Below are 288358 nucleotides of genomic sequence, written 5' to 3' on the forward strand. Positions count from 1 at the left end.
ACAGTAAATCATCAAAGAGAACTGTCCAGAGATAATAGAAACAGAAGGGAAAATAGGCATTGAAAGAATTCATTGAACACCTTCTGAAAAAGAACCTAAAAAAAGAACTCCATAGAACATTTTGGCTGAGCTTCAGAACTAGCAAACAAAGGAAAATAATATTGCAAGCACCTAGAAAAACACAATTCAAATATCAAGGTGCACAACAAGGGTCACTCAAGATCTGGCTGCCTCCACATTAAAAGATCGAAGGGCATGGAACCTGATATTCCAAAAGGCAAAAAATCAAGAATTGCAACCAAGAATAAACTACGCAGCTAAGTTTAGCATTTTCTTCCATGGAAGAAGATGGTCATTCAATGAAACAGAGGAATTCCATTTGTTTCTAAGGAAAAAAAAAAACAGACTTAAACAAACAATTTGAACTACATCCACAAGACTGAAGAGAAACAGAATAAAGTAAAAAGAACTCTTGAGAACTGTAACTCTGTTGTGGATATACAGAAAGTCCGCCTGGATAATTTGATTTTACTGATATAAAAAAGGGGAGTAGTAAAGTGAAGGGGGTAGTATCAGAAAAAGGGGAAGGAGTGATAAAAAGAGGGAAACTACATCCCAGGAAGAGGCATAGAAAATATACCATATCGGAGGGAATTTAGAGAGGGGGAGAAACATTGTGTGAATCTTACTCTCATCAGAATAGGCTCAAAGAGTAAATAATTTACATATTTGTTTTTCAGAGAATTCTCTCTTACCTCATTAAAAGGGGGGAGAGGAAAAGGGAAAAGGAAAAGGGGAATAAGGGAAGGGACTTGGAAGGAGGGGGGAGAGATACGAAAAAAGGGAGGGCTGCCTGTCAAAAGTGGGGTCCATTAGTTAAATATTGGGGAAGGGGTTCAGTGGGGTCAAGGTAAAAAAGCATAATCTGGGGATAATATGATGGCAGGAAATTCAGAATTAGTAATTTTAACTGTAAATGGGAATGGGATGAAACCTCCCATCAAATGGAGATGGATAGCAGACTGGATCAAAAGTCATAAACCTACAATATATTGTTTACAGGAAACACACTTAAAGCAGGGAGATACATACAGAGTAAAGGTAAAAAGTCGGAGCAGAATCTATTATGCTTCAGGTAAAGCCAAAAAAGTAGGGGTAGTCATCCTTATCTCAGATCAAGCAAAAGCAGAAATTGATCTAATTAAAAGAGATAAGGAAGGAAAATATATCCTGCTAAAAGGTAGCATAAACAATGAAGTCATATCAATACTAAACATATATGCACCAAGTGGTATAGCAACTAACTTTCTAAAGGAAAAGTTAAGAGAGTTGCAAGAAGAAATAGACAGTAACCTTACACTCTCAGATTTAGAAAAATCAAAAAAAAAAAAAAAAGAAAGAAATTAAAGAGGTAAATAGAACATAAGAATAACTAGGTATGATGGACCTTTGGAGAAAACTGAATGGTGATAGAAAGGAATATACTTTCTTCTCAGTAGTTTATGGAACCTATACAAAAATAGACCATATATTAGGACAGAAAGATCTCAAAATTAAATGCAGGAAGGCAGAAATAATAAATGCCTTCTTCTCAGATCACAATTCAATAAAGGCTACATTCAGTAAGAAGTTAGGGGTAAATAGACCAAAAAGTAATTGGAAACTGAATAATCTCATCTTAAAAAATGACTGTGTGAAATAGCAAATTATAGAAATAATTAATAATTTCACCGAAGATAAAGACAATGATAAGACATCATACCAAAATCTGTGGGATGCAGCTAAAGTGGTAATAAGGGGAAATTTTATATCTTTAGAGGCTTATTTGACCAAAATAGAGAAAGAGAAATTAATGAATTGGGCCTGCAACTTAAAAAGCTAGAAAAAGACCAAATTAAAAACCCCCAACCAAAAATCAAACTTAAAACACTGCAATTAAAAGGAGAAATCAATAATATTGAAATTAAAAAAATGTTGAATTAATAAATAAAACCAAGAGTTGGTTTTATGAAAAAGCCAATAAAATAGATAAACCTTTGGTAAATCTGATCAGAAAAAGGAAAGAGGAAAATCAATGTACTGATAACTAAACCATGTCTGTGTCATAAAAGGAGTTTGGCAGGATTCCTTCATCCCCTATTTTTTCAAATAATTTACATAACAATGGGGCTAATTGTCTTGTTTTGTTTTGTTTTTTTCTTTTTTCTTTCAATATTATTGATTTCTTCTTTTAATTTTAGAATTTTCAGTTTAGTTTTTGGTTGGCGGTTTTTAATTTGGTTTTTTTTAGCTTTTTACATTGCAGGCCCAATTCATTAATCTTCTCTTTCTCTATTTTATTCAAGTAAGCCTCTAAATATATGTATTTTCCCCTTATTACTGCTTTATCTGCATCCCACAAATTTTGGGATGATGTCTCATCATTGTCATTATCTTGGGTGAAATTATTAATTGTTTCTATAATTTGCTGTTTCACCCATAGAACTTCCCCTCCCCCATTCCCGGAAATGCTTCATAGGTGGTTAGTATGTCTGGGCTGCACGGGGTGCCCAGTGAGGACCCCTGCTGTGTGGCCTAGTGACTGTCCTGAGGTTTAAGGCTGAACAGTGAAAGCAACACAATCCCCAACCAAAACCTCCTGTGGGGCCCTGGATATTAGCAGCTGACTCAAAAAGCACCTGTCTTTCAACTGTTAGTGTTTGCCCAGAAACCATGGTTCCTGCTACAGAGGTTCCATTGCTCTTGGAGTTCTGCTGGAATTCCATTGCCTCAGGCTGAGCCCTCCACTATGTGGATTAGAGGCTGACCCAAGCTGTGTCCCCTGCTGTTCAGGCTCTCCACTACCACAAGGAGAAGCCCCCGGCAGTAGAAGGCGGCTGCACCTCTGTGCAGAGATTGGTGTTAGTTCACTGCTGGATTGGTGTGGTTCTAGGATCTGGTTTCATATTTTAATGTGGCTTGATTTCTCTTCTGATCTACTGTTTTATAAGCAGAGTAGAGCTATTGGCCTGTGCCAGATTCCTCTATCTCAGTGGCTTCTCTGATCCCAGAGTTCTTCCCAGCCTGTTTGGCACAGTGTGCTAGCACCTAACCTTGCCTGTGCTGATCTTTTTTTTTTTCCCCTTGGAACCGAACTTTTCTATTGAAATTCCAGATTCTCTTCAGCTGGTACATTGTGCTTTGAATCCTTTTTATTTTCATTCCAGTGTTATTTTTGAGGTTGATTTAACTAGTTGGTATTGAGGGAAGAAGGGAGCTTAGAAATGCACGTGTATCTTCTCTGCCATCTTGGCTCCACCCATTTTTTTCCCTTCTTGATCCAATTTTTCTTGAGCAGCAAGTATAAGTATGTATATATTGGATTTATTATATATTTTAACATAGTCAAGGTGTATTGGACTTCATACCATCTGTGGTTGGGTGGGGGAAAGGAGGGGAAAATTTGGAACAGAAGGTTTTGCAAGGGTGAATGTCAAAAAATTATCCATGCATATATTTTGTAAATAAAAAGCCTTGAAAAAATACTTTGTAGGCACTTCTTCTAAGGGAGCCCTACTTCTGTGTATGCTACTCAAGAACTAATTCATAGTCTTTCAAAAGCAACAACAACAATGCCAACCCCCCCAAAAAAAAACAACCTTTGTGTACAGATCTCCCTTATGATATATTTAAAGTCTCCCCTATTAATGAAAAAAAAAATCAAATGATGTTGGCCTGGCTATGCCAGATCTACAATTATATTATAAAGCACCAGTTAACAAAACCATTTGATATTGGCTAAGAAATAGACTAATTCATCAGTGGAATAGATTAAGTTCAAAGCATAAAACAGTCAATAACTTTAATAATCTAGTGTTTGACAAATCCAAAGACCCTAGCTTTTGGGATAAAAAGTCACTGTTTGACAAAACTTCCTGGGAAAATTGGAAATTAGCATGGTAGAAACTAGGCATTGACCCACACTTAAAACCATGCACCAAGATCAGGTCAAAATTGGTTCATGATGTAGGCATAAAGAATAAAGTTATAAATAAATTAGAAGAACATAGGATAGTTTACATCTCAGATCTGTGGAACAGGAAGGAATTTATGACAAAAGAAGAACTAGAGATCATTATTGATAACAAAATGGAAAATTTTGATTATATCAAATTGAAAAGTTTTTGTACAAACAAAACTAATGCAGACAAGATTAGAAGGGAAGAAATAAACTGGGAAAACATATTTACTGTCAAAGGTTCTGATAAAGGCCTCATTTCCAAAATACATAGAGAATTACCTCTAATTTATAAAAAAAATCAAGCCATTCTCCAGTTGATAAATGGTTACAGGATATAAACAGATAATTCTCAGGTGAAGAAATTGAAACTATTTATAGCCATATGAAAAGGTGCTCCAAATCATAACTGATCAGAGTAATGCAAATTAAGACAACTCTGAGATATCACTGCACACCTGTCACATTTGCTAGAATGACAGGGAAAGATAATGAAGAATGTTGGAGGGGATGTGGGAAAACAAGGACACTGATTCATTGTTGCTGGAATTGTGAATTCATCCACAGCCATTCTGGAAAATGATTTGGAACTATGCTCAAAAAGTTATCAAACTGTGCTTACCATTTGACCCAGCAGTATTACTACTGGGCTTATATCCCAAAGAGATCTTAAAGAAGGGAAAGGGGCCTATATGTGCAAGAATGTTTGTGTCAGCCCTCTTTGTAGTGGCCAGAAAGTGGAAACTGAGTAGAATTGGAGAATTGCGGAATAAATTGTGGCATATGAATATTATGCAATACTATTGTTCTGTAAGAAATGACCAGCAGGATGATTTCAGAAAGGCCTGGAGAGACTTACATGAAGTGATGCTGAGTGAAATGAGCAGGACCAGGAGATTATATACTTCAACAACAATACTATATGATGATCAATTGCTCCATTAGAGCAATAATGAATTGAACTATCTACACCCTGTGAAAGAACTCTGGTAGATAACTATGTACCACTACATAGAATTCCCAATCCCTCTATTTTTATCCACCTGAATTTTTTATTTCCTTAGCTAATTGTACCCTTTTTCAAAGTCTGATCCTTTTTGTACAGCAAGAAAACTGTATGGACATGTATACATATATTGTATTTACCTTATACTTTAACATATTTAACATATGTCAACCTGCTGTCTGGATGAAGGAGTTGGGGGAAGAAGGGGAAAAGTTGGAACAAAAGTTTTTGCAATTGTCAATGCTGAAAAATTGCCCATGCATATATCTTGTAAATAAAAAAGCTATAAAAAAGAAACCTGTCACAGATTTAAAAAAAATAAAAAATATAGTCTCCCCTTATGGCATTCTTTAAATAATAATAATTCATTTAAAGAAAAGGGAAATCATTATTATAGATGTCCTTTTTTCCCCACCAGCCTGTATTAGGCAAGAAATACCAGGATTTGAGTAGAAATTTGTCAGTTTTATCAATCTATTTTCCAGTGGAAAGAGAGCTGAATGAGCAAAAATCTCAAATAAACCATTCACTATCAATGAAAACTTGCAATACTTATCTAATTTGTCTGAACTTTCCTTTTCTTTTCAGTAAAAGGAAAGTATTGAGCAACAGTAGAGAACCTAAGATCCCTTTCATTTCTAGATCTAAGATTGTATTCAAATTGAAGCTCTCATTTGCCTTCTGTGATTAGACCATATGTTATGGAAAGGCTAAATATATTTATTTAGCTGTCATTGAAAATCCCAGATTTCATATTTCATTGAATTCTGAATTTAAAAAAATATATAAAGCACTTTATAATTACCTAAAATACAATCTTCATCATTTTAATGTAAGAAAATGAAGGGTTTTGTTTATTACTAAATTTAGTGTCTTAAAAATTATGCTAATTAGATTATTGATTGAAAAACCATCTTTCACCAAATACAATTGAAAAGTTTACTTTTATTTTATTTTATTTTTTATTATAGCTTTTTATTTACAAGATATATGCATGGGCAGTTTTTCAGCATTGACAATTGCAAAAACTTTTGTTCCAATTTTTTTTCCCCCTTTCCCCCACCACCTCCTCCAGATGGCAGTTAGACCAATACATGTTAAATAAATTAAAATATATGTTAAATAAAATATAGGTATACATGTCCATACAGTTATTTTGCTTCACAAGAATTGGATTTTGAAGTAATGTACAATTAACCTGAGAAGCAAATCAAAAATTCAAGAAGACAAAAATAGAGGGATTGGGAATATAATGTAGTGGTTGACACTCATTTCCCAGTGTTCTTTCACTTGGTGTAGCTGGTTCTATTCATTACTGCTCTATTGGAACTGATTTGGTTGATCTCATTGTTGTAGAGAGAAAAGTCCATCAGAATTGGTCATATTATAGTATTTTTGTTGAATTATATAATTATCTCCTGGTGTTGCTCATTTCACTCAGCTTCAGTTCATGTTAGTATCTCCAGACCTTTCTGAAATCATCCTGCTGGTCATTTCTTATAGAACAATAATATTCCATAACATTTATATACCACAATTTATTCTGCCATTCTACAATTGATGGGAATCCACTCAGTTTCCAGTTTCTGGCCACTACAAAGAAGGCTGTCACAAATATTCTTGCAAATGCAGGTCCCTTTCCCTTGAAAAGCTTAATTTTAAATAGGTGAAGACAAATCATTCTATGTGCTCAGATTTGGATTGAAAAATTAAATACTATCATGTTTTCTATTATGTCACCTAGAAAAAGCAAAAAAGTATGATACTTATATATCTTTTTGTCCCTAAAGAATTTTGAGACAGAATACTTATCTGTTATATTAAATACTTCCTTTTGAATTATTAATCATGGAGGCCTTTTCTTCTTTCAAAATAATTTGTTTTCTCAATGATAATCACCTTGACCAAAAATAATTAAGTGGAGAATAAATTTTTATATGGCAAATTCTGCATGTGTTTTTGTGTTTGTGTGTGTGGGTATGGGTGTGTCTGTGTTGTGTGCACAACCATAGCTGGCAAGTACTGAAAAGTCAATCATGCAGATGGGAAAGAGAATAAAAATAAGCAGAAATTGAAATTGGCATACTGCAACAAAAGCAGCAAAAAAGTGGTAGGATAGTGAATGGAAAAGTAACTGTTGTAGAATAAATATTAATATATAACATACATAAACACTTATGTGAATAGATACATAGCCTGACAGACTTATAGCATGTCTCCTGAACTTGTGTTCTAATTTCTGTAATGCAACTTCTGTTTTCTTGTCATGGTTCATTAGGATTTTCCTGGAAGAACTGCTTCACATATTAACAGTCTTGTCATTTACAGTTGTCACTCACAGGTGTCAAATGGTACCCTAAATATGCCAGGAAAGTCTACTAATTTGATAACATGCACCAACATATCCTGTAGGAAATTTACCATATGTTTGGAACAGGTTGTAAAGCCTAAGTAGAAGCTATCATGCAAATCAAAGAGAAAGGTTTATATTAAATACAAACAATGCAATTAAAAAGAGAACTTCTGATTTAATGTCACTTTCTGAAAACCATAACCATTTATCAAATAGCTCTCTACTTCAGCACTATTCAAAAGCTTCAATAGAAATTGTTTATTTTTTAACTCTTAATTCACTGGGAGATAGTGAGGTTAGGAGTAAACAATGAATTGGGAATTAGAAGATCTGATTTGAGTTCCTATTCTATTATTTACTATCTTGACCTTCCTTGACCTTTATTTTCTCTTTTGTGAAATAAAGGGATTAGCTAGAAGACCTACAATATCCTTTCCAGATTGCAATTCTATGATCTTATCTTATGCATATACTTTGCCTCTGCAATTTCACTTAGGAAAAAAAAAAGGAACATATAAACCTATCTGAAATTATTAATTATGTGGAGAAAAATTCAGAATGTACCCTCTATCCTTAAAAAAAAAAATAAGTGGAGGTGCTTTATAGAAACATTCTATTTGACAATATGAAAAATGACTTAGAATTTTGCATATACACATTTAATCCCTGCCAAAGCCCCTTTGTAATGATTCAAGGAGTTTGATGGATGAAAGGATGTAAAAAAAGTATTATTGTTGGAGAGATGGCAGCATCTAATAAGAAATTGTTTGTTTTTTTAAATCTTGCTTTTAATTGATTTTGTTTTCTTGTTTTAGGATGATGTGACTTGGACATGTTTGTAGGAAGTGAGAAAATTACTAGTAGAAATGGAGGGACTAAAGATATGTAAAAAGAATAATGAGTTCAATGTTGAAGTCTCAGAGGATAGTCTTAATTTCTAACAAGTAATACAAGTACACATTTATAGTAAAAGCTCTCATAGTCTTAGCAATCACCACATTGTTATAATATACACAAATTAGTGGTGTAGAATGCTTAAAATACATACTTAATAGTCCATTAAAAATAAATTTCATAAAACTAATTAGCATCAATAATTTCATTTTTGTTTTGAGTTACTATTATTGCTTCTTGTGAAATTTTAAGAAGAAAGGAAGGGACACAACAATCATTTCCTAATCATTTACTATGGTGCTAAGCACTGTTACCAGCTTTACAAATAATTATCTCACTTGATACTCACAACAACCCTAGGAAGTAGGCAGTATTACTCCCCTCCCACCCCATTTTATAGATTAACAAGCAAAGATGAAATAAAATTGAATGAGCTGCATAGGGTCACATGTTTGTTGCTGAGTTTAAATTCAGGTCTTTTAAAATTTATTCTCTATTTTATTTTTCTCCATTCATGTAAAATAATTTTATCATTCTTTTGGGGTTACAAATTCTCTCCTTTTCCCTCTCCCTACCTCCTTCATTGAAAAGACAAGCAATTCTAAACAGTTTATACATATGCTATCATGTAAAATATGTCTATATTAATCATATTGTAAAAGGAAACATAGAACCTAACACAAATAAAACACCTCTTAGAAGTATGCTTCAGTCTGTATCAGATACCATCATTTTGTTGCCTGAAAATGTATAACAATTTTCTTTTCAAGTCCTTAAGAAATATCGTAGTGGGCAGAGCCAAGATGGTGGAGAAGATACACGTGAATCTGTAAGCTCCCTTCTTCCCTCATTACCAATTAGTTAAATCAGCCTCAAAAATAACGCTGGACTGATAGAAACCACAAGGATTGGAAGCACAACTTATCAGCTGAAGAGATTCTGGAGTTTCAACAGAAAAGATCGGTTCCCAGGGGAGGAAGAAAAAGTGCAGCACAGATAGTTAGGTGATTGGACAAAGCGCCTATTGAGCTGGGGAGAACTCTGGGATCAGAGAAGCCACTGAGATAGAAGAATCTGGCACAGGCTGTTAGGTACTCTCTGCTTACAAAACAGCAGTTCAGAAGAGAAATCAAGCCACTTTAAAATATAAAGCCAGATACTGGAATCATTCCAAGCCAGAAGTGACTTAAAAGATCTCAGCAAGGCTGTGCAGCCGCTTTCTGCTGCCCAGGGCTTCACCTTGGGGTAGTTAAGAGCTTGAACAGCAGGGACACAGCCCAAGGCAACATCTAACTCACACAGTGCTGAGCTTGGCTGGAGGCTGTGGACCTCAGCCATGGAAGTCCCAGAGAAGCGGAACCTTTGAAATAGGGACTGTAGTTTCTGGGCAGACACTTCCAGTTTGAGTGCAGCAAAAAGACTTCAGAAAATCATCCCCAGGATAATACACTATAATCAAGTAGGATTTATGCCAGGAATGCAGGGCTGATTTAATATTAGGAAAACTATTAGTATAATTGCCCATCTTAATAATCAAATTAATAAAAATCATATGATCATCTCAATAGATGTAGAAAAAGCATTTGACAAAATCCAATATCCATTCCTACTAAAAACTCTTGAGAGTATATGAATAAATGGACTATTCCTTAGAATAATCAGGAGCATATATTTATGACCGTCAGTAAGCATAATATGCAATAGAAATAAACTGCAACCTTTCCCAGTAAGATCAGGAGTGAAACTAGGTTGCCCACTATCACCATTACTATTCAATATATTATTAGAAACGCTAGCCTCGGCAATAAGAGCCAAGAAAGAGATTCAAGGAATTAGAGTAGGAAATGAGGAAATCAAACTATCACTCTTTGCAGATGACATGAAGATATACTTAGAGAACCCCAAAGACTATACTAAAGAGCTATTATAAATAATTCAGAATTTTAGCAAAGTGGCAGGATACAAAATAAATCCACAAAAATCCTCGGCATTTTCATATATCACCAACAAAATGCAACAGCAAGAGATACAAAGAGAAATTCCATTCCAAACAAATGTTGAGAGTATAATGTATTTGGGAATCCATCTACCAAAGAAAAGTCAGGAATTATATGAGAAAAATTACAAAACACTTGCCACAAAAATAAAGTCAGATTTAAATAATTAGAAAGACATTGAGTGCTCTTGGATAGGCCGAGCGAATATAATAAAGATGACAATACTCCCCAAACTAATCTATTTATTAAGTGATATACCAATCAGACTCCCAAGAAATTATATCAATGACCTAGAAAAAATAACAACAAAATTCATATGGAGGAATAAAAGGTCGAGAATTGCAAGGGATCTAATGAAAAAAAAAGTCAGAGGAAGGTGGTCTAAGTTTACCTGATCTAAAGCTATATTATATAGCAGCATTCACCAAAACCATTTGGTATTGGCTAAGAAATAGACTGGTAGATCAGTGGAACAGATTAGATACAAAGGACAAAAAAGGGTACATCTATAGCAATGTAATCTTTGACAAACCCAAAGATACCAACATTAGGGATAAAAATTCATTATTTGGAAAAAACTGTTGGGAAAACTGGAAATTAATATGGCAGAAATTAGATATGGATCCACACTTAACACCATATACCAAGATAACATCAAAATGGGTCCATGATTTAGGCATAAAGAGGGAGATAATAAATTGATTAGAGTTACAGAGGATAGTTTACCTCTCAGACTTGTGGAGAAGGAAGGAATTTATGACCAGAGGAGAACTAGAGATCATTATTGATCACAAAATAGAAGATTTTGATTACATCAAACTAAAAAGTTTCTGTACAAATAATACTAATGCAAACAAGATTAGAAGGGAAGTAACAAATTGGGAAAATATTTTTAAAAGCAAAGGTTCTGACAAAGGTCTCATTTCCAAAATATATAGAGAACTCACCCTAATTTATAAGAAACCGAACCATTCTCCAATTGATAAATGGTCAAAGGATATGAACAGACAATTCTCAGATGAAGAAATTGAAACTATATCCACTCACATGAAAGAGTGTTCCAAATCACTACTGATTAGAGAAATGCAAATTAAGACAACTCTGAGATACCACTACACACCTGTCAGATTGGCTAAGATGACAGGAACAAATAATGATGAATGTTGGAGGGGATGTGGGGAAACTGGGACACTAATACATTGCTGGTGGAGTTGTGAAACAATCCAGCCATTCTGGAGAACAACCTGGAATTATGCCCAAAAAGCTATCAAACTGTGCATACCCTTTGACCCAGCAGTGCTACTACTGGGCTTATATCCCAAAGAAATACTAAAGAGCGGAAAGAGACATATATATGCCAAAATGTTTGTGGCAGCTCTTTTTGTTGTAGCTAGAAACTGGAAGATGAATGGATGTCTATCAGTTGGAGAATGGTTGGGTAAATTATGGTATATGAAGGTTATGGGATATTATTGCTCTGTAAGAAATGACCAGCAGGAGGAATACAGAGAGGCCTGGAGAGACTTACATCAACTGATGCTGAGTGAAATGATCAGAACCAGAAGATCACTATACACTTCAACAACAATACTGTATGAGGATGTATTCTGATGGAAGTGGAAATCTTCAACATAAAGAAGAGCCAAATCACTTCCAGTTGATCAATGATGGACAGAGGTAGCTACACCCAGAGAAGAAACACAGGGAAGTGAATGTAAATTGTTAGCACTAATATCTGTCTGCCCAGGTTACATGTACCTTCAGAATCTAATGCTTATTGTGCAACAAGAAAATGGTATTTACACACATGTATTGTATCTAGGTTATATTGTAACACATGTAAAATTTATGGGATTGCCTGTCATTGGGGGGAAGGAGTGGAGGGAGGGAGGATAATTTGGAAAAATGAATACAAGGGATAATATTATAAATATATATATATATATATATATATATATATATATATATATATATATATATATATAATAAAAATATTTAAAAAAAAAGAAATACAAAGAGTAATTCCATTCCAAACAAATGTCGAGATTATAAAATATTTGGGAATCCAGCTACCAAAGAATAGTCAGGAAATATATGAGCAAAATTACAAAATTCTTGCCACAAAAATAAAGTCAGATTTAAATAATTGGAAAGACATTCAGTGCTCTTGGATAGGCTGAGCGAATATAATAAAGATGACAATACTCCCCAAACTAATCTATTTATTTAGTGGTATACCAATCAGACTCCCAAGGAACTATTTTAATGACCTAGAAAAAATAACAACAAAATTCATATGGAAGAATAAAAGGTCGAAAATTGCAAGGGAACTAATGAAAAAAAATCAGATGAAGGTGGTCTAGGTCTAACTGATCTAAAGGTATATTATAAAGCAGCAGTCACCAAAACCATTTGGTATTGGCTAAGAAATAGATTGGTAGATCAGTGGAACATATTAGATACAAAGGACAAAAAACGGTACATCTATAGCAATCTAGTCTTTGACAAAACCAAAGATACCAAATTAGGGATAAAAATTCATTATTTGGAAAAAAAAAAACTGTTGGGAAAACTGGAAATTAGTATGGCAGAAATTAGATATGGATCCATACTTAACACCATATACCAAGATAAGATCAAAATGCGTCCATGATTTAGGCATAAAGAATGAGATCATAAATAGATTAGAGAAACAGAGAATAGTCTACCTCTCAGACCTGTGGAGGAGGAAGGAATTTATGACCAGAGGAGAACTAGAGATCATTATTGATCACAAAATAGAAGATTTTGATTACATCAAACTAAAAAGTTTCTGTACAAACAATACTAATGCAAACAAGATTAGAAGGGAAGTAACAAATTGGGAAAATGCTTTTACAGTTAAAGGTTCTGATAAAGGTCTCATTTCCAAAATATATAGAGAACTGACCCTAATTTATAAGAAATCAAACCATTCTTCAATTGATAAATGGTCAAATGATATGAACAATCAATTCTCAGATGATGACATTGAAATTATATCCACTCATATGAAAGTATGTTCCAAATCACTACTGATCCGAGAAATGCAAACTTAAGACAATTGTGAGATTCCACTATACACCTGTCAGATTGGCTAAGATGACAGGAACAAATAATGATGAATGTTGGAGGGCATGTGGGAAAAGTGGGACACTAATGCATTGTTGGTGGTGTTGTGAAATAATCCAACCATTCTGGAGAGCAATTTGGAACTATGCCCAAAAAGTTATCAAACTGTGCATACCGTTTGATTCAGCATTGCTGCTATTGGGCTTATATCCCAAAGAAATACTGAGGAGGATAAAGGGATTTGTATTTGCCAAAATGTTTGTGGCAGTTCTTTTCGTAGTGGCTAGAAACTGGAAAATGAATGGATGTCCATCAATTGGAGAATGGTTGGGTAAATTATGGTATATGAAGGTTATGGAATATTATTTTTCTGTAAGAAATGACCACCAGGATGACTACAGAGAGGCTTGGAGAGACTTACATCAAGTGATGCTGAGTGAAATGATTAGAACCAGAAGACTGCTGTACACTTCAATGTTGTATGAAGATGTATTCTGATGGAAGTGGATACCATCAACATAAAGAAGATCCAACTCACTTCCAGTTGATCAATGATGGACAGAAATAACTACACCCAGAGAAGGAACACTGGGAAGTGAATGTAAATTGTAAGCACTACTGTCTATCTACCCAGGTTACTTATACCTTCAGAAGGTAATACTTAATGTGCAACAAGAAAATGGGATTTACACACATATATTCTATCAAGGTTATATTTTAACACATGTAAAATGTATGGGATTGCCTGTCATCTATGGGAGGGAGTAGAGGGAGGGACGGGATAATTTGGAAAAATGAATACAAGGGATAATGTTATAAAACTCTTGCATATATACTGTCAAAAATTTATAAATAAAATAAAAAAGAAATATATTAGATAATTGAAATGCTAAGAATAGCCAAATCGTAAAGAGATGATCATCTTTTGACATTGCTGATAATTTGTATACCGTATATTTCATTTTGCATCAGCTTTTGTAAGTCTACCTCGGTTTTCTGAGAGCATCCTGCTTATTATTTCTTATACATACATTAATAATATTTTATCACAATCACAGCACAACTTATTGTCATTCACTATCACTAGAAAAGAGCTGTTATAAATATTTCTGTTCCTATAAATCCTGTTTCCAATTTTTTCATCTCTTTTTTGAATGCAGACCTTGTAATATCATTAATAAGTTAAAGGATATGCGTGATTTCATAGCCTTTTGAGTATAGTTCCTAATGGCTTTACAGAATGATTGAATCATTTCACATTTGGTGAATCATTTCTTTGAGCCATTTCTGATTAAAGTTTACTTACTCATGTCTTCCCACCTTTCCCATCTTCCCTTTCATTGGAAAAGCTGCTTCTTTCATCTTTTATATGAGATAACTTACCTCCTTCTATTTCTCTCTTTATTTTCCTCCCATGTCATTTTTTTCTCACCCTTTAATTTTAATTTTTAGATGTCATTACTTTATATTCAACTCACACCTATGCTCTCTACCTATATTCTTAAATTCCATGATAATGAATAAAGTTTCATTACTTTATATTCAACTCACACCTATGCTCTCTACTTATATTCTTAAATTCCATGATAATGAATAAAGTTTCATGAGGTATATTAGCAGCTTAACCTTAAGTCCCTTTTTTTCCCTTTGTTGCTTGTTTGTGCTTTTTTTGAGCCTTTTATTTGAAAGCCATTTTTTTTTCAGCTTTGATCTTTTCATCAAGAATGCTTGAAAATCCTCTATTTCATTGAATTTCTATCCCCCCCCAAATGTTTATTCTCAGTTTTACTGCATGGTTGATTCATTGTACTCTTCATATGTTTAATGTAGAAGCCACTAAATATTGTGTTATTCTGATTTTGTTTTGTGATTTGTTTTAAGAGGGAATCAATGCAATGTTTAGATTTTTAATTTATTGACTGGCTCTATATCAGGTCAGTTTTTAAAAATAATTTCTTGAAGATCATTTCTAGGCTTTTTTCTTTTTGTTTGTTTTGTTTTCTCATGAATTTTGGGTAGTCAAATAATTTAAAAATTATCTCACCTGGATCTATTTTTCAGGTCACTTGTTTTTACAAAGAAATTATTCCACATTCCCTTTTATGCATTTATTTTTCATTCTTTTTGTTTTATTTTATTATTCTTGATTCATCCTAGAGTTATATGCTTACAATTCTAATTTTTAAGAACTATATTGGGAGCTAAATGGAGCCAAGATGACAGAAAATAGGTATTTTGTTTGAGATCTTTCTGGCTTCCCTCAGAATCAACACCTCTGATTAGCCTTTGGAGTGACAGAACCCACAATCATTTGGAGGGGAATAAATGTCCAATGGAAGATACTTTGGAAGGACTTCAGGAAATTTCTATCTTAGTCTGGGGAGGGAGGAGTAACAAAGTGGGGGAAAATACTGGGCATGTTCAGCACAGGAAGGCCCAGGCCCCAGAGACTCCATATGCCAGGATTCTAGTGAAAAACTAGAAGCAAAATACAGGAGCATTGGCTATTCCATTCTGCTTTAGAAGCCAATGGGTCAGCAGACAAATTCTGAGATCTCCAATACAACTACAGAAGGTAAATAGTAAGTCCTTGGGAAAATCTCTCACAGACCTCAACCTTTAAAAGTGAGTCATAAAGCAAAAAGAGTTCTGCCTACAGATATCTATCATGGAGACAGGAAAAAACAGAATAATCCTGAGGACTCTAAATGCAAAACATATCCATATGAAGCCTCAAATGATGACATGAATTGGTTTCTACCTCAAAAGACTCAGTTTAAAGAATTCAAAAAAAAAAGATTTTAAAAGAAAAATTGGAAAAGAAAATAAGAGTTTTGCAGGAGAGTTTGGATAAGGAAACATAGAAATTATCTGAAGAAAACATAATTGATTAAAATTTAAAAAACAACAATATATTGCTGGGAGGGTTATGGCAAGATTTTTTTGTTCATTTTGTTTGACTGATTCTTGATGTCTTGTTGAAAATAAATAGAAGAATATGTTAAATATCCATCAAAAAATAAAAATGACTTGGAAAATAGGAAATTGGACTATCTGAAAACCATGATGATAAAAGAGCCTAGACAATGTCTTTCAAAAAATCATAAAGGGAAACTGCCCTGATATCCTACAACTTGAGTCTAAAATCGCCATTCAAAGAATGAGAAAGAAAGAGACCCTAAAATGAAAACTCCCAGGAATATCATAGATAAGTGTCAGAATTATCAAATTAGGATAAAATACTGCATGGAGCCAGAAAGAAATAATTCAAATATTGAGGAGCCACAATCAGGAATACACAGTATTTACCACCTTTCACTTTAAAGGATTGAAGGGCCTGGAATATGATATTTTGGCAGGCAAAAGAGCTCAGACTGAAAGAAAGAATTAATTACTTAACAAAAGTGAGCATTAACTCTCAGGGGAAAAGATGGACATTCAATGAAAGAAGGGGTTTTCAATTAGTTTTGGTGAAAAAACAAGAGTAGAATAGAAAATTTGATCTTCAAGTCCAAAACTTAAGAAAAGCATAAGATGTTAAAAAGAGAAGGAAAAATATTTTAATGTATAGATCCCTATATGTTTATAAAATGTTTATATCTTGAGAACTATACATTTTTAGGGTATACTTAGAAGGTATAGGTATAATTTGTTTTCTTTGTGATGATATAAAAAGGAAACTGTTATGGAATATGGATTTTACTGGGAGAAGAACAGGAAGTAAAATGGGATAAACTACATTTCATGAAGAAGCAAAAAGACCTATTACAGCTGAGGGAAAGAAGGAAGGGGGATAAGCATTGTTTGAACATTATTCTAATCAGATTTGGCTCCTCCAAAAGAGAATATCCACCATATTGAGTTTAGTTCTTAATAGGGAAGTAGGAGGGGGAAGGGGATAGGGAAAAAGGAGGCCAATAGAAGGGAGAAAAGAAGAAGGGGAAAAGGATACGAAGAAGGGAGAGGTTGTAAAAAGGGTGGGCAGGTTAAGGGAGGTAGTGGTCAGAAGCAAAACACTGGTGAGGAAGGAAAGAGGGAAAGGAAAGAGAAAAATATAACTTGTGAAAAATAAGATTGTGGGAAGTACAGAGTCAATTATTTTAACTGTGAATGTAAATTAGATGAACTCTCCCATAAAATGGAATCAGATAGCAGACTAGAATAAAAGCCCAAATGCTACAAATTGTTCTTTACATTAAGCACATTTAAAGCAGAGTTATATAAGCAGAGTAAAGTATAAGTCTGGGACAGGATTTATTATGTTTCAGCTGAAATAAAAGGGGAAAAAAAGCAGGAGTAGCAATATTGATCTCAGATTAAGCAAAAGCAAAAGTATATTTAGTTAAAAGAAAGAAGATAAGAAACTACATCTTGATAAAGGGTACCATAGATCATGAAGTGATATCACTAAAAACATATATGCACCAACTGGTATACCATCCAAATTTCTAGAAGACAAGAGAAGAGAGTTGCAGGGAGAAATAGACAACCAAACTGCACCTTACTCTATCAGATATTAATAAATCAAATCACAAAATAAATAAAAAAGAAATTAAGAAAGAGCATGGAATTTTAGAAAAGGTGTGGCAGACCTTTGAAGAAAATTGAAATGAACACAGAAAGGAATGTAATTTTTTCTCAGTAGTAAATGGAACCTACACAAAAATTGACCAATTATTAGGACATTAACAACTTCAAATTCAATTGCAAAAAGGCAGAATTAGTAAATGCATCATTTACAGATCATGATGCAATAAAAATTACATGAAATAAGTGGCCAGTGAAAAATAGAACAAAATTAATAAGGAATTAAATAATCTACTCCTAAAGAATAAGTGAGGAAACCACAAATGATAGAAACAATTGATATTTTCAGCAGAGAGATACAATAGTAAGAAAATATATCAAAATATAAGGAATTGCAGCCACAGTTCTTTGTGAAAATTGCATGTCTCTAGATGCTTATTTGAATAAAACAGAAAAAGAAAAGTTTAAGGAATTAAGCATGAAACTAAAAAAGCTAAAAAGAAAAACAAATTTTAAAACTCCAATCAAGTAAAATTTAGAAATTCTAAAATAAAAGGAGAGATTAATAAAATTAAAGGTTAGAAAAAAAGTATAATATAATATCAGTGGTATAAGAGGACAAATTAGATCACATGAAGAAGCCCAAAAGATCAATTTCAATCAAAGTAAAGAAGAGAGAGAGATAAGCATTATGTGAACCTTGATCTTATCAGTTTTGGTTCAGAGGGAATAACTTAATCATTCAATTCTGTATAGAAATTTATCTAACATCAAAAAGGAGTAGGAGAAGAAAGAAGAAATAAAAGGGAAGGACTGGATAGCAGGCAGGAGTGATGGAACACAAGCTAGTTTGTGGGGTGGGTTTACAAACAAAACACTAGTAAAAGGAGGGGGGAGGACAGAAGATATGGTAATGGGTGGGGTGGGTAATAAAAAACACTACTATGGGCAGAGTGGAAAGAGAGAAGAAAGGTATATACAGGAGACAACATAAGATAGAGGGAAATACAGAGATGAGAATCATATCTGTGAATGTGAATGGACTGAACTCTCACATAAAAGAAAAGTGAATAGTTGAGTGGATTACAACACCAAAATCCTGCAATATATTCTTACAAGAAACACTTTGGATACAGAGAGACACATGCAGAGTAAAGATAAAAGGCTAGAACAATATTCACTATGCTTCAGCTGAAGTAAAAAAAAATAAAAATAAAATAAAAATAAAATAAACAGGAGTAGCAATTCTGATTTTAGAGAAAGCAAAATAAAAACAGATCTTATTAAAAAATAAAAAAGAATAAATATACAACTTGATAAAGGGTACAATTTGGCAATTTATTAATTGCGCCACCTGGCTTTTCTCTCCCTTTCTTTCTCTTCATCTTCAGTTAGATGTGTTTAAATAAGGAAGGTGTGGAGAAAGAGGTGATAATATACCAAAGTTATTTTAAAAATCATTAAATCAAAGAGAGCAGGATCAATTATAAAGAATTGTATTGGTTTTATGCTATTTATAACAAATATAAACCAATTTAAAACATTTATTATGCATGTACTGCTTTCAAGACTTGCCTGAAGTGTCATCATTCTGACCTCATTTCCTTGAAAAGATAAACAAAACAGCATTACACCATCTCTTACTAAGATAATAGTCTTGAGACTAGCATATTATTTACCTGAAAAATACATGATTATTTCATCCTCCCAAATCCCCCCAATACCTCTTTTCCTCTTCTTCATTGTCATTAGCATTGCAAAAAAATAGGATGCTCCAATAGCAGAAGCCTATGCTAGGAAGACTAAGAAGTATAATATGCATCCTGTGGCTTTAGGCATAACACAATCTAGTTGAAGAGAACATTCATGCATAGATACAAATTTATGGGTACACAAATACACATGAACATAAATACTTGTACATACACACATATACAACCAACAACTAATAACATCAATCAAGGTATTTGAAGTAATTGGGAAATGGTGCAAACCCAGAATACTTCCAGAGTTCAGATTCGGGATTAATCTTTGTCAGTTATTATGTCTTGGAAGCATTCATAGAGAAGGTAATAACACTTCATTTCTCCTCTGAAGTATGAGAACGTTTTTTGTTTTTTGTTTGTGTGTTTGTTTGTTTTGGTTTTGATTTTTTTTTTTTTCTGGTAGAAGAAACAGAGAAAGTATTTTGCCCTAAGGGCTGTAACAGCAAATAGTTATACTGGCATTCAAACCCTGGTATTGTTTCAAATATATAAATAGAAATAGAAATAGAAATAATAGGTAGGAAGGTAAATAGGTCGGTAAGTAGAGAGATAAATCTATACCAGTTATTAAAACAACATGAGAATTTCCAAAGGAAATCTGCTACTCTGATGAAGATCAGCAATTCATCTGTAATTTCTAGTCTTAGAGAATGTGTTAAATCATTGAGAGATTAAAAAATAATTAAAACAACACAGCTTATAGTTAGCAAAGGCAGAGCTTGAACAAAATTTTCCTGTTTTCAGGAACAACTCTACCCATTACATTGATGTATTTTCAGTTTGTTTAATAACATACTTATTTGTTTTAAATAAATAATTTTTAAACAAATCAATTGAATAAATTCTAAAACATGTTTATTATTTTTTTTAATTTTATTTTTTAAGTTGCTTTTTTTTCTTTTTTTAAATTTTATACTTATAAATTTTGACAGTATATATGGATGAGTAATTTTTTTTTATAACATTATCCCTTGTATTCATTTTTCCAAATTATCCCCTGCCTACCTCTACTCCCTCCCCTAGATGACAGGCAATCCCATACATTTTACATGTATTAAAATATAACCTAGATACAATATATGTGTGTAAATATCATTTTCTTGTTTCACATTAAGTATTAGATTCAGAAGATGTAAGTAACCTGGGTAGATAGACAGTAGTGCTAAGAATTTACATCCAGTTCCCAGTGTTCCTTCTCTGGGTGTAGTTGTTTTTGTCCATCATTGATCAACTGGAAGTGAGTTGGATCTTCTTTATATTGAAGATATCCATATCCATCAGAATACATCTTCATACAGCATTGTTGTTGAAGTGTATAGCAATCTTCTGGTTCTGTTCATTTTACTCAGCATCAGTTCATGTAAGTCTCTCCAAACTTCTCTGTATTTATCCTGCCGGTCATTTCTTACACAGCAATAATATTCCATAACCTTCATATACTATAATTTACCCAACCATTCTCCAAAATTGATGGACATCCATTCATCTTCCAGTTTCTAGCCACTCCGAAAAAAAGCTTACACAAACATTTTGGCACATAAAGGTACCTTCCCCCTCGTTGGTATTTCTTTGGGATATAAGCCCAATAGCAGCAATGCTGGATCACAGGTTATGCACAGTTTAATAACTTTTTGGGCATAGTTCCAAATTGGTCTCCAGAATGGCCAGATTCTTTCACAGATCCACCAACAATGTATTAGTGTCCCAGTTTTCCCACATCCCTCCAACATTCATCATTATTTGTTCCTGTCATCTTACAAAATTTGACAGCTGTATAATAGTATCTCAGAATTGTCTTAATTTGCATTTCTCTGACCAGTAGTGATTTGGAACACTCTTTCATACAAGTGAATGTAATTTCAATTTCATCATCTGAGAATTGTCTGTTCATATCCTTTGACCATTTATCAATTGGAGAATGGTTTGATTTCTTATAAATTAGGGTCAGTTCTCTATATATTTTGGAAATGAGACCTTTGTCAGAACCTTTAACTTTAAAAATAGTTTCCCAATTTGTTATTTCCCTTCTAATCTTGTTTGAATTAGTATTGTTTGTACAGAAATTTTTTAATTTGATGTAATCAAAATCTTTTATTTTGTGATCAATAATGATCTCTAGTTCTCCCCTGGTCACAAATTCCTTCCTCCTCCACAGGTCTGAGAGGTGGACTATTCTCTGTTCCTCTAATCTACTTATGATCTCATTCTTTATGCCTAAATCATGGACTCATTTTGATCTTATCTTGGTATATGGTGGTAAGTTTGGATCCATATCTAATTTCTGGCATACTAATTTCCAGTTTTCTCAACAGTTTTTTTTTTCAAATAACGAAATATTGAAATAATGAAAATTGTAATCTTTATTATATTCACTCAGCCTATCCAAGAGCACTGAATGTCTTTCCAATTATTTAAATCTGACTTTATGATGACAATACTCCCCAAACTAATCTATTTATTTAATGCTATACCAATCAGACTCCCAAGATACTATTTTAATGACCTAGAAAAAATAACAACAAAATTCATATGGAAGAATAAAAGGTCGAGAATTGCAAGGGAACTAATGAAAACAAAGTCAGAGGAAGGTGGTCTAAGTGTACCTGATCTAAAGCTATATTATATAGCAGCAGTCACCAAAACCATTTGGTATTGGCTAAGAAATAGACCAGTAGATCAGTGAAACAGATTAGATAAAAAGGACAAAAAAGGGTATATCTATAGCAATCTAATCTTTGACAAACACAAAGATACCAACATTAGGGATAAAAATTCATTATTTGGAAAAAACTATTGGGAAAACTGGAAATTAGTATGGCAGAAATTAGATACGGATCCACATTTAACACCATATACCAAGATAAGATCAAAATGGGTACATGATTTAGGCATAAAGAATGAGATAATAAATAGATTAGAGAAACAGAAAATAGTCTACCTCTCAGACCTGTGGAGGAGGAAGGAATTTATGACCAGGGGAGAACTAGAGATCATTATTGATCACAAAATAGAAGATTTTGATTACATCAAACTAAAAAGTTTCTGTATAAACAATACTAATGCAAACAAGATTAGAAGGGAAGTAGCAAATTGGGAAAATATTTTTAAAGTTAAAGGTTCTGACAAAGGTCTCATTTCCAAAATATATAGAGAACTGACCCTAATTTATCAGAAATCAAACCATTCTCCAATTGATAAATGGTCAAAGGATATGAACAGACAATTCTCAGATGAAGAAATTTAAACTATATCCACTCATATGAAAGAGTGTTCCAAATCACTACTGATCAGAGAAATGCAAATTAAGAGAACTCTGAGATACCACTACACACCTGTCAGATGGACTAAGATGACAGGAACAAATAATGATGAATGTTGGAAGGGATGTGGGAAAACTGGGACACTAATACATTGCTGGTGGAGTTGCAAAAGAATCCAGCCATTCTGGAGAGCAATTTGGAAATATGCCCAAAAAGTTATCAAATTGTGCATACCCTTTGACCCAGCATTGCTACTATCGGGCTTATATCCCAAAGAAATACTAAAGAGCTGAAAGGGACCTGTATGTGCCAAAATGGTTGTGGCAGCTCTTTTTGTTGTAGCTAGAAACTGGAAGATGAATGGATGTCCATCAATTGGAGAATGGTTGGGTAAATTATGGTATATGAAGGTTATGGGATATTATTGCTCTGTAAGAAATACCCAGCAGGAGGAATACAGAGAGGCTTGGAGAGACTTACATCAAGTGATGCTGAGTGAAATGAATAGAACCAGAAGATCGCTGTACACTTCAGTGCTGTATGAAGAGGTATTCTGATGGACGTGGATATCTTCAATATCAAGAAGATCCAACTCACTTCCAGTTGATCAATGATAGACAGAAATAACTACACCCAGAGAAGGTACACTGGGAAGTGAATGTAAATTGTTAGCACTACTGTCTATCTACCCAGGTTACTTATACCTTTGGAATGTAATCCTTAATGTGCAACAAGAAAATGGTGTTTACACACATATATTGTATCTAGGTTATATTGTAACACATGTAAAATGTATGGGATTGCCTGTCATTGGGGGGAAGGTGTGGAGGGAGGGGGGGATAATTTGGAAAAATGAATATAAGGGATAATATTATTAAAAAATTACTCATGCATATATACTGTGGAAAAAAATTCTAAAAAAAAAAAAAGAATGAGATCATAAATAGATTAAAGGAGATTTGAGGCGGAGCCAAGATGGTGGAGAAGATACACACAATTTTGTGAGCTCCCTTTTCCCCTCATTACCAATTAGTGACATCAGCCTCAAAAATAACACTGGACTGATAGAAACCACAAGGACTGGAAGCACAACTTACCAGCTGAAGAGAAACTGGAGTTTCCACAGAAAAGGTCAGTTTCAGGGGAAAAAAAAAGAGGCCAGCACAGACTTTTGGGTGGTAGCACATTGCGCCGATTGTGCTGGGGAGGGCTCTGGGATCAGAGAAGCCACTGAGATAGAAGAATCTGGCAGAGGCTGTTAGCTCTTCTCTGCTTATACAACAGCAGTTCAGAAGAGGAATCAAGCCACTTTAAAATATAAAGGCAGATACTAAAACCACCCCAATTGGGAAGTGACCTAACAGATCTTGGCACTGTGGGTATGGCTGACTTAGGCTGTCCGAGCTTTCACCTGGGGGTAGCTGAGAGATTGAAAAACGGGCAGACATGGCCCAAGGCAACACATAGTGCCTTGCTTGGCTGGAGGCTGTGGAACTCAGCCCCGGAAGTCGCAGAGAAGCGGAACCTTTGAAATAGGGACTGCAGTTTCAGGGCAGACACTTCCAGTTTGAGCACAGGGGCTTTTCAAGTCAGCTGCTGACATCCACGCCCCATGGGACATGTTGGCTAGGCTATGATAGAGAATAACAACATTTTTACATTGGAGTTGGAAAAAATAAGGAATTCACAGGAGATTCAGGGAAACAAAATTTGTGAATTAGAAAAGGTTAAAAAATCACAGGAAAGTAGGATTTCTGAATTGGAAAAAGAAAATAATTCTCTAAAAAAATTTAGGGAAATGGAAAAAAATTCAATAGAGCAAAATAATTCATTTAAAAATGAAACTGGGCATATACAAAAAGAACTAAAAGTTGTGAATGAAGAAAATAACTCCTTAAAAGTCAGGATGGAACAAATAGAAATGATTGATTCACAGAGAACCCAAGAATCAGTCAAACAAAACAAAAAAAAAATGAGAAGTTGGAGAACAACGTCAAATACTTACTGAGAAAATCTATAGACCTGGAAAATAGATCTAGGAGAGATAATGTGAGGATCATTGGACTTCCCGAAAACTATGACCAAAAAAAGAGCCTAGATTCTATTTTACAGGAAATCATCAAAGAGAACTGTCCAGAGATAATAGAAACAGAAGTGAAAATAGATGTTCGAAAGAATTCATCGAACTCCTTCTGAAATAGACCCTAAAACAAGAACACCATGGAATATTGTGGCTAAGCTGCAGAATTACCACACAAAGGAGAAAATCTTGCAAGCAGCTAGAAAAAAAAATTTAAATACCAAGGTGCCACAAGAAGGGTCACACAAGATCTGGCTGACTCCACATTAAAAGATCGAAGGGCCTGAAACCTGATATTCCAAAAGGCAAAAGATCAAGGATTGCAACCAAGAATAAACTACACAGCTAAGTTTAGCATTTTTTTTCCATGGAAGAAGATGGTCATTCAATGAAATAGAGAAATTCCATATGTTTTTAAGAAGAAAACCAGACATAAACAAAAATTTTGATCTACATCCACAAAACTGAAGAGAAACAGAACCCTTGAGAACTGTATCTCTGTTGTGGATATATAGAAAGTACGCATGGATAAATTTGATTTTACTAATATAAAAAGGGGGGTGTAGTAAATGGAAGGGGGTAGTATCAGAAAAAGGGGTAGCAGTGATAAAAAGAGGGAAACTATATCCCAGGAAGAGGCATAGAAAATATACCATATCGGAGGGAATTTAGAAAGGGGGAGAAATATTGGGTGAATCTTAATCTCATCAGAAGAGGCTGAAAGAGTAAATAATTGATATATTTGTTTTTCAGAGAATTCTCTTTCACCTCATTAATAGGGGGGAGAGGAAAAGAGAAAAGGAAAAGGACAATAAGGGAAGGGATTTGGAGGGAGGGGGGAGGGATACTAAAAAAAGGGAGGGCTGGATGCCTGTCAAAAGTGGGGTCTATAAATTAAATATCGTGTAAGGGGTTTAGGAGGGTAAAGGAAAAAAACATAATCTGGGGATAATATGATGGCAGGAAATACAGAATTAGTAATTTTAACTGTAAATGTGAATGGGATGAACACACCCATCAAACAGAGACAGATTCCAGACTGGATCAAAAATCAGAACCTTACAACATGTTGTTTACAAGAAACACACTCAAGGCAGGGAGATACATACAGAGTAAAGGTAAAAGGTTGGAGCAGAATCTATTATGCTTCAGGTAAAGCCAAAAAAGCAGGGATAGCTATCCTTATCTCAGATCAAGCAAAAGCAGAAGTTGATCTAATTAAAAGAGATAAGGAAGGAAACTATATCCTGCTGAATGGTACCATAAATAATGAAGCCATATCAATACTAAACATATATGCACCAAGTGGTAGAGCATCTAACTTTCTAAAGGAAAAGTTAAGAGAATTGCAAGAAGTAATAGACAGTAAAACTATAATAGTGGGAGATCTCAACCTTGCACTCTCAGATTTAGACAAATCAAACCACTAAACAAATAAGAAAGAAATGTAAAAAGTCAATAGAACATTAGAAAGACTAGGTATGATAGACCTTTGGAGAAAACTAAATGGCAAGAGAAAGGAATATACTTTCTTCTCAGCACTTAATGGATCCTATACAAAAATTGGCCATATATTAGGACATAAAGATCTCAAAATTAAATGTAGGAAGGCATAAATAATAAATGCCTTCTTCTCAGATCACAATGCAATAAAAGCTACATTCAGTAAGAAGTTAGGGGTAAATAGACCAAAAAGTAATTGGAAACTGAATAATCTCATCTTAAAGAATGACTGAGTAAAACAACAAATTATAGAAACAATTAATAATTTCACCCAAGATAATGACAATAATTAGATATCATACGAAAATCTGTGGGATGAAGCTAAATTGGTAATAAGGGGAAATTTTATATCTTTAGAGGCTTATTTGACCAAAATAGAGAAAGAGAAGATTAACAAATTAGGCCTGCAACTTAAAAAGCTAGAAAAAGACCAAATTAAAAACCCCCAACCAAAAATTAAACTTGAAATACTAAAATTAAAAGGAGAAATGCTAGCCTCGACAATAAGAGCCAAGAAAGAGATTCAAGGAGATCAAATTATCACTCTTTGAAGATGACATGACGGTATACTTAGAGATCCCCAAAGACTCTGCTAAAAAGCTATTAGAAATAATTCAAAATTTCAGCAAAGTGGCAGGATACAAAATAAATCCACATAAATCCTCAGCATTCTTATATATCACTAGCAAAATGCAACAGCAAGAGATACAAAGAGAAATTCCATTCCAAACAAATGTTGAGAGTATAAAGTATTTGGGAATCCATCTACCAAAGAAAAGTCAGGAATTATATGAGAAAAATTACAAAACACTTGCCACAAAAATAAAGTCAGATTTAAATAATTGGAAAGACATTCAGTGCTCTTGGATAGGCCGAGTGAATATAATAAAAATGACAATACTCCCCAAACTAATCTATTTATTTAGTGGTATATCAATCAGACTCCCAAGGAACTATTTTAATGACCTAGAAAAAAATAACAACAAAATTCATATGGAAGAATAAAAGGTCGAGAATTGCAAGGGAACTAATGAAAAAAGTCAGATGAAGGTGGTCTAAGTGTACCTGATCTAAAGCTATATTATATAGCAGCAGTCACCAAAACCATTTGGTATTGGCTAAGAAATAGACTGGTAGATCAGTGGAACAGATTAGATAAAAAGGACAAAAAAGGGGTATATCTATAGCAATCTAATCTTTGACAAACACAAAGATACCAACATTAGGGATAAAAATTCATTATTTGGAAAAAACTGTTGGGAAAACTGCAAATTAGTATGGCAGAAATTAGATATGAATCCACACTTAACACCATATACCAAGATAAGATCAAAATGGGTCCATGATTTAGGCATAAAGAATGAGATAATAAATAGATTAGAGAAACAGAAAATAATCTACCTCTCAGACCTGTGGAGGAGGAAGGAATTTATGACCAGAGGAGAACTAGAGATCATTATTGAACACAAAATAGAAGATTTTGATTACATCAAACTAAAAAGTTTCTGTATAAAGAATACTAATGCAAAGAAGATTAGAATGGAAGTAACAAATTGGGAAAATATTTTAAAGGTCTCATTTCCAAAATATATAGAGAACTCACCCTAATTTATAAGAAATCAAACCATTCTTCAATTGATAAATGGTCAAAGGATATGAACAGACAATTCTCAGATGATGAAATCAAAACTATATCCACTCATATGAAAGAGTGTTCCAAATCACTACTGATCAGTGAAATGCAAATTAAGACAACTCTGAGATACCACTACACACCTGTCAGATTGGCTAAGATGACAGGAACAAATAATGATGAATGTTGGAGGGGATGTGGGAAAACTGGGACACTGATACATTTTTGGTGGAGTAGTGAAAGAATCCAGCCATTCTGCAGAGCAATTAGGAACTATGCCCAAAAAGTTATCAAACCTTTTTACCCAGGATTGCTGTTATTGGGCTTATATCCCAAAGAAATACTAAAGAGCAGAAAGGGACCTGTATGTGCCAAAATGTTTGTGGCAGCCCTTTTTGTAGTAGCTAGAACTGGAAGATGAATGGATGTCCATCAATTGGAGAATGGTTGGATAAATTATGGTATATGAAGGTTATGGAATATTATTGCTCTGTAAGAAATGACCAGCAGGAGGAATACAGAGAGGCTTGGAGAGACTTACATCAACTGATGCTGAGTGACATGAATAGAACCAGAAGATCTTTGTAAACTTCAATTTGTATGAAGATGTATTCTGATGGAAGTGGATATCTTCAACATAAAGAAGATCCAACTCACTTCCAGTTGATCAATGATGGACAGAAATATCTACACCCATAGAAGGAATACTGGGAAGTGAATGTAAATTGTTAGTACTACTGTCTATCTACCCAGGTTACTTACACTTTTGGAATGTAATCCTTAATGTGCAACAAGAAAATGGTGTTTACACACATATATTGTATCTGGGTTATATTGTAACATATGTAAAATGTATGGGATTGCCTGTCATTGACTGGAGGGAGTGGAGGGAACGGGGAATAATTTGCAAAAATTAATACAATGGATAATATTATTTAAAAAATCACTCATGCATATATACTATTGAAAAAAAATTCTAAATAAAATAAAAAATAAATAAATAATTGAAAAAAAAATAGATAGATAGATAGATAGATTAAAGGAACAGAGAATGTATGACCAGAGGAGAACTGGAGATCATTATTGATCACAAAATAGAATATTTTTATTACATCAAACTAAAAAATTTCTGTACAAATAATAGTAATTCAAAAAAATTGGACTTCAACATAAAGAAGATCCAACTCACTTCCAGTTGGAAATAACTACATCCAGAGAAGGAACACTGGGAGTGGAGGGAGGGGGTGGATAATTTGGAAAAATTAATTAAAAAAAAAAACATTCTGGAGAGCAGTTTGAAACTATGCCCAAAATGTTATCAAACTGTATATACCCTTTGATCCAGCATTGCTGCTATTCGGCTTATATCCCAAAGAAATACTAAAGAGGGGAAAGGGACCTGTATGTGCCAAAATGTTTGTGGCAGCTCTTTTCGTAGTGTCTAGAAACTGGAAGATGAATGGATGTCCATCAATTGAAGAATGGTTGGGTAATTATGGTATATGAATATTATGGAATATTATTGCTCTGTAAGAAATGACCAGCATGGGATTGCCTGTCATCACAGGGATGGAGAAAAGGGAGGCAGGGGATAATTTGGAAAAATGAATACAAGGGATAATGTTATTAAAAAAATTACTCATGCATATATACTGCCAAAAATTATAAATAAAATAAAAAAATAAAATAAATCTGACTTTATTTTTGTGGCAAGTGTTTTGTAATTTTGCTCATATAATTCCTGACTTTTCTTTAGTAGATGGATTCTCAAATATTTTATATTCTCAACACTTTTTTGGAATGGAATTTCTCTTTGTATCTTTTGCTGTTGCATTTTGTTGGTGATGTATAAAAATGCTTATGATTTATGTGGATTTATTTTGTATCCTGCAACTTTGCTAAAGTTGTGAATTATTTCTAATAACTTTTTATTAGAATCTCTTGGGTTTTCTAAGTATACTATCATATAATCTGTAAAGAGTGACAGTTTGATTTGCTCATTACCTAATCTTATTCCTTGAATCTCTTTCTTAACTCTTATTGCCGAGGCTAACATTTCTAATGCAATATTGAATAGTACTGTTGATAGTGGTCAACCTTGTTTTCACTCCTGATCTTACTGGGAATGGTTCCAGTTTATCTCCATTGCATATTATGCTTACTGACAGTTGTAAATATATGCTCCTTTATATTCTAAGGAATAGTCCATTTATTCCTATATTCTCAAACATTTTTAGTAGGAATGGATGTTGGATTTTATCAAATGCTTTTTCTGCATCTATTGAGATGATCATATGGTTTTTATTAATTTGATTATTAATATTGTCAATTATACTAATAGTTTTCCTAATATTAAACCAGCCCTGCATTCCTGGTATAAATCTTACATGATCATATTGTATAATCCTGGGGACGATTTTCTGAAGTTTTTTTTTTTTTTTCAATCTACCTAGTTTAGGTATCAGTACCATGTCTGTTTCATAAAAAGGAGTTTGGTAGGATTCCTTCATCCCCTATTTTTTCAAATAGTTTATATAACATTGGGGCTAATTGTTCTTTAAATGTTTGGTAGAATTCACATGTAAATCCATCTGGTCCTGGGGATTTTTTCTTGGGAGTTGATTAATAGCTTGTTCTAATTTTTTTTTTTTCTGAAATGGGACTATTTAAGCAATTTGTCTCCTTCTCTGTTAATCTAGGAAGCCTATATTTTTGGACAAAGTAACTCATTATTTCTCTAATTTCTTGTTCATTAGTGGAAAGATCCCCCTTTTCATTTGTAAGACTAACAATTTGATTTTCCTCTTTCCTTTTTCTGATCAGATTTACCAAAGGTTTATCTATTTTGTTGGCTTTTTCATAAAACTAACTCTTGGTTTTATTTATTAATTCAATAGTTTTTTTTTTTTTTTTACTTTCAATATTATTGATTTTTCTTTTTAATTTTAGTATTTCAAGTTCGATTTTTGGTTGGGGGTTTTTAATTTCGTCTTTTTCTAGCTTTTTAAGTTGCAGGCCCAATTCATTAATCTTGTCTTTCTCCATTTTGTTCAAATAAGCTTTTAAACATATAAAATTTCCCTTTATTACTGCTTTAACTGTATCCCACAGATTTTGGTATGATATCTCATCATTGTCATTATCTTGGGTGAAATTATTGATTGTTTCTATAATTTGCTGTTTTACCCAGTAATTCTTTAAGATGATATTATTCAGTTTCTAATTACTTTTTGGTCTATTTACCCGTAACTTCTTATTTAATGTAGTTTTTATTGCATTGTGATCTGAGAAGAAGGCATTTATTATTTCTGCCTTCCTGCATTTAATTTTGAGATCTTTATGTCCCAATTTTTGTATAGGATCCATGAACTGCTTAGAAGAAAGTATATTCCTTTCTATCACCATTCAGTTTTCTCCAAAGGTCTATCATACCTAATTTTTCTAATGTTCTATTTACTTTTTTAATTTCTTTTTTATTTATTTTGTTGTTTGATTTTTATAAATCTGTCTATTTCTTCTTGCAACTCTCTTAACTTCCTTTAGAAAGTTAGATGCTATCCCACTTGGTGCATATATGTTTAGTATTGATATGGCTTCATTGTTTATTCTACCTTTTAGCAGGATATAGTTTCCTTCCTTATCTCTTTTAATTAGATCAATTTCTCCTTTTCCTTGATCTGAGATAAGGATAGCTACCCCTGCTTTTTTGGCTTTACCTGAAGCATACTAGATTCTGCTCCAACCTTTTACCTTTACTCTGTATGTATCAACCTGCTTTAAGTGTGTTTCCTGTAAACAACATATTGTAGGGTTTTAACTTTTGATCCAGTCTGCTATCCATCTCTGTTTGATGAGAGAGTTCATCCCTTTCACATTTACAGTTAAAATCACTAATTCTGTATTTCCTGCCATCATATTATCTCCAGATTATGCTTTTTTTCCCTTGAGTCTACTGAACCCCATTATGAATCATTTTTAAAGGAAAGGCAAATTAACATGATAATTCAGGTTTTTGGGGGGGAGTGTTATTTGTTATGTGATGGAGACAATTAAAGTAGCTATACGATATTGTTCTGTTTTTATAACATTCAAAATAACCAGACCAGATATATACTTATCTAGCTATTTGAGTCATATAATCAGAGATCTTTTAAAAGGTGATACATTTATATATTTGAGGATACCATTAAAATGAGAAGAAAATGGTAGAAAAAAGAAACTTTCATCAAAACATTTTTATAAAAACAGTTGGTTTTGTTTATTTTTTTTTCAAATTTTTCTTATTCCTCTTCTCCCCTGCCCCACATGCCTAGATACAGTTTACTTGCAATTTAGGCTACAATTCTCCCTTTAATATTACTTATATTTCATTAAAATACATCAATGAAGACGTACACTCAAATAAGCTACTTGTAGCCATTCTACAGTACAGTGGCCATTTACCTTTAATAAATATAAGCCATTCTTTTCCATGAATTTTTTTGATCCATATCACTGAAATTATACACAATTCTTATTTCCTCTGGTTTTTCTCCTCAGATTTAAGAAAGACTAGTCAAGAGTGAATGGACAAGGTAAGGTGATTTAAAACATTTACTTTTAAATATAAAAATAGCATAGAAAATTAATCTATGAACACGAATATAATGTGAATGTAATCACATTACAATGAAGGAATTAAGAGTGTTAAAGAAATTAAATGACTTCTTTTTGTAGTGACAAGAAACTGGAAACTGAGTAGCTGCCCATCAGTTGAAGAATGGCTGAATAAGTTATGATATATGGATTTTATAGAATATTATTGTTCTATAAGAACTTTACTGATGTAAAGTGAAGTGACCAGAACCAGGAGATCATTGTACACAGCAACAGCAAGATTATAAGATGATCAATTCTGATGGACGTGGCACTTCTCAACAATGAAACAATTCAGACCAGCTCCAATGACCTTGTGATGAAGAGAGAGCCATCAACACCTAGAGAGAGGACTGTGGGAACTAAGTGTGGATCACAACATAACTTTTTTATTCTTCTTCTTGTTTGCTTGCATTTTATTTTATTTCTCATTTTTCCCTTTTTGATTTGATTTTTCATGTGCAGCAAGATAATTGCATGAATATGTATGTATATATTGAACTTAACATATATTTTTACCATTTTAACATATATTGAATTACTTGTTATCTTGGAATGGGAGTGAGGAGGAGGGAATTAGATCACAGGATTTTAGGATTAATGTTGAAAAATTACCCATGCATTTCTTTTTTTGAAAATTAAAAAGCTTTAATTAAAGAAAAGTAATTAAATGGCTTGTCACAAATTAAATAATTAGTGCATAACAACATGTGTTTAAAACACATGTTCACTAAATACCAATGATAATATGACAGCATGGTCAAACTCTTTCCCACATATTACAGTCTTATATTTGTAAATATTAGGGGAAACTATAGGAAAGTGGAGAATAAATCCTAAGGGAAAATTGGACTTATAAAACAAGCTTAGAGAGTGATAACAAATATTTATGGATTATCATGGCAAATTCTCTATATTTTCTTGATTCTCATTTTATAGTGAAATAGAAGTCCATCAATATCTGATATAATTTGTGTTCTTGCATAAGGTGTTGTAGGGTCCTTTAACTTATTTCCAAAAAGACCTTGATACAAGTTAGATTTGAAAGTTCCCAAAGGGAATTCAAATTTCCTGTAAGAAAGTCTTGAAAGGAGAAAAATAAAGCCAGGTTTTTGTTTGTTTATTTGTTTTTTTGGTAGGAGGGACTTATATAATAGAAAATAAGCTTATTTAGATCAGGGTCTGTTGTATTTCAATTTTTTATAGCCTAAGAACCTTAGAACAAGGCTTTCCATGAAGTAGAAACATAACTTGATTTGAGCTGAATTGAATTTTTAACTGAAATCTTAGAAATGGTTGGTTGTTGAGCAATGCAATCTCAATTTTCTTGTCCATGTAACTGTCACCCTTGAAAAAAATCTATTCAGATTCATGTTAGTTATCAACTTAAACTACTCTCAAATATTTCTTGCTTTAGTCTCTGTTACTTTATATTTTTTGTAGTGTATTTTGTATTTTCAGCATATATAGATTATATAGCTTTTTTCATTATTGCTTATTTAATAGTGGATACTATAAAACAAATTGGATGAGAATAAGAGAGACAAAAGAGAGGGATTTTTTCTAGAGTTGACATTTTTACAGGAATCTAAGAATTAGTATCTAGGGAAACACACATACACAACAGTAATTTTGTTAAATGTTGCACTTTGGAATGATGATAATTAGTTTACATGTGTTGCTCATTATGTTTACTGCTACAATGCCTATCACCCTGCTGATTCCTGATGCAAAATAAGCAATAGAACCTTTAAATTCCTTCAGTGTAAAATTTTAGAAATTAACATTTTGCCCGAAGATAACATAATTAGTGTTTGCTGTTTTGTATCAGAGTGAGTTTTTACCAATTCAAAAGATTGCATGTGATTGCTGACTATTGTAGAGAGCTGAAAGCAAACTGTAGAAACCCTTCTGAAACAGAAGAATGTTTACTCTAAATCTCTCAGGTGGCTGCTGACTATCCCTCCCATAAGTGTAATGATGCTCTTTGTGGTAGAAGATAATTTAGATTAAACAAAAATTACAGTGCTTTGTTTACGTTCTATCAACAGTGTATACAAGGTCACTGATATGATAAATTTCTTATGGGAGATTTTTTTGGAACTACTGAATAAGTTTTTGGGAAAGGGTGTGTCAGTTTTGTTCATTTCAACTTGATTGATTTTTTTTTTCTTTTGCTAAGAAGCATTTTAACTTTTAAAAAACAGCCCTCGTTATTTGTGGTTCAATGAACTCTTCAAATATATGAGCAAGACTTAGAAACAAAAATTTTTAAAAATCATTCTATGATAACATACTATTTAACTGAAGATGATGAAGATGATGTGATTCATTTTCTCTAATAGGTTTTAAAAATTCCTTTTTGTCACATACTGATTACTGTTCTTGGTACATTTGCAAAACTTTAGAAATAGAAAGCGTTCTAGAAATTATTAAGTCCTAATAGCCCACTTTCTATGTGAGGAAACTGATACAGAAGTGGAGATTTAGCCAAAGTCAGACAGTTATTTAGTGACAGAGTATAAAAGTAAGTATTTGACTCTAAATCAATCTATCATTCTTTTCACTGCATTAGGCTGCTTGTATTTTTAGCTTGACGATTTTTTTCATTTACTATTGAATAAACATTTATCATGCATGAAAAAAATCCAATTCCTTAAATCAAGAAGCTATTGCCCATTGCATGTCCTTGGGAAAAAAATTGTTTCACCTATTTTTGCTTCAGAGTTTCATACTTTGAAATCCTATGGCTCATTCATCATAGTTTCATGTGAACAATATGATAATATATACTATAAGAATTCTTAGAAGGGAACCAATACCTAGTTAGAATGAATAACCCTTCACATTTAAACATATTTCTCAGGGAAAATCCTCTTAACATTAGTCATTTCTATCTGACAGAGTGAACTATGAAATTATAGTATAGAGCCAAAAGTTTGCATATAATAGAACTCAATTCAACAAAAATTTATTTTATGTTTACTATGTTCAAATGCATAATGCAAGGTAAAATATTAAAATATATATATTTCCTTCATGAAGCTTATACTTGTTGAAGAGAGCATAACAGAATTTGCAGATTTCATAGATGTGCCTACAAGAGCAGACAGAGCAAATGTGGTGTATTAACGCAGTGGCACATGAATTCTCCCAAATTCTTCTCCAAATAACTTTTATTTCATTTATTCCTCCCTCCACCCATGGATCCCTCTTTTATCTTCTTCCCACATCTTTTGCTTCCTAGTCCACCCACTCCTCCCCCCTTATTTCTCTATAAATTTAGAGGGTACTATACCCTTCAAGGTATATATGTAGTATTGCCTATTTAACCCATTCCTGATATGAATAGGTTTTCAGAACTATGGGCACTTTTCTCCCCTCTGATGTCTCTGTGTTGATTCTTCTTCTGCACCTCATTTGTAGAATTAGTATTCTTGCCTTAACTCTGCTGCAATGTTTCTTTTGAGTTGTCCTATTGTTGTTGTTTATTTTTTTAATTGTTTCCTTATAATTTTTTTTTAATTTTTTATTTTATTTTATAATTATAACATTTTTTGACAGTACATATGCATGGGTAATTTTTTTTACAACATTATCCCTTGCACTTACTTCTATTCAGATTTTTTTCCCTTCCGCCCCCAACCACCTCCCCCAGATGGCAAGCAGTCTTATATATGTTAAATATATTACAGTATAATTTAGATACAATATATGTGTGTAGAACCAAATTTTTTGTTGCACAGGAAGAATTGGATTCAGAAGGTAAAAATAATAGTTTACATTCATTTCCCAGTGTTCCTTTTCTGGATGTAGCTGGTTCTGTCCATCATTAATCAATTGGAATTGGATTAGTTCTTCTCTATGTTGAAGAAATCCACTTCCATCAGCATACATCCTCGTACAGTATCATTGTTGAAGTGTATAATGATCTTCTGGTTCTGCTCATTTCACTCAGCATCAGTTGATGTAAGTCTCTCCAAGCCTCTCTGTATTTCTCCTGTTGGTCATTTCTTATAGAACAATAATATTCCATAACATTCATGTACCATAGTTTACCCAACCATTCTCCAATTGATGGACATCCATTCATCTTCCAGCTTCTAGCCACTATGAAAAGGGCTGCCACAAACATTTTGGCACATACAGGACCCTTTCCCTTCTCTAGTAGTTCCTTGGGGTATAAGCCCAGTAGTAGTATGGCTGGGTCAAAGGGTATGCACATTTTGATAACTTTTGGGGCATAATTCCAGATTGCTCTCCAGAATGGTTGGATTTTTTCACAACTCCACCAACAATGCATCAGTGTCCCAGTTTTCCCACAGCCCCTCCAACATTCATCGTTATTTGTTCCTGTCATCTTAGCCAATCTGACAGGTGTGTAATGATACCTCAGAGTTGTCTTAATTTGCATTTCTCTGATCAATAGTGATTTGGAACACTCTTTCATATGAGTGGAAATAGTTTTGATTTCATCATCTGAGAATTGTCTGTTCATATCCTTTGACCATTTATCAATTGGAGAATGGCTTGATTTCTTATAAATTAAAGTCAATTCTCTGTATATTTTGGAGATGAGGCCTTTATCAGAACCTTTAACTGTAAAAAATTTTTCCCAATTTGTTACTTCCCTTATAATCTTGTTTGCATTAGTTTTGTTTGTGCAGAAACTTTTTAATTTGGTGTAATCAAAATGTTCTATTTTGGGATCAATAATGGTCTCTAGTTCTCCCTTGGACACAAACTCCTTCCTCCTCCACAAGTCTGAGAGGTAAACCATCCCATGTTCCTCCAATTTATTTATGATTTCATTCTTTATGCCTAAATCTTGGACCCATTTTGATCTAATCTTAGTATGTGGTGTTAAATGTGGGTCCATGCCTAGTTTCTGCCATACTAATTTCCAGTTTTCCCAGCAGTTTTTGTCAAATAATGAATTCTTATCCCAAAATTTGGGATCTTTGGGTTTGTCAAAGATTAGATTGCTATTTTTATTCACTATCTTGTCCTGTGAACCTAACCTATGCCACTGATCAACTAGTCTATTTCTTAGCCAATACCAAATGGTTTTGATGACTGTTGCTTTATAATATAGCTTTAAATCAGGTACACTTAGACCACCTTACTCTGACTTTTTTTTCATTAGTTCCCTTGCAATTCTCGACCTTTTATTCTTCCATATGAATTTTGTTGTTATTTTTTCTAGGTCATTAAAATAGTTTCTTGGGAGTCTGATTGGTATAGCACTAAATAAATAGATTAGTTTGGGGAGTATTGTCATCTTTATTATATTCGCTCGGCCTATCCAAGAACATTGAATGTCTTTCCAATTATTTAAATCTGACTTTATTTTTGTGGCAAGTGTTTTGTAATTTTGCTCATATAATTCCTGACTCTCCTTTGGTAGATATATTCCCAAATATTTGATACTATCGACTGTTATTTTGAATGGAATTTCTCTTTGTATCTCTTGCTGTTGGATTGTGTTGGTAATGTATAAAAATCCTGAGGATTTATGTGGATTTATTTTGTATCCTGCGACTTTGCTAAAATTCTGAATTATTTCTAATAGCTTTTTAGCAGAGTCTTTGGGGTTCTCTAAGTATACCATCATGTCATCTGCGAAAAGTGACAATTTGATTTCTTCATTTCCTACTCTAATTCCTTGGATCTCTTTCTCGGCTCTTATTGCCAAGGCTAGAGTTTCTTGTACTATATTGAATAGTAATGGTGATAGTGGGCAACCTTGTTTCACTCCTGATCTTACAGGGAAAGGTTCTAGTTAATCACCATTACATATGATGTTTACTGAAGGTTTTAAATATATGCTCCTTATTATTTTAAGGAATAGTCCATTTATCCCTATACTCTCAAGCGTTTTTAGTAGGAATGGATGTTGGATTTTATCAAATGCCTTTTCTGCATCTATTGAGATGATCATATGGTTTTTATTAATTTGATTATTAATATGGTCAATTATACTAATAGTTTTCCTAATATTAAACCAGCCCTGCATTCCTGGTATAAATCCCACTTGGTCATAGTGTATTATCCTGGGGATGATTTTCTGAAGTCTATTTGCTAATATCTTATTTAAGATTTTAGCATCAATATTCATTAAGGAAATTGGTCTATAGTTTTCTTTCTCAGTTTTCGATCTACCTGGTTTAGGTATCAGTACCATGTCTGTGTCATAGAAGGAATTTGGTAGGACTCCTTCAATCCCTATTTTTTCAAATAGTTTACATAGCATTGGAGTTAGTTGTTCTTTAAATGTTTGGTAGAATTCACCTGTAAATCCATCTGGTCCTGGGGACTTTTTCTTAGGAAGTTGGTTAATAGCTTGTTCTATTTCTTTTTCTGAGATGGGACTATTTAGACTACTTACTTCTTCCTCTGTTAATTTAGGCAAGCTGTATTTTTGAAGGTATTCTTCCATTTCATTTAAGTTATCGAATTTATCGGCATAAAGTTGAGCAAAGTAGCTTCTAACTATTGTTCTAATTTCCTCTTCATTAGTGGTGAGTTCACCCTTTTCATTTTCAAGACTATCAAGTTGCTTTTTCTCTTTCCTTTTTTTAATCAGGTTTACTAAGGATTTGTCTATTTTGTTGGTTTTTTCATAAAACCAACTCTTAGTTTTATTAATTAATTCAATAGTTTTTTTACTTTCAATTTTATTAATCTCACCTTTTATTTTTTGAATTTCAAGTTTTGTGTTTGTCTGGGGGTTTTTAATTTGTTCCTTTTCTAGCAATTTTAGTTGTAAACCCAATTTGTTGGCCCTCTCTTTCTCTATTTTATGCAGGTAGGCCTGTAGAGATATAAAACTTCCCCTAATTACTGCTTTGGCTGTATCCCACACATTTTGGTATGATGTCTCATTATTGTCATTTTCTTGGGTGAAGTTATTAATTATGTCTATGATTTGCTGTTTTACCCAATCATTCTTTAGTATAAGATTATTTAGTTTCCAATTATTTTTTGGTCTATTTTCCCCTGGCCTTTTATTAAATGTTATTTTGATTGCATTATGGTCTGAAAAGGATGCATTTACTATTTCTGCCTTACTGCATTTGATTTTGAGGTTTTTATGCCCTAGTATATGATCAATTTTTGTATAGGTTCCATGAACTGCTGAGAAGAAAGTATATTCCTTTCTGTCTCCATTTAGCTTTCGCCAAAGATCTATCATATCAAACTTTTCTAGTATTCTATTTATCTCTTTGACTTCTTTCTTATTTATTTTGTGGTTTGATTTATCTAATTCTGATAGTGCAAGGTTGAGATCTCCCGCTATTATAGTTTTGCTATCTATTTCCTCTTGCAGCTCTCTTAATTTCTCTTTTAAGAATTTAGATGCTGCACCACTTGGTGCATACATGTTTAATATTGATACTGCTTCACTATTGATACTTCCCTTTAGCAGGATATAATGCCCTTCCTTATCTCTTTTAATTAGATCAATTTTTGTTTTTGCTTGATCTGAGATGAGGATGGCTACTCCTGCTTTTTTGGTTTTGCCTGAAGCATAATAGATTCTGCTCAACCCTTTTACTTTTAGTTTGAATGTCTCATCCTGTTTCAGGTGTGTTTCCTGTAAACAACATATAGTAGGATTCTGACTTTTAATCCAGTCTGCTAACTGCTTCCTCTTTATGAGGCAGTTTGCCCCATTCACATTTATGGTTAGAAGGACTAATTCTATATTGCTTGCCATCCTATTAACCCCTGCTTATGCTTTTCCCCTTTCCTTCCCTTTTACCCTCCTATCCAGTATTAAACTGGTAAACACCCCTTGCTTTTCACAGCCCTCCCTTTTTAGGATCCCTCCCCCAGCTTAAAGATCCTCCCCTTATTTTACCCCTTTTCCTCGAAATTACTATATTCCCTTCCCCTTAGCTTACTCTTTCCCTTTCACTTTTCAATGAAGTGGAAGAAGTTTCACCATAAATCGAATATGTCTATTGATACACGCTATGTTCATCTCCCTCCTTTCTTTCTCTCAGATATAATAGATTACCTTTGCCTCTTCATGAGATGTAGTACCACCACTTTATACTTTTTTATGATATAATCTCCTTTCCACCTCTAGTTTCTAAGACAAATTGTACATATGTTCTTTACATATTTTTTTGACAGAAGTATAGTTCTCAAGATTTCTTTTTACCTTTTTTAGAAGTCTCTTGAGTTCTGTATTTGAAGATCAAACCTCTTATGTAGGTCTGGTTTTTTCATCTCAAATAGATGGAATTCATTTATTTCGTTAAATGTCCATCTTCTTCCCTGGAAAACGATGCTCATTCTTGCTGGGTAAGTTATTCTTGGCTGCATACCAAGTTCCTTAGCCTTTCGGAATATCATGTTCCAGGCCCTGTGTTCTTTTAATGTGGACGCTGCTAGATCCTGTGTTATCCTTATTGTGGATCCTCCATATCTGAATTGTTTTTTTCTAGCAGCTTCCAATATCTTTTCCTTTGTCTGATGGTTCTTGAACTTGGCCACTATATTTCTTGGCGTTTTGATTTTAGGGTCCCTTTCAGTAGGTGATCGATGAATTTTTTCAATGTCTATTTTACCCTCTGTTTCCAAAACATCTGGGCAGTTCTCTTTGATAATTTCCTCGAAAATGGTGTCCAAGCTCTTTTTTTCCTCCCATTTTTCAGGGAGTCCGATTATTCTCAAATTGTCTCTCCTGGATCTGTTTTCCAGGTCTGTTGTCTTTCTGGTAAGGTACTTGACAGTCTTTTCAATTGTTTCATTTCTCTGGCTTTGCTTGACTCCCTCTTGGTTTCTCCTTGAGTCATTCATTTCTACTTGTTCCAGTCTAATTTTCAATGATGTATTTTCTTCACTCACTTTTTTTATATCTCTTTGTAATTGTCCAATTGAGTTTTTATCTTCTATGGAATTTTTTTCCATTTTATCCATTTTATTTTTTTGAGAGCTGATTTCTTTTTCCAGCTCTCTAATCCTGTTTTCCTTGGAGTTGTTTACCTTTTCCAGCTCACTAATCCTGTTTTCCTTGGAGTTGTTTACCTTTTCCAGCTCACTAATCTTGTTTCTCAATGATTTGATTTCTTTATCCATTCTGTCTTTGAATGCATGGGATGACTTCTCCAGGCTCTCTTGCCAAGCTTCCCTTTCCTTTTCCCATTTCTCTTCCAGCTCTCTTGTGAGAGCCTTTTTGATTTCCTCTATGAGGTTCTTTTGTATTGAGGAGCAGCTTATATCCCTCCCAGGGGATACATCTGTGGACAGTCTGTTCCTAGTCTCCTCAGCATTTGAAGTCTGCTCCCTCCCCACACAGAAGCTGTCAATGTAGAGCCCTTTTGAATTTTTTGTTCATTTTGTCAGAGTAGGAATCAAAGGAAACAAACTGACAAGAGAAACAATTGGTCTGTTTTGCGGGGGATAGGGCTGGATGGTATTAATGGGCTTCCTCTACAGACTGGGGGTAGGGCAGCAGAGAGCCACTAACAGAACAGCAATGACTGTACTGAGTCTGCACTCTGAGGCTCTGAGAACGCACCGAGTCAGTCCAGGTGGGGGTTGGGGGTGGCCGGGCTCTGAGAGACGCTGGCTTTCTGGGGTTTTAATCTTCACCTCCGGTGTTTACACCCTCTCTGCTGCTCCTGGCTTGCTGCCAAGACAGAGCATCCACACTGGGGCAAAAGCCCTTTCACAGAAACGGCAGAGATCACACCCCTCCTCCTCTGGTCTGAGCTGTGTGAGCTGCCTGTCTTGCTCTGGCTGTCTGCCCTCAGTCTGCGCCCAGTCTGATTGACCCTCCCCCGAACAAACACAGACCTTTTCTGGCGACTTTCAAGGATGTCTTCTCTTGGTGATAATTTGTGGATTTCTTTCTGGGTCAAGCATTAAGTCAGAGGCTTGTCATGAAGTAAGTTCTGAGAGAAAACGAGGAGCTCAAGCAGCTGTCTGCCTCCATCTTGGCCGGAAGTCTGTCCTATTGTTGTTAACAATATTATATAGTATAGTATAGTATTCATTTCCCATTTATTAAATTTTTTTTTTCCATTTTGCAGTCCTTGTAATTAATCTTTGATATTTGCTCTTACATGTTGAATTTTCTATTAAGTTCAGGTTTAGTTGACAAAAAGTCCTGAAAACCTGCAAGTTCATTGAATATCCATTTTTACTCATTCAACATTATAGATAATTTACTAGATATGATATTTTTGGCCCTATACCTAGTTCTTTTGATTTTTGGTAGTTATGATTCCAGGACCTGCAGTCTTTTATTGTGGCTGCTGATAAGAATTGTACAATTTTAATTGTAGCTCTAAGTATATGAATTCCTTTTTTCTTGTGTTTTGTAAAAAATTCTCTCTAATTTAGGGGTTTGAATAATATACCTATGTGTTTTCTGGCGGATACATTCCCTTTTTGTTCTATCACTCCAGAACAATTATCTTGTATTACTTCTTGCATTATGGTTTCAAGGTTCTTTTTTTGATCACAATTTCAGGAAGTTTTATTCTTATATTATTTTTATTTTTCTCATTATTTTACAAAATGTTTCACATTCTGCTGTACTTTTTCATTCTTTATAATCTGTTTTGTTATTTCATGGTCTCTCATAGCTTTACTACAAATAACTTTAAAGTAACATCCGGAATTGAATTCTGGAGCAACAAAAGCAACAAAAGGTAAGAGTAAAAACAATTTTCCAACCCAGGATAATTCAAGAACTTGCAGGAAAAGTCTGTATTAGTAGGATAATGGCTGGATCTTTGTAAGGGGCCAACACACAACCTGGAGGCAATTCATCAGCACCACCAGCAGCAGCTTTGTGATCTCTTACCTTAAAGATGGTAATGGGGTCAGACAAATGGTAATAAGGAGATTAAAAGTGATCTATTTTTGGCTCTAGATGCAGGATTCTGTAGCACTTTCCATATGCAACTCTGGGTCATATTCCCAGTGGTAGGAGGAGCATTAGTTGACTACTTGTTGTAGTAGAAGGGATAAGGGGAACTTATCAATGTTTCAAGGAAGACAAAAGTAGTTGTGGTAACTCACTGATGAGATCAGAGAAAGAAGAGTAATAAGCACACATCTACTTAGGTCATACCACCTGGGGAAAAAACAAAAGCTTACAGATCTCCATTGCTGGCTTTAGAATAATAGTAAAAAAGATCTGAAGTTTGAAATAGTGTCCTCTATAGTCTAGGCACAAAACCCAAATTTAACATATAGTTTTAAGGTAAGAAGAAGAGCAAACAACAACAAAGAGAACCTGACCAAAGAAAGCTACTATGGTGAATGGGAACATCAAGACAGAAACACAGAAGAAGAAAATGAAGTCAAAATACTAAGACACAAAGCTTCAAAGAAAAATGTAAATTAGTCACAGTCTAGTAATAATTCCTGGAAAATCTCAAAAAAGATTTTTAAAAATCACATGGGAAAAGTGGAGAAAAATAAAAAAAAAAATTGAGAGAGAAGAAAACATATGAACTGATATTTAGCAATTTGGTAAACTGAGCACAAAAATTCTAAAGAGAAAAACACCATAAGAAGAATTGAATTGGAGGAGACAGAGCCAAGATGGCAGAGAAGGCACATGCTCTTTAAGCTCCTCTCATGCCCTCACTACCAATCTTTGAATTTAGCCTCAAAAATAGTACTTGACTGGTGAAATTCACAAAGATTAAAGTTGCAATGACTTACCAGCTGAAGGTAATCTGGAAGACTTCCAGAGCAGGCTTGTGCTGAGGGGTGGGAGCAGACTAGCAGCAGGCAGGGAGATAAGGACTGGCGTCCTGAGCATTCCAGAGACTGGGGTAGCATCTGTGCCTAGAAGAGCAGTGGAAAAGACCCTGCCATAGGTTGACTGTTTTGCCTTGATTGTAAAGCAGGGGACCAGCACAGAGATTAAAGTCAGATGTATAGGGTACTCTAAAAAAGCCAGAACTGTACCCCCTCAAACCGGAAATGACTCATCATAGAGCAGTTCAACTGGGCAGCTGCACACTGAAGCACAGCCAGGACAGCTGCAAATCTACACAGAAGGGAGTTGCAGCCCAGGGCAGCCTCTAATCTGCACGGGGTTGGGGGGGAGGGGGGGTGTGGGGGGGAGCTCAGCTTGGGGCAAAAGAACTTCCGCAGTGGAACTGTGCTTCTCTGGCAGAGACACTTCTGGTCTGAGCAAGGATATTCAGCTGGTCAGCTGCTAATATCCACAGCCCCACAGCTAGCTTTAGATTCAGGTAACAACATTTTCACTGCTCAGAATCTTGCCTCAGGGCAGTCATTAATCCACACAGCTGGGTTTTTAGCAGGGCATTCCCCTCAGCTGGGCAGTGCAGACCTGAATGACTTCTATTGGGGAAATATTTCCTAGAACACTCCTGTACCTGGCCACTCTTTGTAGCCAGTTGAGAGGCCATCCATATACCTATCTCTTTTCTGCACAGGAAGCTGGTAACCTCCTGGCCCTTAAGGCAGACCCAACAGACTTTAAAAAATAAATTAAAAAAAAAATTAAAAGGATGATTGATAGCTTCTATACAGAAAAAGAGCAGTTTTCCAACCCCAACGAGACTAATAGCAGACAGTCTCCAGACAATTGTTGGTCTCCAACACAAAAGGCCCTCCTAGAAGAGACTATTAATAATCTTGTAAAAGGCTAGAACTGAGCAATGCACTTGGATAATGAAGCACATGAGACTAATTGCCAATTGGACGGTTCCTTATTAACTTGTTTGAAGGTTGACCCTCCCCAGCTGTTCTGTGCTGACTTGATTGGTGGGACAAAGAGGGGGAAGTGACTTGTGTGGGAGGAGTAAGAGAAACTTGGGTGGTGGAACTCACGCTCACTCGCACTCGTGACCTGGCATTGGAGGCGATGGTAAAGATCTAGAATAAAGACATTTAGTGATCCTGACTCCTGCTGATTTCTGGGAAGAAAGAGTTCCAGGATTTGGTGTCCAACTTGTGGCTGGCACCCTACTTCCACAGAAGTCCTCCTGTGACCAGGACATTAGGTGAGTATTCTAATAGAAATAAGGAACTTACCTTGTTAAGGACTAAATCAGCAATCTCTAGTAACTGAGATGGGGCAGATGTTAGGTAAATCTTGGGCCTCAGCTGACCCTGCTCCAACCCCAGCCCCTGCCTCATCTAGCAATGCTATAGAGGATATAATTAAGATAATTGATGAGAAAAGTAGAAAAGTTTACTTGTTACCATCCCACAAATGAATAATCTCTTACACTCATTGAGTTGCACGTCCCTTTGGTTCTTAAATGAAGAAAAACTATGTATAGATAAATGGAAGCTAGTGGGACTTGAAATGAAAGAATTTTACTCAAAAAATGGGCTTTGTCCAATTTTCCCAGAGGTATTTTATCTATACAATGTGATTCTATTAGACTTAAGCTATTGAGCAGAGTTTAGGAGAAGGAAGAGTTCTAAAAAGGCACAGAGAAGGAAGCTTGAGGAACAAAAGATAGGAGATAAGCAAACTCAGGACATTGCCAGAGGGCAAGGGGATTTGAATGAGGAATCTGAGTGTGTTGACTCTGATTGTCCAGAAGAAATTTCAACCCCACCTAGATAGCAGATTATTGATCAGCCCACATCAACTCCACCTTCAGAGATGGAGGGAGGAGGAGTAGTGGGAGGGGCGGGGACATCATCAGCACCCCCCCCCAACAATTGCCTACTCCTGTAACTAGATTAGAAAGAGGCCTTATTGAAGCAATTGAAAATGGAAAAGAAGTAGATAATGATTTCAAACTTCAAATTTTTCCCGTAATTCAACAGTATAATTATGCAGGTCAAGAGAGTAGAAGATATGCTCCTTTTAATATGGATGTCCTTAAAAACCTGAAAAAATCTTGCACTGTCTTTGGGGCTACATCAAATTATATTAAGATGTTAATACACAATTTGGCTTATGAAACCTTAACCCCCAGTGACTGGAAAGTCATTGCAAAGGTGTGCTTAGAACCTGGACAAAATTTGTTGTGATTTTCTGAATTTAGTGAGCTCTGTAGGATTCAAGCCCAACAAAATAGTCAAAGTGAAGTTAATACTTCGATCACCTATGACCTACTAACAGGTGTAGGTTCTTATGCAGATGCTTCAGTACAGATTAATTACTCCATAACAGCATTTGAGCAAATTGCTGCTGCTGCTACCAAAGCATGGGCTTCTCTCCCCAGTAAAAACTACAAGGGTGAGACCTACACAAAAATTGTACAGGGACCAAATGAACCTTTTGCTGATTTTGTGGCACGTTTGCAGACAGCTGTCACACAGACTAATGGTGAAAATGAAGTAACAAACACTTTGGTAAGGCAACTTGCTAGAGACAATGCCAATGAAGTTTGTAGAAGGATTTTACTAGGACTATGTAGGGATGCTCCTTTAGAGGAGATCATAAGACACTGTGCCACAATGGGCACAAATACCTTTTATAGCCAGGCTATGATGCAGACTTCCCAAGATCCCAACATGGGGAGACAGGATCCCTTTTGGCAAGGGGTTTCCAGAGAGACTCGTCAATGCTTTCAGTGTGGTAAAGTAGGCCATTTGAAAGCTCAATGTTGGCATATCGACAGAGTGAGAAGACAGGCTGGGAGAACAAGACCCAAAACCCCATGTCCAAAATGCAACAGAGGACTCCATTGGGCCTCAGAGTGTAGACTGATTCAGGGAAACAGAATGAGGGGCCCAGCTCCAGGGCCCCAGGCAAAAAACACTTGGGGCATGATGGCAGCCGATGCCCCACCCAGAGAGTGCCACCAAGTCCAATACCCAGACATGACTAATCAGCCAGGAAGCCATCTGATGGGAGAAAGGGACTACAATTAGGGAGGATAGAGTTGTATGCAGCTAGGACAATTGAGATACCCCCTGGAGAGGTGAAATCTGTTCCTCTCCAACCTATGGATCCCTTGCCTCCAGGCACAGTAGGCTTGACCATTTCACCTCCTGAGAGTACTTACAAGACAGTGTTCATTCATACACTGATGTGGGAAACTGGGGAATGTGTAGATAATATCCCAGTCACTAACACAGGGAGACAATGTGTGACTTATCAACCAGGGGAAGTAGTAGCATAGGGTTTATTGATACAGACTCCTAATAAGCAACCTGGTGACAGTCACCCATGTTCTGACTCCAAGCAGAAAAACCCAGGAATATACTGGACAGCAGCTGTGACAGCTGTCCGACCTATGCTCACCATCTATATAAATGGCATAGCATTAGAAGGACTGGTGGACACAGGTGCAGATCGCACAGTCATTAGAGGTGCCAACTGGCCCAGTCACTGGCCAAAGAAAAAGGCAGACACCTACATGTCTGGGGTAGGAGGATCAATAGCAGCTGAAGTTAGTGCTACCCCTTTAAGATGGGTATTTGAAGGTGAAACAGGAGTTTTTACTCCTTTTATAATTGAAAAAATCCCCATCAATCTGTGGGGAAGAGACATTTTACAACAATTAGGGTTAAAAATGAGTACTTCGGTTTTTTAGGCAGGGCTGCTGTTGAAGGCCTGCCAACACTTTCACCTGTTCCTATCCAGTGGAAAACTGATACACCAGTGTGGATAGAACAGTGGCCCTTAGGTAGCGATAAAATTCAGGCCTTACTAGATATAGTACAGGAACAACTTGACCAAGGATATTTACAACCTTCTCTAAGTCCTTGGAATTCCCCAGTATTTGTTGTAAAAAAGAAATCTGGAAAATGGAGGATGTTGACTAACTTAAGAAAGGTAAATGAACAGATGGAAACTATGGGAACTCTTCAACCTGGACTTCCATCTCCTACTCAGTTGCCTAGAGAATGGCCTCTGTGGGTTATAGACATTAAGGATTGTTTCTATTATATCCCTCTAGATAAGGAAGATATGAAAAGATTTACCTTTTCAGTGCCCAGCGTTAACTTAGCTGAGCCTTATAAAAGATATGAATGGACAGTTTTGCCACAAGGAATGAAAAACAGCCCTACTATGTGTCAAATGTATGTTGCTGCTGCTCTTAGTCCAGTAAGAAAAGCATTTCCAAAAGTAATGTTATTACATTACATGGATGATATATTGGGATGTGCACCTGAGGAACAAATGTTAGAAGCATGTCTACAAAAAACCATAGAAACACTAAGGAATATAAATTGCACATAGCTTCAGAAAAGATTCAAAGATATGCTCTTTTTCAATATTTAGGATATGAAGTATATCCTAAGGTGCTTACAGTACAAAAACTCTCCTTAAGAACAGAGAAGCTAAACACCTTAAATGACTTCCAGAAATTGATAGGAGATATCCAATGGATGCGTCCCGTGCTAGGCTTGACTACCTATCAATTTCAACCATTATATGACATTTTAAGTGGAGACAGTGCTTTAAATTCACCATGCCAGCTTACAAAAGAATCTCAAGAGGCTTTGAGACAAGTTGAACTGGCTTTATCCAATGTAGTTGAAAGAGTCACTCAAAAGCCCTTGGAAATATCAGTTTTTGCTACACAAGAGGCACCCACAGCAGTCCTTCATCAAGGAGACAGTGTGATAAGAGTGGGTGAACCTCCCAGCACAACCAGAACAAAGCCTTATTCCTTACCCTGTGCTTGTGGCTAGAATTTTATTACAGGCCATTAAACGAGCAGTACAATTATCTGGGACAAGACCTGACAAGATATACACCTTTTATACTAATGCACAAGTTAATGTGTGCTGCGAAACCATCCCAGAGTGGCAAATTTTATTAACCATGGCTCCAAATTTTGCACACTGGTCTCCATTAAAGATAACCAGACTGTTACATAATTGGCAATGGATTCTTGAAGAAAAGGTTTCTAAAGTTCCTCTTAAAGGACCAACTATCTTTACAGATGCATCCAAACATAATATTTGCACTGTGTATTCTCGTGACTTAACTATAAAGAGAGTAATCAGAACTCCTTCTCAGTCCACTCAGCAGAATAAATTGTATGCAATCATTCTAGCTCTTGCTTATTATCCGGGAGACATAAATATAATATCTGATTCGGCCTATTCAGTAAGTGTGGTACAAAGAATTGCCACAGCCCAAATAAAATTTGTAGCCTCCAACATATATCAGCTCTTTAAAGAGCTTCAAGAGCAAGTGAGAAAGCATCCAGGTATGATTTATATTTTGCATGTCCACTCCCATAGTGGACTTCCAGGTCCTATTTTTGATGGTAATTCAAAGGCAGATAGCCTTCTAACCATGCTGGCCAGTACTCCTTTATTTCAAGAAGCACAAGAATCTCATTCTAAACATCATCAGGCTGCCCGAGCTTTACATTTGCAGTTTGGAATAACAAGAGAGGAAGCTAGGAGCATAGTAAAAGCCTGTACAGCTTGCCTTCCTTTCCATGCTCCTACATTCCCTTCAGGGAAGAACCCTTGTGGTTTGAGACCTAATGAAATTTGGCAAATGGATGTGATCCATTATAAATGCTTTGGTCGTCTATCTTTTATCCATGTCGTGGTAGACACCTTTTCAGGATTCACATTTGCAATGCCAGCAGCAAAAGAGACAGCCCAAGTGGTCACTGAATTCCTTATACAAGCATTTGCAATTATGGGTGTGCTACAAGCAATAAAAACAGACAATGGACCTGCATATAGTTCCAAACATTTTACACACTTTTGTGAACAGTATAAGATTTTACATACCACGGGCATACTCTTTAATCCTCAAGGGCAGGCAATAGTAGAGAGAAGAAACAGAGATATTAAGACACTCCTCCAAAAACAAAACAAAGGGGGAGCCATGGGTAACCCTAGAGAACTTCTAAATTTAGTTCTGTATACCATTAATTTTTTAATTTTTGACAAAGATGCACTGGCTCCAGCAGACAGGTTTTATAACCCACCGGAAGGGCATGTCCAGTGCGAGCAGCTCCACTGTCTTTAGATAATCACCAAGTGATGTGGAGAGACCAATAAAGTGGTGAATGGAAGGGACCAGATAGGTTAACTGCTTGGGGGAGAGGGTTTGCTTGTATCTCTACAGATGGAGAAGGAATCAGATGGGTGCCAACGATCCGTATCTGTCTTGTCCATCGGAGAGGGATGGAGCAGACCCTTGAAACGAAGGAGAAGGCCCAAGAAACATCGGGTGGTTCCATTGCTGACTGCCCACCACTAAAAGAACCTGGCAGTTTGACCCATGGACATCAAAAACTGTTGGACTTGAAAATCCTCAGGAATCAATGGATTCTCTGAGACATCATAAGACTTTTGTAGGACTGAAATCCTCAGGAATCATTGGATTCTCTGAGGCATCATAAGACTATTGTAGGACTTGAAAATCCTCAGGAATCATTGGATTCTCTGAGGCATCATAAGACTGTTGCTGGACTTCAAAACCTGTTGGGATCATTGGATTCCCTAACAGTGAAGCAATGGACAATAGATTGGTTTTGGACTATCTCTTGGTTGCTGAAGAAGGGGTATGTGTGTCTGGTGTTTACTTACCCTCCTTCTAGGACTTCTGGAAATCTCTTACAATACCATGTTGATTTATATTGTTTGTTATATCACTACTTGCATGTACAATTCCTGTTTGTTACACCACATTGAGTCTGCACTGACTGTGGGGAGAGTCACCACTAATAGCCTCTGCGTTATTGCTATGTGCTTGTGTAATAACTCGCATGTTGATGGGTTTGTGCATACTTGTCTCTAATAAGGCCCTTCAATCCAGAAACAGGCTAGCAAATCCCCACTTCTCTTCGGTGATTTTCATCTCCCTTCCTGACATGTCAGGGAGGGCATGATTATCTCTTTTTAGTGCTTTCATCTCCCCTCCTGAGAAGTCAGAGGGGGCATGATCAACTCCTTTTTGGGGTTCTCATCTCCCTGAAAAGTCAGGGATGGCGCGACCACCTGTGGTCTAAAACAAAAGAAAGCGGGAGATGTAAAGGGCTAGAACTGAGCAATGCACTTAGATAATGAAGCACATGAGACTAATTGCCAATTGGATGGTTCCCTATTAACTTGTTTGAAGGTTGACCCTCCCCAGCTGTTCTGTACTGACTTGATTGGTGGGACAAAGAGGGGGAAGTGACTTGTGTGGGAGGAGTAAGAGAAACTTGGGTGGTGGAACTTACACTCACTCGCACTCGTGACCTGGCGTTGGAGGCGATGGTAAAGATCTAGAATAAAGACATTTAGTGATCCTGACTCCTGCTGATTTCTGGGAAGACAGTGCCAGCATTAAGGACGATTGATAGCTTCTATACAGAAAAAGAGCAGTTTTCCAACCCCAAAGAGACTAATAGCAGACACTCTCCAGACAATTGTTGGTCTCCAACACAAAAGGCCCTCCTAGAAGAGACTATTAAAAATCTTAAAAGAAAGCTAGAAGAAAAATGGGGAAAGGAAAAAGAAGCTATGCAAGAGAGTAACAACTTCCTAAAAGGTGAACTAGAAAAGGTAAAAAACTCACAGGAAGTGCAGGGAAAGAGAACTTGTGAATTGGAAAAGGTAACTGACTCCCAGGAAAGTATGATTAGTGAATTAGAGAAAGAAAATAACTCACTAAAAAAAAAATGGAAAAAAAAGTCCATAAAGCAAAACAACTCATTTAAAAACTCAATTGGAGATATACAAAAATAAGTTTAAAAAGCTAATGAAGAAAATAACTCATTAAAAATAAGAACTGAACAAATAGAAACGAATGATTCCTTGAGACATCAAGAATCATTCAAAAAACATTAAAAAATGAAAAAAAATATAAAAAAGAAATATTACATATCTACTTGGAAAAACAACACATCTGGAAAATAGATCTAGGAGAGATGCTCTGAGGATTATTGGATTTCTAGAAAATTATGCTGAATAAAAGAGCCTAGATGCTATTTTACAGGAAACGATCAAAGAGAACTGCCTAGATGTAACAGAATCAGAAGATAAAATTGGTATTGAAAGAATTCATCGAACACCTTCTAAAAAATACCCTTAAAAAAAAAAAATCTATGGAATATTGTGACCAAATTTCAAAACTATCAGACTAAGGAAAATATTACAAGCAGCCAGGAAAAAAACAATTCAACTATTGAGGTGCCACAATAAGGGTCACTCAAGATCTTGCTGCATCCACATTAAAGGATCAAAGGGCCTGGAATCTGATATTCTGAAAGGCAAAAAAAGCTTGGAATTCAACCAAGAATAAACTACCAAGCTAAGTTGAACATTTTCTTTCATGGAAGAAGATGGACATTTAACAAAACAGATGAATTTCATTTGTTTCTAAGGAAAAAAACAAGATCTAAATAAAAAGTTTGATCTCCAACTAAGAGAAATAGAAAAAGATAAAAGGAATTCTTGAGAATTGTATTTCTGTGGTTAATATACATAAAGTCCACTTGTATAATGTGATTTTACTGGTATGACATAAAAAAGGGAAATATAAATGAAAGGGGATAGTGTCAGAAAAAGGGAAAAGTGTAGATAAAAAGAGAGAAACTACAACCTACAAAGTGGCAAAGAAAACCTTTTATACCTGAGGGAAGTTAGAGAGGGGGAAGAACATTGTGTTTATCTTACTCTCATCAGAGTTGGCTCAAACAGAAAATAATTGACATATTTGTTTTCCAATGAATTCTCTCTCACCTCATTAAAAAGAGGGAGATAAAAAAGGAAAAAGAAAAGAGTAATAAGGGAAGGGTAGAAAAAAAGGGGAAGGGATTTAAAGGGAGGAGGGAGGAATATTAAAGAGGGAGGGCTGAGGGACACAAGTTGGGCCAATAAGTTTAATACTGGGGAAGGGGTTTGGGGGGCAAGGAAAAAAACATAATCCTGGCATATGATGGCAGGAAATACAGAATTAGTTTATTTTTTTTAATTAATTTTATAACTATAACATTTTTGACTGTACATATGCATAGGTAATTTTTTTTACAACATTATCCCTTGTACTCCCTTCTGTTCTGAATTTTCCCCTCCTTCCCTCCACAGACTCCCCTAAATGGCAGGCATTCCCATACATATTAAATATGTTATAGTATATCCTAGGTACAATATATATGTGCAGAACCGAATTTTGTTGTTGTTGTTGTTGTTGTTACAAAGGAAGAATTTGATTCAGAAGGTAAAAATAACCTGGGAAGAAAAAAAAATGCAAACAGTTTACACTCATTTCCCAGTGTTCCTTCTCTGGGTGTAACTGATTCTGTCCATCAGTGATCAATTGGAATTGGATTAGATCTTCTCTATGTTGAAGATATCTACTTCCATCAGAATACATCCTCATATAGTATTGTTGTTGAAATGTATAATGATCTCCTAGTTCTGCTCATTTCACTCAGCATCAATTTATGTAAGTTTCTCCAATCCTCTCTGTATTCATCCTGCTGGTCATTTCACAGAAAAATTATAGAATTAGTAATTTTAACTGTAAATATGAATGGGATGAACTCTCCCAGTAAGAGGAGGTAGATAAGATAGCAGATTGGATCAAAAGTCAGAACCTTACAATATGTTGTTTACAGGAAACACATTTAAAGCAAGGAGGTACATACAGAGTAAAGGTAAAAGGATAGAGCAGAATCAGTTATGCTTCAAGTGAAGTAAAAAAAGTAGGGGTAGCCATCCTTATCTCAGATGAAGCAAAAGCAAAAATTGATAAAATTAAAAGATATAAGGAAGGAAATTATATCCTGCTAAAGGGTAGCATATATAATGAAGCCATATTAATACTAAACATATATGCACCAGTAGTATAGCATCTAACTTACTAAAGGAGTAGTTAAGAGAGCTGCGAGAAGAAATACAAAGCAGAACTATAATAGTGGGAGATCTCAAACTTTCATTCTCAGAATTAGATAAACAAATAAGAACAAATAAGAAAGAAATTAAAGAGCTAAATAGAATATTATAAAAATTTGGTATGATAGATTTTTGGGGAAAAATGAATGGTGATAGAAGGGAGTACACATTCTTCTCAGCAGTTCATGGAACCCTTATAAAAATTAACTATATATTAGGATGTAAAGATCTCAAAATTAAATGTAGGAAGGCAGAAATAGTAAATGCTTTCTTTTCAGATCTCGATGCAAAAAAAAAAAAAAAAACTACATTCAACAAAAAGTTTGGGGTAAATAGACCAAAAAGTAATTGGAAACTAAATTATCTTTTCTTAAAGAATAATTGGGTGAAACAGCAAATTATAGAAACACAATAATTTCACTCAATATGACAATGATGAGGCATCATACTAAAATTGGTGAGACGCAGCTAAAGTGGTAATAAGGGGAAATTTTATATCTTTAAAGGCTTATTTGAATATAACAAAGAAAGAGATCAATGAATTGGGCGTACAACTTAAAAAGCTACAAAAAGATCAACTTAAAAACCACAAATCAAATACCAAACTTGAAATTCTAAAATTAAAAAGAGAAATTAATATTATTGAAAGTAAAAAAAAAAATAAATTAATAAATAAAACTAAGAGTTGGTTCTATGAAAAAAACAATAAAATAGATAAAACTTTGGTAAATCTGATCAGAAAAAGGAAAGAGGAAAATCAAATTGTTAGTCTTAAAATTGAAAAGGGGAACTTTCCACCAATGAAGAGAAAATTAGAGCAATAATGAGTTACTTTACACAACTTTATGCCAATAAATTTGATATTCAAAGTGAAATCAATGGTTGCCTCCAAAAATATAGGCTTCCCAGATTAACAGAGGAGGAAGTAAATTGCTTAAATACTCCCATTTCAGAAAAAAGAAATAGAATAAGCTATTAGTCAACTCTGGAAGAAAAAATCCCCAGGGTCACATAGATTTACATGTGAATCCCACCAGACATTTAAAGAACAATTAGCCCCAATGTTATATAAACTATTTGAAAAAATGGGGGATGAAGGAGTCCTACCAAACTCCTTTTGTGACACAGAAATGGTACTGATACCTAAACCAAGTCGATCGAAAACTGAGAAAGAAAATTATAGACCAATTTCCTTAATGAATATTGATGCTAAAATTTTAAATAAGATATTAGCAAAAAGAATTCAGAAAATCATCCCCAGGATAATACGCCATGATCAAGTAGGGTTTATACCAGGAATGTAGGGCTGGTTTAATATTAGCAAAACTATTAGTATAATTGACCATATTAATAATCAGATTAACAAGAACCATATGATCATCTAAATAGGTGCAGAAAAAGCATTTGATAAAATACAACATCCATTCCTACTAAAAAAAACTTGAGAGTAAAGGAATAAATGGACTATTCTTTAAAATAGTCAGAAGCATATATTTAAAACCGTCATTAAGTATTATATGTAATGGGAATAAACTGGAACGTTTTCCAGTAAGATCAGGAGTGAAACAAGGTTGCACACTATCACTATTACTATTCAATATTGTAGCAATAGATATGCTAGCCTTGGCAATAAGAGTCAATAAAGAGATTAAAGGATTTACAGTAAGTAATGAGGAAAGCAAAATCTCACTTTTTTGCAGATGATATAATGGTATACTTAGAGAACTCCAGAGATTTTAATAAAAAGCTATTAGAAATAATCCACCACTTTAGCAAAGTTGCTGGATACAAAATAAATCCACATAAATCCTCAACTTTTTTATACATCACCAACAAAATAAAACAGCAAGGCATACAAAGAAAAATTGCATTTGAAATAACTGTCAATAGTATAAAATATTTGGGAATAAAAATTATAAAACACCACAAAAATAAAGTCAGATTTAAATAACGGAAAGACATTAAGTGCTCTTGGATAGGCCAAGAGAATATAATAAAATAACAATACTCCCTAAACCAATTTATTTATTAAGTGCTATACCAACCAGACTCCAAAGAGAATATTTTAAAGACCTAGACAAATAACAACAAAATTCATATGGAAGAACAAAAAGTTGAGAATTTCAAGGGACTTAATGAAAAAAAAATCAAATGAAGGTGGCCTCGATGTACCTGATCTAAAATTAGATTATAAAGCAGCAGTCACCAAAACCATTTGCTATTGGCTAAAAAATAGACTAGTTGATCAGTGGAATATGTTAGATTCACAGGACAAAATAGTGTACAACTATAGTAATCTTGTGTTTTGACAAACCCAAAGATCCTAACTTTTGGGATAAGAATTCATTATTTGACAAAAACTGCTGGGAAAACTGGAAATTAGTAAGGCAGAAATTAGTCATGGACTCACACTTAACAACCCATAGCAAGATAAGATAAAAATTGGTCCATGCTTTTGGCATAAAGAATGACATCATAAATAAATTGGAAGAACATAGGATATTTTACCTCTCAGACATGTGGGGGAGGAAGGAATCTGTGAACAAAGGAGAACTAGAAATCATTATTAATCACAAAACAGAACATTTTGATTACATCAAATTAAAAAGCTTTTGTACAAACAAAACTAATGCAAACAGGATTAGAAGGGAAGTAGCAAAGTGGGAAAATATTTTTACTGTTAAAGGTTCTGATAAAGGCCTCATTTCCAAAATAAAATATATAGAGAACTGACTCTAATTTATAAGAAATCAAGCCATTCTCCAATTGATAAATAATATGAACAGAGAATTTTCAGATGCTGAAATTGAAACTATTTCCACTTATATGTAAAAGTGTTCCAAATCACTATTGTTCAGAGAAATGCAAATTAAGACAACTCTGAGATACCACTACACACCTGTCAGATTGGTTGAGATGATATGAAAAAATAATGATGAATTTTGAAGGGGCTGTGGAGAAATTGGGACACTGATACATTGTTGGTGGAGTTGTGAAAGCATCCACTCAGTCTGGAGAGCAATCTGGAATTATCCCCCAAAATTATCAAAATTTGCATGCCCTTTGATACAGCAGTACTACTACTGGGCTTATAGCCCAAAGAAATACTAAAGTAAGGAAAGGGACTTGTATGTGCCAAAATGTTTGTGGCAGCCCTTTTTGTAGTGGCTAGAAACTGGAAAATGAATGGATGAATATCAATTGGAGAATGGTTGGTTAAATTATGGTATATGAATATTATGGAATATTATTGTTCTGTAAGAAATGACCAGCAGGATGAATACAGAGAGGCTTGGAGAGACTTACATGAACTGATGCTGAGTGAAATGAACAGAACCAGAAGATTGCTATACATTTCAGCAACAATGCTGTATGAAGACATATTCTGATGGAAGTGGATATCTTCAACAAAGAAATGATCTAATTCAGTTCCAATTGATGGACAGAATCAGCTATACCCGGAGAAGGAACACTGGGAAATCAGGGTAAAGTGTTTGCATTTTTGTTTTTCTTCCCATGTTATTTTTATCTTGTGAGTCCAATTCTTCCCGTGCAACAAGAAATTCTGTTTTGCACACATATATTGTATCTAGGATATACTATAACACATTTAACATGTATGGGACTGCCTGCCATCTAGGGGAGGGGGTGAAGGGAAGGAGAGAAAATTCAGAATAGAAGTGAGTGTAAGGGATAATGCTGTAAAAAAATTACCCATGCATATGTACTGTTAAAAAAAGTTATAATTATAAAATTAATTTAAAAGAAGGAGAAGGAGAAGAAGGAGAAGAAGGAGAAGGAGAAGGAGAACAAGGAGAAGAAGGAGAAGAAGAAGAAGAAAAAGAAGAAGAAGAAATAGAAGAATTGAATTGGCCAAATGATAATAGAGGCACAAAAATCCATTGAAAAGAAGAAATTTAGGGACTTCTGACCAAGATGGTGGAGAGAAGACATCTGCTTAAGCTCCAAGTTTTCTTACAGAATTTATTTTATGACAAGCCTAGGAATTAGTGCTTGACCAGGAAAAAAAACCCTATAAATAATTTCCAACAGAAGACATCCTTGAAATTTGCCAGAAACTGTCTGTTTTTGCTTGGGGGTGGGAATGAATGATTGGGTGCAGGCTGAGGGCAAGCAGTGTGAGTGAGATATGCAGCTCACAGTGTGCAGACTGGAAGGGGGAGGGATGTGATCTCTGCTGTTTCTATCTAATGACCTTTACAACAGTGCAGATATTCTGTGTTGGCAGCAAGCCAAAATCAGCAGAGAAGCTGTAAACACAGAAGGTAAAGACTATAACCCAGAAAAGCTAGTGTCTCTCCCAACCTGGCCATCCCCACCTGGAGTGACTCATCATGTTCTTAAAGCCTCAGAGTATCAGAACTCAGATGCAGCACAGCCATTGCTGTCTGGCTAGTGCCTCGCTGCTGCCCCCCGCAGTCTGTAGAGTAAGCCTGATAATACCATCCAGCCCCCTCCCCCCCTCCAAAAAAAAAAAAAAAAACCAAACAAAAAAACCAGATCATTTGTTTTCTTTGTTTTGTTTGAATCTACTCTGACAAAATGAGCAAAAATATTAAAAGGACTCTAACCATTGATGGATTTTATATGGATAGAGAGCAGACTTTAAACTCTGAGGAGACTAAAAATAGATTGTCTCCAAATGAATCCCCAAAGGGGGATACGAACTGCTCCTCAATACACAAAAGTATCATAGAGGAAATCAAAAAGGCTCTCACAAGAAAATTAGAAGAAAAATGGGAAAAGGATAGGGAAGATTGGCAAGAGGGTCTATAGAAGTCATCCCATTCATTTAAAGATAGAGTGGATAAAGAAATCAAATCCTTGAAAAATAGTGAGTTGGAAAAGGAAAACAACTTTAAGGAAAACATAATTAATGAATTAGAATAAGTAAATAACTCTCTAAAAATAAAACTGGCAAAATGGGAAAAAATTCCATATAACAAAATTGATCTAATTAAAAAAGATAAGGAAGGACATTATTACCTGCTAAAGGGTAGCATAGATAATGAAGCAGTATCAATATTAAACATATATGCACCAAGTGGTAAAGCATCTAAATTCTTAAAAGATAAATTAAGAGAGCTGCAAAAAGAAATAGACAACAAAACTATAATAGGAGGAGATCTCAACCTTGCACTCTCAGAATTAGATAAATCAAACCACAAAATAAATAAGAAAGAATTCAATGAGCTAAATAGAATACTAGAAAAGTTTGATATGATAGATCTTTGGTGAAAGCTAAATGGAGAGAGAAAGGAGTATACTTTCTTCTCAGCAGTTCATGGAACCTATACAAAACTTGATCATATACTAGGACATAAAAACCTCAAAATCAAATGCACTAAGGCATAAATAGTTAATGCATCCTTTTCAGACTACAATGCAATTAAAATTACATTTAATAAAAAGCCAGGGGAAAATAGACCAAAAAGTAATTGGAAACTAAATAATCTTATACTAAGCATGATTAAGTAAAACAGAAAATCTTTAACTTTAATTAATAACTTCACCCAAGAAAATGACAATAATGCAACATCATACCAAAATGTGTGGGATGCAGCCAAAGCAGTAATAAGAGGAAGTTTTATGTCTCAAGAGGCCTACTTGAATAAAATAGAGAAAGAGAAGGTCAATGAATTGGCCTTACAAATAAAATTCCTAGAAAAGTCACAAATTAAAAAACCCAGACAAACATGAAACTTGAAATTCTAAAAATAAAAGGTGAGATTAATAAAATTTTAAGTAAAAAACAAACAAACAAAAAAAACCTATTGAATTAGTTAACAAAACTAAGAGTTGGTTCTATGAAAAAACCAACAAAATAGACAAACCCTTAGTAAATCTGATTAAAAAAAGGAAAGAGAAAAAACAAATTGTTAGTCTTGAAAATGAAAAGGGAGAACTCACCACTAATTAAGAGGAAATTAGAACAATAGTTAGGAGCTACTTTGTTCAACTTTATGCCAAAAAATTCGATAACATAAATGAAAAGGAAGAATAACTTCAAAAATATAGCTTGCCCAGATTAACAGAGGAAGAAGTAAATAGTGTAAATAGTGCCATCTCAGAAAAAGAAAAAGAACAAGCTATTAACCAACTCTCTAAGAAAAAATCCCCAGGACCAGATGGATTTACATGTGAATTCTACCAAACATTTAAAGAACAACTAACTCCAATGCTATATAAACTATTTGAAAAAATTCCTTTTATGACACAGACATTGTACTGATACCTAACCCAGGTAGATTGACAACTGAGAAAGAAAAGTATAGACCAATCTCCTTAATGAATATTGATGCTAAAATCTTAAATAAGATATTAGCAAAAAGACTTCAGAAAATCATCCCCAGAATAGTATACTATGATCAAATAGGATTTATACCAGGAATTCAGGGCTGGTTTAATATTAGGAAAACTATTAGTATAATTGACCATATTAACAATCAAATTAATAAAAACCATATGATCATCTCAATAGATGCAGAAAAAGCATTTGATGAAATCCAACATCCATTCAGACTAAAAACACTTGAGAGGATAGGAATAAATGGACAATTCCTTAAAATAATAAGGAGCATATATTTAAAACCGTCAGTAAACATCATATATAATGGCGATAAACTGGAACCCTTCCCCATAAGATCAGGAGTGAAACAATGTTGCCCACTATCCCCATGACCATTCAATATACTACTAGAAATGTTAGCCTTGGCAATAAGAGCAGAGAAAGAGATTTAAGGAATTAGAATAGGAAATAAGGAAATCAAAGTATCACTCTTTGCAGATGACATGATGGCATACTTAAAGAACCCGAAAGACTCTACTAAAAAGCTATTAGAAATAATTCAGAACTTTAGCAAAGTTGCAGGATAAAATATAATTTTAAATAAATCCTTAGCATTTTTATACATTACTAACACAATCCAAGAGCAAGAGATACAAAGAGAAATTCCATTCAAAATAACTGTTGATAATATAAAATATTTGGGAATATATCTACCAAAGTCAGGAATTATATGAGCAAAATTACAAAACACTTGCCACAAAAATAAAGTCAGCTTTAAATAATTGGAAAGATATGGAGTGCCCTTGGATAGGCCAAGCGAATATAATTAAGATGATAATACTCCCTAAACTAGTCTATTTATTTGTGCTATAACAATCAGACTCTCAAGAAACTATTTTAATGACCTAGGAAAATCACAATAGAATTTATGTGGAATAACAAAAGGTTGAGAATTTTAAGGGAATTAATGAAAAAAAAAATTAAATGAAGGTGGTCTAGCTGTACCTGATCTAGAACTATATTATAAAGCAATAGTGGCCAAAACCATTTGGTATTGGCTAAGAAATAAGATTAGTTGATCAGGGGAATAGATTAGGTTCACTGGGCAAGACAGTGAATAAAAAACTTCCGGCCAAGATGGCGGCGTGGAGGCAGACAGCTGCTTGAGCTCCTCGTTTTCTCTCAGAACTTACTTCATGACAAGCCTCTGACTTAATGCTTGACCCAGAAAGAAATCCACAAATTATCACCAAGAGAAGACATCCTTGAAAGTCGCCAGAAAAGGTCTGTGTTTGTTCGGGGGAGGGTCAATCAGACTGGGCTCAGACTGAGGGCAGACAGCCAGAGCAAGACAGGCAGCTCACACAGCTCAGACCGGAGGGGGAGGGGTGTGATCTCTGCCGTTTCTGTGAAAGGGCTTTTGCCCCAGTGTGGATGCTCTGTCTTGGCAGCAAGCCAGGAGCAGCAGAGAGGGTGTAAACACCGAAGATTAAAACCCCAGAAAGCCAGCGTCTCTCAGAGCCCGGCCACCCCCAACCCCCACCTGGACTGACTCGGTGCGTTCTCAGAGCCTCAGAGCGCAGACTCAGTACAGTCATTGCTGTTCTGTTAGTGGCTCTCTGCTGCCCTACCCCCAGTCTGTAGAGGAAGCCCATTAATACCATCCAGCCCTATCCCCCGCAAAACAGACCAATTGTTTCTCTTGTCAGTTTGTTTTCTTTGATTCCTACTCTGACAAAATGAACAAAAAATTCAAAAGGGCTCTAACCATTGACAGCTTCTGTGTGGAGAGGGAGCAGACTTCAAATGCTGAGGAAACTAGGAACAGACTGTCCCCAGATGTATCCCCTGGGAGGGATATAAGCTGCTCCTCAATACAAAAGAACCTCATAGAGGAAATCAAAAAGGCTCTCACAAGAGAGCTGGAAGAGAAATGGGAAAAGGAAAGGGAAGCTTGGCAAGAGAGCCTGGAGAAGTCATCCCATGCATTCAAAGACAGAGTGGATAAGGAAATCAAATCATTGAGAAACAAGATTAGTGAGCTGGAAAAGGTAAACAACTCCAAGGAAAACAGGATTAGTGAGCTGGAAAAGGTAAACAACTCCAAGGAAAACAGGATTAGAGAGCTGGAAAAAGAAATCAGCTCTCAAAAAAATAAAATGGATAAAATGGAAAAAAATTCCATAGAAGATAAAAACTCAATTGGACAATTACAAAGAGATATAAAAAAAGTGAGTGAAGAAAATACATCATTGAAAATTAGACTGGAACAAGTAGAAATGAATGACTCAAGGAGAAACCAAGAGGGAGTCAAGCAAAACCAGAGAAATGAAACAATTGAAAAGACTGTCAAGTACCTTACCAGAAAGACAACAGACCTGGAAAACAGATCCAGGAGAGACAATTTGAGAATAATCGGACTCCCTGAAAAATGGGAGGAAAAAAAGAGCTTGGACACCATTTTCGAGGAAATTATCAAAGAGAACTGCCCAGACGTTTTGGAAACAGAGGGTAAAATAGACATTGAAAAAATTCATCGATCACCTACTGAAAGGGACCCTAAAATCAAAACGCCAAGAAATATAGTGGCCAAGTTCAAGAACCATCAGACAAAGGAAAAGATATTGGAAGCTGCTAGAAAAAAACAATTCAGATATAGAGGATCCACAATAAGGATAACACAGGATCTAGCAGCGTCCACATTAAAAGAACGCAGGGCCTGGAACATGATATTCCGAAAGGCTAAGGAACTTGGTATGCAGCCAAGAATAACTTACCCAGCAAGAATGAGCATCGTTTTCCAGGGAAGAAGATGGACATTTAACGAAATAAATGAATTCCATCTATTTGACATGAAAAAACCAGACCTACATAAGAGGTTTGATCTTCAAATACAGAACTCAAGAGACTTCTAAAAAAGGTAAAAAGAAATCTTGAGAACTATACTTCTGTCAAAAAAATATGTAAAGAACATATGTACAATTTGTCTTAGAAACTAGAGGTGGAAAGGAGATTATATCATAAAAAAGTATAAAGTGGTGGTACTACATCTCATGAAGAGGCAAAGGTAACCTATTATATCTGAGAGAAAGAAAGGAGGGAGATGAACATAGCATGTATCAATAGACATATTCGATTTATGGTGAAACTTCTTCCACTTCATTGAAAAGTGAAAGGGAAGGAGTAAGCTAAGGGGAAGGGAATACAGTAATTTCTAGGAAAAGGGTAAAATAAGGGGAGGATCTTTAAGGTGGGGGAGGGATCCTAAAAAGGGAGGGCTGTGAAAAGCAAGTGGTGTTTACCAGTTTAATACTGGATAGGAGGGTAAAAGGGAAGGAAAGGGGAAAAGCATAAGCAGGGGTTAATAGGATGGCAAGCAATATAGAATTAGTCCTTCTAACCATAAATGTGAATGGGGCAAACTGCCTCATAAAGAGGAAGCAGTTAGCAGACTGGATTAAAAGTCAGAATCCTACTATAAATTGTTTACAGGAAACACACCTGAAACAGGATGAGACATTCAAACTAAAAGTAAAAGGGTTGAGCAGAATCTATTATGCTTCAGGCAAAACCAAAAAAGCAGGAGTAGCCATCCTCATCTCAGATCAAGCAAAAACAAAAATTGATCTAATTAAAAGAGATAAGGAAGGGCATTATATCCTGCTAAAGGGAAGCATCAATAGTGAAGCAGTATCAATATTAAACATGTATGCACCAAGTGGTGCAGCATCTAAATTCTTAAAAGAGAAATTAAGAGAGCTGCAAGAGGAAATAGATAGCAAAACTATAATAGCGGGAGATCTCAACCTTGCACTATCAGAATTAGATAAATCAAACCACAAAATAAATAAGAAAGAAGTCAAAGAGATAAATAGAATACTAGAAAAGTTTGATATGATAGATCTTTGGTGAAAGCTAAATGGAGACAGAAAGGAATATACTTTCTTCTCAGCAGTTCATGGAACCTATACAAAAATTGATCATATACTAGGGCATAAAAACCTCAAAATCAAATGCAGTAAGGCAGAAATAGTAAATGCATCCTTTTCAGACCATAATGCAATCAAAATAACATTTAATAAAAGGCCAGGGGAAAATAGACCAAAAAATAATTGGAAACTAAATAATCTTATACTAAAGAATGATTGGGTAAAACAGCAAATCATAGACATAATTAATAACTTCACCCAAGAAAATGACAATAATGAGACATCATACCAAAATGTGTGGGATACAGCCAAAGCAGTAATTAGGGGAAGTTTTATATCTCTACAGGCCTACCTGCATAAAATAGAGAAAGAGAGGGCCAACAAATTGGGTTTACAACTAAAATTGCTAGAAAAGGAACAAATTAAAAACCCCCAGACAAACACAAAACTTGAAATTCAAAAAATAAAAGGTGAGATTAATAAAATTGAAAGTAAAAAAACTATTGAATTAATTAATAAAACTAAGAGTTGGTTTTATGAAAAAACCAACAAAATAGACAAACCCTTAGTAAACCTGATTAAAAAAAGGAAAGAGAAAAAGCAACTTGATAGTCTTGAAAATGAAAAGGGTGAACTCACCACTAATGAAGAGGAAATTAGAACAATAGTTAGAAGCTACTTTGCTCAACTTTATGCCGATAAATTCGATAACTTAAATGAAATGGAAGAATACCTTCAAAAATACAGCTTGCCTAAATTAACAGAGGAAGAAGTAAGTAGTCTAAATAGGCCCATCTCAGAAAAAGAAATAGAACAAGCTATTAACCAACTTCCTAAGAAAAAGTCCCCAGGACTAGATGGATTTACAGGTGAATTCTACCAAACATTTAAAGAACAACTAACTCCAATGCTATGTAAACTATTTGAAAAAATAGGGATTGAAGGAGTCCTACCAAATTCCTTCTATGACACAGACATGGTACTGATACCTAAACCAGGTAGATCGAAAACTGAGAAAGAAAACTATAGACCAATTTCCTTAATGAATATTGATGCTAAAATCTTAAATAAGATATTAGCAAATAGACTTCAGAAAATCATCCCCAGGATAATACACTATGACCAAGTGGGATTTATACCAGGAATGCAGGGCTGGTTTAATATTAGGAAAACTATTAGTATAATTGACCATATTAATAATCAAATTAATAAAAAACATATGATCATCTCAATAGATGCAGAAAAGGCATTTGATAAAATCCAACATCCATTCCTACTAAAAACGCTTGAGAGTATAGGGATAAATGGACTATTCCTTAAAATAATAAGGAGCATATATTTAAAACCTTCAGTAAACATCATATGTAATGGTGATAAACTAGAACCTTTCCCTGTAAGATCAGGAGTGAAACAAGGTTGCCCACTATCACCATTACTATTCAATATAGTACAAGAAACTCTAGCCTTGGCAATAAGAGCCGAGAAAGAGATCCAAGGAATTAGAGTAGGAAATGAAGAAATCAAATTGTCACTTTTCGCAGATGACATGATGGTATACTTAGAGAACCCCAAAGACTCTGCTAAAAAGCTATTAGAAATAATTCAGAATTTTAGCAAAGTCGCAGGATACAAAATAAATCCACATAAATCCTCAGGATTTTTATACATTACCAACACAATCCAACAGCAAGAGATACAAAGAGAAATTCCATTCAAAATAACAGTCGATAGTATCAAATATTTGGGAATATATCTACCAAAGGAGAATCAGGAATTATATGAGCAAAATTATAAAACACTTGCCACAAAAATAAAGTCAGATTTAAATAATTGGAAAGACATTCAGTGTTCTTGGATAGGCCGAGCGAATATAATAAAGATGACAATACTTCCCAAACTAATCTATTTATTTAGTGCTATACCAATCAGACTCCCAAGAAACTATTTTAATGACCTAGAAAAAATAACAACAAAATTCATATGGAAGAATAAAAGGTCGAGAATTGCAAGGGAACTAATGAAAAAAAAGTCAGATGAAGGTGGTCTAAGTGTACCTGATTTAAAGCTATATTATAAAGCAACAGTCACCAAAACCATTTGGTATTGGCTAAGAAATAGACTAGTTGATCAGTGGCATAGGTTAGGTTCACAGGGCAAGATAGTGAATAAAAATAGCAATCTAATCTTTGACAAACCCAAAGATCCCAAATTTTGGGATAAGAATTCATTATTTGACAAAACCTGCTGGGAAAACTGGAAATTAATATGGCAGAAATTAGGCATGGACCCACATTTAACACCACATACTAAGATTAGATCAAAATGGGTCCAAGATTTAGGCATAAAGAACGAAATCATAAATAAATTGGAGGAACATGGGATGGTTTACCTCTCAGACTTGTGGAGGAGGAAGTAGTTTGTGTCCAAGGGAGAACTAGAGACCATTATTGATCCCAAAATAGAACATTTTGATTACACCAAATTAAAAAGTTTCTGCACAAACAAAACTAATGCAAACAAGATTAGAAGGGAAGTAACCAATTGGGAAAAAATTTTTACAGTTAAAGGTTCTGATAAAGGCCTCATCTCCAAAATATACAGAGAATTGACTTTAATTTATAAGAAATCAAGCCATTCTCCAATTGATAAATGGTCAAAGGATATGAACAGACAATTTTCAGATGATGAAATTAAAACTATTTCCACTCATATGAAAGAGTGTTCCAAATCACTATTGATCAGAGAAATGCAAATTAAGACAACTCTGAGGTATCATTACACACCTGTCAGATTGGCTAAGATGACAGGAACAAATAACGATGAATGTTGGAGGGGCTGTGGGAAAACTGGGACACTGATGCATTGTTGGTGGAGTTGTGAAAGAATCCAACCATTCTGGAGAGCAATCTGGAATTATGCCCAAAAAGTTATCAAAATGTGCATACCCTTTGACCCAGCCATACTACTACTGGGCTTATACCCCAAGGAACTACTAGAGAAGGGAAAGGGATCTGTATGTGCCAAAATGTTTGTGGCAGCCCTTTTCATAGTGGCTAGAAGCTGGAAGATGAATGGATGTCCATCAATTGGAGAATGGTTGGGTAAACTATGGTATATGAATGTTATGGAATATTATTGTTCTATAAGAAATGACCAACAGGAGAAATACAGAGAGGCTTGGAGAGACTTACATCAACTGATGCTGAGTGAAATGAGCAGAACCAGAAGATGATTATACACTTCAACAATGATACTGTATGAGGATGTATGCTGATGGAAGTGGATTTCTTCAACATAGAGAAGAGCTAATCCAATTCCAATTGATTAATGATGGACAGAACCAGCTACATCCAGAAAAGGAACACTGGGAAATGAATGTAAACTGTTATTTTTACCTTCTGAATCCAATTCTTCCTGTGCAACAAAAAGTTCGGTTCTACACACATATATTGGATCTAAATTATACTGTAATATATTTAACATATATAAGACTGCTTGCCATCTGGGGGAGGGGTTTGGGGGAGGAAGGGAAAAAATCTGAATAGAAGTAAGTGTAAGGGATAATGTTGTAAAAAATTACCCATGCATATGTACTGTCAAAAAATGTTATAATTATAAAATAAAATAAAAAATTAAAAAAAAAAAAAAAAAGAAGGGCCAGTCTATGTCCTATGTCTCTGTGCTTTGTTAAAACATAAATAAAATCAGTATTTTTTCAGATTATTCCAAAAAAAAAAAAAAAAGACAGTGAATAAAAATAGCAATCTAGTGTTTGACAAACCCAAAGGTCACAACTTTTGAGATAAGAATTCATTATTTGACAAAAATCTGCAGAGAAACCTGGAAATTAGTATGACAGAAACTAGGCATGGATTCACATTGAACAACACATACTAAGATAAGATCAAAATGGGTCCAAGATTTGGGCATAAAGAATGAGATTATAAATAAATTAGAGTAACATAAGATAGTTTACCTCTCAGTCTTGTGGAAGAGGAAGTAATTTGTGTCCAAAGGAGAACTAGATATCATTATTGATAACAAAATAGAAAATTTTGATTACATCAAATTGAAAAGTTTTTGCACAAACAAAACAAATCCAAACAAGATTAGAAAGGAAGTAACAAACTGGGAAAACATTTTTACAGTTAAAGCTTCTGGTAATCGTCTCAGCTCCAAAATATACAGAGAATTGACTTTAATTTATAAGATATCAAGCCATTCTCCTATTCATAAATGGTCAAAAGATATGAATAGACAATTTTCAGATGATGAAATTAAAATTACTTCCATTCATATGTAAGAGTGGTCCAAATCACTATTGATCAGAGAAATGGAAATTAAGATAACTCTGCAATACCACTACACACCTGTCAGATTGGCTAAGATGACAGAAAAAAATAATGATGAATGTTGGAGGAGCTGTGTTGTAAAATAATTCAAAAATTCTCGAGAGCAATCCGGAATTATGCCCAAAAACTTATCAAAATATGCAAAGCCTTAGACCCAGCAGTGTTACTACTGGGCTTATATCCCAAGAAAATACTAAAGAAGGGAAAGGGACCTGTATTTGCCAAAATGTTTGTGGCAGCCCTTTTTGTAGTGGCTAGAAACTGGAAAATGAATGGATGTCTGTCAATTGGAGAATAGTTGGTTAAATTATGATATATGAATGTTATGAAATATTATTGTTCTGTAAGAAATGACCAACTGAATGAATACAGCGAGGCTTGGAGAGACTTACATCAACTGATACTGAGTGAAAAGAGCAGAACTAGTAGATCATTATACACTTCTGCAATGATACTGTATGAGGATGTATTCTGATGGAAGTAGATATCTTCAACATAGAGAAGAGCTAATCCAGTTCCAATTGATCAATGATGGACAGAATCAGCCATACCCAGAAAAGCAACATTGGGAAATGAGTGTAAACTGTGACCATTTTTTTGTTTTTTGTTTTTCTTCCCAGATTATTTTTACCTTCCGAATAAAATTCTTCCTTTGCAACAATAACAAAATTCGCTTCTGCACATATATATTGTACCTAGATTATACTATAAGATATTTAACATGTATAGGAATGACTGCCATCTAGGAGAGGGGGTGAAGGGAAGGAGGGGAAAAATTCAGAACAGAAAGGATTACAACGGATAAAGTTGTAAAAAAAAAATACCTATGTATATGTACTGTCAAAATGTTATAATTATAAAATTAATAAAAAAAAAGAGAGAGTGAAGAGAATACATCATTGAAAATCAGAATCAAACAAATAGAATTGAATGATTCCAGGAGACCTCAAGAATCAGTTCAGCAAAACCAAAAAAGTAAAACAATGGAAAAAATAATGTCAAGTACCTTTTTGAGAAGACAACAGACCTGGAAAATAGATCCAAGAGAGACAATCTGAAAATAATTGGACTCCCTGAAAAATATGATGAAAAAAAGAGCCTCGACATTATTTTCCAGGAAATCATCAACGAGAAATGCCCAGAAGTTTTAGAAACTGAGGGTAAAATAAACTTTGAAAGAACTCATTGATCACCTATTAAAAAGGACCCTAAAATCAAAACACCAAGAAATATAGTGGCCAAGTTCAAGAACCATCAGAAAAAGGAAAAAATACTTGACACTGCTAGAAAAAAATCAATTTAAATATGGAGGAGACACAGAAAGTATTACCAGGATCTAGAAGCATCCATATTAAATGATCAAAGGGACTGAAATATGATATTCTGAAAGACTAAAGAACTTGGTATGCACCCAAGAATAAATTACCCAACAAAAATGAGCATCTTTTTCCAGGGAAAAAGATGGACATACAATAAAGTTAATTAATTCCATATATTCTTAATGAAAAAAAAATTGGATCTAAACAAAATGTTTGATCTCCAAATACAAAATTCAAAAGATTTCTAAAAAGGTAAAAATAAATCTTGAGAACTACATTTCTACTATAAAGATATATAAGGATCACATATATAATTTGTTTTAGAAACTAGAGGTGGAAAGAAACTTATATCAGAAAAAAGGGTACGGTGGTGGTACTACATCTCATGAATAGGCAAAGGTAACCTGTTATATCTGAGAGAAAGAATGGAGGGGGATAAACATAGTGTGTATCATATTCTTTTTTTTTATTTTTTTATTAATTTTATAATTATAAAAAAAAATTTTGGCAGTACTTATGCATGAGTAATTTTTTTATAACATTATCCCTTGTATTCATTTTTCCAAATTTACCCCTCCGTCTCTATACTCCCTCCCCTAGATGACAGGCAATCCCATACATATTACATGTGTTACATAAAATATATGTGTGTAAATCCAATTTTCTTGTTGCACGTTAAGAATTGGATTCCGAAGGTATAAGTAACCTGGGTAGAAAGACAGTAGTGCTAACAGGCTACATTCAATTCCCAGTGTTCCTTCTCTGGGTTTAGTTGTTTCTATTCATCATTGATCAACTGGAAGTGAGTTGGATCTTCTTTATGTTGAAGATATCCACTTCCATCAGAATATATCTTCATACAGTATTGTTGTTGAAGTGTATAGCGATATTCTGGTTCTGCTCATTTCACTCAGGAACAGTTCATGTAAATCTTGTCAAACCTCTCTGTATTCATCCTGCTGGTCATTTCTTACAGAGCAATAATATTCCATAGCATTCATATACCATACTTTACCCAACCATTCTCCAATTGATGGACATCGATTCATCTTCCAGTTTCTAGGCACTACAAAAAGAGCGGTCACAAGCATTTTGGCACATACAGGTCCCTTTACCCTCTTTAGTATTTCTTTGGGCTATAAGCCTAGTAGTAGCACTGCTGGGTCAAAGGGTATGCACATTTTGATAACTTTTTGGGCGTAATTCCAGATTGCTCTCCAGAATGGTTGGATTCTTTCACAGCTCCATCAACAATGTATCAGTGACCCAGTTTTCCCACCGCCCCTTCAACATTCATCATTATTTTTCCTGTCATCTTAGCCAATCTGACAGGTGTGTAGTGGTATCTCAGAGTTGTCTTAATTTGCATTTCTCTGATCAGTAGTGATTTGGAACACTCTTTCATATGAGTAGATATAGTTTCAATTTCTTCATCTGAGAATTGTGTGTTCATATCCTTTGACTATTTATCAATTGGAGAATGGTTTGATTTCTTATAAATTAGGGTCAGTTCTCTATAGATTTTGGAAATGAGACCTTTATCAGAACCTGTAAAAATATTTCCCAATTTGTTATTCCCCTTCTAATTTTGTTTGAATTAGTTTTTTTGGTACAGAAACTTTTTAGTTTGATGTAATCAAAATCTTCTATTTTGTGATCAATCATGATCTCTAGTTCTCCTCTGGTCATAAATTCCTTCCTCATCCACAGGTCAGATAGATAGACTATCATCTATTCCTCTAATCTATTTATGATCTTATTCTTTATGGCTAAATCATAGACCCATTTTCATCTTATCTTGATATGTGGTGTTAAGTGTGGATCCATATGTAATTTCTGCCATAATAATTTCCTGTTTTCCTGACAGTTTTTTTTCAAATAATGAATTTTAATCCTAAATGTTGGTATCTTTGGGTTTGTCAAACACTAGATTGCTATAGTTGTACCCTTTTTTGTCCTTTATACCTAATCTGTTCCAGTGATCAACTAGTCTATTTCTTAGCCAATACCAAATGGTTTTGGTGACTGCTGCTGTATAATATAGCTTTAGATCAGATATACCTAGACCACTTTCATCTGACTTTTTTTTTCATTGGTTCCCTTGTAATTCTCTTCCAGATGAATTTTGTTATTATTTTTTCTAGGTCATTAAAATAGTTTTTAGGGAGTCTGACTTGCATAGCACTAAATAAATAGATTAGTTTGGGGAGTATTGTCATCTTTATTATATTTGCTCGGCCTATCCACAAGCACTTAATGTCTTTCCAATTATTTAAATCTAACTTTATTTTTCTGGCAAGTGTTTTGTAATTTTACTCATATAATTCCTGACTTTTCTTTGGTAGATGGATTCCCAAATATTTTGTACTCTCGACATTTGTTTGGAATGGAATTTCTCTTTGTATCTCTTGTTGTTGCATTTTGCTTTTGATGTATAAAAATGCTAAGGATTTAGGTAGATTTATTTTGTACCCAGAAACTTTGCTAAAGTTGTGAATTATTTCTAATAACTTTTTTATTAGAATCTGTGGGGTTCTCTAAGTATACCATCATATCATCTGCAAAGAGTGACAGTTTGATTTCCTCATTATGTACTCTTACTCCTTTAAACTCTTTCTCGACTCTTTTTGCTGAGACTAGCATTTCTAATACAATATTAAATAGTAATATTGATAGTGGGTAAACTTGTTTCACTCCTGATCTTACTGGTAAAGGTTACAGTTTATCTCCATTACATATTATGCTTACTGACAGTCTTAAATATATGTTCCTAGCTATTTTAAGGAATAGTCCATTTATTTCTACACTCTCAAGCTTTTTTAGTAGGAATGAATGTTGAATGTTATCAAATGCTTTTACTGGATCTATTGAGATGATCATATGATTTTAATTAATTTGATTATTAATATAGTCAATTATACTAATAGTTTTCCTAATATTAAACTAGCCCTGCATTTCTGGAATAAATCCTATTTGATCGTAGTGTATTATCCTGGGGATGATTTTCTGAAGTTTTTTTGCTAATATCTTATTTAAGATTTTAGCATCAATATTCATTAAGGAGATTGGTCTATAGTTTTCTTTCCCAGTTTTCAATCTACCTGGTTTGAGTATCAGTGCCATGTCTGTGTCATAAAAGGAGTTTGGTAGGTCTCCTTCATCCCCTAGTTTTTGAAATAGTTTATATAACATTGGGGTTAATTGTTCTTTAAATGTTTGGTAGAATTCACATCTAAATACATCTGGTCCTGGGGATTTCTTAGGGAGTTTGTTAATAGCTTGTTCTGTTTCTTTTTCTGAGATGGGAGTATTTAAGCAGTTTACCTCTTCCTCTGTTAATTTAGGAAGCCTATTTATTGGAGGTAGTCATCCATTTCATTTAAGTTATCAACTTTTTTGGCCTAAAGTTGGCCAAAGTAACTCCTTATTATTTATGTAATTTCCTCTTCATTGGTAGAAAGATCCCCCTTTTCATTTTGATTTTCCTCTTTCCTTTTTCTTATCAGATTTACCAAAGGTTTATCTATTTTATTGGCTTTTTCATAAAACCAATTCTTGGTTTTATTTATTAATTCAATAGTTTTTTTTTTTTTGTTCTTGTTTTTTGTTTGTTTGTTTGTTTTTACTTTCAGTATTGTTGATTTCTCCTTCTAATTTTAGTATTTCAAGTTTAGTTTTTGGTTGGCGGTTTTAAATTTGGTCTTTTTTCTAGCTTTTTAAGTTGCAGGCCCAATTCATGAATCTTCTCTTTTTCCATTTTATTCAAATAAGCCTCTAAATCATAAAATTTCCCCTTATTACCACTTTAGCTACATCCAACAGATTTTCGTATGATTTCTCATCATTTTCATTACCTTGGGTGAAATTATTGATTGTTTCTGTAATTTGCTATTTCACTCAGTCATTCTTTAAGATGAGATTATTCAGTTTCCAATTACTTTTTGGTCTATTTACCCCTAACTTCTTGTTGAATGTTGTTTTTATTGCATTGTGATCTGAGAAGAAGGCATTTACTATTTCTGCCTTGATGCATTTAATTTTGAGATCTTTGTGTCCTAATATATGGTCAATTTTTGAATAGGTTCCATGAACTGCTGAAAAGAAAGTGTAGTCCTTTTTTTCACCATTCAATTTTCTCCAAAGATTCATCATACCTAGTTTTTCTAATGTTCTATTTACTTCTTAAATTTCTTTTTTATTTCTTTTGTGGTTTGATTTATCTAATTCTGAGAGTGCAAGTTTGAGATCTCCCACTATTATAGTTTTGCTGTCTATTTCTTCTTGCAACTCTCTTAAATTTTCCTTTAGGAAGTTAGATGCTATACCTCTTGGTGCATATATGTTTGGTATTGATATAGCTTCATTGTCTATGCTACCTTTTAGCAGGATATAATTTCCTTCCTTATCTCTTTTAGTTAGATCAATTTCTGCTTTTGCTTGATATGAAATAAGGATGGCAACCCTTGCTTTTTTGGCTTTACCGGTAGCATAATAGATTCTGCTACAACCTTTTACATTTACTCTGTATGTACCTCCCTGCTTTAAGTATGTTTCCTGTAAACAACTTATTGTAGGGTTCTGACTTTTTATCCAGTCTGCTATCCACCTCTGTTTAATGGGAGAGTTCGTCCCATTCACATTTATAGTTAAAATTATTAATTCAGTATTTCCTGCCATCATATTATCCCCTGATTATGCTTTTTCCCCCCTTGACCGCCCTGAACCCTTTCCCCAGTATTTAATTTATAGACCCCACTTGTGATGTTCAGCCTTCTTCTTTTAGTGTCCATTCTCCCTCCTTTTAAATCCCTTCCCCTTTCTTGTACCCTTCCTTTATTTCTCTTTTTCTTTTCCCTTTTCCTCTCCCCCCTTTTAATGAGATGAGAGAAGATTCTCTGAAAAAACAAATATGTTCATTATTTACTCATTGAGCCTACTCTGATGAGAGTAAGATTCACACAATGTTTCTCTCTCTCTCTAAATTCCCTCAAATGTGGTATATTTTCTATGCCTCTTCCTGGGATGTAGTTTCCTTCTTTTTATCACTCCTTCCCCTTTTTCTGATACTATCCCATTCCCTTTACTACTTCCCTTTTTTATATTATATCAGTAAAATTAAATTATCCATGTGGAATTTCTGTATATCCACAACAGAAATACATTCCTCAAGAGTTCTTTTTACCTTTTTCTGCTTCTCTTCAGTCTTGTAGATGTAGAACAATTTTTTTTAAGTCTGTTTTTTTACTTAGAAACAAATGGACTTCCTCTGTTTCATTAAATGACCACGTTCTTCCATGGAAGAAAATGCTAACTTTAGCTGGGTAGTTTATTCTTGATTGCAATCCTTGTTCTTTTTCCTTTTGGAATATCAGGTTCCAGGCCCTATGATCCTTTTATGTGGAGGCAGCCAAATCTTGAGTTACCCTTATTGTGGCACCTTGATACTTCAGTTATTTTTTCTTAGCTGCTTGCAATATTTTTACCTTAGTTTGGTAGTTCTGCAACTTAGCCACTATGTTATTTTCTTAATTCTCATTTTTTAGTTCTTTTTGTATATGCCCAATTGAGTTTTTAAATGAATTACTTTGCTCTGTTGAATTTTTTCCATTTCACTAATTTTTTTGCAAGTTATTTTCTTTTTCCAATTCAGAAATTCTACTTTCCTGCAATATTTTAACCTTTTCTAATTCACACATTTTGTTTCCCTGCCCCTCCCGTGAATTCTTTATTTTTTCCAACTCAAATTTCAAGATGTTGTTATTCTCTATCATAGCTTCTCTTTCCTTTCCCCTTTTTTCTTCAAAATCTCTTAACTTTTTAATAGTCTCTTCTAAGAGAGAGTTATGTGATGGGGGGCAAGTATCATTCCCCTTTAGGGTTTTTTATGGAGACTCTCTGCTCTTAACCTCTTCAGTGTTGGATACCCGCTCTTTCCCTGTATAGAAGGTGTCAATGATTCTCTTCAGCTTCTTACTCATTGTTAAAAATTTGTGTGGGGTCTGCTATTGGGGTAAGAAATTTATTTATCAGCTTCCTGCCAGATGGGGATGGGTTGGTTCCTGTGTCTGGACTAAGAGAGAGCTCTGGGGGAGAGTTCCCCTCCCCTCCCGTAATGACTCAGAGTTGGTTAGCATGGCTGCGTTAGGAGAAGTGCCCAGTGAAAGACCCCAGCTCTGTGGCCTAGCGACTGCCCTAAGACTAAAGGCTGAACAATGAAAGCATCACAAACCTCAGCCAAAGCCTCCTGTGGGGCCGTGGATATTAGCAGCTGAGGCGAAAAGCCCCTGCACTCAAACTGGAAGTGTCTGCCAGGAGAGCACAGTTACTGCTTTGAAGGTTCTGCTATTATGGGAGTTCAGCTGCTGCTGGAGTTTCGCTGTAAGGAGAATTCCACTGCCTCATGCTCAGCCACACACTATGTGGATTAGAGGCTGCCTCAGCTGTATCTCCTGCTGTTCAGGTTCTTAACTGCCCCATGGAAAAGCCCTGGACAGCAGTAGGCGGCTGCACAGCAGTGCTGAGATCTGTTAGGTTGCTTCTGGTTTGGAGTGATTATATTATCTGGCTGTTCCTTTAATGTGGCTTTGATTTCTCTTCTGATCTGCTATTTTAAAAAGCAGAGTAGAGCTATCAGCCCATGCCAGATTCTTCTATCTCAGTGGCTTCTCTGATCCCAGAGTTCTCCCCAGGCCCTTTGGCACAGTGAGCTAGCCCCAATCCAACACTGTCTGTGCTGAACTTTTTCTTTTTTCCTCCCCTCTGAACTGACCTTTTCTGTCGAAATTCCAGAATCTTTATAGCTGGTAAGTTGTGCTTCTAATCCTTGTGATTTTTATTAACCCAGTGTTATTTTTGAGGCTGATTTAACTAGTTGGTGTTGAGGGAGGAAGGGAGCTTACAAATTCGTGGGCATCTTCTCCGCCATCTTGGCTCCGTCCCCTGTGTATCATATTCTCTCTCTTTTTTTTTTTTTTTTTTTTGTGAAGGTAAATGTTAGAATCTTTTTAAAAATTTTATTATTTTATTATTTTTTAATTTTATAATTATAAATTTTTTGACAGTATATATGCATGAGTAATTTTTTTAATACCCTTGTATTCATTTTTCCCAATTTTAACCTCTCCCTCTACTCCCTCCCCTAGATGACAGGCAATCCCATACATTTTACATGTGTTCCAGTATAACCTAGATATGGTGTATCATATTCTCATTAGAATTGGCTTAAAGAGAAAAATATAAAAAATATTTGATATATGGTGAAACTCCTTTCACTTCTGAGAAAATTGGAAGGGGAAAAGTGAAAAGGGATGGAGTAAGCTAAGTGGAAGGGGATACAGAAATTCTGAGGAAAAGTGATAAAATAGGGGGAGGAACTCTAAAGTGGGGGAGGGATATGAAAAAGAGAGGGTTGTGAGAAGCAAGTTTAATACTAGGGAAAAGGATAAGGATGAAGGAAAGGAGAAAAGCATAGGCAGCAGTTAACGTGATGGAAAGTAATACAAAATTAGTAATTTTAACCATAAATGCAAATGGGGTAAACTCCCCCATAAAGAGGAAATGGTTAGCATATTGGATGAAGAGCCAGAATCCTAAATATGTTGTTTATAGGAAACACACCTGAAACAGGGTGATGCATACATAATAAAGGTTAAAAGGTTAGAACAGAATCTGCTATGCTTCCGTTGAAGCCAAAAAAGCAGGGGTAGCCCTGCTCATCACAGATCAAGCAAAAACAAAAATTGGAAGGGCACTATATCTTGCTAAAGGGTAGCATAGATAATGAAGCAGTATCAATATTAAACATATATGCACAAAGTTTTGCAGCATCTAAATTCTTAAAAAATAAATTAAGAGAGCTCCAAGAAGAAATAGACAGCAAACTATAATAATGGGAGATCTCAACCTTGCACTCTCAGAATTAGATAAATCAAACCCCAAAATAAATAAGAAAGAAGTCAAAGAGGTAAATAGAATACTAGAAAAGTTAGATATGATAGATCTTTGGTAAAAGCTAAATGGAGACAGAAAGGAGTACACTTTCTTCTCAGCAGTTCATGGAACCTATACAAAAATGTCTATATACTAGGACATAAAAACCTCAAAATCAAATGCAGTAAGGCATTTAAACAAAAGAAAGTGGGAAATGTAAAGGGCTAGAACTGAGCAGATGCACTTAACTGAGATAACCTATTACTTAAGGCTAATCACCAATTCCACAATTCTCTATTAACATGCTTGGAGGATGACCCTTCTCAACTCTGTGCTGGCTCAGTGTGTGGGTGTGGACAAAGAAGGGGAGGAGAGAGATCAGAGGTTGGAGTAGGAGAGGCAGGATCATTCTTTGGTGATGGAGACAGAAAAAGGACATGATAAGATTCCTTTATCTAATCCCTTGATGGTGACCCCAAAAGACTGAAAATAAATATTTTTGTTTATCCTAACTTTGGCTGATTCTAAGATATCAAGGGTATTATCGCAGTCACTTCAGTCAATCATACTAATAGTTTCCTAATATTTTTTTTTTCTTTTTTTTTTTTTTTTAATTTTTAATTTTATTTTATAATTATAACATTTTTATAACATTATTATATAATTATAACATTTAATTATAACATTATAACATATGCATGGGTAATTTTTTTACAACATTATCCCTTGCACTTACTTCTATTCATATTTTTTCCCTTCCTCCCCCAACCCCCTCCCCCAGATGGCAAGCAGTCTTATATATGTTAAATATATTACAGTATAACTTAGATACAATATATGTGTGTAGAACCGAATTTTTTGTTGCACAGGAAGAATTGGATTCAGAAGGTAAAAATAACAGTTTACATTCATTTCCCAGTGTTCCTTTTCTGGATGTAGCTGGTTCTGTCCATCATTAATCAATTGGAATTGGATTAGTTCTTCTCTATGTTGAAGAAATCCACTTCCATCAGCATACATCCTCGTACAGTATCATTGTTGAAGTGTATAATGATCTTCTGGTTCTGCTCGTTTCACTCAGCATCAGTTGATGTAAGTCTCTCCAAGCCTCTCTGTATTTCTCCTGTTGGTCATTTCTTATAGAACAATAATATTCCATAACATTCATATACCATAGTTTACCCAACCATTCTCCAATTGATGGACATCCATTCATCTTCCAGCTTCTAGCCACTATGAAAAGGGCTGCCACAAACATTTTGGCACATACAGGACCCTTTCCCTTCTTTAGTATTTCCTTGGGATATAAGCCCAGTAGTAGTATGGCTGGGTCAAAGGGTATGCACATTTTGATAACTTTTTGGGCATAATTCCAGATTGCTCTCCAGAATGGTTGGATTCTTTCACAACTCCACCAACAATGCATCAGTGTCCCAGTTTTCCCACAGCCCCTCCAACATTCATCGTTATTTGTTCCTGTCATCTTAGCCAATCTGACAGGTGTGTAATGATACCTCAGAGTTGTCTTAATTTGCATTTCTCTGATCAATAGTGATTTGGAACACTCTTTCATATGAGTGGAAATAGTTTTAATTTCATCATCTGAAAATTGTCTGTTCATATCCTTTGACCATTTATCAATTGGAGAATGGCTTGATTTCTTATAAATTAAAGTCAATTCTCTGTATATTTTGGAGATGAGGCCTTTATCAGAACCTTTAACTGTAAAAATTTTTTCCCAATTGGTTACTTCCCTTCTAATCTTGTTTGCATTAGTTTTGTTTGTGCAGAAACTTTTTAGTTTGGTGTAATCAAAATGTTCTATTTTGTGATCAATAATGGTCTCTAGTTCTCCCTTGGACACAAACTCCTTCCTCCTCCACAAGTCTGAGAGGTAAACCATCCCATGTTCCTCCAATTTATTTATGATTTCGTTCTTTATGCCTAAATCTTGGACCCATTTTGATCTAATCTTAGTATGTGGTGTTAAATGTGGGTCCATGCCTAGTTTCTGCCATACTACTTTCCAGTTTTCCCAGCAGTTTTTGTCAAATAATGAATTCTTATCCCAAAATTTGGGATCTTTGGGTTTGTCAAAGATTAGATTGCTATTTTTATTCACTATCTTGTCCTGTGAACCTAACCTATGCCACTGATCAACTAGTCTATTTCTTAGCCAATACCAAATGGTTTTGGTGACTGTTGCTTTATAATATAGCTTTAAATCAGGTACACTTAGACCACCTTCCTCTGACTTTTTTTTCATTAGTTCCCTTGCAATTCTCGACCTTTTATTCTTCCATATGAATTTTGTTGTTATTTTTTCTAGGTCATTAAAATAGTTTCTTGGGAGTCTGATTGGTATAGCACTAAATAAATAGATTAGTTTGGGGAGTATTGTCATCTTTATTATATTCGCTCAGCCTATCCAAGAACATTGAATGTCTTTCCAATTATTTAAATCTGACTTTATTTTTGTGGCAAGTGTTTTGTAATTTTGCTCATATAATGCCTGACTCTCCTTTGGTAGATATATTCCCAAATATTTGATACTATCGACTGTTATTTTGAATGGAATTTCTCTTTGTATCTCTTGCTGTTGGATTGTGTTGGTAATGTATAAAAATCCTGAGGATTTATGTGGATTTATTTTGTATCCTGCGACTTTGCTAAAATTCTGAATTATTTCTAATAGCTTTTTAGCAGAGTCTTTGGGGTTCTCTAAGTATACCATCATGTCATCTGCGAAAAGTGACAATTTGATTTCTTCATTTCCTACTCTAATTCCTTGGATCTCTTTCTCGGCTCTTATTGCCAAGGCTAGAGTTTCTAGTACTATATTGAATAGTAATGGTGATAGTGGGCAACCTTGTTTCACTCCTGATCTTACAGGGAAAGGTTCTAGTTTATCACCATTACATATGATGTTTACTGAAGGTTTTAAATATATGCTCCTTATTATTTTAAGGAATAGTCCATTTATCCCTATACTCTCAAGCGTTTTTAGTAGGAATGGATGTTGGATTTTATCAAATGCCTTTTCTGCATCTATTGAGATGATCATATGGTTTTTATTAATTTGATTATTAATATGGTCAATTATACTAATAGTTTTCCTAATATTAAACCAGCCCTGCATTCCTGGTATAAATCCCACTTGGTCATAGTGTATTATCCTGGGGATGATTTTCTGAAGTCTATTTGCTAATATCTTATTTAAGATTTTAGCATCAATATTCATTAAGGAAATTGGTCTATAGTTTTCTTTCTCAGTTTTCGATCTACCTGGTTTAGGTATCAGTACCATGTCTGTGTCATAGAAGGAATTTGGTAGGACTCCTTCAATCCCTATTTTTTCAAATAGTTTACATAGCATTGGAGTTAGTTTTTCTTTAAATGTTTGGTAGAATTCACCTGTAAATCCATCTGGTCCTGGGGACTTTTTCTTAGGAAGTTGGTTAATAGCTTGGTCTATTTCTTTTTCTGAGATGGGACTATTTAGACTACTTACTTCTTCCTCTGTTAATCTGGGCAAGCTATATTTTTGAAGGTATTCTTCCATTTCATTTAAGTTATCGAATTTATCGGCATAAAGTTGAGCAAAGTAGCTTCTAACTATTGTTCTAATTTCCTCTTCATTAGTGGTGAGTTCACCCTTTTCATTTTCAAGACTATCAATTTGCTTTTTCTCTTTCCTTTTTTTAATCAGGTTTACTAAGGGTTTGTCTATTTTGTTGGTTTTTTCATAAAACCAATAGTTTCCTAATATTAAAGCAGCCCTGCATTCCTGGTATAAATCCTACTTGATCATGGTGTATTATCCTGGGGAAGATTTTCTGTTGTCTTTTTGCTAATATCTTATTTAAGATTTTAGCATCAATTTTCATTAAGGAGATTGGTCTATAGTTTTCTTTCTCAGTTGTCAATCTCCCTGGTTTTGGTATCAGTACCAAGTCTGTGTCATGAAAGGAATTTGGTAGGATTCCTTCAATCCCTATTTTTTCAAACAATTTAGCATTGGGACTAATTGTTCTTTAAATGTTTGGTAGAATTCACATGTAAATTCATCTGTTCCTGGGGATTTTTTTTCTTTGGGAGTTGACTAATAGCTTCTTCTATTACTTTTTTCTTAAATGGGATTATTTCAGCAATTTAATTCAGCCTCTGTTAAGCTGGGAAGCCAATATTTTTGGAGGTATTCATCCATTTCACTTAGGTTATCAAATTTATTGGCATAAAGTTGGGCAAAGTAATTCCTTATTATTGCCCTATTTTCCTCTTCATTGGTGGAAAGTTCACCCTTTTCATTTGTAAGACTAACAATTTGATTTTCTTCTTTCCTATTTCTGATGAGATTTACCAAAGGTTTATCTATTTTATTGTTTTTTTTTTCATAAAACAAACTCTTATTTTTATTTATTAATTCAATAGTTTTTCTTTTTTACTTTCAATATTATTAAATTCTCCTTTTAATTTTAGAATTTCAAGTGTAGTATTTGATTGGGGTTTTTAATTTGTTTTTTTTGTAGCTTTTTAAGTTGCAAGTCCAATTCAATGATCTTCTCTTTCTCTATTTTATTCAAGTAACCCTCTAAAGATATACAAGTTCCCCTTTTTACCGCTTTAGCTGCATCCCACAAATTTTGGTGTGATGCCTCATTGTTGTCATTTTCTTGAGTGAAATGACCAATTGTGTGTATAATTTGCTGTTTCAGCCAATAATTCTTTAAGATGAGCTTATTTAGTTTCCAATGACTTTGTGACCTATTTACCCCTAAATTTTTGTTGAATGTAGTTTTTTTTTTTTTTTGCATTGTGATCTGAAAAGAAAACATTTGCTATTTCTGCCTTCCTGCATTCAATTTTGAGATCTTTTTGTCCTATATATATATAGGTTCAATTTTTGTATAGGTTCCATGAACTGCTGAGAAGAAAGTATACTCCTTTCTATCACCATTCAGTTTTCTCTAAAGATCTATCATACCTAATTTTTCTAATATTTTATTTACCTCTTTAATTTCTTTCTTTCTTTCTCTTTTTTTTGAGAAAATACCCCAAATATTTATTTTTTTTATTTTTTAAATCAATTTTATAATTATAATATTTTACAGTACATATGCATGTTTAATTTTTTTACAACATTATCACTTGTACTCACTTCTGTTCTGAATTTTCCCCTCCTTCTCTCTATCCCCCTCCCCTAGATGACAGGCAATCCCATACATGTTAAATGTGTTATAGTATATCCTAGGTACAATATATGTGTGCAAAACCAAATTTCTTGTTACACAGGAAGAATTGGATTCAGAAAGTAAAAGTAACCTAGGAAGAAAGACAATAGTGCAAACAGTTTACACTCAATTCCCAGTGTTTCTTCTCTGGGTGTATCTGATTCTGTCCATAACTGATCAACTAAAACTAATTAGATCTTTTCTATTTTGAAGATATCCACTTCCATCCGAATATATCTTCATACAGTATCGTTGTTGAAGTATATAATAATCTCCTGGTTCTGCTCATTTCACTCAGCATCAGTTCATGGTAGTCTTTCCAAGCCTCTCTGTATTCATCCTGCTGGTCATTTCTTACAGAGCAATAATATTCCATAACATTCATATTCTATAATTTATCCAATCATTCTCCAACTTATGGGCATCCATTCATTTTCTAATTACTTTTTGGTCTATTTACCCCTAACATCTTATTGAGTGTAGTTTTTATTGCATTGTGATCTGAAAAGAAAGTATTTACTATTTCTGCCTTATATTTTTTTATTATTTGCTTTGTAGTTTGATTTATCTAATTCTGAGAGTGCAAAGTTGAGATCTCCCACTATTATAGTTTTGCTATCTATTTCTTCTTCCAACTCTCTTAAATTCTCCTTTAGGAAATTAACTTAATGGGAGAGTTCATCCCATTCACATTTACAGTTTAAATTACTAATTCTGTATTTCCTGCCATCATACTGTCCCTAAATTATGCTTGTTTTATTTGCCCCCACTGAACCCCTTCCCCAGTATTAAACTTATGGGCCCCACTTGCATCACTCAGCCCTCCCTCTTTAGTATCCCTCCCTTCTTCCTTTAAATTCTTCCTCTTTTTTTGTACCCTTCCCTTGTTACTCTTTTACTTTTCCCTTTTTCCTCTCCCACTTTTTTTATTAATTTTATAATTATAACATTTTTTAACAGTACAAATGCATAGGTAATTTTTTACAATTTTATCCCTTGTACTCCCTTCTGTTCAGAATTTTCCCCTTCTTCTCTCCACCCCCCTCCCATGGATGGTAGGCTTTCCCATACATATTAAATATGTTATAGTACATCCTAGATACAATATATGTGGTCAGAACTGAATTTTTGTTGTTGTTGTTGCAAAGGAAGAATTGGATTTGGAAGGTAAAAATAACCTAGGAAGAAAAACAAAAAATGCAAACAGTTTATTTACACTCATTTCCCAGTGTTCCTTCTCTGGTTGTAGCTGATTCTGTCCATCATTGATCAATTGGAACTGGATTAGATCTTCTCTATGTTGAGGATATCCACTTCCATAAGAATACATCCCCATACAGTATTGCTGTTAAAGTGTATAATGGTCTCCTAGTTCTGCTCATTTCACTCAGCATCAGTCCCTTCAATCCTCTCTGTATTCATCCTGCTAGTCATTTCTTACAGAACAATAATATTCCCTAACATGCATATTCCATAATTTATACAACCATTGTCCCATTAATAGGCATCCATTCATTTTCCAGTTTCTAGCCACTACAAAAAGGGCTGCCAGAAACATTTTGGCACACACAGGTCCCTTTCCCTTCTTTCTTATTTCTTTGCCATATAAGCCCAGTAGTAGCACTGCTGGTTTCTCCCACTTTGTAATGAGATGAGAGAGAATTCTCTGTAAAACAAATATGTCAATTATTTTCTCTTTCAGCCAACTCTGATGACAGTAAGATTCATACAATGTTCCTCCCCCTCTCTAAATTCCCTCTGATAGCCCCTTTCCATTTCTACTTCCCTTTTTTAATGTTATATTAGTAAAATCAAATTATACATGTGGATTTTATGTATATCTACAACAAAAATACAGTTCTCAAGAGTTCCTTTTACTTTTTTCTGCTTCTCTTGAGTCTTATGGTTGGAGATCAGATTTTTTCTTTAGATCTGTATTTTTGTTTTTTTGTTTTTTGTTTGCTTGTTTGTTTGTTTGTTTGTTTTTCTTAGACACAAATGAAATTCATCTGTTTCCTTAAGTGTCCATATTCTTCCAGGGAGGAAAATGCTCAGCTTAGCTGCGTAGGTTATTCTTAGTTGCATTCCAAGTTCTTTTGCCTTTCAAAATACCAGATACCAGGCCCTTTGATCCTTTAATGTCGATGCAGCCAGATCTTGAGTAATGCTTATTGTGGCACATTAGTATTTCAATTGTTTTTTCCTAGCTACTTGTAATATATTTTCCTTAGTTTGATAGTTCTGAAATTTGGCCACAATATTCCATGGAGTTTTTTTTTTTTTTTTTTTTTTTTTTTAATGATCTTTTTTAGAAGGTGTTCAATGAATTTTTTTCAATGCCTATTTCCCCTTATGGTTCTGTTACTCTTAGACAGTTCTCTTTGATGATTTACTGTAAAAGAGTATCTAGGCTCTTTTTTTCATCATAATTTTTGGGAAGTCCAATAATCCTTAGATTATCTCTCATAGATCAATTTTTCAGGTCTATTTTTTTCTAAGTAGATATGAAATATTTCTTTCTATTTTTTTTTCATTTTTTTGTTTTTGCTTGACGTCTCAAGGAATCATTCATTTCTATTCAGTTCTTATTTTTAATGAGTTATTTTCTTCATTGTCTTTTTTTTTTTTTTTTTTTACTTCTTTTTGTATATGCCCAATTGAGTTTTTAAATGAGTTATTTTGCTCTATGGAATTTTTTTTTTCCACTTGACTAATTTTTTTTTTTTTTTTTAATGAGTTTTTTTTTTTTTTTTTTTTTTTTTTTTTGTTTTGTTTTGTTTTGTTTTGTTTTGTTTGGTTTGGTTTTGTTCTGTTTTTCCTAATTCACAAATTTCGCAAATCCTACTTTCCTGGGAGTTCTTTATCTTTTCCAATTCACAAATTCTGTTTCCCTGTACTTCCTGGGAGTTTTTTACCTTTTCCAATTCACATTTCAGGAAGTTGTTTACCTTTTCCAGTTCACATTTCAGGACATTGTTATTCTCTTGCATAGCTTCTCTTTCTTTTCCCCATTTTTCTTCTACCTCTCTTTTAAGATTTTTAATAAACTCTTCCAGGAGAGCCTTTTGTGTTGGGGACCAACAATTGTCTGGAGACTGTCTGCTATTAGTCTCCTTGCAGTTTAAAACCTGCTCTCTTTCTGTATAGAAGCTATCAATCATCCTTTTAATTTTTTTACTTATGTTTTTAAAGTCTGTAGTGTCTGCCTTTAGGGCCAGGAGGTTGCCATCTTCATCTGCAGAACAGAGATAGGTGTATGGATGGCCTGCCAACCAGCTACAAAGAGTAGCCAGGTGCATGAGTACTCTGGGAAATTGTTCCTCAACCTCTGAGGCAAGAGGTTGAGCAGTGAAAGTGTCACTACCCCAATCCTGTGGGGCTGTGGTTATTAGTGGTTGCCAAATGAATAATCCTGCACGGTGTAAGTGTCTCTGCCTTAGAAGCACAGTCTTGCTGCAGAAGTTCTTTTGCCCTAAGCTGAGCCCCCAGCTGTGCAGATTTGAGGCTGCCCCAGACTACACCTCCCTGCTGTGTAGATTTGCTGCTGCCGGTTGTGGTTTAGCATAAATTGCACAGTTGTGCTGCTCTATGCTGAGTCACTTCCGGTTTGGGGGTGGGGGTTTACAATCACTGGTACTGGTATCTTTAGAGTACCCTACACTTTTGCTCTAATCTTTCTGGTGGTCCACTGCTTTACAATCAAGGCAAAGCAATCAGCCTATTGCAGAATCGTTTCTATCACTCTTCTAGTCACAGAGTCTATCCATCCCTGATCTACTCAAGATGCCAGACTTTCCTATCTTCCTACCTGCTGCTGGTTTGTAACCGCCCCCTCAGGACAAACCTGTTCTGGCAGTCCTCCAGATTATCTTTGGCTGGTAAGTCTTTGTACCTTTAATCTTTGTGAATTTCACCAGTTAAGCACTATTTTTGAGGCTGAATTCAAAGATTGATAGTAAGAGCATGAGAGGAGCTTACAGAGTCACATATGCCTTCTCACCATCTTGGCTCCTCCTCTACTATGTATTATTTTCAAGGAAAATGAAAAGTTTTAAAAAATTCATTCTTATCTAAAAGATATATAGGCTACCTCTCCTTGGAGATTTTCAAAAATAAGCTGCAAAATCAGGAATTGTATATTTCATAAAATAAATAATTTTATGTTTTATCAATGGCTATAAAAGAGGCATCAGTTAGACAAAATCACTGTAGCAGTCCATTTGATTGAAATGTGTGATTCTGTATGTCAGTGATACTTTTCTTCTTAATTCCTCATTACCTTCCAAAGAAATGCACATGAATATTTACAGGTCTATATGAAATTTCTTTTTTAGTTTTGTACTCCATTGGGCAGTGCGCATGTGTATGTGTGTGTGTGTGTGTGTGTGTGTGTGTGTGTGTGTGTGAGAGAGAGAGAGAGAGAGAGAGAGAGAGAGAGAGAGAGAGAGAGAGAGGGAGAGAGAGAGAAATAATTTCTCTCCTATTGCACTCATACTCACTCCTAAGCCAATTCTGTTTTACCATGATGCTTGTTTATTCTGCTCGTTCTTGGGCTCTCAGTCTGCCCCTCATACAATTTAATTGCTCAATTCTATTATTTACAATAGGTTTCCTAAAGACTACTAGAGGAAGTAACATAATAGGGACAATGTGATTCATTACACCTCCGCATTGTCTAATAACTAGAACTACACAACTTCTTGGAAATGTATTTAATCAGTCTTGATTAATTTCTGATAAATGATAGATATGGCAAATATCTTCTTTCCAAATGTCATTCTAACCCCTTCTCTTATAACAGATGACACCATATCATATCCAATCCAATAAACATTATTAAGCAGATATGATGTTGCCAGGCATCATTCAGTGCTGGAGATAAAAATAAAGATATTTTCTGCCTTCAATAAACTTACAACATAAATGGGGAAATAATACATAGAAGGAGTTAGAAAAACAATGATTGGAAGACAATGTGCCATAGGGTACTTTGTTGCATGAAGTTTAAAACAGCCAGAGAATGGAATCATCTGAGAATCATCTGAGAGTCCACTTTCTATTCCCAATAAAGTCAGACTTTAGTGGATTATGACATCCATCAGTGATGAGAGGGAATTGAAAAAAGTGGAATAACTCAAGACTTGAGATTACAGAAGGGTGCTAGCCCATAAAGATTTGCCCATCATATGTTCTAGGCTTCCTAAAAATATTTTATATCTTCTCTAGTCTGCCAAAGACATTAGTAACATGCAAAAAAAGTTAGAAATCCTTAATCCTTAACAGAAAGTATATTCCTAAGCAAAATCTAGATAAGTTCCGCATTCATGTACATCAATCATAGATTCAGTAAAATGGTAAATGAGTGACCATGATGTGCTTTCTGTGAAGTACTTTTTTTATCATAGTTTCAATGCATAAGCTTTCTCTACCTCCAATGACAGCTCACTTTTAAATGACTTATTTATTCTATACTCTACACTAATTGGCATAATTTTTTAAATTGTGCAATTACCTTTCACATTTTCTACCCATATACTTATTAGTAAGCTATATTACATATTGTCTTAGAGATGGAATATTTTATGCTCTGTAAAATATTCCACAAGCTACCAGTATCCTAATATTTATATATGTAGATGGTGGCATAAAGTAATTAATCATATTTTCTTAGCAATCAGATTGATCTCACATGTCATTTAAGGCTTAATGATGATTAAGAATATTTAATGAATTCTATCTCACTTTGATAAATTGACCTTATATTTTCTCTGCATATGTAAAAAGGCCCATAAACTAAGCAATTTAGATTTTTAATGTTCAAGCTATTGCATTTCAGAACTGTAGTAATATTTTTTCTCATTGATGTTTGTTAGTTAGGTTACCAGTTTTTGCTTTGTGAAAAGAATTACAATATGCACACATATACCAGGCTTCTAAAATGATTTCTCTCACTGTCTCTTTAGCTCTATCTTTGTCTCTCTGTCTCTGTCTCTGTCTCTGTCTCCCTCTCTTTCTATCTATCTGTTTGTCTTTTTCTCTCCCATATTCTTAAGAAAATCACTTTAGGTTAAGGGATGATTATGCTGCAATTTTCAGGTTTGTATTTTGGCAATTATTTTTACAACTTTGCTGTTGTTTTTTGTTTGTTTGTTTGAGGTCGGAAGAGAGTGTTATCTTAAAATATATATCATTTTCAAAATTCTTTATTAGCTCTAACAAGATCACAAAAAACAGTGCATTTTTCTCCAACCTACATCCCCTTTCCAAATAATTTCACTGCCCCTTATTACAGAAAAGAAGATTCTTAGCTCTAATACTTCAAATGTATATCATCAGGGAGGTAAGAAAACCACTGCAAGATATGCTTGACAAGGTCAATACCCTTAGATCAGGCATAGTTTCATTGACATTTTATGAGGCTACACACACTATTTGATACCTTAATAAATGACATGAATGCCCGAGAGCTCCTAGTTAATCCTATCTGATTGTATATGTCCTTTAATAAGAAAACAGGGTTTGTGATAGTCCCTGCAACATCAAACATGCATGACCAAATCCCTGGTAGGTATCCCAGTCCAGAAAATTAGGAAGTTCCCTTGATCACCTGTGTGAATCATATAATTCATATCAGTCACAACTTTATCACATTGTTGTAATTATTTACAGTAATTTCAGAATACAAACTAAGGTAATTATTATTGTCATGGATTCCACCTCATCATCTGACATGGGATAGAACAGGAGTCCTCCTGGGACAACCAAAGAAACCCCCCGAAAAAAAGCAATAGGACTTACTTTTAAGCAGTGTGTAGTGTAAATAGCTACATAAACAGCAAGCAGGTTGCCCTGGAGATAGCTGGGTTCAAAGGTAGCTTAGCCAAAACCACCAGAACTTTCACCTCCTACATATTGTGGAAAATAATGGGGTCTGAATACTGAAAGACAGAGTGAACCTCTGCTAGCAAGCAACTCCAGGTCTGAATGTGCTACTGAGATGCCCCCCTATGCTAGAAGGAAAAAGAAACCTCGGTGAGTGCAGAAGCAATTGTTCAGACAAGTTGCAAACATTTATAGAAGGAGGAGTTCTTGATTTTCCATCCCCAGCCAGAAGGGAAAACTGAATTGAAACCATAGGCTCCATTCCCCAACCTATAGGTGATTATATTAATAAGTTCTTATATTTTTTAAAGAGCAGGCAAATGAGAAAGAACCCAGTCATAGAAAGTTACTTTGGAATCTTTGGAAATAGGGAAGGCTGGACTTCATCTTCAGAGAAAGCCTCTATAGCTTAAAAAAATACAAAATGGTTATCTGCCTAAAAATAATTTATAGAATAACTCTCTAAAAAGACTTCAAAATCAAATTAGAAAGATTGAGGAAAAGCTAAAACAAAGCAAAATGAAAAGCAATCCAAGAAAACAAGAATGTTATGAAATAAAAATCAACCAAATAGAAAAATGATCCAGAATCTTAAAAAAAGAAAATTTTTCTTTAAAAATGAGAAGTGTACAATAGAAAGTCAATGAATTTATAACAGATCAAGAAATAACAAAATAAAATATAAATAATAAAAATTACAAGATAATGTGTAACTTCTTATAAGAAAAACAGCAGATCCAAAGAGCAGATGAAGAGAAAGTAAAATAATAATTGGACTACCTGAACAAAAAGAGAACCTTGACATAATAAAAGAAATGATCAAAGAAAATTGATCTGAAGTGATAGAACACAAGAGGAAAATAGAAATAGAAAAAATTCGCCAATCACTGCTTCAATGAGATCTTACAAGGAAAACCTATATGGATAATTGCTAAATTTAAAAAAATACTAGATGAAAGAGATAATTTTACAAACAATTACAGCAAAACAATTCAAATATGCTGGACCTAAAATAAAAATTGCACAGTATTATCAGTGTTTACAATAAAAGACTGTAACTTTGAAATACTATATGTCTATGTTTGACATCAGTAATTGGGTACTCCAAAAGAAAGATTGGAGTAAAATATAATGTGACTCTAACATACAAAACTATATCAAAAAAGTAACAATATAAATTATGCTATGGGAAGGAGATAAAAGAGCAAGAACTTATATAAAGGAATAGATGGAGAGGAGTACTGGTAATTCTGAAAACCTACTGACATTGGGAATAGGCTAAAGAGGGAGCAATATTTATATATCAAGAAGGGTATAGTATGTTTCATAATCTATAACAAAATAAAATGAGGAAAAGATAAAATGGGATATAGAAGAGTGTCTAGATTTAGGATAAGGTATATAGATTCATGGGAAAAGAGATAAAGTGGGAAGGAAAGAATGGGGAAGAAGAAAAGAAGAATTCATGGAGAGTGCAGGAAGAAAGGTAAATAATAGCAAAATAAATTAAAGTGCAGAAGTAAAGTAGACAACTTAGCAGTGGTTGGAAATACTAGACATACACAAATATAATAAGAATGATCTGGCATAGAATTTGTTAGAAAAAAGTAGAGTAGCAATCATTGATGTCAGACAAAGTCAAATTTAAAAAAAAATATTCAGCTAGGAGGAAATTTTGCATTATATGTTAGCCATATTAATAGTTTTAGATGTCTGTCTATATCTATCTATGTGTGTGTGTGTGTGTATCTATCTCTGTGTGCATATATTCATTTAATATATACATATAAATATACCAGTGCTTAACTACAGCTTTCTTGGAGGAAGTGGAGGGAAGGAAAGGGGGAAACAAATAAAGTAAAAAATGCAAACAGAAAACAAAAGTTATTGTACAAAACAAAGAAGAGATCGACAGTAACAAAAAATGTGTTTTATTATATATGCTTTCTTGAAAAGGAAATGCATTATTACATATTTTGAATCCTCTTTGAGCTTTTGTAGACACATGGCAATACTTTTTTTTCCTCTTCCTTTTGCTGCCTTTCTTTTTCTATTTTGCTTTTTCTTATTCTGCATTTAATTTTAAAATAAAACGTTTATGAGGAATATAATGAAGGCAAACCTCAGATCATGAAATCAATGAAAAAATAATGCATGTTTGACACATAGTATCTACCAGACTAGATAGGCCTTATACTCTATAGCATATTCTCTCTTCCCTGAGGACCAATCTAAGGGTTCATAGAGGTTCAGAAAGTTGGTTGCCAAATTATGAACTATACTGACGGTATTCAGTCATTCATTGTCCTATCATGGCAAAAGGATTCTTCTTTGCTTTGGCAGAGGGAGAATTTTAGAGATCCCAAAATACCATATGGTTAGAGCTGAAAGAAATGTAAGAGGTCATCTGATCTAACCCATTTATTTCACAGTTGTTTAAATAATATCCCCAAGGTAATACATCCATGGGGAAAAAATATATAAATCCTTAAAATACTCAAACAATTTTATAATATATAATGTGACTATCATTCTTTTTGCTTCTCAATACCTTGATTTTAACTACTGTCAAATTTTAAAAGCAAACATACATTTTAATCTCTAGTGAAATCGAAGATATTATAGGTTAAACTCCTGGTAGAATAAAAGATTTACAATACTTTCTGAAACATATTAGTAAAAGAACATTTATGCGATGTAATTCTTCAGTCAACAAACTGCTTAAGAAAGTATTTGATCATTGTGACATTTCATAAACCCATCTCAATAATTAGTATAACTTTTCAATAAGTATGTAATATATATGTATTGAAAATATAAGGTTCCCAAAATACCACAGAGCTTATTATAAATACATAGAAAAAATTTTCCATCAGTGATAGAGAATATTAATTTGTTGGGTCCAGAATAAAACTCTCTCCTATGTAGCATAATGAGGAGAATGTGACATTTTAAATTTGAGAAATTGGATTTGAATCTCACTTTTAGTGTTTCCTGATTTTTAAGTTAATTAATTTCTCAGTTTCTTTTCCTGTAAAATGGGAGATGACTACATCATCTCAAGGTCCTTCTCTGATGATTCCATTCAATATTCTTTTATGTATTAGTATACTGTTCTAACTGGCCTTTCTATCGACCTATTTATATGAGTATTCAAGATGCTACTGTTATTGAATTTCTGCCTGTAGAAGTAAGGATAAGTGATGGACCAAGCCCCTGTGTGGGACTGGGTACATTTATTATGATATACTGACAGTGCTAGTATGGACTCTATTTGAGAAGGTTGCCTTTCTTCATAAAAACAATATGTTTATTGTTTAATGTATTTTTTTGTTTAAATGTAAGAGTTAATTATTTGAAATATAGTCTCTTGGATGTATTTAATTTTAATGCATATATATATATATGTTAACATAACATGTTTATTATTATATTTACATATGTTTTCTACTTTGATGGTGAATTTCTTGAACACAGATTGTTTTTTTTTTTTTTTGTTTTTTTTTGCCTTTCTATGTGCTGCACCAATGAAAGTGACTGGTATATAGCAGGTGCTTAAGAAATGCAAATCAGTTAATCACTGTGGATACACAAATTCAAATAATTCTTCTCTCTTTGCCCTAGTTATCAACATACTTCTTGCCTCTCCATATTTCTAATACTCTAACTTAATGATGATTTCTTTCAAGGTTTGATTTGGCCAATTACAGATATAGGACCAGTTTCTCTTATCCAGTATTAGGTACCTGCAGAAGTACTGACAGTATAAGTTGCATGAGAAGATCATTTTGTAAACTGTCAAAAAAGCAAAACATACAAAAGACCACACATAAATTATCCCTTCTGTCCTGCCCAATCAACTCTTCCCACCAAAATCTTCACATGAAAATTGACTTTATTTTCCTTTAATTACCACATTGTAGGAGAAACAGATCTACTGAATTCGGGAAGGTGAGGTCAAATCTCTCCTCTGACACGTAGTGGCAATGTGATCTTAGGTTTTGTCATAAAAAACTTGCAGTACCTAAAAACTCTGAATTTGTATCTAAATAGAAAATTAAATAAATCTCTATTAGATATACAAGAGTTTTGTTGTTGTTGTTGAGCCTGACAGTTTTAAGTCAACAAATCATTATTAAGCTACTATTATGAGCCAAACAATGCTGTACATAATGAGGATACAAAAAAAAAAAAAAGGCAAAAAAAAAGTAATTCCTGCTTTCAAGGAGCAATTGTATGCTCAATATATAAACAGAGATATACAAGATATTTTACAGAATAGATGCATATAGTGATCACTTTTACTATATAGCATCCATTCAGAGAGCTCTTCTAACTAAATGCTAGGGAATGAGCAAGAGATATTGTTTAACTTTTTGTCCTAAACATTTTGCTTTTTTTTAATAATAGGAAAACAAAATATATAAGGGAAATATTGCATACTATAGCAACAATCTTTAAGGGGACTGCCAATGACAAATCATTGTTCATATTGCAAAATTCTTTGGTGTTGAAAAAAACATTCTTTTTTTTTCATTATTTTGGTTTATTTTTATTCTTGTAGAAGAGTACTATTTGAAAAGATTTTTAGAACTAATTAATGTAACCCAGAGTTCTATTGTACCGAATCCCCATCTTTATTTCCTATGCTATCATGAACAGAAAAGAGAATTGACTACAATGTTTCTTTTTGTATCATACATAAGATTCTTTCCCATACATTGTTGTCCTTTAATAGTTTAAAATATTGTTTTAATTTTGGGTTAGAGAATAGAGTCTACATTTTTTTAAATTTTATCTGCCACAAGGTGTTTTTGAAATGTGTAAAACTACTGGTGAATACAGCAATTTTGAAATTATGTGTGCTGAAAGATATAATCACACTGAGAAAAAAAATGATCTTTTAAGTTCCTATCTATCAGTATTTAACCTCTTAAAAGAAAATTGAAAACAAAATTAAACTTTTTATCTCAATAACTAAAATTTTTATTTTGTTAAAAGGAAAAGAAATAAAGTCAAGTTAGTATATTTTAAATGACTGATAAATGTTAAAGGACAGGTCAATTCTCTGAGAGCTTCTACAGTTTTGGATCATAACATCAGAAGGGGTTTCAAGGCAGCCTTTGCTAACACAGGTGTTATGGATTGGGAACTAGAAAAATTGAAGGCAGAGGGAAGAAGAGGTTAGACAATGTATTGGCCTCTCAATCAGAGAGATCATAGAACAGCAACTGCCTCTCAGTCTCCTTGTATCATTCTCTCTCAAGAGGAGATCCATCCTGGGTTGGATCTCTAGCAGCCACTATCGGGTGGCTTCCGTGTATTTCAGCAGCTCTCCTGTGTATTCCAACAATTAAACATAATTTCAAATGGAAATTTTGGTATTTGTGTTTAATTTCCAGTTTCATATTTTTTATGAACTTAAAAATAATCTTTTATTTTAAGTAACTCATATTTAAGAAATATTTCCTGTGAATGTATGACATCTATGTTTCCATGTTAAACAGCTTTGAAATTTAACTTTTAAGCAAATCTATTCTTATATTTTAAAAATGATTTGAGATGAAATCATAGAGTCAATTTCTGGCCTGGTGATGGATCAGAAATAATTAATAGAATAGAAATTTAATCTCAGTACCAGCTGTTTAAATTGCTTCCACAGATTACATCTTAATTTGTCCTTAAAAGTTCTACAAAGTTGTTAGATGATGCCAATGAAAAATGTGATTCAGAAATAAAATGAAAATATAAAAGAGAGAAGAAAACTTTTCTACCAAGTGCTTTTTTTTGACTGCATTGATTTTCTCATTCCTAAATCATCATTAATTTAATTTTATTATTGTTTTAATATTTTTCCTGCCACTAAGACTTTTTAATAGTCATTTGGTAACACTTATCTGACATTTTCTACAGTTATATTTTTAAAATACATATTGTGAAGCCTGACATTTATTTTTTGTTTATATTTTGTTCAGTGATGTTTTATGTTTATGAATCAAAGAATTTGATCTTAGAAAAATGCAAATAGTAGACTACATATTTAGTAATGTTAAAATATATGCCTCACTCAGCATATTATTGATAATAACATATATGAACAGATAAAAGAAATCAAACATATTTATGATAAGAAAAAGACCTAGTCATGTTGGTATTGAAGAATGAAATAGATACTTCAAATATTTAACTAATAATCAGTATTTAAGAAAATAAAACAAAATAATATGCAAAAAATATAGGATTCATCATCTATTTATAGAAATATATGAATAAGAATAATACAGAAATAAAATATGTTATGTATTCAAGAGGAAGATACTTATATCAATCAGTTTATGAATCCTTTGAAGTATATAATTAAGTGCTTATGGATTTGTAATTGAATCAAATGTGATGAAAGGATGCAATAATTTAGGGACAGAAATTTGTCATGATGGTCCTATAAGTATTACAGAACCATTGGTATCTCTCCTCAATGGTCAGTTTTCGGAATTCTTTCAAAGTTATTTTATTTTCTATAATGTTGCTGTCATTGTAAAAAAAAAAAAAAAAGTATTGTCCTAGTTCTTTATTGTTCTTTCTGTATGAGCTCATAGAAATTTTTGTATCCTCTGAAATTTCCCTTTGCATTGTTTCATATGCTGCAATAATGCATTCATAATGATTGTATCATTATCCAAAAGGATAACACTTTCCATCTCTTAGTTTTATTTATTTTTTGCAAACTATGTAAAATAAGCTATTACAGACACATAAAGATATTTTTGGTTTCTTTGATCACTATGAGGTCAATATTAGGGTATGGTTATAAATAACTTTACAGAATGGCTATACTAAATGAGAGCTTTATAAACAATGCAATCACTTATCTGTTTCCTTGTACCTGGTATAATATTTGCCGTATTCCTTTTTTTGCTAATTTAATAAGTAATTTATATTTTTGTTTCTATTTTTTCATTACCTCTAGGTTATCAGTTTCATTAGAATATCGCATTTCTGGTTTTGGGGAACCAAGGGTCATTTCTGAATAAAGATGGCAGTTCAGACTAGAAAAGCATTTACCCCACTTCCTCCAGAATAACAACAACATGAAATCAAGGGAAAAAAAACCAAAACAACAAAAAAAACCCAACTTTGATACTTTCACAACTAATTCTGAAAAGAGCAGCAAGGAAAAAAAAATAACCTTGGCAAATGCTTTTCAACTTCAGGTAATCAAGGGTCAACTTTTATAAAAAGTTCAAATAAAAGAAATAGGCTATGAAAATCAACAAACAACAATAAAGGAAATTGACCATAAAAATTACTACAGTGGCAAGGAAAATCAAGACACAAACTTAGATAGTGTTAACAATATGAAAATAGCTACAAGCAAAAACTCAGAGAAAATGCTAATTGGCCAGAAGACTAATAATAATTCAGGAAGGAGTTAAAGAAAGGAATGATTAATAGAGGAAAAGTTGGGCAAAGAAATGAGAATGATAGGGGCAAGTAGATGGCACAATGGATAGAGTACCAGCCCTGAAGTCAGGAGGACCTTAGTTCAAATCTGGCCTCAGACACTTAACATCTCCTAGCTGTGTGATCTTGGGCAAGTCACTTAACCCCAATTGCCTCAGCAAAAATCAAACAAATAAGTAAATAAAATAAAAAAAATAAGTGATGGAAGAAAAAATATCAAAAAAGAATTAGTAATTTGGCAAAAGAGGTTGATTAAGCTTAAATGTCTTAAGTTCTAACTCAAAAGTATTACTAGAAAAAAAATCACCCCTCCCACATAGAACCAATTAACAATTTATCATCACTCTCCTGTACAAAACCATGTTAAGCTAAAACATGACTTGGTCAAGTCTTCTTTTCTGTTTGGTCTCGTCTCAATGGTGGGAACTTTTCAAGTCTCTTGAGCTCTAAGCAACTTAGCTGGATAGAGATAAAAAGTTAATACTGTGATTTTTTTTTTACTATGGATAGGTGTCCTGAATCCACAGTGTATATTGGTTTTGATAATACAATATAGTAATTCAAGCCATCAAATTAATATGTCAGCTAACTAGAAGAGAATGAATTTAACTCATCTATTTTCTTATTTCCATCTTTTATTTCCTAGTAACTTTCAGCTAATTACTGTATTTTCATTAACCCACTCTATATTCTATCCTTTATGAATAGATAATCCACTACATTCCTGTACACACACACACACACACACACACACACACACACACACACACACATACACACACACACAACATATACACACAGAAATACAGAAATAGAATTAGAGTAAAATAACAAATTAGACTGCAAGAAACAAGCAAATCAGAATATCAGAATAAATAGCTAGGTGACATATATAGGATTAGGAAAGAAATGAGTAGAGTTGGAAACGTTTGGGAACTTTTCTCTAGTATCTAAACAAATAAAACCTAGCAATTTTCCAAGGTTAGTCCAAGTTCTGACACTCATAGAGCAGGTGTTTATTAGAAGGCAGTTTGCCATACTTAGTGCTTAATGCATCCACAGATAACTGATTATTATACCATTTATATTCAGTTCTCAGCTGAAATTTTACTCAGCTCTCTCTGCCCTTCATTTTGTCTCCATCCAGTTCCATCTTTGCCCACCCTGTTCCCTCTTTTGTTGATACTTTCAAAATCTCGTCTATGTTACTTTAACATTCAGTATACTCATGATGAATTTTCAGTTTTTTGCAGGCCATTGGACAATAAATCCTAGGATGCTTAACTATATCCTTGATGTTTCTTGCTTTATCTGCAAAATAATCAACTCCTTCTCAAAAAATTGTGTTTCAAAAGGACATATTGAAAGATAAATGTATGCATTTGTTTCAATGTGCATTTAATTATTTATAGAGATACTTTCAAAAGACTTAAGAGTTTTAATGGTTCTCTCCTTCAAATGACAAGAAAGAAGGTAGAATCCAGTGAAAATGTAGGTATAAGTAATTGTCCTAATAAAAATGGACCTAAGGTTATGAGAAACTAGTGACTATTTTTCTAATTCATGAAATTCATTAAAATATATTGCTTTCATGGGTAATTCTCTTTATGAATGAATGTAGAATAGAATTAATAAACAATATGGAGATATATTATTATGACCTCTCCTTATATATATCAATCCCTCCTTTTTTAAGGAACAGTAGATTCACTTGGCCAATAAAATACTCCATTTTTATTTTTATTTTATATATTTCATAGGAATATAAAAGGGGAAAGACTTAGAAAGACAGTAGAAATATCATGGTTGAAATACATTTATTGAAAGACAATTTAGGTATTGTATTTACAAAGAGCAGATCACAAGACTTATTTTAAAAGATCAAATTGTAATTATTTTTCAATACAAAGATAAAACATATTGTAAGCATATGAAAACTTCTATCAGTAAAAATATTTTGTCTAAAAGAACACTTAAAATACTCCTATTAGCCAATTTGGTATTACATAAGTCAAAACAGAGCTTGTTCCTATATAAAAGATACTTTATTGACCTACTTGGGGTATTTTTGTGGGTTATTCTTTATACCAATAAAGATATTCCACATCATCATTTCCTCCAGCCTTTTCTGTTTGCTTCAAAGTCACAACTAATATCCCACCTTTTCAATAAAAATGCTTTCTCATTTTCCTTAATTTTGATGTTTTTCTTCTATTGATTTATTTCCCATGTACAATGTATATAGCTTATTTGAAGATAGCTGGAGGCATTTTACATACTGAAGTGTGTATACCCTATGACTCAATAATATTGTGGTTATATCTATATCCCAAATGGACCAAAAAAAAAAAAAAGGAATATCATTCATATGTACAAAAAACATGTTTATAACAGCTCTTCATATGGTAGCAAAGAATCAAAAATTGAAGGGTAATATATTAATTAGAGGATGACTTGACAAGTTATGTTATATTAATTTGACATTTTTATATTTCTTTACATGGCACGGATTACTTACTCTTGTCTTCAATTTTAACTAAAACTTATTCTGATTGATGTACAATGGATTGAAAATTAATCTAGTTCACTATAGATAGGTAGTCTCAGATGGCATCCCATTTAACCATTCACAAAAAACAAACAAACAAGCAAAAAAAAAAAAAAAAAAAAAAAAACTGAGGCTACCTAGTATAGTCTTAGTTCCAAGTTGCTTTTCAGAATGTTTGGACTAGTTTCCAGTTCTACCAAGAGAAAATTTGTGTACCTATTTTCGCATATTTTCTCTAGCATTTGTCATTTTCCAGTTCTATCATGTTAGCCAATCTAATACTTGTAAGGAAAAATTTCCAAGTTTTTAAATTTGCAATTCTCTAATTATTATTTTCAACATTTTGCTTCATATGACTGTAAACAATTTTATTTGTTCCAGTGAAAACTACATATTCATAGACATTGACTATGTACCAATTGTAGAACTATTTATATTCTTACAACTTCAACTCAGTTCTCTATGTGCTTGAGAAGTGAAACATTTATTTTTTTAAAATTTATTTTATTTAATATTTCCCCAAATTACATTCAAAAGTTTTTTTTTTACATTTGTTTTTAGAATTTTTGACTTCTAAGTTCTTTCCCTTATCCCCACCCACAATTAGGAAATCACATGTGAAATTATGCAAAACATTTCCATAAAAGTCAAATTTTGAAAGAAACCCTCAAGAAAAATTAAATTAAAAAAAGAGTGAAAGAGAAAATACTTGTCTGTATTTAGACACAATCACTTCCTTTCCTGGATATGAAGATTTTTTATTTTAAGTTCTTCAAAGTGGTCATTTATAATTATGGTACAGATAATAGCAAAGTAATTCATAGCTGGTCATTCCAGAACATTGCTATTACTTTGTATAGAGTGCATTTCACTTTGCTTGAATTCATGGAGCATTTTCCAGGTTGGTTTGTTTATTTTTTTCTGAGCGTATCCTGTTCTTCATTTATCACAGAACAATAATATTCCATTACAAACCTATTCCACAGTTTATTGAGCTTTTCCTCAACTAGTAGGTGTTTCTTCATTTTCTATGTTTTTTGCCCCGAGAAGACAGCTGTTGTTAATATTTTGCACATATAAGTAATTTCCCTTTAAAAAATCTCTTTTGATATTCATACCAAAGTAGTAGTGTTGTTAGATCAAAGGATATACATGGGCACAGATCTTATTGTTTAATTATTTATCAACTGAGGCATGGTACTTATTTTTAATAAATTTGATTCAGTTTCCTGTATGTTTGAGAAATGAGGCCTTATTAGAGAAATTTGATTAAAAACCCTTTTTTACAATTACTATTGTTAACTGTATCCACCCTATTAATTCTCTCTTTTTTCACCTTGTCTTTCCTCAAAAGGTTTTTTTCCTGACCATTCCCTCCTCCAAAATGTCCTCTCTTTATCACCCTCCCCTCCTTCCCATATCTCATTTCCTTCCTATTTTCCTGCAGAGTAAGATAGATTTTTATATCCATATTATGTATGTTATGTTATTTTCTCTTTGAGCCAATTCTGATGAGAGTGAAGTTTACTTTCTCCCTTCGTCCTTCTTCTATTTCCCTCTAATGTTAAGCTTTTTCTTTCATTTATTGTGGCAGATAATTTGCACCATTCTATATCCTTTTTATTTCTCCTAGGACATTCCTTTCTCACCTCACCTATTTCATTAAAATTATTATCATTTTGTATTCAACAGAATATCAAATTTATTCCCCATGAGATTTCAGTTTTCCCACACTGAAAGTACCAAAACTGGAGGAGAATAAAGGTATATCTGCTTTTGGCACATATTTATATGGGACATTTCTCAATGTCTCAATTCCTACTGAAGTGACAAAGTTTATTTCCAAGTGTCTATTCCCTGAGAGAGAAAGAGAAAGGCAGAACATCATCAGGAAATTGAGGCAACATAACCCTCCAGACAGCTGCCTGAGTAAGTGCATGCAATTTGCCATGTGATTCTGCCCAGAGTTTCTATTGCCTGTTCCTGGTGAGAGTAAAATCTTTATGTGTTCAAGTTTACTGTCAGGATTTTTATATATGTACCTCTGTAGAGTACTTCTGAAACAAGTCATCACTAACTATTCCTAGGAGGAAGAAAACCTTAAATGAGCATAGTTAAGACTTTGCACTACCATAGGATTCCCTGAATGCAGGTGCAATGCACTGCAAAACTGATCTATCTTTTCAAAGTCCAAAAGAGATAAAAAGGAAAAAAATAGTCAAATTGATTATATAGTTTGTTTTTATATAACAAGGAAAATGAGAAGTAATTTCCTGGTGAAAATGACTACATAAAACTTAAATGAATTATCTTAAGGTCCTTGTATTTTAGAATAATGGTCCATCTTCCATGGAGAAATACTTCATAGTTTCTCATTTTTAAAATTCAATAAATTGCATAGATAAGTCATCACACTAATCAGCAACACTTTTAATAATCTCACTTTTCTTCCTATTACTTATTTCTGCTTAATGTTAAGAAAAACATTCCAAAATCAGTTCTGAATACAAGGAATTAATTAAGTGTGGTTGTGAATGGACTCTGACCTGATGACATCAAAGAAAAAGACATTAAGAGGTGGGAAACAGTCTACATTGAAAAAAAAGGAAAGGGGAGGTATAATAGGATGATTAGTTCACTTGAGTAGGTGCAGATGATCTGTTAGAAATAAGGGAAAGGGAACCAAGATGGCGGGGAAGACACATGTGAGAATTTGAACTCCTCTCATACCTTCATTACCAACTTTTAAAATCAGCCTCAGAAATAGCACTGGAGTGGTAAGGTTCATAAAGATTGGAAGTGCAACAACTCACCAGCTGAAGATAATCAGGAATGTAGCCACAAAAGGTTTGTCCTGAGGTGGCAGGAACAGACCAGTGCAGGGCAGGGATAGAATCAAGAGCAGAGTGGCCTCTGTGATTGGAAGGTTTACATAGAGCTCTCTGCCATAGCCTGACTACTTTGCCTTGGTAGCAGAGTAGTAGACCAGCAGAGAAATTAGAGCCTATGGTAGAGGGTACACTGAGGGATGCGAGAGCAAGGTCTGGCTGGGCCCACTCAGGACCAGAAGTGATTCAGCACAGACCATAACACAGATCTTCCTGGCATTCTGCAGCTGGGGGCTCTTGTTGGGGAGCAGTCACAAAAATGCAAGGCCGGGGGCACATCCTGGGACAACCTCTCATTTACACTGGTGTAGTGGAATTTCACCAGCTTGACTATGCTGCCCAGCCAGAGACACTTCCAATGCTGTGAGGGAGAGGGCAACTACTAATACACAAAGTGGGCTTTTGTGGAGGGCAATCATAATTTTGATGCTTAACCTCTAGCCCCAAGGCAGTTGTTAATCTTTATAGCGGGGCTCCTCACAGGGCACTTACAAAGCCCAGCCCTTGTTACCCTGACCTACTCATTTCCATGTGAAGCTCTTCCCAGAGCACTGGCAGAGCACTCCCGCAGCTCAGCAGCTCCTTGCAGCCCATTGAGAGGACAAATACTTTCCATATAGCCATCCTTGCTCTGTAGAGGAAGCTGGTAACCTCCTTTCCTTGAAGGCAAACCCTGAAGGCTTTAAGAAAATGAGTAAAAAAATGAAGAAAATGATTGATAGCTTCTAAATAGAAAGAGAGCGAGTTTCCAACCTTTAGGAGACTAATAGCAAGCAGCCTCCAGATAATATCAAAAATAATGCTCTCCCAATCTGGAATTATGCCCAAAAAGTTATCAAACTGTGCATACCCTTTGACCCAGCAGCACTACTACTGGGATTATATCCCAAAGAAATACTAAAGAGCGGAAAGAGACATATATGTGCCAAAATGTTTGTGGCAGCTCTTTTTGTTGTAGCTAGAAACTGGAAGATGAATGGATGTCCATCAGTTGGAGAATGGTTGGGTAAATTATGGTATATGAAGGTTATGGAATATTATTGCTCTGTAAGAAATGACCAGCAGGAGGAATACAGAGAGGCCTGGAGAGACTTAAATCAACTGATGCTGAGTGAAATGAGCAGAACCAGAAGATCACTATACACTTCAACAACAATACTGTATGAGGATGTATTCTGATGGAAGTGGAAATCTTCAACATAAAGAAAAGCCAATTCACTTCCAGTTGATCAATGATGGACAGAGGTAGCTACACCCAGAGAAGAAACACTGGGAAGTGAATATAAATTTTTAGCACTAATATCTGTCTGCCCAGGTTGCATGTACCTTCGGAATCTAATGTTTATTGTGCAACAAGAAAATGATATTCACACACATGTATTGTATCTAGACTATATTGTAACACATGTAAAATGTATGGGATTGCCTGTCATCGGGGGGAGGGAATAGAGGGAGGGGGGATAATTTGGAAAAATGAATACAAGGGATAATATTATAAAATATATATATAATAAAAATTATTAATAAAAAAATAATGCTCTCCTAAAAGAGACTATTTTTAAAATTAATTTTATAATTATAAAAATTTTTTGACAGTATATATGCATAAGTAATTTTTTAATATTATCCCTTGTATTCGTTTTTTCAAATTTTCCCCTCCCTCCCTCTACTCCCTCCTCTAGATGACAGGCAATCCCATACATTTTACATGCATTACAGTATAACCTAGATACAATATATGTGTGTAAATCCAATTTTCTTGTTGCATGTTAAGTATTGGATTCCGAAGGTATAAGTAACTTGGGTAGATAGACAGTAGTGCTAATATTTTACATTCAATTCCCAGTGTTCCTTCTCTGGGTGTAGTTGTTTCTGTCCATCATTGATCAACTGGAAGTGAGTTAGATCTTCTTTATATTGAAAATATCCACTTCCATCAGAATATATCTTCATACAGTATTCTTGTTGAAGTGTATAGTGATCTGGTTCTATTCATTTCACTCAGCATCAGTTGATGTAAGTCTCTCCAAGCCTCTCTGTATTCATCCTGCTGGTCATTTCTTACAGAGAAATAATATTCCATAGCATTCTTATACCATAATTTACCCAAACATTCTCCAATTGATGGACATCCATTCATCTTCCAGTTTCTAGCTACAACAAAAAGAGCTGCCACAAACATTTTGGCACATACAGGTCCCTTTCCCCTCTTTAGTATTTGTTTGGGATTTAAGCCCAATAGCAGCAATGCTGGATCAAAGGGTATGCGCAGTTTGATAACTTTTGGGGCATAGTTTCATATTGGTCTCCAGAATGGTCAGATCTTTCACAACTCCACCAACAATGCATTAGTGTCCCAATTTTCCCACAACCTCTCCAACATTCATCATTATTTGATGTCATCTTAGCCAATCTGACAGGTGTGTAGTGGTATCTCAAAGTTGTCCTAATTTACATTTCTCTGATCAGTAGTGATTTGAAACACTCTTTGATCTGAGTGGATGAGACTATTAAAAATCTCAAAAGAGAATTAAAAGAAAAATAGGGAAAGGAAAGAGAAGCTATGCAAGAGAGTAACAACTTCTGAAATGTGAATTGGAAAAGGTATAGAATTCACAGGAAGTGCAAAGAAACAGAATTAGGGAATTAGAAAAGGCAAAGAAATCACAGGAAAGTAGGATCTGTGAATTGGAAAAGATAAAGAATTCCCAAGAAAGTAGGATTTATGAATTGGAAAAAGAAAATAACTCACTAAAAAACAAATTTAGGGGCAGCTAGGTGGCACAGTGGATAGAGCACCAGCCTTGAATTCAGGAGGACCCGAGTTCAAATCTGATCTCACACACTTAACACTTCCTAGCTGTGTGACCCTGGGCAAGTCACTTAATCCCAGCCTCAGGAAAAAAAAGAAAAAGAAAAAAAATAGTGAAAAAAAAGAATTTCCATAGAGCAAAACAACTCATTTAAAAATGCAATTGGACATACAAAAAAAAAAAAAAGAAAAGAAAAAAGAAATCAAGTAAAAAAAGCCAATGATGAAAATAACTCATTAAAAATCAGAACTCAAAAAATAAAAATGAATGATTCATTTAGACACCAAGAATCAGTCAAGCAAAACAAAACAAAACAAACAAAAAAAAACAAAACAAAACATAAAAAAAAAAGGAAAATCTGGAGGAAAATGTCAAATATCTACTTGGTAAAACAAGAGGCCTGGAAAATGGATCTAGGAGAAACAATATGAGGATTAATAGACTTCCCAAAAATTATAATGAAAAAAAAAAGCCTAGATACTATTTTAAAGGAAAACATCAAAGAGTACTGCCAAGAGGTAATAGAACCAGAAGGTAAAATAGGCATTGAAAGAATTCATTGAACACCTTCTGAAAAAGGCCCTAAAACAAACAAACAAAAACAAACAAACAAAAAACTTCACAGAACATGATGGTCAAATTTCAGAACTATCAGACTAAGGAAAAAATACTACAAATAGCCAGGAAAAAACAATTCAAATACCGAAGTGCCACCATAAGGGTCACTCAAGATCTGACTGCCTGTACATTAAAGGATTGAAGGGCCTGGAATCTGATATTCAGAAAGGCAAAAGAACTTGGAATGCAGCCAAGAATAAACTACCCAGATAAGTTAAGCATTTTCTTCCATGGAAGAGAATGGACATTTAATGAAACAGATGATTTCAATTTGTTTCTAAGGAAAAAAACAAATCTAAACAAAAATTTTGATCTCCAATCATAGGACTCAAGAAGAAAAAGGTAAAAGGAACCCTTGAGAACTGTATATCTGTTGTTAATATACATTAAGACTACATAGATAAATTGAATTTACTGATATAACAAAAAAAAAAAAAAGAGAAGTACAAATGGAAAGGGGATAGTGTCAGAAAAAGTGGAAATGACAGATAAAAAGGAAAATACATCCCATAAAGAGGAGAAGAAAACTAATCATATCTGAGGGAAGTTAGAGAGGGGAAGAAACATTGTATGAATCTTACTCTCATCAGAATTGGCTCAAAAAAAATAATTGACATATTGGTTTTACAAAAAATTCTCTCTCACTTCATTAAAAAGGGGGAGAGGAAAAGGGAAAAGTAAAAGATAAGGGAAGTGTACAAGAAAGGGAAAAGGGTTTGAAAGGAGGTGGGAGGGATACAAAAGAGGGAGGGTGGCATGAAGAAAGTGGAGCTCCTAAGTTCAATACTGGGGAAGGGGTTGAAGGGGGCAAAGGAAAAAATATAATCTAGAGATAATATGATGGCAGTAAATACAGAATTAGTAATTTTAACTGTAAATGTGAATGGGATGAACTCTCCCATTAAGTGGAGACAGATAGAAGACTGGACCAAAAGTCAGAACCCTACAATATGTTTTTTACGGGAAACCCATTTAAAGCAAGGAGAAACATAGAGAGTAAAGGTAAAAGGCTGGAGCAGAATACATCGTGCTTCAAGTGAAGTCAAAAAAGCAGGAGTAGCCATCCTTATCTCAGATCAAGCAAAAGCAAAAATTGATCTAATCAAAAGAGAAAAGGAAGGAAACTATATGTTGCTAAAGGGTAGCATAGACAATGAAGCAATATCAATACTAAATATAGATGCCCTAAGTGGTATAGCATCTAACTTCATAAAGGAGAATTTAAAAGAGTTGCAAGAATAGTCACCAAAAGTATAATAGTGGGAGATCACAACCTTGCACTCTCAGAATTAGATAAATCAAACCACAAAAGAAAGAAGAAAGAAATTAAAGGGATAAATAGAATATTAGGAAAATTAGGTGTGATAGATCTTTGGAGAAATCTGAATGAAGATAGAAAAGAGTATACTTTGTTCTCAGCACTTCATGGAATGTATACAAAAATTGACGATATATTAGGATATAAACATCTCAAAATTAAATGCAGGAAGGAAGAAATAGTAAAGGCTTTCTTTTCAGATCATAATGCAATAAAAACTACATTCAATAAAAAGTTAGGGATAAATAGAAAAAAATTAATTGGAAACTAAATAATCTTATCTTAAAGAATTAATGGGTGAAACATCAAGTTATATACACAATTAATAATTTCATTAAATATAATGACGACAATGAGACATCATACCAAAATTTTTGGGATGCAGCTAAAGCGGTAACAAAGGGAAATTTTCTATCTTTAGAGGCTTACTTAAATAAAATAGAGAAAGAGAAGATCAATGAATGGAGCTTACAACTTAAAAAGCTAGAAAAAGTCCAAATCTAAAAACCCAAATAAAATATTAAATGTGAAAATCTAAAATTAAAAAGAAAAAATAAAAATATTGAAAGTAAAAAAAAAGAATTATTGAATTAATAAATAAAACTAAGAGTTGGTTTTATGAAAAACCAATAAAATACATAAACCTTTGGTAAGTCTGATTAGAAAAAGGAGAGAGGAAAATTAAATTGTTAGTCTTAAAAATGAAAAGGGAAAACTTGCCACTAATGAAGAAGAAATTAGAAAAATAGTTAGGAGTTACTTTGCCCAACTTTATGCCAATAAATTTGATAACTTAAATGAAATGAAAGAATACCTTCAAAAATATAGCTTGCCCAGATTAACAGTGGAAGAAGTAAATAGTCTAAATAGTCCCATTTCAGAAAAAGAAATAGAACAAGCTATTAACCAACTTCCTAAGAAAAAGTCCCCAGGACCACATGGATTTACAGGTGAATTCTACCAAACATTTAAAGAACAACTAACTCTAATGCTCTACATAGTATTTGAAACAATAGTGATTGAAGGAGTCCTACCAAATTCCTTTTATGACACAGACATAGCACTGATACCTAAACCAGGTAGGCTGAAAACAGAGAAAGAAAATTATAGACCAATCTCCCTAATGAATATTGATGCTAAAATCTTAAATAAAATATTAGCAAACCAGAAAATCAGCCCCTGGATAATGCACTATAACCAAGCGGGATTTATACCAGGATGGTTAAATATTAGGAAAACTATTAGCATAATCGACTATATCAATAACCAAATTAACAAAAAACATATGATCATCTGAATGGATGAAGAAAAAGCCTTTGATAAAATCCAAAATCCATTCCTACTAAAACATTTGAGAGTATAGGAATAAATGGACTATTCCTTAAAATAATAAGGAGCATATATGCAAAACCATCAGTAACTATCATATGTAATGGCGATAAACTGGAACTTTTCCCAGTAAGATCAGGAATGAAACAAGGTTGTATTGTACTAGAAACTCTAGCCTTGGCAATAAGAGCCTAGAAAGAGATTCAAGGAATTAGAGTAGGTAATGAGGAAATCAAACTATCACTCTTTGCAGATGATATGATGGTATACTTAGAGAACCCAAAACACTCCCTAAAAAGCTATTAGAAATAAATCAGAACTTTAGCAAAGTTGCAGGATACAAAATAAATCCACATAAATCCTCAGCATTTTTATACACTACCAACATAATCCAACAAGAGATACAAAGAGAAATTTTATTCAAAATAACAGTCGAAAATACAAAATATTTGGGAATATATCTATCAAAGGAAAGTCAGGAATTATATGAGCAAAATTACAAAACACTTGCCACAAAAATAAAGTCAGATTTAAATAATTGGAAAGACATTATGTGCTCTTGGATAGGGTGAGCAAGTATAATTGAGATGACAATACTACTTAAACTAATCTATTTATTTAGTGATATACCAATCAGACTCCCAAGAAACTATTTTAATGACCTAGAAAAAATAACAACAAAATTCATATAGAAGAACCAAAGGTTGAGAATTTCAAGGGACATAATGAAAAAAAAATTCAAATAAGGTGGCCTAGGTGTATCTTATCTAGAACTATATTATAAAGCAGCAGTTACCAAAACCATTTGGTATTGGCTAAGAAATAGAGTAGTTAATCAGTGTTTTAGGTTAGGTTCACAGGGCAAGATAGCCCTACCTGGTTTAGGTATCAGTACCATGTCTGTGTCATAAAAGGAGTTTGGTAGGACTCCTTCATCCCCTATTTTTTCAAATAGTTTATATAACATTGGGGCTAATTGTTCTTTAAATGTTTAGTAGAATTGACATGGAAATCCATCTGGTCCTGGGGATTTTTTGCTGGGGAATAGATTAATGGCTTGTTCTTTTTCTTTTTCTGAAATGGGACTATTTAAGCAATTTATCTCCTCCTCTGTTAATCTAGGAAGCCTATATTTTGGGAGAAAGTCATCCATTTCACTTAAATTATGAAATTTATTGGCATAAAGTTGGGCAAAGTAAATCATCATTTCTCTAATTTCCTCTTCATTGGTGGAAAGATCCCCCTTTTCATTTGTAAGACTAACAATTTGATTTTTCTCACAATTTGATTTTCCTCTTTCTTTTTTCTGATCAGATTTACCAAAGGTTTATCTATTTATTGGCTTTTTCATAAAACTAACTCTTAGTTTTATTTATTAGTTCAATAGTTTTTTTTTACTTTCAATATTATTGATTTCTCTTTTTAATTTTAGTATTTCAAGTTTGATTTTTGGTTGTGGGTTTTTAATTTGGTCTTTTCCTAGCTTTTTAAGTTGCAGGCCCAATTCATTAATTTTTCTTTCTCTATTTTGGTCAAATAAGCCTCTAAAGATATAAAATTTCCCCTTATTACCACTTTAGCTGCATCCCACAGATTTTGGTATGATGTCTTATCATTGTCTTTATCTTCGGTGAAATTATTAATTATTTCTATAATTTGCTGTTTCACCCAGTCATTCTTTAAGATGAGATTATTCGGTTTCCACTTACTTTTTGGTCTATGTACCCCTAACTTCTTATTGAATGTAGTTTTTATTGCATTGTGGTCTGAGAAGAAGGCATTTATTATTTCTGCCTTCCTGCATTTAATTTTGAGATCCTTATGTCATAATTTATGGTTAATTTTTGTACAGGTTCCATGAATTGCTGAGAAGAAGGTATATTCCTTTCTATCACCATTCAGTTTTCTTCAAATGTCTATCATACCTAGTTTTTATAATGTTCTATTTACTTTTAAAATTTCTTTCTTATTTGTTTTGTGGTTTGATTTGTCTAAATCTGAGATTGACAGGTTTAGATCTCCCACTATTATAGTATTACTGTCTATTTATTCTTGCAACTCTCTTAAATTTTCCTTTAGGAAGTTAGATGCTATACCACTTGGTGCATACATGTTTGGTATTGGTATGGCTTCATTGTTTATGCTACCTTTTATCAGGATATAGTTTCCTTCCTTATCTCTTTTAATTAGATCAACTTCTGCTTTTGCTTGATCTGAAATAAGGATGGCTACCCCTGCTCTTTTTGGCTTTACTGAAGCATAATAGATTCTGCTCCAACCTTTTACCTTTACTCTGTATGTATCTCCCTGCTTTAAATGTTTTTCCTGTAAACAATGTATTGTAGTGTTCTGACTTTTGATCCAGTCTGCTATCCATCTCCATTCACATTTACAGTTAAAATTACTAATTCTGTATTTCCTGCCATCATATTAGCCCCAGATTATGTTTTTTTTCCATTGACCCCCCTGAACTCCTTCCCCAATATTTAATTTATAGACCCCATTTGTGATGCGCAGTCCTCCCTTTTTAGTATCTCTCCTCTCTCCTTCCAAATCACTTCCCTTTTCTTGGACCCTTCCCTTATTCCCCTTTTCCTTTTTCCTTTTCCTTTACCCTCTTTTAATGAGGTGAGAGAGAATTCTCTGAAAAACAAATATATCAATTATTTACTCTTTGAGCCTACTCTGATGAGAGTAAGATTCATACAATGTTTCACCCCCTCTCTAAATTCCCTCATATTGGTATATTTTTCTATGCCTCTTCCTGGGATGTACTTTCCCTCTTTTTATCACTCCTTCCCATTTTTTTGATATTACCCCCTTCCCTTTACTACTCCCCCCCATTTTTATATAAGTAAAATCAAATTATTCATGTGGACTTTCTATATATCCACAACAGAGATACAGTTCTCAAGAGTTATTTTTACCTTTTTCTGTTTCTCTTCAGTCTTGTGGATGTACATCAAATTTTTTGTTTAAGTCTGAGTTCTTTCTTAGAAACAAAGGGAATTCCTCTCTTTCATTAAATGACCATCTTCTTCCATGGAAGAAAATGCTAAACTTAGCTGGATAGTTCATTCTTGGTTGCAATCTTTGATCTTTTGTCTTTCGGAATATCAGGTTCCAAACCCTTTGATTTTTTTTTTATATTAGAATTTTTTTAAATTAATTTTTATAATTATAACATTTTTTTTTGATAGTACATGTGCATAGGTCATTTTTTTTTACAACATTATCCCTCGTACTCCCCTCTGTTCCGAGTTTTTCCCCTCCTTCCCTCTATCCCCTCCCCCAGACAGCAGGCAATCCCATACATATTAAATATCTTATAGTGTATCCTAGGTACAATATATATGTGCAGAACCGCATTTTGTCATTGTTGTTGTTGCAAAAGAAGGATTGTATTCACAAGGAAAAAATAATCTGGGAAGAGAAACAAAACAAAACAAAACAAAACAAATAAAACTATGTTGTCAGTTTACACTCATTTCCCAGTGTTCCTTTTCTTGGTGTAGCTGATTCTGTCCATCATTGATCAGTTGGAATTGGATTAGTTCTTCTCTATGTTGCAGATGTCCACTTCCATCAGAATACATCCTCATACAGTATCATTGTTGAAGTGTATAATGACCCCCTAGTTCTACTTGTTTCACTCAGCATCAGTTGATATAAGTCCCTCCAAGCCTCGCTGTATTCCTCCAGTTGGTCATTTCTTACAGAACAATAATATTCCATAACATTCATATGCCATAATTTTCCCAACCATTCTCCCATTGATGGGCATCCGTTCATTTTCCAGTTTCTAGCCACTATGAAAAGGGCTGCCACAAACATTCTGGCACATACAGGTCCCTTTCCCTTCTTTAGTATTTCCTTGGGATATAAGACCAGTAGTAGCACTGCTGGGTCAAAGGGTATGCACATTTTGATAACTTTTTGGGCATAATTCCAGATTGCTCTCCAGAATGGTTAGATTCTTTCACAACTCCACCAACAAAGCATCAGTGTCCCAGTTTTCCCACAGCCCCTCCAACATTCATTGCTATTAGTTCCTGTCATCTTAGCCAATCTGACAGGTGTGTAGTGGTATCTCAGAGTTGTCTTAATTTGCATTTCACTGATCAGTAGTGATTTGGAACACTCTTTCATATGAGTGGAAATAGTTTTAATTTCATCATCTAAAATTGTCTGTTCATATCCTTTGACCATTTATCAATTGGAGAATGGCTTGATTTCTTATAAATTAAAGTCAATTCTCTGTATATTTTGGAGATGGGGCCTTTATCAGAACCTTTAACTGTAAAAATGTTTTCCCAATTTATTACTTCCCTTCTAATCTTGTTTGCCTTAGTTTTGTTTTTGCACAAACTTTTTAATTTGGTGTAATAAAAATTTTCTATTTTGTGATCAATAATGTGATCAATAGTTCTCCCTTGGACACAAAATCCTTCCTCCTCCACAAGTCCTAGACATAAACCATCTCATGTTCCTCCAATTTATTTATGATTTCATTTTTTATGCCTAAATCTTGGACCCATTTTGATCTTATCTTAGTATGTGGTGTTAAATGTGGGTCCATGCCTAGGTTCTGCCACACTAATTTCCAGTTTTCCCAGCAGTTTTTGTCAAATAATGAATTCTTATCCCAAAATTTGGGATCTTTGGGTTTATCAAACACTAGATTGCTATTTTTATTCACTATCTTGTCCTGTGAACCTAACCTATACCACTGATCAAGTAGTCTATTTCTTAGCCAATACCAAATGGTTTTGGAGACTTTTCCTTTATAATACTGTTCTAGATCAGGTACAGCTAGACTACCTTCATTTAATGTTTTTTTTTTTTTTAATTACTTCCCTTGAAATTCTCGACCTTTTATTGTTCCATATGAATTCTGTTGTTATTTTTTCTAGGTCATTAAAATAGTTTCTTAGGAGTCTGATTGGTATTGGTTCTTTAAATGTTTGGTAGAATTCATATGTAAATCCAACTGGTCCTGGGGATTATTTCTTAGGAAGTTGGTTAATAGCTTGTTCTATTTTTTTTTTCTGAGATGGGACTATTTATACTACTTACTTCTTCCTCTGTTAATCTGGGCAAGCTATATTTATGAAGGTATTCTTCCATTTCATTTAAGTTATCGAATTTATTGGCATAAAGTTGAGCAAAGTAGCTCCTAACTATTATTCTAATTTCCTCTTCATTAGTGGTGAGTTCTCCCTTTTCATTTTCAAGTCTAAAAATTTGCTTTTTCTTTTTCCTTTTTTTAATCAGGTTTACTAAAGGTTTGTCTATTTTGTGGGTTTTTTCATAGAACCAACTCTTAGTTTTATTAATTAATTCAATAGTTTTTTTTACTTTCAGTTTTATTAATCTCACCTTTTATTTTTTGAATTTCAATTCGTGTTTGTCTGGGGGTTTTTAATTTGTTCCTTTTCTAGTAATTTTAGTTGTAACCCCAATTTGTTGGCCCTCTCTTTCTCTATTTTATGCAAGTGGGCCTGTAGAGATATAAAACTTCCCCTTATTACTGCTTTGGCTGTATCCCACACATTTTGGTATGATGTCTCATTATTGTCATTTTCTTGGGTGAAGTTATTAATTATGTGTATGATTTGCTGTTTTACCCAATCATTCTTTAGTATAAGATTATTTAGTTTCCAATTATTTTTTGGTCTATTTTCCCCTGGCCTTTTATTAAATGTTATTTTGATTGCATTATGGTCTGAAAAGGATGCATTTACTATTTCTGCCTTACTGCATTTGATTTTGAGGTTTTTATGCCCTAGTATATGATCAATTTTTGTATAGGTTCCATGAACTGCTGAGAAGAAAGTATATTCCTTTCTGTCTCCATTTAGCTTTCGCCAAAGATCTATCATATCAAACTTTTCTAGTATTCTATTTACCTCTTTGACTTCTTTCTTATTTATTTTGTGGTTTGATTTATCTAATTCTGAGTGTGCAAGTTTGAGATCTCCCACTATTATATTTTTGCTGTCTACTTCTTCTTGCATCTCTCTTAATTTCTCTTTTAAGAATTTAGATGCTGCACCACTTGGTATATATATGTTTAATATTGATACTGCTTCATTATTGATGCTACCCTTTAGTAGGATATAATGCCCTTCTTATCTCTTTGAATTATATCAATTTTTGTTTTTGCTTGATCTGAGATAAAGATGGCTACCCCTGCTTTTTTGGCTTTGCCTGAAGCATAGTAGATTCTGCTCTACCCTTTTACTTTATTTTGAATGTATCATCCTGTTTCCTGTGTGTTTCCTATAAACAACATAAAGTAGGATTCTGACTTTTAATCCAGTCTGCTAACTGCTTCCTCTTTATGAGGCAGTTTGCCCCATTCACATTTATGGTTAGAATGACTAACTCTGTATTGCTTGCCATCCTATTACTCCCTGCTTAAGCTTTTCACCTTTCCTTCCCTCTTATCCCCCTACCCAGTATTAAACTTGTGAATACCACTTGCTTTTCACAGTCCTCCCTTTTTAGTATCCCTCCCCCACCTTAAAGTTCCTCCCCTTATTTTACCTCTTTTCCTCACAATTTCTGTATTCCCTTCCCCTTAGCTTACTCCTTCCCTCTCAATTTTCAATGAAGTGGAAGAAGTTTCACCATAAATCAAATATGTCTATTAATACACACTATGTTCATCTCCCTCCTTTCTTTCTCTCAGATATAATAGGTTACCTTTGCCTCTTCATGAGATGTAGTAACACCACTTTATGCTGATTCACTACAAGTGTGAGTTGGGGGTAGTCAGTTCCAGAGAGATGGTAGCTTCCTGGGGTTTTAATCTTAACCTCTGGGGTTTACACCCTCTCCCCTGCTCCTGGCTTGCTGCCAAGATGGAATATCCACATTGGGGTAAAAGTCTTTTCTCAGATATGGCAGAGATCATACCCCTCCCCCCTCTGGTCTGAGCTGTGTGAGCTGTCTGTCTCGCTCTGGCTGCCTGCACTCAGTCTGAGCCCAGTCATCTCTTGGTGATTATTTGTGGGTTTCTTTTCTGGTCAAGCATTAATTCCGAGGCTTGTCATGAAGTAAGTCCAGAGAGAAAACACAAAGCTCAAGCAGCTGTATGCCTCCACGCCACCATCTTCCCTTAGATCTTTTAATGTGGAGGCAGCCATATCTTGAGTGACCTTTATTGTGGCACCTTGATATTTGAGTTGCTTTTTTCTAGCTGCTTGTAATATTTTTTCCTTTGTTCGGTAGTTCTGCAGCTTAGCCACAATATTCCATGGAGTTCTTGTTTTAGAGTCTTTTTCAGAAAGTGTTCAATGAATTCTTTCCACACCTATTTCCCCTTCTGTTTTTATTATCTCTGGACAGTTCTCTTTGATGATTTCCTGTAAAATAGAATCTAGGCTCTTTTTTTAGTCATAGTTTTCAGGAAGTCCAGTGGTCCTCAGATTATCTCTCCTAGATCTATTTTCCAGGTCTATAGATTTTCCCAGTAAGTAAAGTTATTCTCTAGCTTTTCATTTTTTTGTTGTTTGATTCTTGGGTTCTCAATGAATCATTCATTTCTATTTGTTCAGTCCTGATTTAATTTTAATTTTAATGAGTTATTTTCTTTATTCACATTTTAGTTCTTTTTGTATATGCCCAATTTTGTTTTTAAATGAATTATTTTGTTCTATTGATTTTTTCCCATTTCACTAATTTTTTTAGAGAGTTATTTTCTTTTTCCAATTCGGAACTCTTACTTTCTTGAGACTTTTTTATCTTTTCCAATTCAGAAATCCTACTTTCTTGATAACTTATTATCTTTTCCAATTCAGAAATCCTACTTTCCTGAGATTTTTAACCTTTTCTAATTCACAAATTTTGTTTCCTTGCATCTCCTGTAAATTATTTATTTTTTCCAACTCAAATTTCAGAACATTGTTATTCTCTACCAAAGCTTCTCTTTCCTTTTCCCGTTTTTCTTCAAGCTCTCTTAACTTTTTAATAGTCTCTTCTAGGAGAGAGTTATGTGATGGAAGGCAGGTATCATTCCCCTTTACAGTGTTATCTGCTGACTCTCTGCTGTTAACTTCCTTGGGGTTGGATACCTGCTCTTTCTCTGTGTAGAAGGAATCAATGGTTGTCTTCAGCTTTTTACTCATGGTTAAAAATGTTTTGGGGTCTCCCCTTGGGGTAAGAAGTTTATTCATTTATTTCTTTACCAGCTTCCTCTCAGACTGTATGGATGCAGAGTTTCCTTTGTCTGAGTTAAGAGATTACTCTGAGAGATAGTTCCCCTCCCCCTCCATGGAAGTGCCTGCAGTGATTAGTTCGACTGTGCTGTGAGGGTTGCCCAGTGAAGGACCCTGCTGTGTGTCCTAGCAACTTCCCTGAGGTTTAAGACTGAACAGTAAAGGCGACACAAAACCCAGTCAATGCCTCCCATGGGGTGTGGATATAGCAGCTGATGTGAAAAGCTCCTGTGCTCAAACTGGAAGTGTCTGCCCAGAAACCGCAGTACCTATTTCAAATGTTCCTCTTCCCTGGGACTTCTGTGGCTGAGTTCCACAGCCTCCTGCCAAGCCCAGAACTATGTTTATTAGATATTGCCTCAAGTTGTGTCCCCGTTGTTCAGGTTCTTAACTAACCCAAGGTGAAGCCCCGGATAGCAGAAAGTGGCTGCACAGCCTTGCTGAGATCTGTTAGGTCACTTTCGGATTGGGGTGGTTCTTGTATATGGCTTTATATTTTAAAGTGGCTTGATTTCTCTTCTGAACCGCTATTTTATAATCAGAGAAGATCTATCAGCCTGTGTCCGATTTCTCTATCTCAGTGGCTTCTCTGATCCCAAAGTTCTCCCCAGCCTGATCGGCACAATGTGCTAGCACCTAACAGTCTGTGCTGGCCTTTTTTCTTCCTCTCCTTGGAACTGACATTTTCTGTTGAAACTCCAGATTCTCTTCAGCTGGTACATTGTGCTTCCAATCCTTGTGGTTTCTATCAGTCCAGTGTTATTTTTGAGGCTGATTTAACTAATTGGTAATGAGGGAAGAAGGGAATTTACAAATTTGCGTGTATATTCTCCACCATCTTGGCTCTGCCCTTTAGGTATTTTCTGATAATTGCATTTACTTTTACCTGAGTCCCTTAATCACTTCTGTATCATACTGGCAGCATATTTATCATTGTATCCAAAGTATCTTTCATTTTTTCCAGAAGAATTTCTTCCTTTAAAAGTACTGTAGTTTTCTGTATTGAATCTCTTATATTAAGATCCACTGAGAGCCTGGCTTAGCATCTGATATTGGGAAAGATGAAGACTAATCAGTGACTATAGCTTTTTCTGGCCTTTTAATTGGCTTTTCCTTCTATATTAGTTCTGATAATCTGTCCCAAGATATTTTCTCATTGATTAATAAACATTTAAATTTGTTCAGCATACTCTAATCTTCTGTTAGAAGAAGTTATCAGTCAGTCAAAAAGCATTAAGTTCTTACTATGCTAGGCATTATGCTAAATCCTGAGGATAAAAGAAAACCTACCAGGACATCTCTCATAATATAATAATCGACTGTGCTGTGAGAGTTGCCCAGTGAAGTACCCTCCTGTGTGTCCTAGCACTTCCCTGATGCTTAAGACTAAACAGTAAAGGCGACACAAAGCCCAGCCAATGTGTCCCATGGGGCGTGGATATCAGCAGCTGAAGTGAAAAGACTCTGCGCTCAAACTTGAAGTATCTGCCCGGAAACCACAGTCCCTATTTCAAAGGTTCCGCTTCCCTGGGACTTCTGTGGCTAAGTTCCACAGCCTCTGCCCAAGCCCAGTACTATGTGGATTAGATATTGCTATGCACATTCTAAATATATACAGAGTAAATAGAATATAATTTCAAATAAAAGCTACTAGCAGAGAACGCAAATATATCCTAGAAGAAGTTCGCACATTCTAATCATTGTTCTGATCAATTAATTCCTTTTAAATGAAGTTGGTTTCAAATTTTACATCTAGGATATTGACCATTGAATCCTGGTCTAAAAAACCCTGCTCAATCCAGATATAAAAATACCCAGGGAACTATCTGCTTTTAGAAATAAGGAATTTGCTCCCATAGTAAGTGGTTGATTTCAATGGATAACAGATGTTTGACTAGCAGGATAAAGTAGTTTAGGTGGGTTTTCTTCTTTTCCCTCTAATTAGTTCATGGAGTGATAGAAAGTAAAAAAATAGTATGAATTAATTTACAGAAGACTACAAAAACTGGTTTGTGTTTTGTTAATCTTTTTTGTAAATATGGATAGTTCATTGGTTGATATATAAAGAAACTGTGACATGCTTTGAGAGAAGATTTATCTGCCACAGATAGTTTTTAAATAGCCATATATAATAAACTCTAGAAAAAGGGAAAAAATGTGAAGCAATTTAAAGTATGGAGCAGCTATGGAGAACATCAGCCCTAGAAATGTATGAGAAGACCACAAATAGGAACGGATTTTCCCTCTCCTGCACCTAAATCAGCTATGGCATTTTGTAGCAGCATTAGTCATTTAAGAGGAAAAACTATTTGAGACAAGGAGCAGACATACACTTAGTGTGTGTGTACACAGACACAGTCAAAACTTAATTCGGGGTGAAGTTTTAAGGAGCATGATCTTTGGCAGTGATTACTAAAGGTTTGGGTGGCTGTGGTAATATAGCAATAAGTAGAATAGCAATAAAAATTTACACACTCTCTTCCCTTCATTTAAATATTTTGAAGTGATTGTAGAGGTATTTTTTTAATTCATCTAATTTAAATATTTTATCTCAGTAACTAGGGAAACCTGAGAAGAGAGAAGGAAGAATGACCAGTAGTCAGAGCAGTAAGCAGTAAGAATACACAGAACATTCATTTATTATGTTTCTTGGTGTTCCAGAAAAATTACAATAATAACAAACTATCATAACAAAGAAAACGATAATGAAAAAGTGTGAAATGTTATTCAAATTATTGAAAAGTAATATATATATATATATATATATATATATATATATATATATATATATATATATACATATATATATATACATATAGTCAGTTAATGCTATTTGCCAACAATAGATTTCCTTGATTCAGGATCACTACAAGCCTTCAATTTATTGAGAGAGAGAGAGAGAGAGAGAGAGAGAGAGAGAGAGAGAGAGAGAGAGAGAGAGAGAGAGAGAGAGAGAGAGAAAGAGAGAGAGAGAGAATAATATTTGCAAAGCACAATAAAGTGAAACACAGTAAATTAAGGTGCATTGTACACAATAATCCTAAGCTTAGAAAGTCTCCCTTGCCCAAAAAGCAGATCCCAACATTTTTTAAAGAAAAAATGAGTAAAAAGGCAAAAAAGAACTCTATAGCTATTTTCTATAATGAAAAAGAACAGATTTCAAACCCTGAGGAGACTAAAATGAAGCTCCAAAAGGTGATATAACCTGGTCCCCATCACATAAGATTCTCCTAGAAGAAATCAAAAAAGGATCTCAAAATAGAGCTAGAAGAAAAATGGGGAAAGGAAAGGAAAACTTTGCAACAGGGTTTGGAAAATGCATATCACTCATTAAGACATAGATTTGACAAAATAGAAAAAGAAATTAACTCCTTGAAAAACAGAATTAGTGACATGGAAAGGGCAAATGACTCCCAGGAAAACAGAATTTGTAAAGTGGGAAAAGAAAATAACTCCTTAAAAATAAAATTTGTTAAATGAAAAAAAAAAGTCCATAGAACAAAAGAACATATTTAAAAACTTAATTGGACAAAAACAAAAAGAAGTAAAAAAGATAAATGAAGAAAATAATTCACTAAATAAGAATTGAACAAATGGTAATGAATGACTTGATGAAACATAAAGAAACAGTCAAACAAAACCAAAAAAAAGTGAAAAAAAGGAAAAAATGTAAAATACTTATTTGGGAAAATAACTGCCCTGGAAAATACATCTACGAGAGACAATCTAAGGATTATTGGATTCCCTGAAACCACAATGAAAAAAAGATCCTAAACACTATTTTTTCAGGAAATCATCAAAGAGAAGTCCTCTGACATCATAGAATCAGAAGATAAAATAACCATTGAATGAATTAATTTAAACACCTCCTGAAAGAAACTCCAAAACTAAATCTCCAAAGAATATCATGACTAAATTTCAGAATTATCATACCAAGGGAAAAATATTACAAGTAACAAGAAAAAACAAACAAACAAATAAAAAAATTAAATACTGAGGAGCCACAATAAAAAATCACTGAGGATATAGCAGGTTCTACCTTAAAAGATCAAAGGAACAAAATCTGATATTCTAAAAGGCAAAGGGACTTGGAATTCAGTCAAGAATAACCTACCCAGCTAAACTGAACATTTTCTTCCAGTGAAGAAGATGGGCATTCAATGAAACTGGTGAATTCCATTTATTTGTGATGAAAAGACCATAGTTAAACAAACAAACATAAATTTGACCTCCAAATATTGGACTCAAGAGAAGGATAAAAATGTAAAAGGCAGTCTTGAGAATAGCATTTCTTTTATGGGTATGCATAAAGAGTGCATGTATAATTTGATTTTACTGTTATAATATAAAAAAAGGAACTAGAGGTGGAAAGGGGATTGCACCAGAAAAACAGGAAAAGTGGAGTTAAAATGAGGGAAAGTACATCTCATGAAGAGGAAAAAGAACTTATTACATTTGAAAGAGAGAAGGCAGGGGGGGGTGAAGCTTGTGTGAATCTTATTTTAATCAGATTTGGCTCAGAGAAAATATTAGATATATTTGGTTTAAAGAGAAATGTGCCTCACCTTATTAATAAGGGGGATAGGAAAAACAAAAAGGGAAGGGGAGACTAAATAGAAGGGAAAAGAGAAGTAGAAGCGGAAAGGTATAAGAAAAGGGGAAGGACTGTAAAGGGGGAGGGATTCTAAAGGTGAAGGGCTGCTTAAGGCAAGTGGTGCTCATAAGTTAAATACTCATGAAAAGGGGAAGAGGAAAAGGAAAGAGAAAAGTATTAGCTAGAGATAATAAGATGGCAGGAAATACAGAATTAGCAGTTTTAATTATAAATGTGAATGTGGTGAACTCTCCTGGAAAGCATAAGCAGATAACAGACTGGATTAAAAGGCAGAATCCTACAATATATTGTTTACAAGAAACACATTTAAAGCAGAGTGATACAAAATAAAGGTAAAAAGCTGGAGCAGAATCTATTATGCTTTAGGTGAAATAAAAAAAATCAGGAGTAGACATCCTGATCTCAGATCAAGAAAAAGCAAAAAGTGATCTAATTAAAAGAGATAAGGAAAGATAATATATCTTACTAAAGGATATCATAGATAATGAAGCAATATAAATTCTAAATGTATATGCACCAAGAGCTATAGCATGGAAATTCCTAAAGGTGAAGTTAAGAGAGCTTCCAGAAGAAATAGATAGCAAAAGTATTATAGTGGGAGCTTTCAACTATGCTCTCAAAAAACGAAATAAATAAAATTACAAATTAAATAAGAAAGAAATTAAAGAGGTAAATTGAATACCAGGTATGATAAATCTTTGGAGAAAACTAAATGGAGACAGAAAGGAGTACACTTTCTTCTCAGTTCATGGCAGCTATGCAAAAATTGACCATATATTAACACATAAAGACCTCATCATCAAATACACAATGGCAGAAATAGTAAATGCATTTTTTTCAGATCACTATGCAATAAAAATTAAAATCAATAAACAGCCAGGAGAAAATAAATCAAAAAATAATTGTAAACTAAAGAATCTTATCCTAGAATGAATGGGTGAAACAGCAAATCATAGACACAATCAATAATTTCATCCAAGAGAATACCAATAATGAGTCAGCATATCAAAATGAGTGGGATGCCACCAAAGTGGTAATAAGCAGAAATTTTATATCTCTAGATGCTCCTCTGCATAAAGCATAAAAAGAATAGATCGATAAATTGGGCTTGCAAGTAAAAGAAAAAAAAAAACTAGAAAACTATGAGATTAATACCCCCAATTAAATACCAAACTTGAAATTCTAAAAATAAAAGGAGAAATCAATAAAATTGAAACAACAAAAAAAACTATTGAATTAATAATTTTTAATTTTATGAAAAAACAACAAAATAGAAAAACTTTAGTAAATTTGATTAGACAAAGGTAAGAGAAAAATCAATTTTTTAGTCTTAAAAATGGAAAGAGAGAACTTTCCAACAATGACAAGGAAATTAGACCAATAAATTGGAGTTACTTTGCCCAATTTTATGCCAATAAATTTGATAAGTAAAATGGAGGAATAACTACAAAAATACAGATTGTCCATATTTACAGAGAAGAAAGGAAATTGCTTGAATATTCCTATTTTCAGAAAAAAGAAATATAACAAGTTATTAATCAACTCCCTAAGAAAAAATCCCCAGGACCAGATGGATTTACAAGTGAATTCTACCAAACTTTTTTTTTAAAAATTAACTCCAATATTATATAAACTATTTGAAAAAATAGAGAATGAAAAACTCCTACTAAATGACTTTTATGACAAAGACATGATACTGATACCTAAACTATGTAGGATGAAAACAGAGAAAGAAAACTATTGACCAATTTCCCAAGTGAATATTGTTGAAAAAATTTTAAATAAAATATTAGCAAAAGATTACAGAAAATCATACCCAGGATAATACACCATGACCAAGTAATATTTATAAGCAAAGCAGAGATGGTTCAATATTAGGAAAATTGTAAACATAATTTTCTATATCAATAACCAAATTAACAAAAATGATATGATTATCTCAATAGATACAGAAAAGGCATTTGATAAAATACAACAACCATTCCTATTTAAAACACTAGAGAGTATAGGAATAAATGGACTTTTCCTTACAATAGTAAGTAGCAAATATTTAAAACCATCAGCAAGCATCATATGTAATGAGGATAAACTGGAACCATTCCAAATAAGATCAGTAGTGAAAAAAAAGGCTGCCCACTATCACCATTACTATTTAATATTATACTAGAAATGCTACCTTTAGCAATAAGAGATGAAAAATAGATCAAAGGAAATGGAGTAGGTAATTAGGAAACCAGATTATTACTCTTTGCAGATGATATGATGGTGTAGCTAAGAGAATCAACTAAAAATCTGTTAGAAATAATCCATAAGTTCAGGAAAGTTGAAGGATCCAAAATAAAATCCACATAAATCATCATCATTTTTATACATCACTAAAAAATCCAACAGCAAGAGATTCAAAGAGAAATTCAATTTAAAATAACTATTGATAATATAAAATATTTGGGAATTTATGGGAAAGTCAGGAACTGTATGAGCAAAACTACAAAACCCTTTTCACACAAATAAAGTGAAATCTAAACAATTGGAAAAATATCAAGTGCTCTTGGATTGGTTAAGCAAATATAATAAAGTTGACAATACTTCTTAAATTAATCTATTTATTAATGTTATACCAATCAAACTCTCAAGAAACTATTTTAGTAACCTAGAAAAAATAACAAAATGCATCTGCAATAAAAAAAGGTCAAGAACTTTAAGGTAATTAATGAAAAAAGGAAATGAAGGTGGCCTACTTGTACCAGATCTAAAATTATATGATAAAATAGCAGTCAATGGGAGAATGGTTGGATAAATTATGGTATATGAATGTTATGGAATATTATTGTTCCATAAGAAATGACCAGCAGGATGAATACAGAGAGATTTGGAGAGAAAAAAAAAAGTCAGATGAAGGTGATTTAGCTGTACCTGGTCTAAAGCTACATTATAAAGCAGCAGTCACCAAAACCATTTAGTATTGGCTAAGAAATAGACTAGTCGATCAGTGGAACAGATTAGGTACACAGGACAAAATAAGGTACAACTATAGAAATCTGTTGTTTCACAAACCCAAAAATGACAACATTTGGGATAAGAATTCATTGTTTGACAAAAACTGCTGGGAAAACTGGAAATTAGTATGGCAGAAACTAGGCATGGATCCACATTTAACACCACATACTAAGATTAGATCAAAATGGGTCCAAGATTTAGGCATAAAGAACGAAATCATAAATAAATTGGAGGAACAGGGAATGGTTTACCTCTCAGACTTGTGGAGGAGGAATTGAGTTTGTGTCCAAGGGAGAACTAGAGACCATTATTAATCACAAAATAGAAAATTTTTATTACACCAAATTAAAAAGTTTCTGCACAAACAAAACTAATGCAAACAAGATTAGAAGGGAAGTAACAAATTGGGAAAACATTTTTACAGTTAAAGGTTCTGATAAAGGCCTTATCTCCAAAATATACAGAGAATTGACTTTAATTTATAAGAAATCACACCATTCTCCAGTTGATAAATGGTCAAAGGATATGAACAGACAATTTTCAGATGATGAAATTAAAACTATTTCCACTCATATGAAAGAGTGTTCCAAATCACTATTGATCAGAGAAATGCAAATTAAGACAACTCTGAGATACCACTACACACCTGTCAGATTGGCTAAGATGACAGGAACAAATAACAATGAATGTTGGAGGGGCTGCGGGAAAACTGGGACACTGATGCATTGTTTGTGGAGAGCAATCTGGAATTATGCCCCAAAAGTTATCAAAATGTGCATACCCTTTGACCCAGCCATACTACTATTGGGCTTATATCCCAAGGAAATACTAAAGAAGGGAAAGGGACCTGTATGTGCCAAAATGTTTGTGGTAGCCCTTTTCATAGTGGCTAGAAGCTGGAAGATGAATGGATGTCTATCAATTGGAGAATGGTTGGGTAAATTATGGCATATGAATGTTATGGAATATTATTGTTCTATAAGAAATGACCAACAGGAGAAATACAGAGAGGCTTGGAGAGACTTACATCAACTGATGCTAAGTGAAACGAGCAGAACCAGAAATCATTATACACTTCAAAAATGGTACTGTAAGAGGATGTATGCTGAGGGAAGTGGATTTCTTCAACATAGAGAAGAGCTAATCCAATTCCAATCGATTAATGATAGACAGAATCAGTTACATCCAGAAAAGGAACACTGGGAAATGAGTGTAAACTGTTATTTTTACCTTCTGAATCCAATTCTTCCTGTGCAACAAGAAATTTGGTTCTACACACATATATTGTATCTAGAATATACTGTAATATATTTAACATGCATAAGACTGCCTGCCATCTGGGGGAGGGGGTTGGGAGAGGAAGGGAAAAAATCTGAATATAAGTAAGTGCAAGGGGTAATGTTGTAAAAAATTACCCATGCATATGTACTGTCAAAAAAAAAGTTATAATTATAAAATAAATAAATAAATAAATAATTAAAAAAAAAGAAAAAAGAAAGTATACTCCTTTCTATCACCATTCAGTTTTCTCCAAAGTTCTATCATATCTTTTTTTTTCCTACTGCTCTATTTACCTCTTTAATTTCTTTCTTATTATTTCCATGGTTTAATTTATCTAAATTCTGAGAGTGCAAGGTGGGGATCTCCCACTATTATAGTTTTGTTGTCTATTTCTTCTTGCAACTCTCTTAAATTTTCCTTTTAGAAGTTAGATGCTATACCATTTGGTGCATATATGTTTGGTATTGATATGGCTTCATTGTCTATGGTACCTTTTAGCAAGATATAGTTTCATTCCTTATTTCTTTTAAATTAATTTCTGCTTTTGCTTGATCTGAGATAAGGATGACAACCCCTGCTTTTTTGGCTTTACCATTAGCATAGTAGATTCTGCTCGAACTTTTTACCTTTACTCTGTATGTATATCCCTGCTTTAAGTGTGTTTCCTGTAAATAACATATTGTAGGGTTCTGATTTTAATCCAGTCTGCTTTCTGACTCCTTTTAATGGGAGAGTACATCCCATTCACATTTATAGTTAAAATTACTAATTCTGTATTTCCTGCCAATATATTATCCCCTGAATATGCTATTTTTCCCTTGTCCCCCTTGAACCCCTTCCCCAGTATTTAATTTATGGACTCCACTTGTGATGTGCAGCTCTCCCTTTTTGGTATCCCTCCCCCCTCCTTTTCAGTCCATTCCCATTTCTTGTACCCTTCCCTTATTGCCCTTTTCCTTTTCCCTTTTCTTCTCCTCCCTTTTAATGAGGTGAGAGAGAATTTTCTGAAAAAAAATTGTCAATTATTTACTTTTTGAACCTACTCTGATGAGAATATGACTCACACAATGTTTTTCCCCCTCTCTAAATTCCCTCAGATGTAGTACAATTTCTACACCTCTTCCTGGGATGTAGATTCCCTCTTTTTATCTCTCCATTCCCTTTTTCTGATACTATCCCCTTTCTTTTTACTACTTCCCTTTTTATGTTATATCAGTAAAATCAAATTATCCATGAGGACTTTCTATATATCCACAACAGAGATACAGTTCTCAAGAGTACTTTTTACCTTTTTCTGCTTCTCTTGAGTCTTGTGGATGTCGTTCAAATTGTTTAAGTGTTTTTTTTTTCTTAGAAACAAATATAATTCCTCTCTTTTATTAAATGACCATCTTCTTCCATGGAAGAAAATGCTAAACTTAGCTGAGTAGTTTTTTTCTTGGTTGCAATCTTTGTTTTTTTGCTTTTTAGAATATCAGGTTAGAGGCCCTTTGATCCTTTAATGTGGAGGCAGCCAGATCTTGAGTGACCCTTATTGTGGCACCTTGATATTTGAATTGTTTTCCCCTAGGTGCTTGCAATATTTTTTCCTTAGCTTGTTAGTTCTGCAGCTTAGCCACTATGTTGCGTGGAGTTCTTTTTTTTAGAAAGTGTTTGATGAATTCTTACAACACCTATTTTCCCTTCTGTTTCTATCATCTCTGGATAGTTCTCTTTGATGATTTCCTGTAAAATAGAATCTAGGCTCTTTTGTTCATCATAATTTTTGGGAAGTCAAATGATCCTCAGATTATCTCTCCTAGATCTATTTTCCAGATCTATGGATTTTCCCAGTAAATATTTGATGTTATTCTCCAGCTTTTCTTTTCTTTTTGTTTTGTTTGACTTATTCTTGCTTTCTCAATGAATCATTCAGTTCTATTTGTTCAGTCCTGATTTTTAATGAGTTACTTTCTTCATTCACATTTTTAGTTCTTTTTGTATATGTCCAATTGAGTTTTTAAGTGAATTATTTTGCTCTGTTTAATTTTTTTTCCTTTTCACTATTTTTTATTTATTTATTTAAATTTTTAGTGAGTTATTTTCTTTTTCCAAATCACAAATCCTACTTTCTTGGGAATTTTTTATCTTTTCCAATTTAGAAATCCTACTTTCCTGTGATTTTTAAACCTTTCTAATTCACAAATTTTGTTTCCCTGCACCTCCTGTGAATTCTTTATTTTTTTCAACTCAAATTTCAGGATGTTTTTGTTCTCTATCATAGCTTTTCTTTCCTTTCCCCATTTTTCTTCAACTCTCTTTACTAGTCTCCTTTAGGAGAGAGTTATGTGATGGGGGTAAGGTATCATTCCCCTTTAGTGACTTATCTGGAGACTGTCTGCTGTTAGCCACCTCAGGGTTAGATACCTGCTCTTTCTCTGTATAGAAAGTGTCAATTGTTTTGTTTAGCTTCTTAGTCATTGTTAGCACTCTGTGGGAGTTCTACCCTTGGGTAAGAAATTTATCAGCTTCCAACCAGACATGATGGATGCAGCAATCTTCTGACTGTGCTCAGAGAGAGCTCTGAGAGAGAGTTCCCCTCCCCCCTCCCCAGAAATGCCTCAGAAGTGGTTAGCATGGCTGCGCTGAGTGGAGTGCCCAGTGAGGAACCCTGGTGTGTGGTCTAGCAACTGCCCTGGGGTTTAAGGCTGAACAGTGAAAGTGTTACAAATCCCAGTCAAAGCCTCCTGTGGGGCTGTGGCTATTAGCAGGTGATGTATGAAAAGCCCCTGTGCTCAAACCAGAACTGTCTGCCACGGAAACCACGGTCCCTGCTTTGGAGTTTCCACTGCTCTGGGAGTTCTGCTGCTGTTGGAGTTTTGCTACTGCTAGAATTCCACTGCCTCAGGCTGAGCCAAGCAATATGTGGATTAGAGGCTGCCCCCAGCTGTTTTCCCCTGCTATTCAGGTTCTTAACTACCCCAAGGAGAAGCCCTGGACAGCAGAAGGCAGCTGCACAGCCTTGCTGAGATTGATGTTAGGTAACTTCTGGATTGGGGTGGTTCTAGAATCTGGCTTTATATTTTAAAATGCTTTTGATTTCTCTTCTTATCTGCTGTTTTATAAGCAGAGTAGAGCAGAGCTTTCAGCCAATGCCAGATTCCTCTATCTCAGTGGCTTCTTTGATCCCAGAGTTCTCCCCACCATGTTTGGCACAGTGTGCTACCACCTTACCCTGTCTGTGCTGATCTTTTTTTTCCTCCCCTTGTGTTTTGGGGGAGAGGGATTGTCTTTAGCTAGCATCTGCTCTATTTCAGCTATAAGAGATTGCTGGTTTAGCCTTTAATAAGTTAAGTTCCTTATTTGTCTATTAGAACACTCACTTAATCTTTAACAAATTTTCCTTGTTACTCACGTTTCTGGGTCAGAGAGACTGAGATCTGGATCAGAGGCTTTTCCACTGGAATCAGGATCATGTGTGTCCCTGTTTGGGCGCCAAATTGCAATGATCTGGTCTAGCTCCTCTGAAGGGCTCAGAATAAGTCCTTAAATGTGAAGGTCTGGGCTAGCTTCTCTGAAGGGCTCAGATTAAGTCCTTGTCAGGATAAGGAAAAGTTTTTGCCCCACGTTGTGGACACCAATATGTAACGTGCTGTTGTCTCCAGAAGCTGCTGGTCACTCTCTGGGAGGAGATCTGCTGTATTAAGTCAAATCTCTTGGACAGATTATTCATCCTGTAGAGAGCCGACTCAACTCTGGCTTAGAGCAGAGACTCCCTTTTTCCTCCAGAGCTGCCCTCTTTATCCTCCCAGAGAATGGGCGTGGGATAATGCAAGGGCTTCTGGGAAGAATTACTTAAACCAGTGAACTTGCTCCTCCTAAGCATGTAAGCTCTTTCTCAGGAAAGGCTGGAACTAGAGAATTGTCAAGTACCGACTTAGTACTTAGTAAGAACCAAATATCTCATTATCTCATTAGCACTTAATAAGAATCTAACACCCTTGGAACCACCTTTTCTGTTGAAATTCCAGATTCTCTTCAGCTGGTAAGTTGTGCTTCTAATCCTTATGGTTTTTATCAGCCCAGCATTATTTTTGAGGCTGATCTGACTAGTTGGTATTGAGGGAAGAAGGGAGCTTATAAATTTGCATGTATCTTCTCCGCCATCTTGGCTCTGCCCCAAGGATGAGCATTTTGGAGCTAAAGAGAGAATATGAAGTTCAAAATTTAAAAGGAAAATAATATACAATTAAATAAATGAAAAATAAATAAAAGCAGAGTTTGAAAACTTTAAACTCTCCTTCACAAATTTTGCCCTGACATTTTAAAGTTATGGGTAACTTCTTTACTTAGTTTCCTTACCATGTATTCAGTTCACTGTTTGATAACTCTATTCATTCTTGACTCTTTATGATGTTGAAAAAAGTCTATAAAGGTCCTCAAATCACTCAATTTTTATTCTCTATCATTATCCACAAAGTGATGTAATTTCCAAGGCTATCAAAGACTTGTGACTTCTAAAAACAAAATATCAAAAATTTCAACTTCTATTTAAGGATAAGGTTTGTCTTGGAGATGTCAAAATACATAGCTTATTTATGATTACCTGAATAGGACCTTATCATTATTGGCATTACATATTTTTAATCTTCTCCTATCAATAATTTTTTGTCTGACTTTCAATAGTACTAACTTTCTAGTGACATTATTGCTCTTATATAAAATGTCTGCATGTTCCATGTTTGGAGGGGTATAGTTTTCTTTACATGGGTGTTTTTTCTTTCCTTCCTATTTAACTTTTGGTACAAGAAAATTATAGAGTGGATAGAGTTTGGGGCTTGCAGTTAGGAAAACTCATCTTCCTGAGTTCAAATCTGGTCTCAACACATTTGAGCTATATGACCCCAGACCTCTGCCTTAAATCTATATTCCTTGACTTCCTTTTCTAAAAAATGAACTAGAGTAGGAATTGGCAAACTACTCCAGAAACTTACCAAGAAACATTCAGATAAAGTCACAAAGGGTCGGACATAACTAAAAACAATTGAACATTTCCCTTTTAAAATTGTTGTTTCTGGTTTGAATACCAGTAACACAACAAAACATTTTCCTGCTTCTGAATTATAGTTTTTAATCTACTGCAGACCAAGAGTTTAAATAAAAGAACTTACTACCACAATTTTTAAAAGAGTATTAAATAGATTCTGAATGACAACTTTAGGGGTTTTTCTATGAAAGGAATTTCTAAATTTTAAAGGATGAGTTCTATATACACAAGCATAAAGAAACATATATGTGCATGTGTGTGTCTACATGATATATGCATACATATATAATTATGAATATATATATATATATATATTTCTTGTACTTGGAAAAATAATTTCTGGTTATATTCAGGAATTTAAAAAAAAATCCTGTTGTTTAGAGTACTTAATAGACACTAAAGTAATTTCAATTTGGTTGGTTTTTTTTCCACTTTCTCACTTTGACTTTTTGAATCAACAGTATTGCACTATCTGAGTTGGTATTGGCCTGTTTCAACTTTGATTGCTTACTTTCTGAAGTAAAATCAATAGAATTAATCATTAGCAATATGCCTAAAAATGGCTACCTAATTAACTTTTTTTCCCCTATCAATTTGGCTTTCTTGGCTACCTTAAATGGAAAAATCAATTGGATTGATTATTCTGTAATCCAAATTGGCTGTTAAAGTAGCTAAATATACTGATACTAATTCTTCTCCAGAATCACCTATTTTGTTTATATATTTATCTTTATATTTGTTTCAGGGTAGGAAAAACATTTTTGATTCTTTTTTCTTTTTTTTTTTCATGACTGAGAGGAAGCCAAGATTAGCTATCAGAATATAAGTTTGAGTTATAGTTCTGTGGCTTATTAACTACGAATATCACCTCTCCCATTCTCAACTTCTTTTTTTTTTTGATGTCTATAAGTGAGATGAAGCATATTTGATTATGATGTAGTATTTTTTAGTTTATAATATTTTTAAACATACTATTAAACATAATTTCTAGAGAATGTTCTGGGATGTGGACATCCTTTAGTGCCACATGATCTTTTGGTCCATTCAATGAATATGGGATCCTAGCAGTGGTAAATAGGACTTTGATAAAAAGACTGGTACAAACAGGATCTTTTGCTTTTTTTACATGTGCCCCTCCAACCTCACATCATGGCAGTTGGATGGGAGTTATAGCTAAGAACTATGGCCAATGACCATCATAATTATCTGACTAAGGAGATGGTTTTTATTAAAGCATTTTATTTTTCAAAACACATGTGTGGACAATTCTTCAACATTAGCACTTGCAAAACCTTGTTTTGCAACTCCAGTTTCAACCCCTTTCACCCACTCCCATATGGCAAGTAGTTGAATACATTTCAAACATGATAGAAATATATGTAAAATTATAATTTTACATACATACATACATACATATTTATACAATTATTGTGCCACACAAGAAAAAGTCAATCAAATCAGTTTTTAAAAAAGAGAAACAAAATAAAATGAAACCAAACTAAAGGTGAAAATGCTATATTATGAAACACACTCCTCTCTCTAGGTGGCTCTTTTGATGACTGAAAAATTAGAACTGATTTGAAGCATCTCATTGTTGAAGATAGACATGTCCATCAGAATTAATCATCACATAATCTCCTGCTTCTGCTCATTTTACTTAGCATCAATTCATATAAGTTTCTCTAGGCCCCTCTAAAATCATGCTTCTGGTTATTTCTTACACAACAATAATATTCCATAACATTCATAAACAATACTTTATTCAGACAATCTCCAATTCATGGGTATCCATTTGATTTTCAGTTTCTTGATACTATAAAAAGGGCTATCACAAACATTTTTGAACATATGGGTGCCTCTCACTGCTTTAAGATATCTTTGGTATATAAGTGCAGTGGAAACACTGCTGGATCAAAGGATATACACAGCTTGATAATTTTTTTTTAATTTTTTATTTTATTTTATAATTATAACATTTTTGACAGTACATATGCATGGGTAATTTTTTACAACATTATCCCTTGCACTTACTTCTATTCAGATTTTTTCCCTTCCTCCCCCAACCCCCTCCCCCAGATGGCAAGCAGTCTTATATATGTTAAATATATTATAGTATAATTTAGATACAATATATGTGTGTAGAACCGAATTTTTTGTTGCACAGGAAGAATTGGATTCAGAAGGTAAAAATAACAGTTTACATTCATTTCCCAGTGTTCCTTTTCTGGATATAGCTGGTTCTGTCCATCATTAATCAATTGGAATTGGATTAGTTCTTCTCTATGTTGAAGAAATCCACTTCCATCAGCATACATCCTCGTACAGTATCATTGTTGAAGTGTATAATGATCTTCTGGTTCTGCTCGTTTCACTCAGCATCAGTTGATGTAAGTCTCTCCAAGCCTCTCTGTATTTCTCCTGTTGGTCATTTCTTATAGAACAATAATATTCCATAACATTCATATACCATAGTTTACCCAACCATTCTCCAATTGATGGACATCCATTCATCTTCCAGCTTCTAGCCACTATGAAAAGGGCTGCCACAAACATTTTGGCACATACAGGACCCTTTCCCTTCTCTAGTAGTTCCTTGGGATATAAGCCCAGTAGTAGTATGGCTGGGTCAAAGGGTATGCACATTTTGATAACTTTTGGGGCATAATTCCAGATTGCTCTCCAGAATGGTTGGATTCTTTCACAACTCCACCAACAATGCATCAGTGTCCCAGTTTTCCCAAAGCCCCTCCAACATTCATCGTTATTTGTTCCTGTCATCTTAGCCAATCTGACAGGTGTGTAATGATACCTCAGAGTTGTCTTAATTTGCATTTCTCTGATCAATAGTGATTTGGAACACTCTTTCATATGAGTGGAAATAGTTTTAATTTCATCATCTGAAAATTGTCTGTTCATATCCTTTGACCATTTATCAATTGGAGAATGGCTTGATTTCTTATAAATTAAAGTCAATTCTCTGTATATTTTGGAGATGAGGCCTTTATCAGAACCTTTAACTGTAAATTTTTTTTCCCAATTTGTTACTTCCCTTCTAATCTTGTTTGCATTAGTTTTGTTTGTGCAGAAACTTTTTAATTTGGTGTAATCAAAATGTTCTATTTTGTGATCAATAATGGTCTCTAGTTCTCCCTTGGACACAAACTCCTTCCTCCTCCACAAGTCTGAGAGGTAAACCATCCCATGTTCCTCCAATTTATTTATGATTTCGTTCTTTATGCCTAAATCTTGGACCCATTTTGATCTAATCTTAGTATGTGGTGTTAAATGTGGGTCCGTGCCTAGTTTCTGCCATACTAATTTCCAGTTTTCCCAGCAGCTTTTGTCAAATAATGAATTCTTATCCCAAAATTTGGGATCTTTGGGTTTGTCAAAGATTAGATTGCTATTTTTATTCACTATCTTGTCCTGTGAACCTAACCTATGCCACTGATCAACTTGTCTATTTCTTAGCCAATACCAAATGGTTTTGGTGACTGTTGCTTTATAATATAGCTTTAAATCAGGTACACTTAGACCACCTTCCTCTGACTTTTTTTTTCATTAGTTCCCTTGCAATTCTCGACCTTTTATTCTTCCATATGAATTTTGTTGTTATTTTTTCTAGGTCATTCGCTCGGCCTATCCAAGAACATTGAATGTCTTTCCAATTATTTAAATCTGACTTTATTTTTGTGGCAAGTGTTTTGTAATTTTGCTCATATAATTCCTGACTCTCCTTTGGTTGATATATTCCCAAATATTTGATACTATCGACTGTTATTTTGAATGGAATTTCTCTTTGTATCTCTTGCTGTTGGACTGTGTTGGTAATGTATAAAAATCCTGAGGATTTATGTGGATTTATTTTGTATCCTGTGACTTTGCTAAAATTCTGAATTATTTCTAATAGCTTTTTAGCAGAGTCTTTGGGGTTCTCTAAGTATACCATCATGTCATCTGTGAAAAGTGACAATTAGATTTCTTCATTTCCTACTCTAATTCCTTGGATCTCTTTCTCGGCTCTTATTGCCAAGGCTAGAGTTTCTAGTACTATATTGAATAGTAATGGTGATAGTGGGCAACCTTGTTTCACTCCTGATCTTACAGGGAAAGGTTCTAGTTTATCACCATTACATATGATGTTTACTGAAGGTTTTAAATATATGCTCCTTATTATTTTAAGGAATAGTCCATTGATAATTTTTTGAACATAGGTCCAAATTGCTCTCCAGAATGGCTAGACCCAACAAGGAATTAATGTCCCAGTCTTCCCACATCCTTTCCAACATTCGCCATATAACTTTTCCTGTCTTTTCCTGTCATCTTAGCCTATCTGAGAGATGTTTAGTGGTATCTCAGAGTTGTTTGAATTTGCATTTCTCTGATCAATAGTGATTTAGAGGACCTTGTCATATGACTAAAATAGTTTCAATTTCTTCATCTGAAAATTGTCTGCTCATATCCTTTTACCATTTATCATTTGAGGTTTTTAGCTTTGAATGTAAAAATGATTTCCAAGTTCATTCTTTCCCTTCTAAACTTGTCTGCATTAGTTTTGTTTGTACAAAAACTTTTTAACTTAGTGTAATCAAAATTGTCTATTTTCTGATCAATAATAATCTCAGTTCTTCTTTGTTCAAAAATTCCTTCTCTCTCCACAGATCTGAGAGGCAAACTATCCTATGTTCTTCTAATTTGTTTATAATATCATTATTTATTTCTAGATCAACCCAATTCAAATTTATCTTGACATATGATATTAAGTGTAGGCAAGTGCCTAGTTTCTTCCACATTAATTTCCAATTTTCTCAGGAGTTTTTGTCAAATAGTGAATTCTTATTAAAAAAAAAAACAAAAAAAACTCGGTGTCTTTGGGTTTGTCAAACGTTAATTACCATAGTCATTGAATATTTGCTGCTGTGCACCTAACCTATTACACTCATTAACTATTCTATTCCTTAGCCAGTACCAAATTGTTTGATGACTTCTGTTTTATAATATAATTTTAGATCTGGTATAGCTAGAGACCTTAATTTGCCATTTCTCTTAAAATTCTTGACCTTTTGCTCTTCCAGATGAATTTTCTTGTAATATTTTATATGTCATTAAAATAATTTCTTAGAAGTTTGATTGGTATAGAAATAAAAAAATAAATTAACGTAGGTCGTATTATTATCTTTATTACATTTGCTCATCCTATCTAAGAGCACTTGATATTTTCCCAATTGTTTAGATCTGACTTTACTTGTATGGAAAGTGTTTTGTACTTGTGCTTATATAGTTCCTGACTTTCCCTTGGCAGATAGATTGCCAAATATTTTATACAACTGACAGTTATTTTAAAAGGGATTTCTCTTTGTAGGTTTTGCTTCTGGACATTGTTAGTGACGTATAAAAATGCTGATGATTTATGTGGTTTTATTTTGTATCCTTTAACTTTGCTAAAGTTATGGATTATTTCTAACAGTTTTTTCTTTATTCTCTAGGGTTCTCTAAGTATACCATCATGTCATCTGCAAAAAGTGATAATTTGGTTTCCTCATTACCTGCTCTAATTCCTTTAAACACCTTTTCTTTTCTTCTTGCCAAAGCTAACAATGTTAAATAGTAATGGTGATAGTGTGCAATCTTGTTTCACCCCTGATATTACTGGAAATGATTCTAGCTTATCCCCATTGAATATGATGGAAGCTGACGGTTTTAAGTACATGTTACTGACTATTTTAAGGAAAAGTCCATTTATTCTTATATTCTCTAATGTTTTTAATATAAATGGGTGTTGTATTTTATCAAATGCTTTTTCTTCATGTATGTTTTTCGTTACTTTGATTATTGATCTAGCCAATTATGCTGAGAGTTTTCCTAATATTGACCCATCCTGCATTCCTAGTATAAATCCTACTTGGACATGGTTCAGTAATCTGGGGTCAACTTTTTGTCATCTTTTTACTAATATTTTATTTAATTTTTGCATCAATATTCATTATGGAAATTGGTCTATAATTTTCTTTTTTGCTTTCATACTAACTGGTTTAGTTATCAGTATCATGTCTTTCACAAAAGGAATTTGGTAGAAAAGCTTCTTTCCCTATTTTTTCAAATAGTTTCTATAATGCTGGCATTAATTATTCTTTAACTGTTTTATAGAATTTACATATAAATCCATCTTGCCTGAGATTTTTTTTCTTACGGAGTTAATAGCTTGTTCTATTTTTTTAATGGGATTATTTAAATAATTGATTTCCTCTTCTGTTAAACTGGGCAATCTATATTTTTTAGCTTTCTTCATTTCACTTAGGTTATCAAATTTATTGGCATAAAATTGGACAAAAATCTTCCTAATTATTGCTTTAATTTCCTCTTCATTAGTGGAAAGTTTTCCCTTTTAATTTTTGAGACTAACAATTTGATTTTCCTCTTATCTTTTCTAATCAAATTAGCTCAAAAATTATCTATTTTGTTTTTTTTCCTAAAACCAATTCTTAGTTTTATTTATTAATTCAATATTTTTTACTTTCAATTTTATTAATCTCTTCTTTTATTTTTAAAATTTCAAGTTTGGCATTTGATTATAGGTTTTTAATTTGTTGTTTTTCTAGCTTATTTAGTTGCAAGCCCAGTTCATTGATCTTCTCTTTCTCTATTTTATGTAAGTAAGCATCTAGAGATATAAAATTTCCATTATTATCACTTTGGCTGCATCCCAGAAATTTTGGTATATGTCTTAGCATTATCATTCTCTTGGATGAAATTACTGATTTTGTCTTTGATTTGCTGTCTCACATATTCATTCTTTGAAATATGATTATTTTCTTTCTAATTACTTTTTTGAATATTTCCCCCTGGCCTTTTATTGAATGTAATTTTTATTGTATTGACATCTGAAATAAATACATTTACTATTTCTGCCTTTCTGCATTTGATTTTGAAGTCTTTATGTCCTAATATATGGTCAATTTAGTATAGGTTCCAAGATCTTCCAAGAAGAAAGTATACTCCTTTCTTTCTCCATTCAATTGTCTCCAAATATTTATAATAACTAATTTTCTAGTATCTTATTTATCTCTTTAACTTCTTATTTATTTTGCAGTGTGACTTATCTAGTTCTGAAAGGGCAAGATTGAATTATAGTTTTGGTGTCTATTTCTTCTTGCAGCTCTCCTAACTTCTCCTTTAGGAATTTGTGATAGCTTTTAGCAATATATATTTTCCTTCCTCATCTATTTTAATTAGATCAATTTTTGCTTTTGCTTGATCTGAGATCAGAATAGCTTTTTGACTACACCTGAAGCATGATAGTTTCTGCTCCAGGCTTTTACCTTTATTCTGTATGTGTCACTCTGTTTTAAATGTGTTTCTTATATACAGCATATTGTAGGGTTTGACTTTTAAGCCATTCTGCTATCAGCTTTATGGAAGAGTTCATCCCATTTAAATTTATAGTTAAAACTACTAATTCTGTTTTTTCCCACCATCTTATTTACCCCAGATTATACTTTTCTCTTTCATTTTCCTCTTTCACTCCTCCCCAGTACTTTACTTGTGAGCACAACTTTCCTCAACCAGGCCTTCCCATTTAGAGGTCCTCCCCTTTTCTTGTACCTTCCCTTACTATTTCCCCCTTTAATACCTTTCTGTTTCCCCTTCTATTAACCTACCCTTTTCCTTTTCCACTTCTATCTCCCTCTTTCTTATAAGGTGAGAGAAGATTCTCTGTGAAACCAAATATGGTGAATATTCTCTCTTTGATCCAAATTTGATGAGAGTAAGACTTATACAATGTTCATACCTTTCCCTTTTTCCCCTCATTTATAATACATTTTCTTTGCCTCTTCATATGATGTAATTTAATCTCCACTGTACAATCCCCATCATTCTCTATGTATACCCATAACAGGCAGACAGTTCTCAAGAATTCTTTGTTTTTTTTTTTTGTTTTGTTTTTGTTTTTGTGTTTTTTGTTTTTTTCCAACTTTTTATGCTTCTTTTGTATTCTGTATTTGGAAATCAATTTTTATTTTTTTTTAAATTCAGCTCTGGTCTTTTCATCAGAAATAAATAGAATCCACTTGTTTTCTTGAATGTCAATTTTTTTTCTCTGAAAAAAAATGTTCACTTTTGCAGAGTAATTTATTTTTGGCTGTATTCCAAGTTCCTTTGCCTTTCAGAATATCAGATTCGGGGTCGGAGCCAAGATGGCAGAGAAGATACATATGACTCTGTGAACGTCCTTAATCCCTCACAACCAATTAGATAAATCAGCCTCAGAAATAGCGCTGGACTGATAGAATCCACAAGGATTGGAAGCATGACTTACCAGCTGAAGAGAATTTGGAGTTTCAAGAGAAAAGGTCAGTTCCCAGGGGAGGAAGAAGAGAGGCCAGCACAGACAGCTGGGTGCCAGCACACTGCGCTGACCGCTCTGGGGAGGGCTCTGGGATCAGAGAAGCCACTGAGATAGAAGAATCTGGCACAGGCTGTTAGCTCTTCTCTGCTTATAAAACAGCAGTTCAGAAGAGAAATCTAAGCCACTTTAAAAAGCCGGATTGTATCTTCCCTGATCCCGGAGGTGACTCAGCTGATCTCGGCACTGTGGGTGCGGCCGACATAGGCTTTCCTAGCTTTCACCTGTGAGTAATTAAGACATTGAGATGAGGGTGGATACGGCCGAAGGAAACACACACTGCCTGGCTCAGCTGGAGGCTGTGGAACTCAGCCCCGGAAGTCCCAGAGAAGCAGAACCTTTGAACTAGGGACCGCGGTTTCTGGCAGACACTTCCAGTTTGAGCGCAGGGGCTTTTCACATCACCTGCTGCTGACATCCACGCCCCACCAGGACGCATAGGCTGGGCTTTGTGTCACCTTTACTGTTCAGTCTCAAACCTCAGGGAAGCCGCTAGAACACAGCGCCCTCAAAGCACAGCAGTGCTGATCACCTGTGAGGCACTTCCAGGGAGGGGGTGGGGAACTCTCTCCCAGAGCTCTCTCTTAGCTCAGGCACAGGAGCCACTGCATCCATCCAATCTAGGAGGAAGCTGGTAAAGAAATAAATAAATAATTTAATACCACAGGGACAGACCCCGAAAGATTTTTTAAGTATGAGTAAGAAGCCAAAAAGAACCATTGACTCATTCTACACAGAGAAAGAGCGGGTATCCAAGCCCGAGGAAGTTATCAGCAGAGAGTCAACAGATAACAACCTAAAGGGGAACGATAATTGCCCCCCAAAACATAACTCTCTCCTCGAAGAGACTATTAAAAATCTAAGAGAGTTTGAAGAAAAATGGGGAAAGGAAAGGGAAGCTATGATAGAGAATAACAACAGTCTGAAATTGGAGTTGGAAAAAATAAAGAATTCACAGGAGATGCAGGGAAACAAAATTTGTGAATTAGAAAAGTTTAAAAAATCACAGCAAAGTAGGATTTCTGAATTGTAAAAGATAAAAAAGTCTCAAGAAAATAGAATTTCTGAAGTGGAAAAAGAAAATAATTCTCAAAAAAAATTAGGGAAATGGAAAAAAATTCAATAGAGCAAAATAATTCATTTAAAAACGAAATTAGGCATTTACAAAAAGAACTAAAAACTGTGAAAGAAGAAAATAACTCCTTAAAATTCAGGATGGAACAAATGGAAAGGAATGATTCACAGAGAACCCAAGAATCAGTCAAACAAAACAAAACAAAAAAAAAAAATGAATACCTGGTGAATAACATCAAATACTTACTGGGAAAATCTATAGACCTGCAAAATAGATCTAGGAGAGATAATCTGCGGATCATTGGACTTCCCGAAAACTATGACCAAAAAAAGAGCCTAGATTCTATTTTATAAGAAATTATCAAAGAGAACTGTCCAGAGATAATAGAAACAGAAACATCGAACTCCTTCTGAAATAGACCCTAAAAAAAGAACACCAAGGAATATTGGGGCTAAGCTGCAGAATTACCATATAAAGGAGAAAATCTTGCAAGCAGCTAGAAAAAAACAATTTAAATACCAAGATGCCACAATAAGGATCACTCAAGATGTGGCTGCCTCCACATTAAAAGATAGAAGGGCCTGGAACCTGATATTCCGTCAGGCAAAAGATCAAGGACTGCAACCAAGAATGAACTACCCAGCTAAGTTTAGCATCTTTTTCCATGGAAGAAGATGGTCATTCAATGAAATAGAAGAATTCCATATGTTTCTAAGAAAAAAACCAGACTTAAACAAAAAATTTGATCTACATCCACAAGATTGAAGAAAAACAGAAAAAGGTACACAGAACCCTTGAGAACTGTAACTCTGTTGTGGGTATATAAAAAGTACTCATGGGTAATTTGATTTTACTGATATAAAAGAAAAAAAGGGGGGTGTAGTAAAGGGAAGGAGGTCGTTTCAGAAAAAACGGGAAGGAATGATAAAAAGAGGAAAACTACATCCCAGGAAGAGGCATAGAAAATACACCATATCTGAGGGAATTTAGTGAAGGGGAGAATCATTTTGTGAATCTTACTCTCATCAGAAGAGGCTCAAAGAGTAAATAATTGACATATTTGTTTTTCAGAGAATTCTCTCTCACCTCATTAAAAGGGGGAAGAGGAAAAGGGAAAAGGAAAAGGAGAATAAGTGAAGGGTCTTAAAGGGATGGGTGAGGGATACTAAAAAAAAAAGGGAGGGCTGCGCGTCACAAGGGGGGTCTATAAATTAAATATCGGGGAAGGGGATGAAGGGGGTCAACGGAAAAAGCATAATCTGGGGATAATATGATGGCAAGAAATACAGAATTAGTAATTTTAACTGTAAATGTGAATGGGATGAACGCTCCCATCAAACGGAGACGGATAGCAGATTGGATCAAAAATCAGAATCCTACAATATGTTGTCTACAGGTAACACACTTAAAGAGGGGAGAAACATACAGAGTAAAAGTAAAAGGTTGGAGCAGAGCCTATTATGCTTCAGGTAAACCCAAAAAAGCAGGGGTACCTATCCTTATCTCAGATCAAGCAAAAGCAGAAGTTGATCTAGTTAAAAGAGATAAGGAAGGAAACTACATCCTGCTGAAAGGTAGCATAAATAATGAAGCCATATCAATACTAAACATATATGCACCAAGTAGTATAGCATCTAAGTTGTAAAATAAAAGTTAAGAGAATTGCAAGAAGAAATAGACAGTAAAACGATAATAGTGGGAGAACTCAACCTTGCACTCTCAGATTTAGACAAATCAAACTATAAAACAAATAAGAAAGAAATTAAAAAAGTAAATAGAACATTAGAAAAACTAGGTATGATAGACCTTTGGAGAAAACTGAATGGCAATTGAAAGGAATATACTTTCTTCTCAGCAGTTCATGGATCCTATACAAAAATAGACCATATATTAGGACATAAAGATCTCAAAATTAAATGTAGGAAGGCAGAAATAATAAATGCCTTCTTCTCTGATCACAATGCAATAAAAGCTACATTCAGTAAAAAGTTAGGGGTAAATAGACCAAAAAGTAAAAGTTAAAGAATGACTGGGTGAAACAGCAAATTATAGAAATAATTAATAATTTCACCCAAGATAATGACAATGATGATACATCATACCAAAATCTGTTGGATGCAGCTAAAGCAGTAATAAGGGGAAATTTTATATCTTTAGAGGCTTATTTGAAGAAAATAGTGAAAGAGAAGATTAACGAATTGGGCTTGCAACTTAAAAAGCTAGAAAAAGACCAAATTAAAAACACCCAACCAAAAATTAAACTTGGAATACAAAAATTAAAAGGAGAAATCAAATAAAACCAAGAGTGGGTTTTATGAAAAAGCCAATAAAATAGATAAACCTTTGGTAAATTTGATCAGAAAAAAGAAAGAGGAAAATCAAATTGTTAGTCTTACAAATGAAAAGGGGGACCTTTCCACCAATGAAGAGGAAATTAGATAAATAATATGGAGTTACTTTGCCCAACTTTATGCCAGTAAATTTGATAACTTAAGTGAAATGTATGACTTCCTCCAAAAATATAGGCTCCCTAGATTAACAGAGAAGGAGATAAATGGCTTAAATAGTCCCATTTCAGAAAAAGAAATAGAAAAGCTATTAATCAACTCCCCAGGAAAAAATCCCCAAGACCAGATGGATTCACATGTGAATTCTACCAAACATTTAAAGAACAATTAGCCCCAATGTTATATAAATTATTTGAAAAAATAGGGGATGAAGGAGTCCTACCAAACTCCTTTTATGACACAGACATGGTACTGATACCTAAACCAGGTCGATCGAAAACTGAGAAAGAAAATTATAGACCAATTTCCTTAATGAATATTGATGCTAAAATCTTAAATAAGATAATAGAAAAAAGACTTCAGGAAATACTCTCCAGGATAATACACTATTATCAAGTAGGATTTATTCCAGGAATGCAGGGCTGGTTTAATAATAGGAATACTATTAATATAATTGACCATATTAATAATCAAATTAATAAAAACCATATGATCATCTCAATAGATCCAGAAAAAGCATTTGACAAAATCCAACATCCATTACTACTAAAAACTCTTGAGAGTATAGGAATAAATGGACTATTCCTTAGAATAATCAGGAGCATATGTTTAAGACCATTAGTAAGCATAATATGTAATAGAAATAAACTGCAACCTTTCCCAGTGAGATCAGGAGTGAAACAAGTTTGCCCACTATCACCATTACTATTCAATATAGTACTAGAAATGCTAGCCTCGGCAATAAGAGCCGAGAAAGAGATTCAAGGAATTAGAATAGGAAATGAGGAAATCAAACTATCACTCTTTGCAGATGACATGATGGTATACTTAGAGAACCCCAAAGACTGTGCTAAAAAGCTATTAGAAATAATTCAAAATTTTAGCAAAGTGGCAGGATACAAAATCAATCCACATAAATCCTCAGCATTTTTATATATCACCAACAAAATGGAACAACAAGAGATACAAAGAGAAATTCCATTCCAAACAAATGTTGAGAGTATAAATTATTTGGGAATCCATCTACCAAAGAAAAGTCAGGAATTATATGAGAAAAATTACAAAACACTTGCCACAAAAATCAAGTCAGATTTAAATAATTGGAAAGACATTCAGTGCTCTTGGACAGGCCGAGCGAATATAATAAAGATGACAATACTCCCCAAACTAATCTATTTATTTAGTGCTATACCAATCAGACTCCCCAGATACTATTTTAATGACCTAGAAAAAATAACAACAAAATTCATATGGAAGAATAAAAGGTCCAGAATTGTAAGGGAACTAATGAAAAAAAAAATAAAACTCAGAAGAAGGTGGTCTAAGTGTACCTGATCTAAAGCTATATTATATAGCAGCAGTCACCAAAACCATTTGCTATTGGCTGAGAAATAGACCGGTAGATCAGTGGAATAGATTAGATACAAAGGACAAAAACGGGTACATCTATAACAATCTAATCTTTGACAAACCCAAAGATACCAACATTAGGGATAAAAATTTATTATTTGGAAAAAAACTGTTGGGAAAACTGGAAATTAATATGGCAGAAATTAAAATGGATCCACACTTAACACCATATACCAAGATAAGATCAAAATGGGTCCATTATTTAGGCATAAAGAATGAGATAATAAATAGATTAGAGGAACAGAGGATAGTCTACCTCTCAGACCTGTGGAGGAGGAAGGAATTTATGACCAGAGGAGAACTAGAGATCATTATTGATCACAAAATAGAAGATTTTGATTATATCAAACTAAAAAGTTTCTGTAGAAACAATATTAATGCAAACAAAATTAGAAGGGAAGTAACAAATTGGGAAAATATTTTTAAAAGTAAAGGTTCTGACAAAGGTCTCATTTCCAAAATATATAGAGAACTGACCCTAATTTATAAGAAACCGAACCATTCTCCAATTGATAAATGGTCAAAGGATATGAACAGACAATTCTTAGATGATGAAATTGAAACTATATCCACTCATCTGAAAGTGTTCCAAGTCACTACTGATCAGAGAAATGCAAATAAAGACAACTCTGAGATACCACTACACACCTGTCAGATTGGCTAAGATGACAGGAACAAATAATGATGAATGTTGGAGGGAATGTGGGAAAACTGGGACACTAATACATTGCTGGTAGAGTTGTGAAAGAATCCAGCCATTCTGGGGAGCAATTTGGAACTATGCCCAAAAAGTTATCAAACTGTGCATACCCTTTGACCCAGCAGTACTACTACTGGGCTTACATCCCAAAGAAATACTAAAGAGCGGAAAGAGACCTGTATGTGCCAAAATGTTTGTGGCAGCTCTATTTGTTTTAGCTAGAAACTGGAAGATGAATGGATGCCTATCAGTTGGAGAATGGTTGGGGAAATTATGGTATATGAAGGTTATGGAATATTATTGCTCTGTAAGAAATGACCAGCAGGAGGAATACAGAGAGGCTTGGAGAGACTTACATCAACTGATGCTGAGTGAAATGAGCAAAACCAGAAGATCACTATACACTTCAACAACAATACTGTATCAGGATGTATTCTGATGGAAGTGAAAATCTTCAACATAAAGAAGATCCAACTCACTTCCAGTTGATCAATGATGGACAGAGGTAGCTACACCCAGAGAAGGAACACTGGGAAGTGAATGTAAATTGTTAGCACTAATATCTGTCTGCCCAGATTACATGTACCTTCGGAATCTAATGCTTATTGTGCAACAAGAAAATGGTATTTACACACATGTATTGTATCTAGGTTATATTGTAACACATGTAAAATGTATGGGATTGCATGCCATCGGCGGGGAGGGAGTAGAGGGAGGAGGGATAATTTGGAAAAATGAATACAAGGGATAATATTATAAAAAAAATATATATAAAAAAAGAAATGTTAGAGGGGCAACTAAGTGATACAGTGGATGGAGCGCCAGTCCTGAAGTCAGGAGGGCTTGAGTTCAGATATGACCTCAGACACTTAATACTTCCTTGCTGTGTGATCCTGGGCAAGACACTTAAGTCCAACTGCCTCAGGGGAAAAAAAAAGACATTGAAAAAAAAAATCAGATTCCAGGCTCTTTCCTCCTTTAAGGTTGACGCTGCTAGGTTCTGGGTGATCCTTATTTTGGCTCCTCAGTATTTGATTTTTTTCTTTGTTGCTGCTTGCTACCTTAGTCTATTAGTTCTAATATTTAGACATGACATTCTTTGGAGTTTTTATTTTGGGGTCTCTTTCAGGAATTTTTGGTGAATTCTTTCAATAGCTATTTTACCTTCTAATTCTAGAACATAAGGGAAGTTTCCTTTGAGGATTTTCTGAAAAAAAAAAAAAAAAAAAACAAAACTCTTTTGTCATCATGCTTTTCAGGAAGTCCTTTAATCCTTAGATTTGTCTCTCTTAGATCTATTTTCCAAGTCAATTGTTTTTCTAAGTAGGTATTTTACATTATCTTCTATTTTTTTTTCATTTTTTATTTTTTTTGGTTTTGCTTGACTGTCTCTTGAAATCTCATTGAATTTTCCATTCATTTTCCATTTGTTCAGTTCTAATTTTTAGTGATTTATTTTCTTCCTTTAGTTTTTTTTTTAATTCTTGTAAAATTAAATTTTAAATGGGATGTTTTTTGTTCTATGGATTTTTTTTCTCATGTCACAAATTCTGTTTTTACGGAGTTATTTTCTTTTTTCATTTTACAAATTCTTTTTCAAGGAGTTTTCTTTTTTTTTTACAAATTATGTTTTTTTCAGGGAGTTCTTTTCTTTTTTTCATTTTGTCAAAGCTATTTTTAAATTTCTTTTCTTGATTATTTATTATTATTATTATAGCTTTTTATTTACAAGATATATGCATAGGTGATTTTAGAACACTGATATTTGCTAAGCCTTTTGTTTCAATTTTTCCCCTCCTTCCACCCACTCTCCTCCCTTAGATGACAGGTTGACCAATACATGTTACACATGTTAAAATACAAATTAAATACAATGTATTTATATATGTCCAAACAGTTATTTTGCTGTACAAAAAGAATCGGACTTTGAAATAGTGTACCATTAGCCAGTGAAGGAAATCAAAAATTTAGGTGAACAAAAATAGGGGTATTGGGAATTCTATGTAGTGGTTCATCATCATCTCCCAAAGTTCTTTATCTGGGCAGAACTGGTTCAGTTTATTACTGCTCTATTGGAACTGATTTGGTTCATCCCGTTGTTGAACATGGCCATGTCCATCAGAATTGATCATCATATAGTATTGTTGTTGAAGTATATAATGATCTCCTGGTCCTGTTCATTTCACTCAGCATTAGTTTATGTGAGTCTCTCCAGGCCTTTCTGAAATCATCCTGTTGCTCATTGTTTACAGAACAATAATTCCATAATATTCATATACCATGATTTATTCAGCCATTCTCTAACTGATGGGCATCCATTCAGTTTTCAGTTACTGGCCACTACAAAGAGGGCTGCCACAAACATTCTTGCACATACAAGTCCTTTTCCCTTCTTTAATATCTCTTTGGGATATAAGCTCAGTAGAAATATTGCTGGATCAAAAGGTATGCAGTTTGATAACTTTTTTAGCATAGTTCCAAATCATTCTCCAGAATGGCTGGATATATTCACAATTCCATCAACAATGTATCAGTGTCCCTGTTTTCCCACATCCCCTCCAACATTCTGCATTATCTTTCCCTATCATTCTAGCCAATCTGACAGGTGTGTAGTGGTATCTTAGCATTCAGCATTGTCTTAATATGCATTTTTCTGATTAATAAAGACTTGGAGCATCTTTTCATATGACTAGAAATAATTTTAATTTCTTTTTTTTTTTAGTTTCAATTTTTTTTATTTTCTAGACATTTTTTTTTATTTTATAATTATAACTTTTTTTTGACAGTACATATGCATGGGTAATTTTTTACAACATTATCTTACTTCTGTTCAGATTTTTTTCGCTTCCTCCCCTAACCCCCTCCCCCAGATGGCAGGCAGTCTTATACATGTTAAATAGAATATATTCTAGATACAATATATGTGTGTAGAACCGAATTTCTTGTTGCACAGGAAGAATTGGATTCAGAAGGTAAAAATAACAGTTTACACTCATTTCCCAGTGGTCCTTTTCTGGATGTAGCTGACTCTGTCCATTATTGATCAATTGGAATTGGATTAGCTCTTCTCTATGTTGAAGATATCCACTTCCATCAGAATATATCCTCGTACAGTATCATTGATGAAGCGTATAATGATCTTCTGGTTCTGCTCATTTCAGTTAGCATCAGTTGATATAAGTCTCTCCAAGCCTCTCTGTATTTCTCCTGTTGTTCATTTCTTACAGAACAATAATATTCCATAACATTCATATACCATAATTTACCCAACCATTCTCCAATTGTTGGACATCCATTCATCTTCCAGCTTCTAGCCACTATGAAAAAGGCTGCCACAAACATTTTGGCACATACAGGTCCCTTTCCCTTCATTAGTATTTCCTTGGGATATAAGCCCAGTAGTAGTATGGCTGGGTCAAAGGGTATGCACATTTTGATAACTTTTTGGGCATAATTCCAGATTGCTCTCCAGAATGGTTGGATTCTTTCACAACTCCACCAACAATGCATCAGTGTCCCAGTTTTCCCACAGCCCCTCCAACATTCATTGTTATTTGTTCCTGTCATCTTAGCCAATCTGACAGGTGTGTAATGATATCTCAGAGTTGTCTTAATTTGCATTTCTCTGATCAATAGTGATTTGAAACACTCTTTAATATGAGTGGAAATAGTTTTAATTTCATCATCTGAAAATTGTCTGTTCATATCCTTTGACCATTTATCAATTGGAGAATGGCTTGATTTTTTATAAATTAAAGTCAATTCTCTGTATATTTTGGAGATGGGGCCTTTATCAGAACCTTTAACTGTAAAAATGTTTTCCCAATTTGTTACTTCCCTTCTAACCTTGTTTGCATTAGTTTTGTTTGTGCAGAAACTTTTTAATTTGGTGTAATCAAAATTTTCTGTTTTGTAATCAATAATGGTCTCTAGTTATCCCTTGGACACAAACTTCTTCCTCCTCCACAAGTCTGAGAGGTAAACCATCCCATGTTCCTCCAATTTATTTATGATTTTGTTCTTTATGCCTAAATCTTGGACCCATTTTTATCTAATGTTAGTATGTGGTGTTAAATGTGGGTCCATGCCTAATTTTTGCTATACTAATTTCCAGTTTTCCCAGCAGTTTTTGTCAAATAATGAATTCTTATCCCAAAAGTTGGGATCTTTGGGTTTGTCAAACACTAGATTGCTATTTTTATTCACTATCTTGTCCTGTGAACCAAACCAATGCCACTGATCAACTAGTCTATTTCTTAGCCAATACCAAATAGTTATGGTGACTGTTGCTTTATAATACAGTTCTAGATCAGGTACAGCTAGACCACCTTCATTAATTTTTTTTTCATTACTTCCCTTGAAATTCTCGACCTTTTATTCTTCCATATGAATTCTGTTGTTATTTTTTCTAGGTTATTAAAATAGTTTCTTGGAAGTCTGATTGGTATAGCACTAAATAAGTAGATTAGTTTAGGGAGTATTGTCATCTTAATTATATTTGCTCAGCCTATCCAAGAGCAATGAATGTCTTTCCAATTATTTAAATCTGACTTTATTTTTGTGGCAAGTGTTTCATAATTTTGCTCATATAATTCCTGACTCTCCTTTGGTAGATATATTCCCAAATATTTTATACTATCGACTGTTATTTTGAATGGAATTTCTCTTTGTATCTCTTGCTGTTGGGTTGTGTTGGTAATGTATAAAAATGCTGAGGATTTATGTGGATTTATTTTGTATCCTGCAACTTTGCTAAAATTCTGAATTATTTATAATAGCTTTTTTAGCTGAGTCTTTGGGATGTTCTAAGTATACCATCATGTCATCTGCAAAGAGTGATAATTTGATTTCCTCATTTCCTACTCTAATTCCTTGAATCTCTTTCTCGGCTCTTATTGCTGAGGCTAGAGTTTCTAGTACTATATTGAAAAGTAATGGTGATAGTGGGCAACCTTGTTTCACTCCTGATCTTACAGGGAAAGGTTCTAGTTTATCACCATTACATATGATGTTTACTGAAGGTTTTAAATATATGCTCCTTATTATTTTAAGGAATAGTCCATTTATTCCTATACTCTCAAGTGTTTTCAGTAGGAATGGATGTTGGGTTTTATCAAATGCTTTTTCTGCATCTATTCAGATGATCATATGGCTTTTATTAATTTGATTAATAATATGGTCAAATATACTAATAGTTTTCCTAACATTAAACCAGCCCTGCATTCCTGGTATAATTCCCACTTGGTCATATTGTATAACCCTGGGGATGATTTCCTGAAGTCTTTTTGCTAATATCTTATTTAAGATTTTAGCATCAATATTCATTAAGGAAATTGGTCTATAGTTTTCTTTCTCAGTTTTCGATCTACCTGGTTTAGGTATCAGTACCATGTCTGTGTCATAGAAGGAATTTGGTAGGACTCCTTCAATCCCTATTTTTTCAAAGAGTTTACATAGCATTGGAGTTAGTTGTTCTTTAAATCTTTGGTAGAATTCACATGGAAATGCATCTGGTCCTGGTGACTTTTTCTTAGGAAGTTGGTTAGTAGCTTGTTCTATTTCTTTTTCTGAGATGGGACTATTTAGACTACTTACTTCTTCCTCTGTTAATCTGGGCAAGCTATACTTTTGAAGTTATTCTTCCATTTCATTTAAGTTATCGAATTTATCGGCATAAAGTTGAGCAAAGTAGCTCCTAACTATTGTTCTAATTTCCTCTTCATTAGTGGTGAGTTCACCCTTTTTATTTTCAAGATTAACAATTTGTTTTTCTCTTTCCTTTTTTTAATCAGGTTTGCTAAGGGTTTGTCTATTTTGTTGTTTTTTTCATAGAACCAACTCTTAGTTTTATTAATTAATTCAATAGTTTTTTTACTTTCAATTTTATTAATCTCACCTTTTGTTTTTTGAATTTCAAGTTTTGTGTTTGTCTGGGGGTTTTAATTTGTTCCTTTTCTAGTAATTTTAGTTGTAAGCCCAATTTGTTGGCCCTCTCTTTCTCTATTTTATGCAAGCAGGCCTGTAGAGATATAAAACTTCCCCTTATTACTGCTTTGGCTTTATCCTGCACATTTTGGTATGATGTCTCATTATTGTCATTTTCTTGGGTGAAATTATGAATTATGTCTATGATTTGCTGTTGTACCCAATCATTCTTTAGTATAAGATTATTTACTTTCCAATTATTTTTTGGTCTATTTTCCCCTGGCTTTTTATTAAATGTAATTTTGATTGCATTGTTGTCTGAAAAGGATGCATTTACTATTTCTGCCTTACTGCATTTGATTTTGAGGTTTTTATGCCTTAATGTATGATCAATTTTTGTAAAGGTTCCATGAACTGCTGAGAAGAAAGTATACTCCTTTCTGTCTCCATTTAGCTTTTGCAAAAATCTATCATATCAAACTTTTCTAGTATTCTATTTACCTCTTTGACTTCTTATTTATTTTGTGGTTTGATTTATCTAATTCTGAGAGTGCAAGGTTGAGATCTCCCAATATTATAGTTTTGTTGCTATGTATTTCCTCTTGCAACTCTCTTAATTTCTCTTTTAAGAATTTAGATGCTGCACCACTTGGTGCATATATGTTTAATATTGATACTACTTCGTTACTGATGCTGCCCTTACGTAGGGTATAATACCCTTCCTTATCTCTTTTAATTAGATCAATTTTTGTTTTTGCTTGATCTGAGATGAGGATGGCTACTCCTGCTTTTTTGGTTTTGCCTGAAGCATAATAGATTCTGATCCACCCTTTTACTTTTAGTTTAAATGTATCACCCTGTTTCAGGTGTGTTTCTTGTAAACAACATATAGTAGGATTCTGACTTTTAATCCAGTCTGCTAACTGCTTCCTCTTTATGAGGCAGTTTGCCCCATTCACATTTATGGTTAGAAGGACTAATTCTATATTGCTTGCCATCCTATTAACCCCTGCTTATGCTTTTCCCCTTTCCTTCCCTTTTACCCCCCTACCCAGTATTAAACTTGTGAACACTGCTTGCTCTTCACAGCCCTCCCTTTTTAGGATACCTCCCCCACCTTAAAGTTCCTCCCCTTATTTTACCCCTTTTTCTCACAATTTCTGTATTCCCTTCCCCTTAGCTTACTCCTTCCCTTTCACTTTTCAATGAAGTGGAAGAAGTTTCACCATAAATCGAATATGTCTATTGATACACACTATGTTCATCTCCCTCCTTTCTTTCTTTCAGATATAATAGGTTATTTTTACCTCTTCATGAGATGTAGTACCACCACTTTACACTTTTTTAGGATATAATTTCCTTTCCACCTCTAGTTTCTGAGACAAATTGTATATATGTTATTTACATATTTTTTTTTGACAGAAGTATAGTTCTCAAGATTTCTTTTTACCTTTTTTAGAAGTCTCTTGAGTTCTGTATTTGAAGATCAAACCTTTTATGTGGGTCTGGTTTTTTCATAAAAAATAGATGGAATCCATTTATTTCCTTAAATTCATCTTCTTCCCTGGAAAATGATGCTCATTCTTACTGGGTAAGTTATTCTTGGCTACATACCAAGTTCCTTAGCCTTTTGGAATATCATGTTCCAGGCCCTGCGTTCTTTTAATGTGGATGCTGCTAGATCCTGGGTTATCCTTATTGTGGATCCTCCATATCTGAATTGATTTTTTTCTAGCAGTTTCCAATATCTTTTCCTTTGTCTGATGGTTCTTGAACTTGGCCACTATATTTCTTGGTGTTTTGATTTTAGGGTCCCTTTCAGTAGGTGATGGATGAATTTTTTCAATGTCTAATTTACCCACTGTTTCCAGAATGTCTGGGCAGTTCTCTTTGATAATTTCCTAGAAAATGGTGTCCAAGCTCTTTTTTTCCTCCCATTTTTCAGGGAGTCCGATTATTCTCTATTTGTCTGTCCTGGATCTGTTTTCCAGGTCTGTTGTCTTTCTGGTAAGGTACTTGACATTCTTTTCAATTGTTTCATTTCTCTGGTTTTGCTTGACTCCCTCTTGGTTTCTCCTTGAGTCATTCATTTCTACTTGTTCCAGTCTAATTTTCAATGATGTATTTTCTTCACTCACTTTTTTTATATCTCTTTGTAATTGTCCAATTGAGTTTTTATCTTCTATGGAATTTTTTTTCCATTTTATCCATTTTATTTTTTAGAGAGCTGTTTTCTTTTTCCAGCTCACTAATCCTGTTTTCCTTGGAGTTGTTTACCTTTTCTAGCTCACTAATCTTGTTTCTCAATGATTTGATTTCTTTATCCACTCTGTCTTTAAATGCATGGGATGACATCTCCAGGCTCTCTTGCCAAGCTTCCTTTTCCTTTTCCCATTTCTCTTCCAGCTCTCTTGTGAGAGCCTTTTTGATTTCCTCTATGAGATTCTTTTGTATTGAGGAACAGCTCATATCCCCCTTAGGGGATTCCTCTGGGGACATTCTGTTTTTAGTCTCCTCAGTGTTTGAAGTCTGCTCTCTCTCCATACAGAAGCTGTCAATGGTTAGAGCCCTTTTGAATTTTTTGTTCATTTTGTCAGAGTAGGAATCGAAGAAAACAAATTGACAAGAGAAACAATTTGTCTGTTTTGGGGGGGATGGGGCTGGATGCTATTAATGGGCTTCCTCTACAGACTGGGGGTAGGGCAGCAGAGAGGCACTAACAGGACCGTGATGACTGTACTGAGTCTATGCTCTGAGGCTCTGAGAACTCCCTGAGTCATTCTAGTTGGGGGTTGGGGGTGGCCAGGTTCTGAGAGATGCTGGCTTTCTGGGGTTTTAATCATCCTCACCTCCGGTGTTTACACCCTCTCTGCTGCTCCTGGCTTGCAGCCAAGACGGAGTATCCACAGTGGGGTAAAAGACTTTTCACAGAAATGGCATAGATCGTACCCCTCCCCCTCAGGTCTGAGCTGCATGAGCTGCCTGTCTAGCTCTGGCTTGACTGCCCTCAGTCTGCGCCCATTCTGATTGACCCTCCCCCAAGCAAACACAGACATTTTCTGGCGAATTTCAAGGATGTCTTCTCTTGGTGATTATTTGTGGATTTCTTTCTGGGTCAAGCATTAAGTCTGAGGCTTGTAATGAAGTAAGTTCTGAGAGAAAATGAGGAGCTCAAGCAGCTGTCTGCCTCCACACTGCCATCTTGGCCGGAAGTCTCAATTTTAATTTATTCATTGAGAATTATCTGTTCATATCCTTTGACCATTTATCAATTGGAGAATGGCTTGATTTCTTATAAATTAGAGTCAATTCTCTATATATTTTGGAAATGAGGCCTTTATCAGAACCTTTGACTATAAAAATGTTTTCCCACTTTATTGCTTCCCTTCTAATCTTATATGCATTAGTTTTGGTCAAACCTATTTTTAAGAAGTTATATGCTTTTTTCTCTTTCATGGTCTATTTTTAAATGACTTTAATTCAGTTAATTTTTGTTTCTACTTCCAAAGCCTCTTACAAAGTTTTCATTTCCTTTCCCCAATTTTCTTCTAGCTTTCTTTCAGGATTTTTAAAAAAATTCTTCTAGGAGATTTTTTTTTTATTTTTTTTTGGTGATAGGGACCAATTTATAACACTCTTTGGGGCTTTGTCTGGAGGCAATCTGCACTTATTCTCCTCTGGGTTTGAAATTTGTTCTTCTCTTTCACCATAAAATCTATGCTCAGAATTCGTTATGCTTATTTTACTCCTTTTTTTTTTTAATTGCTTTTAGGACAAGGGTGATTGTCCCAGATTCCTCTCCAAGCAGCAGCAGCAGCTGTGTAGTCAGTGCTCATTGACTTCTCACTGAGTGGCTGTGGCCAGGTCCCATGAAATTCTGACATTTTGGGATTCACTATTTAACGTTTTTGTTTGTGTTAGTTGTTTATAACATCTCTGCTGTTCTACTGGCTTGCAATCTGGGCAAAGTAGCCAACACTGCTGTAGATTTCTCCCTGTAGATTCTCCAGCACACAGATCCCACACTGCCCTGGGATTCTGCACTGCCTGCATTAGTATCTGTGCTTGGCCTACTTGCATTTGGCCCATTTCCTTCTGTGCCCAATTGAAACAACTTTTTTGGACATCTTCAAAATTATCTTCTACTGGTAATTTGTTACACTTCCAGTATATCTGCCAGTACAGAACTAATTTAGTCTGGATTTGGTAGTTATTTTGTTGATCGTGGGAGGAGGTTGGAAAGAAACGTGTCTTCTCCACCATCTTCATGCTGCCTCTTCCTAAATGGACTTTGAAAAGAAAGGGTAACATTAAGACTAGCATGACTTTGGTGTTCTATATGCTAATTATATTGTCATTTTTCCAGAGTCTGCTTCAGACTTTTATTGGGATGGCTGCTAAAGGATCATTCCTCTATGTCCTTCTCCCACTAGCCATAACTGTACCTTGCACATAGAAATAGGCAAGTATTTGATAGTATGTTTGCAACATGCTTTACACATTTCATTTTATTTCATGCTTGCAATTGTCATGGAAAATGGGTGCTAATATCATGCCTATTCACAAAGTGAATGATTATCAAAAGAAAAATGAATCATAGCTTGATTTTCCAGAAGACATGTAGCTTACTTTTTTTTTTCTAGGACAAGAAATAAAAATTCAGAATATAAAGGTATGTTTATTATGAAGTCTTCTAAATTATTTTGGGGAGAACACTATAAGAGTAATAAGTCATCATAGCATCTTTTACATTTTTGCTATAAATTATGAATTTTATATTTCTTTTTTTTTCTTTTGTGAGGCAATTGGGGTTAAATGACTTACTGAGAGTCACACAGCTAGGAAATGTTAAGTATCTGAAGCTGAATTTGAACTCAAATGCATAGTTGGTACTCTGTGCCATCTAGCTGTCCCAAATTAAACATTTGTTTTGTAGTCAAGGAAATAATCATATAACACATTAAGCTTTACAAAATTCTTTACACAGATCATTTCATTTTATGCTTATAATAATCATGGAAGATGGGTACTAATATTATGCTTATTTTACAAATGAAAAAAATCAAGTCATATGAAATTTAAGTGTTTCATTCAGTGTTGAACAAATAAAAAGTATTAGAAGAATCAACTAAGAATCATATTTGTGGGTATTCTGCCCCCCAAAAATATAAATTTTGATCACTAAAATCTCTCAAAATATCTTGGGGTTTACTAGCTAGATTTCTTTCTTAAAATGCATGCTTTAAACCCAAATCACTTTGGCTCTCATTGATTGGCCAAATCAAGCCCTAGTTAGCCATTTTTGGTGCTCTTATGCGTTTTAAGTGAATGAAAATAGTAAATGAAGAAAGTAGGATAGTCTTAATATAGAACTACAGAGCTTGTTAATTACCTAATGCATTTTAGCTAATCTGCCCTCAGGAAGTACCTTAAAATAGTGCATATAAAGAAAGAAGGGAACATAGTGATTTAAAAACTGTTTGATAAATAGATCATATCAGAGATTGCCTTTTTAGTATTTTAACAAGTGCATTACAGCCAATACTAGTATTAACTTCCTGACCTACCTATAATGTTGGGAGTTAAATATCCAAAAGATATATTCTTTAATCATTCTGTCAAGTTGATATTCTGCCAAATAACAAAGGGTTTGGTAATATGATGGATGCCATCATAATTATACCTACAATAAGATTGAAACTATCATTTAAATAATTCACTGATTTTTCTGCCTTAAAGATATAGTTTAACCAATAAAATGATATAAAGACTTCATATATTCCACTTCAACTTGGCAAATCAATGAGTTTCCAAAATACTAAGGAATTATTAAGCATAGACATGAAGAAATGAAAAGCAGAAAAGTGTCCAGAACAAAATTAAACTAAGTTGATTTTTGTAGTTGTTATGAATGATAAGGAATGAAATATCCTCTAATATTCTCATGAACAAGTATTCTCTCTTTCATTTGATAGGTTCTTCTCTTCTGACATGCATATCACATCAATTAAAAATACTAATATTTTAAAGTTAAAGTTATGACATCACTACAAACCTGTTAACTATGAAATTCAAGTATTTTTTTCTCCATTTTCATAGATGAAGAAATAGATGCCTTGAGAGGTGAGATAATTTTCCTAGGGCTCCACAACTTCAGATTAATGAACATTTCACTGACCACTGACAATGTGCAAAACACCAGATGAGCTATGGGATATAGAAAGACACATGTGAAATAGTTACTTTCATTAAGTAGCTTATATTCCTACTGTAAGATTGCAAAATGTATGCAGCTATATAAGATAGTGCTTGAAGGCAGAGAATATTAATAATAGTGTTGTCTTAGAAAAGGTCTTCTTCCCACAGAATATGACACCTACTCTAAAACTTGAATATAAGAATGCTAAAATTTGGATTTCAGAGGTAATGGGTTTTTATTCATTGGAGATGAGATTTCAAGGTGTGTTACATTTTGGATTTATTTGGGATAGAGTTGTACTAGATTGCCATGAGGTCTCTTTTAATTCTAAAGTTCTGTGATTCTAGAACTCTGTTTTTAGTATCATGAAAAACAAATAATGGACATCATATTTGAGTCATCTTTTCATGTTTGTAATTTTTATCTGCTACCTGACTACCAACAATCTTACTTGCTATTAATAGGGACCAATAATTACCAATGCTTTTCCTCTGAAAAATAATGGATGCTCTCTCACTTGTGGAATCTAACATCATTTTCCCCAGAGTGCAAGAAAATGCTGACTTTTGAGATAATTCTAAAGATGGAATTTAAAAAAGAAAAAGTATGATACAGTGTTTATTTAAGCATAAGGGCTTATCCATAAGGAGGTAATTAATAACAATAAAATAATAATAACTATCAATTAAAACTTATATAATATTTATTTTGTCTCAAACACTGTGCTAAAATCTTTTTTTTTTAATTTTTTTTTATTATATATATATATATATATTTTATAATATTATATTATCCCTTTGTGCTAAAATCTTTACAGTTATTATCTCATCTAATTCTCATGGCAACCCTGGGATATAGGTGCTGTTATAAATAACATTTTATAGTTGAGAAAACTGAGGCAAACAAAGCTTAAGTGATTTGACAAGGTGAGACATATAGAGCACTATGTGAGGAAGTAGTCAAATGTTGTGGTATGAAGAAAAGTAGTGGTTGAAAATAACTTTATGGTATAAAAATAGTTATTTATGACTTTATAGTGTTTTAAGAAGGCTACTAGAAATAAACAGAATTAGAAATGATTGAAGGTATGGGAATGGAGAAAAAGTTATATGTTTTAAGAAGTATAAATTTAAAGTTATACTTATCAGAACATTAGTGGATAAGAGGAATGACATGAAAACTCAATAGAAACAACATATCTTGGGAAAAGAATTTTTACAAAAAAAATTGGAGAATGGTTAAGTTTTTCTAAAATTCCTACAGAGCTGTTTTCATCCCCATTGTTCTTTTTGCTTATCTGTTTTACAGAGTTATAGCAGGTCATAATTTTCCTATAAGCTACAAACTTTATCACTTTGTTGTTCAATCATGTCCAGCTCTTTGTGACCCTATGGATCATAGTTACCAATGTGGTTTTCTTGGCAAATGAATTGAAATGGTTTCCTACCTTCTTTTCTAATGGATAAAAGTAGAGGGTAAATGAGTTGCCCAGGATTACATAGGTAGTAACTGTCTGGGACCAGATTTGAACATATGTCTCTCCAACTCCAAGTCAATGCTTTATTCAATATAAAGCTATGTGCTCTATATAATCTGAAACTTTGAGCAATGATTTGGATACCCTAGGCAGAAGTTCCCTAATTTGTAAAATGAGGATATTTGAGGAGAAACCAAGATGGCAGAGTAGATAGAACATTGCCTAAACTCTTCCTATCTTCCCTCAGAATCAATGCTAGATCAAGCCTCCAAATATATTTTGGAGTGACAGAGCTCACAGACATTCAGTTTGTAATAATTTTCCAGCTTAAGATATCTTGGAAGAACTTCAGGAAGATCGGAAATGGACAGGGAGGAACCATGACAAGCTCAGGTGCTATGCAGGGAGGCTTCCATGATGAGGCCCAGTTCTGGAAATCTAGTGGAAAGCTCTTTGCCAAAGTACAACGGCATTCATTAGTTATTATATCCTGGTTCAGAAGGTCAGTGGAACAGCTGGCTTGAAACCTCCAAAGCAACCACAGAAGGCAAATAGTGAGCTTCTGAGCCCTAACACAGCAGCTCAGATTTGTCCAGGCCCAGCCAGAGCAGTGAGAAAACCTGCAGCACCAGTACCCCAAAGCAAACAGGGACAGGCTGCTATCTACTTACAAAAGAAGCTTGGGACAATCTCCCTGTGGCCTAGGAGCAAAGTTCAACTTTTTAAAATAAGCAAAAAAGCAAAAAGAGCTATGAAAATATAATAGCTATTTTGGAGACAGGGAAGATCAGAACAAAAACACAAAAGGGCATAGTAATAGGCAAAATGCCTACAGGTGGAATCTAAAAATGGGATATGAAATGGTCTCAAATTCAAAAGGCTTTCTTGACGAGCTCAAAAAAGGATCTTAAAAGAAAAGTAGAAGAAAAATAGGAAAAAGAAATGAAACCTATCCAAGAGAATTATGAAAACTTGGGGAAAAGCCAATAACTCCATTAAAAAATGGTGAAATGGAAAAATATATTCTAAAGAAAAAAAACTTTTTAAAAATAAATTTGATGAAGTGGAAAAAGAAAACAATTCCTTAAAAGTAGAATAGGTGAAATGGGGGGGGGGGAAATATGGTCAAAACAGCTCCTTTAAAAGTACAGTTGGCCAAATGCAAAATGAAATTAAAAAGATAATCAAATAAAATAATTTTCTGAAAATTAGAATTATACAAATGTAAATGAATGGTTAAATAACACACTAATAATCAAACAAAATTTTAAAAATAAGAAAAAAATAGAAGAAAATGAAAATAGCTCAATGGAAAAAACAACTGATCCAGAAAATAGATTCAGGAGACATAATCTAAAAATCATTGTACTACCTAAAAATCATAATGAAAAAAGTGCTTGGGAAACATATTTCAAGAAATCATCAAGCAAAATTGGTTTGATATCCTAGAACCAGAGGATATTGAAAGTCATTGAAAGAATCTACTGATCATCTCCTGAAAAAGACTCCAAAATGAAACTGAAATGAATATCATACCCAAATGCCATAAGTATAAGATCAAGGAGAAAATACTGTAAGCAGCCAGAAAGAAGCAATTCAAATATTGAAGAGCCACAATTAGATTTTCCCAGAACCTAGCAGCTTCCACATTAAAGAGTCAGAGGGCCTGGAACATGATATTTCAGAAGGCTTGAATCATTACAAGAAATCAACTACCCAACAAATTAAGCATTTTCTTTCAGGAAAAACATGGACATTCAGTGAAATAAGGGGTTTTTAGTCATGTCTGATGAAAAGATTAGAGCTGAACAGAAAACTTGATCTTCAAATACAAAGCTCAAGAGAAACATAAAAAAAAATTAAACACAGAAGAAAAGAATATTTTTAAAGATTAAAATAGTTTCATCTCTCCATGGGAAGGTGATACTTGTTAACTCTTGAAAACTATTTTTGTCAGGATAGCAAGAAGAGGTATACTTAGAAAGAGGATATACATATAAGTTAACTTTAATATGATGAAATAAAAAAAGAGCTTAGGAGTGGGAAAATAATTGTAATGAAAGAAGAGGAAAAAGAAGAAGATTATGGTTCATTATGTCACATGAAGAGGCATAAAAAAGCTATTGTTGTTGAGGGGGAAAAAGGAAGAGGGTAAGTATTACTGGAATCTTAATCTCATTGGATTTGGCTCAAAGATGAAATACCATACATACTTAATTCGGGTATACTGGGCTAATAGAAGGAGGGGCAGAAGTAGAAGGGGAAAGGGATAAGAAAGGGGAAGCTAAAGAAGGGAAAAGAGATTGAGGAGGGTAGTGGTTAAGAACAAAGCACTCATAAAGAGATAACAGGTGAAAGAAGAGAGAAAAATATAACCTGGGAAAAATAGGATGAGGGGAAATGTCAAATTAATAACCTTAACTGCAAATGTAAATTGTATGAATTTTCCCCCAAACAGAAGTTGTTAACAGAGCGGATTAAAAGACAAAATCTTACAATATGTTATTTACAAGAGATGCATTTGAAACAGAAAGATACATAGTAAAGGTAAGAGCTGGAGCAGAATATATTATGCTTCAACTGAAGTTAAAAAAAAAAAAAAAACAGCAGGAATAGTGATCCTGATCTCAAAACAAGCAAGCAAAAATAGATTTAATTAAAAGACATAAGGAAGAAAACTACTTCTTACTAAAAAGTACTTAGATGATAAAGTAATAGTAATACTATTTACATATGCACCAAGTGGTTTAGTATTCACATTCATAGAAGAATAGTTAAGTGAGCAGCAAGAAGAAACAGAGAGGAAAATTATACTAGTGGGGGATTTCAATATCTGCTCTCCAAATCAGATAAATATAATCACAAAATAAATAAGAAGTTGAGTTGTATGGAATTTTAGAAAAGTTGGGTAAGATAGATATTGAATAAAACTGAATGATGATTGGGGTATATTTTTTTCTTGGCAGTTCATAGAACCCATACAAAATTTGACCATAAATTAGGGCATAAAAACCTTGATCTTTTTTTTTCCCAGATAAATTTTGTTATTATTTTTCTAGCAGTATAAAATAAATTTGTTAATTTAATTATTAAAGCTGTGAGTAAGTAGACTAATTTAGATAGAATTGTCATTTTTATTATATTAACTAATAGTACCCATGAAGAACTGATATTTATATTGGTAGAAAAAGTGTTTTATCTTTGTGTTCACATAGTTTCTAGGTTTGTCTGGGTAGGTAGACACTCAAGTACATATTTTTTTTTTCTACAGTGATTTAAAATGAAATTTCTTATTGCTTGTCTTTATTGGTAACATATAGAAATGATAATGATGTAGGTGGGTTTATTATAATATCCAGAAATCTTGTTAAAATTGTTGTTTCAAGTAGTTGGGTTGATTTTCTAGGATTCTCTAAGTATACCATCATATCATCTGCAGAGTTTTGTTTTCTCATTGCCTACTTTTTTTAAAATTTTCTTATAGCTAGAGACAGCATTTCTAGTAAAATATTGAATATTAATGGTGATAATGGTCATCCTTGTTTCATAATTGATATTACTGGAAATAATTCCAAATCCATTATTTTTACTCATTTTTGACAGTTACACAAGAACAGAATCAATATTTGAATCTAGTTTTTAAAAGCTTTTTATTTTCAAAATATATGCACATATAATTTTTCAGCATTGACCCTTGCAAAGGCTTGTGTTTCAGATTTTCCTCCCCTTCCCCTCACCCCATTCAGTTTTTGCAACGTTGATCATTATTTTTTTCCTGTCATCTTAGCCAATCTGACAGGTGTGTAGTGGTATCTCAGAGTTGTCTTAATTTCCATTTCTCTGATCAATAGTGATTTGGAACACTCGTTAAAATGAGTGAAAATTGTTTCAATTCCATCATCTGAAAATTGTCTGTTCATATCTTTTGGCCATGCATCAATTGGAGAATGGCTTGGTTTCTTATAAATTAGAGTCAGTTCTCTATATATTTTGGAAATGAGGCCTTTATAAGAACCTTTAACTGCAAAAATATTTTCCCAAATTGTTACTTCTCTTCTAATCTTCTTTGCATAAGTTTTGTTTGTACCAAAGCTTTTTAATTTGATGTAATCAAAATTTTCTATTATGATCTCTAGTTCTCCTTTGGTCACAAATTCCTTCCTCCTCTACAAGTGTGGTCCAGATTTCTCAGCAGTTTTTGTCAAATAATGAATTCTTATCCCAAAAGTTGGGATCTTTGGGTTTGTCAAACAATAGATTGCTAATTTTATTCACTATCTTGTCCTATGAACCTAACTTATTCCACTGATCAACTAGTCTATTTCTTAGCCAACACCAAATAGTTATGGTGACTGCTGCTTTGTAATATAGTTTTAGATCAGGTACAGCTAGGCTACCTTCATTTAATTTTTTTTTTCATTAATTCCCTTGAAATTCTCGACCTTTTGTTCTTCCATATGAATTTTGTTCTTATTTTGTCTAGGTCATTAAAATAGTTTCTTGGGAGTCAGATTGGTATAGCACTATAATAGATTAGTTTAGAGAGCATTATTATCTTTATTATATTTACTAGGCCTATCCAAGAGCACTCAATGTCTTTCCAATAATTTAAATCTGACTTTATTTTGTGGCAAGTGTTTTGTAATTTTGCTCATAAAATTCCTGATTTTTCTTTGGTAGATGGATTGCCAAATATTTTATGCTATCGACATTTGTTTGGAATGGAATTTCTCTTTGTATCTCTTGCTGTTGGATTTTGTTAATGATGTATAAAAATGTTGAGGATTTATGGGAATTATTTCTAATAACTTTTTATTAGAATCTCAGGGGTTCTCTAAGTATACCATCACATCATCTGCAAAGAGTGATAGTTTGATTTCCTCATTCCCTACCTCTAATTCCTTTAATCTCTTTCTCAACTCTTATGGCCAAGGCTAGCATTTCTAAGTAATGCTGATAAAGTAATGGTGATAGTGAGCAACTTTGTTTCACTACTAATATTACTGGGAAAGGTTCCAGTTTATCCCCATTACATATAATGCTTACTGATGATTTTAATTATATGCTCCTGACTATTTTAAGTAATAATCCATTTATTCCTATACTCTCAAGTGTTTTTGGTAGGAATGGATGCTGGATTTTATCAAATGCTTTTTCTGCATCTATTCAGATGATCATATGGTTTTTCTTAATTTGATTATTAATATGGTCAATTATACTAATAGTTTTCCCAATATTAAACCATCCCTGCATTACTGGTATAAATCCTACTTGATCATGGTGTAATATCCTGGGCATGATTTTCTGTAGTCTTTTTGCTAAAATCTTATTTAAGATTTTAGCATCAATATTCATTAAAGAGATTGGTCTATAGTTTTCTTTCTCCATTTTCAACCTACCTGCTTTAGATATCAGTACCATGTCTGTGTCATAAAAGGAGTTTGGTAGGACTCCTTCATCCCCTATTTTTTCAAATAGTTTATATAACATTGGGGCTAATTGTTCTTTAAATGTTTGGTAGAATTCACATGTAAATCCACCATTTTTGTATAGATTCCATGAACTGCTGAGAAGAAAGTATACTACTTTCTATCACCATTCAGTTTTCTCCAAAGATCTATCATACCTAATTATTCCAATATTCTATTTGCCTCTTTAATTTCTTTCTTATTTGTGTTGTGGTTTGATTTATCTAATTCTGAGAGTGCAAGGTTAAGATCTCCCACTATTATAGCTTTGCTCTCTTTTTCTTCTTTCAACTCTCTTAACTTCTCTTTTAGGGAGTTAGATGTTATACCACTTGGTGCATATATGTTTAGTATTTATATGCTGTTTAGGCTACCCTTTAGCATGATATGATTTCCTTCCTTATCTCTTTTAATTAGATCAATTTTTGCTTTTGTTTGATCTGAGATAAGGATGGCTACCCCTGATTTTTTTACTTCTCTTGAAGCGTAATATATTCTGCTCCAGCCTTTTACCTTTACTCTGTATATATTTCCCTGCTTTAAATGTGTTTCCTGTAAACAACATATTGTAGGGTTCTGACTTTTGATCCAGTCTGCTATCCACCTTCGTTTATGGGAGAGTTCATCCCTTTCACATTTACAGTTAAAATGACTAATTCTGTATTTCCTGCTGTCATATTATCCCCAGATTATGCTTTTTTTTTTCTTTGCCCCCCCCTGAACTCCTTCCCCAGTATTAAACTTATGGGCCCCACTTGTGTTATGTAGCACTCCTTTTTTATTTTCCCCTACACCTCCTTTTTAATCTCTTCCCCCTTCTTGTACCCTTCCCTTGTTACTCATTTCCTTTTCCCTTTTCCTCTTCCCCATTTTAATGAGGTGAGAGAGAATTCACTGAAAAACAAACATGTCAAATATTTACTCTTTTAGCCTACTCTGATGAGAGTAAGAGTCACACAATATTCTTCCCCCTCTCTAAATTCCCTCAGATGTGGTAAATTATCTTTGCCTCTTCCTAGGATGTAGTTTCCCTCTTTTCATCTCCCCTTTTCCAAATTTTTGACACTATCCCCTTTCCATTTTCACTTCCCATTTTTAATGTTATATCAGTAAAATCAAATTATACATGTGGTCTTTCTGTATATCCACAACAGAAATACAGTTTTCAATAGTTCCATTTTCCTTTTTCTGCTTCTCTTGAGTCCTGTGGTTGGAAATTTTTTGTTTAGATCTGTTTTTGTTTTTTTTTTTTTATTTTTTTTTTTTTTTTTGGTTTGTTTGTTTTCCTTAGAAAGAAAAGGAATTCATCTGTTTCATTAAATGTCCATCTTCTTCGATAAAAGAAAATACTCAAGTTATCTGGGTGAGTTTATTCTTGGCTGCATTTCAAGTTCTTTTGTTTTCAGAATATCAGATTCCAGGCCTTTTGATCCTTTAATTTGGATGCATCCAGATCTTGAGTGATCTTTATTGTGTCACCTCGGTATTTGAATTGGTTTTTTCCTGGCTGTTTGCAATATTTTTTCCTTAGTCTGATAGTTCTGAAGTTTGGTTACAATATTCTGTGGAGGTTTTTTTTTTTTTTTGTTTCATTTTGTTTTGGTTTTTTTGCCGGGTCTTTTTCAGAAGGTGTTTTATAAATTCTTTCAATGCCTATTTTACCTTCTGGTACTAGTACCTCTGTGCAGTTGTCTTTGATGATTTCCTGTAAAATAGAATCTAAGCTCTTTTTTCATCATAATTTTCTGTATAGAAGTTATCAATCATTCTCTTCATTTTTTACTCATTTTTCAAAATCTATGGGGTCTGGCTTCAGGGTAAGGAGATTACCAGCTTCCTCTGCAGAACAGGGATAGGTATATGAATGGGAGCTGTCTTGTGAATGGGCTGCAAAAGTATGAGGGTGCTCTGGGAGAGAGTTTCACCCCCCCATTGGAAGTTAGTCAGAGCTGGCTAGCATGGCTGAGCTGTGGAAATTCCCAGTGAAGAGCTCCCTCTGTGGCCTAGCAACTGCCCTGAGGCTAGATGCTGAACAGTGAAACAGTGAAAGTGTCGCAGTCCCAGGCCAAAATCCCCCATGGGGCTATGGATATTAGTAGCTGACTAGTGTATAGCTCCAGTGCACAGACCAGAAGTGTCTCTGCCCTGGGAAGCACAGTCGCTGCTGCAGCAGTTTTGTTGCTGTGAAAGTTCCACTACTTCAAACCATGTCCCCAACTGTGCAGATTACAGGCTGCCCTAACCTGTGTGCCCCTGACTTGCAGATTCCTAACTGCCCCAAGGAAAAGCCCAGGACAACAGAATGGGGCTGCGCAGCCGGGCTGTGATCTGTGCTGAGGCACTTCTGGTTTGGGGTAGCTATAGGCAGTTTCTGGCTTTTTTTTTAAAGTGGCTTTGATTTCTCTCATGATCTGTTGTTTTGCAAGCAGAATAGAGCAATCAACCTATGCCAGAGTCATCTGTCTCTGTAGTTTTTCGAACCCCAGAGGCCTCTGCAGCCTGATTTGCACAATATGCTAGCATTTAGTCTATCACTGTCTGTGCTAGTCTTTTCCCCCCACCCCTCAGGACAGAACTTTTCTGATGAAATTCCAGATTTTCTTCAGCTGGTAAATTGTTGTGCTTCTAATCTTCATGGGTTTTACTAGTCCAGTGTTATTTTTGAGGCTGAGTTAAATAATTGGTGGTGAGGGTAAAAGACAGTTTAGAAATTTGCATGTGGCTTCTCTGCCATCTTGGCTCTGCCCACCCCCACATCCAAACTTTCTTTTTCTGGAAATGTTTTATACTTCAAATATTTGTGGATTTTGTCACCTCAAAACCAGTTCAGGAGCTTAATATGCTGTTGAACTAAGAGGAAACTTGGAGTAGATTAGATACAGCCATATCTACCCTCTACTTTGGGTCTGCCCAAAGTTCAGTTCTATGCACTCCTGAGACTAGCTCTCTTCCTAAACAAATAGAAGAACCTCAAGATAAGACTTTTATCAGTGGAAAAAAACACAAAAACTAAAACCTTACTTTGCATGGGGAATACCTGGTAAAAGTCTGTGTTGAATATGCTTTAGATTTATTTAACAGAAGGCTGGAGATATCCATGAGGACCAAGACAAATTGATCCAAAATCTCAGAGAACATTGTTTGGTACACATGAAAATTTCGAGGAAAAAAAGCCCTAAAATCATAAGTCAGAAGGCCTGCAAAAAATTGAGTAATTGTATGACTCTGATTTGTCTGCTAAGATGTTATTTCCCAAGTTAGGTAATAACATTCAGCATAAAGGGGAATTGTCATACAAATCTGGGGACAATTAGAATGATTCCAGTGGTTAAAGATCCATAAGATTATGCTAATTTAAGTGGATTATAAAGCCTTGCTAAAGCAAGGCTAAGATGTTTCATCTCTTTAAAATTTTCAGCAAATTATACTTCACCATAAGCAACATGTGCTTTTTTCTTTATGTGCCACATTGCCCCTAAGTGGCTACCTCTCCTTATTTTGGGGGGTTTAGATTTCTTGAGGGTGGTGATTGTCTCTTTTTTCACTTATTTTGTGCCCCTGGTAATTAGCATAATATCTGTTACATAGTAAGCCCTTAATAAATATTCATATAAATAAAATAATAAAATTAATAAAACTCTGAGATACCACTACACACCTGTCAGATTGGCTAGAATGAAAGGGAGAAATGATGCAGAGTATTGGAGGTGATGTGGGAAAATAGGGACACTAATACATTATTGGTGGAATTGTGAATACATCCAGCCATTCTGGAGAGTAATTTGGAAATATGCTCCAAGAGTTATCAAAATGTGCATACCCTTTGATCCAGCAGCATTACTACTGGGTTTATATTCCAAAGAGATTTTAAAGTAGGGAAAGGGACCTGTATGTGCAAGAATGTTTGTGGCAGCCCTCTTTGTAATGGCCAGAAACTGGAAACTGAGTGGATGTCCATCAATTGGAGAATAGCTGAATAAATTGTGGTATATGAATAATATGGAATGTTATTGTTCTGTAAGAAATGACCAACAGGATGATTTGAGAAAGGCCTGGATAGACTTACATCAACTGATGCTGAGTGAAATGAGCAGGACCAGGAGATCATTACTAACTTCAACAACAATTCTATATAATGATCAATTCTGATGGACATGGCCCTCTTCAACAGTAAGATGAACCAAATTAGTTTGAATAGAGCAGTAATGAACTGAACCAGGTACACCCAGAGAAAGAACTCTGGTTGATGACTATGAACCACTACATAGAATTGCCAATGCCTCTATTTTTGTCTTGCATTTTTTTATTTCCTTCACAGGCTAATTGTACTTTATTTCAAAGTATATATATATATATATATATATATATATATATATATATATAAGAGAGAGAGAGAGAGAGAGAGAGAGAGAGAGAGAGAAAGAGAGAGAGAAAGAGAGAGAGAGAGAGAGAGAGAGAGAGAGAGAGAGAGAGAGAGAGAGAGTATTTAACTTATACTTTCACATATTTAACATGTATTGGTTGACCTGCCATCTGGGGGAAGGGGTGGGGGAAAGGAGGCGAAAAGTTGAAACAAAAGATTTTGCAATTGTCAATGCTGGAAAATTACCTATGCATAAAATTTTTGTAAAAAAAAAAAAAAAAATATATATATATATATATATATATATATATATATATATATATAAATGAATAAATTGTGTATATATATATATGCATATATATATATATATATATATATATACACATATATATATGGATTTGTGATGAGTTAATAAATGAAGACAAGTGATTAGGAGAAGACACATAGCAGTGTACATCTTATACAAAATTCAACTCCTTAAAAAGCTCAGGAAAATCTGCTCATGTATGGGCCATAGAAATCAAGAAAAACAAGGGAACCATCTGACAATTAAATGTTTAATGAAAGGAGTTCATATATACTGAGGACAGATGAGGAAAATATCTATTTGAAAACAAGGTATAATAGGAGAATACAGCGAGTTGATAATGCAAATTGGCATCAGAAGATGACAAGAAAGAAAAAAGTCTATGTTATAGCTGCAGAGAAGATGACCATATGCTAGTTGAATGGGCCTGGGAGAAAAATTCAGTGTTGTTTCATCAGGTATTTAAGTCTGGAGAATCAATATCAGGAAAAGGTGTTAAAACAAGGGTAGAGTACAGATGAGACTAATCCATGGGAACTCAGAGGATCCTACTGAGAGATGATGGCTAAGAATGAGAAAGGGGGGATTACTACTGACATAAACTGTCGATCTCAAATGACCATCCCATTCTAAACATTCCATTAAACACATGAAGAAAATAACTTTTATCTTATGTGAAAGAGCTAGAAATTTATATACTGAGTGAAAAGAACTCTACATATTTGAGAAATATCAGCTCTTGATCTGATGGCATTTTCTTAAGAAGTAATTTGTATCAATAGAACACCTTGCCTATGGTATATCCAGACCTTTCAACCATTTATAGAGCATCAGTTTATACTGAAAACAACTCTGACTTATTGAAAACACTAACAGAATACTATAATGAGCTATATAGATGAGACTTTGGGGATAGAGCCAAGATGGTAGAGTGAAGCCAGGAAGCTGCTCGAGCTCTCCCACTTTCCAAATTCCAAAATCCCATGAAACCAGGACTCTGAACAGAGTCTGACATAATGAAAACACTTTCCAATTCAAGATAGATTGGAAAAACTTCAAGAAAGTTTGTTCACACTAGGGGTAAAAGGGGTGTTCAGCCCAGCTCAGATAAACTCTGGGAAAGCCAGTGACAGGGTCTTAATCACAACAAATGAGCAACTAAGAATTCAGACCTTATTCAATAGAGGAACAGACTAGTGGGACAGCCTCCAGTCCTAGATAAGAAGACAAATTCTGGGGAACCAGGCTATTTCCTGGAAAGAGTAGATAAAGCTACCCCCTACAAATACAAAGAGACCCTGTGATCAAAGCCAAGGCTCAGAGCTGCACAGAAAGCTTGATTCAGCATCTCCTTCAACCCAGGAACAGAGCTTCACCATAAAAGTAAAAAAAAAAAAAAAAAAAAAGGAGGAAATACAAAAAAGAAAAGGAAAGAAAATGAATAAGAAATAGAAATAGAAAAGAACCTTGAATATAGAAAGTGTTATCATGATTAGGCAAAGTAAAATACCAACTCAGAGAAGGACAAAATGTCCACAGAAGAAATCTCCAAGAGGGATATGAATTGATCGCAAGACTTAAGAGACTTCTTGGAAGTGCTCAGAAAAGATTTCAAAAGGCAAATAAGAGAGATAAAAGAGAAAAAGAGAAAAGAAATTAGAGATATGTAAAAAAAATCAACAGATTGGAAAAGAAAGACAATTCTTTAAAAAATACAATTGGCCAAATGCAACAAAAAACTATTCAAGAAAACAACACTATGAAATGTAGAATTAACTAAATGGAAAGAGATACAAATATTAACTGAAGAAAAATCACACATTAAAAACTAGAACAGGGTAAATTAAAGTTTATGAATACATGAGACATCAAGAATAATTTAAACAAACTAAAATAATTTTTAAAATAGAAGAAAATTTAAAATAGCTCATTGGAAAAATAACAAACCTGGAAAATAGATTTAGAAAAGGTAATTTAAAAATTATTGACCTACCTGAAGATCATGATCAAATAAGAACCTGAATGGCATTCTTCAAGGAAAACCACTTTCTTATTCAAGAAACAGAGGGTTAATAGTTTTTGAAAGAATCCATTGGTCACCTTTGGAAAAGAGATCCCATAAGGAAAACCATATGGAATATTATTGTGAAGTCCCAGGAGTACAATCCCAATATAAAAAATACTGAAAACTGCCAGACAAAAGCAATTCAAATATCAAGGTGCAATATCCAGGCTTAACATGGATTTGGCCCTCTAACAAGTAAAAGATTACAGGGCCTGGAATACGATATTCCAGAAGGCAAAGGACCTGGGTTTATAACTAAGAATTACCTACTCAGGAGAGCACCATTTTTCAGGAGAGGTTATTTATCTTCAATGAATTAAGATATTTTCAGTTCCTTCTATTGAAAAAAATCAGAACTAAACAAAAAGTTAATCTTCAAACACAGAACTTAAGAGAAGATGGGATGATTTAAATTCAATCTCCATACATCTTTTTCTGGATACAGTTGGCATTTTCTATGCAAAGCCTATTGGGATTACTTTGGATCACTGAAACACAGAAAATCAAGTCTCTCATAGCTGGTCATCACACATTCTTATTGTTATAGTATATGAAATATTTCTGGTTCTTCTTATTTCCCTATATTATTTAAGGGTTAAACTATTTACTTCCCTAGATGGGAAAATGGTATTTGTAAATCTTGAGAACTATTTCTATTACTGAGCAGATAGAGAGGTACATCACATGGATTGAGGATGTGATTGTGGATGAACTCTGATGTGATGATATCAAAGAAAAAGACATTTGGGTTGTAGTAGAAAAAAAGAAAAGGAGAGATATATTGGGAATATTAAATCACATAAAGAAGACAAAAGACTTATTACAATAAAGGGAAAGAAGGGAGGAGGATAAGCATAGTCTGAAGCTTGATCTCATCAATTTTGGCTCAAAGGACCTACTCATTCAGTTGGGTATAGAAATTTATCTAATCCTATTAAGAAGTGGGGGAGAAAAAGGAAAGAAAAGGGAGAGACTGGATAGAGAGGAAGAAAGAAACAGTGAAAAAAAGGTAAGAGAAATGGGGAAAGGGTGATAAAGGTAATGGGTGGAGTGGGTTATAAAAGCAAAACACTACTAAGGAAAAGATAATGTTGATTACTGCAGGGGATGTGGGAAAGCTGAGACTCTAATGCATCTTTGGCAGAGTTGTGAAATGATCCAACCATTATGGAGAATAATTTGGAATTATGCTCAAAGGGCTAATCACACTGTGCATATCCTTTGATCCAGCAGTGCTACAAAAGGTCTCTGTATAAAAATAATCATAAAGGGGATCATAAAGGTGGGGAAAGGACCCACATGTGCAAAAATGTTTGTATCACCTATTTTTATGGTAACAAAGCATTGGGAAAGGAATGGATGCCCATCAATTGGGAAATGGCTGAACAAGTTGTGTATATGAAAGCAATTAAATATTTCCTTGTTTTATATAAAATGATGAACAAGCTGATTTTAGAGAGGTCTGGAAAGATGAACTAATGATGAGGGAAATAAGAAGAACCAGAAATATTTCATATACTATAACAATAAGAATGTGTGATGACCAGCTATGAGAGACTTGATTTTCTGTGTTTCAGTGATCCAAAGTAATCCCAATAGGCTTTGCATAGAAAATGCCAACTGTATCCAGAAAAAGATGTATGGAGATTGAATATAAATCATCCCATGCCATGGTCACTTTTTTTCTGTTTTTTTTTTCTCCCCAGGTTTTTCTCTTTTGTTCTGATTTTTCTCTTCCAACATGATTCATAAGACAATCTATATCATAAATAAATAAAGGAGGTCAAAAGAACTACATGGAATCTAAAATATGTACACTTTCATCATCCATAAAGCTTATACAAAAAAAAACCCAAAATTATAAATGGAAAGAAATATACATTCATGGTTTTGCAATACACACACTTTTCAAACCTCAAAAGAGGGTTTTGAAAAATTTGAATTTAGTGATTCTCCAGAATCATTAAATAACAACGATATTTGGCTGATTTGGTTCAGATTGGTTGAACCAAAACCTGAAGAAGAAGACAAGAATATTCTTACTCCCAGAGTGGAATGTGGGACATACTCAAAGAACACTATATAAGATCCAGGTTTCTAGAAGACATTAGAAACCATCATAAAGCCTTATTGTTCAATGGTATGTATGTGATTATTATCCAGCAGTCTGATACAGTACCAAAGAATAGAGAAAAATGTAGATGGACATAAATAACTATACTTTCAATAAAATAACCAAAGTGTTTCTGTACACCCTGCCAATAGTATAAGAAGTAATGGATTATCTCATAAACTTCATTTTTGTTTTAGGTATTAAACTTCAGCAATGACTACTATGATATCTCTCTATGTGAATGATAAGCAGAAGATAGCTTTTACCTAACATAATAGATTTAGTCAATTTGCTTATATGAAGTCTTAATGAAAACATAGCAGAGAAGCTGGGACTTTTACCAGAAAATTTGCCAATAATATATTTAAATGCAACCAAGAATGATATGGCAGATTTTGTACTTGAATTAGATGTTTGCCTATGAATGTTTGATTTAGAATCTCTAAGTAGATAGAGAGAATAGAAACGTTCACTACTAGTACCATTCTTGATAAAGAGAAACTAAAGCAAGTCAATCAAATAAGGTTGATTGACGTTTACGCCAGAGGAGATATTACAACACAACACAATCATAAAAAATGACAACTGGTACTACCACCTCTACTATTATGATTTTTGCTATTGTTGCTGTTGTTGCTGCTACTACTTAATACTATTACTATTTTAAGGAAAATGGAAATATTTTGAAAGAATGTTGCTTAAGACAAGAAAATTTAATTAAAAACATATATGGATATATATTTATATAAAACATTTTCTGCTCTTACTGAATCATACTTGTCCAGAATTTCAGTCATTTTGCAAAATTTTATGATCTTTGCAACTTGCTTTAATGGCCTAGATAAATAAATAAACACTATTGCGATCTGTGGAAGTGTACTAAAAAAGGTATTTGACTGCCAGCTTCATATGCAGGTTGCTTGGGAACAGACATATTCATAATGCTATTCACAATTCAGTTATAGGAAATCACTTTTATTTCACTGTAGTAGTTATTTATCCATAGCAGGTATAATGACACCAGCTTATTCCTCCACATGTCTGCAGAAGATAAATATGATTCTCAGCCTCGTAATGTCTGTGACTAAGTACCTAAATTTCTGATTTAGTTGAGTTGATCATTCAGGTGCATCATGACGGAAAAATCTCTTTGGAATTGAGTTAGATGTCCCCTGTATTTCAAAGGAAAAAAACAATTACAACTTATAAATCAAGAAAGTAGAGAGGAAAAAGTTTTTCGTTTGAAGATCAATAAGAGATTTAAAGATTATTGAGTCACTAGGAATAACTTTTAAACCACTTTGCAAAGTTATCTAATTTCCTGCTATAATTCCTAGTTTTTATTTACATTTATCTTTAATATGCAGATCAAACATTTTACATTTTAGAAATAATGATTCAAAAGAGAGGTTCAAAAATTTGCAGTATTATGATCACTTTTAAAATCATTTTTTATAGTAGCACTTCTTGAAAGGAGATGTAGAAGGTGTAAGTGATTAGGGGGAAATTGTAGAGCTATATTTTGGGAGTCTATCTTTTAAAATAAGTCTTGATGTTTTATTTCTTGTGGTTTTCTGGCAAAAAACTCCATTAACACATGCATATTTAAATATAGAGAGATATAGATAAAGATATAGATATACTCTCAAGTCACTGGATTCCTTCAAAGCCCAGTTACAAGAAAGCTTTCTGAACTTAATCCTGGCAATTTCCTTCTATTGATCTATATTTAGTCTGTCCTTTCTTTGTTTACAGCACACATACACACACACACACACACACACACACACACACACACACACACACATATATATATATATATATATATATATATATATATATATATATATATATATATATATATATATATATATATATATATATATATATATATATATATATATATATATATATATATATATGTATATACATGTACCAGTTAACTAAACACCCAACAACATTGAGATTTGGGGTAAATATAAGAGAGAATTAATCATAATTATGGATGATACAATTCCAATATAGATTATCCAGGATATTTAGGACTCAATTTTTAGCAAAAAAAAAAAAAAAAAAAAAGTAAAAAAAGTATGATATAATGTGCCAATCAAAGTTAGTTGGAATCTTGTTAAAAACATTTTATTTGATTTTATTTATTTTATCTATTTCATTAAAAATAGCTATTTACATGTAAAACAATTAACACTTTTATTTATTTTTTATTAAAACTTCTTATTTATAAAACATAAGCATAGGTAATTTTTCTTTTTCTTTTATAGTTTTTTATTTACAAGATATATGCATGGGTAATTTTTCTTTTTTTTTCTTTTTTATGATCTAATTTTAAATTTTTTTTGTTTTATTTATAAATTTTTGACAGTATATATGCATGAGTAACATTATCCCTTGTATTCATTTTTCCACATTATCCCCTCCCTCCCTCTACTCCCTCCCCTTGATGACCTGCAATCCCATACATTTTACATGTATTACAATATAACCTAGATGCAATATATGTGTGTAAATACCATTTTCTTGTTGCACATTAAGTATTAGATTCCGAAGGTATAAGTAACCTGGGTAGATAGACAGTAATGCTAATGATTTACATTCACTTCCCAGTGTTCCTTCTCTGGGTGTAGTGTTTCTGTCCATCATTGATCAACTGGAAGTGAGTTGGAGCTTCTTTATGTTGAAGATATCCACTTCATGGGTAATTTTTCAACATTGATGGTTGCAAAACCTTTTGTTCCAACTTTTCCCCTCCTTCCTCTCCTCCAGAGGGCAGGTTGACCAATACATGTTAAATATGTTAAAGTATAAGTTAAATACAATATATGTGTACATGTCCATACAGTTATTTGCTGTACAAAAAGAATCAAACCTTGAAATAGTCTAAAATTAGCCTGTGAAGGAAATCAAAAATGCAGACAGACAAAAATTAGAGGGATTGGGAATTCCATGTAGTGGTTCATAGTCATCTTCCAGAGTTCTTTCACTGGGTGTAGTTGGTTCAATTCATCAATGCTCTGTTGGAACTGATTTGGTTCATCACATTGTTGAAGAGGGCTATGTCCATCAGAATTGATCATCATATAGTATTGTTGTTGAAGTATATAATGATCTCCTTGTCCTGCTCATTTCACTCAGTATCAGTTCGTGTAAGTCCCTCCAAGCCTTTCTGAAATCATCCTGCTTGTTATTTCTTACAGAACAATAATATTCCATAATATTCACATACCACAATTTATTCAGCCATTCTCCAACTGATGGTCATCCACTCACTTTCTGGCCACTACAAAGAGGGCTGCCATAAACATTTTTATAAAAAATTTTCAAGTTTATTGCTTCCCTTCAAATCTTATCTGCATTAGGTTTGTTTGTACAAATTTTTTTCAATTTAATATAATCAAAATTTTCTATTCTATGATCAATAATGATCTCTAGTACTTCTTTGGTCATAAATTCCTTCCTCTTTCATGGGTCTGAGAGGTAAACTATCCTATCTTCTTCTAATTTATCTATAATCTCATCCTTTATGCCTAGGTCATGAACCTATTTTGGCATTATCAGTGTTAGAAAATGCCTAGTTTCTTCCATACTAATTTCCAATTTTCCCAGCAATTTTTGTCAAATAGTGAGTTCTTATCCCAAAAGCTGGAGTCTTTGGTTTTGTCAAACACTAGATTGTTAAAGTTATTGACTATTTTGTAATTTGAATCTAACCTATTAAGTTACAGTTGCTTTATTTCTTTTGATTGGGTCTATATATATATATATATTTTTTTTTTTTTTGGTTTGTTTAAGATCATGATTGCTATGGTAGCCTTTTTTTAAAATGTCAGTTGAAGAATAATTCTCTCTGCTCCAGGCTCTTATTTTAACTATGTGTTCCTCTTGTTTTCACATGTGTTTTTTGTAAGCAACATGTTGTTGGATTTTGTTTATTAGTACATTTTCTTTCTGTGCATTTTCTGCATGATTTTATCTAATTCAGTCATAATTATGGTTTCAAACTGTGCATTTCTCTCCATCCCATTTGTTTTATTTATTATTCAATCCTCTTTATGAGGCAGTTTGCCCCATTCACATTTATGGTTAGAAGGACTAATTCTATATTGCTTGCCATCCTATTAACTTCTGCTTATGCTTTTCCCCTTTCCTTCCCTCTTACCCCCCTACCCAGTATTAAACTTGTGAACACCGCTTGCTCTTCACAGCCCTCCCTTTTTAGGATACCTACCCCACCTTAAATTTTTGGGATAAGAATTCATTATTTGACAAAAACTGCTGGGAAAACTAGAAATTAGTATGGCAGAAACTAGGCATGGATCCACATTTAACACCACATCCTAAGATAAGATCAAAATGGATCCAAGATTTAGGCATAAAGAACTAAATCATAAATAAATTGGAGGAACATGGGATGGTTTACCTCTTGGACTTGTGGAGGAGGAAGGAGTTTGTGTCCAAGGGAGAACTAGAGACCATTATTGATCACAAAGTAGAAAATTTTGATTACACCAAAGTAAAAAGTTTCTGCACAAACAAAACTAATGCAAACAAGATTAGAAGGGAAGTAACAAATTGGGAAAACATTTTTACAGATAAAGGTTCTGATAAAGGCTTCATCTCCAAAATATACAAAGAATTGACTTCATAAGAAATCAAGCCATTCTCCAATTGATAAATGGTCAAAGGATATGAACAGACAATTTTCAGATGATGAAATTAAAACTATTTCCACTCATATGAAAGAGTGTTCCAAATCACTACTGATCAGAGAAATGGAAATTAAGACAACTCCGAGATACCACTACATACCTGTCAGATTGCTAAGATGACAGGAACAAATAATGATGAATATTGGAGGGGATGTGGGAAAACTGGGACACTAATACATTGTTGGTGGAGTTGTGAAAGAATCCAACCATTCTGGAGACAGTTTGGAATTATGCCCAAAACGTTATCAAACTGTGCATACAATTTTATCTATCAGTGCTACTATTGGGCTTATATCCAAAAGAAATACTAAAGAAGGGAAAGGGACCTGTATGTGCCAAAATGTTTGTGGCAGCCCTTTTCATAGTGGCTAGAAACTGGAAAATGAATGGGTGTCCATCAATTGGAGAATGGTTGGGTAAATTATGGTATATGAAATTTATGGAATATTATTGTTCTGTAAGAAATGACCAACAGGAGGAATACAGAGAGACTTGGAGAGACACCAACTGGTGCTGAGTGAAATGAGCAGAACTAGGGGATCATTATACACTTCAAAAATGATACTGTATGAGGATGTATTCTGATGGAAGTGGATATCTTCAACATAGAGAAGAGCTAATCCAATTCCAATTGATCAATGATGAGCAGAATCAGCTACATCCAGAAAAGGAACACTGGGAAATGTGTGTAACCTGAGCATGTTTTTTTTTGTCTTGTTTTTGTTTTGTTTTGTTTCTCTTCCCAGATTATTTTTACCTTGCGAATACAATCTTTCCTTTACAAGAACAACAACAAAATTTGGTTCTGCACATATATATTGTACCTAGGATATACTATAAGATATTTAATATGTATGGGAATGCCTGCCATCTAGGGGAGGCAGTGGAGGGAAGGAGGGGAAAACTTGGGACAGAAGGGAGTAAAAGGGATAGTGTTGTAAAAATAATACCTATGCATATGTACTGTCAAAGAAAATGTTATAATTATAAAAATTAATAAAAAAAAATCTAATAAAAAAACAATTCATTTAAAACTTCAATTGGCCAAATGCAAAAGGATGTAAAAAAGGTAAATGAAGAAAATAATTTACTAAAAATTAGTTAGAATTAAACAAATAGAAGTGAAAGACCTAATGAAACATCAAGAATCAGTCAAAAGAAAGAAAGAAAGAAAGAAAGAAAGAAAGAAAGAAAGAAAGAAAGAAAGAAAGAAAGAAAGAAAGAAAGAAAGAAAGAAAGAAAGAAAGAAACATAAAAAATGTAAAATACCTCACTGCAAAAACAACTGAAGTGGAAAAATGCCAGCAGAGATAAATTTAAAAATGTTAGTCTACCTAAAAGTCATAATGAAAAAATAACCTAGATGTTGTCTCAATGATTTCAGGAAATCATGAAGAAAACTGCCTTTTTGTATATAATTAGGGGGTAAAATAGCCATTAAAAGAATTTGCTGATCCTCTGTTGAAAAAAAAAAAAACAAGCTGAAAACTCCAAGGAACATAGTAGCTAAATTTCAGAATTATCAAATTAAGAAGAAAATATTATAAGCAGTCAGAAAAAAAAAAACAATTCAGATATGAAGGAGGCACAATCAATATTACTGAGAACTTAGTGGTTTCCATTTTAAAGGATCAAAGGCATAGAATTTGATACTCCAGGAAAGCAAAGGAAGATGGATTGTAGCTAAGAACCAGCTATCCTGAACAACTGGTTATCATTGTTAGAGAAAAAGATGGGCATTTGAAGAAATAGGTGAATTTTATTAACTTCTGATGAAAACACTAGAGCTGAATAGAAAATTTGATCTTCAAATAGAAAACTCAAGAGAAGTATAAAAAAGCAAAAAGTAAAGAAAAAAATAACTTTGTTTTGGAAAGTTAAAAAGTTTATATCCTTATATAGAAAGATCGTCTAACTCCTGAGATCTGTATTGCTGTTATGGACATACTTATAGGATGCAGGTATAATTTGATTTTATTGTGATGATATTTTAAAAAAAGAAACTAGAGAAGGAAAGGAAAAAGAGGAAAATGGAGTTTAAATGGGGAAAATTGCATCTTACCAAGCAGCAATAAAAGACCTATTACAATTGAGGGAAAGCAGGGAGAGGGATGAGCATTGTGTGAATCTTACTCTTATCACATTTGGCTCAAAAAGAGAATATCACACACATTTAGCTTCACAGAGAAGTTTGTCTCATTTGATAGGGAAATATGAGTGAAAAGGGAAAGGGAAAACAGTACACTTACACAAGGAAGAACAGAAGTACAAGGGTAAAGGTATAAGAAAATGGAAGAGCTACAAATGAGGAGTGTTATTTGAGGGAGAGATTGGTCAGAAGCAAAATACTGGGAAAGAGGGGAAAGGGGAAATGAAAGAGAAACACATAATAGGGAGAAAACAATATGGCAGGAAATATAGTTTTAGTAATTTTAACTGTGAATGTAAATGGGTTGAACTCTTCCATAAAATGGAAGCAGATAGCAGATTGGATTAAAAGCCAGAATCCTATCTTACAATTTATTGTTTACAAGAAACATATTTAAAGCAGAGTGATACCTACAGAGTACATATAAAAGGCTGGAGCAGAATCTATTATGCTAAAGCTGAAGTAAAACAAAACAAAACAAAACAAAAAACAAAAAACAACAACAAAAAAAAAAGGTAGCAGTTGTGACCTCAGATCAAGCAAAAGCAAAAGTACATCTGATTAAAAGATATAAGAAAGGAAACTACATTTTACTAAACTGTAACAGATAATGAAGTGCTATCAATACTAACATAAACACTAAATGTATAGGATCCAAGTTCCTAGATAAGAAGTTAAAATAGTTGCAAGAAGAATTAGGCAGCAAAACTATATTAGTGGGTCATCTAAACTTTGTTCTATCAGAACTAGATAAAGTGAATGAGAAAATAAATAAGAAAGAACTCAAGGAAGTAAATAGAATTCTACAAAAGTTAGGAATGATAGATATTTGGAAAACAATTGAATGGAGACAGAAGGAATATACTTTTTTCTTAGGAGTATATGAAACCTATATCAGGGCATAAAAATGTCAAAATCAAAGGTAGAAAGGCAGAAATAATAAATGCAGTTTTTGGGATCATGATGCAATAAAAATTACATTCAATAAAAAGCCAGGAAAAATAGAACAAATATTAGTTGGAAACTCAATAATGTAATCCTAAAGAATGGGTGAGTGAAAGAAAAAATCATACACACAATACATAATTTCATCTCAGAGAATGACAATAATGAGAAAACATAACAAAAATAATGAGATTCAGCTAAAGGAATTATTAGGGAAATTTTATATCTCTGGATCCTTACTTGCATGAAATAGAGAATGAAGAGATCAATGAATTGGGCTTGAAACTAAAAGAGGTAGAAAAAGAATAAATTAAAGCCCCTTAATTAAATAGCAAATTTGAAATTATGAAAATAAAAGGATATTAGTAAAACTGAAAGTGAGAAAACTCTTGAAATAATAAAAGTAAGAATTTTATGAAAAAGCTAATAATATAGACAAAATTTTAGCTAATTTGATTAGAAAAATGAAAATAAAATCAACTTGTTAGTTTCAAAAATGAAAAAGCAAAACTCCCAAACAATGAAGAGGAAATTAGAGCAATATTTAGAAGTCATTTTGCCCGACCATATGAAAATAAATCTGATAATCTAAGTGAAATTGATCAATACTTACAAACATATAGATTGTCTGGATTAACAAAAGAGTAAATAAATTACTTAAATAGCGCCATTTTTGAAATGGAAAGACAATAAGCTATTAATCAAATATCTAAGAAAAAATTTCCAAGGCCAGATAGATTTATATGTTAATTCTACCAAGCATTTAAAGAACAATTTCCCCCCATATATTGCAAAGTATTTGAAACAAAAGGGAAAGAAAGAGTCCTACAAAGTTCCTTTTATGTCACAGATATAGTGCTGACATCAAAACCATTTAAGGTCAAAACAGAAAAAAGAAAATTATAGACCAATTTCCCTAATGAATATTGATGCAAAAATGGTAAATAAGATATTAGCAAAGAGATTACAGCAAGTTATCCCCAGGATAATGCACCATGGACAAGAAAGATTTATACCAGAAATGCAGGGCTGGTACAATATTAGGTAAACTATTACCATAACTGACTATATTAATAACCACACAAAAATCATATTTTTAGAATAGGTGTAGAAAAAAAAATTGACAAAATCCAACAGCCATTTCTATTAAAAACTATAAAGAGTATAAAAATAAAAGCTCCTTTGTAAAATGATCGGTAGCATCTATTTGGTTAAACTAGAACTATTACTTTTTTATTTTTCAATTAATTAACTAAATAAATTAATTATTACAAAAAATTTATGCATAGTTAATTTTTCAGGACTGACAATTGCAAAACCTTTTGTTCCAATTTTTCCCATCCTTCCTCCCATCCCTTTCCCCACATGGCAGGTTGACCAATACATTTAAATATGTTAAAATATGAGTTAAATTCAATATATGTACACATGTCTAAACAGTTATTTTGCTGCACAAAAAGAATGAAACTTTGAAAAAGTGTACAATTAGCTTATGAAGGAAATAAAAAATGTAGGTGGACAAAAATAGAGGGATTGGGAATTCTATCTAGTGGTTCATAGTCAGCTCCCAGAGTTCTTTTGCTAGGTGTACCTGGTTCAATTCATTGGAACTTATTTGGTTCATCTTATTGTTGAAGAGGGCCACATCCATCAGAATTGATCATCATGTAGTGTTGTTGTTGAAGTATAATGATCTCCTGGTCCTGCTTATTATTTCACTCAGCATCAGTTCATGTAAGTCTCTCCAGCCCTTTCTGAAATCATCCTGTTGGTCATTTCTTACAGAACAATAATATTCTATAATATTCATATATCATAATTTATTCAGCCATTCTCCAATTGATGGGCATCCACTCAGTTTCCAGTTTCTGGCCATTACAAAGAGAGCTGCCACAAACATTCTTGCACAAATAGGTCCCTTTCCCTTCTTTAAAATATCTTTGGGACATAAGCCCAGTAGTAATGCTGCTGGATCAAAGGGTATGCACATTTTAATAACTCTTTGAGCATATTTCCAAATTACTCTCCAGAATGGCTGGATATATTCACAATTCCACCAATTTTCCCACATCCCCTCGAACACTCTGCATTACCTTTCTCTGCCATTCTAGCCAATCTGACAGGTGTGTAGTGTATCTCAGAGTTGTCTAAATTTTCATTTCTCTGATTAATAATGACTTGGAGCATCTTTTCATGTAGCTAGAAATAGTTTCAATTTCTTCATCTGAAAATTGTCTGTTCATATCCTTTGACTATTTATCAATTGGAGAATGGCTTGATTTCTTATAAATTAGAGCCAATTCTCTATATATTTTGGAAATGAGGCATTTATCAGAACCTTTGACTGTAAAAATAGTTTCCCAGTTTATTGCTTCCCTTCTAATCTTGTCTGCATTAGTTTTGTTTGTACAAAAACTTTTCAATTTGATATAATCAATTTTTTCTATTTTGTGATCAATAATGACCTCTCATTATTCTTTGGTCATAAATTCCTTGCTTTTCCACATGTCTGAGAGGGAAACTATCCTATGCTCTTCTAATTTATTTGTAATCTCATTTTTTATGCCTAGGTCATGAACCCATTTTGACCTTATCTTGTGTACGGTGTTAAGTGTGGGTCAATGCCTAGTTTCTGCCATACTAATTTCCAATTTTCCCAGCAATTTTTGTCAAACAGTGAGTTCTTGTCCCAAATGGGGTCTTTGTGTTTGTCAAACACTAGATTATTAAAGTTATTGACTGTTTTATCTTTTGAACCTAACTTATTCCATTGATCAACTAGTCTATTTCTTAGCCAATATCAAATAGTTTTTGGTAATTGTTGCTTTATAATATAATTTTAGATCTGGTACAGCTAGGCCACCTTCATTTGATTTTTTCCATTAAGTCCCTTGAAATTCTTGACCTTTTCTTTTTCCATATGAACTTTGTTGTTATTTTTTCTAGGTCATTAAAATAGATTTTGGGGAGTCTAATTGATATAGCGCTAAATAAATAGATTAGTTTAGATAGTATTGTCATCATTATGATATTTGCTCACCCAATCCAAGAGCATTTAATATTTTTCCAATTGGTTAGATCTGACTTTATTTGTATGGAAAATGTTTTGTAGTTTTGCTCATATAGTTTCTGATTTTCCCTTGGCAGATAGATTCTTAAATATTTTATACCATCAGTAATTACTTTAAATGGAATTTCTCTTTGTAGCTCTAACTGTTGGATTTTTTTAGTGATATATAAGAATGTTGATGAGTTCTGTGGATTTATTTTGTATCCTACAACTTTGCTAAATGTGTCGATTATTTCTATTAGCTTTTTAGTAGAATCTCTCTGGGGTTCTCTAAGTATACCATCCTATCATCTGCAAAGAGTTCCACCTAATTTTTCTTTTGCAACAAGATAATTGTATAAATGTGTATGCCTATATTGAATTTAACATATATCTTACCATATTTAACATATATTAGATTACTTGTCTCCTAGGTGATGGCATGGAGGAAAAGTGGGCAAAAACCTGGAACCCAATGTTTTTCAAGTATCAGTGTAGAAAAAATATCAATGCATATGTTTTAAAAATAAAAAAGCTTTAAAAAGAAGATAGAACTTCAGGAAAGGTGAAAGAGGATTGAAGTTCTGATCAGATGATCTCTAGACAAGCTAACCAGGGTGTATTAAATGTAACACAGATCAATAGCACAATCCTGGTTCAACAGGATGGTAACATAGTAGACCAGTGATGGAGTGCTGTAAGCAGTTCGCCAAACTCCTTAAAACTAAAGCTGAAGGGATTTTTTAAAAAAAATAGGGGAAAAAGGCACTTTTGGAGTTGTGTCCTACTTCAATCATTTGGTAAGAACAATTGGAATTTCACCTAAAGCATTAGAAACCTGTATGCCCTTTGACCTAGCAATAGGATTGTATCTCATAGAGTTCAAAGAAACAGAAAAGGTACCCTTTGGTATAAACATTTATTGTGGGTCTTTTTGTGTGGCAGAGAATTGGAAATTGAGTGAATGCCCATCAATTGGGAAATGGCTCAAGAAGTAGCAGTACATGATTATGATAGAGTACTATTTTGCTACAAGAAATAATGAGTTAATTGACTTCAGAAAAACTTGGGAAGACTTATAAGAACTCATATAAGGTGAAATGAACAGAATCAGAACATTAAATTGAACAAAAATAGTATTTTAAGAATAATCACCTAAGATGGACTCAGCTGCTATGATTAAGATTATTATCCAAAATAATGTTAAAGGGCCCATATCCAGAGAGCATTGGTAAACTATGAATTCAGATCTAAACATAATTTTTAAAATTTATTTATTATCATTAAAATATTTTGTTTTCTTTTGCAACATGTCTAATATGAAAAAATGTTGCACATGACTACACATGATTATCTATATATTTTAATTAGCCTTTTCAAAGAGGTTTGATTAAGTTGAGAGAGAGAGAAAGATTTTGGAACTCAGAATTTTAAAATAGTAATTATTTTTTTCTACACACAATGAAGAAAAAATTATTGAAATGAAAAGAATAAAAAAAGAATAAAGACTAAAAAAATAACATTTAAAATATTTCATTTTTACTCCATCTTATTTTTCCAGAATTATTGCTTATTTAATTTTCACATACTTTTTATAAGTTAAAAGAAAATTTGCTAGTTTCTAAACACTTTGCACTGCTTCTATGCCTCTGAAAATGCTCAATTTATGTTCCTAAAGAGTAAATATGATCTTCATATTAAATAAATTGAAAGTGATTCTCTGTTACCTGTAAGATAAATATAAAATTTTGTATTTGCCTTTTAATGGCTGTATTTGGTCATTATCTCTCTAGTCTTCCTATACTCATCATTCCTATCCACATACTGTACAATTTAGTAATGCTAACTTCTTCAATTTTTTTGTCCCAACATATAAAATATCAATTTGGGATATATATTATTGGATTCTTAGCTTTTTCAATTCTGCCTCCTTTCTTGATTTTCTTCCAATTAAAATCTGACTTTCCTCAAAAAATCCTTAAAAATCCCCATTAACCCTAGTGCTTTTCCTTTAAGATTATACTAGATAAATAAACCATTTCACAGTAGTTTCAGTCATGTCTAACTTTTTGTGAATCTATTTGGGGTTTTCTTGCCAAGGATTCTGGAATGGTTTGCCATTTCCTTCCCTAGCTCATTTTACAGAAGAAGAAACTGAGGTGGGGAAAGGTTAAGCGACTCCTAGTAAATGTCTGAGGAAAGATTTAAATTCAGATCTTCCTGATTCCAGGCTCCTATTCCCTGTGCAATCTAGCTGCTAGATAGACAGATAGCAAGCTATATAGATGAATAGATAGATTAATAGAAGGATTGCTTTTAAAATCACTCACCAATTATGCTATTTCACTTAAAATATCCTCTTCTTTATTTGACTTCTCTAAATTTTGTGCTGAACTTAAGACAATTTTATATCAAGTTTATTGAGTATATGTATAAGTCCTTCTTCCCCCAAAATACAGATGAGTGAGATTTATGAGATAATCACTTCATATCCCTTTCTTCATGTTTTTAATTTTTTCTCCCAAATTAATTTTGAAAGCTTCTGATTTTTTCTTCCCTTTCTCTTATTTTCAAACTTATTCCTTTTTTTTTTCTGTTTTTTAAATTTCTTCTGAAACCTAATAAAATAGATCCAATCTATATGCCAGCACTGTTATTATCTTGCCTGACTTCCTCTGTGATCCTTGAAGATTATAGAATTTTGAAAGAGATGTCCATGTCTTACCACCTCACCTTTATGTAGACAAATAAAAATGTATTAATTTATCTAGCTTTCTCTTTATTTCTGGCTCCATTTTTAAGATATTTAACTAGCTCTGTTATTTTAACCAGAAATACTTCAGTTATGCATTCTATTAAATGTTCACCTCCCCCATCCCTATAATAACATAGTTCTGGAGTCTATCAGTTTTTAATTTTTGATTTTTGGAATATTATATTCTAAAATTTCCTCTTCTTAATGGTACCTGGAGAACTCTTAGTCAAGTACATCTATACCTTTTGGGTACTTGAAATCTATCTTTCTTATTGCTTGCATTATTTTTTTTATTAGATTTTTCATTATGATACTTGTGTTATTTCAATGTAGGTTTCTTTTAGGAGGTGCTTGCAGGTCATGAGCTTTAAGGAGACCAGTGATTCCTTAATGATCTTTCTTTGACTTAATTTACAAGTCAGTTGCTTTTTATAACAGTACTTACATTTTCTCAAATCATTTGGCTTTTTCTGCTAGCTCTTATTGTATTATTGAATTAGTGGGTTCTGGTTTTTCCATTTTGTTCTTAGGGAAATACTTAAGTGAGTAAAGTTTTTCATTTTCAACTCTGAAATATTGATTCTCCTTCATTTTTTTTCTCCTCAAAGGTCTCGTGATTTAAAAAAAAATTCTTGCTCATTTTTTTCAAGCACAATTATAATTTTTATGGGAAAATAATTTTCTTCAGATGAAGAATTTCTCCTTTTATATTCACTCATCTTTTGTGTTTATCTCTTGGGATTCTGTTCACCTATGATTTTTCTTTACATTGTTGGGCATTTTCTTCATTTTACACATAACTCAACCTAGAGATTAAATTGGGACTTAGCACTAATTTTTATCTCAAATGTTCAAAAACGAAGGATACAATCAAATGAGATTTCTTTTGAAGTACTTAGAACAGGTAATGCTTTATAGTTAATGCTACATAAGTGCTTTTTTCTCATACTTTTCTCCCTCCTATCCACTATTTCTACAGCTTTCTCCTTTTAGTAGCATATATATATATATATATATATATATATATATATATATATATATATATATATAGCATTGTTACTATAGCTCAAGATGAGTGATTTACACTTAGTTTGGTCTTCTGACAGAATACCTGATTTCTCAACTAGATTGTAAGTTGTCCAGTGCAGTTTTGAGCTTTAACCCTTTCTCTGTTTTGTTCTTCTTACAGATAGAATTTTGCTTCATCCTCTACTGTACCCTTGGGGGAAATAAACAATTACATGCTTTAATAATGCTTAAAAGAGTACTTCCAGTACTTTGTTATTGTGCTTGGCACAAAGTAGGCACTTAATAAGTGTTAATGAATTAATTGATTGACTTGATTAATAGGTACAGACTTTCTTCAAGGCCCCTTGTGCTGGTTCAGCTCAGATACTATGTGGCTCTTATTTCTTGTGTCTCTGATTTAGATTGTCCAGGTGCTAGAGACTTCCCAGGTGCTATAATTCCCAGTACAGATATCCTGCCTCTTGGCAGATCCTGTATTATACCATCTGCCCTAATGGCTGATTTTCCTGTCTCCTGCTATGACTACTGTTGGCTACCAAAGTGCTGGCTATAAGCCTTTTGGAATGCTATTATTGTAAACTCCTTACCCATCTCTGTGACCTATGAAAATTGGCTTTCTCCTATTGTTCCAAAAAGCCAATATGAAGATTGCATTCAATTTAGGTTGAGGTTGTGATGCTGACTTTCTTTTAAACATATTTCAAGTTCCCATTGAATTGTATGTTTAATCAATGATATGTTTAATCAATAATATGACAAAAAACACATCAATATCTTAAAATTATTTAATCAAATTATGTATATTATTTACAGTGGTCTTCTGGAGTTACCATACAGTTATTCCAGTACTAATGTGATTTTTGAAAGTGATTTTGGGATTGCCTTGAGAACCACTTTATCAATTATTATGGGCAAAATTTCTAATATATAATAATAATACACTGGTATCTTTACTTCAGGGTAACATTTACTTATATGTTTAAATTTTTTAAAGTCACATTTGTGTCTTTATTTTCCCAAAGTTAATTAGGTTTTCCATATTATTGCATATGATAAGAAATAACTAGGGAAAGACACTACTGATAATACTGATAATCATATAATTAGTAATAATAAGGATAATATTGAAGATGTGAAAAATAAGTAAATTAATAGATGGACAAATAAAAAGGTTGCTTTTTCAATTTTTTTCAAAATTTCAAAATGATTCTACACAATAGGCAAAATTATCCTATCTTACAAATGAGAAAATTGAGGCAGTTAAAGGTTAAAAGATATACCCAGGTTCACATAACTACTCAGGACTGAGGTTAGATTTGAACCAGGTATTTCTGCCTATTTATTATCATATGTGAAAGTCACCTCAAATCCCACACCTACTATATATTTTTATGCAGGTGAAAAAAGCTAAATAAAAGTCAGAGACATATTAAAAAGAATTCATAAAGGGTAGTCAGGATAGTGGAGAAATGTTTGTGTGTGTGCTGTCTCCTTTGCCAGGTTGAAGAAGTAGTGAGGAAAACAGTATCTGAAATGTGAGGACATGAGTTAAAATGTAAGTGATAATATTATTATCTGGACAACATAGAAGAAATAAATTCTTCATTTTAGGCCCTTCTTTCTTCATCTAAAAAAAATGAAGTTGGACTAGGTCCCTTTCAAAAATATAATTATATTATAGGGAGGGTATGATTATTAGTAGGCCTTATATTATAAAGCATATCTATCTATCCATCTCTCTGTCTACCTATCTATCATCAATTTACATATTTAGCAATATGTATTGGAGTCACTATCTCTTCATTAAGAGAAGATTACATTACTCCCCAACACTCCTCTGGAGAATCACCTAAATTTGACATTTCATAGGGGATGCATTGAATATAAAGTTTGGGGTACAATAATTAAAATCTTGTAACTTATTTGATGACAAAAATGACACAAAAAATTACATAGCATGCTATCTGCTTATTGCTTTTATGGTATTAAATATACTCAATTATGGTGTTTCATCTAATTGTTTTTTAAAAGTGACCAAACATATCCAATGGATTGCGCAACAATTGCTATATGTGAGTAAGATATTTTTCACCATTATTTCTCATTCATACCAAATAATTTTTTGCAATCAATTAAAAGGCAGCTTTTCCCAAATATTAGTTCAGCTTATGCTATAACTAATAACTAATTATGGGTATAAGTGAAACTTATTCCCACTGATGCTTAAACTTGGCAGTTAACTTTGTTGCCAACCTACTTCATGAAACAGAGAAACTGCTTAAGGAATGCAATTCTGAATATGATCTATGAGGGAGAAAAGAAAGTGGAAAAGAAAGAATTAACAAAAAAGATTAACTAGATAGACTAATGAAGTCCTGGTTTTTGAAATTTTCAATTTCCCAAAATTTATTAATTGATCTTTTTTAAAAATAAGATTTAGTGGTGTTGTCTTCCAGAAAGCCATATTATATAACAAATAATATTTTAAAGACAAAAAGGAAAATTATATAGAATCAACTAGTATGCTGAAACACATCTACCAGTCTTAGAATCATAAAATGTTAAACATGAAAGGCTTTAGAAAACATCAAGTCCAGTTCTATATTTTAACATTTGAGGAAGTAGAGGGTGAAAGATAGCAAGTGACAAACCCAAAGCAACTCACGCAAATTAATAGTAAAGCCAAGATTAGTGGCAACTAGTTCTAATCCACTAGGCTGTAACTGGTACAATACTTAAATATGCTAGACTCGAAATCATAGGAATCTGAGTTTAAAGCTGACCTCAGATACTTATTAGTCATGTGAACAAATCAACTAAACCCACTCTGCCTCACTTTCTCATGTTTAAAATGGACAAAATTATAGCACCTCCTTCTAAGGGTTGCTGTGAAGATGAGATATGTGTAAAATTTTACGTGAAATTTGAATCAACATGTTAATGCTATTATAAAATGTATTAGTCTGATATTATTTTGGTTCTACCACACTGCCTTGCTTATTAATGGAATCAGGATTTTATTTTGATGCTTTATAACATATTTACAATAAAAAAAAGTTTTATCAGAAAGTAGATGGCATTTCTTGTTTCCATAGAGTTTTCTGATGCCTAGATGGCAGGATATATCAACAATTTAAGGCTGATGCTCTGCACACCAATTATATTCACTTGCAATTTAATCAAGGAGCATATAGCCTTAACATAGCTAAGCAATGTAACATTAGCAATAGCTTTAAGATCTTCTCTGATCTAATCCATAAGGAAAATAAACCACATGTTCATCATTAGTTTTTGAATAAATTAAGTAATATAACTTATTCTCTACTCACAAATGATTAATCCTAGAAAAGGTGTCTGCAAAATGAAATGTTGTTTGTTGATCTTTTGTTTCTTAATTTATTCTTCCAAATTGATAGAGGATTTAGTATTTTTCCAACTTTTTATTATTATAGCTTTTTATTTAAAAGATATATGCATGGGTAATTTTACAACGATGACAACTGCCAAGTCTTTTGTTCCAAATTTTTCCCTCCTTTCCCCCATCCCTCTCCCCCAGATGGCACATTGACCAATACATGTTACATATGTTAAAGTATAAATTAAATACAATATATGTGTCCATGTCCAAACAATTATTTTGCTGTACAACAATAATCAGACTTTGAAATAGTGTACCATTAGCCTGTGAAGGAAATCAAAAATACAGGTGGACAAAAATAGGGGTATTGGGAATTCTATGTAGTGGTTTATAGTCATCTCTCAGAGTTCTTTTGCTGGGCATAACTGGTGCAGTTCATTACTGCTCTATTGGAAGTGATTTGGTTCATCTCATTGTTGAAGAAGGCCATGTCCATCAGAATTGATCATGATATAATATTGTTATTGAGGTTTATAATGATCTCTAGGCACTGCTCATTTCACTCAGCATCAATTCATGTAAGTCTCTCCAAGACATTCTTAAATCATTCTGCTGGTCATTTCTTACATAACAATAATATTCCATACTATTCATATACCACAATTTATTCAGCAATTCTACAATTGATGGATATCCACTCAGTTTCCAGTTTCTGGCCACTACATTCTTGCATATACAGGTCCCTTTCCCTTCTTTAAGACATCTTTGGGATATAAGTAACACTGCGGGTATGCACAGTTTGATTACTTTTTGAGCATAGTTCCAAATCATTATTCAGAATGGTTGGAGGAATTCACAATTCCACCAACAATGTATCAGTATCCCTGTTTTCCCACATCTCCTCCAACATTCTCCATTATCTTTCCCTGTCATTCTAGTCAATCTGACAGGTGTGAAGTGGTATCTCAGAGTTGTCTTAATTTGCATTTCTCTGATTAATAATATATACCCTGATTAATAATGACTTGGAGCATCTTTTAATATGACTAGAATAATCCATTTATTCCTATGCTCTCAAATGTTGTTAGTAGGAATGGATGTTGGATTTTATATGGTCCTGGGGATTTTTTCTTAGGGAGTTGATTAATAGCTTGTTATATTTTTTTTTTCTGAAATAGGACTATTTAAGCAATTTACTTCCTCCTTTTGTTAATCTAGGAAGCTTACATTTTTGGAAATAGTCGTCCATTTCACTTAGGTTATCAAAATTATTGGCATAAAGTTTGATAAAGTAATTCCTTATTATTTCTCTGATTTCCTCTTCATTGGTGGAAAGTTCTCCCTTTTCATTTTTAAGACTAATAATTTGAATTTCCTCTCTCCTTTTCTAATCAGATTTAAAAGATGTTTATCTATTTTATTGTTTTTTTTTTTTTTTCATAAAACCAACTCTTAGGTTTCTCTATTAGTTCAATAGATTTTTTTTTACTTTGAATATTATTAATTTCTCTTTTTAATTTTAGAATTTCAAGTTTAGTATTTGATTTGATAGTATTTGAATTAATTTGGTCTTTTTCTAACTTTTAATTTGGAAGCCCAATTCATTGATCTTCTCTTTCTCTATTTTATTCAAGTAAGTCTCAAAAGATATAAAATTTCCCCTTATTACCACTTTGGCTACATCCCACAAATTTTAGTATGATGTCTCATCATTTTCATAATCGTGACTGAATTTATTAATTGTGTCTATAATTTGCTGTTTCACCCAATCATCCTTTAAGATGAGATTATTTAGTTCCCAATTTCCTTTTGGTCATAACTTTTTGTTGAATGTAGTTTTTAATTGCATTGTGATTTGAAAAGAAAGCATTTCTGCCTTGCTGCATTTAATTTTGAGGTTTTTATGTACTAATATATGGTCAATTTTTTTATACGTTCCATGAACTTCTGAGAAGAAAGTATACTCCTTTCTGTCACTATTTAGGTTTCTCCAAAGATCTACCATACTTAATTTTTCCAATATTCTATTTACCTCTTTAATTTCTTTCTTATTTGCTTTGTGGTTTGATTTATCTAATTTTGAGAATGCAAGGTTGAGATCTCCCACTATTATAGTTTTGCTGTATATTTCTTCTTGCAACTCTCTTAACTTCTCCTTTAGGAAGTTAGATGATATACCATTTGGTGCATACATGTTTAGTATTGATATGGCTTCATTGTCTATGCTACATTTTAGCAGAGTATAATTTCTTCCTTATCTCTTTTAATTAGATCAATTTCTGCTTTTGCTTGATCTGAGATAAGGATGGCTACCCCTGCTTTTTTAGCTTCCCCTGAAGCATAATAGATTCTGTTTCAACCTTTTACCTTTACTCTGTATGTATCTTCCTGCTTTAAATGTGTTTCCTGCCAACAACATATTGTTGGGTTCTGACTTTTGATCCAGTCTGCTATCCACCTCCGTTTAATGGGAGAGTTCATCACATTCATATTAAAATTACTAATTCTGTATTTCTTGCCATCGTATTATCCCCTGATTATGCTTTTTTCCCCTTGTCCCCCCTGAACCCCTTCCCCAGTATTGAATTTATGGACCCCACTTGTGATGTGCAGCCTTCCCTTTTTAGTATTCTTCCCCTGTCCTTTTAAGTCCCTTCCCCTTTCTTGTACCCTTCCCTTATTCCTCTTTTCCTTTTCCCTTTTCCTCCCCCCATTTAATGAGGTGAGAGATATCTCTGAAAATCCAATATGTCAATTATTTACTCTTTGAACCTACTCTGATGAAGGTAAGAATCACACAATGTTTCTCCCCCTCTTTAAATTCCCTCAGATGTGGTAAATTTTCTATGTCTCTTCCTGGGATGTAGTTTCCCTCTTTTTATCTCTCCTTTCCCATTTTCTGATACTATGTCCTTCCCTTCACTACTTCCATTTTTTATGTTATATCAATAAAAGGAAATCATTCATGTGCACTTTCTGTACATCCACAACAGAGATACATTCCTCAAGAGTTCTTTTTACCTTTTTCTGCTTCTTTTGAGTTTTGTGGATGTAGATCAAATTTTTTATTTAAGTCTGTTTTTTTTTTTAGTTGTTGTTGTTGGTTTTTGTTTTTGTGTTTTTTTTTTTCCTTAGAAACAAATGGAATTCCTCTGTTTCATTAAATGACCATCTTCTTCCATGGAAGAAAATACTAAATTTAGCTGGGTAGTTTATTCTTGGTTGCCATCCTAGTTCTTTTGCCTTTCGGAATATCATGTTCCAGGCCCTTCAATCCTTTAATGTGGAGGAAGCTAGATCTTGAGTTACCCTTATTGTGGCACCCTGATATTTGAATTGTTTTTTTTCTAGCTGCTTACAATAATTTTTCCTTAGTTTGGTAGTTCTGCAGCTTAGCCACAATGTTCCGTGGTGTTCTTTTTTTATGGTATTTTTCAGAATGTGTTCAATGAATTCTTTCAACACCTATTTTTCTTTCTGTTTCTATTATCTCTGGACAATTCTCTTTGATGATTTCCTGTAAAATAGAATCTAGGCTCTTTTTTTCATCATAATTTTCTGGAAGTCCAATTATCCTTAGATTCTCTCTCCTATTTCTATTTTCCAAGTCTATAGATTTTCCCAGTAAATATTTGACATTATTTTTCTGCTTTTCATTTTTTTTTGGTTTTGTTTTGTTTTGTTTTGTTTGGCTGATTCTTGGTTTCTAAATGAATCATTCATTTCTATTTGTTCAGTCCTGAATTTCAATGACTTATTTTCTTCATTCACATTTTTTAGTTCTTTTTGTATATGTCCAATTGAGTTTTTAAATGAATTATTTTGTTCTGTTGAATTTTTTTCCATTTCACTATTTTTTTTTAGTGAGTTATTTTCTTTTTCTAAATCACAAATCCTACATTCTTGGGAATTTTTTATCTTTTCCAATTCAGAAATCTGACTTTCCTGTGATTTTTTAACCTTTTCTAATTCACAAATTTTGTTTCCCTGCACCACCTGTGAAGTCTTTATTTTTTCCAACTCAAATTTCAGAATGTTGTTATTCTCTATTATAGTTTCTTATTCCTTTCCCCATTTTTCTTCAAACTCTATTAACTTTTTAATAGTCTCTTCTAGGAGAGAGTTATGTGATGAAGGGCAGGTATCATTTCCCTTTAGGGTGTTATCTGGAGACTCTCTGCTGTTAACCTCTTCAGTGTTGGATACCCGCTCTACCTCTGTATAGAAGGAGTCAATTGTTGTCTTCAGTTTCTTACTCATTATTAACACTCTGTAGGGGGTCTGCCCTTGGGTAGGAAATTTGCCAGCTTCCTCCCAGACCAGGGATAGGATTCAGCAATCCTGTGGCTGGGCTATGAGAGAGCTCTGGGAGAGAGTTCCCCTTCCCCCCCACCTGCAGATATGACTCAGAGGTGAATAGCACAACTGCATTGTGAGGAGTGCCCAGTGAAGGACCCATGCTGTGTGGCCTAGAGAGTGCCCTGAGGCTAGGTGCTGAACAGTAAAAGTGTCATAAACCCCAGTCAGAGCCTCCTGTGGGGCTGTGGATATTAGCAGCCTTAAAAGCCTCTAAGCTCAAACTAGAAGTCTTTTCCCAGAAAGCACAGTTGCTGTTGCAGGGGTTCTGCTGCTATGGGAGTTCTGCTTCTGCCAGAGTTTCGCTAATGGGGGAATTCCACTGCCTCAGGCTGAGCCCTGCATTATGTGGATTAGAGGCTGCCTCAGACTGTGTTCCCTGCTGTTCAGGTTCTTAACTGCCCCAAGGAAAAGCCCTTGACAGCAGGAGGTGGCTTCATAGCCATTCCGAGATAGGTGTTAAGTCACTTCCAGTTTGGGGTGATTATATTTTCTGGTATTTTATTTTAAAGTGGCTTTGATTTATCTTCTGATCTGCTGATTTACAAGCAGAGTAGAGCTATCAGCCTATGCCAGATTCCTCTTTCTCAGTGGCTTCTCTGATCCCAGAGTTCTCCCCCGCCCATTTGGCACAGTGTGCTAGTCCCTATTCCAACCCTTTCTGTGCCAGTCTTTTTTTTTTCCTCCCCTTGGAACCAACATTTTCTGTCAAAATTCTAGATTCTCTTTGGCTGGTAAGTTGTGCTTCTAATCCTTGTGGTTTTTATCAGCCCAGTGTTATTTTTGAGGCTGATTTAACTAGTTGGTATTGAGGGTAGAAGGGAGCTTAGAAATGCATGTGTATCTTCTCTGCTATCTTGACTCCTAACTAGCTCCATTTTAGAAAAAGAAATAGAACAAGTAATTAATCAACTCCCTAAGAAAAAATCCCCAGTACCAGATAGATTTACATATGAATTCTACCAAACATTTAAGGAATAATTATCTCCAAAACTATATAATGTATTTGAAAAAAATAGGGAATGGGAGCAATTAGGTGATGCAGTGGATAGAGCACCTGCCCTGAAGTCAGGAAGACTTGAATTGAAATCTGATCTCACACAATTAACACTTCCCAGCTGTGTGACCCTAGGCAAGTCACTTAACCAAAACTGGCTCATCAAAACAAAAACAAATAAACAAACAAGGAAAACAACAAAAACAAAAAAGAAAAAAGAAAAAAATAGGGAACAAAGGACTCTTACCAAATTCATTTTATGATACAGATATATTGATACTTAAAACAGGTAGGATAAAAACAAAAATAGAGTCCAGTCTCCCTAGTTAATATTGATGCAAAAATATTAAATAAAATATTACAAAGAGATTACAGAAAATCATCCCCAGGATAATACACCATGACCAAGAAGGATATATACCATGAATGCAGGGCTGGTTCAATATTAGGAAAACTATTAGCATAATTGACTATATAAGTAATCAGTTTAAGAAAAAAAAAACATATGATTATCTCAACAGATGCACAAAAAGCATTGATATAAAATCCAACATCTGTTCCTTTAAAAACACTAGAGAGTATAGGAATAAATGTACTTTTTTAAAAAAAATAATTGGTATCATTGATTTAAAAGTATCAGTAAGCATTATGTGTAATGGGGATAAACTGGAATCATTTGCAGTAAGATAAAGAGTGCAACAGTGTTGCCCACTATCACCATTACCATTCAATATTATATTAGGAATTCTAGCTCTGTTCATAAGAGAAGAAAGAGATGAAAGGAATTAAAGTAGCTAATGAGAAAACCAAATTATCACTATTTGCAGAAGATAGGATGCTATGCTTAGAGAACCCTAGAGAATCAACTAAAAAAAATTAGAAATAATCCACAATTTTAGGAAAGTTGCAGGATACAAAATCAGTCCACATAAATCATCAGCATTTTTATATGTCACTAAGAAAATCCAGTAGCAAGAGATACTAAGAGAAATTCCATGTAAAATAACTGTCAATGGTATAAAATATTTGGGAATCTAACGGCCAAGCGAAAGTCAGGAATTATAGGAGTAAAACTACAAAACATTTTCCACACAAATAAAGTCAGATCTAGACAATTGGAAAAAAATATCAAGTGCTCTTGGATAGGTCCAGCCACTATAATAAAGATGATAATACTACCTAAATTAATCTATTTACTTAGTGCTATACCAATCAGGCTCCCAAGAAACTATTTTAATGACCTAGAAAAAAAAATTCATATGGAAGAACAAAAGGTAGAGAATTTCAAGAGAATTAATGAAAAAAGGAAATGAAGGTGGCCTAGCTATATCAGATCTAAAACTATATTATAAAGCAGCAGTCACCAAAACCGTTTGGTACTGGCTAATAAAAAGAACAGTTGAGCAGTGGAATAGGTTAGGTTCACAGAACAAAATAATCATTGAATATAATTATATAGTGTTTTAGAAATTCAAAGATCCCAGTATTTGGGATAAAAATTCACAAAAACTGCCAGGAAAATTGAAAAACTAGCATAAGGTCAAAATGGGTTCATGGTCTAGGCTAAAAGAATGAAATTATAAACAAATTAGTAATACATAGAATGATTTAACTCTCAATTCTATAGTAAAGAACTTGCAACCAAAGAAGAACTAGTGATTATTATTGATCACAAAATAACTAATTTTGGTTATATTAAGTTAAAATGATTTTGTCTAAACCAAACTAATGCAAGGAAAAGTAGAAGGGAAGCAATAAACTGGGAAAACATTTTTTCCATTCAAAGGTTCTGATAAAGGTTTAATTTCTAAAATATAAAGAAAATGAACTCAATTTTTTCAGAATTTAAGTCATTCTCCAATTGGTAAATGGTCAAAGAATGTGAACAGCCAGTTTTCAGATGAACAAAATGAAAGTATTTCTAGTCATATAAAAATGTGCTCCCAATCACTAGAATTGCATAGAATTGCAAATTAAGACAATTCTGAGATACCACTACACACCTCTCAGATTGACTAAGATGACAGGAAAAGATAATGATGAATGTTTGAGAGGATGTGGGAAAACCGGGACACTGATACATTGTTTTTGGAATTGTGAACAGATTCAACCATTTTAGAAAGCAATTTGGAACTATGCTCAAAAAGTAACTAAACTATACCATTTGATGTAGTAATGTTTTGATTTGGTCTATATCCCAAGAGATCTTAAATAAAGGAAAGGGACCCACATGTGGAAAATTTTTTGTGGGAACCCTTTTTGTAGGGGCAAGAAACTGGAAACTGAATGGATGCCTCTTAACTGAGGAATGATTGAATAAATTATAGGATGTTATATTTATGTTTACTTATGTTATACTTATATTTATGTTATATTTATTCATAATATATTATGAATGTTATGGAATATTATTGTTCTGTAAGAAACGACTAGCAGGATGTTTTCAGAGAGACTGGGAGAGATTTAAATGAACTCATGCTAAGTGAAATGAGCAGAAGCAGGGGATCATTATCCATGGCAACAACAAGACTATATAATGTTTAATTCTGATGCCCATGGCTCTCCTCAATGAGATGATTCCAACCTGTTATAATTGTTCAGTGATGATGAGAGTCATCTACAGCCAGAGAGAGAACTGTGGGAACTGAGTATGGACCACAATGTAGCATTTTCACTCTTTCTGTTGTTGTTTGCTTACATTTTGCTTTCTTTCTCAGTTTTCTTTCCTTCTTCATTTGATTTTTCTTGTGCAGCAAGATAGCTATAACTATACACATATATTATATTTAATATATATTTTAATATATTTAACATTTATTGGACCACTTGCCATCTATGGGAGGAAGTTAGGAGAAGGAAGGGAAAATTGGGAACATAAGGTTTTGTAAGGGCCAATGTTAAAAAATTACCCATACATATGTTTTGTAAATAAAAAAGCTTTAATAGAAATATAAATAATAAAATAAATTTGGGTGGGAAATCTATGTTTTCTGTTCAACATGATTCTGGTGAAAATGTTTTGAATTACTTCACATGTGGTTTCTTAATGGTTACTGGAGGTGGAGAATAAGAGAAAAAATCTGGTACTTAAAATATTTTTTAAAGTTTAATTTGAATTATTAACACATTCTTTAGGACTTCTTTTTTTATTTAAAGCTTTTAATGTTCAAAACACACCCACCCACACACATATATGAATGATTTTCAACATTTCTCCTTGCAAAATGTTGTGTTCCAAATTTTAATCTTTCTTCCCCCAACCCCTATCTTAGATGGCAAATAATACATGCTAACATATGCATTTCTTATATAGATATTTCTTTTTTCTGTCAGTATCTTTATAGTATTTTATCAAAGTTATTTTTTGTTCTTAAAACATATACAAGGATAATTTTTCAACGCTAACACTTGAAAAACCTAATGTTCATTTTTTTTTGCCCAATTTCCCCCACCCAATCACCTAGAAGGCAAGTAATCCAATACATGTTAAACATGGTAAAATATATTTTAAATTCAACATTAACATACATATTTATATACTTTTCGACGAAAAAAAGGAAAGCAATGAGAAATAAACTAAAATTCACTCAAACAACCACAAAGAGTTAAAAATGCGATGTTGTGATCCACCGTCTGTTCCTACAGTTCTATCTCTGAGTGTAGATGTTCTCATCATTACAAGATCATTGGAACTGTCCTGAATCATCTCAATATTGAAAAAAGCCACATCCATCAGAATTTATAATCATAGAATGTTTTTGTTACCATGTACAATGGTCTCCTGGTTCTGCTCATTTCACTTAGTATCAGTTCATGTAAGTCTCTCCAGGCCTCTCTAAAATCATCCTGCTGATTATATCTTATAAAACAATAATGTTCCGTAATATTGTGCTACCTAGATGCCTCCAAAATTGACCTTGATTATTACTATTTCTTGATAGAGTATACATTATTAAAAAAATAACTATTTCCAATGAGGCAAAACTATCTTAGACAAAAAAAAATACAATAGGTTCTTGTCAAATGGATGGAGATGGCCCCATTAGGAAATACCAGTTTCATCTATAATCTTTTAATAAATGCAATGGAGGACTTCTCAAACTTTATTATAAAATAAACATCAACATTAAGTAATATTAGCTTAAACAGAAAAAAGTAGATTAGTGAAACATTAGACACATTAGACACATAACATATAGAGAAAAAGAGAATAACATCATATTCAATAAGTGAAAAACCTGAATATATTTGGGTAAGTAAGTACCAATTAACAACAAATAAACTAGGAAAATGTGAAAGATGTCTGGCAAAAAATTAGTTTTAAATTAAGATCTCACATCACATAGGACAATAAATTCCATATGCACACATGAAAATTAAAAACGTATTACATCATGAAAATTTAAATGAGCAAGTATATCAATAAAAAATGTTGCTGTTCAATTATTCAGTAATGTCTGATACTTTCTAAGTCTATGGATCATAGCACATTAATCTTCTCACTTTCACTGTCTCTCCAAGTCTCTCAAAGTTTATGTTCCTTACAAGAAGTCCCATCTTCTCATTATGTGAACAAAATAATTATGCTTCAATTTCAGTATTTGATCTTGCAATATGATGAATTGATTCATTAATTATTACCCGATTTGACCTCCTTCTGTCCAAGTAGCTCTCAAAAGTCCTCTATAGTACAACAATACAAGTGTCAATTCTTCAGCTCTCAACTTTCATCAAATCCAAACAAACAAGAGAAAAAAAAAAGAAAAGAAAAGAAATAGAGCCTTCCCTATATAGACTTTTTTTTTTGGCAAGGTGATATCTCTGTTTTTTAGTATGCTATCCAGATTTGCCATAACTTTTTAACTTTTTTTCCCCAAAAAAGCAAGCGCTTTTAATTTTATGGTTGTAATATTATCTGCAGGTAGATTTTTTTTCGGGGGGGGTGGAGCCAAGATGGCAGGGAAGATACAATCGAATTGTAAGCTCCCTTCCCTAGTTAAATCAGCCTCAAAAATAATGCTGGACTGATAAAAACCACAAGGATTAGAAGCACAACTTACCAGCTGAAGAGAATCTGGAATTTCAACAGAAAAGGTAGGTTTTGAAGGGAGGGGGAAAAAAAAAAAAAAAGATCAGCACCGACAGGGTTAGGTGCAAGCACACTGTGCCAAACAGGCTGAGGAGAACTCTGGGATCAGAGAAGCCACTGAGATAGAGAAATCTGGCACAGGCTAATAACTCTACTCTGCTTATAAAACAGCAGATCAGAAGAGAAATCAAGCACTTTAAAATATAAAGCCAGATCCTAGATTAAGACCAATCCAGAAGAGGCCTAACACAAATCTCAGCACGGCTGTGCAGCCACCTTCTGCTGTCTGGGGCTTTTCCCTGGGGCAGTTAAGAACCGGAACAGTGGGGGATACAGCCCAGGGCAGCCTCTAATCCACATAGTGCGGGGCTCAGCCTGAGGCAGTGGAATGCTAGCAGAAGCAAAACTCCAACAGCAGTGGAACTCCCAGAGCAACAGAACCTTTGAAGCAGGGACTGTGGTTTCTGGGCAGACACTTTCCATTTGAGCACAGGGGATTTTTGCATCAGCTGCTAATATCCACAGCCCCACGGAACTATTTGGCTGGGGTTTGTGACACTTTCACTATTCAGCCTTAAAGCTCAGGGCAGTCGCTAGGCCACACAGCAGTGTCCTTCACTGGGCACTCCTCTCAGCACAGCAGTACTAACCACCTCTGAGTCATTCCCGGGGGGAAGAGGAACTGTCTCTTAGAGCTCTCTCATAGACCAGTCACAGGACTGCTGCATCCTATCCCCGGTCTGGGAGGAAGCTGATAAATAAATTTATTATCCAAGGGAAGACCCCCCACAGAGTGTTAACAATAAGTAAAAAGCTGAAGAGAACAATTGACACCTTTTCTACAGAGAAAGTGCAGGTCCAATGCCAAAGAGGCTAACAGTAGAGAGTCTCCAGATAATACCCTAAAGGGGAATGATACCTGCCCCCCATCACATAACTCTCTCCTAGAAGAGACTATTAAAAAAGTTAAGAGAGTTTGAAGAAAAATGGTGAAAGGAAAAAGAAGCTATGATAGAGAATATCAGCATCTTGAAATTTGAGTTGGAAAAAATAAAGAATTCACAGGAGATGCAGGGAAACAAAATTGGTGAATTAGAAAAGGTTAAAAAACCACAGGAAAGTAGGATTTCTGAATTGGAAAAGATAAAAAAATTCCCAAGAATATAGGATTTGTAATTTGGAAAAAGAAAATAACTAACTAAAAAAAATAATGAGATGGAAAAAAAATTCAACAGAGCAAAATAATTCATTTAAAAACTCAATTGGACATATACAAAAAGAACTAAAAAAGGTGAATGAAGAAAATAACTCATTAAAAATCAGAACTGAACAAATAGAAATGAATGATACATTGAGAAACCAAGAATCAGTCAAACAAAACAAACCAAAAAAATGAAAAGCTGGAGAATAACATCAAATATTTACTGGGAAAATCTGTAGACCTGGAAAATAGAAATAGGAGAGATAATCTGAGGATCATTGGACTTCCTGAAAATTATGATGAAAAAAGGAGCCTAGATTCTATTTTACAGGAAATCATCAAAGAGAACTGTCCGGAGATAATAGAAACAGAAGGGAAAATAGGCGTTGAAAGAATTCATTGAACACCTTCTGGAAAAGACCCTAAAAAAAGAACTCCACAAAACATAGTGGCTGATATTCTGAAAGGCAAAAGAACAAGGACTGCAACCAAGAATAAACTACCCAGCTAAGTTAAGCATTTTCTTCCATGGAAGAAGATGGTCATTTAACAAAACAGAGGAATTCCATTTGTTTCTAAGAAAAAAAAAATAGACTTAAACAAACAATTTGATCAAATCCACAAGACTGAAGAGAAGCAGAAAAAGGTAAAAAGAACTCTTGAGAACTGTATCTCTGTTGTGGATATACAGAAAGTCCACATGGATAATTTGATGTTACTGATATAACATAAAAAAGGAAGTAGTAAAGGGAAAAGGATAGTATCAGAAAAAGAGAAAGGAGAGATAAAAAGAGGGAAACTACATCCCAGGAAGAGGCATAGAAAATATACCACATCTGAAGGAATTTAGAGAGGGGGAGAAACATTGTGTGAATTTTACTCTAATCAGAGCAAGTTCAAAGAGTAAATAATTGACATACTGGCTTTTCAGAGAATTCTCTCTCACTTCCTTATAAGGAAGGAGAGGAAAAGGGAAAAGGAAAAGGGGAATAAGGGAAGGGTACAAGAAAGGGGAAGGGACTTAAAAGGAGGGGGGAGGGATACTAAAAAAAAAGAGACCGACCCTTCACAAGTGTGGTTAATAAATTAAATACTGGGGAAGAGATTCAGGGGGAAGAAGGGGGGAAAAGCATAATCAGGGGATAATATGATGGCAGGAAATACAGAATTAGTAATTTTAACTATAAATGTGAATGGGATGAACTATCCCATTAAACGGAAGTGGATTGCAGATTGGATCAGAAGTCAGAACCCAACAATATGTTCTTTGCAGGAAACACATTTAAAGCAGGGAGATACATACAGAGTAAAGGTAAAAGTTGGAGCATAATCTATCATGCCTCAGGTGAAACCAAAAAATCAGGGGTAGCCATCCTTATTTCAGATGAAGCAAAATCAGAAATTGAGCTAATTAAAAGAGATAAGGAAGAAAGTATATCCTGCTAAAAGGTAGCATAGACAATGAAGCCATATCAATACTAAACATATATGCACCAAGTGGTATATCATCTAATTTCCTAAAGGAGAAGTTAAGAGAGTTGCAAGTATAAATAGACAGCAAAACTATAATAGTTGGAGATCTCAAACCTGCACTCTCAGAATTACATAAATCAAATCACAAAACAAATGAGAAAGCAATTAAAGAGGTAAAAAGAACATTAGAAAAACTAGGTATGATCTTTGGAGAAAACTGAATGGTAATAAAAAGAAGTACACTTTCTTCTCAGCAGTTCATGGAACCTATGCAAAAATCGACCATATATTGGGACATAAAGATCTCAAAATTAAATGCAAGAAGGCAGAAATAGTAAATACCTTCTTCTTGGATCTCAATGCAATAAAAACTACATTCAATAAGAAATTAGGGGTAAATAGACCAAAAATGAATTGGAAACTAAATAATCTCATTTTAAAGAATGCCTGGGTGAAACACCATATTATAGAAACAATTAATAATTTGACCCAAGATAAGGACAATGATGAGACGTCATACCAAAATTTGTGGGATAAAGCTAAAGCGGTAATAAGGGGAAATTTTATATCTTTAGAAGCTTACTTTAAAAAAAAATAGAAAAAGAGAAGATTAATGATTTGGGCTTGCAACTTAAAAATCTAGAAAAAGACCAAATTAAAACCTCCCCAACCAAAAACTAAACTTGAAATTCTAAAATTAAAAGGAGAAATCAATAATATTGAAAGTAAAAAAACAAAACAAAACAAAAAAAAAACAACTATTGAATTAATAAATAAAACTAAGAGTTGGTTTTATGATAAATCCAATAAAACAGATAAAACTTTGGTAAATATCATCAGAAAAAGGAAATGGGAAAATCAGATTGTTAGTCTTAAGAATGAAAAAGGGCATCATTCCACCAATGAAGAGGAAATTAGAGAAATAATAAAGGGTTACTTTGCCCAACTTTAAGCCAATAAATTTGATAACTTAAGTGAAATGGATGACTACCTCAAAAAATATAGTCTTCCTAGATTAACAGAGGAGGAGGGAAACTGCTTAAATAGTCCCATTTCAGAAAAAAAGAAATAGAACAAGCTATTAATCAACTCCTCAGGAAAAAATCCCCAGGACCAGATGGATTTACATATGAATTCTACCAAACATTTAAAGAACAACTAGCCCCAATGTTATATAAACTATTTGAAAAAATAGGGGATGAAGGAGTCCAGCCAAACTCATTTTATGACAGAGACATGGTACTGATACCTAAACCAGGTAGATCGAAAACTGAAAAAGAAAACTATAGACCAATTTTGTTAATGAATAATGATGTTAAAATCTTAAATGAGATATTAGCAAAAAGACTTCAGAAAATCATCCATAGGATAATACACTATGATCAAGTAGGATTTGTACCAGGAATGCAGGGCTGGTTTAATATTAGGAAAATTATTAGCATAATTGACCATATTAATAATCAAATTAATAAAAACCATATGATCATCTAAATAGATGCAAAAAAAGCATTTCATAAAATACAACATCCATTCTTACTAAAATAAATGGACTATTCCTTAAAGTATTCAGGAGAATATATTTAAGACTGTTAATAAGCATAATATGTAAATGAGATAAACTGGAACCTTTCCCAGTAAGATCAGGAATGAAACAAGGTTGCCCACTATCACCATTACTATTCAATATTGTATTAGAAATGCTAGCCTCAGCAATAAGAGTCAAGAAAGAGATTAAAGGAATAAAAGTAGGTAATAAGGAAATCAAACTGTCACTCTTTGCAGATGATATGATGGTATACGTAGAGAACCCCAGAGATTCTAATAAAAAGTTATTAGAAATAATTCACAACTGGGGGCGGAGCCAAGATGGCGGAGAAGAAACACACGACTCAGTGAACGTCCTCACTCCCTCACAACCAATTAGATAAATTAAGTCTCAGAATTAGCTCAGGACTGATAGATACCATAAGGACTGGAAGCACGACTTACCAGCTGAAGAGAATCTGGAGTTTCAACAGGAAAGGTCAGTTCTCAGGGGAGGAATAAGAGAGACCAGCACAGACGGTGGGGTAGTGGCACACTGCGCCCATTGCGCTGGGAAGGGCTCTGGGATCAGAGAAGCCACTGAGGTAAAGGAATCTGGCACAGGCTGTTAGCTCTTCTCTGCTAATTATTTAGCAGTTCAGAAGAGAAAGCCAAAATATTTTAAAACTCAGATTAGATTTTCCCTGATCCTGGGGGTGACTCAGCAGATCTCGGCACCAGGGGGCGTGGCCTCAGCTACCTCCTAAGAATAGTTAAGAGATTGACAAGTGGGTGGATACGGCCCAAGGCAACACACACTGCCTAGCTTAGCTGGAGGGAGTGGAACTCAGCTCCAGGAAGTCCCAGAGAAGCAGAACCTTTGAAATAGGGACCGCGGTTTCTGGCAGACACTTCCAGTTTGAGCACAGGGGCTTTTCACATCACCTGCTGCAGACATCCACTCCCCACCTGGACACATAGGCTGGGCTTCGTGCTGTCTTTACTATTCTACTCGCTCGAAGCACAGTAGTGCTAATCACCTCTGAGGCACCTCCAGGGAGGAGTTGGGAAACTGACTCCCAGAGCTCTCTCTTAGCTCAGGCGCAGGAGCCGCTGCATCCATCCGGTCTGGGAGGAGGCTGGTAAAGAAGTAAATAAATAATTTCCTACCCCAGGGACAGCCCCAAAAGATTTTTTAAGTATGAGCAAAAAAGCTAGAAAAACCATAGATTCCTTCTATACAGAGAAAGAGCGGGTATCCAACCCCGAGGAAGTCAACAGCAGAGAGACAGCAGATAACAACCTAAAGGGGAAGGATTCCTGCCCCCCATCACATAACTCTCTCCTAGAAGAGACTCTTTAAAAATTGAGGGAGATTGAAGAAAAATGGGGAAAGGAAAGAGAAGCTATGATAGAGAATAACAACGTCCTGAAATTGGAGTTGGAAAAAATAAAGAATTCACAGGAGATGCAGGGAAACAAAATTTATGAATTAGAAAAGGTTAAAAAAACACAGGAAAGTAGGATTTCTGAATTGGAAAAGATAAAAAAGTCTCAAGAAAATAGAATTTCTGAATTGGAAAAAGAAAATAATTCTCAAAAAAAAAATTAGGGAAATGGAAAAAAATTCAATAGAGCAAAATAATTCATTTAAAAACGAAATTGGGCATTTACAAAAAGAACTAAAAACTGTGAAAGAAGAAAATAACTCCTTAAAAGTCAGGATGGAACAAATAGAAATGAATGATTCACAGAGAACCCAAGAATCAGTCAAACAAAACAAAAAAAATGAGAAGCTGGAGAACAACGTCAAATACTTACTGGGAAAATCTATAGACCTGGAAAATAGATCTAGGAGAGATAATCTGCGGATTATTGGACTTCCAGAAAACTATGACCAAAAAAAGAGCCTAGATTCTATTTTACAGGAAATTATCAAAGAGAACTGTCCAGAGATAATAGAAACAGAAGGGAAAGTAGATGTGGAAAGAATTCATCGAACTCCTTCTGAAATAGACCCTAAAAAAAGAACACCACGGAATATAGTGGCTAAGCTGCAGAATTACCACACAAAGGAGAAAATCCTGCAAGCAGCTAGAAAAAAACAATTTAAATACCAAGGTGCCACAATAAGAGTCACCCAAGATCTGGCTGCCTCCACATTAAAAGATAGAAGGGCCTGGAACCTGATATTCCAAAAGGCAAAAGATCAAGGACTGCAACCAAGAATGAACTACCCAGCTAAGTTTAGCATCTTTTTCCATGGAAGAAGATGGTCATTCAATGAAACAGAGGAATTCTATATGTTTCTAAGAAAAAAACCAGACTTAAACAAAAAATTTGATCTACATCCACAAGACTGAAGAGAAACAGAAAAAGGTACACAGAACCCTTGAGAACTGTAACTCTGTTGTGGGTATATAAAAAATACTCAAGGATAATTTGATTTTACTGATATAAAAGAAAAAAAGGGGGATGTAGTAAAGGGAAGGAGGTCGGTTCAGAAAAAGGGGAAGGAGTGATAAAAAGAGGGAAACTATATCCCAGGAAGAGACATAGAAAATACACCATATCTGAGGGAACTTAGTGAGGGGGAGAATCATTGTGTGAATCTTACTCTCATCAGAAGAGGCTCAAAGAGTAAATAATTAACATATTTGTTTTTCAGAGAATTTTCTCTCACCTCATTAAAAGGGGGGAGAGGAAAAGGGAAAAGGAAAAGGAGAATAAGTGAAGGGACTTGGAGGGAGGGGGGAGGGATCCTAAAAAAAAAAAAAAAAGAGGGAGGGTTGTGTGTCACAAGGGGGGTCTGTAAATTAAATATCGGGGAGGGGGATCAGGGGGGTCAAGGGAAAAAAGCATAATCTGGGGATAATACGATGGCAGGAAATACAGAATTAGTAATTTTAACTGTAAATGTAAATGGGATGAACGATCCCATCAAACGGAGACGGATAGCAGATTGGATCAAAAAGCAGAACCCTACAATATGTTGCCTACAGGAAACACACTTAAAGCAGGGAGATACATACAGAATAAAGGTAAAAGGTTGGAACAAAGCCTATTATGCTTCAGGTAAAGCCAAAAAAGCAGGGGTAGCTATCCTTATCTCAGATCAAGCAAAAGCAGAAGTAGATCTCGTTAAAAAAGATAAGGAAGGAAACTATATCCTGCTGAAAGGTAGCATAAATAATGAAGCCATATCAATACTAAACATATATGCACCAAGTGGTATAGCATCTAACTTTATAAAGGAAAAGTTAAGAGAACTGCAAGAAGAAATAGACAGTAAAACTATAATAGTGGGAGATCTCAACCTTGCACTCTCAGATTTAGACAAATCAAACCACAAAACAAACAAGAAAGAAATTAAAAAAGTAAATAGAATATTAGAAAAACTAGGTATGATAGACCTTTGGAGAAAACTGAATGGCAATAGAAAGGAATATACTTTCTTCTCAGCAGTTCATGGATCCTATACAAAAATTGACCATATATTAGGACATAAAGATCTCAAAATTAAATGTAGGAAGGCAGAAATAATAAATGCCTTCTTCTCAGATTACAATGCAATAAAAGCTACATTCAGTAAAAAGTTAGGGGTAAATAGACCAAAAAGTAATTGGAAACTGAATAATCTCATCTTAAAGAATGACTGGGTGAAAGAGCAAATTATAGAAACAATTAACAATTTCACCCAAGATAATGACAATGATGAGACATCATATCAAAATCTTTGGGATGCAGCTAAAGCAGTAATAAGGGGAAATTTTATATTTTTAGAGGCTTATTTGAAGAAAATTGAGAAAGAGAAGATTAACGAATTGGGCTTACAACTTAAAAGGCTAGAAAAAGACCAAATTAAAAACTCCCAACCAAAAATTAAACTTGAAATACAAAAATTAAAAGGAGAAATCAATAAAATTGAAAGTAAAAAAAAACTATTGAATTAATAAATAAAACCAAGAGTTGGTTTTATGAAAAATCCAATAAAATAGATAAACCTTTGGTAAATTTAATCAAAAAAAAGAAAGAGGAAAATCAAATTGATAGTCTTACAAATGAAAAGGGGGATCTTTCCACCAATGAAGAGGAAATTAGAGAAATAATAAGGAGTTACTTTGCCCAACTTTATGCCAATAAATTTGATAACTTAAGTGAAATGGATGACTTCCTCCAAAAATATAGGCTCCCTAGATTAACGGAGGAGGAGATAAATTGCTTAAATAGTCCCATTTCAGAAAAAGAAATAGAACAAGCTATTAATCAACTCCCCAGGAAAAAATCCCCAGGGCCACATGGATTCACATGTGAATTCTACCAAACATTTAAAGAACAATTAGCCCCAATGTTATATAAATTATTTGAAAAAATAGGGGATGAAGGAGTCCTACGAAACTCCTTTTATGACACAGACATGGTACTGATACCTAAACCAGGTAGATCGAAAACTGAGAAAGAAAATTATAGACCAATCTCCTTAATGAATATTGATGCTAAAATCTTAAATAAGATATTAGCAAAAAGACTTCAGAAAATCATCTCCAAGATAATACACTATGATCAAGTAGGATTTATTCCAGGAATGCAGGGCTGGTTTAATATTAGGAAAACTATTAATATAATTGACCATATTAATAATCAAATTAATAAGAACCATATGATTATCTCAATAGATGCAGAAAAAGCATTTGACAAAATCCAACATCCATTCCTACTAAAAACTCTTGAGAGTATAGGAATAAATGGACTATTCCTTAGAATAATCAGGAGCATATATTTAAGACCTTCAGTAAGCATAATATGCAATAGAAATAAACTGCAACCTTTCCCAGTAAGATCAGGAGTGAAACAAGGTTGCCCACTATCACCATTACTATTCAATATAGTACTAGAAACGCTAGCCTCGGCAATAAGAGCCGAGAAAGAGATTCAAGGAATTAGAGTAGGAAATGAGGAAATTAAACTATCACTTTTTGCAGATGACATGATGGTATACTTAGAGAACCCCAAAGACTCTGCTAAAAAGCTACTAGAAATAATTCAAAATTTCAGCAAAGTGGCAGGATACAAAATAAATTCACATAAATCCTCAGCATTTTTATATATCACTAACAAAATGCAACAGCAAGAGATACAAAGAGAAATTCCATTCCAAACAAATGTTGAGAGTATAAAATATTTGGGAATCCATCTACCAAAGAAAAGTCAGGAATTATATGAGAAAAATTACAAAACACTTGCCACAAAAATAAAATCAGATTTAAATAATTGGAAAGACATTCAGTGCTCTTGGATAGGCCGAGCGAATATAATAAAGATGACAATACTCCCCAAACTAATCTATTTATTTAGTGCTATACCAATCAGACTCCCAAGAAACTATTTCAATGACATAGAAAAAATAACAACAAAATTTATATGGAAGAATAAAAGGTCAAGAATTGCAAGGGAACTAATGGAAAAAAACTCAGAGGAAGGTGGTCTAAGTGTACCTGATCTAAAGCTATATTATATAGCAGCAGTCACGAAAACCATTTGGTATTGGCTAAGAAATAGACCGGTAGATCAGTGGAACAGATTAGATACAAAGGACAAAAAAGGGTACATCTATAGCAATCTAATCTTTGACAAACCCAAAGATTCCAACATTAGGGATAAAAATTCATTATTTGGAAAAAACTGTTGGGAAAACTGGAAATTAGTATGGCAGAAATTAGATATGGATCCACACTTAACACCATATACCAAGATAAGATCAAAATGGATCCATGATTTAGGCATAAAGAGGGAGATAATAAATAGATTAGAGGAACAGAGGATAATCTACCTCTCAGACTTGTGGAGGAGGAAGGAATTTATGACCAGAGGAGAACTAGAGATCATTATTGATCACAAAATAGAAGATTTTGATTACATCAAACTAAAAAGTTTCTGTACAAATGATAGTAATGCAAACAAGATTAGAAGGGAAGTAACAAATTGGGAAAATATTTTCAAAAACAAAGGTTCTGACAAAGGTCTCATTTCCAAAATATATAGAGAATTGACCCTAATTTATAAGAAACCGAACCATTCTCCAATTGATAAATGGTCAAAGGATATGAACAGACAATTCTCAGAGGAAGAAATTGAAACTATATCCACTCACATGAAAGAGTGTTCCAAATCACTACTGATCAGAGAAATGCAAATTAAGACCACTCTGAGATACCACTACACACCTGTCAGATTGGCTAAGATGACAGGAACAAATAATGATAAATGTTGGAGGGGATGTGGGGAAATTGGGACACTAATACATTGCTGGTGGAGTTGCGAAACAATCCAGCCATTCTGGAGGGCAATCTGGAATTATGCCCAAAAAGTTATCAAACTGTGCATACCCTTTGACCCAGCAGCGCTACTACTGGGATTATATCCCAAAGAAATACTAAAGAGCGGAAAGAGTCATATATGTGCCAAAATGTTTGTGGCAGCTCTTTTTGTTGTAGCTAGAAACTGGAAGATGAATGGATGTCCATCAGTTGGAGAATGGTTGGGTAAATTGTGGTATATGAAGGTTATGGAATATTATTGCTCTGTAAGAAATGACCAGCAGGAGGAATATAGAGAGGCCTGGAGAGACTTAAATCAACTGATGCTGAGTGAAATGAGCAGAACCAGAAGATCACCGTACACTTCAACAACAATACTGAATGAGGATGTATTCTGATGGAAGTGGAAATCTTCAACATAAAGAAGATCCAACTCACTTCCAGTTGATCAATGATGGACAGAGGTAGCTACACCCAGAGAAGAAACACTGGGAAGTGAATGTAAATTGTTAGCACTAATATCTGTCTGCCCAGGTTGCGTGTAGCTTCGGATTCTAATGTTTATTGTGTAACAAGAAAATGATATTCACACACATGTATTGTACCTAGACTATATTGTAACACATGTAAAATGTATGGGATTGCCTGTCATCGGGGGGAGGGAATAGAGGGAGGGGGGGTAATTTGGAAAAATGAATACAAGGGATAATATAAATATAAATAAATAAATAAATATATATATATATATATATATATATATATATATATATATATATATATATATATATATATATATAAAATAAAAAAAATTAAAAAAAAAAAAAGAAATAATTCACAACTTTAGCAAAGTTGCTGGATACAAAATAAATCCACATAAATCCTCAGCATTTTTATGCATCACCAACAAAATCCAACAGCAAGAGATACAAAGAGAAATTCCATTCCAAACTAATGTTGAGATTATAAAATATTTGTGAATCCATCTACCAAAGAAAAGTCAGGAATTATATGAGAAAAATTACAAAACACTTGCTACAATAATAAAGTCAGATTTAAATAATTGGATAGACATTTAGTGTTTGTGGATAGGCCGAGTGAATATAGTAAAGATGACAATAGTCCCCAAACTAATCTATTTATTTAGTGTTATAGCAATCAGACTCCCAAGAAAGTATTTTAATGACCTAGAAAAAATAACAACAAAATTCACATGGAAGAATAAAAGGTCGAGAATTTCAAGGGAATTAATGAAAAAAAAAAAAAAAAACAAACAGTCAGATGAAGGTGGTCTAGCTGTACCTGATCTAAAGCTATATTATAAAGCAGCCGTCACCAAAACCATTTGGTCTTGGCTAAGAAATAGACTAGTCGATCAGTAGAACAGATTAGGTACACAGGACAAAATAGGGTACAACTATAGCAATCTAATGTTTGACAAACCGAAATATACCAACATTTGGGATAAGAATTCATTATTTGAAAAAATAAAAATAAAAACTATTGGGAAAATTGAAAATTAGTATGGCAGAAATTAGATATGGGCCCACACTTAACACCATATACCAAGGTAAGATCAAGATAGGTCCATGATTTAGGCATAAAGAATGAGATCATAAATAGATTAGAGGAACAGAGGGTAGTCTACCTCTCAGACCTATGGAGGAGGAAGAATTTTTTGACCAAAGGAGAACTAGAGAGCATTATTGATCACAACATAGAAAATTTTGATTACATCAAATTAAAAAGCTTTTGTACAAACAAAACTAATGGAAACAAGATTAGAAAGGAAGTAACAAATTGGGAAAACATTTTTACAGTTAAAGGTTCTGATAAAGGCCTCATTTCCAAATTATATGGAGAACTGACCCTAATTTATAAGAAATCAAACCATTCTCCAATTGACAAATGGTCAAAGGATATGAGCAGACAATTTTCAATATGATTAAATTGAAACTATATCCACTCATGAAAGTGTTCCAAATCACTTTTGATCAGAGAAATGCAAGTCAAGGCAACTCTGAGATACCACTACACACCTGTCAGATTGGCTAAGATGACAGGAACAAATAATGATGAATGTTGGAAGGGATGTGGGAAAACTGGGACATTACTACATTGTTGGTGGAGTTGTGAAAGAATCCAACCATTCTGGAGACAATTTGGAACTATTCCCAAAACTTTATCAAACTGTGCATACCCTTTGATGCAGCAGTGCAACTACTGGGCTTATTTCCCAAAGAAATACTAAAGATGAGAAAGGGACTTGTATGTGCTAAAATGTTTGTGGCAACTCTTTTTGTAGTGTCTAAAAACTGGAAAATGAATGGATGTCCATCAATTGGAGAATGGTTGGGCAAATTATGATATACGAATGTTATGGAGTATTATTGTTCCGTAAGAAATGACCAGCAGGATGAATACAGAGTGGCTTGGAGAGACATCTGATGCTGAGTGAAATGAGCAAAACCAGAAAACCACTATACACTTCAACAACAATACTGTATGAAGATATATTCTGATGGAAGTGGGTATCTTCAATATAAAGAAGATCCCACTCACTCCCAGTTGATCAATGATGGACAGAAACAGCTATACCCAGAGAAGGAGCACTAGGAATTGAATGTAAACTGTTAGCACTACTGTCTTACTACCCAGATTACTTATACCTTCAGAATCCAATTCTTAATGTGCAACAAGAAAATTGGATTTACACACATTGTATTACACATTGTATCTAGGTTATACTGTAACATATTTAATATGTATAGGATTGCCTGTCATTGAGGGGAGGGAGTAGAGGGAGGTAGGGGAAAATTTGGAAAAAATGAATACAAGGGATAATGTTATAAAAAATATTACTCATGCAAAAAACAAAATAAAAATTATGTATATATATATATATATACATATATATATATATATATATATATATATATGTATTAAGATGTAAAAAAAAAATTACCTGCCATTATCTTTGAACCTACAAAATTAAAGTCTGACACTTGTTTCATGTCTTCTTCTATTTGCCAGGAAGTGATAGGATCAATTGTGAAGATTTTAGTGATTTTTATTTTAATGTTAAGCTTCACAGACAGCTAGGAAACAATTTTACATCCAGTTTTTCTAATAAATGTCTCATTTCTTAAACATAGAGAGACCTGAGTCAAATTTACAAGAATACAAGTCATTCCCTAAATGATAAGTGGTTAAAAGATATGGACAGAAAAATTTCAAATAAAGATATTAAAATTATTTCTAGTCGTATGAAAAAATTCTCTAATTTATTACTGATTAGAGAAATGCTAATCAACACAACTCTGAGGAATCATGCCACGCCTCCCAGATTGGCTAAATTGACAGAAAAAGATAGTCATAAATGTTGAGTGGGTGTGGGAAAACTAGTACACCGAAGTGATTTTATAGGAGTTGTGGACTTATTAAGCCATTTTAGAGAGCAATTTGAAACTATGCTCCAAAGGGCCATGTATCTGTCCATAACCTTTGATCTAGAGGTGTCACTACTAAGTCACTTTTCCAAACTGATCATAAAACAGGGGATAGGAACAATATGTGCAAAAATGTTTGAAGCAGTTTTTTTTTTTTTTTTTTTGTATTGGCAAGGAACTGAAATTAAATAGATGTCCATTAATTGAAAAATGGCTAAATGAATTATGGTAAATTTATATAATGGAATATTATTATTATATAAGAAAAGTTGAACAAGTTGATTTCAACAAAGCCTGTAAAGACTTACCAAAACTGATGCTGAGGGAAGAGAATAAAACCAGAAGAATATTCTACATAGTAACAGCATTATGTGATGATCAACTCTGATATATTTAGATCTTCCCTGCAATGTAATGATACAACACAATTCCAACAGTCTTGGGACAAAAAATGTCATGTGCATCCAGGAAAAAAAAAAAAAAAAAAAAAAAAAAAAAAGATTTATAAGACAATGTAAAACAAAATGTAGTATTTTAACTTTACCTTGTTTATTTATTTTTACATTCTTATATATTTTTCCTTTTTGATATGATTTTTTTCTTGCACAATATAACAAATATGGAAATGTTTAAAAGTATTGTACATGTAACACTGATATCAAAGAATTTGGTGTCTTGAGGAGGGGAGAGGTTAAAAAAAAGAAGAGGAAAATTTGGAACACAAAATGTTACAAAAATTAATGGTGAAGACTACCTATACATGTATTTAGAGAAAAAAAATATTCTATTGAGGGAGAAAATAATGGATTAATAGGAAGCTGAGGCTGCATATATCCAATAAATTTGTGAACGATAATTAGAAATGCTAATGTGTCAGTCAGCTAATATTTTATTTCACCATTTGTATTTCTAATTATTAAAAAAAAGTTTTATTACAATCTTGTTAAATTTAATAAAATAAACATTTCTGTCAAGTTAAAAAATAAGATGCTAAGTTTCAAGCCAGCTTTTACACTCTCTTCTTTTGCTCTCATCAAGCGGTTTCTTAATTTCTCTTTAATTTCTGCAATCAGATTGATATTATTTGAACAACTGAAATATTTAATAATTGTCTTGACCTTGATTTTGACTTGATTCTTCTTACCTAGCATTTCATATGATATATATATGTATATATATATATATATATATGTAGAAAGATAGATAGATAGATAAATATAGAAAGATAGATAGATAGATTAAATAAAAAAGTTGAGAATATACAACCTCTTGTTACTCTTTTTTCAATCTTAAACCAAAAGTCTGTTACCTGTATAATTTTAACTTAGTTCTTGGATCACATACATATTCCTTAGGAGACAAGTAAAATAATCTGGTATTCCTATCTTTTTTGAGTATTTGTCACACATTGTTATAATCTACACAGTAGATCAAAGCCTTAGTGCAGACAACAAAGCAAGAGTAGATTCCCCCATACTGAAACTCTTTGTTTTTTCTATAATCCAGACAAATTTGTCAATTTCTTGGCTGGTTTATTTGCCTTTTCCAAAACTAGGTTGCTCCTCTATGTAATTTTCAGTTCATGTATTGATGAAGCCTAATTTGTATAATCTTAAACATTAGTTGTCTGTCATGCAAAATAAACATAATTGTTCAGTAATTTTGAACATTCCTTGGCATTTCTTTCTTTGGGATTGGAGTATAATCCGATCATTCCAAACCAATGGCCACTGTAAAAATTTCCAAATCTTGTAGTAAACTGAATAAAAGACTTTATCATAATCTTCTTTTAGCAATTTTTAAAACGTTCGGCTGGAATTCCTTTACTTCCACTAGCTTTATTGTTAGTAAAGATTTGTAAAACTCCCTTTATTTAAGAAGATAAATATTTTTGCATTTGTACATTTAAAAAAAAGTTTTAGGTACAAAATCAATATAATTACATAAGAAAGGATATTATTAATTGGGAAATATTTTTTGACATTTATTTAATAAAACAGCTCATCCAAGATATATATGGACCTAAATCAAACAAATAACAGTGATAGTCATTTTTGGTATTTGTTTTTTTGCTAAATGTTATTTATATTATTTATATAAGGATCATGCAAAATAATTTCTTCAGAACAATAATTCATCCCTTTCTTTAACTGTCTTTCACTCTTTCTTTTTTATTTTCAAAATATATGCAATGATGATTTAAAAAAAAAAAATTAACCTTGCTAAACCTTGTGTTCAAATTTCCCCTCGCTTCTATTCAGCCCCTCCCCTAGATGGCAAGCAATCCAATATATTTTAAACATGGTAAAATATATGTAAATCCAATATAGGCATACATATTTGTACAATTACCTTGGACCAATATTTTTTGAAAAGATAAATGCTTAAAATATATCAACAATCATTTCTGAAGAGAAGAGAACCAAGCTATCTCTAAACATGCAAAGAATCATTACTAGTAATTGGGGAAATACTAAGTAAACATTTTTGAGATTCTGCATCACATCTGTCAGTTTGGAAAACAAGGAGGGAAATGCAATTGTTTGAGTGACTATTGGAATACAGACACACTGATATATTTCTTTTGTGGGTTCCTCCAGATAGTGTAGAAAGCAATTTAGAGCTTCACACTCAAAATAATTTAATGCTGCTATACAGACACTTTGACTCAGAAATACCACTACTACAGCTATGTCTCAAGAAGTTGAAAGAAAAATAAAACATAAAAAGTAAAAATAAGTATAATTTTTTGGTATTATTGAGGAAAACAAATCAAAACAAAGGGTTATATACCAATTGGCAACATGTGACATGTTGCAACATGGTGACAGTGGGGTGGTAAACCCAAGGGAAAAAAAAAAAAGAGAGAGAAATACCTTTCTAAGAGTAGGGAAAAATGCATTTATGTTACTTTACTACTTTCTCATTTTGATAATTATATTTTTGTGTGTAGTTGGGAAGATGGAAAGAATTTAGGTGAAAAACAGTAATTAGCAATACTATTATCAACAAAGGAAAAGAAAAGAAAAATTAAATACAAATTTAAACAAATCTAAATTTATAAAGAAACAAAAATAAATAGGATAACTTTTCAAGTAACAGATTCAATTTATCACAGACACACATATATTTATATACATATATAAAGGTATATATAATAGAAATACGTGGCTTTATATATCTATCTGTTCTATGATGTTTGCAAAATTCTTAAACAATATCATCAAAAAATAGATAAAATTGACATTACTGACAATATATGCATATGTATATCTGTGATAAACCATTACATTGTCATAAACCATCAAAGTTCAACATAACAATATATGCATATACAATGATATTATATTATAATATAATATTGAAAAGGCTTAGAAATTAAAATAACTCTTCTAAAAGTCTGTCATGAGATCCAATCACATCATATCATAATCCAAAGGAATGATAGATAAATTAGATATAATTGACATAAACAAAAAAAGACAAAATTGTCCAAAAGTTAACAGATAGATGAAGAAATGTTATAAATGTTCTAAATAAACGTCTCTAGAATTATTTTCTTTCACTATTAATGACAGAAGACTTACACCTTAAAACACTAGCATCACATGCCCCAATTAATACAAAATCTTGAAGATCAACAACACCACCAACATTCACTAAATAAATGGGTGCTATAAACAAAGCAATTTCAAAGGAATTTTCTCATTCTTTTTAAAGGACACTTAGAGATGGGGAAATGACAAAAGAAACAAATAATGAAAACAAAATAGTTATTGGAGGAACAGGGAACAGTAACTTACTTGTAAATATTCTTATTTTAAAAAATCTGAGAATGAGCTACATACACATTGTCTTTATAATTGACAAGAATATAAGAAATTAATTAGGCAATGTTTCAAAAAATAATCTCTTCAAAAACACATTTTTTGTAATCACACAATTGACTGAAAGAAACAATATAGTACTGTGCTAAATTTTCTTTATTATATTTTTAAATCATTTAATTTTTTTTTTAATTTTTTATTTTATTTTATAATTATAACATTTTTTGACAGTACATATGCATGGGTAATTTTTTTTTCTTTTTCTTTTTTTTATTTTATATATATATATATATATATATATATATATATATATATATATATATATATATATATATTTTATAATATTATCCCTTGTATTCATTTTTCCAAATTACCCCCCTCCCTCTATTCCCTCCCCCCGACGACAGGCAATACCATACATTTTACATGTGTTACAATATAGTCTAGGTACAATACATGTGTGCGAATATCATTTTCTTGTTGCACAATAAACATTAGAATCCGAAGGTACATGCAACCTGGGCAGACAGATATTAGTGCTAACAATTTTCATTCCCCTCCCAGTGTTTCTTCTCTGGGTGTAGCTACCTCTGTCCATCATTGATCAACTGGAAGTGAGTTGGATCTTCTTTATGTTGAAGATTTCCACTTCCATCAGAATACATCCTCATACAGTGTTGTTGTTGAAGTGTACAGTGATCTTCTGGTTCTGCTCATTTCACTCAGCATCAGTTGATTTAAGTCTCTCCAGGCCTCTCTATATTCCTCCTGCTGGTCATTTCTTACCGAGCAATAATATTCCATAACCTTCATATACCACAATTTACCCAACCATTCTCCAACTGATGGACATCCATTCATCTTCCAGTTTCTAGCTACAACAAAAAGAGCTGCCACAAACATTTTGGCACATATATGTCTCTTTCCGCTCTTTAGTATTTCTTTGGGATATAATCCCAGTAGTAGCGCTGCTGGGTCAAAGGGTATGCACAGTTTGATAACTTTTTGGGCATAATTCCAGATTGCTCTCCAGAATGGCTGGATTCTTTCACAACTCCACCAGCAATGTATTAGTGTCCCAATTTCCCCACATCCCCTCCAACATTTGTCATTATTTGTTCCTGTCATCTTAGCCAATCTGACAGGTGTGTAGTGGTATCTCAGAGTGGTCTTAATTTGCATTTCTCTGATCAGTAGTGATTTGGAACACTCTTTCATGTGAGTGGATATAGTTTCAATTTCTTCCTCTGAGAATTGTCTGTTCATATCCTTTGACCATTTATCAATTGGAGAATGGTTCGGTTTCTTATAAATTAGGGTCAGTTCTCTATATATTTTGGAAATGAGACCTTTGTCAGAACCGTTGTTTTTAAAAATATTTTCCCAATTTGTTACTTCCCTTCTAATCTTTTTTGCATTAGTATTATTTGTACAGAAACTTTTTAGTTTGATGTAATCAAAATCTTCTATTTTGTGATCAATAATGATCTCTAGTTCTCCTCTGGTCATAAATTCCTTCCTCCTCCACAAGTCTGAGAGGTAGATTATCCTCTGTTCCTCTAATCTATTTATTATCTCCCTCTTTATGCCTAAATCATGGACCCATTTTGATCTTATCTTGGTATATGGTGTTAAGTGTGGATCCATATCTAATTTCTGCCATACTAATTTCCAGTTTTCCCAACAGTTTTTTCCAAATAATGAATTTTTATCCCTAATGTTGGAATCTTTGGGTTTGTCAAAGATTAGATTGCTATAGATGTACCCTTTTTTGTCCTTTGTATCTAATCTGTTCCACTGATCTACCGGTCTATTTCGTAGCCAATACCAAATGGTTTTGGTGACTGCTGCTATATAATATAGCTTTAGATCAGGTACACTTAGACCACCTTCCTCTGAGTTTTTTTCCATTAGTTCCCTTGCAATTCTTGACCTTTTATTCTTCCATATGAATTTTGTTGTTATTTTTTCTAGGTCATTAAAATAGTTTCTTGGGAGTCTGATTGGTATAGCACTAAATAAATAGATTAGTTTGGGGAGTATTGTCATCTTTATTATATTCGCTCGGCCTATCCAAGAGCACTGAATGTCTTTCCAATTATTTAAATCTGATTTTATTTTTGTGGCAAGTGTTTTGTAATTTTTCTCATATAATTCCTGACTTTTCTTTGGTAGATGGATTCCCAAATATTTTATACTCTCAACATTTGTTTGGAATGGAATTTCTCTTTGTATCTCTTGCTGTTGCATTTTGTTAGTGATATATAAAAATGCCGAGGATTTATGTGGATTTATTTTGTATCCTGCCACTTTGCTGAAATTTTGAATTATTTCTAGTAGCTTTTTAGCAGAGTCTTTGGGGTTCTCTAAGTATACCATCATGTCATCTGCAAAAAGTGATAGTTTAATTTCCTCATTTCCTACTCTAATTCCTTGAATCTCTTTCTCGGCTCTTATTGCCGAGGCTAGCGTTTCTAGTACTATATTGAATAGTAATGGTGATAGTGGGCAACCTTGTTTCACTCCTGATCTTACTGGGAAAGGTTGCAGTTTATTTTTATTGCATATTATGCTTACTGACGGTCTTAAATATATACTCCTGATTATTCTAAGGAATAATCCATTTATTCCTATACTCTCAAGAGTTTTTAGTAGGAATGGATGTTGGATTTTGTCAAATGCTTTTTCTGCATCTATTGAGATGATCATATGGTTCTTATTAATTTGATTATTAATATGGTCAATTATATTAATAGTTTTCCTAATATTAAACCAGCCCTGCATTCCTGGAATAAATCCTACTTGATCATAGTGTATTATCTTGGAGATGATTTTCTGAAGTCTTTTTGCTAATATCTTATTTAAGATTTTAGCATCAATATTCATTAAGGAGATTGGTCTATAATTTTCTTTCTCAGTTTTCGATCTACCTGGTTTAGGTATCAGTACCATGTCTGTGTCATAAAAGGAGTTTGGTAGGACTCCTTCATCCCCTATTTTTTCAAATAATTTATATAACATTGGGGCTAATTGTTCTTTAAATGTTTGGTAGAATTCACATGTGAATCCATGTGGCCCTGGGGATTTTTTCCTGGGGAGTTGATTAATAGCTTGTTCTATTTCTTTTTCTGAAATGGGACTATTTAAGCAATTTATCTCCTCCTCCGTTAATCTAGGGAGCCTATATTTTTGGAGGAAGTCATCCATTTCACTTAAGTTATCAAATTTATTGGCATAAAGTTGGGCAAAGTAACTCCTTATTATTTCTCTAATTTCCTCTTCATTGGTGGAAAGATCCCCCTTTTCATTTGTAAGACTATCAATTTGATTTTCCTCTTTCTTTTTTTTGATCAAATTTACCAAAGGTTTATCTATTTTATTGGCTTTTTCATAAAACCAACTCTTGGTTTTATTTATTAATTCAATAGTTTTTTTACTTTCAATTTTATTGATTTCTCCTTTTAATTTTTGTATTTCGAGTTTAATTTTTGGTTGGGGGTTTATAATTTGGTCTTTTTCTAGCCTTTTAAGTTGTAAGCCTAATTCGTTAATCTTCTCTTTCTCAATTTTCTTCAAATAAGCCTCTAAAGATATAAAATTTCCCCTTATTACTGCTTTAGCTGCATCCCAAAGATTTTGATATGATGTCTCATCATTATCATTATCTTGGGTGAAATTGTTAATTGTTTCTATAATTTGCTCTTTCACCCAGTCATTCTTTAAGATGAGATTATTCAGTTTCCAATTACTTTTTGGTCTATTTACCCCTAACTTTTTACTGAATGTAGCTTTTATTGCATTGTGATCTGAGAAGAAGGCATTTATTATTTCTGCCTTCCTACATTTAATTTTGAGATCTTTATGTCCTAATATATGGTCTATTTTTGTATAGGATCCATGAACTGCTGAGAAGAAAGTATATTCCTTCCTATTGCCATTCAGTTTTCTCCAAAGGTCTATCATACCTAGTTTTTCTAATGTTCTATTTACTTTTTTAATTTCTTTCTTGTTTGTTTTGTGGTTTGATTTGTCTAAATCTGAGAGTGCAAGGTTGAGATCTCCCACTATTATAGTTTTACTGTCTATTTCTTCTTGCAGTTCTCTTAACTTTTCCTTTAGAAAGTTAGATGCTATACAACTTGGTGCTTATATGTTTAGTATTGATATGGCTTCATTATTTATGCTACCTTTCAGCAGGATATAGTTTCCTTCCTTATCTTTTTTAACGAGATCTACTTCTGCTTTTGCTTGATCTGAGATAAGGATAGCTACCCCTGCTTTTTTGGCTTTACCTGAAGCATAATAGGCTCTGTTCCAACCTTTTACCTTTACTCTGTATGTATCTCCCTGCTTTAAGTGTGTTTCCTGTAGGCAACATATTGTAGGGTTCTGCTTTTTGATCCAATCTGCTATCCGTCTCCGTTTGATGGGATCGTTCATCCCATTTACATTTACAGTTAAAATTACTAATTCTGTATTTCCTGCCATCGTATTATCCCCAGATTATACTTTTTTCCCTTGACCCCCCTGATCCCCCTCCCCGATATTTAATTTACAGACCCCCCTTGTGACGCGCAACCCTCCCTCTTTTTTTTTTTTTTTTTTAGGATCCCTCCCCCCTCCCTCCAAGTCCCTTCACTTATTCTCCTTTTCCTTTCCCCTTTTCCTCTCCCCCCTTTTAATGAGGTGAGAGAAAATTCTCTGAAAAACAAATATGTTAATTATTTACTCTTTGAGCCTCTTCTGATGAGAGTAAGATTCACACAATGATTCTCCCCCTCACTAAGTTCCCTCAGATATGGTGTATTTTCTATGTCTCTTCCTGGGATGTAGTTTCCCTCTTTTTATCACTCCTTCCCCTTTTTCTGAACCAACCTCCTTCCCTTTACTACATCCCCCTTTTTTTCTTTTATATCAGTAAAATCAAATTATCCTTGAGTATTTTTTATATACCCACAACAGAGTTACAGTTCTCAAGGGTTCTGTGTACCTTTTTCTGTTTCTCTTCAGTCTTGTGGATGTAGATCAAATTTTTTGTTTAAGTCTGGTTTTTTTCTTAGAAACATATAGAATTCCTCTGTTTCATTGAATGACCATCTTCTTCCATGGAAAAAGATGCTAAACTTAGCTGGGTAGTTCATTCTTGGTTGCAGTCCTTGATCTTTTGCCTTACGGAATATCAGGTTCCAGGCCCTTCTATCTTTTAATGTGGAGGCAGCCAGATCTTGGGTGACCCTTATTGTGGCACCTTGGTATTTAAATTGTTTTTTTCTAGCTGCTTGCAGGATTTTCTCCTTTGTGTGGTAATTCTGCAGCTTAGCCACTATATTCCGTGGTGTTCTTTTTTTTAGGGTCTATTTCAGAAGGAGTTCGATGGATTCTTTCCACATCTACTTTCCCTTCTGTTTCTATTATCTCTGGACAGTTCTCTTTGATAATTTCCTGTAAAATAGAATCTAGGCTCTTTTTTTTGGTCATAGTTTTCTGGAAGTCCAATAATCCGCAGATTATCTCTCCTAGATCTATTTTCCAGGTCTATAGATTTTCCCAGTAAGTATTTGACGTTGTTCTCCAGCTTCTCATTTTTTTTGTTTTGTTTGACTGATTCTTGGGTTCTCTGTGAATCATTCATTTCTATTTGTTCCATCCTGACTTTTAAGGAGTTATTTTCTTCTTTCACAGTTTTTAGTTCTTTTTGTAAATGCCCAATTTCGTTTTTAAATGAATTATTTTGCTCTATTGAATTTTTTTCCAATTCCCTAATTTTTTTTTTGAGAATTATTTTCTTTTTCCAATTCAGAAATTCTATTTTCTTGAGACTTTTTTATCTTTTCCAATTCAGAAATCCTACTTTCCTGTGTTTTTTTAACCTTTTCTAATTCACTAATTTTGTTTCCCTGCATCTCCTGTGAATTCTTTATTTTTTCCAACTCCAATTTCAGGACGTTGTTATTCTCTATCATAACTTCCCTTTCCTTGCCCCATTTTTCTTCGATCTCCCTCAATTTTTTTAGAGCTTCTTCTAGGAGAGAGTTATGTGATGGGGGGCAGGAATCGTTCCCCTTTAGGTTGTTGTCTGCTGATTCTCTGCTGTCAACTTCCTCGGGGTTGGTTACCTGCTCTTTCTCTGTATAGAAGGAATCTATAGTTTTTCTAGCTTTTTTGCTCATACTTAAAAAAATCTTTTGGGGTCTGTCCCTGGGGTAGGAAATTATTTACTTCTTTACCAGCTTCCTCCCAGACCGGATGGATGCAGCGGCTCCTGCGCCTGAGCTAAGAGAGAGCTCTGGGAGAGAGTTCCCCACCCCCTCCCTGGAGGTGCCTCAGAGGTGATTAGCACTACTGTGCTTCGAGGGCGTAGAATAGTGAAGACAGCACAAAGCCCAGCCTATGTGTCCGGGTGGGGAGTGGATGTCTGCAGCAGGTGACGTGAGAAGCCCCTGCGCTCAAACTGGAAGTGTCTGCCAGAAACTGAGGTCCCTAGTTCAAAGGTTCCGCTTCTCTGGGACTTCCTGGAGCTGAGTTCCACTCTCTCCAGCTATGCTAGGCAGTGTGTGTTGCCTTGGGCCGTATCCACCCACTTGTCAGTCTCTTAACTATTCTCAGGTGGTAGCTGAGGCCACACCCCCTGGTGCCGAGTCAGCTGTGTCACCACCCAGATGGGGGAAAATCTAATTTGAGTTTTAAAATATTTTGGCTTTCTCTTCTGAACTGCTAAATAATTAGCAGAGAAGAGCTAACAGCCTGTGCCAGATTCCTTTACCTCAGTGGCTTCTCTGATCCCAGAGCCCTTCCCAGCGCAATGGGCGCAGTGTGCCCCTACCCCACCATCTGTGCTGGTCTTTCTTATTCCTCCCCTGAGAACTGACCTTTCCTGTTGAAACTCCAGATTCTCTTCAGCTGGTAAGTCGTGCTTCCAGTCCTTGTGGTATCTATCAGTCCTGAACTAATTTTGAGACTTAATTTATCTAATTGGTTGTGAGGGAGTGAGGACGTTCACTGAGTCGTGTGTTTCTTCTCCGCCATCTTGGCTCCGCCCCCAAATCATTTAATTTTTAAAAACAAAACAGAGTTGGGAGGAGTCTCAATAGAATCACTCTGAAAATATACAGATCAAGATTCATGAAGACAACAATATAAACAAATTTGTTCAGCAACCCTCTATTAATGTCAACTGAAGCATGAGAGAAAAAGATGAATGCTGCTCAAAGTTGTTCCTTACTATCCTGATGAATACTTAATAAATTTCAAAAGGAAAGATGATTTTCTAAGCAATGTGAGGTTCATTTTGCCTTTGTTTCTTTTCTTGTAAGGGGCAGGTAAATTTTCCAAGAGCTTCCACAGCTGTGAATAATATTATCAGAAGGAGTTTCAGGGCAGCCTTTGCTGACACAGGTGTTGCTTGTGGACTGGGAACGCAATAAATTGCAGGCAGAGGGAAGAGGAGAAAAGTCAGACAAAGCAAAGTCCTCTCATTCAAAGAGATCAGAGAACAGCAGCTGCTTCTCAGTCTCCTAGTATCATCTTCTTACACAAGGAGATCCATTCTGCAGGTCTGGGTTGGGTTTCCAGCAGCCATTGTCAGGTGGCTTCCCTGTATTCCAATATTTACTCATCTGTTTTTCCTGGTCATATTGCTATAAACATTACTTCTAATATTGTTAAATAATTTTGGAATCAGTGGGTATCATTTTTTTAAATTTTAAACAAGAAGTTTATTTTAAAAATGACTGTAAGGGAAAACTATCTAGGATTAATTTTTAATTGTAATTTATCTCTACTGAAATAAAGCAATTACCCAATATATAAAATCTACATTAAAATTACTATAAAATAATTCCTAAATTATAATGATAAAAGAAAAACATTGAAACTATCTAATCAAATAAAGTATGAAATAAAATTTTGGTGCGTTGTGCTGCTATAATAAAAAAAAAAAAAAATGAGAGCAAGGTAACTGGACTTTGAAGATAAAACCTGAATGAATATGTCACTAATGGAAAATAAGGATATTTTCACAGAACCAGTTTTTTTTTTTTTCCACTACCAACTTCCATTTGGTGTTGATAAAATCGTACCATTAGCCATTTAGTTTTATTTTAATTGTTTTGTGCCTATACAAAGGATGTCACTTTATGCATAATAATGGAAAGAGGTAAGAGAATCAAAGAAGTGAGAAGATTATGCTGCAGTAAACAGGATGTGGATGAACTGAATCTAGGTTTCCAATTGAATGTGTATTCTTTTCTTTGGGTTCACTATCCTGAACTAGCATTTCAGGTTCTCTTTTTAGTAAACATTTATCTGCTGCTGGAATATGCTAATTGTATCTTCATCCTTCATTTCTTACTGTGCAAGTGTGTCTATTTTATTGATTGGCTGACCATCAACTTGAGAATCTACTTTGCCTCATTGAGTAGCTTAGTCTTTCACAATAGCCTTTCATTAGTTTACCAAATGGTAATTTTTTTTTCCCCTGAGGCTGGGGTTAAGTGATTTGCCCAAGGTCACACAGCTAGGAAGTATTAAATGTCTGAGACCAGATTTGAACTTGGGTCCTCCTGAATTCAGGACTGGTGCTCTATCCACTGCACCACCTAGCTGCCCCAAAATGCTAAACTCTTAATCTTTATTTTTTTCTTTTTAAAATGACTCTTAATCTTTTTAAATATTTTAAAAATTATTTTATTTTTCCAAATACATGCAAAGATTGTTTTCAACATTCATCTTTGTAAAATCTTGTGTTCCAAATTTGTGTTCCTCTCTCTGACATTTCTTTATACCCAACAACAAGCAATCTGATATAGGTTAAACATAACCAATTCTTCTAAATATATTTCCATATTTATCATGCTGTGCAAAGGAAAAATACACAAGAAAGAAAAAAAAAACATAGGCAAATAAGCAACAGCAACAACAACCATAAAAGGTGAAAAACACTATTCTCTTCAGTCTCCATAGTTCTCTCTTTGGATGACGACAGCACTTTCTATCACAAATCTATAGGAATTGCCTCGAATCACTTCATTCTCTTGATTATTTTCACTTCTCTTTGTATCAGTTCAGGTAAATATTTCCAGGCTTTTCTGAAATCAGCCTGCTAATCACTTCTTATAAAATAATAATATTGCATTACATTTATATACCATAACTTATTCAGCCTTTCCCCAACTGATATTTGACTCTTAATCTTAAACTGCACTATTAAATAATATTGCCCTGCCAACTTCAAATTAGTATGGCCTTTGTTTTCAGTCTTGATTTCTACATTAGGCTTGTGATTGTCAACTCCTCTATTGGGTTTCCTCAGGTGTTGCTTCACAAATGCATTATGAGATGGTCCTCACCAAGGAAATGGGAAATAGCAGTAGCAGAAGCATTAAGAGAAAAAGGAAGAGGAAGAGGACAGAGAAGGGGAGGAAAAGGAGGAAGACAGTAAATATTATTTTGAAAAAAATATTAAAATTTTTCAAAGTATTATTTTTTACACAAAAGCAATAAATGTGAATTTAAATAGAAAATATTTGGTATGTTAACCATTTGATTAGAAATAATTTAATTGAGACACTGGAATGATAGAAATGAAGAGAGGGATAGAATAGAGAAAATTTTCTCCAAGAAAAAGGCACACAAGAAAGAGCTTTTAAAATTGAGGAGAAAAATTTGGGGGGAGTTGTTAAGCAGTGTTTGACTTTCATTCTTATTGCAATTGTTTAAAAGAAGGAAGAATACACACACACACACATACACACACACACACACACACACACACACACACACACTACTTTAATTATAGAAATCTATCTTACCCAATAGGGATTAAAAGAGGAAGAGCATAAGAAATATGAGGGTGCAGATTTGTAGATTAAGGGAGACAGACAGTGGTCAAGAGCAAAACAGGCTTTTGAGGAGAATTAGGATATAAAGGAAGAGATATAAAGAAGCAAGAAAATTGGATTTTACATATATATATATATATATGTGTGTGTGTGTGTGTGTGTGTGTGTGTGTGTGTGTGTGTGTGTGTGTGTGTGTACTCACCATAATAGTTGACATGAATGAGATGAATTCGATCCAAAAAAGGGTATAGAAGAATGGATTGAAAATCAAAATCCAGAGAGACACATAGGGATAAAATAAGAGCCTAGAGTACAATCTATTATGCTTCAGATAAATTACAAAAAAAATAAAAATAAAAGGGAAAGAAAAGAAAATGCAATAGCAACAATCATGACTTCAGACATAGCAAAAACTAAATGATATTATAGAAAATGAAATGATTTTAATTTTGTGTGATTATTTTGCAGTAAGACTTTTTTTTTTCCAGATTTGAGAAAATTCTCATAGGTTGAGTAATGGCTGAACAATTTGCAACAGAAGATTGTGGTATTGTGCTATAAAATATGATAATGGTACCTATACAAAAATTGACCAAATACTATGTCATAAATACCTTTTAATGAAATATAGAAAGGGTTAACTAGTCAATGCATGCTTTTTAGACCATGATGAAATAAAAATTACATGTAATAAAGAGCCATGGAAAAACAGGCCAAAATTAATTGGAATGTAAATAATTTAATCCTAAACAATAGGTGGACCAACCAACAAATAATAGGAACAATCATTTCATCCAAGATAATGATGATAAAGAGACAATATACTAAAACTTATTGGATAGTTCTCAGAGGAAATCTTATATCTCTAAATGCATACATGAGCAAAAGGGTGAAAGAGGAGACCAATGAATTGAAAAAAAGAAGGAAACCAAATTACTAGTATCAAAAATGAATGTGAACTTACCACCAATGAAGAAGAAATTAAAAAGAAAATTAATTAGGGACTATTTTGCCCAACTATGTGCCAAAAATGTGATAATCTAAATGAAATGAATGAATACTTACAAATTGACAAAGGAAAAAAAATAAATTACTTACACAGTTCCATTTTATAAAAAGTGATTGAGCAAACCATTAATGTACATCTTAAGAAAATGTCTTTAGGGTCAATACAATTTATTTGGGAATCTCCCTGTGAAGGGAAAGGCAGGTACTATATGAACACAATTACAAAGCACTTTCCACACAAAGAAAGTCAGATATTAGATAACAAAGTTATAGCCATTTCTAGTCATATGAAAACATGATCTAAATCTATTGATTAGAGGAATATAATTTAAAACAACTCTGCGGTTCTATTTCATATCTCTCATATTGGCTAAGATGATAAGAAAAGATAATAAAAATGATAAGTAGGATTTGGGGAAACTTGGACACCAAAACATTGTTGGTGTAGTTATGAAATGATCCAACCATTCTAGAGAGCATTTTGGAATTATGCCCAATGGGCTATAAAATTGTATATACTTTTGATCCAGAAGTTTCACACTCCAGATCTGTATCCCAAAGACATACTAAAGGAAGGAAAAGGACTGGCATGTGCAATAATGTTTGTAGCAGCCCTTTCTGTTTTGGCAAGAAACTGGAAATTGAATGGATGCCCATCAACTGGAGAATGGCTTATTGAGATATACTATAGGAATGCAACGGAATATTATTGCTCTATACAAAATGATGAGCATACTGATTTCAGAAAATCTTACAAAGACTCACAGGAACTAAGAGAACATTGTAGACAGTAACAATGATTTTATGTGATGATTAACTGTGTTGGACTTGACTCTTTTCAACATGTGGTTCAGGGCAATTCCAGGAAGCTTGGGATGGAAAATGCTTTCTGCATCCAGAGCAAGAATTATGGACACTGATTATGAATTGAAGGACAGTATTTTCATCTTTTTTCTTGCTGTTTTTTCCCATTTTGGCCTGATTTTTGTTATACAACATGACAAATATGGATATACATCTAAAAGAATTGTATATATTTAACCTATATCAGATTGCATGCTCTCTTGGGACAGATGAAGGGAAAAAAGGGAGGGAGAAAAATTTGGAACACAATGTCTTACAAACATAAATGTTAAAAACTGTTGGAATGCACAGGAGAGCTGTTGGAATACACAGGAGCCACCTGACAAAGGCTGCTGGAGATCCAACCCAGAATGGATCTCCTCTTATGAGAGGATGATACAAAGAGACTGAGAGGCAGTTGCTGTTCTCTGACTTCTCTGACTGAGAGGCTGTTGCATTGTCTGACCTCTCTCCTCTTCCCTCTGCCTTTAACTTATCTTATTCCCAGTCCACAACACCTGTATCAGAAAGGCTGCCTTACAGCCACTTTAGATGTTATGATCCACAGCTGTAGAGGCTCTTGGAGAATTGACCTGCTCCTTAACAGAAAACTCTCTTTATGTGTATTTGAAAAAATATATATAATACTATTGAAAGTTAAAATCAAATTAAAAAAAAACATATATTTCTAGGAATATCAATATGATTCTTTCTGATTCCAACAGTTATATCAATGTTATCTTAAACTCTTCATTCTCTTTCATTCCATGTATCCAAGAAGTTGTATTTTATAAAAAAGAAATTCCACAACCATAACATTTTAAAATCTGACTTCTTCTTTCTGCTTAGATAGCTTCCATAATGATTCATGCTTCCATCACCTTTCTGTTAGAGTATTCCAATGGTTTCCTAATTGGGTCTCCTTGACTCAAGTCTCTCCTCATTCTAATCTATCTTCCAAGCAACTCCCAAAATTATTTTTCTTTAAACATAGTTCTGAATATATCACTCTTTCCTCAATAAACTTCCCTGTCCCCTTATTGTTCCTAGGATAAAATACAGATTACTCTATTGGGCTGTTAAAGCTTTGTAAACCTTGGTGTCATGCTGTCTTTTCAACTTTGTCATACATTATTCCATTTCCTTTTAGATATAGTTCACCAAAATTCTTTTTTAAATGCCTTTTCACGTGGTAGCTCATTTTATACGTTTCCACTATGTGTACCTCATGCCAGAATTAATTTTCCTCTCACTTCTGCTTCAGAAAACTCTTTCTTTAAGCAAGGCTTAGGCATTATCTTCATAAAGTTTTGCTTTGTATCCCCCAAATTCTAAAATTTCCCCCCATATTATTACTATATATGCATGGATGTGAGTATATAAATTTGTATATATTTTATTCCTTTTGATAAAATAATTTTAAAAAATGTGTCCATAGGGAATACTTCAGAGGACCACAAAGCAAGGCCTGGCATATGAATATGCTTGTTGATTGAATAATTGATTTATTTTTATATCATTACTTGAATTGATTGATAATATATACAATCATTAGTTATTTTAATGAAAATGATAATTTAACTCTTCACTGTTGGAACTCTAAAGTCATGCTTCTAGGTTAAAAAATGTACTGTTTCTGAATTCACTCCTCTTCCTTAGACTAATATAGCAATGATATATATATATATATATATAGATAGATAGATAGATAGATAGATAGATAGATAGATAGATAGATAACAATAGTCTCCTAGTTCTCACACAATAAGCTTCAGGAATTGTCCTAAACAAAGTTGTTGGATTTATGTATAAAATAGCTGTTTTGCCCAAAACAATATTTTTTAAAAATAGGAACACTTTTTAACAACTTTAAAATTAGGACCAATTATTCATAGCAATGATATTAATCATCAACATGGTCAAATACTTTGTATTTGTGGTTAAATAAGTATAATTATTTGATAATTTGCAAAATATCTATTTAGGAAAATATTTCCCTATATCCTCTTAAGTTTAGTAGATTTTTAGATTGATATTTCAATGTATACATCCACTCTTGTAGAACTCTGGAAAGATATACTTGAATTAAGGACAGCAGGGTGCTTATAGTTAAGCACTTATTCAGTGTGATTGATGGGATAATGGAGTTCTAGTTAAACATATACTTATTATGATGAATGATATAATCACTCTCCTTGGCATATACTTAGTGTTATATGGTGATGTAATATTCTCCAATTGGCACATGTTCAGTTGCTGTAGTGGTGTGATCATACTGAGGTATTTAAGGGCTGTGAGGACTGGGAACTGGGAGTCTCAGATATAGGCACAAGAGAAGACTTCAGACTCCAAACTCCAGATTCAGGACGCTATCTTTGACCAACCCTGATGGCTCTCCTGCCTTCATCACTTCTCCACCTAAAGACCAAGGCCCGTCCAGAGATCCTCTAGAAAGCTATCCCAGACATTACACAGTCTCTTGATAAACGGAAGAATACTGAACTAAGAATCAGAATGAATTGGATTCAAATGCTTCTTCAGATACTTTTTTAATTATGCAAGGAAGGATAAATTTTATGATGTTTTGAACCTCTCTTTTCTCAGTTACAAAGTAGGGAATCTAGGGATTTATGAAGTTCAGGCTGATAGGGAGCTAATTTAAAAAGAACCATTTTGTTAGGAACCTTGCTAAAATACTCTGAAGTGATTTAAGAAGAAAATAAATTCATATCTTGAAAATTTCTTCTTGAAAGCATGAGGCTTGATCACATTGATTTTTGGAAGATTAGTTCCATTCTATTATTGATCAGTCATTTTGTATTTTTAACTAGTTCATGCATTTCTATATACGTCAAAGGAGTAATATGCTTGTGATGAGCTAGATTACTTCAAGAAATTTCCTTTTTTCAGGTTTAAGATATCTCCACACCTTATTCTTCATCAGCATAATCTCTAAGACTCCAGGGTCATGTTCTTTCTGTGATGAGGTAGTACTTCAATGAAAGCTTTTGTATACTGCAAGAAATTGCTCTCACAATTACTTCTGATATGAAACTTAATGTATTGAGATGTCTGAGAATACAAAATACCACATACCCTTTCAACTACAGAAATGTATTCACTTTCCTAACTTCTCAGAGACAGGAAAATTTTTCTACATAATGGAACTGTAAATTTGAATTTAAGAACATACCTCTGAAATTATAGTAAGCAGCAGGCTGTATTCTACTCTCCTAAAAGGTCCAAATTTGTGTTTAATTGCTTTGTTCTCACACTAAAGGAGCACCAAGAGAATAAATAATAATCTCAAGTGGCAAATTCCAAGTGCTCAAAATCTCTGATAAATTGTTCTGGCACAGATGTAGATCTAGTGGGGACAGAATAATCCCAGTGATTTTTAAATAATCTCAAATATTCTCTATGGCATAAAACAAATATGACAATTATCTCTATTTCCCCCTTATGGACTTGACCTCTTTTTCAAGATTAATGTGTCCATGAAAAGAGTGTTATCCTTGATAATTTATTCAGAAGAATATTTTTGATCATTGTGCTTTAAAATGTTTTCAGTTGCATTGTTGGTGGAGTGGTGAAAGAATCCAACCATTCTGGAGAGCAATCTGGAATTATGCCCCCAAATTTATCAAAATGTGCATACCCTTTGACCCAGCAGCACTACTACTGGGCTTATATCCCAAGGAAATACTAAAGAAGTTGCGTGCCAAAATGTTTGTGGCAGCCCTTTTCATAGTGGCTAGAAGCTGAAAAATGAATGGATGTCCATCAATTGGAGAATGGTTGGGTAAATTATGGTATATCAATGTTATGGAATATTATTGTTCTGTAAGAAATGACCAACAGGAGGAATACAGAGAGGCCTGGAGAGACTTACATCAACTGATGCTGAGTGAAATGAGCAGAACTAGGGGATCATTATACACTTCAACAATGATACTGTATGAGGATGTATTCTGACACAGAAAATGGATATCTTCAACATAGAGAAGAGCTAATCCAATTCCAATTGATCAATGATGGACAGAATCAGCTACATCCAGAAAAGGAACACTGGGAAATGAGTGTAAACTGTGAGCATTGTTTTTTTTTTTTTTTTTTTTTTTTTTTTTGTTGTTTTGTTTTGTTTTGTTTTGTTTTGTTTTTGTTTTGTTTTGTTTCTCTTCCCAGATTATTTTTACCTTGTGAATACAATCCTTCCTTTGCAACAACAACAACAACAAAATTCGGTTCTGCACATATATATTGTACTTAAGATATACTATAAGATACTTAATATGTATGGGAATGCCCGCCATCCAGGGGAGGGGGTGGAAGGAAGGAGGGGAAAAACTTGGAACAGAAGGGAGTACAAGGGATAATGTTGTAAAAAAAATTACCTATGCATATGTACTGCCAAAGAAAATGTTATAATTATAAAAATTTAAAAAAAGATCTTAAAAAATTAAAAAATAAAATAAAACAAAATGTTTTCAGTGTTTCCCAAAATGAAAAATATATAGAGGAAATATTGTAACATAATTGACTTCTCACATAAAGATCCTCAAATTTCCTAGAGATAATCTATTAAAATGAATATCATGAAAAATTTGCTCATTAATTGTTAAAGCAACTTCGTCAAGGGAAATATGCAACTTACAGTAATGTTAGTACAACTCTCCATGAAATCACTCAGCAGTACAAATTTTGCTTTAAAAAAAAATTACAGTTGAATGTTTAATGCAATTCTCAAAATGTACCCTATTCAAAAAATGCTGCATCATAATTGAGTCCAAAGCATTAAAAGAGTAAATAGGATAACATTCATTATTTGACTTTAATTAATCTTATGGAGGAATCCTAGAACATTTGTTAATTTAACTTTTTCAGAGAATTGACTAGTCCCATTAAATCATCTGTCTGTCTGACTTTGTAGGAAAATTTTATTTTCCAAAAGTATTTCACTAAGACTGTGCTACACAGGACCACCCAACAACCAAATGACTTCAAAAGTATTCTTCTGTCATGTTCCAATATATACATGATGAAATCAACCAACAGAGCAATTAAAACAAAGGAAACTAAAACAAAATCATATTTAGGAACAAATTAATGTATTTACTGATGGCCTATATGCTGATTGGCCCCACTTTTCTAGACTCAGTACATTTTGATGCAAATTAGATGAAGTAACTGATATTTATTTGGCAACATAAATTACATTTATTTAAGGTTGGGGTTAAAGGTATACATATGAATTGGCTGTGTCTACACCCAGTATTGGTGCCTTGAGGGGTTATTATAGTTGAACTGACAAACTTGTTGACATACTATTCCTAAATAAATTAAATTATATCACAAGGCCAATCCATTATTCTTTACCTATAAGTACCTTTTCTATGATGCTTTCTTTTAGTATTACTATTGGTACATGTCTCTCAGGTTCTAAACTTATAGGAAACAGGGTTAATAATTTATGTATGCATTGCTGTACACCTAAAGCATAGTACATAATAGATACTTCATGTACATTTGTTAATATCTGTAATTCTTATCCATTGTAGAATTTCACTATTTTTCCTTCTGTTGTGAATTCATTTGGAATCTGTTAAAATAATTAAAGTATTATTTGTCAAAGATATAAGCTCAATAAACACAATAACTCAGAGTTAAAAATTAAGCATTTCCCCTACCATGGATGACAGCTAATACAAAAATATGTATGTATATTCACAAGAACAAATACATGAACTGATTCAACCATACCTAAAGAATAATTTAAAAAGGATGTCAAAGGCTAACCAAATTATGTTTACCCTTTAATACGACAATGATACCATTAGTCTCAACCCTAAAGAGATCATAAAAAAGGGAAATAATTTAAAATTGTAAAAATATTCATAGTAGTCCTTTTCATGGTAAGAAAGAAATGGAAATTGAAAAGATGCCCAGTAATTGGGGAATGGCAGAAGAAGATGAATGAATATGATAGAATACTATTGTTCAATAATAAATAATAAACATGCAGATTTTGGGGGGGAAAGTTGTAAATACTTGTATAAACTGATGCAAAGTGAAATGAGCAGAATCAGGAAGATTAGTATTTACAGTATCAACAAAAATCTATAATTATCAACGGGGAATGATTCAGCTCTGCTCAACAACAAAATCCAAGAAAAAATTAATACAAAGGATTCTTGAAAGAAAATGTTCTCCATATACACAAAAAGAACTGATGAATTTAACATTCATTTTTATAATATTTTGATTTCCAAATTTTTCTCCCTTTCTTACAAATGTGATAGGTAGCACATATACATGTGCAATCATGTAAAACATCTTTTCATATTAGTTACAGTTAAAGATGAAACAAATCAAAAGAGAAAAAGAAATAAAAGGTAAGGGGAAAATGCTTTGATTAGCATTTAGAATTCATCAGTTAAATTTGATAACTTAAATGAAATGGATGACTACCTCCAAAAATACAGGGTTCCCAGATTAACAGAGGAGGAAGTAAATTGCTTAAATAGTCCCATTTCAGAAAAATAAATAGAACAAGCTATTAATCAACTCCCCAGGAAAAGATCCCCAGGACCAGATGGATTCACATGTGAATTCTATCAAACATTTAAAGAACAATTAGCCCCAATGTTATATAAACTATTTGAAAAAATAGGGAATGAAGGAGTCCTACCAAACTCCTTTTATGACAGAGACATGGTACTGATACCTAAACCAGGTAGGTTGAAAACTGAGAAAGCAAAAACTATACACTAATCTCCTTAATGAATATTGATGTTAAAATCTTAAATAAGAAATTAGCAAAAAGACTTCAGAAAATCATCCCCAGGATAATACATTATGATCAAGTAGGATTTATATCAGGAATGCAGGGCTTGTTTAATATTAGGGAAACTATTAGTATAATTGACCATATTAATAATCAAATTAATAAAAAAATATATGATCATCTCAATAGATGCAGAAAAAACATTTGATAAAATACAACATGCATTCCTACTAAAAATGCTTGAGATTATAGGAATAAATGGACTATTCCTTAAAATAGTCAGGAGCATATATTTAAAACTTCAGTAAGCATCATATATAATGGAGACAAACTGGAACCTTTCTCAGTAAGATCAGGAGTGAAACAAGGTTGCCCACTATCACCATTACTATTCAATATTGTATTAGAAATAATATCCTTGGGGCAGAGCCAAGATGGCGGAGAAGATACACATGACTCTGTGAATGTCCTTACTCCCTCACAACCAATTAGATAAATCAGCCTCAGAAATAACGCTGGACTGATAGATACCACAAGGACTGGAAGCACGACTTACCAGCTGAAGAGAATCTGGAGTTTCAACAGAAAAGGTCAGTTCCCAGGGGAGGAAGAAGAGAGGCCAGCACAGACAGCTGGGTGCTAGCACACTGCGCCAATCACGCTGGGAAGGGCTCTGGGATCAGAGAAGCCACTGAGATAAAGGAATCTGGCACAGGCTGTTAGCTCTTCTCTGCTTATAATACAGCAGTTCAGAAGAGAAATCTAAACTACTTTAAAAATTCAAAGATAGATTAGATCTTCCCTGATCCTGGGGGTGACTCAGCACTGTGGGTGTGGCCCCTAGCTCCCACCTGAGACTAGTTAAGAGATTGAGAAGTGGGCAGATACGGTCCAAGGCAACACACACTGCGTAGCTCAGCTGACTGCTGTGGAAATCAGCTCGGGAAGTCCCAGAGAAGCAGGACCTTTGAACTAGGGACTGAGGTTTCTGGCAGACACTTCCAGTTTGAGCACAGGAGCTTTTCCCGTCACCTGCTACTGACATCCACGCCCCACCAGGATGCATAGGCTGGTCTTTGTGTCGCCTTTACTGTTCGGTCTCAAACGTCAGGAAGCCGCTAGAAAATAGCGCCCTCAAAACACAGCAGTGCTAGTCACCTCTGAGGCACCTCCAGGGAGGAGTTGGGAAACTGACTCCCAGAGCTCTCTCTTAGCTCAGGCGCAGGAGCCGCTGCATCCATCCTGTCTGGGAGGAAGCTGGTGAAGAAATTAATAAATAATTTCCTACCACAGGGACAGACCCCAAAAGATTTTTTTAAGTATGAGCAAAAAAGCAAGAAAAACTATAGATTCCTTCTACACAGAGAAAGAGCGGGTATCCAACCCCAAGGAAGTTAACAGCAGAGAATCAGCAGATAACAACCTAAAGGGGAATGATTCCTGCCACCCATCACATAACTCTCTCCTAGAAGAGACTATTAAAAAGCTAAGAGAGTCTGAAGAAAAATGGGGAAAGGAAAGGGAAGCTATGATAGAGAATAACAACGTCCTGAAATTGGAGTTGGAAAAAATAAAGAATTCACAGGAGATGCAGGGAAACAAAATTGGTGAATTAGAAAAGGTTAAAAAATCACAGGAAAGTAGGATTTCTGAATTGGAAAAGATAAAAAAGTCTCAAGAAAATAGAATTTCTGAATTGGAAAAAGAAAATAATTCTCAAAAAAAATTAGGGAAATGGAAAAAAAACAATGGAGCAAAATAATTCATTTAAAAACAAAATTGGGCATTTACAAAAAGAACTAAAAACTGTGAAAGAAGAAAATAACTCCTTAAAAGTCAGGATGGAACAAATAGAAATGATTGATTCACAGAGAACCCAAGAATCAGTCAAACAAAACAAAAAAAAAAAAAATGAGAAGTTGGAGAACAACGTCAAATACTTACTGGGAAAATCTATAGACCTGGAAAATAGATCTAGGAGAGATAATCTGCGGATCATTGGACTTCCCGAAAACTATGACCAAAAAAAGACCTAGATTCTATTTTATAAGAAATTATCAAAGAGAACTGTCCAGAGATAATAGAAACACAAGGGAAAGTAGATGTGAAAAGAATTCATCGAACTCCTTCTGAAATAGACCCTAAAAAAAGAACACCACGGAATATTGTGGCTAAGCTGCAGAATTACCACACAAAGGAGAAAATCTTTCAAGCAGCTAGAAAAAAACAATTTAAATACCAAGGTGCTACAATAAGAGTCACTCAAGATCTGGCTGCCTCCACATTAAAAGATAGAAGGGCCTGGAACCTGATATTCTGAAAGGCAAAAGATCAAGGACTGCAACCAAGAATGAACTACCCAGCTAAGTTTAGCATCTTTTTCCATGGAAGAAGATGGTCATTCAATGAAATAGAGGAATTCTATATGTTTCTAAGAAAAAAACAGACTTAAACAAAAAATTTGATCTACATCCACAAGAATGAAGAGAAACAGAAAAAGGTACACAGAACCCTTGAGAACTGTAACTCTGTTGTGGGTATATTAAAAGTACTCATGGATAATTTGATTTTACTGATATAAAAGAAAAAAGGGGGGGTGTAGTAAAGGGAAGGAGGTCATTTCAGAAAAAGGGGAAGGAATGATAAAAAGAGGGAAACTACATCCCAGGAAGAGGCATAGTAAATACACCATATCTGAGGGAACTTAGAGAGGGGGAGAATCATTGTGTGAATCTTACTCTCATCAGAAGAGGCTGAAAGAGTAAATAATTGACATATTTGTCTTTCAGAGAATTTTTTCTCATCTCATTAAAGGGGGGGAGAGGAAAAGGGAAAAGGAAATGCAGAATAAGTGAAGGGACTTAGAGGGAGGGGGGATGGATACTAAAAAAAGGGAGGGCTGTGCGTCACAAGGGGGGTCTGTAAATTAAATATCGGGGAGGGGGATCAGGGGGGTCAAGGGAAAAAGCATAATCTGGGGATAATATGATGGCAGGAAATACAGAATTAGTAATTTTAACTGTAAATGTTAATGGCATGAAGGCTCCCATCAAACGGAGACGGATAGCAGATTGGATCAAAAATCAGAACCCTACAATATGTTGTCTGCAGGAAACACACTTAAAGCAGGGAGATACATACAGAGTAAAGGTAAAAGGTTGGAACAGAGCCTATTATGCTTCAGGTAAAGCCAAAAAAGCAGGGGTAGCTATCCTTATCTCAGATCAAGCAAAAGCAGAAGTTGATCTAGTTAAAAAAGATAAGGAAGGAAACTGTATCCTGCTGAAAGGTTGCATAAATAATGAAGCCATATCAATACTAAACATATATGCACCAAGTGGTATAGCATCTAACTTTCTAAAGGAAAAGTTGAGAGAATTGCAAGAAGAAATAAACAGTAAAACTATAATAGTGGGAGATCTCAACCTTGCACTCTCAGATTTAGACAAATCAAAGCACAAAACAAACAAGAAAGAAATTAAAAAAGTAAATAGAACATTAGAAAAACTAGGTATGATTGACCTTTGGAGAAAACTGAATGGCAATAGAAAGGAATATACTTTCTTCTCAGCAGTTCATCAATCCTATACAAAAATAGACCATATATTAGGACATAAAGATCTCAAAATTAAATGTAGGAAGGCAGAAATAATAAATGCTTTCTTCTCAGATCACAATGCAATAAAAGCTACATTCAGTAAAAAGTTAGGGGTAAATAGACCAAAAAGTAATTGGAAAATGAACAATCTCATCTTAAAGAATGACTGGGTGAAACAGCAAATTATAGAAACAATTAATAATTTCACTCAAGATAATGACAATGATGAGACATCATACCAAAATCTGTGGGATGCAGCTAAAGCAGTAATAAGGGGATATTTTATATCTTTAGAGGCTTATTTGAAGAAAATAGAGAAAGAGAAAATTAACGAATTGGGCATGCAACTTAAAAAGCTAGAAAAAGACCAAATTAAAACCCCCCCCCATCCAAAAATTAAACTTGAAATACAAAAATTAAAAGGAGAAATCAATAATATTGAAAGTAAAAAAACTATTGAATTAATAAATAAAACCAAGAGTTGGTTTTATGAAAAAGCCAATAAAATAGATAAACTTTTGGTAAATTTGATCAGAAAAAAGAAAGAGGAAAATCAAATTGTTAGTCTTACAAATTAAAAGGGGGATCTTTCCACCAATGAAGAGGAAATTAGAGAAATAATTAGTTACTTTGCCCAACTTTATGCCAATAAATTTGATAAGAGCCGAGAAAGAGATTCAAGGAATTGAGGAAATCAAACTATCACTCTTTGCAGATGACATGATGGTATACTTAGAGAACCCCAAAAGCTACTAGAAATAATTCAAAATTTTAGCAAAGTGGCAGGATACAAAATAAATCCACATAAATCCTCAGCATTTTTATATATCACTAACAAAATGCAACAGCAAGAGATACAAAGAGAAATTCATTCCAAACAAATGTTGAGAGTATAAAGTATTTGGGAATCCATCTACCAAAGAAAAGTCAGGAATTATATGAGAAAAATTACAAAACACTTGCCACAAAAATCAAGTCAGATTTAAATAATTGGAAAGACATTCAGTGATCTTGGATAGGCCGAGCGAATATAATAAAGATGACAATACTCCCCAAACTAATCTATTTATTTAGTGCTATACCAATCAGACTCCCAAGAAACTATTTCAATGACCTAGAAAAAATAACAACAAAATTCATATGGAAGAATAAAAGATCGAGAATTGCAAGGGAACTAATGAAAAAAAACTCAGAGGAAGGTGGTCTAAGTGTACCTGATCTAAAGCTATATTATATATCAGCAGTCACCAAAACCATTTGGTATTGGCTAAGAAATATACCGGTAGATCAGTGGAACAGATTAGATACAAAGGACAAAAAAGGGTACATCTATAGCAATCTAATCTTTGACAAACCCAAAGATACCAACATTAAGGATAAAAATTCATTATTTTGAAAAAACTGTTGGGAAAACTGGAAATTAATATGGCAGAAATTAGATATGGATCCACACTTAACACCATATACCAAGATAAGATCAAAATAGGTCCATGATTTAGGCATAAAGAGTGACATAATAAATAGATTAGAGGAACAGAGGATAGTCTACCTCTCAGACCTGTGGAAGAGGAAGGAATTTATGACCAGAGGAGAACTAGAGATCCTTATTGATCACAAAATAGAAGATTTTGATTACATCAAACTAAAAAGTTTCTGTACAAACAATACTAATGCAAACAAGATTAGAAGGGAAGTAACAAATTGGGAAAATATTTTTAAAAGGAAAGGTTCTGACAAAGGTCTCATTTCCAAAATATATATAGAACTGACCCTAATTTATAAGAAACCGAACCATTCTCCAGTTGATAAATGGTCAAAGGATATGAACAGACAATTCTCAGATGAAGAAATTGAAACTATATCCACTCATATGAAAGAGTGTCCCAAATCACTACTGATCAGAGAAATGCAAATTAAGACAACTCTGAGATACCACTACACACCTGTCAGATTGGCTAAGATGACAGGAAGAAATAATGATGAATGTTGGAGGGAATGTGGGAAAACTGGGACACTAATACATTGCTGGTGGAGTTGTGAAAGAATCCAGCCTTTCTGTAGAGCAATATGGAACTAGGCCCAAAAAGTTATCAAACTGTGCATACCCTTTGACCCAGCAGTACTACTACTGGGTTTATATCCCAAAGAAATACTAAAGAGCAGAAAGAGACCTATATGTGCCAAAAAGTTTGTGGCAGCTCTATTTGTTTTAGCTAGAAACTGGAAGATGAATGGATGTCCATCAGTTGTAGAATGGTTGGCTAAATTATGGTATATGAAAGTTTTGGAATATTATTGCTCTGTAAGAAATGAATAGCAGGAGGAATACAGAGAGTCCTGGAGAGACTTACATCAACTGATGCTGAGTCAAATGAGCAGAACCAGAAGATCACTGTATACTTCAACAACAACACTGTATGAGGATAAATTCTTATGGAAGTGTAAATCTTCAACATAAAGAAGAGCCAACTCACTTCCAGTTGATCAATGGACAGAGGTAGCTACACCCAAAGAAGAAACACTGACATGTGAATGTAAATTGTTAGCACTAATATCTGTCTGCCCAGGTTACATTTACCTTCAGAATCTAATGCTTATTGTGCAACAAGAAAATAGTATATACACACATGTATTGCAACACATGTAAAATGTATGGGATTGCCTGTCATCGGGGGGAGGGAGTAGAGGGAGGGGCAGGATAATTTGGAAAAATGAATACAAGGGATAATATTATTAAAAAAATATATAGTAAAAAAAAAAGAAATAATATCCTCAGCAATAAGAATTGAGAAAAAGATTAAAGGAATTAGAGTAGGTAGTGAGGAAATCAAACTATCACTCTTTGCAGATAATATGATGGTATACTTAGAGAATCCCAGATATTCTTAAAAAAGTTATTAGATATAATTCACAACTTTAGCAAAGTTGCTGGATACAAAATAATTCCACATAAATCCTCAGCATTTTTATACATCACCAACAAAATCCAACAGCAAGAGATACAAACAGAAATTCCATTCAAAACAACAGTTGAGAGTATAAAATATTTGGTAATCCATCTACCAAAGAAAAGTCATGAATTTTATGAGCAAAATTACAAAACGCTTGCCACAAAAATAAAGTCAGATTTAAATAATTGGAAAGACATTCAGTGCTCTTGGATAGGCTGAGTGAATATAATAAAGATGACAATACTCCCTAAACTAATCTATTCATTTAGTGCTATACCAATCAGACTCCCAAGAAACTATTTTAATGACCTAGAAAAAATAACAACAAAATTCACATGGAAGAAGAAAAGGTAGAGAATTTCAAGGAAAACAATGAAAAAAAAATAAATGAAGTTGGTGTAGCTGTACCTGATCTAAAACTAAATTATAAGGCAGCAGTCTCTAAAATCATTTGGTATTGGCTAAGAAATAGATTAGTTGATCAGTGAAATAGGTTAGGTTCCCAGGACAAAATAGCAATATAGAGTTTGAAAAACCCAAAGATCCCAACTTTTGGGATAAAAAAATCATTTTTTGACAAAAAACTTTTGGGAAAATTGGAAATTATAATGGCAGAAATTAGATATAGACCCACACTTAACACCATATACCAATATAAGATCAAAATGGGTCCATGATTTAGGCATAAAGAATGAGATCATAAAAATATTAGAGGAACATAGGATAGTTTACCTCTCTCTCAGAATTGTGGAAGAGGAAGGAATTTGTGACCAAAGTAGAACTAGGGATCATTATTGATCACAAAATAGAAAATTTTGATTACATCATATTAAAAAGCTTTTGTACAAACAAAATTAATGCAAACAAGATTAGAAGGGAAGTAACAAATTGGGAAAATATTTTTACAGTTAAAGGTTCTGATAAAGGCCTCATCTCCAAAATATATATAGAACATTGTAGTGAGCTGTCGTCTCTAGAAGCTGCCGGATCGCTCTCTGGGAAGAGATCTGCTGTGTCTACTCAAATCTTTAAGACAGATTCTTCTTCCTGTAGTGAACCGTTGTCTCCAGGCAGTTGCTGTTAACTCTTGTCCAGAGAAGTGACTTCCCTTCCTGCAGGGAGCCCCATCAAGCCTGATGCAATGCAGAGTCTTCTTCTTGAATCCTGGCTCTGAATCTCCTCCAGCTCTTATCCTTCTCCAGGCCGATCTGCTCTCTGCGCCCAGTGCTGTCTCTTTTTATCCTCCCAGAGAATGGGTGTGGGATAATGCAAGGGCTTCTGGGAAGAACCACCTCAGCCAATGAGCCTGCTCCTTCCATCAAGTCAACCTGAGTTCTCACCTTGTAATTGTCCAACCTGAATTCTCACCTTGTCACTATCCAGACAACCCGAGTTCTCACCTAATAATCCCAACATCTCCCCCTTTCTTTTGATTTAGAACATAGGACAGTCATGATCTTGAAACATAAATCCATCAATATGGGAATTATTACACATAATTACATAAATTACATAAGCACATAGTAACATAGTAACATAATACATGCTAGAAGTATATGACAAATAACATAATCAAATAATCATAAATTTAAAATTTATAAATGTCCATAAGTCCATTGTCCATTAGTCTCATCTTGTGTGAGGAAGTCCAATGATTCCTGCTGGTTTTTAAAGTTCTTTAACAGTCTTCTTATTATCCATGCTCTTTCAGTGTCAGATGTTTCTTAGATCTTCTCCTTTATTTTGAGGTCTTTCTCTTTTTCTGTCTCTCTCTGATGGACAAGGCGAATATGACTTGTTGGCACCCATTTGATTCCTTCTCCTGCTGAAGAAATACAAGCAAACCCTCTCTCCCAGGCAGCCAACCTATCTAATTTCCTTCTATTTACCACTTTTTAAATCTCTTCTCATCATCTGGCAATTACATTGGAATTGTTTGCACTGAACACAGCCCTGTTGGTTTAAAAGGCCTGTATTCTCCCCAAGTGTAATCCATTTTTGCAATCTGATTGCCTTTTGGCTGACTGATTGGGTAATCCCTTTCTGCCATGTGATTGCTTTTCTGCTGGTTGATTAAATCAGAGTCCTGGCCTTCTAAAGATTCTTTGGGTGTAACATCAGCTGCCATCATGCCCCAAGTCTTTTTTGCCTGGGGCCCTGGACCTGGGCCCCTCATCCCATTTCCCTGAATTATTCTACACTCTGATGCCCAATGGAGTCCTCTGTTGCATTTTGGACATGGGGTTTTAGGTCTTCTTTCACCCTGTCTTCTCACTGTATCTCCATATCTACACTGAGCTCTTAGATGTCCAATTTTTCCACATTGAAAACATCGCCTAGTTTCTCTAGAAGTCCTTTGCCAGGAGGGACCCTGTCTTTCCACATTCATCATTGTCCGGGTGTAAAAAGCATTTGTTCCCACTGTAGCACAGCGTCTTATGATCTCCTCTAAAGGAGCATCTTTGTCTAATCCCCATATAATTCTTTTGCAAATCTCGTTGGCATTTTCCTTAGCCAGATGTCTGGTCATTATTTCTGTAGCTGAATTTTCTCCAATAGTTCTTTTGACAGCAGTTTGCAAACGTCCCACAAAATCTGCAAAAGGTTCATTGGCACCTTGCTGTATTTTAGTGAAAGCCTCTCCACGATCTTTCTGTCCAGGAAGGACACCCCAAGCTTTTATTGCAGCCTTAGCAATTTGTTCATATATTGTCATGGTATAATTAATCTGTTCCGAATTCTCTCCATACTGACCTTCACCAGCTAAGTGCTCAAAAGTGAATTGTGTGTTAACTCCTATTTCCAAATTGCATCTGACTTGAATTTTACATAATTCATGAAATTCCGCAAGCCATAATAAATTTTCTCCAGGTTCCAGACATGTCCTTGCTATGGATTTCCAATCATTCGGGGTTAGGACTTCATAAGACAAACCATCTAGTAACATTTTGACATAAGCTGATGTAGCCCCATAAAGGGTACAACCTTTTTTCAAATCCTTAATTTTATTCAAATCTAAAGGTGCATATCTTCTCCTTTTATGGCCTACAGAGTCAATCTCTTCAATCACAGGATATGCATGTATAAAATCACTTATATCCTGTCCTTCTCTCTTAGCTTTAACCAATGCTTTTTCTAATCTTGTCATAGGCTTAGGCTGCTTCACAGGCAATTTTGTTTGTGTTTCTGCCTCTTCCCTTCTTTCTTCCTCCATCTCTGAAGGTGGGGTTGATGTGGGCCTGTAAATAATCTGTTCTCTAGGCAGGGTTGAAGCTTCTTCAAGAGAATCATACCATAATTCCTCATTTAAATCCTCTTGCTCTAGGGAAAGATCTTGATCTTTCCTTTTTTCCTCACACATCCTCCTCTGTTCATTTTTAGAACTTTTCCTTCTCCTTTTTTTACCTACAGAGCCAGGCAGTTAACCGCTTTCTCTTTTATCTTTTTATCTTTTTTTATCTTTTATCTTTTTTTCTCTTTTATCTCTTTATCATTTATTTTAGATGTTGGGATTATTAGGTGAGAACTCGGGTTGTCTGGATAGTGACAAGGTGAGAATTCAGGTTGGACAATTACAAGGTGAGAACTCAGGTTGACTTGATGGAAGGAGCAGGCTCATTGGCTGAGGTGGTTCTTCCCAGAAGCCGAGAGAGGGTTTGCTTGTATTTCTTCAGCAGGAGAAGGAATCAAATGGGTGCCAACGAGTCATATTCGCCTTGTCCATCAGAGAGAGACAGAAAAAGAGAAAGACCTCAAAATAAAGGAGAAGATCTAAGAAACATCTGACACTGAAAGAGCATGGATAATAAGAAGACTGTTAAAGAACTTTAAAAACCAGCAGGAATCATTGGACTTCCTCACACAAGATGAGACTAATGGACAATGGACTTATGGACATTTATAAATTTTCAATTTATGATTATGTCATATACTTCTAGCATGTATTATGTTACTATGTTACTATGTGCTTAGGTAATTTATGTAATTATGTGTAATAATTCCCATATTGATGGATTTATGTTTCAAGATCATGACTGTCCTATGTTCTAAATCAAAAGAAAGGGGGAGATGTTGGGATTATTAGGTGAGAACTCGGGTTGTCTGGATAGTGACAAGGTGAGAATTCAGGTTGGACAATTACAAGGTGAGAACTCAGGTTGACTTGATGGAAGGAGCAGGCTCATTGGCTGAGGTGGTTCTTCCCAGAAGCCCTTGCATTATCCCAAGCCCATTCTCTGGGAGGATAAAAAGAGACAGCACTGGGCGCAGAGGGCAGATCGGCCTGGAGAAGGATAAGAGCTGGAGGAGATTCAGAGCCAGGATTTAAGAGAAAGAAGACTCTGAATTGCATCAGGCTTGACGGGGCTCTCTGCAGGAAGGGAAGTCACTTCTTTGGACAAGAGTTAACAGCAACTGCCTGGAGACAACGGTTCGTTAAAGGAAGAAGAATCTGTCGGAGAGATTTGAGTAGAAGACACAGCAGATCTCTTCCCAGAGAGAGATCCACCAGCTTCTGGAGACGACAGCTCGCTACAGAACTGACTCTAATTTATAAGAAATCAAACCATTCTCCAGTTGTTAAGTGGATAAAGGATATAAACAGACAATTTTCAGATGATGAAATTTAAACATTTTCCACTCATTTTAAAGTGTTCCAAGTTACTATTGTTCAGAGAAATGCAAATTAAGACAACTCTGAATTACCACTGCACATCTGTCAGATTGGCTAAGATGACAGGAAAAAAATAATGATGAATGTTGGAGGGGATGTGGGAAAACTGGGACACTGATGAATTGTTGGTGGAGTTGTGAATGAATCCAACCATTCTGGAGAGCAATTTGGAACTATGCCTAAAAAGTTATCAAACTGTGCATACCCTTTGATCCAGTAGTGCTATTAGTGGGCTTATATCCCAAAGAAATACTAAAGAAGGGACAAGGACCTGCATGTGTGTCAAAATGTTTGTGGCAGCCCTTTTTGTAGTGGCTAGAAACTGTAAATTATGGTATATGAATGTTACGGAATATTATTGCTCTGTAAGAAATGACCAGCAGCATGAATATAGAGAAGCTTGGAGAGACTTATATGAACTGATGCTGAGTGAAATGAGCAGAACGAGGAGATCATTATACCCTTCAACAATGATACTGTATGAAGATGTATTCTGATTGAAGTGGATATCTTCAACATAGAGAAGATCTAATTCAGTTTCAGTTGATCAATGATGGACAGAATCAGCTACATCCAGAGAAAGAACACTGGGAATTGAGTATAAACTGTTTGCACTATTTTCTTTCTTCCCAGGTTAGTTTTACTTTCTGAATCCAATTCTTAACTTGCAACAAGAAAATTGGTTTTACACATAGATGTTGTATCTAGGATATACTGTAACACATTTAACATGTATGGGATTGCCTGTCATCTAGGGGAGGGGGTAGAGGGAAGGAGGGGAAAATTCGGAAAAGAAGTGAGTACAAGAGAGAATGTTGTAAAAAGAATTACTCATGTATGTGTAATGTCAAAAAATTATATTTAAAAATTAATAAAAAAGAAAATTGAATGAATATACAAAATAAGTGTTTCTCAATGGTACATGGAACCTATATAACAACTGAGCAAGTATTAGGCATAAAAACCTCAGAATCAAAAGCAGAAAGGCAGAAATAGGAAATGCATTTTTTCACATCATGCTGCAATGAAAACAACATGTAATAAAAGGCTAGGGGGAAAATAGACTAATAATTAATTGAAAACTAAATAATCTAATCCTAAAAAAATGAGCCGATGAAAGAACAAATCATAGACACAGGCAGTAATACATCCAAAAAGATGAAATGAATGAGACAATATACCAAAATGTATAGGATGCAGCCAAAGCAGTTGTCAATGAAAGTTTTATATGTCTAGATGCTTAATTCTATAAAGTAGAGATATAGAAGATGTATGAAGTGGCCATGGAACTAAAAAGTGTAGGAATAAAAAAAAAAGCACATTAAAATATTTCAATTAAATACCAAAGTTGTACTTATGAACATAAAAAGGGAGAATAACAAAATTTAATCAAGAAAAGTATTGTATTATTAAACTAAGATATTCCTTCATGTAAAAACCAATAGTATAGATAAACCTTTAGTTAATTTGATTAGAAAAATGAAAGATAAAATCTATTTGTTAGTATCAAAAATGAAAAGCATTCCACCAATGAAGAAAAAATTAGAGCAACAATTGGGAGTATTTTGTCCAACTGTATGCCAATAGGTATGATAATCTAAGTGAAATGGATGAATGCCTACAAAAAATATATTGTCCAGATTAACAGAGGATAAATTACTTAAATAGCCCCATTTTAGAAAAATAAATTGAATAAGTTATTAATCAACTCCTTAAGAAAAAAAAATTTCTAGGTGAGAAAAAAGAGTCATATTAAATTTCTTTTATGACACACATATGGTAGGGTTTATGGAAAGAGAATCATACATCAATTCCCCTATTGAATATTGATGCAAATAAATTACAGGAAGTTATCCCCAGGATAATATACTATGACCAAGGAGGATTTATAGGAGGAATGCAGGGATGGTTCAATATTAGGAAAACTATTAATATAATTAACGATATCAATAACCAATTTAACAAAAAAACCAAATGATTATCTCAATAGATGCAGAAAAAAAGCATTTGACAAAATCCAACATCCATTCCTATTAAAAACACTGGAGAGAGTTGATCAATGATGGACAGAAACAACTACACCCAGAGAAGGAACACTGGGAAGTGAATGTAAATAGTTAGCAATACTGTCTATCTACCCAGGTTACTTATCCCTTCAGAATCTAATACTTAATGTGCAACAAGAAAATGGTATTTACACACATATATTGTATCTAGGTCATATTGTAACATATGTAAAATGTATGGGATTGCCTGTCATCAAGGAGAGGGAGTAGAGGGAGAGAGGGGATAATTTGGAAAAATGAATACAAGGGATAATATTATAAAAAATTACTCATGCATATATAGTTTGAAAAAAATTATAAATAAAAAAATAAAAATGAAAAAAAAAGTAATAAAAACACTGGAGAATATAGGAACAAATGGAGTTTTCCTTAATCAGTATTATCTATGTAATATCAACATCAATCATCATCTGCAATAAGGATAAATAAGACCCATTTTGTATAAGATTAGAAATGAAACAAGTTTAGCCACATCCTTATTATTCAATATTGTATTAGAAATATTAGCATTAGTAATAAGGGAAGAAAAAGAAAATAAAGGAATTAGAGTAAATGACAAGGAAACCAAATTTGCAAATGACATAGCGGTATTCTTTAAGATTCCTAGAGAAGCAACTAAAAATATTATAGACAATTAAGAACTTCAGCAAAGTTGCAGGGTACAAAATAGATCCACATAATTTATCAGCATTTTATATATTATCAACAAAGTCCAGTAGCAAGAGATACAAAGATACAAAGAGAGATTCCATTTAAAATAGGTGTAGATAATATAAAATATTTGGTAGTTTATATGCTAAGTTGAGTTATATGAACAAAACTAAAAATACTTTCCACATGAGTGAAGTCAGATACAATGAGTTGGAAAAATATCAAGTGCTCATGGATAAGCTGAACTGACATAATAATAAAATGACAATATTACCCACATTAATCTAGTTATTCAGTGCCATACCAATCAAAATCCCAAGAAAATATTTTATAAAACTAGGAAAAATAATAACAAAGTTCATCTGGAAGAACAATCAAAAATTTCGAGAGAATTCATGAAAAATGCAAATGAAGGTGGCCTAGCTGTACCAGACCTAAAATTATATTATAAAGAAGTGGTAATCAACACTATTTGGTAGTGGCTAAGAAACAGAGTAGTCAATCAGTGGAATGGGTTAGGTTCACAGGACACAATAGTTAATGCATATAATAATCTAATGTTTGATAAAACCAAAGACCCCAACTTTGGAATAATAATTCTTATTTTCCAAAAATTACTGGGGAAATGGGAAATTGCTATTACAGAAAATAGGCATTGAGTCACACCTAACACCCTATCCAAAAATAAGGTTGAACTGAATTCATGATTTAGACCTAAAGAATGATTTTATAAGCAAATCAGAAGAACAAAGGATAATTTACCTCTCAGGTCTGCAGAAAAAGAAGGAATTTGTGGCCAAAGAACTAGGGTACATTAAGGAATGCAAATGGATAATTTTGGTTACATCATGTTAAAATTTTTTTTGCACAAACAAAAACAATGCAGATAAGATTAGAAAGGAATCAATAAACTGGGAAAATTTTTTTCATCCAAGAGATCTGATAAAGACCTTTTTTCTAAAATAGAGAATTGACTCAAACTTAAAAGAAATAAAGCCATTCTCAAATTGATAAATGGACAAAAACATAGACAGTTTTCAAATGAAATTAAAATCATTTGTAATCATATGAAAAAATGCTCTAAATTACTATTGATAAGAGAAATTTAAATTGAGACAATTCTGAGGTACCATTACATAACTTTCAGTTTGGCTAAGATGTCAGAAAAAAGATAATGATGAATATTGAAGGGGTCGTAGGAAAACTGGAACACTAATATCTGATTGTTGGATTTGTGAACTGATCCAAACATTCTGGAGAAGAATTTGAAACTATGACTAAAGGCTATCAACTATGCATACTTTTGATCCAGCAGTGTCTCTACTGGGTCTGTATCCCAAAGACATCATAAAAAGGGGAAAGAACCCATATGTGCAAAAATGTTTTTAGCAGTTATTTTTGTAATGGCAATGAAGTGGAAACTGAAGTGATGCTCATCAGTTGAGTTATGATATATGAGTGTTATGGGTTATTAATGTTTTATAAGAAATGACCAGCAGTATGATTTCAGAGAGGTTGGACAAAATTGCCTGAACTGATGCTAAATGAAGTGAGTAATCCAGGAGAACATTGTACACAGCAATAGTGTGTTTATATGATGATCAGTTCTGATGGATGTGGGCCTTTTCAACAATGAGATGATTCAGGCCAGTTCTTATGGTCTTGTGATGAAGAGAGCCATCTGAACCCATAGAGAGGACAGCGGAGATCGAGTGAGATCACAACACAACATTTTCACACTTTTTGTTGTTATTTGCTTCCTTTTATTTTCTTTCTCATTGTTTTCCTTTTTGATTTGATTTTTCTTGTGCAGCATGACAATTGTTAAAATATGTATAGAAGAATTGCACTTTGACCTGTCTTGGATTATTTATTCTTTAGGTGAGAGGGTGGGGGAAAGAGGAGAAATTTTGGAATACTAGGATTACTGTTTTAAAGTATTTATATTTTTTTCAGTGTTTGTGTTTTTTATTTCTAGATTTCAAATATAATCTTTCTGATTTTTTCAAGTGATTGCAGAATTTCTGAACCTAAAGATCAATATAAAATTAACAGTACAAACATTGTCATGGAAATGTCAGACTCTGCTCCCTAAAAATCACACATCTTTGTTAAACTCATATATTTATGGTTACCTCCACTTTTCAGTATGAGCAGAGGTAGATATAAGCCAATTCTATTTCCTTGTTGAAGATAACCTTAAGTAACCATTTCCTTAGAAAATATTTGTTTCTCAATTTCATATCCTAAAAGATACTACATATAAACTTATCCATCCTTTATAGAAATAGGAAAAAAAATGAGTGACCAAATTCTTGAATTCTTGTCTTCTATACTTCATAATGGAGAGAGATTTTGAGAAAGATTTTTTTTATTCTTCTAATAGACATATACAGGTATTAGTAAAGAAGGGAGAAACCTTTGACTTTGTGAGGGAAAAAAAAAAAAGATAAAATCTAGAGAGACATGGAGAGAAACAAAGATAGAGAGACACACAGAGAGATTGTGCCCTTTAGATAACACAAGCTTTTGAGGAAACAATGAATCTCTCTGAATAATAAAATTTGGAAATGGGAAATGCTCCTGGGGGAGGCAGAGTTTCTATTCTTGGGTACATTTTTATAGATCTAAATTCATCCCTTAAAAAAAAAAAAAAAAAAAAAAAAAAAAAAAAAAGCTTTAAAAAGTCACATTTCCATATGTGGGCTACACACTGTGCATACCAAGGACCTCTATTATACATATTTCCCAATCCTAGGGGCTCTCTTTTGTTCACATGACATATTACATGTGATACCTGAAAGAAACTAGATTTAAATTTCTTCTTTATAGAAGAGTGATAGGTATTTTACTTTTTAAAAGAGTGTTACCCACTGAGCCAATTTTTCCCTGTGCTTGAAATGAGGTCAGTGAGTATTGTTTACATCTATGTATTCATGTTTTCTCCCCAAATAGAATGAAAGTTCTCTGGAGGTATTTTGCTTTGTTTTTGTATTTTCTCTCTCTCTCTCTCTCTCTCTCTCTCTCTCTCTCTCTCTCTCTCTCTCTCTCTCTCTCTCTCTCTCTCTCTCTTTCTCTCTCTCTCTCTTCTCTCTCTCTCTCTCTCTCTCTCTCTCTCTCTCTCTCTCTCTCTCTCTCTCTCTCCCCCCCTTCTCTCTTTCTCTTTCTCTCCCTCCCTCTCTCTCTCTCTCTCTCTCTCTCTCTCTCTCTCTGTCTCTCTCCCTCTCTCTCTCTTTCTCTCTCTCTGTCACTCCTTCCCTCTTTTTTTTAATCCCTAGAAGCTAGCACAGTGCTTGTCACATGAGTATTTGTTAAATATTTGCTGATTAAGAATGATGATCAACTTTTTTCATAAAAATGCTAGTGTTAATTGCTGAAAATATTTCAAAAAAGGAAATTATTTTGCTTCAAAATTAGTTTTCAATCACAATATCAGAACTGAGGAAAGAAATCCCTAGAAGCAATTGCTGTAAGTATCAGTACATTTTGTGCATGTTAATGCATTTACCCCTCAATGTGATTTATTTCTTTAGTCATATCATGTTCACACTAGGATTTCTAAAATGGTCACTCATTTTACTAATCCAGGTTTATCAGTTTTATGCAAAGTGAGAGTTAGAGTACATCCAGAGAGTAAAGAGAGCTGGAATATATAAATATGTGTGTAATCATATAAACACACACATATGTATAAATGAGAAAAATATTTTTCAAAGTTAAAGATTGATTTTCATAAAATTAAAAAAAAAGATAAGTCATCAGAAAGAAAATGACAAGCAATGAATTTGTGTTGAGAGGAGCTGAAGTTAAAATTAACAGTTTTAAGGCCTAAGACTTCTCTTTTTCTACTTTTATCACAAATTGTTTCATAATGATCTTTGTACAACTTACAGTAAGGATTGAAAGTGTTATAATTGTTATCAGTTACTTGTATTGTCATCAAAATAACATTCCCCTCCCCCAATTCCTTATTTTTCCTAATCTAACAATCTTTAGAACTATTGAACACTAAAGCTCACAAGGTGATGACCACATTTTTAAATACTGCTTTCTCAGAATTGCTGGTCATTTGTACAATTAGTAAAGCAGAATGTATCCAGTACTTAATGTGTATGCAGAATTGTGTTAAGTGAATGTCAAAAACAATTGAATGATTTTCTTATTTACATATTTATTTGAGATTTGAACCCATATCTACCTTTATTTTCAATCTAGTCACTCATTCATATTATTCTTCTGATTGCCTTTTTTTTATTTGCTGTATTCTATTTTACACACATTGTCTTGTCACTGGAAACAATCACACTCAAATTAAATCCAACTGTAAAATGCAAATAATAGCGTGTGAGCCAAAATCTCTAAATTTAAATTCCAATTCCCCCAGGCACTTGCTGTGATATCTTGGATAGCATACCATAACATACTGATCATCACTTTCCACAGTGAAAATTAATGGAGTTGAGTTAGATAATTATGAAGATTCCTTCTTGCTCTAAGAATCCTTGCATATAATATGAAACTTTCCAGTGCTTTCTTTATCATGATAGTCTATGTTAGGAAAAATAAAGTTTCTATGTGTTGCTTTTGGTATCTTTCAAATATTCAAGTAAGAAATCTTAGTTAAAACTAAATTAAGTAATAGTAATTTCTTTGAATTATTTTAAAACATTATAAAATCTCTCTTAGATTCACAGAGTAAGACTCAGGATGATCCAGCACACCATTAAAAACATCAAAAAAAAACCTCAGAAGAAATGATACATAAAATATGAGACCATTATAGGATTTCTGTCAAGATGAGTGAAATTCCTGAGTAAGCTGCATCAAAGAAAGTAGGCTGCCAAAGCATCAGTTGAAGCAAAAGATTTTGACTCATTGCATCTATTACTTAGGATATGTTTATGCATATCTCAGTTTTGCAGAAAATTAGACATTAATATAAGGAATGTAAAACATAAGAAAAGACAAGGTTTACCTGGGACAAATGTATCACTGGGAATAAAAACCTTGCATCCTTCTTATAAATGACAAGAATTTTGAAATAACACTGTCAAAAAAAACACTGTTTCATGGGCACCAAAGTGAAGTAGTGAAGAAAGGTAACTGTAGTGTGCCAAACACTGAAAAATGCATTTAGATCATATTTAAAGGGCAATATATTTTGGTGGCATGGATTCTACCTGGTATTGTAGTATAGTATAGGATTTTTTTAAATTTTTTTTTTTTTTTACTGTAAGCCTTAGTGAGTATTCCTAGAGGGAGAAAAGTAATTTATTGCCCAAAAGACAAAATCAAGAACAACAACAACAAACAAAAGCCTACTTGCACACTTATAGGATCATATTATGCCTATGTCCATGAGAAAATAATATATCATTGAAATTTCAAAGTTAACTATAGATTCACTTGAATTTGAAAGTATGATTTCGTTCATGTGGGAAATGATGGTATGCTTTTTTTAAAGTAAAAAAAAAAAAACATCTTTCTGCCCTGAGCTCCTTTACTAGAGTTGAAGCATTTCTACTTGCCAACATGCCAAGATAATTTGGAGGTATTAACTTCTACCTCAAACTGAATCTTTCAGGATTGTTCAGAGCCTTTGAGGAAAGGGCAAAAACATCTGAAGGTATCAAAGTTTGTAGATGATGCATTCTTATATGCCACATTGTCCTAGAATAACTGGTAGAACCTGGGTTTAGTCATTATTTTCTAGTTAAATTTCTTGCCTAGCATAACCAAACAAATAGGAATTCCTGATACTAATTACATGGAAGAAGACTAGAGAAAGCAAAATCTATTAAGAAAAGTCTGGAAAATAATTGCCTGATTTATATGGCTTAAATATTTTTTGAATACACAGACACAGACACAACACATACACACTCACTATATATATATATATATATATATATATATATATATATATATATATATATATATATATATATATATATATATATATATACATTTTTCTAAGATTCTAAGCCATTAAAACAAAAACAAACCAAAAAATGTGCTAAGATAGATTTGGCATTTGAGCTATAGTTTGCTGTCCCAATTGTTTAATTTATATAGAAAGAAATAGGTGATAGACAGAGACAGAGACAAAGAGACAGAGGAAGAGAGACAGAGAAAAACAGAGACAGAGAAGTAGAGACAAAGGGAGTCAGAGAGAGAAGGAGAAAGAGGGAGGGAGGAAAGAAGAATGAAAAAAGGAGGGGGAGAGAGAGGAGAGACAGACACACATACACACACACACACACACACACACACAGAGAGAGAGAGAGAGAGAGAGAGAGAGAGAGAGAGAGAGAGAGAGAGAGAGGAGAGATTTTGATGTATATATTTGAGTAAGGTAGTGATCTCCAAATTGATATGGCAAATCATTGTCCTCCTAAAACCTAGAATTTGGGAGAGTCTGAATTGTGCTGAAGAAAATTCTTGTAATGTATTTGAGTGACCATCAAGAGCTCAGTTATATCCCTTTGCTGAAAATCTTTGAAAAGAACTGGAAAAGGCATTTGAAAAACTCATATTTGATCTTCCCAGAAGATTAGAGACTTTTTAGAAATGGGTATGTGGACAACTAGGTCTAATATACCTAACTGATTTTCAGTTTCTAAAGAGAGAAAGTTTCTGCCTTCACTTTTGTGAACTGTAACCATGCTTTTGAGACATAATGTAAAGGGTGACAAGCAATCTCTGTGGTGCACTTGGGACCAGGAAACTGCATCAGGAAAGATATTGTCTGGGATAGGAGAATGTAAGGAAGAACTCATCTCATAGAAGTCAAGGAAGCTGCATCAGGAAATTCTGGTCCTAACACTGGGGGAGAACATAGCCAAAATCCCAGTGGAAAATCACTGTGGTGGCAGTGCTACAAACCTAGCATAGAGGGAAAAGGGCAGTTTCTAGGATAGAGCTCAGATAATAAAAATGTAAAATTGGAAGTCATCATTCAGGGGACACTAGCAAATATTAATTGATTCTAGTTTGAAAGAGAAGTGTTCATTGAACAATTATTTTCCAGAAAGAGTTTAGAATTAAAGGGTGGTTTTGAGGTCAATTGCCAGCTTTATGAAAGGGGGGAAATGGAATAATGCAACCTTATGGAAGAAGAGAGGGGAAATAATCTCAGAAGACAACACAGAATAGTTAAACAATTTCTATCCCTTAGTCCAAAGAATACTAATTAGATAGTAGTATCAAGGTTATTTGTGGTATCAGCATTAGCAATAGAAGAAGATCCATGCTAGAAGGTAGTGATCTCTTAGCTAAGTGATTAGTGATGGATGAAAATTAGTGATTGGGGCTGAGTTATTATTGTCTCTGTTGTATCCCTGATGACCCTGCTTCTTCTATTAATTCTTTTGACCCTATATAAGGATATCTAATGTGAAATGCAAAGATTTGTGATTACTCACCAAGTGAACCAAATCATTAAAATCCTGGGATTGTACCTTTCTAAGTGCAGAGAGAAACACAAGAATTCCTGATCATTATACTTGCCTTTCTTGTGTCATTCCAAGAGACCATTAAATTCCCTGGGTTTATTGTTGTTGGTGTTTGTTACTGTCATTGTTTGATAAATTTATTTCCCTCCACAACCTGCTTATTTATTCATATCTAACACTGATCCTATTTTATAAATGAACATTTCACAATGATCTGTTTCCTCTCTCATTTTAACCTCATCGATTTTATTTGTAAAGAAACTTTAAAAAAATTTATGTAATAGAATTGCACATAATACTTCAAATCTCCCTTTTCATTACTGAATCAAAAAGTTTTCTCCTACTAATAGTTTTAAATGCTATTTCTTTCACTACTTCTTCAATTTGTTTATGAGAAAGGAGACAATTTTCTGAAGAAAGAGGAGAAATAAATCTACCCCTTCATGTAAGATAGGGTTGTAGGAAGTAATAGATGATATCTAAATGATAAGAGCTAACTATGAGCAAAAAAGAAAGTAATTTTGTCAAAGATACTCTTTTTTTCTTTTTTTTATTTAGAAATTTTTTTCACAGTATATATGCATGAGTAATTTTTTTATAATATTATCCCTTGTATTCATTTTTCCAAATTATCCCCCCCTCCCTCCATTCCCTCCCCCCGATGACAGGCAATCCCATACATTTTACATGTGTTACAATAAAACCTAGATACAATATATGTGTGTAAATACCATTTTCTTGTTGCACAATAAGTATATATAAGTAACCTGGGTAGATAGATAGTAGTGCTAACAATTTACATTCACTTCCCAGTGTTCCTTCTCTGGGTGTAGTTATTTCTGTCCATCATTGATCAACTGGAAGTGGATACTCTTTTTTTTTTAAGAAAGTGTGAAATAAGGTCCTCAAGTTAGAAAGTACATGGATATAGTGAAGCACTTAAGAAGAGAAGATAAAGTTTGAAATAGACACTATGATGAATGAAAGACTGAATTAATTAAAGAACAATAAAATGATTGCTTTCTTGTCCCAAGGATTTTAAAATAGGTAAGAGAAATTTGTAGTGAACACAGGACAATTTCATAATTTTTCCAGGTGAATTTAGCAGCACATGAATAAGACTGAACATAGTAGATGGTGAGATTAATAATCTAAGATCAGGGTTTAACAAGGCAAAATCATTAGCAACACAAGGGGGTAAGAAATTAAAATCAAGTGCATAATATAAAGTTGCCTTGATTCCTCTAGGTTTTGAGGTAGATAAGGAAGGAGTTTATCCACCCGAGAATGATTGCTTAGACAAGAACTGAGAAATGGAGGAATTAGAAATCCAAGTGTGAATGAATAAATGTTAAGAATCAATCAGTTCTTAATCAGTAGAAAAAGTAAAGTAGTCAAGCAGTGCAATCAGATAAGGAAATTTCAGAATTCAAGAGCATAGAAATAGAACACTTGTAACTGAAGATCAAGGATATAATCATCCCTGAGTGTAGCTGAGATAAAGAAGAGAGAGAAAGGGAAGGAAAGGCAATACATATCTATGTCCTGTCTACTATGTGCCAGACACTGTTAATGTTTTTAAAAAGTTTATTACCTCATTTGGCACCCGCAATAAACCTGGGGATATAGGTGTTAATACTAAATGTTGCATTTACAAATGAAGAACTGAGATAGCAGTTATGACTTCCTCAAGATCACTTTTTGTGTACATATCTGAGACTAGATTTGAAATCAAGATTTCCTACTGCCAGTTCTTGTGCTCTGTCTCTTGTTGGTGATCACTAATTAAGTAGGTAGAAGAACTAATAAGAACACTTGAGAGAATATCAATATGTAGTTTGAAATTAAAGGTAAGAGAGACAGCTACATTTCACAGTGAAAGGAGCAACGAGCTCTGGATTTAGGAGAACCTGAGTTCAAATCAGGTCTCAGCCACTTATTAGCTATGTGATCCTAGGCAAGTCACTTAACTCCAATAAAGAAGGAAGGAAGGAAGGAAGGAAGGAAGGAAGGAAGGAAGGAAGGAAGGAAGGAAGGAAGGAAGGAAGGAAGGAAGGAAGTATTACAAGCAAGAAGTTCTTGAGATCAGATGCCATAGAAATAAACCTGTCCTTAGAGTCACTGAGAAGGGAAAGAGAAATTCTTGGAAGTCAATGGCTGATAGGTACTAGATTTTCTGATGAATGATAAAACTGGATTGAATGTACCTCAAAAATGGATATCTTACTGATTAAAAGTAATAGAGGAATAACATGGAGGATGGAATAGAGATAAATATTAAGATTAAATATGCAATAAGTCCTGGAAAAAAGTGGTTTGAGAAGTAATGTCATTTGCAGAGAGACTAATAATAGTGAGATGCGGGAAACAGAGGGAATAAGAAAGGAAAAAAATTAAAATGAAAGCATGTTTTAAATTATGTAATAGGAGGCATTCAAGAGATGTTTTGATTGTCATGATAGTCCCCATCTTCATTTTAATCTCCTTAAATTTCCTTCTCTCTTCTTTTTTTCTCTCTTGGATTCCAATTGAGTTTAATATATTTTTATATTATTAAATACAGAAACCCAACTTCTCAGTATTAGCTGGAAGGTCCACTAAAGACCCTTTGAAATGGTTACAAGAACCTTCTGGCATCACTCCCTCAATTCAGATAAGGACTTTGATGAAGCCAGTTAGAGCAGTCATGTTTGATTGCTCTATCTCCTGGGTAAGCAATCAACATAGTCATATAGATCTTTAGGCAGTTAGAAAAAGTGAGTTCAGATGACAAGATTTTCTGCTCAGATTCAAAGAATCATCAATACTACACCTTAAAACCAAAGAAGTCCTTTGTTGACCTTGTCTTTCTATATAGTTTCCGATGAATTTCTTTTCTTCTATATTCTTTACCTACCATGGGGCCAATTTGTTTCAAATACAGTTTCTAGAATGCAGGGCATATAATCACATTAATTAAGGTTATGATGATAAAATCATTTCAATCAATCAACAAACATTTATTAAGCACTTTTTAAATATTTGCTGCAAAACACTGCGTTAGGTACCAGGAATACAAGTTAAATTAATTAAATTATTATTTAACATTAATTGATTCTTACTCATAATGAGCCTACTTTCTGTTACAGTACCTACTTAATGTGGTAAATACAGTCATGGGTAGGAAGAATTTAGTTCAAATGTAGCCTCAAACCATAACTATGTAAATAAAGTGGATAGGATTTCAGGAACTTATAGAAACCCATTTTAGAGGACATTCATCACTGCCCATGTTAATTACTGGGACTTTTGTTTAAATAGCTTTCCTTGTTATTGACCATATCAATTGAATAGGATTCATGCTAGAGAGTAGTGATCTCTTAGCTAGATAACCTGAGCCTATAGATAAGGATTAGTGACTATGGCAGAGTTATTAATATGTCTGCTGCATCTCTGATGATCTTTCTTCTGCTATTGCTTATCATTACTCTTTATATCTGGAGATCTAATATGAACTGCAAAAATTTGTGATTATTCATCACAAGAACCAAATCATTAAATCCTGAAACTGAACCTTTTCAAATGGAGAAAAAAAAAAAAAAAGACAAGGATTTCTGGTCTATAATCCGGAATGTCGCTGCCCTGGTTAGTCTACTTCAATGGCAAACATTGACTATAAAACTTGGCATGGGAATGTTGGTTTGTTCTCTATAGTACATTATTTTCTAACTAGGTGCCATATGTCCTCTGAATTACCCACATAAAGTTCTTTTAAGGAGTTTTGGCACAGCAAAGTAAGTTGTTTTCCTTTGCCTCACTTATTAGAGAGGATGTAGTTTTTACTTTTCTAAGGTACTATTAATAATTTCAGCTGAAATAATAATGAATCTTTGGACTTGGGCAGTAGAATTCCTTTTCTATTCTTTAATGCTATCACATCGGTTGGGCAACTCCATGAATTTTTATATGTTCCTTCTCATTTTAACTACTCTTTGTATCTCTTGCTGTTGCATTTTGTTAGTGATATATAAAAATGCCGAGGATTTATGTGGATTTATTTTGTATCCTGCCACTTTGCTGAAATTTTGAATTATTTCTAGTAGCTTTTTAGCAGAGTCTTTGGGGTTCTCTAAGTATACCATCATGTCATCTGCAAAAAGTGATAGTTTAATTTCCTCATTTCCTACTCTAATTCCTTGAATCTCTTTCTCGGCTCTTATTGCCGAGGCTAGCGTTTCAAGTACTATATTGAATAGTAATGGTGATAGTGGGCAACCTAGTTTCACTCCTGATCTTACTGGGAAAGGTTGCAGTTTATTTCTATTGCATATTATGCTTACTGACGGTCTTAAATATATGCTCCTGATTATTCGAAGGAATAGTCCATTTATTCCTATACTCTAAAGAGTTTTTAGTAGGAATGGATATTGGATTTTCTCAAATGCTTTTTCTGCATCTATTGAGATGATCATATGGTTTTTATTAATTTGATTATTAATGTGGTCAATTATACTAATAGGATTTGGTATAAATCCTACTTGATCATAGTGTATTATCCTGGGGATGATTTTCTGAAGTCTTTTTGATAATATCTTATTTAAGATTTTAGCATCCATATTCATTAAGGAAATTGGTCTATAATTTTCCTTCTCAGTTTTCGATCGACCTGGTTTATGTATCAGTACCATGTTTGTGTCATAAAAGGAGTTTGATAGGACTCCTTCATCCCCTATTTTTTCAAATAGTTTATATAGCATTGCGGCTAGTTGTTCTTTAAATGTTTGGTAGAATTCACATGTAAATCCATCTAGTCCTGGGGATTTTTTCCTGGGGAGTTGATTAATAGCTTCTTCTATTTCTTTTTTCTGAAATGGGACTATTTAAGCAATTTTTTCCTCCTCTGTTAATGTAGGAAGCCTATATTTTTGGAAGAAGTCATCCATTTCACTTAAGTTATCAAATTTATTGGCATAAAGTTGGGCAAAGTAACTCCTTATTATTTCTCTAATTTCCTCTTCATTGGTGGAAAGATCCCCCTTTTCATTTGAAAGATTAACAATTTGATTTTCCTCTTTCTTTTTTCTGATCAGATTTACCAAAGGTTTATCTATTTTATTGGCTTTTTCATAAAACCAACTCTTGGTTTTATGTATTAATTCAATATTTTTTTTTTACTTTCAACTTTATTGATTTCTCCTTTTAATTTTTGTATTTCAAGTTTAATTTTTGGTTGGGGGTTTTTAATTTGGTCTTTTTCTACCCTTTTAAGTTGCAAGCCCAATTAGTTAATCTTCTCTTTCGCTATTTTCTTCAAATAAGCCTCTAAAGATATAAAATTTCCCTGTATTACTTCTTTAGCTGCATCCGACAGATTTTTGGTATGATGTCTCATCATTGTCATTACCTTGGGTGAAATATGTGGGATGTGGGAAAACTGGGACACTAATACATTGCTGGTGGAGTTGTGAAAGAATCCAGCCATTCTGGAGAGCAATTTGGAACTATGCCCAAAAAGTTGTCAAACTGTGCATACCCTTTGACTCAGCAGTGCTACTACTGGGCTTATATCCCAAAGAAATAGTTAAGAACCGAAAGAGACATATATGTGCCAAAATGTTTGTGGCAGCTCTTTTTGTTGTAGCTAGAAACTGGAAGATGAATGGATGTCCATCAGTTGGAGAATGGTTGGGTAAATTATGGTATATGAAGGTTATGGAATATTATTGCTCTGCAAGAAATGACCAGCAGGACGAATACAGAGAGGCTTGGAGAGACTTACATCAACTGTTGCTGAGTGAAATGAGCAGAACCAGAAGATCACTGTACACTTCAATAACAATATGTATGAGGATACATTCTGATGGTAGTGGAAATTTTCAACATAAAGAAGATCCAACTCACTTCCAGTTGATCAATGATGGACAGAGGTAGCTACACCCAGAGAAGAAACACTGGGAAATGAATGTAAATTGTTAGCACTAATATCTGTCTGCCCAGGTTACATGTACCTTCGGAATCTAATGCTTATTGTGCAATAAGAAAATGGTATTTACACACATGTATTGTATCTAGGTTATATTGTAACACAAGTAAAATGTATGGGATTGCCTGTCATCGGGGGGAGGGAGTAGAGGGAAGAGGGGGATAATTCGGAAAAATGAATACAAGGGATAATATTATAAAAATATATATAATAAAAAATATTAAAATAAAAAAAATATCAAGTTCCAGGCCCTTCTATCTTTTAATGTGGAGGCAGCCAGATCTTGTGTGACTCTTATTGTAGCACCTTGGTATTTAAATTGTTTTTTTCTAGCTGCTTGCAGGATTTTCTCCTTTGTGTGGTAATTCTGCAGCTTAGCCACAATATTCCGTGGTGTTCTTTTTTTAAGGTCTATTTCAGTAGTAGTTCGATGAATTCGTCTACTTTCCCCTCTTTTTCTATTATCTCTGGACTCTTCTCTTTGATAATTTCCTGTAAAATAGAATCTAGGCTCTTTTTTTGGTCATAGTTTTCGGGAAGTCCAATGATCCTCAGATTATCTCTCCTAGATCTATTTTCCAGGTCTATAGATTTTCCCAGTAAGTATTTGACGTTATTCTCCAGCTTTTCTTTTTTTTTTTTTTTTTTTTTTTTTTTTGTTTTTTTGTTTTTTTGTTTGACTGTTTCTTGGGTTCTCAATGAATCATTCATTTCTATTTGTTCCATCCTGAATTTTAAGGAGTTATTTTCTTCTTTCACAGTTTTTAGTTCTTTTTGTAAATGCCCAATTTCGTTTTTAAATGAGTTATTTTGCTCTATTCAATTTTTTTTCCATTTCCCTAATTTTTTTGAGAATTATTTTCTTTTTCCAATTCAGAAATACTATTTTCTTGAGACTTTTTATCTTTTCCAACTCAGAAATCCTATTTTCTTGAACCTTTTTTTATCTTCTCCAATTCAGAAATCCTACTTTCCTGTGATTTTTTTTTACCTTTTCTAAATCACTAATTTTGTTTCCCTGCATCTCCTGTGAATTCTTTATTTTTTCCAACTCCAATTTCAGAACGTTGTTATTCTCTATCATAGCTTCTTTTACTTTTCCCCATTTTTCTTCAAACTCTCTTAACTTTTTAATAGTCTTTTCAAGGAGAGAGTTATGTGATGGGGGGCAGGAATCATTCACCTTTAGGTTGTTATCTGCTGACTCTCTGCTGTTAACTTCCTTGGGGTTTGATACCCGCTCTTTCTCCGTGTAGAATGAGTCAATGGTTCTTTTTGGCTTCTTACTCATACTTGAAAAATCTTTTGGGGTCTGTCCCTGGGGTAGGAAATTATTTATTTATTTCTTTACCATCTTCCTCCCAGACAGGATGGATGCAGCGGCCCCTGTGCCTGAGCTAAGAAAGAGCTCTGGAAGAGAGTTCCCCACCCCCTCCCTGGAAGTGCCTCACAGGTGATCAGCACTGCTGTGCTTTGAGTCGGCTGTGTTCTAGCGGCTTCCCTGAGGTTTGAGACTGAACAGTAAAGGCAACTCAAAGCCCAGCCTATGTGTCCCGGTGGTGCGTGGATGTCAGCAGCAGGTGACGTGAAAAGCCCCTGTGCTCAAACTGGAAGTGTCTGCCAGAAACCGCGGTCCCTAGTTCAAAGGTTCTGCTTCTCTGGGACTTCCCAGGGCTGAGTTCCACAGCCTCCAGCAGAGCTAGTCACTATGTGTTACCTTGGGCTGTATCTGTCCACTTCTCAATCTCTTAACTACTCACAGGTGAAAGGTAGGGGCTACACCCACAGTGCCCAGATCTGCTGAGTCACCTCCGGCATAGGGGAAGATCTAATCTATCTTTGAATTTTTAAAGTAGTTTAGATTTCTCTTCTGAACTGCTGTATTATAAGCAGAGAAGAGCTAACAGCCTGTGCCAGATTCCTCTATCTCAATGGCTTCTCTCACCCCAGAGCCCTCCCCAGCGGGATCAGAGCAGTGTGCCACTACCCCACCGTCTGTGCTGGCATTTCTTCTTCCTCCCCTGGGAGCTGACCTTTCCTGTTGAAACTCCAGATTCTCTTCAGCTGGTAAGTCGTGCTTCCAGTCCTTGTGGATTCTATCAGTCCAGCGCTATTTCTGAGGCTGATTATATCTAGTTCGTTGTGACGGAAGAAAGGAGCTTACACAGTCGCGTGTACCTTCTCCGCCATCTTGTCTCCGCCCCCTTTAAATATATTTAAAAGCTTGTTGTTTCAATGTCAAGATGTGTAGAAGTGGTTTTAGCAAAATAAGTCATATTACTTATAGAAAGTTTTTTTAAGATAGAAAGTTATAATATCTATTGTACAAAGCAATATATTTAATCATTTTGTTGTGCCCCTAACAATTCACATACTGTGATAATTTGGTTTGCTTGTTAAAATTTGTATTACATTATAAATATGTGTGCATATATATACACATACATACTCTATATGTATACAAACACATACAACATAAACATGTATATATGTATATGTATATATATATATATTTATATGTATATATATAATATAATAGTTCTATCTTGCTGAACTTTGTAAATGTCTCTCTTTCTTTTTTGAAATAACATTTAATTAGAAGCAAATGTAACATATGTTTTAACAGATAAAGGGACTATACTAAAAGATGCAATTATCAAAGTAACCATGCATTGTGATATAATATCTTGTAAGCACTTGTAATGTACAGTAGGAATTTTAAAGCCAAGATCAGATATTTGAAATAACAGTGTTCAAGCTTCCATTGCATGCTGCCATCATTCATCAGATTTACCCTTTTCAGTGTGAAAAGCTTAACAATAAAGGCCCAGGATTAATGTTTTACATTACTGAAATGTTATTTGTCAATCTTTACAACTGGAAAAAAGGAGCCAAAGTCATTTTAACTATGAGTCATTTCATAGAATAATTTACCTGCAAGAACTATTCACAAAAGTCAAAACAATGAAGTGTCAGAATGATTGCAAATGAAAAGAAGCTGAGTTCACACAAAAGGTTCTTATCTGCTACCTCAGATGCAGGGTTAATTCATGTAATAAAATTCATTTCGAGAAAAGCAATGAAGGCAGATATCATCAGCCATCACAGATTACTTTTAAAGGGATAAATTTTGCAGTTCATGGATGGAGTTAAATTCATGTTAATGAAATCTAAATAAGTGAATTTTGCTTCACTCCATTCAATCCTAGACTATAATCAAAAATTTGTCTCTATAATTTTGATCTAAAGTTCCTACTTCTGCCCTCTGTGGACAAGCAGGATAAATCCAGACATCCTTTCACCTGAGAGTCCTTCAAGAACTTGAAGGTAACCCTTACCTTTGTCTGCTCATCACCAGACTATACAGTTATTTACTTCAGTTGTTTTTTTGTGATATGGTTTTAAGACCAGACTACTGCTGCCACCTTCCTCTTAACAGGCTTAGGGAAATCATCTTATTAGCAGTTCACATTAAAACATGCTTAAAAATCTAATTGCTTCATTATGTTAATGTTCTGTTTTTAATGTGATATGAAAACTAAACACAATTCAGGTGTGATTTGGTCAATGTTCAAAGTATAATGGAACTATTAACATTTCTTGTTCTTGGTACTATACTCTTACTAGAGAATGTGATTACCTAACTTTTTTGCTTAATAATGTTTTGTTATTCCAATTCTGAGTTGTTTTTGTTGTTGTTTTGTTTTGCTTCCTTGACTTTTATTCATCAAATAATCATATATTATCTTAAAATAAAGATGAGAAAAACCCTTATTGCCAAAACATCTCCTCTCTGGGTTTTCATGATAATATCCTCTCTTAATCTTTCTTGTAATAATCTGGTCCATTCTTTTTAGCCTGCTTGTTGACTTATCCATATCATATCTTTTAACTCCTGGTGTACTGAAGGCACTGTTATGGGTTCCCTCCTCCTCCTCCTCCTCCTCCTCCTCCTCCTCCTCCTCCTCCTCCTCCTCCTCTCCTCCTCCTCCTCCTCCTCCTCCTCCTCCTCCTCTTCCTCCTCCTTCTCCTCTCCTCCTCCTCCTCCTCCTCCTCCTCCTCCTCCTCCTTCTTCTTCTTTTTCTTCTTCTTCTTCTTCTTCTTCTTCTTCTTCTTCTTCTTCTTCTTCTTCTTCTTCTTCTTCTTCTTATTATTATTATTATTATTATTATTATTATTATATATTTTTCTTCTTCTTCCAGGTTCCACAATTTTTTCAGGTTTTCAGAGGCTCACTATTTGCCTTTTGTATTTTAGATGTCTCACAGCTAATCTGCTTATCCACTGGCTTGTAACTAGGACAGAGTAGCCCAAGAACATCTTACTAGATTCCTCACCCTTTTCTGAAGTTCTTTCAAAGTATCTTTTGCTGAAAATTTGTTATTTGTGAGTTCTGTCACTCCAAAACCAGTTCAGAAGCTTGATCTAGTATTGACCTAAGGGATACAAGGAAAAGATGGGGCTACTCTTTGACCTTCCTCCCCTGAATTCTTCTAAGACATTGCCCATCTCCTCCATTGGGATGATACTGAGAGGTGAGAGAGTTGGTTATAATATGATGATTTTTTTCTTCATTTGCTTTTTCATCTTTATTTCCTTTGTCCACAAAAATTAGCTGCATAATAATTTTAGTCTCCTAATAATAGGATAGTTCTTACATCCTCACTGTCTGTGTTATTTGATAGGATGACTATAAATTTTTGTAGAATTTTTGGTAAAAGAAAAGTTACTAGTACAGTCTCAAAATCTCAGAGCTTCTAGTTTGAAAAATTCCTAATATTCAAATATTTGTAGTTCTAAGCCCTAATTTTATTTTATATATCTCTAGCTAGCCTCCAGTTTTTGAATATTTGATGTTACATATTTCAGATAATTTGTAGGTAAAAGAAGGAAACATATGATATCATGCTATTAGTTAATGAACAGGAAGAAAAGGGTAAAAACATATCCCTTTTTCCCCCCTAATCCTTGAAGAATTAAATATAACCACTAACTTTATTCTTTACTTTGTTTCATGTTGCCTAAGGATATCCAATAAGTCTAAGAAATTTACCCTTGTTGCTACAGTTCTCTTCTCCTTTAAGCACTCCTTTTCAATTTATCTGCCAGTTGTATAGTCAAAACTTCTCAGTTCAGCTTTATAAGTTGGGACTGATAATGCCACTTCTCTATTCCATTGTCTTATTCTGCTCTCTTACATATTGAAAGGAGCTCTTTAAAAAAATCTCATGTGTGACTCAATCCCCTCCTTCCAATTTTGGCTCAAAAATCTAGATGGTTCAGTTTTCTCTCAAAGATGCAAGGCAATGTTATTTCTTTGAACTTCAAATCCCAGAATATTATTCAAATCTCAAAATCAAATTACATTAAAATCTTTATATAGTACTTACTTATTCAACAAATATCACCGACTCCCTTTACTTTGTAGGATAAAACTTAACTTTTGTCTTGTAAAGTCTTTCACAATTTATCCCAAAATTTTTGTTAAAATCTTGGCCTTTCACAAATTATTCAGTGAAAAATGCTGTCCTTATAACAAACTGTTAAATACTCATACGAACTGAAGTGCAAATGAATCCAGTGAACAAATAAGAAAGAAAGAAAGAAGTATCCTTAAGGTAAACAATGACAGGCCAGAGAGAATTCTGAAAAGATGGCATAGTAGGCTGGTAAATGTCAAGCTCTCTTGACTTCCCCTATAAACAGAATAAATGTGAATCTCAGGAAGAACATCGATTGGTGAAAAATCAAGAAGACTTGACAAAGAACTGAAGTCCTCCTGTTAGAACTGAAGGATACCTGGAGAAAGATGCCAGGCCAGGGATTAATACATGTGAAGTGCAAACATACCCCACTAGCTCCAAAGAAACTTTAAGTGTGGAGCCCCGGAGCAATCTGGCATTGGCTGGAGCTTCAGGAGGAAGCATTGAAACTTCCACTTCCAGGGCAGCTTGGGGACTCAGGATCTGAGTCTGAGAAGAATAAAACTAGGAAGTTCTGGAAGGCCAGACCAAGCTGTGTTGCAACACTGGATCTCACCCAATGAGTACAGAGGGAAATGAACAGGGATGCTGCTGACTGTGAACACTTTCAGGAGAGTGAAACTTTTGATTTAGGGTTCCAGGTCTGAGGGTAATTGAAGGTAGAGTTACTATCTCCCCACCCCAAGATTCAAGGTGCTTACACTCTTTTTTAAAGAATAAAATTCAAAAGAACTCTGGGAGAAGACTATGAGCCACTACATAGAATTCCCAATCCATCTATTTTTGTCCACCTGCATTTTTTATTTCCTTTACTGGCTAATTGTACAATATTTCAAAGTCTGATTCTTTTTGTACAGCAAAACAACTATTTGGACACGTATACATATATTGTATTAATTTATACCTTAACATATTTAACTTGTATTGGTCATCTTGCCATCTGGGGGAAGGGATGTGGGGAAGGAGGGGAAAAGTTGGAACAAAAGGTTTTGCAATTGTCAATGCTGAAAAATTATATCTTGTAAATATAAAGCTATAAGAAAAAATAAGAAAAAATTAAAAAAGATTTTTCAAGTTAAAAAAAAAAGAAAGAAAAGAAAAGAAAAAATTGAGCCACAAAAGAAGAAAGAACCCAACCCACAGAAATTTACTATAAGAACAGGGAAAATTGAGTTTCATATTCAGAGGAAGATACTGAAGTTAAAACAAAACAAAACAAAACAAAACAACTTCTATCCCAAAGGGTAATTTGAAATGGCTCCTTGCCCAGAGAGAATTTATAGAATAACTCAAAAAATAATTTAAAAATTAAATGAGAGGGGGGCAGAGCCAAGATGGAGGAGAAGATACATGCGACTCTTTGAACGTCCTTATTCCCTCACAACCAATTAGATAAATTCAGCCTCAAAAATAGCACTGGACTGATAGAAACCACAAGGACTGGAAGCACTACTTACCAGCTGAAGAGAATCTGGAGTTTCAACAGAAAAGGTCAGTTCCCAGGGGTGGAAGAGGAGAGGCCAGCACAGACTGTTAGGTGCTAGCACACTGTGCCGATCAGGCTGGGGAGAACTTTGGGATCAGAGAAGCCACTGAGATAGAGAAATCGGACACAGGCTGATAGATCTTCTCTGATTATAAAATAGCGGTTCAGAAGAGAAATTTTCTGAAGTCTTTTTGCTAATATCTTATTTAAGATTTTAGCATCAATATTCATTAAGGAAATTGGTCTATAATTTTCTTTCTCAGTTTTCGATCGACCTGGTTTATGTATCAGTACCATGTCTGTATCATAAAAGGAGTTTGGTAGGACTCCTTCATCCCCTATTTTTTCAAATAGTTTATATAGCATTGGGGCTAAATGTTCTTTAAATGTTTGGTAGAATTCACTTGTAAATCCATCTGGTCCTGAGGATTTTTTCCTGGGGAGTTGAATAATAGGTTGTTCTATTTCTTTTTCTGAAATGGGACTATTGAATCAATTTGTCTCCTCCTCTGTTAATCTAGGAAGCCTATATTTTTGGAAGAAGTCATCTATTTCACTTAAGTTATCAAATTTATTGGCATAAAGTTGGACAAAGTAACTCCTTATTATTTCTCTAATTTCCTCTTCATTGGTGGAAAGATCCCCCTTTTCATTTGTAAGACTAACAATTTGATTTTCCTCTTTTTTTTCTGATCAAATTTACCAAAGGTTTATCTATTTTATTGGCTTTTCCATAAAACCAACTCTTGGTTTTATTTATTAATTCAATAGTTTTTGTTTTTTTTTACTTTCAATATTATTGATTTCTCCTTTTAATTTTTGTATTTCAAGTTTGATTTTTGGTTGGGGGTTTTTAATTTGGTCTTTTTCTAGCTTTTTAAGTTGCAGGCCCAATTTGTTAATCTTCTCTTTCTCTATTTTCTTCAAATAAGCCTCTAAATATATGAAATTTCCCCTTATTACCACTTTAGCTGCATCCCACAGATTTTGGTATGATGTCTCATCATTGTCATTATCTTGGGTGAAATTGTTAATTGTTTCTATAATTTGCTCTTTCACCCAGTCATTCTTTAAGATGAGATTATTCAGTTTCCAATTACTTTTTGGTCTATTTACCCCTAACTTTTTACTGAATGTAGCTTTTATTCCATAGTGATCTGAGAAGAAGGCATTTATTATTTCTGCCTTCCTACATTTAATTTTGAGATCTTTATGTCCTAATAAATGGTCAATATTTGTATTGGATCCATGAACTGCTGAGAAGAAAGTATATTCCTTTCTATCGCCATTCAGTTTTCTCCAAAGGGCCATCATACCTAGTTTTTCTAATGTTCTATTGACTTTTTAAATTTCTTTCTTATTTGTTTTGTGCTTTGATTTGTCTAAATCTGAGAGTGCAAGGTTGAGATCTCCCACTATTATAATTTTACTGTCTATTTCTTCTTGCAATTCTCTTAACTTTTCCTTTGTAAAGTTAGATGCTATACCACTTGGTGCATATATTTTTAGTATTGATATGGTTTCATTGTTTATGCTACCTTTCAGCAGGAAACTATAGTTTATAATTAAAAGAGATATAGTTTTCTTCCGTATCTCTTTTAATTAGATCAACTTCTGCTTTTGCTTGATCTGAGATAAGGATAGCTACCCCTGCTTTTTTGGCTTTACCTGAAGTATAATAGATTCTGCTCCAAGCTTTTACCTTTACTCTGTATGTATCTCCCTGCTTTAAGTGTCTTTCCTGTAAACAACATATTTTAGGGTTCTGACATTTGATCTAGTCTGCTATCCGTCTCCTCTCCGTTTGATGGGAGCTTTCATTCCATTCACATTTACAATTAAAATTACTAATTTTGTATTTCCTGACATCATATTATCCCCAGATTATGCTTTTACCCTTGACCCCCCTGAACCCCTTACCTGATATTTAATTTATAGACCCCACTTATGATGTGCAGCCCTCCCTTTTTTTAGTATCTCTCCCCCCTCCCTCCAAGTACCCTTTCCTTATTCCCCTTTTCCTTTACCCTTTTCCTCTCCCCCTTTTTTAATGAGGTGAAAGAGAATTCTATGAAAAATAGATATGTCAATTATTAACTCTTTGAGACTCTTCTGATGAGAGTAAGATTTACACAATGTGTCACCCCCTCTCTAAATTCCGTCAGATATAGTATATTTTCTATGCCTCTTCCTGGGATGTCGTTTCACTCTTTTTATCACTCCTTCCACTTTTTCTGATACTACCCCCTTCCCTTTACTACTCACCCCTTGTTTATATCAGTAAAATCAAATTATCCTGCAGACTTTCTATATATCCACAACAGAGATACAATCCTCAAGGGTTCTGTGTACCTTTTTCTGTTTCTCTTCAGTCTTGTGGATGTAGATCAAATTTTTTGTTTAAATCTGGTTTTTTTCTTAGAAACATATGAAATTCCTCTATTTCATTGAATGACCATCTTCTTCCATGGGAAAAAAAATGCTACACTTACCTGGGTAGTTTATTCTTGGTTGCAATTATTGATCTTTTGCCTTTCAGAATATCAGGTTCCAGGCCCTTCAATCTTTTAACATGGAGGCAGCTAGATCTTGAGTGACCCTTATTGTGTCCCCTTGATATTTGAATTGATTTTTTTCTAGCTGCTTGCAATATTCTTTCCTTTGTGTGGTAATTCTGCAGCTTAGCCACAATATTACAATATTCCGTAGAGTTTTTTTTTTTTTTTTTTTTTTTTTTTTTTTTAGGGTCTTTTTCAGAAGGTGTTCTATAAATTCTTTCCACACCTATTTTCCCTTCTGTTTCTATTATCTCTGCACAGTTCTCTTTGATGATTTCCTGTAAAATAGAATCTAGGCTCTTTTTTTGGTCATAGTTTTCGGGAAGTCCAATGATCCTCAGATTATCTCTCCTAGATCTATTTTCCAGGTCTACACATTTTCCCAGTAAGTATTTGATGTTATTCTCCAGCTTTTCTTTTTTTTTTTTTTTTTTTTTTTTTTTTGTTTTGTTTTGTTTTGTGTGACTGATTCTTAGGTTCTTAATGAATCATTCATTTCTATTTGTTCTCTCCTGATTTTTAAGGAGTTATTTTCTTCATTCAGTTTTTAGTTCTTTTTGTATATGCCCAGTTGAGTTTTTAAATGAATTATTTTGCTCTATTGAATTTTTTTCCATTTCCCTAATTTTATTTAGAGAATTATTTTATTCTTCCAATTCAGAAATCCTATTTTCTTGAGACTTTTTTGTCTTTTCCATTCAGAATCCTACTTTCCTGTGATTTTTTAACCATTTCTAATTCACAAATTTTGTTTCCCTGCATCTCCTCTGAATTACTTTATTTTTTTCCTACTCATATTTCAGAACATTGTTATTCTCTATCATAGCTTCTTTTTCCTTTCCCCATTTTTCTTCAAACTCTCTTAATTTTTTAACAGTCTCTTCTAGGAGAGAGTTATTTGATGCAGGGCAGGTATCATTCCCCTTTAGGTTGTTATCTGCTGACTCTCTGCTATTAACTTCCTTGGGGTTGGATACCCGCTCTTTCTCTGTGTAGAAGGAATCAATGGTCCTTTTTTGCTTTTTACTCATATTTAAAAAGTCTTTTGGGGTCTGTCCTTGGGGTTAAAATTTTATTTATTTATTTCTTTACCAGCTTCCTTCCAGACCGGATGGATGCAGCGGCTCTTGTGCCTGAGCTAAGAGATAGCTCTGGGAGAGAGTTCCTCTCCCCCTCCCTGGAAGTGCCTCAGAGGTGATTAGTACTGCTGCACTTTGAGGGTGCTGTGTGTCCTAGCGACTTCCCTGAGGTTTAAGACCAAACAGAAGAGGTGGCACAAAGTCCAGCCTATGTGTCCAGTGGGGCGTAGATGTCGGCAGCTGATGTGAAAAGCCCCTGCGCTCAAACTGGAAGTGTCTGCCCAGAAACCGAGGCCCTTATTTCAAAGGTTCTGCTACTCTGTGACTTTGGCAGGTGAGTTCCACAGTCTCCAGCTGAGCCAGGCACTATGCAAATTAGATGTTGCCTTGGGCTGTGTCCCTGCTTGTCAAGCTCTTAACTACTCCCAGGTGAAGCCCTGGACAGCTGAAGTCAGTGGCACCCCAGTGCCGAGATCTGTTAGGTCACTTCCAGATTGGGGTGGTTCTAGTATCTGGCTTTATATTTTAAAGTGGCTTGATTTCTCTTCTGAACTGCTGTTTTATAAGCAGAGAAGAGCTAACAGCCTGTGCCAGATTCTTCTATCTCAGTGGCTTCTCTGATCCCAGAGTTCTCCCCAGCACAATCAGCCCAGTGTGCTAGCACCCAACTGTCTGTGCTGGCCTCTTTTTTTTTTCTTCCCCTGGGAACCGACCTTTTCTGTTGAAACTCCAGATCCTTTTCAGCTATTAAGTCGTGCTTCCAGTCCTTGTGGTTTCTATCAGTTCAACATTATTTTTGAGTCTGATTTAACTAATTGGTATTGAGGGAAGAAGGAGGCTCACAAAATTGCGTGTACCTTCTCTGCCATCTTGGCTCTGCCTCCCCCCCTTAATTTTTATTTCTAGCCATATGAAAAGATGCTCCAAGTCATTGTTAATGATAGAAATGCAAATTAAGCCAACTCTGATTTACCACTACATCCCTCTCAGATTAGCTGGAATGACAGGGAAAGATAATGAAGAATGTTGAAGGGGATGCAGGAAAACAGGAACACAGATACATTGTTTTGTGGAATTGTGAATGCATCCAGCCATTCTGGAAAATGATTTGGAATTATGCTCAAAAAATTATCAAACTGTGCATACCCTTTGATCCACCAGTGTTACTACTGGGCTTATATTCCAAAGAGATCTTAAAGAAGGGAAAGGGACCTATATGTGCAAGAATGTTTGGGCAGCCCTCTTTGTAGTGGCCAGAAACTGGAAACCAAGTGCATACACATCAATTGGATAATGGCTGAATAAATTGTGGTATATGAATATTATGGAATATTATTGTTCTGTAAGAAAAGACCAACAGGATGATTTCAGAAAGGCATGGAGAGACTTACATGAACTGCTGCTAAGTGAAATGAGCAGGACCAGGAGATCATTATATACTTCAACAACAATACTATATGATGATCAATTCTAATGGACGGGCCATCTTCAACAATGAGATGAACAATGAGAATGAATCAGTTCCAATAGATTAGTAATGAGCTGAACCAGTTACACCCAGCGAAAGAACTCTGGGAGATGACTATGAACCACTATATAGAATTCCCAATACCCCTATTTTTGCCCACCTGCATTTTTTATTTCCTTCACAGGCTAATTGTACACTATTTCAAAGTCCGATTCTTTTTTTAAAGCAAAATAACTGTTTGGACATGTATACATAAATGTATTTAATTTATAGTTTAACATATGTAAAATGTATTGTTCAACCTGCCATCTGAGGAAGGAGGGTAGGGATAAGGAGGCTTGGCAATTGTCAATGCTGTAAAATTACCCATGCATATATCTTGTAAATAAAAAGCTATAATAATAATAAAAAAGAATGACATCATTTTGATATTTATCCCTGGATGTCTTTTTGTGTAGTCACTGATTGGAAGAAGGAATTTATTGTTTCTCATTGAATATATTATATATGCATATATATATGTTTATAAATACATATATGTATGTATATGCATATATGTGTATATGTATATGTTTGATGATCTTTGTAGATCATTGATAGTGTATTTCTGAAAGAGCCATGCTGTGCTTTTCATTACTTCATATTAACCAGAATTTTTAAAAATGACATTTTGAATGATAATTAAAGTTTCAACTTCGATTCTTGTCTGCTATTTAATTAAAGTTGCTTTTGGTAACACTGTGTTTTTTATAATTGGTTAGATTACTAAGGACAAAGCCTTGCATGTCTCATCAACAAGCAAGAAATACTTCAATAGATTCCCAAGAACAACCAATTTGCCTCATATTTGAGGGTTATTCTACCTAAACTTGAAGAATTGCATCACAATAAAATTATGAACTAAAAGATGAATATTTTATTATACAGTAAATCAAAGATTATCTACTAACATGAAGGAAATGTCATCTGTCTTAATAAAAGGAATAACCAAACCAGTAAAATAAAGGTTCAAATAATGAAGAAAACTGTTATAATTGAATAAATTATTACTTCCTTTTAATCACCCCTCTATTTGCAATTAAAAAATAATCACATAAATTTTATCAAAAATTGAACCTCAGTTTATCACACTAAAGTGAAAAGTCTCCTACATTTTCTACAAGAATCCCAGCTTTGCTACTTATTATATGATGTTGACTAATTCATGAGAGCTTTTAATACGGCCTAAGATTTCTAATGTATAGAAGATTCACTTCAATATCTTCTAAAAATTAGTATTTTATGAATTTAACCTCTTATTTTAAATAATTGGTTTATTGATGTGTCACAAAGTGGAACCATAATTATATTTAGAATTTTGGCATACTTTTTTTGAATGTCAGTAACTACAATGAAAATGTAGTTTATTTACAAGATTGAAATTATGAGTCTGCCTATTTTGCCAAGATTTTCCTTACACATGAGTATACAGTATGAAAATCAAATACACTGCCAATGACATACTGTGTTAGAATAACAATTACTTACCTGCTGTCAAAAACTAAGTCTGCCCTATACTCCACACCAAATTCCACATCTTCTTTTGTCTCTTCTTGTATAGAAAGTCTCTTTTTTCTCACCTTTTTATTTTTTAATCTTCTTGAAAACTTTTTATTCATTTAAAAAACTTTACAGTGACAAGCTATGCTTTAGATTGGTTCCTCCACACAAAAACACAAAGATTTTTTTTTTTTACCTGAGATGTTCAATAATGGAGAAAAAGCATCCAACTACAGGGAAAAATATATATAGCAATGTATTTGGGAAGATAGCTAAAAGAGAGGGATTGAAGCAAAGTAAGAGAAATATAACATAGAAATAAAAATGGCCAAAAAAGTTATATTTCTGAAACATTTTTTAAAACTCTGCTACTGCAATGATTCCTAGTGATTCTTGACATTACCTATCACATCAAAACTGATTCTATCTCACTATGCAAATGACAAACACTTGATCAGTAGCAATAAGAAGAAATAGAGAAAACTGGAGAAATAACAGTTTTTATCATGTAAGTAGGGGAAGAACTCTTTGGTCTAGAACTTCATTTCAAAAGGTAAATGCTATTAATTCATCTCCAGAAGCACAGGAGCAATTTAACTTTAATTTATAATCCTAGAGAAGAGGACAAAAAAGGGTTATATACCTCTTCTTTTTTACACAGCTAGTATAATACTTGACTGCTCCTTTGGACTCCTAATTTGGTCTTTTCTCTACACACCTATACTTTTTACTCTACCTTTGGCATGGCCATATGATTTATTGATTTTGCTTTTTTATTAATTTTATAATTATAACTTTTTTCCCAGTACATATGCATGGGTAATTTTTTTGCATTATCCCTTTCACTCAATTCTATTCCAAATTTTTCACTCCTTCCCTCCACCCCCTCCGATAGATATCAAGCAGTCCCATACATGTTAAATGTGTTATAGCATATCCTAGATACAATATATGTGTGCAGAACTGAATTTGTTGTTGCATAGGAAGAATTTGATTCAGAAGGTAAAAACCTAGGAAGAAAAACAAAAATGCAAATAGTTTACACTCATTTCCCAGTGTTCTTATTCTGGGTGGAGTGGATTGGGTCAATCAATTGGAACTGAATTAGCTCTTCTCTTTGTTGAAGATATCCACTTCCATCAGAATACATCCTCATATAGTATCATTGTTGAAGTGTATAATGATCGCCTGGTTCTGCTCATTTCACTCAGCATCAGTTCATGTAAGTCTCTCCAATCTTCTCTATATTCATCCTACTGATCATTTCTAACAGAACAATAATATTCCATAACATTCATATACCATAATTTACCCAGCCATTCTCCAATTGATGGGCATCTATTAATTTTCCAGTTTCTAGCCACTACAAAAAGGGCTGCCACAAACATTTTGGCACATACAGGTCCCTTTCCCTTCTTTAGTATTCCTTTTGGATATAAGCCCAGTAGTAGCACTGCTGGATCAAAGGGTATGCACAGTTTGATAACTTTTGGGGCATAATTCCAGATTGCACTCCAAAATGGCTGGATGCTTTAACAACTCCACCAACAGTCAGCGTCCCAGTTTTCCCAACATTCATCATTATTTGTTCCTGTCTTCTTAGCCAATTTGACAGGTGTGTAGTTGTATCTGAGAATTGTCTTAATTTGCATTTCTCTGATCAGTAGTGATTTGGAACACTCTTTCATATGAGTGGAAATAGATTCAATTTCATCATCTGAAAATTGTCTGTTCATATCTTTTGACCATTTATCAATTGGAAAAGGGCTTGATTTCTTATAAATTAGAGTCAGTTCTCTATATATTTTGGAAATGAGGCCTTTATCAGAACCTTTAACTGTAAAAATGTTTCCAAGTTTGTTACTTCTCTTCTAATCTTGTTTGCCTTAGTTTTGTTTGTACAAAAGCTTTTTTAATTTGATGTAATCAAAATTTTCTATTTTGTGATCATTAATGATCTTTAGTTCTCCTTTGGTCACAAATTCCTTCCTCCTCCATAAGCCTGAGAGGTAAACTATCCTATGTTTCTCTAATTTATTTATGAGCTCATTCTTTATGCCTAAATCATGGACCTATTTTGAGCTTATCTTGGTATGTGGTGTTAAGTGTGAGTCCATGACTAATTTCTATGGCCATATAATTTAACCATGGGAATTGTGAAAGAATAAATTAAGCAAAAGATGAGTAAACAAAGTTGTTTCACAATGAAATCATTAATATATTATAATCAAATCCTAGATAATGATTTGCAAAGTATGATAATATATGTCCTATTTACATGCAAATTGCTCAGCCACTGACAGTTCAAGATGACACTCAACACCTTAACAACATAACAATTAAGTTCCCTGAACCTATGTGCTTTAATGCCCATACTGCTTTTTTTTTTTACCTATTCACAAATATTCTCCCAAAGCAGCCAGTTGATGCAGTGGATTGAGTACCAGGCCTGAAGTCAGAAAGACTCATGTTTCTGAGTTCAAATTTGACCTCAGATACTTAACTAGCTAAATCACTTATTTATTATTTTTTTTAACTTCAGTTTCCTCATCTATAAAAGGAGCTTTAAAAGGAAATGGCAAACCAATCTACTCTCTTTGCCTAAAAGATCTCAAACAGGTTCACCAAGAGTAAAACATGATTAAAAGAAGGGAAAAACAAAAAAAAAATATTCTCCTTCAACAATGGATCTGCTTTCTATTTTAATGCTAGTTTTAATTCCCTCTTAATAATATTGCTTTCTTGCATTTTAGGAAAATACAAATAATATGTAAGCTACTTATTTTCCTGAATATATCTACTTCCATTCATTACTAGTGCAGATTTGAAATAACCTCATAGTATTTGTGTTACTATAGGCTTGGCTTCCTTAGTATTCTTGGTTATACTTGTCCCTGAGATGCTCTAATCACTCCATTCCAGAAGTCACAAACACCATCAGAAGCCTCAATTCGTCCTTCATCTTGTGTCTCTCCATAAAACCTTTGCATTATTTATTTTCATTATAAAACATATGACCTCATTGAGATTTGTATGTTTCTTTCCCAAAGTCATTTTGGGAATTGTGGAATTTTCCTCATTTGAAACAGAATATAAGGATTTAAATGCCTTAATTTACAACTTTTTATATATCTTTGGGCAAACAGCTTAACCTTTGAAATAAAGATGAGGGTTTAGATATCCTACAAGTTACCTTCTAGCTCTAAGTGGGTAATTCTGTGAAATTGTGACAAACCTACCCAGGTTGTGATAGTCCCTCATGGATGGAACCTATCTGGCATAGGAGCATCAAGAGCAGCTGAACTTAGTCATTTGAGATGGACATTTGAAGGTGAAACTGGAGATTTTACTCCTTGTATAGTTGAAAAAAATCCCCATCAGTTTGTGGGCAAGAGACATCTTACAACAGGATTATAAATGAGTACTTCAGTTTTTTAGGCAGGGCTGCTATTGAAGGCCTGCCACCACTCTCACTTGTTCCTATTTAATGGAAAACTGATTACACCAGTGTGGACAGAACAGTGGCTCTGAGTTAATGATAAAATTCAGGCTTTATGAGATATAGTATAGATCAAGGACACTTACAACCTTCTCTAAGTTCTTGGAATTCCTCTGTATTTGTTGTATGAAAGAAATCTGGAAAATGGAGGATGTTGACTAATTTGAAAAAAAAAAATAAATGAAGAGATGGAAACTATGGGAACTCTTCAGCCTGGAATTCCATCTCCTACTCAGTTGCCTAGAGAATGGCTTCTTTGGGTTATAGACATTAAGTATTGTTTTTATTCTATCACTCTAGATAAGGAGGATATGAAAAAAATTGCCTTTTCAGTGCCCAGAATGAACTTAGCTGAGCCTTATAAAAGATAAGTAAGAAGTTTTGCCACAGGGAATGAAAAAAATATCTCTACTACCTGGCAAATATGTGCTGCTGCTGCTCTTACTCCAGTAAAAAAAAAAAAAAAACAACACATTTACATGGATGATATATTGGGATGTGCCTCTGAGGAGCAAATGTTAGAACCCATACCTACAAAATACCATAGAAGCATGAAGGAACTACAAATTGCATATAGCTTCAGAAAAAATTCAAAGACATGCTCCTTTTCAATATTTAGGATATGAAATATAACCTAAAGTGCTTACAGTACAAAAACTTTCCTTAACAACAGAGAAGCTAAATACCTTAAATGACTTTCAGAGATTCATAGGAGATATCTAATGGATGCATCCAGTGTTATGCTTGACTACCTATCAGTTGCAACCATTATATGACATTTTAAGGGGAGACAGTGCTTTAAATTCACTATGCCAGTTTACAAAAAAGCTTTGAGAGAAGATTAACTGGTTTTATCCAATGTGGTTGAAATAGTCAGTCAAAAATCCTTGGAAATATCAGTTTTTGCTACAAAAGAGGCACCCACAGCAGTTCTTCATCAAGGAGACAGTATATAGAGTGGTTGAATGTCCCAGCAAAATCAGAACAAAGTCTTACTCCTTACCCACTGCTTATGGTTAGGATTTTATTAAAGGCCATTAAGCAAGCAGCACAATTATCTGAGATAAGATCTGAAAAGATATACAACTTTTATATCAATGCACAAATTAATGCATACTGTGAAACCATCCCAGAGTGACAAATTTTATTGGCCACCACTCCAAATTTTACACACGGATCTCCATTAAAGATAACCTGGCTATTACACAATTGGCAAGGGATTCTTGAAGAAAAGGTTTGTAAAGTTCCTCTTAATGGACCAATCATCTTTACAGATGCATCCGAACATAACATTTGTGCTGTGTATTCTTGCGACTTAACTATAAAGAGAGCAGTCAGAACTCCTTTTCAGTCCACCCAGCAAAATGAATTATGCACAATCATTCTAGCTCTTATTTTTTATCCAGAGAACTTCTACATTTAGCTTTTTGTACAATTAACTTCTTGATTTTTGATAAAGTTGCACTGGTTCCAGCAGATAGGTTTTATAACCCACTGGAAGGTCAGTGTCCAATGTGAGCAGCTACATTATCTTTAGATAATCACCAGATGATGTGAAAAGATCCAGAAATTGGTGAGTGGCAGGGACAAGATAGGTAAACTGTTTGGGGGAGAGACTTTGCTTGTATCTCTGCAGATGGAGAAGGAATTAGATGGGTGCCAACAAGCTGTATCCACCTTGTCTATTGGAGTAAGATGGAGCAGACCCTTGAAATGAAGGAGAAGACCCAAGAAACACAGGATGGTTCCATTGCTGATTGTGCCCCCCCACTGAGAAAAAGCATGGAAGTTATATCAACTGATTCATGGACATCAAAAATTGTTAATGAGGCTGATGCAGGAGTTCAAAACCCTCAGGAATCATTGGAATCCCTGAGACATGAAAAGATTATTGTAGGACTTCAAAATCTGTAGGAATCATTGGATTCCCTGACACATGGTGAGACTGTTTCTAATTGGTCCCCATGACATGTGATGCTTGCTGATGGTTTTAAATAGATGTAACTGATAATTTAAAGGAAAAGCCCATTTATTCCTTTGCTATGTAGTATTTTAATAGGAATGGGGTGGGGAATTTAATAAAGGTTTGCCATAGTTTGGATTTTTAAGATTCTATTAACCTCCATAGTGTCTTTCTTGCTTATTTTATGGTTATAATTATCTAATTCTGATAGAGGGAGCTTAAATTCCCTCCTTAATATAATTTTGCTACCTATTTCTTACTGTAACTGGCTTAACTTCTTCTGTATTAATTTAAATGCTTTGCCACTTGGTGCATATTAATTTAGTATTGATACTAATAGTTTTTTTTCAATATATGTAAACATATTTATACAATTATCTTTTTTTATAATATTATCCCTTGTATTCATTTTTCCAAATTATCCCCCCCTCCCTCTGTTCCCTCCCCCGATGACAGGAAATCCCATACATTTTACATGTGTTACAATATAACCTAGATACAATACATGTGTGTAAATACCATTTTCTTGTTGCACATTAAGTATTAGATTCCGAAGGTATAAGAAACCTGGGTAGATAGACAGTAGTGCTAACAATTTACATTCACTTCCCAGTGTTCCTTCTCTGGGTGTAGTTATTTCTGTCCATCATTGATCAACTGGAAGTGAGTTGGATCTTCTCTATGTTGAAGATATCCACTTCCATCAGAATACCTCTTCATACAGCATTGAAGTGTACAGCACTCTTCTGGTTCTGTTCATTTCACTCAGCATCAGTTGATTTAAGTCTCTCCAAGCCTCTCTGTATTCCTCCTGCTGGTCATTTCTTACATAGCAATAATATTCCATAACCTTCATATACCATAATTTACCCAACCATTCTCCAATTGATGGGCATCCATTCAAATTCCAGTTTCTAGTTACAACAAAAATAGCTGCCACAAACATTTTGGCACATACAGGTCCCTTTCTGCTCTTTAGTATTTCTTTGGGATATAATCACAATAGCAGCAATGCTGGGTCAAAGGGTATGCACAGTTTGATAACTTTTTGGGCATAGTTCGAAACTGCTCTCCAGAATGGTTTGATTCTTTCACAACTCCACCAATAATATATCAGTATCCCAGTTTTACCACATCCCCTCCAACATTCATCATTATTTATTCCTGTCATCTTAGCCAATCTGACATGTGTGTGGTGGTATCTCAGAGTTGTCTTAATTGCATTTCTGTAATCAGTAATGATTTGGAACACTCTTTCATATGAGTGGAAATAGTTTCAATTTCATCATCTGAAAATTGTCTGTTCATATCCTTTGACCATTTATCAATTGGAGAATGGTTTGATTTCTTCTAAAGTAGGGTCAGTTCTCTATATATTTTGGAAATGAGACCTTTATCAGAACCTTTACTTTTAAAAATATTTTCCCAATTTGTTACTTCCTTTCTAATCTTGTTTGCATTAGTATTGTTTGTACAAGAACTTTTTAGTTTGATGTAATCAAAATCTTCTATTTTGTGATCAATAATGATCTCTAGTTCTCCTCTGGTCATAAATTCCTTCCTCTTCCACAGGTCTGAGAGGTAGAATATTTTCTGTTTCTCTAATCTATTTATGATCTCATTCTTTATGCCTAAATCATGGACCGATTTTGATCTTATCTTGGTATATGGTGTTAAGTGTGGATCCATATCTAATTTCTGCCATATTAATTTCCAATTTTCCCAACAGTTTTTTACAAATAATGAATTTTTATCCCTAATGTTGGTATCTTTGGGTTTGTCAAAGATTAGATTGCTATAGATGTACCCTTTTTTGTCCTTTGTATCTAATCTGTTCCACTGATCTACTGGTCTATTTCTTAGCCAGTACCAAATGGTTTTGGTGACTGCTGCAATATAATATAGCTTTAGATCAGGTACACTTAGACCACCTTCCTCTGACTTTTTTTTCATTAGTTCCCTTGCAATTCTCGACCTTTTATTCTTCCATATGAATTTTGTTGTTATTTTTTCTAGGTCATTAAAATAGTTTCTTGGGAGTGTGATTGGTATAGCCCTAAATAAATAGATTACTTTGGGGAGTATTGTCATCTTTATTATATTCTCTCGGACTATCCAAGAGCACTGAATATCTTTCCAATTATTTAAATCTTACTTTATTTTTGTGGCAAGTGTTTTGTAATTTTTCTCATATAATTCCTGACTATTCTTTGGTAGATGGATTCCCAAATACTTTATACTCTCAACATTTGTTTGGAATGGAATTTCTCTTTGTATCTCTTGCTGTTGCATTTTGTTGATGATATATATAAATGTTGAGGATTTATGTGGATTTATTTTGTATCCTGCCACTTTGCTAAAATTCTGAATTATTTCTAATAGCTTTTTAGCAGAGTTTTTGGGGTTCTCTAAGTATACCATCATGTCATCTGCAACAAGTGATAGTTTAATATCCTCATTTCCTACTCTAATTCCTTGAATCTCTTTCTTGGCTCTTATTGCCGAGGCTAGCGTTTCTAGTACTATATTGAATAGTAATGGTGATAGTGGACAACCTTGTTTCACTCCTGATCTTACTTGGAAAGGTTGCAGTTTATTTCTATTGCATATTATGCTTACTGACGGTCTTAAATATATGCTCCTGATTATTTGAAGGAATAGTCCATTTATTCCTCTACTCTCAAGCGTTTTTAGTAGGAATGGATGTTGGATTTTGTCAAATGCTTTTTCTGCATCTATTGAGATGATCATATGGTTTTTTTAATTTGATTATTAATATGGTCAATTATGGGTCAATTATGCTAATAGTTTTCCTAATATTAACCCAGCCCTGCATTCCTGGTATAAATCCTACTTGATCATAGTATATTATCCTGGGGATGATTTTCTGAAGTCTTTTTGCTAATATCTTATTTAAGATCTTAGCATCAATATTCATTGAGGAAATTGGTCTATAATTTTCTTTCTCAGTTTTCGATCGACCTGGTTTATGTATCAGTACCATGTCAGTGTCATAAAAGGAGTTTGGTAGGACTCCTTCATCCCCTATTTTTTCAAATAGTTTATATAGCATTGGGGCTAAATGTTCTTTAAATGTTTGGTAGAATTCACTTGTAAATCCATCTGGTCCTGAGGATTTTTTCCTGGGGAGTTGAATAATAGGTTGTTCTATTTCTTTTTCTGAAATGGGACTATTGAATCAATTTGTCTCCTCCTCTGTTAATCTAGGAAGCCTATATTTTTGGAAGAAGTCATCTATTTCACTTAAGTTATCAAATTTATTGGCATAAAGTTGGACAAAGTAACTCCTTATTATTTCTCTAATTTCCTCTTCATTGGTGGAAAGATCCCCCTTTTCATTTGTAAGACTAACAATTTGATTTTCCTCTTTCTTTTTTCTGATCAGATTTACCAAAGGTTTACCTATTTCATTGGCTTTTTCATAAAACCAACTCTTAGTTTTATTTATTAATTCAATAGTTTTTTTTTTACTTTCAATATTATTGATTTCTCCTTTTAATTTTTGTATTTCTAGTTTAATTTTTGGTTGGGGGTTTTTAATTTGGTCTTTTTCTAGCTTTTTAAGTTGCAGGCCCAATTCGTTAATCTTCTCTTTC

The sequence above is a fragment of the Sminthopsis crassicaudata genome, chromosome 1 (genome assembly GCF_048593235.1).
Source record: "Sminthopsis crassicaudata isolate SCR6 chromosome 1, ASM4859323v1, whole genome shotgun sequence".
NCBI classification, from domain to species: domain Eukaryota; kingdom Metazoa; phylum Chordata; class Mammalia; order Dasyuromorphia; family Dasyuridae; genus Sminthopsis; species Sminthopsis crassicaudata.